Source organism: Chiloscyllium plagiosum, unplaced genomic scaffold, assembly GCF_037043375.1.
Source record: "Chiloscyllium plagiosum isolate Xiang-an unplaced genomic scaffold, Cpla_swu_hap1 HiC_scaffold_39, whole genome shotgun sequence".
NCBI classification, from domain to species: domain Eukaryota; kingdom Metazoa; phylum Chordata; class Chondrichthyes; order Orectolobiformes; family Hemiscylliidae; genus Chiloscyllium; species Chiloscyllium plagiosum.
Genome location: NW_028270177.1, coordinates 13843504 through 14129150, shown reverse-complemented (window position 1 = coordinate 14129150; position 285647 = coordinate 13843504). Strand labels below are relative to the sequence as shown.

General features: G+C 43.8%; 3 protein-coding genes, 1 long non-coding RNA gene and 5 pseudogenes across 21 annotated transcripts; 2 read left to right on the top strand and 7 right to left on the bottom strand.

The window, feature by feature from the left end:
• The first annotated feature begins 38727 nt into the window (after window positions 1-38727).
• LOC122540950 (uncharacterized) lies at window positions 38728-75921 on the top strand. Of its 6 annotated transcripts, XR_015753765.1 has the most exons (8): window positions 48430-48807; window positions 57097-57190; window positions 61093-61236; window positions 63737-63801; window positions 65642-65736; window positions 68983-69269; window positions 72119-72176; window positions 72319-75921. It is a non-coding gene; the product is annotated as an uncharacterized LOC122540950 (long non-coding RNA). The 6 variants fall into 6 exon arrangements; XR_015753763.1 differs by lacking the exons at window positions 63737-63801; window positions 65642-65736 and adding an exon at window positions 38728-39031 and having other exon boundaries at window positions 48744-48807; XR_015753764.1 differs by lacking the exon at window positions 65642-65736.
• A 43528-nt stretch (window positions 75922-119449) lies between these two features.
• On the top strand, window positions 119450-168163 carry kif7 (kinesin family member 7). 2 transcript variants are annotated; one of them, XR_015753851.1, is made up of 19 exons: window positions 119450-119520; window positions 130740-131153; window positions 132005-132205; window positions 132633-133570; window positions 134387-134530; window positions 137475-137699; window positions 139891-140078; window positions 142116-142243; window positions 143486-143677; window positions 145635-145837; window positions 148073-148270; window positions 149314-149439; window positions 152102-152278; window positions 152960-153175; window positions 158740-158946; window positions 159274-159472; window positions 160288-160452; window positions 161716-162265; window positions 167922-168163. XR_015753851.1 is itself a non-coding variant. In XM_087981467.1 (18 exons), the coding sequence occupies exons 2-18, from the start codon at window positions 130826-130828 to the stop codon at window positions 162120-162122; spliced, it is 4242 nt and encodes a 1413-aa protein (XP_087837593.1). In that variant the 5' UTR covers window positions 119450-119520; window positions 130740-130825; the 3' UTR covers window positions 162123-164682. The 2 variants fall into 2 exon arrangements, 1 of the variants encoding a protein (XP_087837593.1); XM_087981467.1 differs by lacking the exon at window positions 167922-168163 and having other exon boundaries at window positions 161716-164682.
• Window positions 134537-167375, bottom strand: LOC122540949 (UDP-glucuronosyltransferase 2C1-like). Of its 2 annotated transcripts, XM_087981469.1 has the most exons (3): window positions 164571-165202; window positions 161662-161760; window positions 134537-136318 (listed from the first exon to the last, which is right to left on the bottom strand). In XM_087981469.1, exons 1-3 carry the CDS (start codon window positions 165025-165027, stop codon window positions 136290-136292), a joined length of 585 nt encoding a protein of 194 aa, XP_087837595.1. In that variant the 5' UTR covers window positions 165028-165202; the 3' UTR covers window positions 134537-136289. The 2 variants fall into 2 exon arrangements, with proteins under 2 accessions (XP_087837595.1, XP_087837594.1); XM_087981468.1 differs by lacking the exons at window positions 134537-136318; window positions 161662-161760 and adding an exon at window positions 167277-167375 and having other exon boundaries at window positions 163396-165034.
• A 1342-nt stretch (window positions 168164-169505) lies between the features above and the next one.
• Window positions 169506-178705, bottom strand: LOC122540948 (UDP-glucuronosyltransferase 2A1 pseudogene; annotated as a pseudogene). 4 transcript variants are annotated; one of them, XR_015753854.1, is made up of 2 exons: window positions 178641-178705; window positions 169506-174214 (listed from the first exon to the last, which is right to left on the bottom strand). The product of XR_015753854.1 is annotated as a UDP-glucuronosyltransferase 2A1 pseudogene, transcript variant X3 (transcript). The 4 variants fall into 4 exon arrangements; XR_015753853.1 differs by lacking the exon at window positions 178641-178705 and adding an exon at window positions 177608-178632; XR_015753855.1 differs by lacking the exon at window positions 178641-178705 and adding an exon at window positions 176821-177354.
• A 5375-nt stretch (window positions 178706-184080) lies between these two features.
• On the bottom strand, window positions 184081-186385 carry LOC148138630 (UDP-glucuronosyltransferase 2B15-like; annotated as a pseudogene).
• Window positions 186386-193031: 6646 nt separating this feature from the next.
• On the bottom strand, window positions 193032-225959 carry LOC122540945 (UDP-glucuronosyltransferase 1-2-like). Of its 4 annotated transcripts, XM_043677284.2 has the most exons (3): window positions 205653-206053; window positions 197209-197255; window positions 193032-197034 (listed from the first exon to the last, which is right to left on the bottom strand). In XM_043677284.2, the coding sequence occupies exons 2-3, from the start codon at window positions 197246-197248 to the stop codon at window positions 195626-195628; spliced, it is 1449 nt and encodes a 482-aa protein (XP_043533219.1). In that variant the 5' UTR covers window positions 197249-197255; window positions 205653-206053; the 3' UTR covers window positions 193032-195625. The 4 variants fall into 4 exon arrangements, with proteins under 4 accessions (XP_043533219.1, XP_043533218.1, XP_043533216.1 ...); XM_043677283.2 differs by lacking the exon at window positions 205653-206053 and adding an exon at window positions 225906-225959 and having other exon boundaries at window positions 193032-197255; XM_043677281.2 differs by having other exon boundaries at window positions 193032-197255.
• Window positions 213826-214944, bottom strand: LOC122540842 (UDP-glucuronosyltransferase 2B31 pseudogene; annotated as a pseudogene).
• A 2355-nt stretch (window positions 225960-228314) lies between the features above and the next one.
• On the bottom strand, window positions 228315-275242 carry LOC122540946 (UDP-glucuronosyltransferase 2C1 pseudogene; annotated as a pseudogene). Of its 2 annotated transcripts, XR_015753864.1 has the most exons (3): window positions 275224-275242; window positions 233166-233219; window positions 228315-231714 (listed from the first exon to the last, which is right to left on the bottom strand). The product of XR_015753864.1 is annotated as a UDP-glucuronosyltransferase 2C1 pseudogene, transcript variant X2 (transcript). The 2 variants fall into 2 exon arrangements; XR_015753863.1 differs by lacking the exon at window positions 275224-275242 and having other exon boundaries at window positions 233166-233259.
• LOC122540944 (UDP-glucuronosyltransferase 2A1 pseudogene) lies at window positions 259922-275350 on the bottom strand (annotated as a pseudogene). The gene is made up of 2 exons (XR_015753865.1): window positions 275224-275350; window positions 259922-262108 (listed from the first exon to the last, which is right to left on the bottom strand). The product of XR_015753865.1 is annotated as a UDP-glucuronosyltransferase 2A1 pseudogene (transcript).
• Window positions 275351-285647: the final 10297 nt, after the last annotated feature.

The window sequence follows — 285647 nt, the reverse complement described above, 5'->3', positions numbered from 1 at the left end:
GAGTTGAAATGTTGAGCCACTGGGCGATTTGGTTGATTGGTGCGGGTGTCTCGGAGATGTTCCCTAAAGCGCTCTGCTAGGAGGCGCCCAGTCTCCCCAATGTAGAGGAGACCGCATCGGGAGCAACGGATACAATAGATGATATTAGTGGATGAAATATCATCTATTGTATCCGTTGCTCCCGATGCGGTCTCCTCTACATTGGGGAGACTGGGCGCCTCCTAGCAGAGCGCTTTAGGGAACATCTCCGAGACACCCGCACCAATCAACCAAATCGCCCAGTGGCTCAACATTTCAACTCCCCCTCCCACTCTGCCGAGGATATGGAGGTGCTGGACCTCCTCCACCGCCGCTCCCTCACCACCAGACGCCTGGAGGAAGAACGCCTCATCTTCCGCCTCGGAACACTTCAACCCCAGGGCATCAATGTGGATTTCAACAGTTTCCTCATTTCCCCTTCCCCCACCTCATCCTAGCTTCTAACCTCCAGCAACTCGATCCCCTGACCTGTCCGGACTTGTCCGACCTGCCTGCCCAGCTCCTTTTCCACCTATCCACTCCACCCTCTCCTCCCTGACCTATCACCTTCATCTCCTTCCCCACTGACCTATTGTACTCTATGCCACTCTCTCCCCACCCCCACCCTCCTCTAGCTTATCTCTCCACGCTTCAGGCTCTCTGCCTTTATTCCTGATGAAGGGCTTTTGCCCGAAACGTCGATTTTGCCTGTCCTCGGATGCTGCCTGAATTGCTGTGCTCTTCCAGCACCACTGATCCAGAATCTGGTTTCCAGCATCTGCAGTCATTGTTTTTACCTCTGGATCTGAGAAGTGTCTGGTCTACCTCAGATTATCTCTTAAGGGTAAGATATCTAAAAGGTTTGAGTAACACATGGAGCCCATGGATTTCTCAACAACTCCCTAGAAGTTAGTGGCATTGTAGATCAGCAACTCTCAATAAAACATTGTCTCCATAACAAGGAGTTCTAATTCTTACTCTGGAATATCTTGCTTTAGAACGCCCACAAGCTGCTTTGTCACAGACTGATCTCATTGACTGCTCACAGTCCGGAATTTCAATCTCTTTCCCTGGATTCTATTACTTTGGATCCTGGTGAAGGGCTCCTGCCCGAAACGTCATTTTCCTGCTCCTCGGATGCTGCCTGACCTGCTGTGCATTACTCCAGCTCTGTCAAACAAATACCACCTTGGGCTACTTTCACCTCGAGACACAAGTGCACGGAACTAACAATAAGTCTTTGACTTTCTCTAAGCCCCCACTGCTCTGATGGCTCCCAGAATCATTCCTGAGCCTTAATCTCTTAGTTGCACCCCAGTGGCTCCCAGGTTCCCGAAACCCTAACTACAAAGATCCTGCTACATCAGCCCCATTTTTGTTATGGACCCTCTTTCTCTGCCACTTTCTAACTTACTGAACTGCAGCCCAAAGGTAACAACCTTCTGCTTCACACATCTCCATGCAATTAACTAAAAACTGCCTGCTCTGTAAACATTTGAATCGTTTTGAGTGACCTCTTGAAACCCTCACATTGAGCTCACCCTTGTTCCTGGGTAAGATCGAATGCAACAAGCACTGGAACATCCTGCCAAATGTAGCACCCATTGGAACATCATATGCCTATGTTACAATTTGATGGACCATCAGCCTTCACAACACAACTGAATACAAACCAAAATGGATTTTATCATAATGTCGGTTCATTCCATGAATTAGCATGAAACCCACATCATTCCATAATATACTTCTTGTGCAGCACATTCGAACTTTTGTGTTATCTTATGTACTATCCTGCAGCTTGTACATTGGCCAGTGTGTTACTCCATCTTGTGCATTAGGATCTGCGCATTGAGGTGAGGATGAGGTGAGAGTAACAGCATTGACATCAAAGCCGAATTTGATTGAGTGTGGCATCAAGGAGCGCTAGCAAAACTCGAACCAATGGGAATCAGGGGGCAAGGTCTCTACTGATTGAAGCCATTCCTCGTACATAGAGAGATGGTTGTGGTAGTTGGAGGTCAGTCATCTCAACTTGAGGACATCTCTGCAGGAATTCTTCAGGGTAGTGTCCTAAGCCCAACACATTCAGCTATTTCAACAATGACCTTCGGACAGCACAGTGGCTCGGTGGTTAGCACTGCTGCTTCACGATGTCAGGGACCTGGGCCTGATTCCAGCCTTGCACGGCTATCTGTGTGGAATTGCACATTCTCCCCGTGTCTGCATGAGTTTCTTCTGGGTGATCTGGTTTCCTCCCACCGTCCAAAGATGTGCAGGTTAGGTGAATTGGCCATGCTAAATTGCCCATAGTGTTCAAGGATGTCTAGGTAAGGTACATTAGTCAGGGTAAATGTAGAGTAATAGGAAAGGGGAATGAGTCTAGGTGGGTTACTTTTTGGAGGGTCGGTGTGGACTTGTTGGGCCAAAGGGCCTGTTTCCACATTGTAGGGATTCTATGATTCCATCAATCATCAGATCAGAGGCGGGAATGTTCAGCACCATTCACAACTTTTCAGATCCCGAAATAGTCCACGTTCAAAGCCTCCAAGATCTGTACTGTATCCAGGCCTGTGCTGAAAAGTGACAAGTAACATTTGCACTACACAAATGACAAGTAATGATCATTTCCAATAAGAGGCAATCTAAACGCCAACCCTTCATATTCAATACAGTTACCATCAATGCATCTCTCACTTTCAGAACCATGGAGGTTACATTGAAGGGAAGGTCAACTGGACTCACTGTATAGAGTTATAGAGTCATAGAGATGTACAGCATGGAAATAGACCCTTCGGCCCAACCCGTTCCATGCCAACCAGATATTCCAATCCAATCTAGTCCCACCTGCCAGCATCCAGCCCCTATCCCTCCAAATCCTTCCTATTCATATACCCATCCAAATGCCTCTGCAATGTTGCAATTGTACCAGCCTCCACCACATCCTCTCGCAGCTCATTCCATACACGTACTACCCTCTGTGTGAAAATGTTGCCCCTTAGGTCTCTTTTATATCTCTCCCCTCTCACCCTAAACCTATGCCCTCTAGTTCTGGACTCCCCGACCCCAGGGAAAATACTTTGTCTATTTATCCTATCCATGCCCCTCATAATTTTGTAAACCTCTATAAGGTCACCCCTCAGCCTCTGATACTCCAGGGAAAACAGCCCCAGCCTGTTCAGCCTCTCCCTGTAGCTCAAATCCTCCAACCCTGGTAACATCCTTATAAGTCTTTTCTGAACCCTTTTCAAGTTTCACAACATCTTTCCGATAAGAAGGAGACCAGAATTGCACACAATATTCCAACAGTGGCCTAACCAAGGTCCTGTACAGCTGCAACATGACCCCCAACTCCTGTACTCAATACTCTGGCCAATAAAGGAAAGCATACCAAATGCCTTCTTCACTATCCTATCTACCTGTGACTCCATTTTCAAGTTGCTATGAACCTGCACTCCAAGGTCTCTTTGTTCAGCAACACTCCCTAGCACCTTACCATTAAGTGTATAAGTCTTGCTAAGATTTGCTTTCCCAAAATGCAGCACCTCACCTTTATCTGAATTAAACTCCATCTGTCACTTCTCAGCCTATTGGCCCATCTGGTCCAGATCCTGTTGTAATCTGAGGTAACCCTCTTCACTGTCCACTACACCTCAAATTTTAGTGTCATCTGCAAACTTACTAACTGTACCTCTTATGCTCGCATCCAAATGATTTATGTAAATTACAAAAAGTAGAGGACCCAGCACCGATCCTTGTGGCACTCCACTGGTCACAGGCCTCCAGTCTGAAAAACAACCCTCCACCACCACCTTCTGTCTTCTACCTTTGAGCTAGTTCTGTATCCAAATGACTAGTTCTCCCTGTATTCCATGAGATCTAACCTTGTTAATCAGTCTCCCATGGGGAACCTTGTCGAACGCCTTACTGAAGTCCATATAGGTCACATCTACTGCTCTGCCCTCATCAATTTTCTTTGTTACTTCTTCAAAAAACTCAATCAAGTTTGTGATACATGATTTCCCATGCACAAAGCCATGTTGACTATCCCAAATCAGTCCTTGCCTTTCCAAATACATGTACATCCTGTCCCTCAGGATTCCCTCCAACAACTTGCCCACCACCGAGGTCAGGCTCACTAGTCTATAGTTCCCTGGCTTGTCCTTACCACCCTTCTTAAACAGTGGTACCACGTTTGCCAACCTCCAGTCTTCCGGCACCTCTCCTATGACTATCGATGATACAAAAATTTCAGCAAGAGGCCCAGCAATCACTTCTCTAGCTTCCCACAGAGTTCTTGGGTACACCTGATCAGCTCCTGGGGATTTATCCACCTTCGACCGTTTCAAGACATCCAGGCTTCCTTTGTCTGCTCTTCTCCCTTTTAAAACTGCTGTTGTTTTAACGTTTTTTTCCAAAGTTCTAAAACAATGCAACAGTATATAAAACAGTAATTGCTGTTCCTGGAATTCAAGGAAATCACCTCCAACACCTAAAATACCTCAAAAAAAAGGAGCAGCTCTTACAGCCAGAACATACAATGGCTACAAGAACAGGTCAGAGGCCAAGTTATTGTGGCAAGCAACGTACCTCCTGACTACCCAATGCCAATCCACTATCTAAGAGGCATTAGTCAGGACTGTGATGGAATCCTCCCACTTGCCTGGCTGGGTGAAACAACACTCGAGAAGCTTGATACCATCCAGAACAAAGCAGTCAACCTGAGTGACACCACACCCACAACCATTCAGTAACTCCTCTATCATTGATGCTCAGTAGCAGCAGTGTGTACTCTCTACAAGATGCACTGCGGAAATTCTCCAAAGATACTGAGACAACACCTTCCAAACCCACAATCACTTCCTTATAGAAGGACTTGGGCAGCAGATATATGGGAACACCACCACTTGTAAATTACCCTCCAAGCCACTCATCATCCTGATTTGGAGATGTATCGCTGTTCCTTCAGTGTTCCTGGGTCAAAATGCAGCAGTTCGAGAAGGCAGCTCACCACTATCTTTTCAATCATAACTAAGGACAGGCAATAAATGGTGGCTGAGCCTCTGATGTTCAGGTCCCACTCGTGAATTTTAAAAAAACACTTCATTCTGTGCAGTGTCATCCACGCTGTCCACTTCAGCCTGTGTGCAGCACCAGCTGGAAATTGTCCAGTGTACAACAATCTCCATGCTTGAATGATGTTTTATCCCACATGTTTTGTACATGTAAGATAATATACTGTCAAATTTATGTTTTATGAGATGTTACATTTGTATCCCGTGTGTAAATAGTTGAGATTGTTTGTTACTCACTCTCTCGCATATTTTGTAATGCTTTCAATCCTGTGTTTGATGCAACCATCTGGCAAAGGCCAGACTCCCTGCGACTAGTGGCTAAGCTCACAATGGTCCACGAGGCTCAAGTTCAGAATCTAAGAGAATATATTGGGTGGCATGGTGGTTCAGTGGTTAACACTGCTGCCTCACAATGCCAGGGACTTAGGTTCGATCCCAGCCTTGATACAACTGTCTGTATGGAGTTTGTATCTTCTCCCCGTGTCTGTGTGGGTTTCCTCTGGTACTCCAGTTTACTCCCACAGTCTAAAGACCCATAGGTTAAATGAATTGGCCATGCTAAATTGCCCCATAGTCATAGTTGGGATTATGTTTGCCAAGCTGGGAAGTTGATTTGCAGATATTTTGTCCCCTTTCTAGGTGACATCCTCAGTGCTTTGGAGCCTCCTATGAAGCGTTGCTGTACTGTGTCTTCTGAAATTTATTTGGTTTCTTTTCTGCTGCTTCTGGTTCACAGTTCAGGTTGTTTGTTGCCGTGGTTAGTATACTGGGTCAAGGCTTATTGATGCAGTCCATGGATGAGTGCTATGCTTCCAGAAATTCTGTGGCTGTCCTCTGTTTAGCTTGACCTTTGATTGTTGTCAAGAGTGTGTGGTGCTGAAAAAGCACAGCAGGTCAGGCAGCATCAGAGGAGCAGGAGAATCGATGTTTCGGGCAGGAGCCCTTCACCACACACTCTCGACTCTGATCTCCAGCATCTGCAGACCTCACTTTCTCCTATGATTGTTGTGTTGTCCCAGTTGAATTTGCGGACTTTGTCATCTGTGTGTATAGCTACCAGGGACAGCTGCCCCGGAGTATCCAGAGGTCTGTAGATTAGGTGGGTTAGCCATAATAAATGTAGGGTTACAGGGATAGGGTCGTGGGATGGGCCTGAATGAAATACACTTCAGGGGATCGGTGCAGACCCAATGGGTTGAATGGCCTGCTTCTGCACTGTAGGGATTCTATGATTCTATACCACTCGCTAGGATCCTGCAGCTGCAACAACATTCAAATTAATGTTTTAATGCCACATAGATAGAGATTAACTTAATTTTCACTATAACCGCTGACCTCGGCACCCACTGTTGAAGCACTATGCGCAATCAATAGAATGGCCTTCAGCAATGCCTCTGTTACTCCAAAAGCACCTCCAGCTCTGCAACTTTGACAACAGAGAGGAACAGCAAAGGTTCATCAGCTGAATGTTCCCTATTAAGTCACAGGCAAATCTGTCTTGGATAAACAGCATCACCCACTCATCACGGCTGGGTCAAAATCTTCCAATTCACAGCACCAGCCACAATGGTGGGAGCATTACAACAACTGCAATAATACAAGAGAAAGATCAAGTGCCACTTTCTCAAGGCAACTAGAGATTAACGCTGAACACAGTTTTGACAGCATGCTATGAATGAATTAAATCAGAAGCTAGTTAACCAGTCTGTAACATACTCCAACCTGCAATGAGTGACAACAGTTATAATTGGCCTCAGTTAGGGAGAGAAGCACCAAGCAGCATACTCACTGCTTAGAGGAAGGGTCATCAAATATTTTAAAGACAGGATAGATAGATTCTTCACTAATAAAGGAGTCAATGATTATCAAAGGGATATGTAGGGAAAATGTGGCTGATCAATCAGATGCTTATTGAATAGTGGAGCAAGTTCAAGGGATTGAACAGCTTTCCTGTGCTCCTAATTCATCTGTTTATACAATCACTCTTCAGTGAGTGCCTCTTGCTGGAAGTTCATAGAATCATAGAATCCCTGTCAGAGACTATTCAGCCCATCAAGTCTACACCAACCCTCTGAAAAGTATCCTGCCCAGACCCAAGCCTATTCTCTTGACCCTGTATTTATCATGACTAATCCACCTAGCCTGCACATTACTATGGGGTAATTTAGCATGGCCAGTCTACCTAAACTGCACGTCTTTGGACGATGTGAGGAAACTGGAGCACCCAAGGGAAACCCACGTACAGAGGGAGAATGTGCAAACTCCACACAAAGTCCTTCAAGGCTGGAATCGAGCCCTGTTACTGTGAGGCAGCAGTGCTAAACACTGAGCCACCAGGCCGCCCTAAAGGTGCTCATGAATAGGAATTGGATAATAACAAAGAAATGTTTAGCTTTAAGGTTCCTGCAGTCAAATGGCATTCTGGTACAGGAGCCGTCAAAGTGATGTGTGCAGCTAATGCAATTCAGTGACAAAGTGGTAATGTCACTAGCTTAGTAATCCAGCAGCCCAGACTGCTCCTCGGGCTAGCAGCTAGAGTTGAAATTCAATGACTAATTCCAGATTTGAAAACTAGGCTCTGCAATGGTGACCATGACAACCCTGCTGTGATGCCCAAGTCTCATGGAAGTGAACCAGCTTCTGACTATGTTTCAACATCAACTTGCTCAGGAAAGGCAGTGACCACTTGAAGACTGTTGGCCTGGCTAAAGTGCCTGATTCCCATGGAACAGTATTCTATCATCAGATGAAGACAATGATGTTCAGGATAGGTCTGCATTCATCATGTTGTTCCCACTCCTTACCCCAGGTGTCTTATGAGTGAGACTGAGCTGATTATTGAGAGATGTCTGAGCTTGAAGGCTGTGTCATGTAGACTCTGGTACAGCATATTGGTGAGCACTCTTAACAGGCCCACTCGCCATCACATGCTCTTTAAATGCAAGCATTTTGTGTCCAGACAATGGCCTGAGCATCTCACTGCACTTAAGCTGTATTCACCTCCTTACATTAAGTAAATTGAGGCAGAGAGGGAGAGATTGAAAGAGGAACCCAAAAACGTTATATGACGTGAACAGCCACTTCGGGTCCATATACCTTATAGCTGCAGCTGATGTAATTGCCCAAAGGATTTTGATAATATTCTCATCAGTGAAAACACTCAGTCCAGGGTTATGCTAGTAATGAGTCTAAGGGTAACATTTTCTTCTGAATTGTGGAGTGTGAAGGGGAATTGAGAGCTAAGACGTGAGAGAAAGCTGAGGGCGTATTCAGTAATCTTTACAGAGAACAGTATGCACTTTCAGCTTTCAATTTACAAGAATTTCCTCCCATTAACCATCTGCAAGAAATGATTGTCTTTCTGCCATCACAAGGTATTCTAAGCAGACTCAATGCAATGAGCTGCTCGCAGCAAGAATCAAATCCAATTATGTTCATTTTTTAAAAGGGAGCTTGGAACACAAGACACTCAAAAACAGGGTTAACCCAGCACTGTGTGGGAAGATTTACAATGTGTGGATGCGACATCATGAAATTGCACAAACCAAACAATGGAGATTTCGATGTTTTAATGAACAGTCACTGTCTGATATGTGTTCCAAAAGCGACCTGATTAGCCAAACTTTCAATCTTCTGCCACAAAATGTTCATCCATGGCCCAGTATCAAATTTCATCTCATGATGCTGCTGTGAAACGTCTTGGAACATGTTAATATATTAACGGCACTACATAAATGCAATTTTGCAGTTGTGTTAACGTCAACTGGTCCACAGTTTAAGAGGTTCTATTTCACTTCAGTGCTTTTCTAAAGCAATTATTCTTCGTGCATGAACATCGATGGCAAATGGTGGGAGACTATTACATATTCTTCACCACAAAAGACATCACAGCTCAGCATAACACTGCCTTCACCTGAACTTCACACTTCCAGCAAGAGTGAAATAGACAGAGACTAAGAAAAAAACATTGATCAGTCTGAGCCCACTCTGCTCTCCCCGTTCATATGTCACTTGTATTACTGTGATTCAATAGCTTGAGTAAGGGCCACTTGTGATTCAGTGGTGGAGTCCCTATTTCTGAGCTAGAAGACATGGGCCCATCTGCTCCATAACATGACTGAACAGATTGATTTTAAGTTTATTTATTAATAGAGGCAGCACATAACCAAACCAATGGTCTTGTGGCGGTGTCCCTACTTCTGGGCCAGAAGGTCCAGGTTCCGACCTGCTCTGGAATATGCCATAGGTTGCCCACACAGGTTGATTACAGTGACTACAAATGCTTGCAAAATATCTAAGAACCATGTGTTGCCTTTATTTATTCTTGCAACACAGTGGTACTGTCCCTGCCTATGGGCTAGAAGACCTGAGTTAAGTCCCACCTGCTTCAGAGGCGTGTAGTAACACGTTTAAACTGATTGACTAAAATATCTATTGCTTGGAATAATGCTGAAAGAAATACATTTTGTCACAGCTTTTCACCTTGCGGGATAGACTGAAGATTCTGTTTCCATGCTGTATAATTCTATGACACTTATCAGACATTTGCAAGAATACCAGTGAAAGGAAACAATGTTAATGCTGTATTCTATAGATACATCATTGAACAATCTCCTCAGTATCCTATTTTGTCATTGGACCTAGCCAGGGACCTTCTCAAACTCTACCTCTATCTTTCTGTTCTCTCTTGATTGATGCAGTGATTGGCCAGCCTCTTCAATCTGTCCATGTGCATAATATCGAAATGTGGGTTTCACTTGCTTATGGCAAGAACATGCACCTGGAGTTTTTTTAACGTGGGGAAGTTTGGCACTGCAGCTAGCAGACATGTCTGCCTGACCAAGATACTCTCTCTCTTTTGCTGCATATTGCAAATTTGACGTAATTGACGTGACAATCAATCATTTTTCCCACATTCTGACTCACATTCTGTGGCAATCAAATCTTGACATGTGAGCTAACCAGAGTTTTTGGCGCAGAGGTAGCACTGCATCACAAGAAATCCTCTTCAATCTGTACAGAGACCAAAAGTGGTTTGTTCCAAGTGTCATCATTTCACTGCGGGATTCCCTGTTTCATCCAAAAGTTTTGACTTGCATGCAATTCAGGACATTAGACACTGCTACAACACTGAAGCAAAATATGGCAGCCGCCAGAAAACAAAAATAAGAACAAAAATCACTGGAAAGGCTCAGCAGGTCAGGCAGCCTCTGGCGGAAAGAAGCAGCGTTTGTATTTCAAGTCAGTGACCTTCCTTGAGAAACCTGTTTATCTTCACAGAGTTACATAGCCCACTGATTTTTTCCAGCATTTATTTGTTTTTATTAGACCCTGGTATCTTTCCCATGGAAGCGAAAGTGGGTACTGCAGATGCTGAAGATTAGAGTCAAGATTAGATGCTGGAAAAGCGCAGCCGGTCAAGCAGCATCCAAGGAGCAGGAAAATCGACCTTTCAGGCAAAAGCCCTTCATCAGGAATGGACATCTTTCCCACGGAGCTGACTTAACCCAGAAATAGAAAGGGACTTTAATTATTTGATATCCTGATACACATTACAAGTCGGAAAAGATGCTCAAGCCACATGTGCAAGCATAACACTTTGCACAGAAACATTTGCAAACATTGGCAGAACAGCTGTACATGGACACAAATCAGGCCTGTGTGCAAAGATATACCTGTATACTGCTCAGGTAAACCAAACTGCACATTGCCAAGCAAGCTGTTGTAAGCACAAAGATACATGCAGGCATTGTCAGCACAGGCAACCCAAGGTTCAACTCATTTCCATTTCCAACTTAATAGTAATTATTGATTGAAATTATAAAATCATGGGGGAAAAGAATTATAAAAGAACTATTGACAACAAGCGGGTAACAAGTAAATCAGTTCAGATAAAGGAGAAACAGACAGGTAAACAAAGGGAGGTTGAGTGAAAAAAGAACAGATTTATAACATATTTAATCAAATAAGAAGAACAATGGGGTGTGATGACAACAGAGGGTGGTGCTGGTCCAAAGGACTAAATAACCTCTTTTGTTGCAATCTCTCAGAGTTTTAGGGAGAAATGCTTATAAATCAATAGGTGGCCAGCCAGAACTAGGCAATGAGTCATTCTGGAGTGTTGCTGCTTGTCGTGAGATTTGCTATTAGCCGTAGGGCTGACTCGGTGGGAGTGTGGGGATAAAGAGACTTGAGAATTTTTTAAAATGGGCCAATCACTTCACTGGGAGTGCATTCAGTGTTCAAGCAATGCATAATAAACCACTCACATATTAAATCTTTGAAATTAAGCCCTTTATGCTATTTTCCGAATCTGCAACATTAGAGCATTGAGATGTTTTCAAAAAGAAGATCAGCCTGCAGACAGTGAAGTCAGGTGTCCACTGCATATTATAAAATGACCTCAACCATCTGGTGACCTCTTTAGAAGCGAACACAATTTAAAGCACTCACAGGTTATATATTCCACATTACACCAAGATCTGTAACACGTCAAAAATAATCTAGGTACTATTTTTAAAGAAGCAAGATAAAGTAATTACCACCCATCTCTCCTCCCCTTGCCCTAAAGGCACAGACTCACACTAAAGTATTGCTCAATGAACACCAGCTGCCCTCCAGCCCCTCACCTAAGTGGCAATTATTCATTTGTGTGCCTAACGCAGTGAAGCCAATTTTCCCTCACTGCAAGTTACTGTAGTGTGAATAGGTTTTGACCAGTCATAGCAAGGAACCAGCCATTCAATTGTGCAAAATTCTACTGAAGGTGTAACCACGCCATTGCTTCCTGGGTGCTTTTTGTTTTTTGATTCTTTCATGGGATGTGGGCATATATTTATTGTTCATCTTTAATTGCATTGGCAAAGATGGTGGCGACATGCTTTCTTGAATCGCTGCAGTTCACATGCTGTAGCTGCATGTACAATGATGTTAGGAAGGGAGTTCAAGGATTCTGAGTCATTGACAGCGAAGGAACTGTGATAGCGTTCCAAATCAAGAGTGCGACTTGGAGGGGTGCTTGCAAGTGGCAGTATTCCCATGTATTTGCTGCCTTAGGCTTTTCAGATGGTAAAGATTGCAGGTTTGGAAGGTGTTGTCGAAGAAGCTGTAATGAGTTTCTGAGATGTAGGAAATGCTTGCTTCATTATTCAACAGACAGGGGTGTCATGCAAGTCATTTCCTGAAATTCTGGTTTGTAAGATATCAAGGGTATGTCATTCCCATACAAAATGGGGTTACTATATAGCAGTAAGCATTCAATTAAGTGATTAAAAGGATGCATTCTTTTCATAGAGTTGTATAGTACAGAAACAGACTCTTCGATCCAACAAGGCCATGCCAACCATGTTCCCAAACTGAACTATTCTCACCTGCCTGCTTATAAATCCAAACCTTTCCTATTCATGTACTTATCCAAATGATTTTTAAACGTTGTAATTCTACATGCATTCACCACTTTCTCTGGCAGGTCATTCCACACATGAACCACTCTCTGTGTAAAAATCTCACCTCTAAAAATATGCCCCCCAGTTTTGAATTTCCCCACCCTAGGGAAAAGACTCTTGCCATTCACCTTATCAATGCCTCTCATGACTTTATAAATCTCCATAAGGTCACCCCTCAAACTCATATATTCCAGTGAAAAATGTGCCTGGCTTTCCAATCTATTTTTATACCTCAAACCCTCCATTCCCGGTAACATCCTGGTGAATCTTTTCTGAATCCATTCCAGTTTAATGATATCCTTCCTATGACAGGGTGACCAGAACTGTGTACAGTACTCTAGAAGAGGCTTCAGCAATGTCCTCTACAACTTCAACATGAAGTCCCAACTCCTATACTCAAAGGTCTGAACAATGAAAGCAAGCGTGCTAAGTGCTTTCTGAACCATTCTGTATACCGGTGATGCAAATTTCAAAGAATTATGCACCTGAACCCTGCGGTGTCTCTGTTCAATAACACTTCCTGGGCCCTTCCTTTAATTGTTGTTTGCTTTACCGGAATGTAATACTTCACATTTATCCAAATTAAACTCCACATGCCAAAATCTGTTTGTGATTTTAGATAACCTTCTTCACTGTCCACTATATCACCAATTTTGGCATCATCTGCAAACTTACTTACCATGCCTCCTACATTTTTATCCAAATCATTTATATAAATGGCAAACTTTAGTTTTATGTTCTGTCAAACATTAATACATGATAACTGCTGTGTTAAGCTATGATGGAGGAAATGTTCATATCGAGTGTTTCCTTTCTTTTACTCACTATCTGGCTTGTCTATCTCTCTTTGAAATCAATAGAATAGAATTCAAAAAGGAAGGCTGATAAGTAACAGCAAAAATTACCAGGCCAAGCAGAATTTGAGTCAGGCTCTCAAATTCAAAACAAGTTGTCAAATGAATGAATATTTAAATATATTTGTGTTAGAAGTGAAAGGTCCATCTCTAGGATACCTGCCATCCGATTGTTTCTTAGAATCGTGTGTGTGTGTTCATGAGTCCTTTATCTTTGATGAAACTATAAAAAGAGCCCACATTCAAATTTATGCGACTTAAAATTGCTTCATTTTTGTCCATAAGGCCAGACGACCATAAGATATAGGAGCAAAATTCGACCATTCAGCCCTTTAATCACTGCTGATATGCTCCTCAACTCCATTCTCCTACATTCTCCCCATAACCTTTATCTGAGATGTTATGTCATGCCTCTGCACCAGGTAGGACATAACCCAGTGAATCCAACCCTCTGTGCACAAAGGTAGGGACAATACCACTGCACAACAAGACTCTCCCACCCAAATCTGAAGGTGTTTACGGGTCAGCGGTAGGATGGTGGTAGCTCCCTCCCCTCTGAAGACTGAGGTTTCAAGACCCCATATAATGATAACACAAAATCCAGGCTGACACTTCAGTGCAGCACAGCGTGAGTGTTGCACAGTTTCAGAATGCTTCTTTTAGATGAGGAACTAAACAGTCTGCCGTCACAGTTGGATACAAAAAAGTCCTATGGCATTCTTCAAAAAAGAAATACAGGTTTCTCCCCAGTACCCTGGGGGCAATAATTATCAGTCATCCAGCAATACTGAAACAGATCAGCTGGACTTTATTACAATGCTGGTTGTGGGGTTCTTGCTGTTTGCAAATTGGCTGGTGTATTTCTTCAATAACAATAATGACAATCCTTAAAAATACTTACTTTTCAGATAACTAACCATAGCAAGTGGAAATAAATAATTATACATTTGATTTCTAAGAGAACCAACAGCGTGCCAGGTAAATACAATTCCTTCCTGCTTTTGATGGCAAAATTTAAAAAAAACTTGCTATATTTTGTAGTCTCTACCCTCCTCTTTCTGTATTTGTTTATTTGCAATCTTAGGAGTTGTGATGTTGAGGGTAATTTTATGAATGCACTGCACACTCACAGTGAGGAGACTTATGTAGTGGAAGTGCGTTTTATTGTTTGTGTATCATGCCTTTAAGAGAGTTCACCTTTAACAAATCCATGTGCTGTGCATATCTAATTGTGTGACTCTGCCTAGCCATCAGTCTACTCTGTGAGAAAGTGAGGGCTGCAGATGCTAGAGATCAGAGCTGAAAATGTGTTGCTGGAAAAGCGCAGCAGGTCAGGCAGCATCCAAGGAACAGGAGAATCGACGTTTCGGGCATAAGCCCTTCTTCAGGAATCAGTCTACTCTGTGTTTGTCAGCTGCAACCCCCATGTAATGCAGTTGGTTTGCTGTAACATTTGCCACATTCTTAGAATGTGTTTTATTGTTTTAAATAAACTAACACACAGAGTTAATCAGTCCCAAATGGGCAATTGATTATTAGACCATTATGATTTGTATGGTAAGTATCAGGCAAGCACTTTTACATCTTCCTAGAGTAAAGAGCTCCCAGTGGATAACACACAAGTATAAAGTTTGTTTGCTATATTGTTAACTTTTATCATTTGAGATTCATAAACTGTATCAGCATCACCTTACTAGATTAAAATAGCCATCGGCTGTAACAAGCAGTAAATTACCTTCCACTGTAATTGTCTTTCCATAAAAGGCCAGGGACATGCTCGATATTAAGTCCGATTGGGATACTCAGATTCACAGACTGTCTCGGTAGCCGAGGAAGCTGTGGGTGTAAAGCATGGTGATAAATCCATCAACTCCAGGCTCTTATTTATCACCCTGTGATCTGAACTGGAGAAATCTAATCAAATGCTTGCCAGGGACTTGAAAATAACTGACTAACTTAGGACATTAAGCTCAATGGCTTCTGTATGGGGCTCAATTTGATAATTGAAAATGAGATTCCTGAGCAAAAGTCAGATATGAAGGCATGTGAGTGTTTCTCTCTTTTCACACACACACACACACACACCACCCAGGCCGCCATAGAACAAGAGTTTGGTTTCCATTTAAGTGCCCAAGGTGTATCCCAACTTTCCTGAAGCTTTTACTTGGGCACAGGTTACACAGAGCCGAAAGCAATGAGTCCAGCAGCACACCAGTGCCATTACAGCCAGGTGGGATGGGCAGTCTGGATACTGAGACTATCTAACTTGGCATTTGCTCCTGGCCATCCATTAGCATGTGTACATAAGTGGATCATGTGGAGGTTGCTACACATCTTGTTTGAAATCACCATCAAGACTCATCCAAAAATGGCCATGGTTCTTGTTATCCTTTTGGAGAATTTGAGCCTCACTGATCAGGCAAACATTTATTGCCCCTCCTTAACTGCCCTTGAGAAGCTGTTGGTAAGCCACCATCTTGCGTCACTGCAGGTCATGTGTTGTTGAGACATCCACAGTGACACAATGGAATGATTTCCAGAGTTTTGACCCTGTGACAGTGAAGAAACAGTGACACTGTTCCAAATCAGCAGAGGAGGGGAGCTTGAAAGTGGCAGTGTTCCCATGTGTCTGCTGTCCTTGCCCTTCTAAATGGTAGAGTTTGCAATTTGGAGGGCACTGTTGAAGGAACTTCAATGAGTTGCTGCAGTACAGTTTATGTATGGTAAACACTGCTGCCAGTCTACAGGTGGCACAGCATTGTCAGCTCCTGTGGAGCCCGATCGCCAGCAACAATTCATCCCTTCAGGACTTCTTCAGTTGTGTGTTTGCACAGGGGCAAACTGACGGTTGCTCTCATCCTTACTGCTCAATTCTTGCAAAACAACACCAGGGGAAGGTTGAATTATGACTCCATATGTTGGAGAGTCATGGAGTTGTACAGCACGGAAACAGAGCCTTCGGTCCAACTTATCCATGCCAACCAGAGGAAATCACCCTGGGTAGACCAAGATGGAGGATGGGAAAATTTCTGGCTGTAAGAGTTGCTCCTTTTTTTGAGTTATTTTAGGTGTTGGAGGTGATTTCCTCGAATTCCAGGAGCAGCAATTACTGTTATATATGCTGTTGCATTGTTTTGGAACTTTGGAAAAAAAAGTCAAAACAACAGCAGTTTTAAAAGGGAGAAGAGCAGACAAAGGAAGCACATGGTGAGGTCAGTGCAGGAGAGGGAGAGAGAGAGAGAGAGAACCTGCACAGTTACTGCCTTTGCTGTTTGAATTCGTGTATCGCTGGACATCGGAGTGCATCTGGGAAAATTAACAAACAGTGAAATTCACAACTAATCTTGGAGGAACTGTTGGGCAAAGTTCACAGCACAGAATCAGATAAGTTAATTGTTGTGTTAAGTCTGTCCAAGAGAAAGGCTGCAGTAGTGGGTGCAGTGGATTCTTTCTTGATTATATGTTTTTGGAGATAAGAATCTTGATTAAATTTAAAATATAAGCCATAGCTATTAATTTAACCTGGGGCAGTGTTTGGAGAGGAATAAGACAGTGTTATTTTCTGGGTCTGTAGATTGTGAAGGAGCAAAAATGGCCTTTGCAATGATATGTACTTCTTGTCAGATGTGGGAGTTTAAAGAGAGTTTAAAGGTTACTGCGGATTATATCTGCCATAAATGCTGTTGGATGCGAATCTTATCAGATCGAGTCGATTGGTTGGAGAGACAGATAGAAGCGATGAGGAATTTGCAACAGCAACAGTGTGTGATGGACGGCAGATATAGGAAGGGGGGGGGGGGGGTGAGGCGGGAAGTCTCAGATACAGTCACATAGATGGGTTAACTCCAGGAAGGGTAAGAGAGATAGGCAGCTAGTCCAGGAGTCTTTTGTCGATATACCCATTTCAAACAGGTATGCTGTTTCGGAAAATGTAGGGGGTGATGGATTCTCAGGGGAATGTAGCACGAACAGCCAAGTTTCTGGTATTGAGACTGGCTCTAATGCAACGAGGGGTACGTCGGCTTCCAAGAGATCAATTGTGTTAGGGGATTCTGTAGTCCGAGGTACAGACAGACGTTTCTGTGGCCAGCAGAGAAAAAGCAGAATGGTGTGTTGTTTCCCTGGTGCCAGGATCAAGGATGTCTCAGAGAGGTTGCAGAATGTTCTCACGAGGGAGAGGGGCCAGCAGGAGGTCATTGTCCACGCTGGAACTAACAACATTAGAAGAGAAAAGGTTAAGATTCTGAAGGGAGATTACAGAGAGTTAGGCAGGAATTAAAAACGGAGGTCCTCAAGGGTAGTAATATCTGGATTACTCCCAGTGCTACAAGCTAGTGAGGGCAGGAGTAGGAGGATAGAGCAGATGAATGCATGGCTGAGGAGCTGGTGTATGGGAGAAGGATTCACAGTTTTGGATCATTGGAATCACTGTTGGGGTAGAAGTGACCTGTACAAGAAGGACAGATTGCACCTAAATTGGAAGGGGACTAATATACTGGCAGGGAGATTTGCTAGAGCTGCTTGGGAGGATTTTAATTAGTAAGGTGGGGGATGGGACCCAGGGAGATAGTGAGGAAAGAGATCGATCTGAGGCGGGTACAGCTGAGAACCAAAGTGAGTCAAACAGTCAGGGCAGGCAGGAACAAGGTAGGACTAATAAATTAAACTGCATTTATTTCAATGCAAGGGGCCTAACAGGGAAGGCAGATGAACTCAGGGCATGGTTAGAAACATGGGACTGGAATATCATAGCAATTATGGAAACATGGCTCAGGGATGGGCAGGACTGGCAGCTTAATGTTCAAGGATACAAATGCTACAGGAAGGATTGAAAGGGAGGCAAGAGAGGAGGGGGAGTGGCATTTTTGATAAGGGATAGCATTACAGCTGTGCTGAGGGAGGATATTCCTGGAAATACATCCAAGGAGGTTATTTCAGTGGAACTGAGAAATAAGAAGGGGATGATCACCTTATTGGGATTGTATTATAGACCCCCCAATAGTCAGAGGGAAATTGAGAAACAAACTTATAAGGAGATCTCAGCTATCTATAAGAATAATAGGGTAGTTATGGTAGGGGATATTAACTTTCCAAACATCGAGTGGGACTGCCATAGTGTTAAAGGTTTAGATGGAGAGGAATTTCTAAAGTGTGTACAAGACAATTTTCTGATTCAGTATGTGGATGTACCTACTAGTGAAGGTGCAAAACTTGACCTACTCTTGGGAAATAAGGCAGGGCAGGTGACTGAGGTGTCAGTGGGGGAGCACTTTGGGGCCAGCAACCATAATTCTATTTGTTTTAAAATAGTGATGCAAAAGGATAGACCAGATCTAAAAGTTGTAGTTCTAACTTGGAGAAAGGCCAATTTTGACGGTATTAGGCAAGAACTTTCGAAAGCTGATTGGAGGCAGATGTTCGCAAGTAAAGGGACGGCTGGAAAATGGGAAGCCTTCAGAAATGAGATAACAAGAATTCAGAGAAAGTATATTCCTGTCAGGGTGAAAGGGAAGGCTGGTAGGTATAGGGAATGCTGGATGACTAAAGAAATTGAGGGTTTGGTTAAGAAAAAGAAGGAAGCATATGTCAGGTATAGACAGGATAGATCAAATGAATCCTTAGAAGAATATAAAGAAAGTAGGAGTATACTTAAGAGGGAAATCAGGAGGGCAAAACGGGGACGTGAGATAGCGTTGGCAAATAGAATTAAGGAGAATCCAAAGGGATTTTACAAATATATTAGGGACAAATGGGTAACTAGGGAGAGAAAAGGGCTCCTCATAGATCAGCAAGGCGGCCTTTGTGTGGAGCCACAGAAAATGGGGGAGATACTAAATGAATATTTTGCATCAGTATGTACTGTGGAAAAGGATATGGAAGGTATAGAATGTAGGGAAATAGATGGTGACATCTTGCAAAATGTACAGATTACAGAGGAGGAAGTGCTGGATGTCTTAAAATGGTTAAAGATGGATAACTCCCCAGGACCTGATCAGGTGTACCCGAGAACTCTGTGGGAAGCTAGAGAAGTGATTGCTGGGCCTCTTGCTGAGATATTTGTATCATCGATAGTCACAGGAGAGGTGCCGGAAGACTGGAGGTTGGCAAACATGGTACCACTGTTTAAGAAGGGCGGTAAGGACAAGCCAGAGAACTATGGACAGGTGAGCCTGACCTCGGTGGTGGGCAAGTTGTTGGAGGGAATCCTGAGGGACAGGATGTACATGTATTTGGAAAGGCAAGGACTAATTCAGGATAGTCAACATGGCTTTGTGCGTGAATAATCATATCTCACAAACTTGATTGAGTTTTTTGAAGAAGTAACAAAGAAAATTGATGAGGGCAGAGCAGTAGATGTGACCTATATGGACTTCAGTAAGGCGTTCGACAAGGTTCCCCATGGGAGACTGATTAACAAGGTTAAATCTCATGGAATACAGGGAGAACTAGCCATTTGGATACAGAACTGGCTCAAAGGTAGAAGACAGAGGGTGGTGGTGGAGGGTTGTTTTTCAATCTGGAAGCTTGTGACCAGTGGAGTGCTACAAGGATCGGTGCTGGGCCCTCTACTTTTTGTCATTTACATAAATAATTTGGATGCGAGCATAAGAGGTACAGTTAGTAAGTTTGCAGATGACACTAAAATTTGAGGTGTAGTGGACAGTGAAGAGGGTTACCTCAGATTACAACAGGATCTGGACCAGATGGGCCAACAGGCTGAGAAGTGGCAGATGGCGTTTAATTCAGATAAATGTGAGGTGCTGCATTTTGGGAAAGCAAATCATAACAGGACTTATACACTTAATGGTAAGGTCCTAGGGAGTGTTGCTGAACAAAGAGACCTTGGAGTGCAGGTTCATAGCTCCTTGAAAGTGGAGTCGCAGGTAGATAGGATAGTGAAGAAGACATTTGGTATGCTTTCCTTTATTAGTCAGAGTAATGATTACAGGAGTTGGGAGGTCATGTTGCAGCTGTACAGGACATTGGTTAGGCCACTGTTGGAATATTGCGTGCAATTCTGGTCTCCTTCCTATCGGAAAGATGCTGTGAAACTTGAAAGGGTTCAGAAAAGATTTACAAGGATGTTGCCAGGGTTGGAGGATTTGAGCTACAGGGAGAGGCTGAACAGGCTGGGGCTGTTTTCCCAGGAGCATCGGAGGCTGAGGGGTGACCTTATAGAGGTTTACAAAATTATGAGGGGCATGGATAGGATAAATAGACAGTCTTTTCCCTGTGGTCGGGGAGTCCAGAACTAGAGGGCATAAGTTTAGGGTGAGAGGGGAAAGATATAAAAGAGACCTAAGGGGCAACTATTTCTCACAGAGTGTAGTACGTGAATGGAATGAGCTGCGCGAGGATGTGGTGGAGGCTGGTACAATTGCAACATTTAAGAGGCATTTGGATGGGTATATGAATAGGAAGGGTTTGGAGGGATATGGGCCGGGTGCTGGCAGGTGGGACTAGATTGGGTTGGGATATCTGGTCAGCATGGACAGGTTGGACCGAAGGGTCTGTTTCCATGCTGTACATCTCTCTGACTCTATATCCTAAATGAATCTAGTCCCATTTGCCAGGAATTGGCCCATATCCCTCTGAACCCTTCCTATTTATATACCCATCCAGATGCCTTTTAAATGTTGCAATTGTTCCAGCCTCCACTGCTTCCTGTGGCAGTTAATTTCATGCACACATCAACATCTGAGTGAAAAGGTTGCGCCTTAAGTCTTTAAATCTTTGCCCTTTCACCTTAAAACTATAACCTCTAGTTTTGGACTCTCCTGTCCTATGGCAAAGACATTAATTATTTACCCTATTCACACCCCTCAAGATTTTATAAACCTCGATGAGGTCACCCCTCAGTCTTTGATATTCCAGGGAAAATAGTCCCAGCCTACTCAGTCTCTCCCTATAACTTCAAACCCGCCAACCTTGACAACATCCTTGTAAATGTTTTGTGAGCTCTTTCTGAGTAGGGAGACCAGAACTGAATGCAGTATTCCCAAAGTGGCCTAACGAACATCCTGTACAGCTGCAACATGACATCCCAACTCCTATACTCAATGTACTCACTGATAAAGTCACATGTACCAAACACCTTCTTTACTACCTTGTCTACCTGCAACTCCACTGCCCTGTTGACTGAAGTTATCAATTTAAGTTTGACATTCCTAAAAAGGATAAAAAGGTCTTAAAGAGGTCTCATAGAGCAGCATCTGGGGTGCCCTGATTTATACCCCAGACACTTCCAATCATGGGTCACTAGATTATGATCCGGAGCAGGAACATTGACTGAAGATTTTTCCTTTTTCGTCCCAATGTTCGCTGGGCCAACCTCCTTCACTCTCTGCAAATGCACCTCCCCCATCCTCTGAAACAAGCAGCATGACTGAACTGAGCTAATTCAGAACCAACCAGGTGGGGAACCTGGAAGTTGTCCAGTCTGCATATCACTATTGCCTTGTTTAAAGGAGGTAATGTGATAAAAGGCATCAACGTATTAATCAGCGACAGGACAAAGTTTGGGTGAGTGCCATCTGAATCATTTGGACGTGGCACAATGTTGTGGATAGTGAGAGGTAGATGAGAGAAAGACAGCTCTGGCCATGTTCAATCAAACATATGTTCACCGTTACTTTACAGAATGAATTACACATGATTTTCTAAAACAAACAGGGGCCCATTCTGTCTTTATTTGTGTAACACTGATACAGGCGAACATCTGTTCCCTGGACCTTTAAACCCTGTGCTGTGTAAGATGGTAATGTTGACCTTCTCATTGGTTTTGTTGCCTGGTTAATATGATTATAGCTTCCAAGAATTGTCCACGCATTTTTTTTCCTCCCTTTGACGAATCACCAACTCGATAAACAGCCCATTGGCCATCCTCTGAAGATCGGTATTAACCAAGTTCATGAACGATTGGCTCTTGCTTCAATTTACATGTTTCTCTACTTCAAACAAAAATTAGAGCAAAATGAGGTTTTCTGCTCATCGTATTGTCTCTGTTGTGAGTGTGGCAGGGTGCTCAGGAAGAAGCAGAGTGCACTGCTTCTGTTTAAATTAAAGGCTCTGAGCTCCATTTTCAGCCTTTGTAAGTAGCTGCTGTAACAGCGACCTGCCTCAGCTCCCCAATCCACTCCTGTCTCAGCTGGTACTGTCTTTACAGAAGTCGTGATTGATAGAAAAGACCATTCATCCCATCTTATCTTCACCATCCAGATTCCTGGACTTTTCCCTACATCAGTAAACAGTAGTTTCTCCCAAATATTGAGGTGTTTATTCCAAAAGTCTACCCCACACACTATACTAAGATTCATTGTTAGTCATTCTTTTAAATTATTTCTCCTGTCTCAATTGACATTTCTGAAGAAGGGTCACTGCACCTGGAACATTAACTGTGCTTTCTCTACATCAGCAATTGGACTTTATCCAGCAATTTCAGTTTATGTTATAAATTGATATTTGCTGTTTCAAAACTCTCCCATTGTCCGACTCTCACAATGTTAACTTGAGATTGTCTTCTGCATTTACTGTTTTTCTCATTATATAATATATCGCAGTAAGATTGATGTTCAAACACAACTGTTTTTTCAGTTAAACTCTCTGGTCTGTGGCCTAGAAGATCATTTCTTCGATCATCGTGAAAAGTGAACATGCAAACGAACAAAACAAGATCTCAAATGAACCATTCGGTCCCTCAAACATGGAGTAGAATTGTAGAATTCCTATAGTGTGGAAACAGGCCATTTGGCCCATCAAACCCACACCTCTCCACAGAAGAGCATCCCACCCAGATCCACCCCCACTCCCCCACCCCATGACCAATCCACCTAGCCTGCACAATCCCTGGACAATTTAGCATGGCCTAATCCACCTAAACTGCATATCTTTGGGCTGTGTGAGGAAACCAATTCACCCAGATGAAACCCACAGGGAGAATGTGCAAACTCCACACAGACAGTCACCCAAGGGTGAAATCAAACCTGGGTCCTTGGGTCTGTGTGGCAGCAGTGGTAACCACTGAGCTACCATGCAGTTTGAGTTCCACATTCCCATCTATCCTCATTCTCTTTGATTCCCTTGTCTAACAGAAATCTATCCACCTTGAAAATATTCAATGATCCCACTTTCACCACCCTAGTTCTGGAGTCACCCACAAGAGGAAACATCCTTTCCATATCCACCCTGTCAAGACTATTTAGGATCGCATATATTTCAACCCAGTCACCTCTCACTCATGCTCTTCCAAAGATCAAGTTCAACTTACTAGGATGTCAGTAAATTAGAAAAAACTCCTTCTTCAAGATAAAAGTGCCCAAGATTCTTTTGTGAGGGCAGGAATGAGAAATGAGTAAAGATTGGACAGGCGGTGGAAGACAGGGGCTGCAGGCAGATTAAATTGAAATGTATGAAATTACAGAATCCCTACAATGTAGAAGAAAGCCATTGGCACATCAAGCCCACACTGACCCTCCAAAGAGCATCTCACCAGACCTACTCCATCCCTGTAACCCTGCATTTCCCAGGGCTAATTCACTGAGCCTGCACACCATGGACAATTTTAGCATGGCTCCAGTCCACCTAGCCTGCACATCTTTGGACTGTGGGAGAAAACGGGAGCACCTGGAAGAAACCCACACAGATACAGGGAGAATGTGCAAACTGTATGCAGATAGTCGCCCAAGGCTGGAATCGAACACAGGGCCCTGACACTGTCCACTGAGCCACCGTGCCACTCCAAAGATTCCGCAGTGACACGGCTTTGTCACAAATATTTGGTTCAAACAAAGATGTGAACCATTATATTCGTGGTTGGAAGTCTGCAGTTTTGGTCAGTATGGAGGAGGTACCTAGATCAGGTTGATAGGTAGGATTGGTTTACCTTAGCAGAAAGATTAATAACTAGTGGGATTAATTTGCTAGAATGATGGGAAAGGCCTTTAGGAGACAGCTTTTCACTCAGAAGGTGTGGAAGTCTAGGTTGACTATCTTATAGGGCAGTAGAGGCAGGAGAACTGATTTTCTTGGCCAGCACATTTGGGCTAAATGGCCATCATTTGCACTATAAATTGTTTCTATTTTCTTTTTTTTTGTTTCTTTTTTTTTCTTTTCTTTCTTTTTTTTGTGTGATCAAAACAGTGAGGGGGAGGGACACCATTTGTTTTTTTTTTCTTTTTTTTTCTTTTTTACCACCAGGAAGGTAGGAAAACACCCGGGTGGCCAGTGACAAACACTGCCCTTCTCATCAAAGGGCAGTGCTGTGTGATCAAAACAGTGAAGGGGAGGGGAGACACTCCTGTTTATTTCTATTTTTTTCTTTTTTTCTTTTTATTTCTTTTTTTTATTATTGTGTGAGACACAGTGAAAGACACAAAGTGCACGAATCTTTATTCAATTTCCACCACTAGGAAGATAGCAAAACAGCCAGGTGGCCAGTGACAAACACTGCCCTTCACATCAAAGGGCAGTGCTGTGTGATCAACAGTGAAGGGGAGGGGAGGGACTAAATCAAAATAGAGTTGGAGGGAGAAATGATGCACTCCACTCCCTGCGGCGCCCACCTCTCCCTGAACAACTCCAGGGTGTTGGTCGACACCGCGTGCTCCTTCTCCAAGGACACCCGGGCTCTAACGTAACCGCGGAAGAGGGGCAGGCAGTCGGCCCTAACGACCCCCTCCACGGCCCTCTGCCTGGACCTGTTGATACCAGTTTGGCCAGGCCCAGAAGCAGACCCACGAGGAGGTCTTCAGACCTGCCCTCCCTCCTCCGTACCGGGTGCCCAAAGATCAGGAGCGTGGGACTGAAGTGCAGCCAAAAACAGAGGAGAAGGTTATTCAGAAAATCAAAAAGGGAGTGCAAACGCCCACACCCAATATATACATGGTCCACGGACTCCACAGCGCCACAGAACAAGCAGTTGGGCTGGGAGTCCATGAACCACCGCAATCTGCGGTTGCAGGGGACTGCTGCGTGCAGCACCCTCCACCCCAGATCCCCGAGAGAAAGGGGGAGGACTCCCACGTAGAGAGCCTTCCACTGGGGATCCCCACCGCCCGGTGGCAATAAATTGTTTCTTTTTTTTTTAACCCCCACACTACCACCTAAGTGCGGTAGTGCTTATTTTATCCCCAGCACCCATGGTGTGTGTGTGTGCAGGTGTGAGACACAGTGAAAGACACAAAGTGCACGAATCTTTATTCAATTTCCACCACCAGGAAGATAGGAAAACACCCGGGTGGCCAGTGACAAACACTGCCCTTTTTTTAAACATCTATTTTCAGTGAAAGACACAAAGTGCACGAATCTTTATTCAAATTCCACCACCAGGAAGATAGGAAAACACCCGGGTGGCCAATGACAAACACTGCCCTTCACATCAGAGGGCAGTGCTTTGTGATCAAAACAGTGAGGGGGAGGGTAGGGACTAAATCAAAATAAAGTTGGAGGGAGAAATGATGCACTCCACTCCCTGCGGCGCCCACCTCTCCCTGAACAACTCCAGGGTGTTGGTGGACACCGCGTGCTCCTTCTCCAAGGACACCCGGGCTCTAACGTAGCCGCGGAAGAGGGGCAGGCAGTCGGCCCTAACGACCCCCTCCACGACCCGCTGCCTGGACCTGTTGATGGCCAGTTTGGCCAGGCCCAGGAGCAGACCCACGAGGAGGTCTTCAGACCTGCCCTCCTTCCTCCGTACCGGGTGCCCAAAGATCAGGAGCGTGGGACTGAAGTGCAGCCAAAAACAGAGGAGAAGGTTTTTCAGAAAATCAAAAAGGGAGTGCAAACGCCCACACCCAATATATACATGGTCCACGGACTCCACAGCGCCACAGAACAAGCAGTTGGGCTGGGAGTCCATGAACCACTGCAATCTGCGGTTGCAGGGGACTGCTGCGTGCAGCACCCTCCACCCCAGATCCCCGAGAGAAATGGGGAGGACTCCCGCGTAGAGAGCCCTCCACTGGGGATCCCCACCGCCCGGTGGCAATAAATTGTTTCTATTTTCTTTTTTTTTCTCGGGCAGTGTTTGTCACTGGCCACCTGCTTATATTTTTTTTTCCTGCCCTACACTCCTGTTTATTTTTTTTTTAATTCTTTTTTTCCCTTTAACCCCCACACTACCACCTAAGTGCGGTAGTGCTTATTTTATCCCCAGCACCCATGGTGTGTGTGTGCAGGTATGAGACACAGTGGAAGACACAAAGTGCACGAATCTTTATTTGATTTCCACCACCAGGAAGATAGGAAAACACCCGGGTGGCCGGTGACAAACACTGCCCTTCACAGCAAGGGACAGTGCTGTGTGATCAAAACAGTGAAGGGGAGGGTAGGGACTAAATCAAAATAGAGTTGGAGGGAGAAATGATGCACTCCACTCCCTGCGGCGCCCACCTCTCCCTGAATAACTCCAGGGTGTTGGTGGACACCGCGTGCTCCTTCTCCAAGGACACCCGGGCTCTAACGTAACCGCAGAAGAGGGGCAGGCAGTCGGCCCTAACGATCCCCTCCACGGCCCGCTGCCTGGACCTGTTGATGGCCAGTTTGGCCAGGCCCAGGAGCAGACCCACGAGGAGATCTTCAGACCTGCCCTCCTTCCTCCGTACCGGGTGCCCAAAGATCAGGAGCGTGGGACTGAAGTGCAGCCAAAAACAGAGGAGAAGGTTTTTCAGAAAATCAAAAAGGGAGTGCAAACGCCCACACCCAATATATACATGGTCCACGGACTCCACAGCGCCACAGAACAAGCAGTTGGGCTGGGAGTCCATGAACCACCACAATCTGCGGTTGCAGGGGACTGCTGCGTGCAGCACCCTCCACCCCAGATCCCCGAGAGAAATGGGGAGGATTCCCGCGTAGAGAGCCCTCCACTGAGGATCCCCACCGCCCGGTGGCAATAAATTGTTTCTATTTTTTTTTTTTTTTTTTTCTTTTTAGAGAGACCGGGGGGATTTATTTTTTTTTTTTTTTTTTTTTTTTTTTTTTTCTTTACCCTACACTACCACCTAACTGCGGTAGTGCTTATTTTATCCCCAGCACCCATGGTGTGTGTGTGCAGGTGTAAGACACTGTGAAAGACACAAAGTGCACAAATCTTTATTCAGTTTCCACCACCAGGAAGACAGGAAAACACCCGGGTGGCCAGTGACAAACACTGCCCTTCACATCAAAGGACAGTGCTGTGTGATCAAAACAGTGAAGGGGAGGGTAGGGACTAAATCAAAATAGAATTGGAGGGAGAAATGATGCACTCCACTCCCTGCGGCGCCCACCTCTCCCTGAACAACTCCAGGGTGTTGGTCGACGCCGCGTGCTCCTTCTCCAAGGACACCCGGGCTCTAACGTAACCGCGGAAGAGGGGCAGGCAGTCGGCCCTAACGACCCCCTCCACGGCCCGCTGCCTGGACCTGTTGATGGCCAGTTTGGCCAGGCCCAGGAGCAGACCCACGAGGAGGTCTTCAGACCTGCCCTCCTTCCTCCGTACCGGGTGCCCAAAGATCAGGAGCGTGGGACTGAAGTGCAGCCAAAAACAGAGGAGAAGGTTTTTCAGAAAATCAAAAAGGGAGTGCAAACGCCCACACCCAATATACACGTGGTCCACGGACTCCACAGCGCCACAGAACAAGCAGTTGGGCTGGGAGTCCGTGAACCACCGCAATCTGCGGTTGCAGGGGACTGCTGCGTGCAGCACCCTCCACCCCAGATCCCCGAGAGAAATGGGGAGGATTCCCGCGTAGAGAGCCCTCCACTGAGGATCCCCACCGCCCGGTGGCAATAAATTGTTTCTATTTTTTTTTTTTATTTTTTTATTTTTTTTTTTTTCCTTTTTTTTTCTTTCCGGGGGGATTTTTTTTTTTTTTTTTTTTTTTTTTTTTTTTCTCTTTTTTTACCCTACACTACCACCTAACTGCGGTAGTGCTTATTTTATCCCCAGCACCCATGGTGTGTGTGTGCAGGTGTAAGACACTGTGAAAGACACAAAGTGCACAAATCTTTATTCAGTTTCCACCACCAGGAAGACAGGAAAACACCCGGGTGGCCAGTGACAAACACTGCCCTTCACATCAAAGGACAGTGCTGTGTGATCAAAACAGTGAAGGGGAGGGTAGGGACTAAATCAAAATAGAATTGGAGGGAGAAATGATGCACTCCACTCCCTGCGGCGCCCACCTCTCCCTGAACAACTCCAGGGTGTTGGTCGACGCCGCGTGCTCCTTCTCCAAGGACACCCGGGCTCTAACGTAACCGCGGAAGAGGGGCAGGCAGTCGGCCCTAACGACCCCCTCCACGGCCCGCTGCCTGGACCTGTTGATGGCCAGTTTGGCCAGGCCCAGGAGCAGACCCACGAGGAGGTCTTCAGACCTGCCCTCCTTCCTCCGTACCGGGTGCCCAAAGATCAGGAGCGTGGGACTGAAGTGCAGCCAAAAACAGAGGAGAAGGTTTTTCAGAAAATCAAAAAGGGAGTGCAAACGCCCACACCCAATATACACGTGGTCCACGGACTCCACAGCGCCACAGAACAAGCAGTTGGGCTGGGAGTCCGTGAACCACCGCAATCTGCGGTTGCAGGGGACTGCTGCGTGCAGCACCCTCCACCCCAGATCCCCGAGAGAAATGGGGAGGATTCCCGCGTAGAGAGCCCTCCACTGAGGATCCCCACCGCCCGGTGGCAATAAATTGTTTCTATGTTGTAAGTGGGGAGGAACATATCAGCCGCATTAACTACCTCAACTAGTAGATCCTATTAAACTTCACATTTAACTCCCGCCCATGGATAGTCTTTGCTGGATTCTATTGGTCAACTAATTATGTATCGATTTCTAAAGAAATTCCATCAATTCACACTTGTTTTTTCAGTTTCGCTACCAGCCTTTGACCAGGAGCAAAGAGCAGCAGAGTCACAGTGGTAATCAGCATTAGTAACCACATGCTTCTCAGCTGCTGCCAGTATTTCATCTGCACCAGGATGAGTGTAAATCAGAAATGATTACTTTATTGTCTTCTTCCAGATTCTTATTTAACAGGTTTTGATTTTCAAAACAGAAACAAACAACATTTATTAATCCCTCTCCAAATGAACAATGTGTCTCCCAAACACGAATGCTGAATTTCAATTTGATGGAAATACTTTTAGCCATTTCCTTCATTCTTCACCTTGCTTTCACCTTTAAGTTCCTTCAATCTCTCACTTGCTACATTCGTTTCCTGTTTCAATGTTTTGATCCGTTTTCTTCCTTCCTTTGCTTTGTCATTCTTTCCAATATCTTTGCCCCTTTCTCAATATGTAGATAATAGACATATCTTAATTGATTTAAAATATCTGCTTCATTGTCCCTCATTCCAAACATTCTCAGTGTTCCTTTTGAGAATGCTGATTACAGGTTTTTAAATAAAACTGAAAGCCTCACTATCAAACTGATCAGAAAGAAAACAATGTGACTGTCTCATTCTTAGGCAAAGGGTTGACCAGTTCAGAGTGAGATGAGAAGTCATTTCTTAATTCAAAGGGCTGAGTTATGGAGAACATTCATACTAAGGGTATTAGGGATAAGGAAATAGGCCTGGAGGCATAAGGTAAAAGATCAGCCACTATCTCATTAAATGGAGTGGTTCAGCCTTGAATGGCCAAATGGTAAACACTTGAACACATTTTCTTTTGGGGGTTGGTAGCTCAATTGGCTGATGGCTGGTTTACAATGCAGAGTGATGTCAAAAGCATGGGTTCAATTCCTGCATTGGTTGAGGTCACAATGACAATCCTGCCTTCTCACCCCTCACCTGAGGTGTGCCCACCCTCCTGCCTATTCAACATCATCACCAGGCATCTTTCTCTAATAACAGAGTGGGACGAAAGCAAGTTTATTTTTATGACATCTTGCAGAACATAAGGACAAGTTGTTCCTTCTTCCAGTCAGTCAGAGGATTCAGATACCTGAAATGTTAACCTGATTCTTGTCTCTCCACAGAGGATAATGGATCCACTACACACTTCCAGTGCTCTTTGTGTTTATGTCTTTTAAAGGCAACTAATTCCTCCTGAGGTAAAATGATCATGTTCCCAGTGAGTGAAGGTCAGTGACAAACAAAAGCTACCCTGGTGTAAAGAAGTTTTTTTACCTACTTGGGAATGTATGTGGTTATTGGGAATGGTTCCACAGAAAGTTATCCAGCAGAATATCAGAGCAAAGAAGGTCAATTATTTCTCTCACATCCATCTCCTCTATTACCTCCAGCCTAAATATTCTGAAGGGGCAACAACTTGATTTTTCTACCAGGGCTCTAACACAGTACAATAACCCAAGGTGACTTACAGGAACATAACTTTGACCCTGGGTCAAGGAAGCAGATGGTAATAGAGGTTGGTTTTAATGAGCATCGAAAGGAAGTGAGTGAGATAAAGAAGCAGAAAGTTTTACAAGAGTTTGGGGCCTGGACAACTGAAAAAACCACCAATGAGCAAAGTAGAGTGCGAAAATTCATGCTGTACAAAAGGCCACAGAAAAAGGTGCAAAGAGATTTTGGAGGAGGTTGCAGAGATAGGAGGGGGGGAGGCCATAAAAGGATTTGAAAATTTACTTAAGGATTTAGAAGAAGGGCTTATGCCCAAAATGTCGATTCTCCTGTTCCTTGGATGCTGCCTGACCTGCTGCGCTTTTCCAGCAACACATTTTCAGCTCTGATCTCCAGCATCTGCAGTCCTCACTTTCTCCTCGAAGAGTCAGCATAAGCCAATTGGCTGAACCCATAGCGTCCATGGGGATATTCACAGTTAAAGTGAATAGCTTCTGGGTAGAAAACTAGTGATGAAGCATTATCACCAGGGATTTTGTGCCAAATGTATTTTATTTATATTTAGAATTGACCTTGAGATTGCAAGAAACCTCTTGTTTACTTCTGTTTGATTGAATCCAGTCATTAGCTGAAATCAATTTGCTCTTTCTAGACATAATCATTACAATTTTTAAGAGCGACAGAAATATTATTTAAATGAGCACCAATATCAACATGGCTCTTTAGAATTTATTGCTGCTTTGAATGTTTATCTGTGCTGCAAGACTGCATCTGATGGGTGGAGACTTAAAGTCTGCTTTAGTTTCCATATTAAGTTAGATATGAGACGTTTGTAACCATTCTGTCATTCAGTGTGAAATGACCTGATTTTAATTCTGAAGCACCTTCCATCAAAAGGAGGAAATGGATTTGATCGTACACAGCTCGCTTGTTATATTGCATCCAAGTCCGTCAGATCAGGAATGCTGTATCATTGTTGCCGACATTTCCGCCACCTCCAAAAAGACCCCACCACCAGGGATATATTTCCCTCCCCACCCCTTTCTGCCTTCCGCAAAGACCGTTCCCTCCGTGACTACCTGGTCAGGTCCACGCCCCCCTACAACCCACCCTCCCATCCTAGCACCTTCCCCTGCCACCGCAGGAATTGCAAAACCTGCGCCCACACCTCCTCCCTCACTTCTATCCAAGGCCCTAAAGGAGCCTTCTACATCCATCAAAGTTTGACCTGCACATCCACTAATATCATTTATTATATCCGTGGCTCCCGATGCAGTCTCTTCTACATTGGGGAGACTGGACACCTCCTAGCGGAGCGCTTTAGGGAATATCTCCGGGACACCCGCACCAATCAACCACACCGCCCTGTGGCCCAACATTTCAACTCCCCCTCCCACTCTGCTGAGGACATGGAGGTCCTGGGCCTCCTTCACTGCCGCTCCCTCATCACCAGACGCCTGGAGGAAGAACGCCTCATCTTCCGCCTCGGAACACTTCAACCCCAGGGCATCAATGTGGACTTCAACAGTTTCCTCATTTCCCCTTCCCCTACCTCACCCCAGTCCAAAACTTCCAGCTCAGCACTGTCTCCGTGACTTGTGCTGACTTGTCCTACCTGCCTATCTTCTTTTCCACCTATCCAGTCCACCCTCCCCCCGCCCCCGACCTATCACCTTCATCCCCTCCCCCACTCACCTGTTGTATTCTATGCTACTTTCTCCCCACCCCCACCCTCCTCTAGCTTATCTCTCCACCCTTCAGGCTCTCTGCCTTTATTCCTGATGAAGGGCTTTTGCCCGAAACGTCGATTTTACTGTTCCTCGGATGCTGCCTGAACTGCTGTGCTCTTCCAGCACCACTAATCCAGAATCATTGTTGCCTCAGTCTGTCGAATGCCTAATGGGACAGCTGCTCTCAATTCCATCAAAGATCCAGCTGGCTGCAGATTTCCCTGGTGTCGTGGTGGGCTGATATCTCAAAATAACTTACAATAGTTCAAACGTTACAATTGGCCTCACAATTCACAGGCCAGAAAGGAAAATGTGAACCCAAGTTCTCCAACTTGATCCTGTCCATGTCTGATACGATCAATCATTACTGATCGGCTAGAGGGCCAGCAGAATCAAAGAGCCAAATAATCCATTCCTGCTCTCGATTCTCTGAACCGTGATTGAATTTCTCAACACCCCCCTTCCCACCCACTTCACCCCTGTAGGCAAGACCAAGTAAGGACAGTAGACTTCCTCCCCTAAAGACTGTTAGTCAACCAGATTTTTGTTTGTCACAATTAACAGTGGTTTGATCCTTCACCATTACTGAAACAGGCATATTTTATGTAATTGAATACAAATTTCTCCAGCTGCAGCATGATGTGAACCTGTGTCCCGGGAGCATTAATCTGGATCCCTGAATTGCTATGTTAGTGACACTACTTATACACAACCGGCTCTCAGCAGTGTCCGATGTTGTCACAATTTAAAATACTTAGATGTGTGCCCCCAACCAAAACCCAGCTGCAATCTTGTAACTCATCTCAGATAGGAGGTGGAATCTGGAAGCTGCTTTAACTGCACGGCTCAGTATTAGACTGGAAGGTGTATCTCACAGGAAGCTTGTACTGGCTGTGTTAATAAGCTGCCTCTGTGGCACAGTGAGAAATAACGCTGGCTGCAAATCAACAAGATAACAATGGTGAGCCGAGGCCAGCTTGTTTCATCCGAGAAAGTGATTAATTTCATCTGATCTGCAGTATTTCGCTAAACAGTCTGAAGCATTTGTTTTGCTAATCAGAGATCTGTTCTGGGTTAATGATGTTACACAGTTGTAGCCAGAGGAGGCACTGAGAGTCATGATAAATGGGCAGGATGGCCTAGTTACTAGTTGATGTTATGCCCATTTTAGAGGTATAAAATATTCTAACAAAGTGGTGGACTGGGCACACGCCCTTCACACCAGGAATGCATCATCTGCCATGTTGCTAAAGAAACATTAGCACATAAATCCTTAATTTCTTCAGATATGCAGAAAAGCCCATATGCTACAAATTCAATATCCAAAAATCTGAACTTGATCCAAATAATATGAAACATGCATAAAAATCACACTATCGACATCACAAGTGATGAGTATTGGTTGCAACACTAGGCTTCACTCCCTGATCCACATTGAAAGTCACCATGGGATTCCTTTCCCTCTACCTGTGGCAGCAGATGAAATTGAACATCTCATTTGAAAGACCACACCTTCTACAGTTCATCCTCCTGGAGTTACTGTATCAGAGTCAAAATTAGAAAGTGCTGGAGAAACTCGACTAGCCTGGCAGTGTCTGTGGAGAGAGATTTTTTGTTAACATTTTGAGTCCAGTGACCCTTGTCAGACTGTCAGTCTTGATTCTGATGCTTGAGCTTTGGGCTGGAACTTGAACCTTCTGACGTACAGATGAACATACAAATGTATGCATTAGGAGCAGAGTAGGCCATTCAGTCCCGTGAGGATCTGTCCTTATTAAATAAGATCAGAGATAGTCCGATTGTAACCTAAAATCTGCATTCCCACCTATCCCTGACAACATTTTACCTGCTTGCTTAACAAGAATTCGAGGCTGATGGGTGACCTTATAGAGGCTTATGAAATCATGAGGGGCATGGATATGGTGAATAGACAAGGTCTTTTCCCAGGGGTGGGGGAGTCCAGAAATAGAGGGCATAAGGTGAGAGGGCAAAGATTTAAAAGGGAACTAAGGGGCAACTTTTTCATGCAGAGAGTGGTGTGTGTATGGAATGAGCTGGCAGATAAAGTGGTGGAGGTTGGTACAATTACAACATTTAAAAGGCATCTGGATGGGTACATGAATAGGAACGTTTAGAGGGATATGAGCCAAATGCTGGCAAATGGGATTAGATTAGTTTAGAATATCTGGTCAGCATGGATGAGTTGGACCAAAAGGTTTGTTTCTGTACTGTACATCTTTATGACTCTATAAAAATATAAAAATATACAAAGACATGCATTAGACGAGCATGTTATAAGAGGCACAGCTGCCATGAGAGAAGAGAAAATAATGTTTTGAATGCAGAGCCTTAAAGAGAACTATATTTTGTATGTTAACTGTTGGTCAGATGAATTGTAAAAATACTGAACAATAGCATTTCCAAGTTTTAAGAGCATGATGCCTTTGTTTGCCTATGTTATGCCAATCACCATACTCAGATCACTGTCCCCAGCCTTACCCTCACCAACCCCACCCCACAACACTTCACCCCAGAGCCCCACCTGTCTAAGGGACTGGAGATCTAGAGATAACACAGCAGGTGTTTGGCTAATCTGTGCGGCTGCTGTTTAATTAAATTAAAAGCACAGCAAGTTTCTGAGAGATCACTCTCCGTATGCACTGGTTCGTGTTATGTGCACATTAGTGGAGACGGGTTTAGAAGTGACGCTGATACATCACACAGCCATCACTTGCTTCCAATCCTTTCATAAACACTTTCAGAGAAATTGCTCCCTTTTTGACGCCCATAAAAGCACAGGTTAGATGTAGATCCACAGGAGACTGATGAATAGGTGGGGGTTGGTGAGGAGTCTGCAGAGAAACAGGTAAGTGAGTGGACAAAACCTTGGCAGATGGTATATAATGTGAGTAAATGTGAATTATGCACTTTAGCGAGACATTAATGGAGAAAGGCTGAGAAAGCTGCATCACAGAGGGATTAGGAGCCTTCATGCATAAGTCACAAAAAGCTAGCATTCAAGTACAGCAGTGAATAGGGAAGGCAAATGGAATGCTGACCTTTATCTCAAGGTAATAGCGTATAAATATAGGGAAGTTTTACCACAACTCTACAAGGCACTAATCAGACCACAGCTGGAGTACTATGAACAGTTTTGGTCCCTTTAGCTAAGGAAAGGGACAGTCTAGGACCGCAGGTCATAGTTTCGTGTTAAGTGGTTGCTCGTTTAACACAGTTGAGGCATTTTTTTTCTCTGACATTACTGAATCTATGGAATTCTTTGGAACAGAGGACTGTAGAGGCTGGGTCATTAAGAGTATGCAAGATTGAGATAGACAGATTTTTAATCAGTAAGGGATAAAGGGTTAATGGGAGAAAGTGGAGATGAGGATTTTCAGGTCAGTCATAATCTCATTCAATGATGGAGCAGATTTGATGGGCCAAATGGCCTATTTCTGCTTCTACATCTTATGGACAAGTCAAGAATCTGAGTGAGTGTTAGCACCAACAGAGGGATCAGAGTTGAGACAGGCTCCTAAATCAATCCTCACTGGATGAGACATAGGAAGCTGGAACATGGGACAATGCTCCGGCTTTTTAGCTCAGGGAGAATTAGCCCAAATGCAATGCCTCCAGTTCTACCATATGAGATCTGCTGTCTCTTTGCACATATTCTGCTCAAATCAGGTTTCACACTATTCAGCAAACCTGAGCTCCAAACAATGAATGTAACTCAAGGAGGAAATAATCCTTTATTATACACGTTTAACATAAACCTGAAGGAACAAGTCATGGATTATCATTTATTCAGAGTGGCAACACTTTGGTCTGCTAATCATATAGAATCCAGTGTTGTTCAGGGACAGATAGACTGCATCATGGAGAAAGTAATGGAAGTGTACGGAGATAGTGCTGACTGAAATGGGGTCTTGTGTGGAATATAGATTTTGATATGCACGAGTTGAGTCGAATGGTGTGTGTGGCTGTATGCGTTGCTATACAACCCCTTTATTTGTTGTACGAACCATAGAGTTCCTGCTTACACTGAAACGGGTAACTAAGTAGGTACGAGAGCAGTACAGTGGCACAATGGCGTGCTCAACAATTAACGTGGGTGCCTGATCACAGGCACTTGAACAAAGCTGGGAATATTGGCAGGCACAGGCTCCCCGGCTGAAGCTAACTCGTTCCAATCCAGACTCGAAGGCCATGCACTTTCTCACCAACTGCTGTAGTTTCATGGGAGCGTCTTCTGCAATGGCGTTGGGTTTCCGAACCCGTGGATTGGCTTAAATTTTCATAGATGTCCCCCACCAAAATGAAAGGGGCCAGTGCAGCGCTTCTCTCACATCCAGGAAGAAGCTCAGCGTTCAAGGCTTCGTGGTAGCATCTCTGGGCCAAAATTTTCAAGTGTCAACTACTTAAAGGTGTGCACATGACCTAATAGCTCGATATTATATTAAAAAAGTACGTCGTTAGGATATATTCAAAGGAGGAAATTTTACCTCGAGGCAAGCGATGTTGGGCTAATACAATGACCCATCGCTGGGGAAACAACACAATCAGTCACAAACATGATGCAAAAAGGGATTAACACGGGTGCTTTCAGTTCAGAAGATTTTTCTCCCGTTCCTTTTCTCACCTCGAATGCTGATTGGCACGCAGTATATATTTATATCAACTGGAGCGGGTCGGGGGTCAATCCCATCCCAGGTAACAGAAATACATTTGTATGTTAAATTATTTTCACAGCTCTGCTGTGTCTAAGATGCAACCGGGGCTGAATATAAATGTGTGTAGCCAGAATCTCACACTTAGGCTCAGATGATATCGCCCAAAGGGTTTAAGAATTTATTTAGAAACGCTATGTATTTTTGGAGATTGATATAGCCTTTTATCATCCGGGTGTGTAGGCGGCAAAGAGCCGCTGAAGAAAGAGAGCCTGCAACAAAATAAAATTCAGATTCATACGCTCATCCCGCTTTCTAATGTGAATTTAGAATTGAAAGTAAGCTTTCTGTGTCCCTCTTAAAAAAACAAACATTCTAAATGTGTAAGATATTGTAGGTTTCTCTTATCATCTCAGAGAAACTCCCAGTATTTATTGAAGTGCCCAGGAACATGCTGAGGGAGTCAGGAATAATACTCAATGTGTGCCTGATATTGAATTCATTTATCAATTAAATGCAATGGGCCCCGTAAGAATTCTGCAGGGTTTATTTTGTAGATTTTAATACATTTATAGAGAGAAAGAGTATGGAATTGTTTTGGAAATCGTTTGCTTTCTCTACTTTCCTTCTTATGCCATTTGTCTGGCAAATGCATATATAGGCACAGCATGGACATACACAAACTAACACAGAGAGGTACAACACACATTAACACAGAAATATAACATACACTAACACAGATTGCAACACACAAGTTATGACAGAGAGATACAGCACTAACAAGGAGAGATACAACACACACTAACACAAAATACAATACACAAATTAAGATAGAGAGGTACAACGCAAACTGACACAGAATGATAGCACACACTGGTGCAGAGAGATACAACACACACTAACACAAAGCTACAACATGCACTAACACCGGAGTACAGCACACGCACACATACAAACACACAGAGGGTCAACACAACACTCACAGGGGTAAAAGCACGCCAACAGAGTTACAACACACAGAGACATACAAAAGTAGAACACATACACAAATACAGCAATACAATACAACTACAGTCACAACACACTAACATAAAAGCTAACATAGATATATAACACAAACAGATGGAAATTCAACAGAAATACAAACACTGAGAGATACAACACACTAACACATACACAGATGCAGCACACTAACACAGACATACAAGATACAACGCACTAACACAGATACACCAATACAACACACTAAGACACATACAATGCACGAACACACAGATACAAGACATTAACACACGCAAATTCAATACACTAACACATACATACAACACACTAACACACACAACGCACTAATACACACACATACAACACACTAACGCACACACAACACACTAACACAGACCAGATTTCAATTCCTTCCTCAAAGGATCGAAATGGAATGTTCCGGCAAACATCTCATCCACAGCCTAGAGTCTTCTATCAACATTGGGAGGTTTGGAAATATAGCACCAGTTACTCTTTGAAAATGAGATTCCCCCTTTAAGATGACGCCATGAGTTCCCCTGTAACTGACAGGCTACCTGTGGGACAAGGAGGAGGGAGAGGGGCTTCAACAGACAGCCCCTTGCCAAAGGTGAGAATCTAGGGTGGGGGAGGGCAAAATAAAACAATCCTGCCTATTGTTCCAAGCTAACATATAAGGAAAGCTGTCACCGTCAACCCAGTCTCCCTGGCTGATTGCTACTGTCACTACTTATAAAGACAAACAGAGGCAGACTGGGCAGGAGACAGCAAGCCTGTGAAGTAAGGTTTCATTTGCAGTTCTCCAGCAGCAGCAGCAGCAGCACTGTCCTGTACTGTGCTCGACAGCTCTCACTTACCGACATGAAGGGACTTCTCCCACGGTTGGCCGGCGAGCTACAGAAAACAGCAAGGAGAGATCGACTAATTTCGAACCAGGTAAGCAAGCAAAGGTAATGAAGGAGGGAAAGGAATTACTTATTCTAACTTGATGGATTCAGACTATATTCAGAGTACCTTTGCTAAATGTGTTTACGGAATGTCTCGGTAAGTAATTGATATCCTGGTATTCATTCGACTGGAAATTGGAGACGGTGCGTTTACATTTCAAACTTCCCTACCGACCACTAGCCCGGAAACATTCACAGAAAAACAAACACTTTAATCCATTTCCCACACCTTATTTTCAACGCGCGCCGATTACATCGTTGCAATGACATTCTAATTGGAGAGGGAGAGAGTCTAACCCAGATTGCAAACTGAGAGTGAAGCTGGGTAATTAGAGAGTCGTCGAAGATAAAAATGCTTATACTAAAAACGCAAAATTATTTTAGACTCGAAGGAATTGCTAAACTGTCATCATCAAGTCAACCAGTCCTGTAGCATCTCAAATCGCCCACTTAAGTCACACCAGTTTCCCATCTATGTGTTGAGTGTCCAGTGCAGTGTCTCGCCTCTAACCTTCCTGTCAACTCACTCAGGAAAGTTCATCGGTTCCCTGACCAGGAACTTCAAAGAAGTATTGTTGCTAACACATAAAAAAGACAAGGAAACTTGGGGACGATACAGCAGTCTCGAAATGTTCTGCTGCGGAACTAAATGTCTTGTTAATTTGTCTGCTCGGAGCACAGGGTTATCTGTTGGAGATGTTAGAGATTATTTCTTACACTTAGCCTCTTCCAGGATTTCAATCCTGAAATGGACAAGCGCCGGGGAATTTTAGATAAAATTAGAGGATTGTGCACACACGGAGCAACAGGGACATAAATCAGGGCCGTGGAGTCATGCAGCCGCTCACCCACGTGTCAAAGCAATCTTTAGAGTTTCATATTGATAGGCTTATGGAGGGACAGGACATCTTCAATGGACCTACACCCCAGCTAGTACACTACTCAATACCCCAGCAAATCTGGTCAACTCGGGAAACTTGATGTTTTCAATTTCTTGTCTTCAAATAACACCGAACGCAGCGGTTAGTGCTCTGGATATTTAGTCTGTAGTTCCCTGTGTCTTGCGTCTGTCTGGCTGTGTCTTCAAGTCTTCAGGCAACTGGGTGGGTCTCCCTTTTTTCGTAACGGTCTTTCTTGCTTTAATGTCTGGCTCGCTGTGTGTTTGTGTGTGTGCGCGCGCGTGTTTCTCTGTCTTCGCTTCTATGTCTCCGTATCAGTGTACGTATCTCTCTTATCCGTGATCCACATATTTTTGTCTCCCTTTACGCGCGTGTGTGTATGTGTGTGTGTATTTATGTGTATGTGTAAATGTGTGTGTGTGCCTGTCTGTAGTATTTTAGCCTTTTTCTCGATGTTTGCTTGGTTCCTCTGAATTTGTCTTGCGCGAGTCTATCCTGCCCAACTCTTTTGGTGTCTGTAAGTGTCCGGCTTTGGCGGCGAGTATGTTTTAACTGAGTAGTTTTGTCTCGTAACCTTTAACTTTGTGATGATAACTGCTTGTAACATTGAGCTGAACAAATATTGAAATGAGATTTTTACAAAAAAAAATGCAACTGAGTTTAAGGTGGAAGATTGCCAGCGTTGTTGGATATTTTCAAGTAAATCTTACACATTTATTACCACTGACAAAATAATACAGCCCCGTTAGGGAGAGTTTGGGTTGAGCTGTCAAAGTGAATCTATTTGAGTCCGCTCCGATTCTATACATTGACATATCTGGTGCTTTGGCAAACACGTGTGGAAACGTGCACAGCTTCTGCCGGGTGTGCTCCACGGGCGAGTTATTTTGGGGAAGGAGGTTCTGAACGTGATCTGTAGGTTGTATTGTACAATTTATAAGCTCAAAGGATTCACAGTCACGAACCCGCGTCCTCTCGCTGAAATTCCAGTGAGCTCCCATCTTTCGGCCCGAAGCAAATCAGATAACGCGAATTTATAACGGGGTACAAAAGAAATCCGGGTTCAACTAATCGCATTTACTAACATGTGAAACGTCATTAACTCTGGATTTCACTACCATTTTAAGATTGACTTAGAGGGTGTAATTTAATCTCCACCTCGACCTGCTCCAGTTCCTTTCCTGAACTTAGGTCTCCCAGGGAGAGTTCGGGGCTACCCACTTGTGTGGTTCTGTACATTGAACTCCTCTCGCTTTGAGTCATGGTTTTAAGGCGAAGTTTGCGGCTGGTTTCAGCACCGGCAGAAGCGGGACAGCTCCCAGGGCCAAATTCACTTGGAACAATTCTCAGTGCCTACCTATCTACCGATCTACCGATCTACCTGGCGAGAAGGTGCTAGGTAGCTAGAAAGAGGGTGGTTGGACACGAGAGGGTATAGTTTTGAATATTTTGATACAGAAAGCTAGCTAGTTGTTGTGCCTGCTATTTCTGTTTTCATACACTTCTGTATCCAAACATTCAAAGATGTACTGTCTAATGTCCACATATCCTCTGCCTAGCCCGCTATTGGTTAAGCTTCTGTCGCTCCTGTATACAAAAATAATTTATTTTAGCCCATTATTTATTTCTAGTCATCAAAATTTTGTTTCTCATCGTGATTTGGATTGTCCCTCACGATATTATCCAAACTAACATCTCAATGATAGTCTAAACTGTCCCGGCTGTTTTCCCCAACATTCTCCTGCAAACCACAGCTTCTCCCCACTCCCCTTATCTTCACAATACCCCCTCCCCCCGTTTCCCATCACACACACGCACACTCCATACCCACTGCTAGAGAGATTGCCTAAGTCAATTTATTCTCTCTCCACGTTCAGACTGATGGGAGCTCTCATCTCCTCCAGTTTGTTCTTTCTTCCCAGATTTACAGGAGTTCAAAACAAAACTTGCTGCAAATTAAACCTCCCACTGCCCAATTCAGATGTTTACAGCAGTGCCATGATCCTGCATTATATGCTCTGGCCCTTTCACCTAAACATCTTTATTTTTAAATAAAACCTCCCACTATCGATTTCCTTGTTCATTGTGCATCCTTCTTGTTCCTCCAACATCAGACAGATCTTATACTTTCAATGTCCCCCAGGAAAAAAATGTATGCTGATGTGTAGAGCTGAAATGTATTTCACTCTAAACTAATAATACATGCTGAAATCCTGATATATGTACCTTATATGAGCAGTTTAAGATAAGTGAATTATTGAGATGACAGCAATGATTGCCGGTCCGTAAAATTTCTAGTATATTGCACAGTTACCAACATTTGTTCCTCTTATTGTCCATTCACTTATGTCTTGGACAGATCTCTTTATAAGTAAACTCATCCTTTTTGTGCACCGGGCATACATCCTCAGTCAACATTTTGTTAACAATTAACTCTTTGAAGATTGCATTAGCGTTTCTAAATTATAACAAAAGGATGAGCTGACTCAATGAAGATTGCATTTGGAGAATGTAATTATGAAAAACAAATGGCTTTTGATGTCTTAATCAGGATGTGACTATATTCCCACATACCAAATGATTTATATATCCAATGATTTGTAAAATCAATAACAGTTGTTGTATAGCTTCACCAACTTCTACGTAATGATTATTACTGTTGTCACAGTCTTGTAGCTTTGACAATATCTAAACAAGAGCTGTAACTGGCCAAATATGAAGCAAGTGATAAAATCATATGTTTATTACACGTGAAAGGTCTGTGGTGTAAAACATCATATATAGAATTCATGATACAATGTAAATATAATATGTTTGTATTAAGTTTTTGAAATTTAAATATGTTCTTATCTTCCAATAGTAGAAGGGCACAAGGTCCTTTGGAAGTGTTTGTGATATTGTAGCAATTTATGAAAATGCATCAATTCTTTCTGGAAGAATAGGTCAAAAGACATGGTGACAATAGCTGGAGGCTACAGATCAGCATCAATGAAGGTTCAAGGAAGAAAACTGAAAGCAAAGTCAGAGATTATCCGTGTTAGAAAGAAGCAAGAATCCTTTGTTTTCTTCAGCTATTGAGTAAGTCAGATGAAAGGTCAATGTGCAGGACAGCAGCAAGGATAGAAAAGAGGAACAAAGAGAAGGTAAATCAGAAATTAGTAGTTACATTCTGCCATCTTCAAATTTAAAATGCCTGTATGTTAAACAAGAAGGAAAAATTAAGTGATTTGAGAGAACACAGGAGTAAATGACACACGGGAAGGCAGGAGAAATATATTTATCTTTAATATTCAGATGCCTGCTTCTCAGGTATACACCCTTGCTTTGTGTTTAATATTTCTTAGTCTGCCAAGAAATGCAATCATATGAAACTTCTTACAGTTCCTCTTGGGCTTTATGAGTTAATGCACCAGCAGTTAATCAAGAGTTAGTTGAGTATTAAGCAAATGAGGACAAAAGGAAATTCAACATAAATGACTCCACAATGAAATTAAATTTAAAATCCTTCACAACCAATAAATTACTTTGGAAGTAGTCACTATTCTTATATAAGCAATGTAGCAATGAATTTGTGTGCAGCAGATCCTACAAAATGAAAATGCAAGCAAAATCAGATAAGTTATTTTTGCTGCTGAGAGAAAAGAATTCATCAGGACGACAGCCTGATTTTCTTTGATTCATGCCTTAGAATCTTTAACATCCATCGGAACAGTCAGACAAGGCCTTGATTTAATGACTTATCTGAAAGCCAGAACTCATCACAATGTATAAGTACTTCAGTCCTGCATTGAAATAACAATCTAGATTATTTGCTCAAGTCCTAGAATGGAGCTTTAACACACAACCTACTGATTCTGAGTGCTATTGACTGAGGTAAGCTGACACAAGATTAACTGTTTTTTACCCTTAACGACAATGGATTTAATTTCAATACAAGCTATACTCATCAGACATGCAGATTATATAAAAGCAGCTTTGTAAGGAAAGCAGCAGTAATCTACACTCGTGACCAGTCAGACTACATGCTAAATGCAGCATATCTGATTTTACCATATGATGTTGAGATTGGGTTTTGTACAGCCCATTGGAACAGGCATATTGGCAAGAGTGCAGGCATGGGGATGGGACTTGTGGAATATGGGGGAATGTGTTAGGAATGTCTGCATTGAATTTCTGATGATGAGAAGACTATCCCCAATAAGTTTGGATGGTAAGGGTCCAATCTGGGAATCTTTCCTGCCAGTGATGAGAAGGCAATTAGATTTGTTAATGAGCCAGTTGACAGCAGTAATCTCCGAGTTCACCAAGTGGTGACCAGTGATTCCCCAGAACTCACATGGCTCTTCAATTCCTCCTGGAGGTCATTCAATGCTCTTATGTGCCTGCAACTTTGTATTTAATTGAGTGACTCAGCATTGGGAAGGGATTTCATATTTCCTCATGGAATGAGGGTGTTACTATCTAGGCCAGTATTTGTAACTCATCATTATTAATCAGAGGGCAGCTAGGAGTCAACCTCATTTCTGGTAGGCTACAGTCTCACATAGGCCAGAGCAGGCAAAGCTGGCTAATTGTCCTAAAAGACAAATGTAAATTAGATGTGGTTATAAAACAATTGACAATGGTTACATGGTCACCATTAGGCTAAGGTTTTCATCCAGATCTTTTCATTGAGTTCAAATTTCACTACCTACATTGTTGGGATTTGAGGGGGTGGCATGGTGATTCAGTGGTTAGCACTGCTGCCTCACAGCACAGGGGACTGGCCTCAATTCCAGCCTCAGGTGACTATCTGTGTGGAGTTTGCACATACTTCCCATGTCTGTGTGGGTTTCCTCCGGGTGCTCCAGTTTATTCCCACAATCCAAAGATGTGGAGGTTAGGTGAATTGGCCATGCTAAATTACCCCATAGTGTTTAGGAATGTGTACATTAGGTGCATTAGCCAGAGGTAAAAATAGGATAATAGGGTAGTGGAATTGGGTGGGTAACTCTTTAGAGGGTCGGTATCTACTTAATGGACTGCAGGGACTCTATTCTATTTATGGTGGCATAGTGGCTCAATAGTTAGCACTGCTGCCTCACAGCACCAGAAACCCAGACTCGATTCCAGCCGCAGGAGACTGTCTGTGTGGAGTTTGCACATTCTTCGTATATCTGCACGGGTTTCCTCCAGGTGCTCTGGTTTCCTCCCACAGTCCATACATGTGCAGGTTAGGTGAATTGGCCATGCTAAATTGCCCATAGTGTTCAGGGATATGTAGGTTAGGTGCATTAGTAGGGGAAATATAAAGTAATAGGGTGGAGGAATGTGTCTGGGTGGGACACTCTTTGGAGGGTCGGTGTGGATGTGTTGGGCTGAATCACCTGTTTTCACACTGTAGGGATTCTCTGATTCTATGAATCCATCCCCCAATGCGTTAACATCTGATTTTGGTACAATTGACACCATCTGCATAGTTTTATTTTCCAAGACAAAGAACCCTGCTGAAGGCCATCCCCTATCCTTTTCTCTGAACCCTTCCCCTGACTGGCAAACCTTTCCCAAAATCCCATTTCTACCCTCACTCACCAGTGCATTGGGATCCAGAATTGCTCCTGGGGCTGGCAGTTTGTGCATTACTTTCAGCAGTCATTGCTGCCACTAGTTTACCCTACAATGAAGATTTCTGATTCATTGTCAGACTTCAAGACTGATGCAGGTTTCCGCCGGGTTATCCAATCAGTGGAGGTCCGTATCGCTGAAATAAACCCAGCCCCAAGTCACAATAGATGCCACAGGATTTGCAACTGTCAAAGCAATATGTTGGGACTAAACATTGGCTATCCTAATGAAGTTAATGGAGTTAAATTATTTGTTCCAAACTTTATTTCTTCAACAGGAAACACTAGAAAGCTTTAATGGACAAGGCAATCCTAGTGAGAATAACATGAGTTTTACCAATGCTCTGATTAAACTCTGGTTCATTTTAGCTATTCCTAAAGCTTGGCACTTGCTGACTGACACATAAGCTCTCTGGATTTGGTATGTGCATTGCGTTTCATATCAGGAATATGGTATTTTTACTTGTGTGGATTTCTGAGTAGCTTCATTGGATGATCCTTGAACACTGCGATGGATTTCTCTGCATCTCAATACTCTGGCAGTGAAACAAAATGTTCCTTCTCTGTTCCCTCTGTACTGTTTATATAACCTACATTTCACTTGATTGTATTTCTTTTCTAACCCTAAATTCTCCAATATAGCGAATAGCCACTTTTCTGCTTATTTTTCAGTTGAACAGGTTTCCAATTCCATTTCTATTTCAGAGCATAAAAAGCTCATGTGCATTCGTGAGATCAAAACGTAATTGGAATTACTTGTAATTTATTGCTTCTTTATTAAGGATAGTGTTGCAGAGCTTCTCTAATTCTTTTAAGTATTGTTGAGACATCATTTGCCTTTGAAAATTTAACAAGTAGGATGCTTCTCCCCATTGAGGTTAATAATTCCTATTAAATAGAGGCCTTCAGATGTTTAGCTCTTTTCTTGTTAATGTTGCAAGTCAGAAGTTTATTTTAATGAAGCCGTGCTATTTTTAAGATGGTGGTTCTTTTGACACATACACTGCTTCACAGTGAAGTTAATGGGGTACAATTCACAGATACCCAGGGTCTAATGACTTTGTCCAACCAGTGACCTCACACTGAAATTTTAGGGTTCCTTTTCCCCAAGGTGTGAAATCCTGACCTAAGTTTTCATGAGCTTGATTTAAAAAAAAATATGGGGAGGGTGTGGTTGATGTCCTTAAGTGAGGAGACAACTGAAAAATAAAACACATACCGACAAAATGCTCTCAACACAACCAAAAGAAAGCTCAGCTGATTGGAATCTGAACAATCTGTATGTTGAAGGCTTTACTTCATCAGAGCTATATTGGAGCCAATCTTGAATTATGGATGCTATTTAAAGATTTGGGCAGCAGGGAGCAGGGATAGAAGAGGAAGATAGAGAGGGAGAATTCCAAAGCAGCAACAATGTACAGTAGAAGAATTGACTTCTTTTGATGCTATGTCATGAAAGAGTGTGTGTGTGAATGGTACAGCTCACTGACTGAACTTTCAATGACCCTATTAACCAGGAGCTCGGCAGTTAAAGGGCTTTGAGATTCCTCCCTCCTTCTCCAAGCAAAAGAAACAAAAGCAAAACATTTTCAGGGAAGATAGGCTGAGATCAAGTAGGAGCCAGTCAGAGTTGAACAATGGCATTCCTCCCAGAACATTCCAAACCTTTATAGAGCTTGGATAAATATAAAGAGCTTTTAAATTGTAAAGGCCATTGTATTAAATTAGTTATAAGTAGAAAACATTTTCCACTTCTCCCTGACCACACCCTTGCCACTCTCAATCTCTACAAATTATTCTTCAATTTAAAGATGATAAAGGGTGGTTTATTATCAGTGCCTCAGCCTTTCTTCCAAACAGAATCAATCATTGGCACAATATCCCCTAATTCCTTTTCATCGGATGTGCCATACTGAAAATGATCCCCCAGAAATATAAGAAAAATGATCAGAAAATTAGGACTCCACCTCCCACCCACTCCCTCCAGGCTTTAATTCTACTTTCCTACCAGGCCTCCATATTCTTTAATTCTCTGAGTACTTGAAAATATGTTATTCACAATCTCGAGTATTTCAAAATAATAAAAGAAATGTAGCAGGAGTAGGCCATTCAGCCCCTTGAGCCTGCTCCATCATTCAGGTGAGATCACTGCTGTTCTGATTATAACCTCAAATGCACATTCCTGCCTACTCTTAGCAAACTTTCACCCCTTGCTTAAGAAGAATCAATCTATCTATGCTTCAAGAACTCTATAATCAAAACGTCTCTCAGGAAGAGAACTGCTACTATTCACCAACCACAGACCCATAGCACCCTGGCATTAAGAATTCCGAAAGATTCACAGCCCTTTAAGGAGCGTAAATTTCTTCTGCTATCAATCCTTAGCAAAGTGAACAGGATTTTGCTTGAGGGACTGTGGACTTAGAAATGGAGCCAGCCCCATCGGCAGGATTTGGGAGCAGAGATTGGCACATTTTGTGGTGGAAAGAGACGTAATTGGCACAGAACACAGCATAGTAGGAACAGTAATCTGGGCTATTCTGGCCAATTGTCACTTCCAACGGCACAACAGTTGCCCTCATATGCATGGCGACCATCTCCACCTCCCCCACCACACACACCCCCCCCCCCCCCACCCCCCTCCCCAAAGAGCTGCTCCCCCATCAGTCTCGCCAGCTTTCACCAATTCTCCCTTATTGGGTTAAAATTGCTGCAATGAGGTTAAACATTGCAGAATCATAGGAACTGTTTTTAATCTGTCTCCAAGGTAACCATATCATCCTTTAAAATAACATCCTCGCTTTTGTTTGCCTTTTGTTTCCCTTTTTTTATTCTGCCTTCTCTGCTCGTCTGTGTGGATAATGCTGCCTCTTTACCTCCTCCTCTCTTGTGTTTTTTTTGCCTTGAGTGTATTTGAGTCTCTCCCTCTCTCCCCGCCCATGTCTTCCTGAGCTTTCTCTCTGCATGCCTTTCTTTTCTCCTAAACTGTGTATCCTTTTCTTTGTGGGTGCCTGCCCCTCTTATTTCCCCATTGCATGGATGCAGGTGCACGTTACTCTCCCTCAGGCTCATGCCTTTCTTTTTCTTTCCCCCTGCTGTTTTGTGTCCCTTTATCTTTGTCCATCTGTCTATCTTTCCCTCCCACCTTTTTAAATGGTATGTTTGATTCCACTATAACCAGATATCTCCCCTTTTAAAGCTCACAGGCTCTCAGAGCTGACTCCATGCAGCCAGGAGGAGGTCCCTTGATGCTCTCAGTAAAGGTTAGTCTGAATATATTTTGTCATCTTCCTCTCTTTGAGCTGTAATTATCATTGCTTGGTTTCTAGGTAACCTCAGTCACAGTTCTAATACCTCTTGCCCTCCTTTTGTACCAGCGCATGTCATATTTCTAATTAAAGAAATATTTTTCCATATGAGAACAAATGCTTTTATAACAGATTTAGTTGATGTCCTGACTGTGATCTCCTAATTTCCAAAAATTTTTATTCTTGCCATTCCTGTGTTTATCCCACAGCAAAAGGTGGACCCAAAACTAAAAAAAAAAGGTTGAGAACTCAAACTGGGCTGGCAAAACTGTGAATCAATAGATTTTGAAAAAAAACATCACCCTTGTTGTTGATCCCAGGTCTAGCATCTGGACTTTGTTGTGTTAGTTGACAATACTGTTGATTTCGATCCCAGATTCAGGAACGATAAAAGGAAAGCCTTTTTGAGTGGCACCTGTTTGCATGCTTGTGGCTAAGCTATACTGGACATGTGACTGCTGTGCAGTGCTGTGAAAAAAATAATTTCCGCATTGCAACCGTGGAGAATCCAGATTGCCAAGGTAATTTTTTCTGAAATGTTGTTTTGTGCAACTGGGCAGAGTTCCAAGCAGAATTTGTAAACACACTGAAACTGAGGGGACTGCTAAAGCAAAAATAGCTTTTTGCACAAACCCAGAACAATGCGGATACACTCGTTTGGGGATGAAGTGGAACATCATGGGGTTACGTACAAACTGAAATCATTAAATATTCCCCAGGACATGTTGGACCCACTGCTAATGGAAGCAGGAAATAGTTAGCATTACTAACGAGGGACATAAGAAGGTTCTAGAGTTTGGCTTTAGACTGTGCTGTGCGTTTATGATGGTTTTCCACATCAGAGGATAAAGTGGGTGAGGATGGTACAGAGTCCATGGCAGATTGTTTGTACATGACTGTGGAATGGGATTAGATGGATGGTGCAGGAACCATAATAAGGGAGATTGTACAGAAATGTCCATGATAGGCTGATTCGCTCATGTCATTTAGAAAGAGATTAAACGGCTTACATATAAACATTGACAGGATATATTATACAGCACACATTTAATGGCTTCTTCTTGTTTCATGCCTTTTCTAATGAGTGTGAAACAAGATGTGGATGCATGAAAGGAAGAGGAATTTTTCACCCTCAGTTTCAGTCCATCCTTGGCTGAAGATGCTGGTTTGTTAAAGTAGGGGATGGGACACGGTCCATCGTCACTGAATGATGCAAAGAGTCCAAGTATCATCGATGAGCACAGAGGCAAGTGTGGGCAATGTTACACAACGGCAATAGGTGGCCAAGGTTGTACTTTTCTGTTGACAACCTAGATGGTTTCTCATAAGGGTCCCAGCTGAAAGGTGCTGGTAGTAACTGACATCCCAGCCAAGGGCAATATTAGTGGGAGCTAGAAGAACCAGGGGTCCTTTTCACAGTAAATATAGATGTATTAATTAAGGGCAGGACTTGGTTTTTTGGCATCTGAGGATTGCCATTTGATCAGAATTTGTGAAGGTTGTAGCTTTATCTGTGTGTTGCTCCCAGCAGAGTGTTTCACCTGATGAAGCAATGTTATGCTTCGTCACATGAGAAACTAAACATGGACATCATGATATTAAAGATTTAAACAGATGTTTATTATAACGATTTCTTATGTACAAACATTAAATTCACAGGCACATCAGTGACTGGCCTGACATTAAGTTATTAGAATATACCTGAGGTGCACACTTCTAGTAGTATATCATGCTTCAAGTGACCTCAGTTAAAATGGTGTCTGAGATCTTTATACTTTCAGGTCACATACTATGATACAATAATAATATCACAACCATATCTCTTTAATGTAAACTGGCATTTTGACTGTGAAACATAACCAGTTTTATGTAGCTCCTAAAACTTCAGGTTTCTTTAGAGCAATCACTGACAAGGCCAGGATTTATTGTTCATACCTAAATACAATACCAGCTCGCTAGAATACGTCACAGAGCAATAAAGAGTGTAATAAAGTATATTGCCTTCAGATTTGTCATATAGAGCCCAATCCAGGTGACAATAGCAGATTTGCCTCTCTACTCAATAGCTCATGATCACTTTTAACAGATAGCAACATTATTAATTCCAGATTTTAAGGAAAGAAACAAATGGAAATTCTCAATCTGTTATGTTGGGATTTAGACCCACATTCTACGGTTAATTTCCATTTGGTCTTACTGGATCAGAGAGTGGTTCAACCTCTTTGAATAAAATACCTTAATCGATCAAGAAGCTGGCATTTCTCTGGTCCTGTGAATCTTAAGCACACTGTGACAAAAGACGTGTGCTTCAGGGCTCAGCTCACTGGGGTTTTCAGAGGGAGGCAACTGATAAAAGAAATAAGCCACTTAACCTCAATGCCTGGCAACCAGCACACAGCAATCTATCTGCATCGATGACGCATTTATTTAATAGACCCCATACAAGTCGCTCCATTATGTTATACTTTGCAATTTTGATGGTTCTCTGTTATAAACGAAATTGAACATTTGGAAAAGCGATTTGCTTAATGCTTGTTTATTTTCCTGGGTGTATGAACAAAAGGAATAAATATACCACACCCCATCTTAGCTGCTATATTTGGGATTGGTGTAACAATACATTGTGTCATGTTTTCAAGAGTATTTCTCAGGCTATCAGAATGTGAGCTAGCGAGGGAAGAGACCCCATTTCATAAATATGACCAAGTGAGACAGAGATTCACGAAGGTAATAATGGTCTAAATTGAAAAAATAGGCACCACTTGAGTTGCTTAGATAGTGAAGCCCTTCTGTTTTCCACTAAGATGACTTAACAATGATTTGCATTTACATCCTTTAATGTAGCAATACATCTTCATGCTTATCGCCAAAGCATTATCAAATAAGATTTTAACAATGGATCACACTAATAGCCATTCGGTCAGATGACCAGACGTTTCACAAAGAGGTGGCATTAAGAAATGAGGAAAGAGATGTGTGAGGCTATAGGAAAGATAGCAAAACACCCAAGTTGCTAATGGTGAAGTAATAAAAATAGGACACCAGAACAGGTGGACAGCAGATATCTTGGTGTGCTGTGGGACTACAGGACATTGCAGAGATAGAACAGGGGTGAGTTAAAGGCTGGATTTGGTAAGGGTAAAGGGCTAATGCACAAAGTGCAGAGCAACGTTTTATTGAAATGAGTGAGAAAAAGGTTAGTAAGCAGCTAGCAAGTAATGGGGAGACAGTGAGGTCTGCAGTTGCTGGAGATCAGAGTTGAGAGCGTGTTGCTGGAAAAGTACAGCATGTCAGCAGCATCCGAGGTGCAGAAAAATCCTGGAGTTTCCTGCTCCTCGGATACTGCTTGACTTGCTGTGCTTTCCCAGCAACACGCTCTCAACAGCTGGCAAATAACACCAAGTGTAGATTTTAAAAGCCTGAAGATTATAGTGACGGCGATGGTTGGGGGAAATTAGGGATCTCATTGTTTTGAGATGCTCCCAATTGCTGTTATATTTGATTGTGTTTTGTCAATTAACTATTAGTTAACTCTATTTGTACAACACCATGTTTTCATATTAAAAGTGTCAGAAAATAAAATGGGAATTGTGCAAAATAGATCTTATGAAAAGCATAAATCTATTCTTTCCTTTCTGTACTAAGTAAACAAAGCAAATTACAATTGACCACTGGCATGAGAAGATGCTCAACTCATGGGGTTGATTGAGGTTCTATTAATTGTAGAATTAACAATAAAAGTGATTACAACACTCAACTCTTCCATTCAACAACCATGTCTATAAGTGGTTAAATCAGCTTCTAGGCAAATATATCATTTCTGTCTGTATGATCTGCCCTGGAGTGCAAGCAGGAGAATGCGTGCTTTTCTGTGATCATTGACTATACGTGTGTGCGTGTGCCCAATTTTCCCTTTCCATATACTTGTCTCTCACCATCTCCACCTCCCAACCAACTCCTGCCCCCTGACCCCAAGTGCACAATTCTTTCTCACTCTTAGTGTGTGCCTGAGATTTTACCTTTGCCATGTGTCTCTTCAATTTTATGTATCTCAGTTTCTCCTTTTATATTTATATTTACGTTTAGGGGCACTTCCTGCCTTGCTGTCTCTCTGTGTGCATGTGTGTATCTGTCTGCCTATCTCTCTTCCATGTGCATCTTTCTAATACCTGTTGTTACCCCACCATCTTCTGTCTATTTCTGCTCCTCCATTCCTGGCTCTTACTGTAATTCTCCCTATCCTCTTCTCTTTCTTTATCTGAAATCATAAGACCATAAGCTATTGGAGTAGAAGTAGGCTACTTGGCCCATTGAGTCTGCTTTGCTATGCAATGAAATCATGGCTCATCAATTCTATTTTCCTGCCTAATCTCTGTTATTCTTGATTTCCTCAACAAATAGAAATCTGTCTATCTAAGCTCTGAATATACTTAACAACCAATCTTGACAGCCATCTGTGGTAAAACAAAATGCATAGATTCACTACTCACTGAGGGAAAAATTCCTCCTCACATATCTCTTGAATGGGCAATTCCTTAGTCTGAACTTATGCCCTCTGTCCTAGAATTCCCACAAAAGGGAACACCTCTCTATATGGACAATGCCATTCTATCAAAGAATCTTAAGTATGTCAAAATATGGCCTCCTCTCATTCTTCCAGTGAGTACAAGCTCAACCTATTCAACATTTCCCCAAAAGAAAATCCCACCTTACCCAAGATCAATAGAGTGAAGCTTCTCTGGGTTGCCTCTAGTTCCAGCATATCTTTCTGTACTATCCCTATGGCTATTTATCTCTAATCTTCATTTTGTTTATAATGCAATGGTTAGATAGAACTTTTTGGCATTTGAACGGGCCATTCAGCCCAATAGGTCATTGTAGATATTTCTGCTGGAAACAAGCATACAATCCACCAAATCTCAGGTCCTGGGAATCAATGCACTCTCCTTTCCTTTTCCTCTCATAGTCCAATCTAGCTTCCTTTTAAATGTACTTCTGCATTGTTGGTCAACCAGTACTCCCAATTTCACATGGAAGGACAACAACTCAAATTACTGGAGTTTCTGTCCCTTTGTTAGAATGTTAATGGGCCTATAAAACTGACTAAGTTGCTGGTGTTTCCTGGGCACATCAGATGAAGCCAGAATCTTTGGTCATTCAAAGATTTGTCATCCAAAGTGACACTAAGTCTGGAGTTCAAATGTTTGATGCCAATGAAAATTATTTGAGAATATCAATAATGAACACCTCCACGTGTTAAGTCACAGAGAAAAGTTGAAGTAGATATATTTTTAATATAAGTTTTCTAGATGCAGCACTTCAGAGGTTCTACCAGGAATTTTTGGCTGTGTTTTTTCCTCTTCTTCAGGGAGTCACATGCTGTTGGATCTCTTCAGGGGGCAAGAGCAAGGATTTCAGCTTCTGTCAGAAATAATTTCCATCGACTTATCAAGTGAAAACACTTGAGTAAAATGGAGCTCAGAGCATGGGTCATCACCCCCTGCATGAATAACTATAATTACCAAGTGTTAACATTCAGAGAGTTGGCATAAATATAATTCTTTCTAACAACTATTCTTTTGGTTGCGTTAGCTTTGCATATCGGTGCTCAGGTCTACTGCCTCCAATTGTGATATGTTGAATTTGAAAATTAATTATTCATGATTGTCTGAAAATAGGCTGGTGCAGCTTTCAGAAGCACTTTCCAAAGGTACAAAGGTGTGTTGCCTGGCAAAACACTCGTTGCCATGGCTACCAATTTGCCGACCTCTGTGAGTTTAATCAGCTGCTGTAAATGCACAGGACCCAGCAAGTGACATGTGGCCCACTCTATTTTGTTTCTGTCTCATTGCAGGACAACTGGTTGCAGTTTTAACCCCTTGTTGTCAGTGAGGCTCTCAGCCAGCAACTGCCCGGCAATGGTATTTATCTTGAAATCCCTGCTGTGAAATGCTCACTCTCAAAACTATGCACAAACCTGAGACCACCAGCCTCTCTTTGCTTCCCTTCCCTGAGGATGAACACGGGTGGGAAAGAGTGCAGAAACTGTCACTGCTTTGGAGAACAAACAATCTATTCCACCCGGGCAAACTTCCATAGTAACTGGATTCAAGCTGCTTCTCTGATGGCAACATCCAAATGTTGCTTTATCCTGTACACAATGCCAGAGCAAGCAAGATACTTATCCCTTTTCCAAACAACAAATACTCGGAAGCAGAGCTTCATTTTAGCAAAAATATCTAACATTGCGAGCACTGTTTATTTTCTTCTGATTTACTTTTCTTTAATTGTTCCTAGGATGTTAATGATGGCAAGATCAGTATCTATGGTCCACTCATAACCACCCATGTGAATGTGGCGGTGTAGTACTTTCTTGAACAGTTACAATCCATATGTTCTGGCTAGCCCCACAGTGCTGTGATGAAGTAAGTTCCAAGGTACAGTGATATTATTCCAAGTAGGATGACGTGTGGCTCAAAGCAGGATTTATAGGTAGCTTCTCACATACCTATTGACTTTACCTTTCGAGATGATTAAAGTCGGAGATTGAAAGATGCAATTGAAGGAGACTTGTTTGGCACCTAATAATCATAATTACTCTTGTTCTAGGTGTGAATCCAGCTATTATATATAGTTTTCCCCTTGATTTCCCTGACTTAATAATGGAATCAATTACTGCCTTCATGTTGAGAACTATTACTCTTCCTTCAACTCTGGAATTCAGCTCTTTTGTCCATGCTAGGATGAGGCCAAAAATAAATTCAGAAAATGAGTGGCTCTGGCACAACTCAAACTGAACTTTGGTGAACAGACTCTTGGTGAGCAAATGTCACCCATTAGCAATGTTGCTGACCCCTTCGATTTGCTGATGATCAATAGTTGATTGATAGGATGGTGCTGCCAGACTGAATATGTCCGATGTTTTGGATATGACAAATATGAGCAATTTTAATTTTCCTCAGATATTCTGATTCACATATTTTGGCATGTTTCCGTGGCCACTGGAACCTCTATGGCCCTTTGTCCAGTTGGTCAATATCCATGCATCAGCCAACATGTTGTACATTGTCCTTTCAACCAGGGTTGAGGGGATGGCATCATTCAGCAACATCTGTGGCTGCAGATGTGACTCCAGGATAATATTTTGCCTCCCTGATGCCAGGGTTATGGAGAGTGGATGCAGGACATACTTCTGGGGGAGGACAAAGAGCCAGAGGTTATGGTCCATTTTTGCACCAACAGAATAGCAGAACAAAGGAATGACATCCTGAAAGTAGAATTTAGGGAGTTAGGTAGGAGACTAAAGAGAAGGACCTCTAAGGCAATAATGTAAGGCACATTCTCCCGGTGTCTGTGTGGGTTTCCTCTGGATGCTCCAGTTTTCTCCCATAGTCCAAAGATGTACAGGTTAGGTGGATTGGCCATGTTAAGTTGCCCATAGTGCCCAGGAATGTGTAGGCTAGGATGCGCAGGGTTAGAGGCATAGGGTAACAGAGGAGGTGGGATGCTCTTCAGAGGGTCAAAGTGGACTTGATGGCTGAATAACCTGCTTCCACAGTGTAGGGATTACATGATTCTATGGATTCTATACTGCCACTACCACATGCTAGTTAATATAGAAACAGGAAAGCTGAGCGAATTAACATGTGGCTGGAAAAACATGGCAGGAGGGAGGGATTTAGATTTCTAAGCAAGTGGGACTAGTTCTCGGGCAGGTGTGACCTGTATACACCCTAATAGAACTGGGAGTGATACCCTGTCAGGGAGATTTGTCAGTGTTGCTGGAGAGGATTAAACTAATCTGGCAGGAGGAAGGGGACCTAAATGAGAATTCAGATATAATAAAGCACAGCTGATTATAGGTATCTGTAAACAAAAGTAGAAAGCAGCAGAAGCAAGTCCTAGAATCAAACAGTGTCAAATTGCAGAATAGATTTGTAAAGAAAGAATTAAATGCACTTTCTTTACCACAAGATAAGTGAATACATGGCACTAGCAGAAACATAAGGGACATTTGGAAAGGGTGGGCAAAAAGGAAAAGAATGTAGGGTGATGCTGACAATGTGATGCTGGGATCAGTGTGTTAGTGAAATAGGATGTAGAATCTGAGTTAACATTGGTGTGGAATCGATGGGCTGAATGGCCTGCTTCCTATGATTCTACAAGTTGGCCCTTCATCAGAAGTGTTCAGGCGATCAGTCACAGGATTCAAAATATTAACTCTGTTTCTCTCTCTCTCTACAGATGCTGCCAACACTGCTGAGTTTCTGTTTTTATTTCAGATCTCCAGCAATTGCAGTCCTTTGTTTTAGTTTACAGCAAGGGGGAGCTGACATTGGTAAGAGTACTTTCTAGACACCCAAATAGTAGTGGTGATGTAAGACATGCTATAAATCAGAAACTTAGCATGTAGCAAGGGAATGCAGTAATCATGGAAACTTTAATCTCCAAACAAATTAATGCTGTGGAGGAAGAATGTTTGGAATTTGTTTGCAATAGCTTTCTGAGCCAGTATGTTGAGAAACCAAGAAATGCAAAGGCTATTTTAGATCAAGTATTAAGCAATGAGAAAGAACTGATTAATACTCTTGCTGTGACAGAATCTTTACGAAGTAGTGATCGCAGTAAGATAAAGTTTTCTATCAAACTCAAAAAAGATGTAGCTTAATCTGAAAATAGGATCTTAAATCATAATAAGGGTAATTATGAAGGCATGAGGAGGACTTTGGCTATGATGGATTGTAAAACTACATTAAAAGTTTGATGATAGAATAGTGATGCTAATATTTAGAGACTTAAAACATAGAACAGTACAGCACATGAACGGGACCTTCGGATCATGATTCTGGATTAGTGGTGCTGGAAGAGCACAGCAGTTCAGGCAGCATCCAAGGAGCAGATGCTGCCTGAACTGCTGTGCTCTTCCAGCACCACTAATCCAGAATCTGGTTTCCAGCATCTGCAGTCATTGTTTTTACCTTCGGATCATGATGCTGTACTGAACATGATGCCAAATTAAATTAATCCCTTTTGTCTGCCCATGGATCATATGCCTCCATTCCTTGTTTGTTCATGTGCCTATGCAAAAGACCCTTAAACTCCCCTATTGTATCTGCCTCCACCACTATCCCAGCTGTGCGTTCCAGGCACCTACCACTTTGTGTAAAAGACTTTCCCCTCCTATCTCATTTGAAGCTCCCTACTGTTATCTTAAATGCATGCCCTCTACTTAATACTTAAAAACAAATTCCTTTCAACAAAAAAAAACAGGAAATGCAAGAGAGCATTAGTAATCAAGAGAAATTAAAGTTTTAAACAAAGGAGGAGGCTTATAACATTTCTAAAGAATTTGCAAACCTAAAGATTGTGAAAATTTTAGAATTTACAAAGGACGACCAAGAAAGTGATGCAGAAACAGAAAATAGAATATGAATGCAAAATAGCAAGAAACTTACAAACATGTTGTACAAGTTTCCATAGGTTTATAAAGAAGAAAAGATTAAGAAAGACAAATGTGGGCCCATTATAGACAGAGACAGGGCAGTTTATAGCACAACGTAGGGAAATGTGTCCACAGAGGGAGACATAAGAAGATTCCCGAAATAATTAAAATCCAAGGGTTGAGTAAAAGTTTGGAATGGGAACAATTTGTGTTAGTGAAAAAGTTGCATCATAGAGGTGAATGGGACTGAAATCCCCAGGACCAGTTGCCAGATTGGAAGCTTACAAGTGCAAATGCACAGTTTCAGAAAGGAAGGAGAGAGAAAATGGGGAAGTACAGATCTGTTAGCTTGAGGTCAGTAGCAGGGAAAATGCTAGAATCTATCATAAGAACAACGAACAATGCTGCTCAAGAACATGCCCTTCAGCACATCAAGACTGTGCTGACACATTATGCCTTTCCAAACTAAACTAAAGGATGTGATCAATGGAAATTTTGAAAATAATTGTTTGAGTTGGTAGTGTCACCATAGATTTATGAAGGCAGAATCCTGTTTGACAAACTTAATACAGTGTGTTTGTGGATGTTACGAGCAGAGTAATAATGTTGAGGTTACAGTGAAGTCCCTCCTTCTTAACCTCTCCCCTCAACTGAGGTGTGGTGACCGTCAGGTTAAACCACCATCTGATGAGAGAGCAGTTCTCTGGGACTATGCAACTTTTACTTGATAAGGGGCAACCAGTGAATGTGGTGTATTTGGATCTTCAGAAGGCTTTTGATAAAGTCCCATAAAGGAGTTTGAAATAACTCCACAGAGTCTGGTATCCTATCACCAAGTCACTGTCTATTTACATGTGGAGAGTCCTTGACACTGATCCAGCTCCCTCAGATCCAGCTCTCAGAGTGATCAGGAAATTAAGGTAGGACATTACACTTAATGGGAAGGATGTTGTGAAACTTGAAAGGGTCCAAAAAAGATTTACAAGGATGTTGTCAGGGTTGGAGGATTTGAGCAAAAGGGAGAGATTGAATAAGCTGGGAATGTTTTCCCTCAAACATTGGAGGCTGAAGGGTGACCTTATAGAGGTTTATAAAATCATGAGGGGCGTGGACAGGGTAAATAGATAAGGTCTTTCCCTGGATTATGGGAGACCAGAACTAGACAGCATAGGTTTAGGGTGAGAGGGACAAGATTTAAAAGGGACCCAAGAGGCAATCATTTCAATCAGTGGGTGGTGTCTGTATGGAATGAATTGCCAGAGGAAGTGGTGGAGGCTGGTATAATTACAATATTTAAAAGACATCTGGATGGGTATATGAATTGGAAAGGTTTAGAGGGATTAGGCCAAATGCTGGCAAATATGATTAGATTACTTCAGGATATCTGGACAGCATGGATGAATTGGTCTGAAGGGTCTGTTACCGTGTAGTACACCTCTATGAGTCTATGTCTGACACTCCTGTTTATATCTGCCAGCCAGGGTTCCCTGATTGAACCAGGTTAACAGCCCCAATCAGTGAACTCATATTCTATGATGTCGATCTGGTCAATACCACTACAATCGCTACAGAATAAACAAAATTAAAATGGCTGGGAATTGGGGTAATCTATTAGCATGGATTAAGGATCGGTTAACAGGTAGGAAATAGTGTGTAGGAAAATTGATCACTCTCTCCTTTAATTTTCTTAACGGCAGCATGGGCCTTGAAGTCTGACTGCATGACTGCAGCTTCCAGAGGTGGAAGTCAATGCCGCGGTTAGCATACTGCCATCGATCAATGTGCATGGAACATCAGAGCATTTGTGCACGACTGTAGCTTAGCAGGAACGCTGATTGGCAGCCTGTGATTACTGGGGTACTGCAAATAGCAATGCTTGGGCCTCAGCCTTTCACAACTGATTCACAAGCAATGATTTGGATGGTGGGGGTGGGGGTGGAAGTGGGGGTCAGCTGTTATATTCCTGAGCTTGCAAGTGACACAGAGCTTGGTGAGAATGTGAGGTGTGGGGGAGATGTAAAAAGACTTCAGGGAACGCAGCCAGAGTGAGAGCAAGCACTTTACGGCAAGAAAATAAAGCAGGTGAGCGTGAGCATTTCCCAAAAGGATATCCCCCGGGGTCTCTGGAAATGTTAACACAAGAGGTATGGGAAAGTGTGGGAATCTGTCATTGCAGCAGATAATAGGTCATGATTTGGAATGACAAAGCAGGGTCAAGGAGCTGAATGGCCTATTCCTGCTCATATGTTCCCATCAGAATCAAAACGAATTTTGACCACAATTAACAGATATGTACCAATCCCCAGGTTGTCACTAGATAGTGATCAGGATCAGAAACCTTGGCTGCTATGTGTCCTCGCTTCCCTAGCCTGGCAGCACTGACTCCAATGGCTGTGGCCATCGAATTAGATCAGATAACCTAAAACAACAAAGACAGCAATGCCATTTGGGATATCCTTAGCCCACAAACACAGGAATTAGAATGGACTTTCCAATTAGACCATGTTTAATTTGTATCCCTCTTCTGTGTGATTCAGTACAGTAGTTGGTGCCTTTAACTAGCAAGCAACTGAGTTGTTAAGTTTAATGTTTTAAATTTTACAGTTCATCTTTGTGAACCAGCCGAGATGATATGTCAATTGATGGTGCTGTTGAGGTTCTTGGCAAATTAATATAATAATTTGATAAGCAGTTTTATTTTTACGAACAAGGAATTGGCATGCTCTTTTCAATGTGCTTCACGTTTTCAAGCAGAATTCAAATAACAGTGTAAAATTCCTTACAAAATCTCTTTGCAGCCTGATGCGTTGGTGATTAAAACAAAGCTGACTGTCACGGCTAGGTCCTGCAAACAAAGAACTTGCTCTGAAACCTGATGACTCATCCTTTATAAATCTGTCAGAAGATGCTTGATGAGGAGTGCTCTCGTGCTTAGTTGTAAGGTAAGTGGTGCTGTTGGCATTTGCTGGTTCTCTTGGCCAAGACGCTATCTCATGATTCATGGACGCTACATGGTCTGGCACAACATGCTGTTAATGGAGACTGCTTCCATAGCACTGGTTTAAAAATAGATGCTCAGGAGAAATTACATCAGCGGCAGCCATCAGATGTTAGAACAGACTCAGTTTTTCTGTCTGCTATTCAAGGTGTTAACAGTCGAGGAGTGACTAGTTACAAATGTACCTGACAATCTCTTGGGCCTCTGCAATTAACTGATGTCAATTATTGGGACCCAAGTAAGCAGAGACTTTGCAGCTGTAGCATTGGAAAAAATCTGCTGAGCTTCTGATTGTAGTGACTCCTGCTGCAGTATTTCCTTGTGCCCATGTGTTTGTATATGGAAAGTGGTTGAAGACAGGAACAAGCTTGAGTGTAGGCAGTCAGGCTCATGGGTGAGAACTGACCTTTGGTTCTTAGATGCCCAAAGATCCTCTCAGAACAATAACTGAGTCACAATTCACAAACCAAAAAGGTGAGTGAGGATAATGGGGAGAAACAACAGAGCTCAGAGGCAGTTCAGGTCACTGTTAAAAGCTCTGGTAAACAGCAAGATGATTGCACTTTAATTAACAAGGAGTTATTGAACGAATAATGTGCCTCCTGTAATCTGAGTATTTTAATTTGTACAATGATGTTTTAATCGGCTGTCATTTACCTTTGTGTAACACATTTCTGACTCTCTCTTCCCACTTGCACCTTCCTATGAGTAGAAACCGTTCACAGCAACACAGTGTACAGTGAAAACCAGGTCTTCTTGATTTCCGAGTGCGCACTGCATTGTATTGAATCCTTTGTTCCCTGTAGAAACAAAGACTTTGCTGGTAGAGATCAACGTAGATGTAGAGAGCCTGAACTCCGCAGTTGAGAACTTTGTAAACGTCTGTGAATCATGAGCCTTTTGAGGAATGACATGTTAGATCAATGGAAAGGAGGGATGGGAGAAAACGTGTTTGCAGCATTCAAAATTCAGGTGTGTGTGCATAGACCACTTTAAGGCTGCAGCACGTTAACTTTGGTGCTCCTCAAAAATAGTTATATTACATGATATCAAGGCGTTTAAAGTGCTCTTTAATTCTGCCTTTGTACCATATATTTGTCTGGAGAGACGTTGAGCCAGGAGAAGTGAGGCAGCTGGATTAGCAGCCACAGAAATTGTGCCAGTAATGCAGGGTGTTACATGGCTAGCTAGAGACACAGAGCTTGACTGCATAAGGAGGCTAAATGAATAGAGACATAAACAGTTCAAGAGTATGGTGGCGGGGGAATGTACTGATCTTGCACATGTGCAGCTAAATCTGTGCTGCTACAAGGTAAATAGGGAAAAATCTGGAGCTGACTCTGGCAGTGTATCTACAATGACACAAATAGGATGTCAGAAACCCAGGGCCATTCTGCATTCAGGTCGGACACTATTTAATTAAACAGTTATTACTGACTATTGTATGCTTACAACATTAAAATAGGGCAACTAAAGCACACAGTGCATAGATAGGTTTTGTAGGAAAACGTCCTTTCAGAAGCAAAGTGGAAACTCCTGACTGAAGTCAGCAGACAGTGATGAGTTGCCTTGGAGCTGAATCTTGCCAAAAATATATAAAGATGTTGTATGCTTTGGGAAATGTTGGTGTTGAGTCGGGATTGTTAGAAGCTCAATGACCTGATGAGAAACTACTTCAGGTGTACTTGGTAATTTTCATCTCGACATTATTTTTGCTAAACTGCAGTGATAGGTGGTATTCTTCTCAATGTGCTCTGAGAGGACACATGTTAGCAACAAGTTGGGGGAAAGAGATTCCGAGCAACACCAGGATAGCCTTTGCATTCTCATCATGCACCCATCACCTGGCCCACTCCCAGGTTGGTGAAATGAGAGACACTTTCAACTGAGACTGCTTCGTTCTTGCTATTCTATCATTTCCATTCAACTAATCTATTTGCACCAGTCTCATCAGACAACAAGGCAGCACTTACATTACTGATGACTAATGTGCTTTTCAAAGTTAATGATGTTTCTTCAGCTTCTGTTCGAGTCTTGTCACATGCTGGTCCTGCTGTGTGAGATGCACTGCCCAGAGCATCAACCCAGAGCAGAAGCTATTTCACTCTGTAAAGGAACCACGACTCAAAATGTAGCAGACCCCTGATGTTCAAAACTATTGAGAGAAAAGAAGCGGTTTGAAGATGAACAGATAAATTCAGATAAATTGTATGAGTAAGGGATAAGTATAGAGAAAAAAGATTTTAGTGGAATTTCAAGAAAAAATAAGTTAATGACATTTGTTTTCGATAAACACATGATTTGACGAGGGGCAGGAATGTGTAGGATGCTCCATTTGAAACCTAAAGGTTCAGTGAAACAGAGATTGTCAGCAGCATTTTTCCTGCCATTCAGTGCCATTTTTTATGTCATTGTAACCATTTTCTTCTGAATCTGTTTTGTAGGAGTTTCAATATTGATCAAAGCTGCTATTACCAAACTGCCTTTTCAAGATTTTTGTGCCAGACAGGTACACATTCAAAATTCAATAATTGCTTATTTCTTAAAACATGATCAAGTCAATCTAGTTAAATATTTAAATCAATATTCTTTCAGTCAATGATTAACATTGCTTTAGATGATTTCAGTCAAAACCAAACAGGTGGGATTAAGTTCTGTTTTTTCTGTTTCTTGTCTGTCTGGTTTTTGTCTGATGTGTCAGTATGTTTCTCTCTTTAGGATGTGTCAATCTTTGTCACTTTCTGTGTCACGTGTGGGCAGTCATGAATTCTTTGTCTGTCTCTGCAGTGACATGCCAACCCTCTGTGTCATCTGCCAGTCTCAAATTCCATTGTCTTTGTCTCTGTCTCTCATGCTGTGTCTTTCTTGTCAGGTATTCAGATTTTAATCAGGTGCGATGAAGTTTAATTAAGCAGTCAAAATTCCTTTGTGTTAAACCGCTCTATTATTTAGCATTTCGGAGTACTGTCAAAGAGGCTGCATTGCAACATGGGGAATGGCATGATTCTGAACAGTGGTCCTTTGAATCAGACCTTGAAGCCAGTCTGTACTGGTGAAGTGCAAATCTCCTCTTGGTGATTGGAGATAGCTGTAAGTGAAAGGTCTTTCAGCTGTTGAAGGAGTTTAGTTTCTGATATAAAACAGCAATCATCTGTCACTACTTTAGCCACACTCTGAAAGGACAGCTATGAATGTTTAATCATCATAGTGACTCTATTCCCTATAAGTTCCCCATATTCCCTTTCCCCAGCAACTCTTCTTCCAAAGGTGCTTGAATGCAGCTCAAACACAATTCCAATGGTATTTGCTAGAACTACAGGGTATAGAACTAGAACTAGGAGGCATACTCTCAAAATAAGGGAGAGCAGATTTAAGGCTGAGTTGAGGAGGAACTTCTTTACCTAAAGAGCTATAAATTGGTGAAATTCCCTGCCCAGTGAAGCAATCAAGGCTATCTCATTGAATGGTTTTAAGGCAAAAATTAGATACATTTTTTAACAGTAAAAGAACTAAGGTGAGCAGGCAGGTAAGTGGAACTGAGTCCACAAAAAGATCAGCCATGATCTTATTGAATGGTGGAACAGGCTCCAGGGGCCAGATAACCCACTCCTGCTACTACTTCTTGAGTTCTTATGTTCTTACATTCCTGTTCCCCAGCACTTTGCATTTTCTGTGTTGAACAAAAAATGGCAAACAAATGTTTTGATAAATATTTGGCAAACCAATTTTCTCCTAGTTGATGAGACACTGTGCCACACAATTGTAACATCACAGAAGAAGGGAAAGTGCTGGGGATCAAGGACCATCTCTCATGGGAGAATTTGGATGCAGAATGTATTTAACTACAGAAGAGGCACTACAGCACGTACTGTACCAAGCCTGACCCTGTGCTCGCGGACATCCACATGTGATTATTTCAATGCAAGGGTTTCTGAATAGGAATCAAGAGCAGGAATGCTGTCTGATGCTTCTCTATTCAGAAACGAAATCTAGAACCTTGACTGAGATCAGAGCGAGCATTCCTTTTAAAAGGAAAAAAGAATCTTACAGTGAAGCAAGCACTTAGTGATTTGTGATTACACAAGGTCAGTGCCGGTGACTGCCAGGGCTGAATTGCTTTTTGTACAAACAGTCCAGGAAAATTCATGATTTGAAGAGTTGAGTGTGTCCTTGAGCTGTGACTCATTATATACCCCAGATATTATTTTACTAATATTGGCAATCTTCTGTGAATTTGGGAATTTGCTAGCTTGTTACAGGTCTCATGGTTGTTGACAGCGTTTCAGTGAATGACCTGGAAGGAGCTTCAGGTAATTAGCCTTTGACTGCAGCTGCATTATACTCAACAGGATCTCCACAGGTTTTCAGGACACGGAGTTGTACTAATTGGCAAACAGATGTGTTGGCCTTTGCCAGGATGATTATCAGTGAAGGAGCAGAAGTTGTAAGTTTTTTCCTCTTATTGTAGATTGGTATACATAACACACTTCAATTAACGGAACAGTGGAGTGCATTGGATAAAAAATGCAGTTTGTTTCTTGACAACGCATAACGAAAGTTAATTGTTTGAAGAATCGTTTATCATGTCTGTCTTATGAATTGAATACTCGGTTTTGATTTTCCAAGTTTGGGATTCAGTATAACAGCGCTAAAAAATAATAGAATGGCTGTAATTCAGCCCATCAGTTCTGGTGTTCCCACAACACATGTACCATCTACCTTGACTCCAATGCTCTCCCTCCATATTCCCCAAGATAACATGAATTCTAATGTAATATTCTACCAAACCTTGTGTATGTTGCCCCAGTTTGTGAAACTGAGCCACCAATTTAGTCCCAGAAATCTCTGCATCCATATTTGATCCCACAGATATTTTTACTCATTTCCTCACCTCCATTGTACAATTCTACCTGCCTCCAAAGATTTTCAGTTCCAACCCAATTCAGCACAATCTTTTTGAAGGACTCTTAGTCGGAGCTGTTCTTAAATGGGAAGCTGGTACAAATTTGTTGCTTTGAAAGTAAAGAAATCCTTTCAAATCTGGAGTCAGCTCGATGAGTGTTAGCTTTACCTTCATGTCCAATCGCTCTTTTCTCAATACCTGAATTAAGTAGGTGGAATTTTGCACTTAAAGCTTCCAAGAAAAATCCAAAACAGAAGCGTATTTTGATTCATGTATGTGTAGTTAACCCCAGTTTTACAAATGTGCAATGAGATTGTTTCACATACTGACAACCAGATCATTTCAGGTGTGTGTACAGTCTTTAATAAAAATCCAGTATTAAATATTGGATGATAAAACTTGTTTGGATGCAGCACAAACATCATTTTTGACTATTGCAATACAATCTATTCACACACAGCAAACTCTCCCCTCCAGCAACGATCAGATTAACAAATTTCAATTTCTGTCTATTTTTCAGTTTCTGTCATTGTTGGGCAGCTTCTTCAAAATCTTGAAAGGCTTGATCCAAAAATGGTTGAGCAGCCATCCTCAATATTGATACAAGCTTTCCAGGCCCAGTCATTACTTCTCATTCCAAATGTGGCCAAACAGATGCTTCCAGGCCCCAAGGCCCCCTCATTATTGTTGTAATCTGTGATTTCCTGGCATGCCATTCTCTTAGTAATATACATTACAGTGAAAGGTGTGATAGCACCTGACAGCAATTAACTTCTCCACTAAAGTGAGCCAAGAACTGTTCCTGGAAAACTGCCTATGGTTGAGAGGGAAAGGGAGAGAAAATCTATGTAATCATCAAACATTCTGACTGACCTACCTATTATCTCTCAACTAAAAGCCTGGATTTTAGGAACAATATTGTTATTTTCATTAGGCTGAAGTCACTGCAATGGTCATGCAATTAACAAAATATAATCAACAACAAGCTGTATTTACCTGGTGCCTTTTATCGAATTGAATGTTTTACGCACTTAAATGGAGTGTTAAGTGAAGATAAAGCTGGATTATATACAGCTATACTTGGGCAAATATCCAATGATTTAATCAAAGAAGCAGGTTTAAAGGAGCATCTTAAATTAGGAAAGAGAGGAAGTGCAGTTTAAGGAAGGAATTCCAGAGTTTAGGGTCGAGGTCGAGTAAAACGTGGCCACTGATGGTGGAGAAATGAGAATTTGGGAATGTCAAATAATCAATTTTGAAGGAGTACAGGGATATTGGCTTCAGGGTGTTACAAATGTAAGGAGGGGATAATGTCTTGAGGTATTTTAGAAAGGGATGAGAATGTTAAACTTGAGGTAATATTCAACTCCATCCTGGAAAGGCTGAGTTTCAGGCAAAAGAAATCAGGTCAAGTAATAGTTTGCGTTTAAGATGCTGATCATTTGTAGGTAACAAGTGCTGCTCTTGTAACTGTTACTAAGTGTGGAAGCCCTCAGAGAAGGACTGTAATGGCTATTCTTTTAGCTTTATTTCATATTTTCTTAACTTAAACTACATATATCTGTAATGCAATGTAACTTTTTCTCTTTATTTTCTCTATTTTTTGTGCCTAAGATTTGGATCTAAGTATTTAGTACCTAAGATAATACATGTGTTGGTGGCATTGTACACTTTTCAATGTATTCCTGTTCTTTTCTAATTTGAGTACACAGGGCAAATAAACCTAAACCTAAAACTAAACCTAAATCCACTTTGTTAAAATTAATCAATTTTATTGCTCATTCTGATGGTGCAGGTGAGCGTGGCATAGCTACAAAGAAAAGTCAGGAGTTCTCCAGTCATGTGGACCAACATTATCTGTTTAATCTTCACCAAAAGCAGGTTTCTGGTCATTGCTTTTTCATCCAGGCAAAATGGCTGCTGCATTTGCCTCATTCACAACCACCATACTCAGAAATAATTTAATATGTGTGAAGCACTTTGAAACGATTGTGATGTGATACAGTGTGAAAAAAATCAATCTTCCTTTGATGTACTGAGGTATTTAAACAATTTATTGACTGATGTTAAATCGTTAACGGCCACTGCCTTAATTGGAAAATATTTGACAAACAAATTTTTTTCTGGGTGATGACGCAGCACATCACAGAATTGTTACAGTATAGAATCAGGCTTTGCAGGCCCATCTTATCTGAACTGGTTTTCTGTCAGAACAACTTTCTCTCATGTTGAACATATGTTTGTGAGCCTGTTTGTTGTCCATTCCTCCTCAACTTGGGGAATGTAAGTGAGTTACAGATGGGTAGGGCAGAATGACTAAAGGGGTAGTTAATGCTAGGCACAGACAATAAGAAGCAGGCTGAAGTCAAAGGCACCGAAGTTGTGCACATGTATGTACTGTTGGAAAAGGACCAACTAGGAACAGCAAGACCATGGAAGAAAGGATTTGAAGAGAAGACCCGGGATCTACTGGATAGCAGAGAGATAAACATGGACTGTGCCATGTGTGTGGACCCCATTGTAGATAAGAGCTATTTCTAGGACCAAATCTCAGGTACAAAAAATGCTACCTGTTGAAGGAGCAGTGCTCAGAAATCTTGTACTTCCAAATAAACCTGTTGGACTATAACCTGGTGTCATGTGACTTTTAATTTAACATGTATTATGGCACTATCAGATGGTGGCAATGGCATGATGGAAAGTGTTTGACCTCTGTGCCCATATGCTCTTGTTCACCTGGCTAGCCACATTCTTTTTTTTTTGTTTTGTTTCTTCATTTCTTCACAGTTCACCTTTCCTTCTTTTCTGTGGCTGTGGTGGAGGAAGGTGGTTGTAAAGACCTGATGCATCAACGGCAGCAGACCAGTGGATCCAGATGTCCACACCTCATGACCATAGCGGCTGAAGCTTTATTGAAGGCTTCATCATCGGTGGGTCTGATCTGTTCCTCCTGGTGACAGTGTCAGCGGTGGCTGTAGTGGTGGTGGCGTGGTGGTTCCAGTTCATTCCTCGCAGCTTCAGGCGGTGACTGACGTGGTGATGGATTGAGCGATGGCTACAGCATCAGCAGCTTGGTGAGTCTGGTCTGTCCCTCCTCACTATGGCAGTGACGCAGTGACTTTGGTCTGGACTTCGGCAGTGACAGTGCGGTGAGTCCTGTCTGGAAATCCTTGCTTTGCCAGCAACACCCCCAGCCTCTCCATAAACCCAGGAGCCGTGGAGGAAACAAAACACAAACTTTGTTCTAACGTTGTCTCAATTATTTCTTTTTTATAATTTCTGTAATTAAATTGGCACCGAGTTGAGGTGACTTACACACATCTCACTGTATTTTCATAAATACAAGTGACAATAAATTGCTATTCTATTCTGTGCTATACTAGTTGGTTTGCAAGTTATGCAAGGTGAAGATTGGAATAGTTAGTAAGTCATTGTGAAAGATTGAAGATGGAATTGAAGGTCAAATCACACAAAACACTGAGGTAGCACATCATCAGAATAAATATAAATGGTCATTGGAGAAACAAGGGTCAGTAAGAGAATATTTTTGATGGTTTTCCCATATTCTTCATTTAACCTTGGTAAGCAGTCTATGAAACTCCAGGAGAAAACACGCAACTGGATTTCATTTGTCTCTAACTGGGACAAAAGGGCACAGAATTTCCAAGCCAGTGCCTTTAGGAAAGAGGAGAGAATGGGACAGGAGTAGCTGAGTATTAAAGATCATGTGAGCAATGAGGATAATGGAACAAAAAATCTGAAGCTTAGCTAAGGAGGAATTACTGCAAATGTAATTGTGCATCTATTCTAAATGCTGACATCAAACCCATTAGAAACCATTTGTTTTACTTAGCTAAGATGTTGGTGCAGGTGATGACTGCGTGAATTGATGTGAAATTATTTTGTATAAGCATTACTTAAATACCAGATACAGATGTTGTGTGAAAATTCATTTCTATGTTTCTAGGGTCTGTAATCATTCTGAAAGAATCGATAGGATAAGTGAATTCTTCTCATCTTGTTAAAGGTCAATTGACTCCCTGTGGACTGCTTTTTGCCGTTCAAGCACCAGTCCTGCAAAAATATCTCTTTGACATGAGACAGGGTGAAACATGCAGTAATCAGGCACTAGAACTGGAGAAATAGGTGTGGTGGGGACTCAGAACGGTTGTGAATTTAACATGATTCTTCGATCTCCACTTTCAGGTTTAAATGTAGCTCAGGGGGCATGGGGTGAAATTCTCAGCTTACTTGAACCGTCAGTCTCTCACACCTGACTTGGAATGAATTGGACAAAAAGCCCTATTACAAGCCCTAGCTCTGCACAGACTCACACATATTGGAGTATTTATGAATTTGCATTAAAACTTTTTATTGTAGTAACATAATAATAGTTTTATTCTGTAGTTCAGCCATACTGTCCTGAAGGTTTGATGAGGCATGATCGAGGGAATTTTATTCGACATCCAACCAGTTTTGCATCTGATCAGGGTTTATATTGGTGATGACAATGGGTGCCAAAGCATTGTAAAAGTCCAAACCTCCATTCTCCCAAAGTCATTATGTCCTCTTAAACTCATTAAGTGTAACTGAAGCAGAACTGGAAATTCAAACAGTGCATAAATCTGACATGAACTAGAATACAGCTTTGAATTACGTTGTAGCGGCAAGGCAGAATGTTCAATTTGAATTGGACAAAACTTTGACCATTCAATGATAAATTTGCCAAAGGAGCTTGTGGGGTGATGGGAAAACCTGAAAGAGGAAAGTGATGACAGAAAGGAATCAAATTATTATTATTTTACTTTAGAAAGTTGATTCCTTTGCTTTGGCTTATTTTAACCCATTACTCCCTTGTGAAACTTCACTATTCCTAGTTTCCCAATGGAAAATATCCAAGACCTGGCATTAGGTGACTAGATGTATAAGGATGGTGAGCCACATCCTAAACACAGGATTTTAGGATGTTAATATAAATGCATGTATTTGTGTTTAATTATTCAGAGCAAATGGATCCAAAGGTCACCTTGTCACTAACAAAGTGAATATCTTCCAAGCTGATCTGTTGATAAATATGCTTTAATTACCAGGTCAATTAAAAAAAAATTGGAAGAACTGCTGGATGCTGATAATTAGAAACAAAAGCAGAAATTGATGGAAAAACTCATCAGGTCTGGTAGCATCTGTGGAGAGAAATCAGAGTTAATGTTTTGGGTCCAGTGACCCTTCCTTAGAAGTTGTGAGAAGATCAGAGAATCTCTACAGTGTGGAAACAGGCCATTTGGCCCAACAAATGCACACCGACCCTTCAAAGAGTAAGCCATCCAGACCCATTCCCCTACCCTATTACTCTAAATTTCTCCTGACTAGCACCTAGACTACACATCCATGAACACTAAGGGGAATTTAGCATGGCCAATTCTCCTAACCTTCACATCTTTAGACAGGTACAGAACTTCTGAGGAAGGGTCACTACACTCAAAACATGAACTCTGATTTCTCTCCTCAGATGCTACCAGACCTGCTGAGCTTTTCTTGCCATTTCTATTTATGTTTTTGTACATTTAAAAAATTAGGCTACTAATTGAGCAGCATGGTGGTTCAGGATTAGCACTGCTGCCTTACAACACCAGGGACCTGGGTTTGATTTCAGCCTTGGGCAACTGTTTTGTGTGGAGTTTGCACGATCTCCCCCTGTTTATGTGGGTTTCCTCCAGGTGCTCTAGTTTCCTCTCACAATCCAAAGATGTATATGTTAGGTGGATTGGCCATACTATAGTGCCCAGGGATGTGTAGATTAGGAGAATTAGCCACCGGTAGGGGTGTGGTTGGGATGTTCGTCAGAGGATTGATGTGGGCTGAATGCTGTGCTTCCACACAGTAAAGATTCGATGATTCTAATTCCTTTTGTGTTCCTTAGCAGTTTAGTTGCGAACACTGATGCTCTGTTCAGATCAGTGAACAGTGAATGTGAAATAATGGTGAGTATTTTTTTGTGACTTTGCTACACGGGCTTCAGAGATTATATTTCCCCTTCATAACAACCCACCCTTGTTGAAATCAAGTGTTTTGAAAAAGATTTATACCAATCTCAAAATGTTAATTCTGTTTCTCTCTCCACAGATGCTGCTGGACCTGCTGAGATTCTCCAGTATTCTCTGCATTTTGTCTCAGCATTTTGCTTTTATCGCTGAAAACAATATCAACCTTGGCTCCAATCAAATGCTACCCCTAAAGGAAAGCTAAACTATCCCAAGGAACTGCACCCCAACTAAGAGTCCATAATATTAGTAGGAATTAAGGAGAAAACTGGGGAGGGAGGATTCTTGACTTCTCTTCATGGAACAGTGGGGATTTTCCTGCTGCACCACTTTCATTGATTGCTGGATATGAAAGGCAAGGAATGTGCACCCTGTGATTTCCCATGGATGGATAATATATCAATTTCCCACTTGTTGGTCTTGCTTGGGCAGTGTCAAAGTAGATGTCTCAGTTTTGGTCTTCGTATCAATCTTACCTTTGCAAACATAAGCCCTGAGCAAGCGATGTAAATGCATAAACATGGCCCTTTAACTCACCTTAACCAACATTAAATCTGGCCATACATCTATCAAGGACTCAACCTGACAGGCAAAAACACGTATTTAAATTTATCTAATTTTCCAAATGTCAATTGCCTTTCCGTTCTTATCCTTCTTTTATTAATAGATGTCAGCTAATCCCCTGGTCTGACCTGTGGCTCTTAATGTATTTAATTTCAATTTAATTCCGAACTTTTGGAATCTCCAGTGAAACCGCCACACTGCGAGCAGAGAGATTACAGCATTTCAGGCAAAGGCTACAGGCAGGCAAACTCAAGAGCAACTGAGATCTTGACAGCAGGTTCCCAACTAAACTGCTGAGGAGCACAAAAAGCATTAGTGGTCCATTTTTAAAAAAAATGTACCTGCTATTAAGGCAGATTTATCAACAGATCAGCCTGGCTGGCGTAGATATTTTCTGTCAATACAAATATCTGCAAAATAAACAAGACGTGTTGAGTGTCAGCCAATTTTCTGCCTTAGTGCAAAAACATAAGTGTGCCATTAATTAGACAGCTGTGCAAAGGAAGAGCTCCTGCCTCCGTAACTGGAAGAACACTTTCCCTGTATCATAATAGTCACAGCTTCGCACCCAGCATTATCAGCCTCTTGCTGAGTGTACAGCCCCAACTGACTCATCAAATATTGCCTTCCAAAGAGAGGTTCGGTCACATAAATAGCACCACCAGTTTATGGAGCGAGAAACTGGGAGTGGAAGGTGGGAATACAGAATAGACTCAGAAAGCAAGAAAGTAGGAGAGAGAAAGAGCCAGAGAAAGAGAAGAGTCATGTGGATTTTAAAAAGGGATTTCAAGCTGATAATTCTCAGGGGGACTTCTAGTTCCATGAAGTCTGTGATGCTGCCACTTACCATGTTTTTGGTGGTCTGAAAGTTCCTGTTCTGGAACTTTGCTCAGCAAACACACTTGTCAGCATTTTCTGCCAAGAACTGTACCCCCTGAAGCCACTGCTTCAGCATGATTTCATCAATCATTCTCAAATTAGAAGGTTCATAACAGTACTCCTTAGATTGGAACAAAGATTCTCATTTCTTTTGTCCCACATTTTTTACTCTTTCTTCACCTTCATACATCAGGCGAAGTTCTGCCCTGTGCTCCCCATCATGTGTTCCACATAATCATAGCTGAACAATTCACAGATATTTTCCTTCAACTTTTTTTTTTCTGTGGATATTGTCTGCCATGCCTTTTCCAAGAGTATCAGTCTTATCTCAATTACAGTCTTCATCCGTGGTTCCTCCTTTATATTGACCTCCTCTTGAAGGTCTGCTTTAAAAGTGGGCTCAGAACCACACACAAATTGTCCCATATCACTCTGAGCCTAACTTTTATTCCACTTATCAGCCTTGCCTCTAAGACACAACCATTTTGGGGTTTCTTTAAAACCCCCATGTACTCCAATCAAAGTAGTCCAGTTTCACATTGAATCTGTGTTCCTGAATTGCTTAACTTTGCTAAGCTTATCCCACAATTAAAGATGGGATCAGCACTGGGTAGGGAAGGGCAGACGTAATTTTCTAAGCAAGTGCACAATTATGCCCCAAAAGCATTCTCGGGACCAATGTGTGATTCTGTTACCCTTTACGAAACAAGTACTAAATACCAAGGTACAGGAGTTACTGCAATGAGACTGATTCCATAGCAAGGAACAAACACTGTATTGTTCTGGTTTGATGAGTGTGAAGGGAGGTGGGCGATCTTCATTTCATTTCATCAGCGGTCTCTTCCAGGTCAATGGCGACTGAATTGGAAAGACTGAGAGCAGTAAATGCAGTGACTCAGCTGACCACCTCTGAAAATGAGCCTCCTCTGATAAAATTTTTTTTGAAGCTCACGCACAAGGTCACTGAAGATGTTGCACACGTAATAGAGCAGTTTCTCAGTGACACATCGTGTGGTACAACTTGCCCACTGATTGAAATTATTAACCAAAAATTGACATCACCTAGCTCCACGCACTTACAAAACTGAACACATGACAAGCTAAAATCATTGGCTTTTCATTTAAAATCTAAGTTTGTTTAAAAGAAATGTCATGGAAACTAACTAGTCACAAGCTGATGGTGAATATTTAGGGGAAAATGATTGTCTTTGACAACTTTTTGTTTACTCATTTATTCAGCTTTTTATATACTTAGCTATATATTCTTCAGTAGCTAATTATTCACTCAGTGCTGCAGAGGATTTTTGTCACTGTAATAATTTTAAGAATTGATTTCCTGCTTTGCTCTTCCAAAAGTAAATAGGAAACATAAACTCAGCTTTGGACACTTGGCTGATAAATGATAACATACCATATTTGGGTTTTACTTTTCGCCCCACAGTGAGTACACACAATCCCATGCCTTCGATTGAAAAGCAGAATACTGTGGATGCTGAAAATCTGAAAATGAAAAAGAAATCAGATAATGCTCAACAGTTCCTATGAAAGGTCATCACTAACTCTGGTTCTCTCTTCACAGATGCTACCTGACCTGCTGAGTATTTTCAATATCTTCTGTTTTTATCACCTTGACTCAGACAATTGAACCACATTCTGTGAGGATGTTGGTTTCTCCTTCCCTTGCACTTGCCTCACCGGTATGTAAGCATTAACACTTTAATGCAGTACTGGGGAAGTTTAGCATTATCACTCCAGTGTCAGATGCAAGAGCACATCATTAATCCGGGGTGGGGTTGATGTAATGATAATGTCACTGGACTAAATATTTGAGGGCCCCAAGCTAATGTCCCTTGGTGTGTGTTTGAATCCTACTATTGCAGATGAAATCTCAATTCAGTAAAAGCTGGAATTAAAGGCTAGCCTAATGGTGACCACTGTCAAATGTTGTAAAAATCCAGTTGGTTCATTGATGTCCTTTAAGGAAGGAAATCTATTGCATGTCTGGTCGACATGTGACTCCAGCCCCATAGCAATGTAGTTGACTTTTAACCATCTGCTGAAATGGCCTAACAAACTACTCAGTTCATGGATTATTAGGAATGGACAACAAATAATGGCCTTGCCCACATCCTATACAAGCATTAAAAAGTGTGTCTAACTCCTATTCACAGATCTGTTCTTTGTCTGTTTCCCAGTTGCATAAATTCACTGTTAAATATGTCAAGAATAAAAAACAACATGAGTACTAATTAATAGGACTCTTTCAGATTCCATTAGGTCAACAAAAGTTCAGTTATTCCATATGGTTCATGGTCAAAAAGGACAGGCCTTGCTTTGGATGCTGCATTACCAACTGATCAATTATCTGGTACAGTATGGAAGACTAGTGATTTTGTTGTTGTAAAATGAGACTTGACAACAAATCACAGTCTGCCTCACTGTTCCAGATACATACATCGGATTGAAGAAAATAAAGCTTGTTTCTTTTCATGGACTCCTGAAATCCAGTAAACCTAGTTACTCTATGGACCAAAGTAATACAGAAGAAAGAACAATTTTCCATCTAAGTGAAGATTTCACTGTTTCTTATTCCAAATGGATGTCAACATGGTTAAATTGTTAGTACTCTTCCTTCTGGGTCAAAGTTTATGGATTTGAGCTCCATTCCAAGTAGATAACCTAATTTAACACTTTAATGCAGTACTGGGGAAGCTTAGCAATATCACTCCAGTGTCAGATTTGACAGCACATCATTAATCAGAATTCTTAAAGAGGCAGGTTAAACTGAGGTCAGTTCTTTGTGAAAAGCCAAAATGGGGAGATGGTCCACTTGGTTTTCCAGGAAGTTGAGATCAAAAGGACCAAAGCAGCATCTCCAAAGGCTATAGCAATGTACATCAAACCAGGAGATCTATGTCCACAAGTGGAATCACTTATTCTGAGGCCATATCCCCATAGTCCATTATATTCTCCTAATTTTTAAATTGTCAATTCCATAAAATATTTTTCTACTCTTTTTATAATCTTTGCTTCCAGGCCACGAGCGATAAAACTTTCTTTTTTCTAATATCCATATATTTAAAACTATTTTTTCTAACTTGTTCTTCCATTTTTCTCATGATAATTCTGAATTTAGGATTATATAATAAAACTTTACAACCAGTGGGAGCAACCTTTAACTATTTACCCTCTCTAAGCCATTTGTAATTTTTAAAATCTCTATTAAGTGTCTCTTTAGTCTTTTCCATTTCAATGAACCATAACTATCACCTTTTGTCCTCATAAATCAACACCAGCTTCTTCTCATACCTCTATAGATCGTTCTGCTATAACATGGCAGTTGTGTTCGTCTGCAATCTTGTGCTACAGAAAATCACGCTATGGAAAATCGCTAAAGAAAATTGCGCTGTAGAAGATCGCTAATAGAAAATTGCTATACCCATTCAGTAGAAAGTATGCATTATCCAAACAATGGTCACAATTCATCAATTGCATTACAGCCAATTTGCAGTGACGAAATGCGCATCACAGCAGAACAACCTGTATCTTCTTCCCTCTAATGAATGACCCAAAGTACACAGAATTCTCCAAAAATAGTTAAATCAATACTTTGTAAAAATTAAAAATCACAAAACACCAGGTTATAGTCCAATGGGTTTAATTAGAAGCACTAACTTTGGGAGCGCTGGTCCTTCATCAGGTGGTTGTAAAAATTAAACATGGTTCCCTTTCTTTCCATCTTTCATATTCAAATGAGGAGGTACTTTGGTAAGTGGGTATTGTCCTTAGCTCTGGAGCTAAAAGCTGTAGGTTCAAGTCCCACTTCAGAATTCAATGACCATGGAAGGTAGGCTAGGGCACCAGGAGAGATGCAGATGTAGTGGGAATGCTATTGGAATAGTAATCCAGAGGCCCTGGCTAACGCTCTGAGGGTACAAGTTCAAATACCACCACAACAAATAAGGGGTTTGGATTCAAATTTTAAATCTGTAAAATAGAATTCATGCTTGACATCATGATCACAACAAAATACCTGATTGACATATAAAGACCACCTGGTTCATTAATATCCTTAAGGAAAGGATTTCTGCCACCCTTGTCCGGTCAAAAAATGGCTCCAGATCCATAACAATATGGTTGACTTAATTGTAAGGGCAAATGAGGACAGATAACAAGTGCCTAGTCAATGCCCTGAAGACCCTGAAAATCATCTTTCCACCCTCAAGCCATTAAAGATTTTTAAAAATCCATTCATGTGATACGGGTGTGATTTCTTGCCCATCTGTATTTGTCACTGGGAAAATAATTGTCAGCTGCATTCTTGAACCACCGCAGTCCTGCATTGTTGGGGGCATATTTTTAAGGTGCAAGGAGAAAGATTTAAAATAGACATGGGGATCAATTTTTTATAGGGAGTAGTTTGTGTGTGGAATGAACTTCCAGAGGAAGTGATGGATGTGGATACAGTTACAGCATTTAAAATACATTTGGATAAGTTCATTAATAAGAAATGTGGGTCAAGCTAGTTTAATTTGGGAATTTGGTCAGCATGGACTGATCAGACCAAAGAGTCTGTTTCCGTGCTGTGTGATTCTAGTTGCGTATGAAAAATAGAAAAGTATCTATTTTTGTCTAAGTTAAAAATCATACAACACCAGATTATAGTCCAACATGTTTATTTGGAAGTACTAGCTTTCGGAGTGCTGCTCCTTCATCAGGCAACTAGAGGGGCAGGATCATGAGACACAGAATTTATAGCAAAAGATTGCAGTGTCAAGCAATTAAAACAACATGTTGAACAAATGTAGATTGCTGTTAAGTCTTTCATCTTTTAGAGTAGACTGCAGGTTTTGGTTCATTAATATGTAAATCCCAGAAATTCTTTCAAGTCTGCGGGGTCCTCTACTTTCTGTCATTTACATAAATGATTTGGATGCGAGCATAAGAGGTACAGTTAGTAAGTTTGTGGATGACACCAATATTGGAGGTGTAGTTGACAGCGAAGACGGTTACCTCAGATTACAACAGGATCTTGACCAGATGGGCCAATAGGCAGAGAAGTGGCAGATGGAGTTTAATTCAGATAAATGCGAGGTGCTGCATTTTAGGAAAGCAAATCTTAGCAGGACTTATACACTTAATGGTAAGGTCCTAGGAGTGTTGCTGAACAAAGTGACTTTGGAGTACAGATTCATAGCACCTTGAAAGTGGAGTCGCAGGTAGATAGGATAGTGAAGAAGGCATTTGGTATGCTTTCGTTTATTGGTCAGAGTATTGATTACAGGAGTAGGGAGGTCATGTTGCAGCTGTACAGGACATTGGTTAGGTTACTGTTGGAATATTGTGTGCAATTCTGGTCTCCTTCCTATTGGAAAGATGTTGTGAAACTTGAAAGGGTTCAGAAAATAATTACAAGGCTGTTGCCAGGGTTGGAGGATTTGAGCTATCGGGAGAGGCTGAACAGGCTGGGGCTGTTTTCCCTGGAGCGTCGGAGGCTGAGGGGTGACCTTATAGAGGTTTACAAAATTATGAGGGGCATGGATAGGGTAAATAGACAAAGTCTTTTCCCTGGGGTGGGGGAGTCCAGAACCAGAGGGCATAGGTTTAGGGTGAGAGGGGAAAGATATAAAAGAGACCTAAGGGGCAACGTTTTCACACAGAGGGTGGTACGTGTATGGAATGAGCTGCGCGAGGATGTGGTGGAGGCTGGTACAATTGCAACATTGAAGAGGCATTTGGATGGGTATATGAATAGGAAGGGTTTGGAGGGATATGGGCCGGGTGCTGGCAGGTGGGACTAGATTGGGTTTGGATATCTGGTTGGCATGGACTGAAGGGTCTGTTTCCATGCTGTACATCTCTATGATTCTATGACATTCTCGAGGTAACTTAAGGTTTCAGGAATTTGACTAAAGAGATCTGGGTGTTCTTGTGCACCAGTCAATGAAGGTAAGCATGCAGGTACAGTAGGTAGTGAATGGGTGAGTGCCGAACCAGAGGACACAGCTTAGAAATACAGGGTAGACCATTTAGGACAGAGATGAGGAGAAACCTTTTCACCCAGAGAGTGGTGGCTGTGTGGAATGCTCTGCCCCAGAGGGCAGTGGAGGCCCAGTCTCTGGCCCAGTCTTTCATTTAAGAAAGAGTTGGATAGAGCTCTCAAGGATAGTGGAATCAACAGTTATGGAGATAAGGCAGGAACAGGATACTGATTAAGGATGATCAGCTATGATCATATTGAATGGTGGTGCAGGCTCGAAGGGCAGAATGGCCTACTCCTGCACCTATTGTCTATTGAAAGAGAGTGGCTGAGCATAGAAGTGAAGACACAGCAGAACTTACAAAATAAAACATTTTGTTCCTATATTTTGTTCCTGAACTTTCAAGAAAAAATAACAATACCCCTGTGAGATGTCTTTGCCTTGTTTCCTTGTCAAGAGCTTGACAATCATTGCAGAAACTGGCTTTTGGATTTCAAAAATCTGTGAGCTCCTTGCACTTGAAAATTGGATCATTTTGCAAAAATTGCCATCTTCCTTTTGACTTTGCAGCAATCATTCCATTCTAGATAAGCTATTTTAAAAATATAATTAGCTTATTTTGACGTTAATGCAATTTTTCATTCAAAAATGTTCCAGCTGTTCATTTTACTCATTAACTATAGAAACATCAAGTATTCTACTCAGTCATGACTTTTTGTCACCATGTGCAGACATCACCTATCCAGACATTTAATTATCACTTATACTCAACCATGCAATATGCTGGATCTAATCCACAGAATGGTGTAGCACAGAAGGAGACCATCAAGTCTATCATGACTGAACCATCTTTTTGAAGGAGTTAGCCAATTTCTCTCAACGTCCTTCTCTTTGACATTGTCTTTACTTTTTTTCAAATATGCCAGCCTTCAGTCAATTAAGTTCATTCCATATGAAATCAGAAGAGCTGAAGCAACTGGTTAGTGCAAAGACAAAGGCTCTGACAACATTCAGGCAATAGTACAGAAGAATTGTGTTTCCTGAAATATTCCTGTCCCAAGCCGAGGTGATTCCATATAATTAGAACACCGGTGGAACATGTGTGGGAGATGATGGCCTAATGGTGTTATCACTAGGCTATTAACCCAGAGACACTGGTAATGATCTGGGGACCCAGGTCTGAATCCTACCATGGCAGATGGTAAAATTTAGATTCAATTAAAAATCTGGAATTAAGAGTCTAATGATGACCATGAAACCAATGTCAATTATCAGGAAAAACCCGTCTAGTTCACTACAGTCATTTAGTAAAGGAAAACTGCCATCCTTACCTGGTCGGGCCTGGATGTGACACCAGAGCCCCCACAGCAATGTGGTTTACTCTTAACTGCCCTCTGGGCAATTAGGGATTGGCAATAAATGCTAGCCCAGCCAGCGATGCCCTCATCCTGTGAATGAATACAAAAAACATGCCCAGACCCATCAGTCTACTCTCATTCTTCGGCAAAATGATGGAATATCATCAACAGTGCTATCACATGGCACTTCCACAAGAATAACCTGCTGACTGACTTTCAATGTAGGTTCTGTCATGTCTACTCAACTACTGACCCCATTGCAGCTTTGGTCCAAAGTTCAACAAAAGAATTGAACTCAAGAACGAAAGTGAGGGTAATTTTCTGGGCCCAATCATCTTCATCAAGGTTCAGAGGTGGACATCCAGTCCCTGTAAGCCTGCTCCTGCCCAACCGAACTCATCTCGGCATACCTCGACACGGTCCTGTCCCCATTAGTCCAAGAACTCCCCACCTACGTTCGTGACACCACCCACGCCCTCCACCTCCTCCAGGATTTCCGCTTCCCCGGTCCCCAACGCCTCATCTTCACCATGGACATCCAGTCCCTGTAACACCTCCATCCCCCATCACGAAGGACTCAAAGCACTCCGCTTCTTCCTTTCCCGCCGTACCACCCAGTACCCTTCCACCGACACCCTCCTTCGACTGACTGAACTGGTCCTCACCCTGAACAACTTTTCTTTCCAATCCTCCCACTTTCTCCAAACAAAAGGAGTAGCCATGGGCACCCGCATGAGCCCCAGCTATGCCTGCCTCTTCGTAGGGTATGTGGAACAATCCATCTTCCGCAACTACACTGGCCCCACCCCCCCATCTTTTCCTTCGCTACATTGATGACTGTATCGGCGCTGAGGTTGAACAGTTCATCCACTACACTAACACCTTCCACCCCGACCTCAAATTCACCTGGACAGTCTCGGACTCCTCCCTCCCCTTCCTAGACCTTTCTGTTTCTATCTCAGGCGACCGAATCAACACGGACATCTACTACAAACCAACCGACTCCCACAGCTACCTGGACTACACCTCCTCCCATCCTGCCCCCTGTAAAAACGCCATCCCATTCTCCCAATTCCTTCGTCTCCGCCGCATCTGCTCCCAGGAGGACCAGTTCAAAATACGTACAACACAGATGGCCTCCTTCTTCAAGGACCGCAATTTCCCCCCCGACGTGGTCGACGGTGCCCTCCACCGCATCTCCTCCACTTCCCGCTCCTCCGCCCTTGAGCCCCGCCCCTCCAACCGCCACCAGGACAGAACCCCACTGGTCCTCACCTACCACCCCACCAATCTCCATGTACAGCGCATCATCCGCCGTCACTTCCGCCACCTCCAAACAGACCCCAGCACCAAGGATATATTTCCCTCCCCTCCCCTATCAGCTTTCCGTAGAGACCACTCCCTCCGCGACTCCCTTGTCAGATCCACACCCCCCACCGACCCAACCTCCACTCCCGGCACCTTCCCTTGCAACCGCAGGAGGTGCAACACTTGCGCCCACACCTCCCCCCTCACTTCTCTCCAAGGCCCCAAAGGAAACTTCCATATCCGCCACAGATTCATCTGCACCTCCACCCACATCATCTACTGCATCCGCTGCAGCCGGTGTGGCCTCCTCTATATTGGGGAGACAGGCCGCCTACTTGCGGAGCGATTCAGAGAGCACCTCTGGGCCACCCGGACGAACCAACCCAACCACCCTGTAGCACAGCATTTCAACTACCCCTCCCACTCCACCGAGGATATGCAGGTCATTGGACTCATCCACCGCCAAACCACAACAACGCGACGGTCGGAGGAGGAGCGTCTTATCTTCCGACTGGGAACCCTCCAACCACAGGGGATGAACTTGGACTTCACCAGTTTCTTCATCCCCCCTCCCCCCACCTTGTCTCAGCCGAATCCCTCCAGCCCGGCACCGCCTTCCTGACCTGCAGTCTTCTTCTTGACCTCTCCGCCTCCATCCTACTCCGACCTATCACCCTCACCTTGACCTCTTTCCACCTATCACATTTCCAACGCCCCTCCTCCAAGTCCCTCCTCCCTACCTTTTATCTTCTCCTGCTGAACACTCTCTGCTCATTCCTGAAGAAGGGCCTGTGCCCGAAACGTCGAATCTCCTGTTCCCTGGATGCTGCCTGACCTGCTGTGCTGTTCCAGCAATAAAGTTTCAACTTTGATCTCCAGCATCTGCAGACCTCACTTTCTCCTCAGAGGTGGGTATGTTCGCTGACGATTGCATAGTATTTATGGTTCTTCACATATTGAAGAGTCTGTGTCAAAATGCAACAAATTGTCATCAAGCTGGCCTGCAGGTGACTCCAATTCCACAGTTCTGTGGTTAACTTTTAGCTGCGCCCTGTGAAAGCAAGCTATTCAGCACAAGGGATGGGCAATAAATAATGGTCTTATCTGCAAAGCCTTTATCCCATGAAAAAAAATAAAAAAGAACTGCTCTCTGCCTCATAACTTCATGATACAAACACAGCTACAATACCTCTCTCTATCACCCATTCGCTTCTGAAAAGAAAACTGGCAAATTTGCAGCATCGAGATATTCAAACAAAAGAAGCTTATTATCTGTTCAAGCACTGTAATTAAAATGATGTAATAGATTTATTCTACATTGTCAGAAAGAAGATGTAATCTGCATTCAGCAAGTACTAGAAGGGCCAATAAATGAGTTCTTTCCATCCTTTTCTGTCTCAATTGCTGTCTCATTCTCTTTCTCCCTCTGCAACTTTCCTTATTCTTCCTGCTTTCCTTATTTACTGCCCTCTCTAATTTACCTGTTGCTGCTTTTCTCTCTCTTCATTTTCCATTTTGTTCGAGAACGAGAACGAGGGTAGGTCCAATCAAGGACAGTAGTGGGAGACTGTGTATTGAGTCGGAAGAGATAGGAGAGGTCTTGAATGAGTACTTTTCTTCAGTATTTACGAATGAGAGGAACCGTATTGTTGAAGAGGAGAGTGTGAAACGGACTGGTAAGCTAGAGGAAATACATGTTAGGAAGGAAGATGTGTTGGACATTTTGAACAACTTGAGGATAGACAAGTCCCCCGGGCCTGATGGGATATATCCTAGGATTATGTGGGAAGCAAGAGAGGAAATTGCAGTACCGTTGGCAATGATCTTTTCATCTTCACTGTCAACGGGGGTGGTACCAGGGGACTGGAGAGTGGCGAATGTTGTGCCCCTGTTCAAAAAAGGGAATAGGGATAACCCCGGGAATTACAGGCCAGTTAGTCTTACTTCGGTGGTAGGTAAAGTAATGGAAAGGGTACTGAGGGATAGGATTTATGAGTATCTGGAAAGGCACTGCTTGATTAGGGACAGCCAGCACGGATTTGTGAAGGGTAGGTCTTGCCTTACAAGTCTGACTGAATTCTTTGAGGAGATGACCAAGCATGTGGATGAGGGTAGGGCAGTGGATGTACTATACATGGATTTTAGTAAGGCATTTGATAAGGTTCCCCATGGTAGGCTTATGCTGAAAGTCAAGAGGCATGGGATGGAGGGAAATTTGACCAATTAGATAGAAAACTGGCTAACCGGTCGAAGTCAGAGAGTGGTGGTAGATGGTAAATATTCAGCCTGGAGCCCAGTTACAAGTGGAGTTCCGCAGGGATCAGTTCTGGTCCTCTGCTGTTCGTAATTTTTATTAATGACTTGGATGAGGGAGTCGAAGGGTGGGTCAGTAAATTTGCAGATGATACGAAGATTGGTGGAGTTGTGGATAGTGAGGAGGGCTCTTGTCGGCTGCAAAGGGACTTGGATATGATGCAGAGATGGGCTGAGGAGTGGCAGATGGAGTTCAACCCTGCCAAGTGTGAGGTTGTCCATTTTGGAAAGACAAATAAGAATGCGGAATACAGGGTTAATGGTAGGGTTCTTAGTGAGGTGGAGGAACAGAGGGATCTTGGGGTCTATGTTCATAGGTCTTTGAAAGTTGCCACTCAGGTGGATAGAGCTTGTAAGAAGGCCTATGGTGTATTAGCGTTCATTAGCAGAGGGATTGAATTCAAGAGTCGTGAAGTGATGTTGCAACTGTACAGGACTTTGGTTAGGCCACATTTGGAGTACTGTGTGCAGTTCTGGTCGCCTCACTTTAGGAAAGATGTGGAAGCTTTGGAGAGGGTGCAGAGAAGATTTACCAGGATGTTGCCTGGAATGGAGAATAGGTCGTACGAGGATAGGTTGAGAGTGCTAGGCCTTTTCTCATTGGAACGGCGAAGGATGAGGGGTGACTTGATAGAGGTTTATAAGATGATCAGAGGAATAGATAGAGTAGACAGTCAGAAACTTTTTCCCCGGGTACAACAGAGTGTTACAAGGGGACATAAATTTAAGGTGAAGGGTGGAAGGTATAGGGGAGATGTCAGGGGTGGGTTCTTTACCCAGAGAGTGGTGGGGGCATGGAATGCGCTGCCTGTGGGAGTGGTAGAGTCAGAATCTTTGGTGACCTTTAAGCGGCAATTGGATAGGTACATGGATGGGTGCTTAAGCTAGGACAAATGTTCGGCACAACATCGTGGGCCGAAGGGCCTGTTCTGTGCTGTATTGTTCTATGTTCTATGTTCTGTGTTCTCTTCCATGTTTAAACGATCTTCCAATTTGCCCTCTTTGTCATTATTTTGTTCCATCCAGTGATGAATCAGTCGGACTTAACAGTACATTTTTCATAGTTTGAAGCTCTGGAAGAAATGAGTTCAATTTATTAGAAAGTCAAAAATGAGAGCAAACAAGCTCGCTGAGATGGCACAAGGGCATGTTTGTACAGATCTCTCAGTACTAAGTATTTTTGTTTATGCTGTTCTGAAGAATTATTCGTTGCGTCAATGTCTCGACTATACTGCAGACTCATTACATCTGTCTGAATTATTAACCAATTATCATCTGCATCCCTGCACTATGAGGAGTCAGATAAGAGATACGCCAGGATCCAAGTAATGCATCAAGCAGCCCAATGAAATGTTTATGATGAGTTTTTTTGACATGCTGTGGTTTTTAAGGTGAGGAACGTTCGTGTTAGAAAATGAAACATTTTCCCAGTGTCAGCGTCCAGTGCTCTAAAATCAGTGTAATTATGTTATAGGTGCACAGCACAGAAGAGGCCCTTCAGCCCATCTAGTTTGCACCAATTTATCTACACCAATCTCACTTTCCAGAACCTGGCCCATTGCTTTGAATGTTATGACATTTCAAGTGCTTATTTAAAGGTTGTGAAGTTTCCTGCCTCTACTACCCTTCTAGGCATATCTGTAAAGTATATGTCCCTCTTGACATGATCTCCATAGAGACCATTCACTTTTAAAATAAGATTTGAATTCCAGCTTATAGTTGAAACGATGACTCAACAATATTTAAAGTTTTAAGATGTTTTCTGTAGGGCAGAATAGGGTGGATATTGATAGGATGCTTCCCCTGTCTGTTGATAGAGTCATTCACAGCATGGAAACAGGCCCTTCAGTCCAACCAAGTCATGCCAACCATGTTCCCAAACTAAACTAGTCCCACTTGCCTGCATTGAGCCATATCCTTCCAAATTTTTCCTATTCAGAAACTTACCCAAATGTCTTTTAAATATTGTAACTGCGCCTGCATTCGCCACTTCCTCTGACAGTTTATTCCACACATGAACCAAAACGGATTTTGCCCCACATATCCTTTTTAAATCTTTCTCCTGTCACCTTAAAAGTATGCCCCCTAGTTTTGAAATCCCTCATGCATTAGAGGACATGATTTCAGGATCAGAGACAGGGCCATTAAAGACTGAGATAAGGAGGAACTTTTTCATTTAAAGGATGGTGAATCCTTGGAATTCTCTGCCCGGAGAATGGTGGAAGCTCACTAACTGAGCATGGTCAAGACAGCAATTGATAAGTTTCTGCATACATTCAGGGATATGAAGATAATGTGGGAAAATAATATTGAAGAGATGATCAAGCATGGTCTACAATGTAGGGTAGGCTTGAGGGGTTAAATGGTCTACTCATGGTCCTCTGTAGCTATGCAACAAGCAGATTAAAAGCACTATTAACTAAACTCTACTTTTTTGGGGGGGTAAGTTGTGTATTAGACTACAGGACAGAACGTTCCATTTTTACTTCAATACAACTGGAAATCTCCATGGGAATACTTTATACTGTATATTTTGTCATATCTTGATTCTCCCAAATTCAGTTTAAATTGATTTTTAGCTGTTTAGAATTTAGATTTAACCCAGAACTACTTGTCCTGGTGAAGCTTTTTCATTGGTTTTTCATAGATTAGATTCCCTACAGTGTGGAAACAGGCCATTCAGCCCAACAAATCCACAACGACCCTCCAAAGAGTGACCCACCCAGACCCATTTCCCTCTGACTAATGCACCTAACACTACAGGCAATTTAGCATGACCAATTCACCCAGCCTGCACCTCTTTGGACTGTGGGAGGAAAGCGGAGCACCCGGAGGAAACCCACGCAGACATGGGGAGAACGTGCAAACTCCACACAGACAGGCACCTGAGGTTGGAATTGAACCTGGGTCCCTGGCGTTGTGAGGCAGCAGCGCTAACCACTGAGCCACCATAGGAACTTTCCCTTTCACGCAAGTCAGGTGAGTCATCCATGTTTGTTTGTTACACCATTGAACAGACAGATCACATCTTCCTTTCATAACATTCCCACCTTCCTCTCTGCAACCGCATTCTCTGAGGAACCAAGGTTTCTCACGTAGCATAGTGCTAAAGCTGTATTATTAAAATTGCATTGTCCTTGGAAATTTGCTGCTAATTGCCCATTTAACAAGGTTAATTGGCTTCCCACTGGGAGAATTATTGTCACAGCATTGAAGCAGCCAATGCAGAAAGTGGGACAAAGTTGGAAAAATGTCAGATAACCAACACAACATCTCTCTCTGATATTCGCCCATCTCCCATAGCCACCAAGTGGATGGCAAAATGATCCCCCATCATTTTTCCATATATTCTTCCTGTATTTTTTTTTTAAATCAACCTTTTCAGAGACGTTATCATATACCTCCATGGCAGGTGAGCTTTAAACCTTGACCCTTAGCCGCATGACTCACCCATTCCTGAATATCCTTGTGAGGTGGGTGATCAACAATTAAGACAAAGGCACTAAAGAGTCAATCATAGTGCTATGGGCCTGGAGTCACGTGTAGGCCAGATTGAGGAAGATGGCAGATTTCCTTCCACGAAATACCAGATTTTTAAAATAACAGTCCAACAATTTCAAGGTCACCATTACAAGCTGTTAGTCAAGATTTGTTCTCAGTTTAAATTCCTTAAATCGTGAGATGGGACTGAAATCATAGAGTCATCAAGTCATACAACATGTAAGTAGACCCTTCAGTTCAATTAGTCCACGCTGCACATAATCCCAAACTAAACTAATCCCACCTGCCTGTCCCAGCCATATCCCTCCAAACCTTTCCTATTCAAGTACTTATCCAAACATCTTTTAAACGTTGTACCCACACCCACCACTTCCTCAGGTACCTCATTCCACATTCCCTCTGTGTAACAAATTTGCCCCCATGTCTTTTTTAAACCTCTCTTCTCTCACTTTGAAATCACCAATCCTAGGGAAAAGACAAATACCTTGACTCTATCTATACCCCTCATTATTTCAAAAACTTCTATAAGGTCACCTCTCAATCTCCTACGCCCCAGCCTATCCAGCCTTTCTTTTTAACTCAAACCTTCCACACCCTGCAACATCCTGATAAATCTTTTCTGAACCCTCTCCAGCTGAATTATATCCTTCCTGTACCTGGGCGACCAGAACTGAACACAGTATTGCAGAAGAGGCCTCAGCAATGTCCTGTATAATCTCAACATGACTTCCCAACTCCTTCACTCAAAGGACTGAGCAATGAAGGCAAGCATACCAAATGCCTTTTTAATCATCCTGTCTAGGTGTGATGCAAACTTCTATGAATTTTGTATCTGAACCCCTAGGTCCCTGTCCTCATATCATTAATCCTGGCCTCTGGATTACCAAGTCAGTAACATTTCTTCATTATTTCTCTTCATCACTTTTACGCAAACCTCTATTCAGCACTCTTCAATGCTAATACTGTATCTTTGTGCCCTAGCCTCTTAATTTAATTTGAGTGGTGGGAGGTTCCCTCTTTTCAACACAAATGATAATTTAAGAAAGAAAACTTTCTGCCCTTCTATGTTTTTCTTTTGCAATTCAATAAAACTCAGTGTTTATATTAAGATTTTAAGTTATTGTTTCTCTTTTTACTCAGGCTTTCATGTTTCTAACTAAACTGAAAGTCATGGAGTCACAGAGAAGTGCAGCACAGAAAGAGATCCTTTGGTCCAACTCGTCCATGATGATCAGATATACTAAGTTAATCTTCGAGTCATAGAGATGTACAGCATGGAAATAGACCCTTCGCTCCAACCCGTCCATACCAACCAGATATCCCAACACAATCTAGTCCCACCTGCCAGCACCCAGCCCATATCCCTCCAAACCGTTCCTATTCATATACCCATCCAAATGCCTCTTCAATGTTGCAATTGTACCAGCCTCCACCACATCCTCTTGCAGCTCATTCCATACACATACCACCCTCTGTATGAAAATGTTATGCCTTAGGTCTCTTTTGTATCTTTCCCCTCTCATCCTAAACCTATGCCCTCTAGTTCTGGACTCCCCAACCCCAGGGAAAAGACTTTGTCTATTTATCCTATCCATGCCCCTCATAATTTTGTAAACCTCTATAAGGTCACCCCTCAGCCTCCAATGCGCCAAGGAAAACCGCCCCAGCCTGTTCAGACTCTCCCGATAGCTCAAATCCTCCAACCCTGGCAACATCCTTGTAAATCTGTTCAGAACCCTTTCAAATTTCACAACATCTTTCCAATAGGAAGGAGACCAGAACTGCACACAATATTCCAACAGTGGCCTAATCAATGTCCTGTACAGCCGCAACATGACCTCCCAACTCCTGTATTCAATACTCTGACCAATAAACGAAAGCATACCAAACACCTTCTTCACTACCCTATCTACCTGCGACTCCACTTTCAAGGAGCTATGAACCTGCACTCCAAGGTCTCTTTGTTCAGCAACACTCCCTAGCACCTTACCATTAAGTGTATAAGTCCTGCTAAGGTTTGCTTTGCTAAAATGCAGCACCTCGCATTTATCTGAATTAAACTCCATCTGCCACTTCTCAGCCCATTGGCCTATCTGGTCCAGATCCTGTTGTAATCTGAGGTAATCCTCTTCGCTGTCCACTACACCTCCAATTTTGGTGTCATCTGCAAACTTACTAACTGTACCTCTTATACTCGCATCCAAATCATTTATGTAAATGACAAAAAGTAGAGGATCCAGCACCGATTCCTGTGGCACTCCACTGGTCACAGGCCTCCAATCTGAAAAACAACCCTCCACCACCACCCTCTGTCTTCTACCTTTGAGCCAGTTCTGTTTCCAAATGGCTAGTTCTCCCTGTATTCCATGAGACCTAACCTTGTTAATCTGTCTCCCATGGGGAATCTTGTCGAACGCCTTACTGAAGTCCATATAGATCACATCTACCACTCTGCCCTCAGCAATCCTCTTTGTTACTTCTTCAAAAAACTCAATCAAGTTTGTGCGACACGATTTCCCAAGTGATCTCAAAGTTAGTTGGCACCGCCACTTATAATCAGTTACAGCTTCCCCTTCTCACATGTAATTTCTGTAATAGCTTGTTGCGCAGAATGAGCTTTCAAAGCTTTGGAATGTTTTTCTCCAGTCCGTATCAGGTATTGAGATACATCTTCAGCTTCAGGTCCCTTGCATCAACACAGGAAAATATAGCGTTTTACCTCGATGGTGGCCCCAGTCATTCAGTCCAAGCTGCTTTGTTCAATTTCAAAAACCTTGAAACACAACAACAGGAGTGTGCCCATTTAACACTTTGACCCAGTTTCCACCATTCAGTGAGATCATAGCTAATCAACCTTCCCTTTAAAATATGCCCTCATATTTGATTTAATAAATTATCTTCATGGTGCAGAGAACACTTTATCACAAGTGGTTATTGTAATAACATTTAGAGGGGAATTAACAAGCTTCCGTGAAGACAGAATATGAAAGAATTTGGGGAAATGGGATAAGATTAGATAAATGCAAAGAGCTGCTATTGGTCTGAGTGAGGAGCAGTAAATGCCAAATTATTTGCTCACATTTCTAAAATTATAAGTTGTTGCGGACACTTAATACTGGATGGTGCTTTATGGAGAGCCCCAGGATCACCGGCCAATCGTATGATTATATTGGACTTGAAGCATTAACTCTGTTCCTCTGTCCATAGATGTGGGCAGTCCATCATTTTCCTTAATAAATTCAGATCTGCAGCGACTCCTTCAAGCCTATTCTGCCACTGAGTAAGATCATGATCATTCTGATTATTCCACATTTCCGCTGACACCCAATAACCTTTCACTTCTTTACTTTTCAAAAATCTATCTACCTTTTCCTTAAATAAATATTCAAGGACCTCTTTTACTGCCTTCGAAGAAAGGGATTTCCAAAGACTCACGACAAATTTGGAGAAAAGTAATTCTCCTCATCTCCAGCTTAAATGGATCACGCCTTATTTTCAAACTTCTGGTTGGTGATTCTCCCACAAGAGCAAAGAACCTCTTCCCATCCACCCTGTCAAATTCCATCAGGATCTTACGTGTTTCAGACTTTAGTTATATGACAAAATAAGACATGCCCCAAGTAAATCAAACAAACTTGATGTTTCTGAAAGAGTTGGCACTAAACAAGCACCTTTGCCATCTGCTCAGAAATTATCATTGGAGAGGTGACCAACCTTTTAATTATATTTCAATTTCATATGGCTTTAGGCTAGTTTATCATTACCAGGGTCTGATTGTAGTTTGAATGCGCATCAGAAAAGCCGAGGTCTTAACTTATGTTCAGAATATTCAATCTTCTAGTGAATAAAACATGAATCTGCAAATTCTTTGTGTGCTACCCCGAGCCAGGCACAACAGATTTCCTCCTTATCAAACATTCCTGTCCAGTCGCTTCTAAAACTGAACACCTGAGACTGTGTTAAATCTCTTATTAATATTCTCCTTTGTTATTGCTCCACAGGGTTCAAAGCTGTATTGAATGAACAATGTGCAGTGGAGGAATTTTCAACCTCTTGAGGATAACTTGACTGAAGATCTACAAGGTGGTGAATCCAGATTGGCTCATATGTTGCAGCCTCCACCTGGAATGTGGTTACCAGCGATATACTGTAACTGGGCTTTGTGCTGGCTCATGTCTTCAGCAGCTGATACTATGGAAAAAGTCTCGAATACCATCTGACATAGGAGCTTAAGTAGGCCATTCAGCCATAAATTCTGCTCCATTATTTAACGACATTATGACTGACCTAATAACGTTCAACTCCATATTTCTGCTTTTTCCTCATAATCCTTGATTCACTTAAGGTTTTAGCCAATAGGAGACTAATAGGTAACTGTTGGTTGTAAAACTGATTACTACAGAACCTAGCCTGTTAGAAAAGGAAGATCTTGGTTTTGATTCCCAAATGCAGTCTGGTAAATTTGTCAAGCCAGAGGAAGGAGTGGTACAATCAGCTTTAAGGTCCTGGATTAGGCTTTCATTCTGATTAGATCCAGTGATCACTGCTGTAACATTTTCATGTCTCTGCATTAGGAGAGGACAAGAATAGGTTTCATTGTCATCACTCACTGATGAAACTGTCAGCCAGCCCTCCCTTTCAAAGCAAACATCAGAAGATTAGCCTCTTAGGCCAATTTTCAGAAGGTAACCACAAAATTGTCTGTACCCCAACTAACAGTAAACTCCCTTCTGCAGAATACATATTTTTAAAGTTACATAAACAAACAACAATTGTAGAAAAAAAATTGGATTTTTTAGAAAGTAGTATCTACTTGCAGAAGCTCATTCTCTCAATTTTTTTTTCTTTCGATGTGTTTTCTTTTAACAACATGTCAATGTAATATTGCTCCTGATATGTTTAATATGCAATATGATGAACTTTCACTTCTGCTATGAATAGCTTTGGTGTAAACTGAAGTTGAAGCAGTTGCAAACTAAATCTTAGTAAAAATGCGAACTCAGAGTTAGCTGTGACTCATTAATTGTACAATGTGAATGATGTGGAAAATGGAAGGATGACACATTAATGAAGTAAAAGATTTTTTTAATGCTTGAAGCACAGCATGGAGGAAGCTTCACTCTGCAAGTAACAAATTCTATATTTGACCTGACGGCATTTGAAGGAAAGTATAGGGGTTGTACTTTGTACCTAACCTATCCTGGAGCAAATTTAGAAAGTGTTTGATGTTGACACAAGGTGCCTGAAATGGAAGTGTTCCATTTCCCTGAACTAATGTCCTTCACATATTAAATGTTAAATGCATGTTCGCTACACACACACTTTCTTGCAGTGATAATGGAATCAGCAAACAAGGAACCAAAGCATTCACTTTACTTTCAGTAAAATTAGTATAGATAACAATTCTTTCATTAACCAGGTGACGTATTTTGCAGTAGCAGAAACCATTAGTGAATGACAATTAATATATGGGGTGAGCAGGACAGTAATTCAATTAACTAGTTAAATAGCAGATTTCCAAACACTCACGAGTCATTCCACACACAACCAGGATCACACATTGCAGCAACACTTGATGCTTTTCAATGGTTGTTTAAAAGAAGTGTTTGACTTTCTGATCTTCAGCTTAACAAATTTCTGAAATCAAACACTTATACGAAAGGACTCAAGCTGTGTAACTATAATTACACATTAATGTTTTTATGAGTTCTTGGTTGTTGAGGTGAAGATCACATATGTGAAAGATGGGGCAATTTTCCAGTATGTTCCCAAAACAAGCAGCATGCACTTCTCAATGTCAGATGTGCCACAAATTTCTCACAAGGCTTTTATAATGTACGTGAACTGTTTTATTTTATAGAGATAACTTTTCCATAGGTACCTTTTCAAGAATAATCAGAGGTAGCAAACTTCTTAAACTACAAAGACACTCCATGGCTAAAATTAAGAACAAATATTTTCTTTGCAAATTCTGGAAGAAAGCATGACTCCACTCTACGTATTTGGCTTGCTTCCACACAACTCAATTATTCCACGATTCTTTTTGTCTTTTATATAATTCCTATTTCTTGAAAGAATTGAGTTTTAGAGATGCAAAGAACCCAGCGATAGTGTTAGTGTGTGTCAATTTACAGGTCTCTGCAGGAGAGAGAACCACAATTGGTAACACTATACCTTTATTAGTATGAGAAAATCAACCACAGTTCCTGCTCTTGATCACTGTATGGGCATCAGGGGATGTCAGGATTGGGCTCAATGTGAGGCCCTGGTGAATGAATACAGTCAATTCTGCTATAATGTGGTAGTTCCATTCTTGTGAAACCCCCTGTTATAAGAAAATCATGAAATAGCAGCACCATTTAAATTAATGGGACCGGAATCGCGTTATAAACAATACACACTTTAAACGTTTGCACTATAGAAACAGTGTCCCCAATTCATCAAACATTTTATAGTGAATTCACATTAATAAAATGTGCGTTATAGCAGAACGACCTGTAGTTTGTTGATATTAACCAGATTCTAGAAAGACATGAGGATGGACATTTGTGAGAACTCTACCTATTAAATCAGCAACATGGGAATGGAAAAGATACAGAGAGAAACTTGGATAGTGCATTGAAAAAATTGCTCTTAGCTTTTTCAGCTGCCATGGATGTCTGAAGAAATGTCATATACATAGTCATGGTACCTACTGAAATGTCTCCATACATATAGCATGTCCCGTTTAATGGCTGATAACACAGATTCACCTACAGATGCAGATGCAATGGAAACAGTCAACCAGGCCTGCCCATATACACTGGACTCATAGTGCAGAAGCCCTGGCTAATATCCTGGCATCACAAATTCAAATCACAGCTCAGCAGTTTGTGCAATTTAAATGTTTTGTTTTAGAACTCTGGAATTGAGAGTTAATCTCAGTAATGATGACTATCAATAAAACCATCACTGATTTTCATTGAAGACAAGTCTGGTTCACTTATACCCTATAAGGAAGGAAATCTACCATCATTTCCTGGTCTAGCCTACATGTAACTCCAGATTGACAGTCACATGGTTGACTCTTAACAACCCTCTGAAATGTTTAAGGGAAATTAGGGATGGACAACAAATGCTGGCCTTATTGGAGATCCTTACATCCCTGAAAGAATTATTAAAAACTCTTCTTGGTTGTGGAGTTATACTGAGAGAGTCCAGTCAGAAGTTTATAAAGCTAGGACAGTCCTATGAAAAGCATTGTTGAGCTATGAATCATAGAATCCTCAGAAGTGCAGAAAGAGGCTATTCATCCCATCAAGTGTGCAATGACTATCCAAAGAGCGATCCATCCAGACCTAGCCCCCAACCCGATCCACATAGTTACCATGGCAAGTCCACCTAATGTGCATCTTTGGACCGTGGGAGGAAACTCGCGCAAGCACGATGTAGTGATTGTAAGAGGGCCCAATGGATTTCATTAACTATGAGATCTCTGATTGGGGTTGTTCATCTGGGCCAATCAGGAAGCCCTGGCTGACCAGGCCAACTCTACACTAATACTGGTCCAAGGCAGGAATCAAACATGGGTCCCGGGCTCCGTGAGGCAGCAGTGCTAACCATTGAGCCACCATGCCACCTTCAAAGGATGAGAATGTTAGAGAAGAACACAACAAAGCCCGAGAAAAGAAATGAGCAGAATTATTGAACCACAGCTAAAGCATAATACATGTACAAACAGACACTGACAACCGATGAGTACAGATACATAATGCCAAAGAGCAGCTGATCCTTGCAGATCTTGTATACCAATGATTCAGAAGAGGGAGAGAGAATATTAGAGAAAGCCAATTCTAAGGCTCATCCTTCATGATAAAAAATGCAAAAAAAACTGGCATTTTTTGAACAGTTATTACATAATTCTTAAACTGTGCACTGTCAGAAGTCTGGGGTAATAGGGAAATATCAATGGGTTAATGAAAGCAACATGCATATTCCATTAGTGATATTTGCTCAAATATCAAAGTGTTTCCAAGGTGACAGCTACATAGTAGCATCCATTATATACTTCCAGGATCCATTTTGAGGACAAATTTCACATCACAGTAAGGGCTGGATTGCAGATAATTATCAGTACAGCAGAAAAGCACATGAAAAGTATAACCCTATCAACCCTACAGCAACCTCTCACCTCTCCCATCTGCCAGATCATAGCATAATTTCAAATGCATAAATATTTTTATTGATAGATGACATCACCTTGCTGTATGTGTAGAAATTAACAACAACCAAGAATATGTTACATGCTAAATTCTGATTGAAGACTTTGATTCATTTATATGTGGTATAATGGATTGTCTGTTGCATGGTACAATCTAAGGACTTTTGATAATAAATGAATAGGATAATGAGTACTGTGGTTTACATCTCGTCTAAGAGATTGAATAGTTTGACGTGATGAAAGAAAAAAGATATGCATTTGTATAGCACTTTCATCTCAATGTCTACTTCCAAGTACTTTATTACCAATTAAATACTTTTTGAAGTGTAGTCACTGTTGTAATGTAAGAAATGTGGCAGCTAATTTGAGCTTAACAACTCCACAAACAATGATGTGATAATGACCAGGCAACTTGTTTATTCTAATGTTGATTCACAGAGAAATATTAGCCAGGATGTTGATAATAACATTCATGTTCTTCTTTATAGTACTACGGGAGTTTTTACAATGATCTGACACAATGTGATAGATCTCAAGTTACAAGAATCATCTGGTATCTCTGACTGTGCAATATTCCCTTCAGTGCCAAACTAGAATGTTAGCCATGGCTTTTGTGTTTTAGCCCTGGAGTGGGACTCAAGATTTTAATGGAATGATGAAGGCAAAGAATGAAATACAGGATGGAAGGAAGCAGATGTTGGTGATTGACGAGGTATAAGGTGGAATACCAAGTTCAGCTTGAACAGAAAGGCAAAAGTGAGGACTGCAGATGCTGGAAACCAGAGTTTAGATCAGAGTGGTGCTGGAGAGATACTCCTCCCCCCACCCCCATTTATCTCTTCACCCTGGAGGCTTCCTGCCTCTATTCCTGATGAAGGGCTTTTGCCCGAAATGTCAATTTTGCTGCTCTTTGGATGCTGCCTGACCTACTGTGCTTTTCCAGCACCACTTTGATCTAAACTCAGCTTGAACAGATGGCATCCTGGAGCTCTACAGTCGGGAGCTTTGTATAAGCACATGGATTATTTTTAATTTTGATAATGCTGCATAACATGAGTACTCAAAATCCAGGATCTTTGGTCGAAGTGGACTGGAGATAAAGTAGATAAATGGACTTGTAGATAAAACTGTGTAAAAGCAGTGGGTAGCAATCAAGGAGGAAATAGTGAGAGTACAGGGTAAACGTAAAGACAAAAGGTGGGACCAAGACTGGAGAACCCAGGATGTAAAGGGATATAAAGAAGAAAAACAGAGAAATTTAAGGCAGATACCAATGACGCAATATGGCAGCATCCCTAGACCAATATGAAAAGTGCAGGTGGGAACATAAAAGGACAATTAGGAATAATACAAAGAACTGGGTTAAAAATCACACAACACCAGGTTATAGTTCAACAGGTTTATTTGTAGCACTAGCTTTCAGAGTGCTGCTGCTTCATCAGGTGGTTGTGGAGTGTAAGTTCATAAGACACAGATTCTGTGCCTTATAATCTTATACTCCACAATCACCTAGTGAAGGAGCAGCACTCCGAAAGCTAATGCTTCCAAGTAAACCAGTTGGACTATAACTTGGTGTTGTGATTTCTGACTTTGTCGACCCCAGCCCAACACCAGCACCTCCACGTCATAGGAAAATATATGCTGAAAACAGCTGGGTGGGGGTGGTTAAAGGATTGAGAGAATAGGTGGACATGGAGCCGAGAGGGAGAAAGACAGTTAGGCAAGTAACGAGATGGATAATGGTGAGCTGGGAAGAAAGAAAGCTGTTAATCGGGACCATAAGTGGGTGAGACTGAGTGACTCTGCTGAAAGCTGCCCATGTCATGGCAAGGCCTGGAGTGTGGCGGGTGGGTAAAGGACGTGGAAGAAGGTTTTCAACCCTAAAATTGTTGAACTTGATATTGAGTCCTGAAGGCTGCAAGGTCCCCAAGTGGAAGCTCAGATGCTGCTCCTCCAGCTTATGCTGAGCTTCGCATAAGTACTGCAGCAAGCCTGAGACAGAGATGTTGGCCAGGGTACATGGTGGTATCTTGAAATCGCAGGGAACTGGAAACCCGCCTCATTTTTATGGACAGAATGTAGGTGTCCCTCAAAGCAGTCACCCAGTCTGAGTTTCATCTCCCCAGTGCAGAAGAGACTACATTGTGAGCAGTGAATACTGTACATTAGATTGAGTGAAGTGCATATAAAATGCTGCTTAACCCGGAACATGTGTCTGGGGCTTGAGAAGGGAGGAAATGGGCAGGTTGCATCTTCTGTGATTGCAAGGGAAGGTGCCATGGGGATGTAGGGAGATGTTGCGAGTGGACCAAGGTATACTAGAGGAAACAACCCCTGCAGAAGGTGAACAAAGGAGGGGAGCAGAATAGGTGTCCTGTGGTGGCATCCTGCTGGATGTGATGGAAATGGCAGCTAATGATCCTTTGGATGTGGTTACTGGTGGATGGTAAGTGAGGACCAGAGGGACCTTGTTGGTTTTGAAGGACAGCGAATCTCTTCTGCAGAAGGCCAGAAGTGGTGGGAACAGTATAAGAATAAGAGGATCACGTTTAAGATGGAGATGAAGAGAAATGTTTTTTTCCTGAGGGTCATGAGTACATGGAATTCCCTTCCTGAGAAAATAGGCAGGGCCATTAAATATATTCAAGGCAGAGTAAGATAGATTCTTGTTGGGCAAGGGAATCATGAGTTAGGAGGCTCAAAAGCAATGGAGATGACACACAAGGTCAGTCATTATCTTATTGACTGGTGCAGCAGGTGGGAAAGGCTGAATGGCCCACTCCAGTTCCTAAGTCCTATACCTTGCCATTTACTATGTCCAGCCAGCTATCAAGGATTTCATACCACATTTCACAGCTCGACAGTACCCACTTCAAAGCAATTCCAAATAAAGTACTTTTCAATGTTTGTTGGATATAATGAAGTATCATAGACCTCTGCAGTTGAGACTGTGGTATTGAATATGAAAGAGCTCAGATTTTGAAAGATGAGCAGTGAGCTGCTTTTAAATTGATTCTTGTTTGCCTCCATGGTCTTGCTTCATAGACCTAATAAAGATTTAATTGAAAGATGAACCAGTTGTGCTTCCTAGTAAATATCACGGATTTGATGGGATGAACAATTTTTCATGAAGTATGAGACATGGCATAATTAGTCCATTGATCAATGACACAGGTTGTCAATTGTAACCTCATATAGACTCACATGAGAGATAGAGATGGAGAACATTATTTTGAGCTTTTCATTTTTAATAAGTTCAGAGACTTTTTAGTATCCGCTACTATAGTGATTCATACTTAATTCTAATTCTGTTCTTGATATACACTATACATTCCACATTATTTTTTTAAAATTAGATTCCCTACAGTGTGGAAACAGGCCGTTCAGCCCAACAAGTCCACACCGACCCTCCAAAGAGCAACCCACCCAGACCCATTCTCCTGCACCTAACACTATGGACAATTTAGCATGGCCAATTCACCGAACCTGCACATCTTTGGACTGTGGGAGGAAACCCACGCAGACACGGGGAGAATGTGCAAACTCCAAACAGACAGTTGCCCGAGGCAGGAATTGAACCCAGGTCCCTGGCGCTGTGAGACAGCAGTGCTAACCACTGAGCCACCATGCCATCCTTGTTATACATTAACAAGCTGGATGAAGCCTTAATATATTAGCAATCTGAATGAAAGAGCTGAGGACATTATTGCTAAGTTTACAGATAACATTAAGACAGGTGGAGTGATATGTAGTGTTGAGGAGGCAGGAGACTGCAGAAGGACTTGGACAGGCTAGGGTAAAGAAGTGGCAGATGGAATACAATGTGGGAAATGTGAGGTTATGCCCTTTGCTAAGACGAATAGACTTTTTTATACGGCAAAAGGCTTTGGAAATCTGAAGCACAAAGAGATCTAGGAGTCCGAGTTCAGGGTTCTCTAAACGTTAACATGCAGCTTCAGTTGGCAGTTAGGAAGCCAAATGCAATGTAAGCATTCATGTCAAGAGGATTGGAATACAATTGCAGGGATGTAATGCTGAGGCTGTATAAGGCTCTGATAAGACTGCATTTAGAATATTGCAAGCAGTTTCAGGCCCCGGACCAAAGGAAGGATGTGTTAGCCTTTGAGGGGTTCACAGGAAGTTGACAAGAATGATGCTGGGGACGAAGGGCTTGTATTATGAGCAGCAGTTCAGGATTCGGAGTCTGTACTTGATGGAGTTTAGAAAGATGAGGGAGGGATCTCATTGCAACTTACAGAATACTGAGAGGCCTGGATAGACTGGACATGGAGATGTTTCCATTAGTAGAAGAGACTAAGACCTGAGGGCAGAGCTGCAGAAGGTTACAGGGAGACGACAGGAGAATGATTTGAGAAATATATCAGAAATGATCGAGTGGCCAAATAGCCTAATTCTGCTCCTATATCTTATGGTATTATGGCCATATCTGTGGCACTTTTCCTAGGCGGACTGCACAAGTGGTTCAATTTTTTAAAAATATATTTCTCATTCCAAACCTAATGCTGTTCAGACCCAATATTCACAGATTCACAAGTCCTCAAAGATTTTCATAAACAGTGAGCAGAAACAGGAAGTTTGGCTAGTTTTATTAATCTCTCTCATGTCTAGAATGACCATGTCAAAATAGGAACCTTCTGCCAATACTTCCAAAAGACCTCCTATCCAAGACAGCTGCTGCAAATAGTGGTTTTATTTTGTATTTGGGCTACACAGAAGCAAGTCCTTGGTGAGTTCATAATATTGATATACGTGAAGATATATTACAGTCATCTAAGGATTTTACACATCTCCTTGTTTAAAGATGTGCCAATATCTAAGGACTATAGGGGTCCCTGACTCCATGCTTAAAACAGGACAAAGGGAAGTCAAAGGTCACTATGAACTTGCCATTGTATGGCCTCCCCATCCAAGTTAGACTGGGTGAGCCTGAGAAGTGTTAACAAGTGATCAAAACTGGTTTGACAGGTTGCATCTTAATTACCCAGGTGATAATCAGCCATCAGCTAGTCTGTAAACTGGGACTGTTCTGAGTTATCAAGCAGCTAAAGTACTTTCAAAATTCACCCGCGAACCAACTTCCAGATATTCGGTCACAAATCTCACAAACTCTTCCCTTTAGAAGACCCTCACTTCAACATCATAGCATCAAATCCATTCAAAAAAGCACAAATCTGCAACTTGGGAGACTAGATGTCATAAATCAGAAATGTAATTAACAGTAATCTGTCTCCAGTCTTTGTACTTGTGCGATGTTTTGTTAACTGGGAATGTGTGTGTTAGAATCAGTAACTTTACTTTTAAACTCTCAAAGGTTTGCTGCTGAGGTTTTAAAATTGGGATACTCCGGGGAAAGAAAAGATAACTCTTTGTCATGCAAAACATTCTGATCATGTGCAGTAAGGGATCACTCATTCTATCAGTGATATTCCCCTTCAATATTCTGAGACCAATTTGTCAGCTGTACCAGGTGCCGGTGCCACTGGCTATCTGAGCACATATCTCAGTTATATATCACAGCTCAGCGCCGCACTGGACAATGAAGACACGAAACGGTACCTTCAAGTTTTATTAATTGCCCATTTCAGCAAAGCTGTATTCTCTTGTACTGTGAATCCTGCTCTGCCAATGATGACTTTCACAACAACAGTGAACAAAGTGAAGTCCATTGTTTTCCAGGATTCTAAAGCACATAGATTTGTTTTTTGCAGTTACTTTGTGCACAATATTGCATTCGAGCAACAGTCTCCTACCAACTGGCGAGGCGATGGCCCGGTGGTGTTCTTGCTATTTGATTAATCCAGAAACTCAGCTAATAGTCCCAGGACCTGGGCACAAACCTGGAATTTGAAGTCAAAAAAATTATCTGGAATTGAGAGTCTATTGACGAGGATGAAACCATTATCGGGGGGAAATTATCCATCTTGTTTACTAATGTCTTTCAGCAAAGGAAATCTGCCAGCCTCATGTGATCTGGCCTACATGTGGCTCCAGAGCCTCAACAATGTGGCTGACTCTAAACTGCCTTTTGAAATGACTGAGCCAGCCAATCAGTTATATCAATTGCTATTCCTACCAATAAAGCCAGAGACAGCTATATTATCCTCGCTTTCCATTAGCTGACTGCAGCAGTCCACCTAAGCAAGTATCATGCACTCTTTTGATCTTTTTGTTTCTTTATTTATTCACAAGATGAGAGCTTTGCTGGATAAGCAGCATTTATTGCTGTTCCTAATTACCCAAGAGGGCAGTTAAGAATCAACCACATTACTGAAGATCTGCCATCACATAGAGGCCAGACCAGGTAAGCATGGCGGTTTCCTTCCCTAAAGGGCATTAGTGAACCAGATGGGTTTTTCCAACTATCAACAATGGACTCATACTCATCATTAAAACTCTTAATTCAAAATTTTGTTTTTATTGAATTTAAGTTCAACCGTCTGCCTTAGCAGGATTCGAACCCAGGTCCCCAGAACATTATCTGGTCTCTCCATTAAGTGCAGTGATAATATCACTAAGCCATCACCTCCTATGAAACTTCATTATTAGCTATCTTAACTTGTATTGTTCAATTTCTGGCCATCTCCTTCCCACTGCCTATCTTATTCTATCTTTGACTTCGAGGAGAAAGTGAGGTCTGCAGATGCTGGAGATCAAAGTTGAAACTTTATTGCTGGAACAGCACAGCAGGTCAGGCAGCATCCAGGGAACAGGAGATTCGACGTTTCGGGCACAGGCCCTTCTTCAGGAATGAGCAGAGAGTGTTCAGCAGGTGAAGATAAAAGGTAGGGAGGAGGGACTTGGAGGAGGGGAGTTGGAAATGTGATAGGTGGAAAGAGGTCAAGGTGAGGGTGATAGGTCGGAGTAGGGTGGAGGCGGAGAGGTCAAGAAGAAGACTGCAGGTCAGGAAGGCGGTGCCGGGCTGGAAGGATCCGGCTGAGACAAGGTGGGGGGAGGGGGGATGAAGAAACTGGTGAAGTCCAAGTTCATCCCCTGCGGTTGGAGGGTTCCCAGTCGGAAGATAAGACGCTCCTCCTCCGACCGTCGGGTTGTTGTGGTTTGGCGGTGGATGAGTCCAATGACCTGCATATCCTCGGTGGAGTGGGAGGGGGAGTTGAAATGCTGTGCCACAGGTTGGTTGGGTTGGTTCGTCCGGGTGGCCCAGAGGTGCTCTCTGAATCGCTCCGCAAGTAGGCGGCCTGTCTCCCCAATATAGAGGAGGCCACACCGGCTGCAGCGGATGCAGTAGATGATGTGGGTGGAGGTGCAGGTGAATCTGTGGCGGATATGGAAGTTTCCCTTGGGGCCTTGGAGAGAAGTGAGGGGGGAGGTGTGGGCGCAAGTGTTGCACCTCCTGCGGTTGCAAGGGAAGGTGCCGGGAGTGGTGGTTGGGTCGGTGGGGGGTGTGGATCTGACAAGGGAGTCGCGGAGGGAGTGGTCTCTACGGAAAGCTGATAGGGGAGGGGAGGGAAATATATCCTTGGTGCTGGGGTCTGTTTGGAGGTGGCGGAAGTGACGGCGGATGATGCGCTGTACATGGAGATTGGTGGGGTGGTAGGTGAGGACCAGTGGGGTTCTGTCCTGGTGGCGGTTGGAGGGGCGGGGCTCAAGGGCGGAGGAGCGGGAAGTGGAGGAGATGCGGTGGAGGGCACCGTCGACCACGTCGGGGGGGAAATTGCGGTCCTTGAAGAAGGAGGCCATCTGTGTTGTACGTATTTTGAACTGGTCCTCCTGGGAGCAGATGCGGCGGAGACGAAGGAATTGGGAGAATGGGATGGCGTTTTTACAGGGGGCAGGATGGGAGGAGGTGTAGTCCAGGTAGCTGTGGGAGTCGGTAGGTTTGTAGTAGATGTCCGTGTTGATTCGGTCGCCTGAGATAGAAACAGAAAAGTCTAGGAAGGGGAGGGAGGAGTCCGAGACTGTCCAGGTGAATTTGAGGTCGGGGTGGAAGGTGTTGGTGTAGTGGATGAACTGTTCAACCTCCTTGTGGGAGCACGAGGTAGCGCCGATACAGTCATCAATGTAGCGAAGAAAAAGATGGGGGGTGGGGCCAGTGTAGTTGCGGAAGATGGATTGTTCCACATACCCTACGAAGAGGCAGGCATAGCTGGGGCCCATGCGGGTGCCCATGGCTACTCCTTTTGTTTGGAGAAAGTGGGAGGATTGGAAAGAAAAGTTGTTCAGGGTGAGGACCAGTTCGGTCAGTCGAAGGAGGGTGTCGGTGGAAGGGTACTGGGTGGTACGGCGGGAAAGGAAGAAGCGGAGTGCTTTGAGTCCTTCGTGATGGGGGATGGAGGTGTACAGGGACTGGATGTCCATGGTGAAGATGAGGCGTTGGGGACCGGGGAAGCGGAAATCCTGGAGGAGGTGGAGGGCGTGGGTGGTGTCACGAACGTAGGTGGGGAGTTCTTGGACTAATGGGGACAGGACCGTGTCGAGGTATGCCGAGATGAGTTCGGTTGGGCAGGAGCAGGCTGAGACGATGGGTCGTCCGGGGCAGTCAGGTTTGTGGATTTTGGGCAGGAGGTAGAAACGGGCGGTTCGGGGTTGTGGGACTATGAGGTTGGAGGCGGTGGATGGGAGGTCCCCTGAGGTGATGAGGTTATGGACGGTCTGGGAGATGATGGTTTGGTGGTGGGGGGTGGGGTCATGGTCAAGGGGACGGTAGTAGGAGGTATCTGCGAGCTGGCGTTTGGCCTCAGCGGTGTAAAGGTCAGTGCGCCAAACTACTACTGCGCCTCCCTTGTCAGCTGGTTTGATGGTGAGGTTGGGGTTGGAACGGAGGGAGTGGAGGGCTGCGCGTTCCGAGGGTGAGAGGTTGGAGTGGGTGGGGGGAGTGTGGGAGTTCAGGTAGCGGTTAATATCGCGGCGGCAGTTTGCTATGAAGAGGTCGAGGGCAGGTAGGAGGCCAGCACGGGGTGTCCAGGTGGACGGGGTGTGTTGGAGGTGGGAGAAGGGGTCGTCAGAGGGTGGGCGAGAGTCTTGATTGAAGAAGAAGGCACGGAGGCGAAGGCGGCGGAAGAATTGTTCGGTGTCACTCCGTGTATTGAATTCATTCTATCTTTGACTTCCTCTACTGTGCTCCAATTTTCTCATGCAGCTCCTCTTTCCCTGCCTCAGATGATGATCTGTACTCATGACTCTCCCCTTCTCAACACTATGCTCAGTCTCTTTATTGGCTCTCCCTTGTCCCTCATTCGCTGTTTCTCTACGCCAATTGCCTCAAATTATTTTTTCTCCCTGAGTAAAACGCCCTGTCTACACTTTTTAAAAGTTTATTCATTTGTGGAATGTGAGCGTTGCTGGCTGGCCAGTATTTATTGCCTGTCGGTAGTTGCCATAGAGAAGGTAGTGGTGAGCTGCCTTCTTGAACCACTGCAGTTCACCTACTGAGGATCTTTGGCGAATTTCTGTAGCGCATCTTGTAGATAATTTACACTGCTACAAATCAGCAACAGTGGTAGAAGAAATGGATGCTTGTGGTTAGGGTGCCAATCAAGGATGGTGTCAAGCTTCTTGAGTGTTATTGGAGCTGCATTCATCCAGGCAAGTGGGACATATTCCATCACAGTCCTGACTTGTGCCTTGTAGCTGGTGGATAGGCTTTGGGAAGTCAGGAGAGGAGTTACTCACAGCAGTATCCCTAGCCTCTGACCTGTTCTTGTAGCCACTGTTTATGTGGTGAGGCCAGTTGAATTTCTGGTCCATGGTAACCTTCAGGCTGTTAATAGTGGAGGATTCAGAGATGGTAACACCACTGAATGTCAAGTGGTCGTGGTTAGATTGTCTCATACTGGTGATGGTCATAGCCTGGCATTTACATGGTGTGGATGTTACTTATTCTTATACTGGAATACTTACACCCCAGTCCAACACTGGCATCTCCGAACCATTCTTATAGTCAGATCTGCAGGCCGTCTCTATGTTGATCCTTTTTTCTGGTTTATCTGTTCTGTTCCAGGATAATAATAACATGCATTTATATACAATAAAAGGAAAATAGGCAGATGCTGGACATCTGAAATAAAAAACAAAAAGTGCCATTGAAACTCAGCAAGTTAGGCAGCATCTGTGGAAAGAGAAACACAGTTAGCATTGAGTACAATATGACTCTTCTTCAGAACAGAAAACAGGTGGAAATGTGATTGGTCTTTTACTATTAAAATCGTGCAGACCAAAAATGGAACATAAAGGTGAGGAAAAGGTAAAGGCAAGGAAAATTAGAGATTATAGGTGCAGTGGAACTAAAGGCAATGAGAGTGGTAACTGTTGCAGTGAAGAAATGAAGTATTGGTCCAGAGTAGGTTAAGTAGCAGAATAAAGATTAGCTCTGATTGAGAATTAAAACATGAAATAAACAACCGAGGGAAAATTAAAATGGAGGACAAAGTTCATGGTTGGAAATCAATATTGAGTCCGGAAGGCTGCAAAGTATTGTACTTCTAGGTTGGATAGAAAAGTAAGCATGAGAGGAAGATGGTGTGTGGAAATAGGAAGCAATCAGGTCAAGGTCATGCTTACAGATGGAGTCACCAATGCTCAGTAAAGAGGCATCCAGTCTGCATAGGGGTCTCCCCAGTATAGAGAAGACTACATGGTTAGTAGTGAACCCAGTAGATTAGATTGAAAGAAGTACAAGCAGACTGTTATTTCAGCTGAAAGGAATGTTTCGGGCCCTGGTCAATGAGGAGAAAAGTGGTAAAGAGCAGGCGTTACACCACCTGTCACTGCATGGGAAAGTGTAACAGGAATGGGATGAGATGTTGGAGGCAACAAAATGCATCAGGGTGTTGCAGATTATGCAGTCCCTTTGCAATGCTGACAGCAGAGGGAAGGAAAGCGAAGATGTGTTTGGTGGTAAAAATTATGACAGATGATCCCTTTACCATAGTAGATGGTGAGATGGAAAGTGAAGATTGGTAACAGGAAGGGCAAAGGAGTGTGAAAGGGGTCAGATTTGGTTTAAGATCCTTTTACCACCGTGGGGAGAAATCCATTTTGAGGAATGAGGAAGACATGCTGGAGCACTGCTGTGGAAGGTAGCAGCCTCAGAACAGATGTAATGGAGATAGAGAAATTGAAAAAATGAAATGAAGCATGAAGTTAGGAAGTGTAGTCAAGATAGCTATGGGAGTTTGTGAGCTAGTAATATCAAGAGAGCCTAGCTCTAGACTTGTAACCTGATATTTGATGAAGGGCTTTTGCCCGAAACGTCGATTTTGCTGAAGCTCCTCGATGCTGCCTGAACTGCTGTGCTCTTCCAGCACCATTGATCCAGAATCTGGTTTCCAGCATCTGCAGTCATTGTTTTTACCTTGTAACCTGATATGTCAAGGAAAAGAATTGAAGAATCAGAGATACATCAAGGGAAACTCATTAGTTTTTTCCAGTTCTGGAAAAGAACAGAAAGCAACACAGCACAGTCTTCAAAATACCAGGCAGAGGGATATGACTGGGAGAAGAAATCAGATCTTTAGTGTAGTCAAATGTCTACTTCAGAGGAACCATTATCAGAAAAATTTCAACACTAAGTCACATAAGGAGATATTGGGACAGGTACACAAAGGAGTGATCAAAGTGAAGACACAAAAACAGAAATTGCTGGAAAAGCTCAATAGCATTTAGGGAGAGAAATCACAGTTAGCATTGCAGGCTGAGGAAAGGTTACTCAACCCAAAATCTGAACTGATTTCTCTCTATAGATGCTGCCAAATCTGCTGAGCTATTCCAGCAATTTCTATTTTTGTTTCTGACTTATAGCATCCGCAGTTTTTTCAGATTTTATCAAAAGATCCAAGTGGTCAGTTTGAGATTGAGTGCTGTCTTATCTATACAGTCTCTAATCCCGTGTTTTTCCCCAAGCTAAGCCTCTTCCCCACCTCCACTACTTGATTCTTCCTGCTCTCTCTGGCGCCCTGTTCTCTCTAACACCATCTCCCACTGACCCCACACCTCTCTCTTTTTCTGATCCCCCTCTCTCTCTGACCACTGCCTGATCCTCCCTCTGACACCTCCCCCACTTCTTTCTGAAACCCCCCCGACACCCATTTCTCTCCCTCTGACCCACCCAATCTGAGCCCCCCCAACCCCCCCTCTCTGACATCTCCACTGTCTCACTCGGACCCGTATCTCTCCCTCCCCTTCTCTCTGAACCTCCCTGACCCCTTCCCTCTCTCTGAATCCCTGCACACTCTTCCCCCTCTAACCTTCCCTTTTGACCCACCTCTCTCTGACTTTAACTCTCCCCTAGCCTTTCTCTGAACCCTTCTCTCTGAACCCCCTCCCTAACACCCCGCAGTCTCTCTCTCCCAGACTCCCTCCCTCTGTGCCCCACTTCTCTCTCACTCTCTGACCCTCCCTTCCCATCCTCTTTCTCTCTGATACACCACCCCCTCTGACACTCTCCTCTCTCTCTCTCTGATACACCACCCCCTCTGACACTCTCCTCTCTCTCTCTGATACACCACCCCCTCTGACACTCTCCTCTCTCTCTCTCTCTGATACACCACCCCCTCTGACACTCTCCTCTCTCTCTCTGATACACCACCCCCTCTGACACTCTCCTCTCTCTCTCTCTCTGATACACTCCTCTCTCTTGCTATGTCCCCCAATCTCTCCCTTTGTTCCCTCATCCCCCCCTCTCTCCAACACTCCCTTTGACCCTCTCACTCTCTCTGATACACCACCCCCTCTGACCCTCTCCTCTCTGATACACCACCCCTTCTGACACTCTCCTCTCTCTCTCTGATACACCACCCCCTCTGACCCTCTCCCCTCTCTCTCTGATACACCACATCCTCTGACCCTCTCCTCTCTCTCTCTGATACACCACCCCCGCTGACCCTCTCCTCTCTCTCTCTCTGATACACCACCCCCTCTGACCCTCTCCTCTCTCTCTGATACACCACCCCCTCTGACCCTCTCCTCTCTCTCTGATACACCACCCCCTCTGACCCTCTCCTATCTCTCTCTAATACACCACCCCCTCTGACCCTCTCCTCTCTCTCGATACACCACCCCCTCTGACCCTCTCCTCTCTCTCTGATACACCACCCCCTCTGACCCTCTCCTCTCTCTCTCTCTGATACACCACCCCCTCTGACACTCCTCCTCTCTCTCTCTCGATACACCACCCCCTCTGACACTCCTCTCTCTCTCATACACCACCCCCTCTGACCCTCTCCTCTCTCTCTCTCTCTCTGATACACCACCCCCTCTGACCCTCTCCCCCTCTCTGATACACCACCCCCTCTGACCCTCTCCTCCTCTCTGATACACCACCCCCTCTGACACTCTCCTCTCTCTCATACACCACCCTCTCTGACACTCTCCTCTCTCTCTCTCTGATACACCACTCCCTCTGACCCTCTCCTCTCTCTCTGATACACCACTCCCTCTGACACTCTCCTCTCTCTGATACACCACCCCCTCTGACCCTCTCCTCTCTCTGATACACCACCCCCGCTGACCCTCTCCTCTCTCTCTCTCTGATACAACACCCCCTCTGACCCTCTCCTCTCTCTGATACACCACCCCCGCTGACCCTCTCCTCTCTCTGACACTCTCCTCTCTCTCTCTCTGATACACCACTCCCTCTGACCCTCTCCTCTCTCTCTGATACACCACCCCCTCTGACCCTCTCCTCTCTCTGATACACCACCCCCTCTGACCCTCTCCCCTCTCTCTCTGATACACCACGCCCCCGACCTTCTCCTCTCTCTGATACACCACCCCCTCTGACCCTCTCCTCTCTCTCTCTGATACACCACCCCCTCTGACCCTCTCCTCTCTCTCTCTTATACACCACCCCCTCTGACACTCTCCTCTCCCTCTAATACACCACCCCCTCTGACCCTCTCCTCTCTCTGATACACCACCCCCTCTGACCCTCTCCCTCTGATACACCACTCCCCCGACCTTCTCCTCTCTCTGATACACCATCCCCTCTGACCCTCTCCTCTGATACACCACCTCCTCTGACCCTCTCCTCTCTGATACACCACCCCCTCTGACCCTCTCCTCTCTCTCTCTCTCTCTGATACGCCACCCCGTCTGACACTCTCCTCTCTCTGATACACCACCCCCTCTGACACTCTCCTCTCTCTCTCTGATACACCACCCCCTCTGACACTCTCCTCTCTCTCTCTCTCTCTGATACACTCCTCTCTCTTGCTATGTCCCCCAATCTCTCCCTCTGTTCCCTCATCCCCCCCTCTCTCCCTCTGTTCCCTCATCCCCCCCTCTCTCCAACACTCCCTTTGACCCTCTCTCTCTCTGATACACCACCCACTCTGACCCTCTCCTCTCTGATACACCACCCCTTCTGACACTCTCCTCTCTCTCTCTGATACACCAACCCCTCTGACCCTCTCCCCTCTCTCTCTGATACACCACATCCTCTGACCCTCTCCTCTCTCTCTCTCTGATACACCACCCCCGCTGACCCTCTCCTCTCTCTCTCTCTGATACACCACCCCCTCTGACCCTCTCCTCTCTCTCTGATACACCTCCCCCTCTGACACTCCTCTCTCTCTCTCGCTCATACACCACCCCCTCTGACCCTCTCCTCTCTCTCTCTCTGATACACCACCCCCTCTGACCCTCTCCTCTCTCTCTCTCTCGATACACCACCCCCTCTGACCCTCTCCTCTCTCTCTGATACACCACCCCCTCTGACCCTCTCCTCTCTCTCTCTCGGATACACCACCCCCTCTGACACTCCTCCTCTCTCTCTCTCGATACACCACCCCCTCTGACCCTCTCCTCTCTCTCTGACCCTCTCCCCCTCTCTGATACACCACCCCCTCTGACACTCTCCTCTCTCTCATACACCACCCCCTCTGACCCTCTCCTCTCTCTCTGATACACCACCCCCTCTGACCCTCTCCCCCTCTCTGATACACCACCCCCTCTGACCCTCTCCCCCTCTCTGATACACCACCCCCTCTGACCCTCGCCCCCTCTGATACACCGCCCCCTCTGACACTCTCCTCTCTCTCATACACCACCCCCTCTGACCCTCTCCTCTCTCTCTGATACACCACCCCCTCTGACCCTCTCCTCTCTCTGATATACCACCCCCTCTGACCCTCTCCTCTCTCTCTCTGATACAACACCCCCTCTGACCCTCTCCTCTCTCTCTGATACACCACCCCCTCTGACACTCTCCTCTCTCTCTCTGATACACCACTCCCTCTGACCCTCTCCTCTCTCTGATACACCACCCTCTCTGACACTCTCCTCTCTCTCTCTCTCTCTGATACACCACTCCCTCTGACCCTCTCCTCTCTCTCTGATACACCACCCCCTCTGACCCTCTCCTCTCTCTGATACACCCCCCCTCTGACCCTCTCCTCTCTCTGATACACCACCCCCGCTGACCCTCTCCTCTCTCTCTCTCTGATACAACACCCCCTCTGACCCTCTCCTCTCTCTGATACACCACCCCCGCTGACCCTCTCCTCTCTCTGACACTCTCCTCTCTCTCTCTCTGATACACCACCCCCTCTGACCCTCTCCTCTCTCTCTGATACACCACCCCCTCTGACCCTCTCCTCTCTCTGATACACCACCCCCTCTGACCCTCTCCCCTCTCTCTCTCATACACCACGCCCCCGACCTTCTCCTCTCTCTGATACACCACCCCCTCTGACCCTCTCCTCTCTCTCTCTTATACACCACCCCCTCTGACACTCTCCTCTCTCTCTGATATACCACCCCCTCTGACCCTCTCCTCTCTCTCTCTCTGATACACCACCCCCTCTGACCCTCTCCTCTCTCTCTCTCTGATACACCACCCCCTCTGACACTCTCCTCTCTCTGATACACCACCCTCTCTGACACTCTCCTCTCTCTCTCTCTCTGATACACCACTCCCTCTGACACTCTCCTCTCTCTGACACTCTCCTCTCTCTCTCTGATACACCACTCCCTCTGACCCTCTCCTCTCTCTCTGATACACCACCCCCTCTGACCCTCTCCTCTCTCTGATACACCACCCCCTCTGACCCTCTCCTCTCTCTGATACACCACCCCCGCTGACCCTCTCCTCTCTCTCTCTCTGATACAACACCCCCTCTGACCCTCTCCTCTCTCTGATACACCACCCCCTCTGACCCTCTCCTCTCTCTCTGATACACCACCCCCTCTGACACTCTCCTCTCTCTCTTATACACCACCCCCTCTGACACTCTCCTCTCTCTCTGATACACCACTCCCTCTGACCCTCTCCTCTCTCTCTGATACACCACCCCCTCTGACCCTCTCCTCTCTCTCTCTGATACACCACCCCCTCTGACCCTCTCCTCTCTCTGATACACCACCCCCGCTGACCCTCTCCTCTCTCTCTCTCTGATACACCACCCCCTCTGACCCTCTCCTCTCTCTCTGATACACCACCCCCTCTGACCCTCTCCTCTCTCTGATACACCACCCCTTCTGACCCTCCCCCTCTGATACACCACCCCCCCGACCTTCTCCTCTCTCTGATACACCACCCCCTCTGACCCTCTCCTCTCTGATACACCACCCCCTCTGACCCTCTCCTCTCTCTCTCTGATACGCCACCCCCTCTGACACTCTCCTCTCTCTGATATGCCACCCCCTCTGACACTCTCCTCTCTCTGATACACCACCCCCTCTGACCCTCTCCTCTCTCTCTCTGATACACCACCCCTCTGACACTCTCCTCTCTCTGATACACCACCCCCTCCGACACTCTCCTCTCTCTCTCTCTCTCTGATACACCACCCCCCTGACCCTCTCTCTCTCTGATACGCCACCCCCTCTGACACTCTCCTCTCTCTGATACACCACCCCCTCTGACCCTCTCCTCTCTCTGATACACCACCCCCTCTGACCCTCTCCTCTCTCTGATACACCACCCCCTCCGACACTCTCCTCTCTCTCTCTCTCTGATACACCACCCCCCTGACCCTCTCTCTCTCTGATACGCCACCCCCTCTGACACTCTCCTCTCTCTGATACACCACCCCCTCTGACCCTCTCCTCTCTCTCTCTCTCTCTCTCTGATACGCCACCCCCTCTGACACTCTCCTCTCTCTCTCTCTCTGATACGCCACCCCCTCTGACACTCTCCTCTCTCTGATACACCACCCCCTCTGACCCTCTCCTCTCTCTCTCTCTGATACACCACTCCCTCTGACCCTCTCCTCTCTCTGATACACCCCCTCTGACCCTCTCCTCTCTCTCTCTCTCTGATACGCCACCCCCTGACACTCTCCTCTCTCTGATACACCACCCCCTCTGACCCTCTCCTCTCTCTCTGATACGCCACCCCCTCTGACACTCTCCTCTCTCTGATACACCACCCCCTCTGACACTCTCTCTCTCTGATACACCACCCCCCCTGACCCTCTCTCTCTCTGATACACCACCCCCCCTGACCCTCTCCTCTCTCTCTGATACACCACCCCCTCTGACACTCTCCTCTCTCTCTTATACACCACCCCCGCTGACCCTCTCCTCTCTCTCTCTCTGATACACCACCCCCTCTGACCCTCTCCTCTCTCTCTGATACACCACCCCCTCTGACCCTCTCCTCTCTCTCTGATACACCACCCCCTCTGACCCTCTCCTATCTCTCTCTAATACACCACCCCCTCTGACCCTCTCCTCTCTCTCGATACACCACCCCCTCTGACCCTCTCCTCTCTCTCTGATACACCACCCCCTCTGACCCTCTCCTCTCTCTCTCTCTGATACACCACCCCCTCTGACACTCCTCCTCTCTCTCTCTCGATACACCACCCCCTCTGACACTCCTCTCTCTCTCATACACCACCCCCTCTGACCCTCTCCTCTCTCTCTCTCTCTCTGATACACCACCCCCTCTGACCCTCTCCCCCTCTCTGATACACCACCCCCTCTGACCCTCTCCTCCTCTCTGATACACCACCCCCTCTGACACTCTCCTCTCTCTCATACACCACCCTCTCTGACACTCTCCTCTCTCTCTCTCTGATACACCACTCCCTCTGACCCTCTCCTCTCTCTCTGATACACCACTCCCTCTGACCCTCTCCTCTCTCTGATACACCACCCCCTCTGACCCTCTCCTCTCTCTGATACACCACCCCCGCTGACCCTCTCCTCTCTCTCTCTCTGATACAACACCCCCTCTGACCCTCTCCTCTCTCTGATACACCACCCCCGCTGACCCTCTCCTCTCTCTGACACTCTCCTCTCTCTCTCTCTGATACACCACTCCCTCTGACCCTCTCCTCTCTCTCTGATACACCACCCCCTCTGACCCTCTCCTCTCTCTGATACACCACCCCCTCTGACCCTCTCCCCTCTCTCTCTGATACACCACGCCCCCGACCTTCTCCTCTCTCTGATACACCACCCCCTCTGACCCTCTCCTCTCTCTCTCTGATACACCACCCCCTCTGACCCTCTCCTCTCTCTCTCTTATACACCACCCCCTCTGACACTCTCCTCTCCCTCTAATACACCACCCCCTCTGACCCTCTCCTCTCTCTGATACACCACCCCCTCTGACCCTCTCCCTCTGATACACCACTCCCCCGACCTTCTCCTCTCTCTGATACACCATCCCCTCTAACCCTCTCCTCTGATACACCACCTCCTCTGACCCTCTCCTCTCTGATACACCACCCCCTCTGACCCTCTCCTCTCTCTCTCTCTCTCTGATACGCCACCCCGTCTGACACTCTCCTCTCTCTGATACACCACCCCCTCTGACACTCTCCTCTCTCTCTCTGATACACCACCCCCTCTGACACTCTCCTCTCTCTCTCTGATACACTCCTCTCTCTTGCTATGTCCCCCAATCTCTCCCTCTGTTCCCTCATCCCCCCCTCTCTCCCTCTGTTCCCTCATCCCCCCCTCTCTCCAACACTCCCTTTGACCCTCTCTCTCTCTGATACACCACCCACTCTGACCCTCTCCTCTCTGATACACCACCCCTTCTGACACTCTCCTCTCTCTCTCTGATACACCAACCCCTCTGACCCTCTCCCCTCTCTCTCTGATACACCACATCCTCTGACCCTCTCCTCTCTCTCTCTCTGATACACCACCCCCGCTGACCCTCTCCTCTCTCTCTCTCTGATACACCACCCCCTCTGACCCTCTCCTCTCTCTCTGATACACCTCCCCCTCTGACACTCCTCTCTCTCTCTCTCTCTCGCTCATACACCACCCCCTCTGACCCTCTCCTCTCTCTCTCTCTGATACACCACCCCCTCTGACCCTCTCCTCTCTCTCTCTCTCGATACACCACCCCCTCTGACCCTCTCCTCTCTCTCTGATACACCACCCCCTCTGACCCTCTCCTCTCTCTCTCTCGGATACACCACCCCCTCTGACACTCCTCCTCTCTCTCTCTCGATACACCACCCCCTCTGACCCTCTCCTCTCTCTCTGACCCTCTCCCCCTCTCTGATACACCACCCCCTCTGACACTCTCCTCTCTCTCATACACCACCCCCTCTGACCCTCTCCTCTCTCTCTGATACACCACCCCCTCTGACCCTCTCCCCCTCTCTGATACACCACCCCCTCTGACCCTCTCCCCCTCTCTGATACACCACCCCCTCTGACCCTCGCCCCCCTCTGATACACCGCCCCCTCTGACACTCTCCTCTCTCTCATACACCACCCCCTCTGACCCTCTCCTCTCTCTCTGATACACCACCCCCTCTGACCCTCTCCTCTCTCTGATATACCACCCCCTCTGACCCTCTCCTCTCTCTCTCTGATACAACACCCCCTCTGACCCTCTCCTCTCTCTCTGATACACCACCCCCTCTGACACTCTCCTCTCTCTCTCTGATACACCACTCCCTCTGACCCTCTCCTCTCTCTGATACACCACCCTCTCTGACACTCTCCTCTCTCTCTCTCTCTCTCTGATACACCACTCCCTCTGACCCTCTCCTCTCTCTCTGATACACCACCCCCTCTGACCCTCTCCTCTCTCTGATACACCCCCCCTCTGACCCTCTCCTCTCTCTGATACACCACCCCCGCTGACCCTCTCCTCTCTCTCTCTCTGATACAACACCCCCTCTGACCCTCTCCTCTCTCTGATACACCACCCCCGCTGACCCTCTCCTCTCTCTGACACTCTCCTCTCTCTCTCTCTGATACACCACCCCCTCTGACCCTCTCCTCTCTCTCTGATACACCACCCCCTCTGACCCTCTCCTCTCTCTGATACACCACCCCCTCTGACCCTCTCCCCTCTCTCTCTCATACACCACGCCCCCGACCTTCTCCTCTCTCTGATACACCACCCCCTCTGACCCTCTCCTCTCTCTCTCTTATACACCACCCCCTCTGACACTCTCCTCTCTCTCTGATATACCACCCCCTCTGACCCTCTCCTCTCTCTCTCTCTGATACACCACCCCCTCTGACCCTCTCCTCTCTCTCTCTCTGATACACCACCCCCTCTGACACTCTCCTCTCTCTGATACACCACCCTCTCTGACACTCTCCTCTCTCTCTCTCTCTGATACACCACTCCCTCTGACACTCTCCTCTCTCTCTCTGATACACCACTCCCTCTGACCCTCTCCTCTCTCTCTGATACACCACCCCCTCTGACCCTCTCCTCTCTCTGATACACCACCCCCTCTGACCCTCTCCTCTCTCTGATACACCACCCCCGCTGACCCTCTCCTCTCTCTCTCTCTGATACAACACCCCCTCTGACCCTCTCCTCTCTCTGATACACCACCCCCTCTGACCCTCTCCTCTCTCTCTGATACACCACCCCCTCTGACACTCTCCTCTCTCTCTTATACACCACCCCCTCTGACACTCTCCTCTCTCTCTGATACACCACTCCCTCTGACCCTCTCCTCTCTCTCTGATACACCACCCCCTCTGACCCTCTCCTCTCTCTCTCTGATACACCACCCCCTCTGACCCTCTCCTCTCTCTGATACACCACCCCCGCTGACCCTCTCCTCTCTCTCTCTCTGATACACCACCCCCTCTGACCCTCTCCTCTCTCTCTGATACACCACCCCCTCTGACCCTCTCCTCTCTCTGATACACCACCCCTTCTGACCCTCCCCCTCTGATACACCACCCCCCCGACCTTCTCCTCTCTCTGATACACCACCCCCTCTGACCCTCTCCTCTCTGATACACCACCCCCTCTGACCCTCTCCTCTCTCTCTCTGATACGCCACCCCCTCTGACACTCTCCTCTCTCTGATATGCCACCCCCTCTGACACTCTCCTCTCTCTGATACACCACCCCCTCTGACCCTCTCCTCTCTCTCTCTGATACACCACCCCTCTGACACTCTCCTCTCTCTGATACACCACCCCCTCCGACACTCTCCTCTCTCTCTCTCTCTCTGATACACCACCCCCCTGACCCTCTCTCTCTCTGATACGCCACCCCCTCTGACACTCTCCTCTCTCTGATACACCACCCCCTCTGACCCTCTCCTCTCTCTGATACACCACCCCCTCTGACCCTCTCCTCTCTCTGATACACCACCCCCTCCGACACTCTCCTCTCTCTCTCTCTCTGATACACCACCCCCCTGACCCTCTCTCTCTCTGATACGCCACCCCCTCTGACACTCTCCTCTCTCTGATACACCACCCCCTCTGACCCTCTCCTCTCTCTCTCTCTCTCTCTCTGATACGCCACCCCCTCTGACACTCTCCTCTCTCTCTCTCTCTGATACGCCACCCCCTCTGACACTCTCCTCTCTCTGATACACCACCCCCTCTGACCCTCTCCTCTCTCTCTCTCTGATACACCACTCCCTCTGACCCTCTCCTCTCTCTGATACACCCCCTCTGACCCTCTCCTCTCTCTCTCTCTCTGATACGCCACCCCCTGACACTCTCCTCTCTCTGATACACCACCCCCTCTGACCCTCTCCTCTCTCTCTGATACGCCACCCCCTCTGACACTCTCCTCTCTCTGATACACCACCCCCTCTGACACTCTCTCTCTCTGATACACCACCCCCCCTGACCCTCTCTCTCTCTGATACACCACCCCCCCTGACCCTCTCCTCTCTCTCTGATACACCACCCCCTCTGACACTCTCCTCTCTCTCTTATACACCACCCCCTCTGACACTCTCCTCTCTCTCTGATACACCACCCCCTCTGACCCTCTCCTCTCTCTCTGATACACCACCCCCTCTGACCCTCTCCTCTCTCTCTCTCTGATACACCACTCCCTCTGACCCTCTCCTCTCTCTCTGATACACCACCCCCTCTGACCCTCTCCTCTCTCTCTCTCTGATACACCACCCCCTCTGACCCTCTCTCTGATACACCACCCCCGCTGACCCTCTCCTCTCTCTGACACTCTCCTCTCTCTCTCTCTGATACACCACCCCCTCTGACCCTCTCCTCTCTCTGATATACCACCCCTTCTGACCCTCCCCCTCTGATACACCACCCTCCCGACCTTCTCCTCTCTCTGATACACCACCCCCTCTGACCCTCTCCTCTCTGATACACCACCTCCTCTGACCCTCTCCTCTCTGATACACCACCCCCTCTGACCCTCTCCTCTCTCTCTCTGATACGCCACCCCCTCTGACACTCTCCTCTCTCTGATACACCACCCCCCTGACCCTCTCTCTCTCTGATACACCACCCCCTCTGACACTCTCTCTCTCTGATACACCACCCCCTCTGACACTCTCTCTCTCTGATACACCACCCCCCTGACCCTCTCTCTGATACACCACCCCCTCTGACACTCTCTCTCTCTCTGATACACCACCCCCTCTGACACTCTCTCTCTCTGATACACCACCCCCCTGACCCTCTCTCTCTCTGATACACCACCCCCTCTGACACTCTCCTCTCTCTCTGTTGCCCTCTTTGTTACTCACCGCCACACTCTCTCTGTCCCAGCTGATTTTCCGTTCCCCCCACCCCTGACTCTTTCTCTCTGACCCCCTTCCCTCTCTCGCAGGCTTTCCCTCCCCCTCCCCCCCTCTCTGTCCCCTCTCTCCCTGCGTTCCTCGATCCAGATGGTTTTGGGGATGTTCCCTCCAGCCTCTTGCCTCTCCCTCTCCCTCTGTGTCGCTCCCGGTGACGTATTTCCGGTGCGCCGGGGCCTGTTCCGGTTTCTCTCCGCGAGCCGCGGACTCTCCGTTTGGGATGTGGCCGCTCGTGCCCGGGTCAGTGTCCGCTTCAACCCCCTCGTCACCAGCGCCGAGTGTTTCTGAGCGCCCCCCGCCGGGAGGGGGCGGCTGGACGGGGGAGTGAGGGATCGAGGGTCGGGGCGAGAGGTTTTATTCCCCGCCACCTGCCCCCATCCCCCCCCCCATCCCCCCCCCATCCTCCCCCATCCCCCCCCATTCTCCCCCCCATTCTCCCCCCCATTCCCCCCCATCCCCCCCCATCCCCCCCCCATCCCCCCCATCCCCCCCCATTCTCCCCCCCATTCCCCCCCATTTCCCCCCCATCCCCCCCATCCCCCCCCATCCCCCCCCCATCCCCCCCCCATCCCCCCCCATTCCCCCCCATCCCCCCCATCCCCCCCCATTCCCCCCCATCCCCCCCCACCCCCCCCATTCCCCCCCCCCCATTCCCCCCCATCCCCCCCCATTCCCCCCCCATTCCCCCCCCATCCCCCCCCATTCCCCCCCCATCCGCCCCATCCGCCCCATCCCCCCATCATCCCCCCCATCCCATCCCCCCCCCATCCCCCCATTCCCCCCCATCCCCCCATTCCCCCCCCCCCCCATTCCCCCCCCCCCCATTCCCCCCCCCCCCATTCCCCCCCCCATTCCCCCCCCCCCATTCCCCCCCATTCCGCCCCATCCCCCCCCCATCCGCCCCATCCCCCCCCCATCCGCCCCATCCCCCCCCCATCCGCCCCATCCCCCCCCCATCCGCCCCATCCCCCCATCATCCCCCCATCATCCCCCCCATCCCCCCCATCCCCCCATCATCCCCCCCATCCCCCCCATCCCCCCATCATCCCCCCCATCCCCCAATCATCGCCCCCATCCCCCCCATCCCCCCATCCCCCCCATCCCCCCATCCCCCCCATCCCCCCATCATCCCCCCCATCCCCCCATCATCCCCCCCATCATCCCCCCCATCATCCCCATCATCCCCCCCATCATCCCCCCCATCATCCCCCCCATCATCCCCCCCATCCCCCCATCATCCCCCCCATCCCCCCATCATCCCCCCCATCCCCCCCCATCCCCCCATCATCCCCCCCATCCCCCCATCATCCCCCCCATCCCCCCATCATCCCCCCATCATCCCCCCCATCCCCCCATCATCCCCCCCATCCCCCCATCATCCCCCCCATCCCCCCATCATCCCCCATCATCCCCCCCATCATCCCCCCCATCATCCCCCCATCCCCCCCTTCATCCCCCCCATCCCCCCATCATCCCCCCAGCATCCCCCCCATCATCCCCCCCATCCCCCCATCATCCCCCCCATCCCCCCATCATCCCCCCCATCCCCCCATCATCCCCCCCATCCCCCCATCATCCCCCCCATCCCCCCATCATCCCCCCCATCCCCCCATCATCCCCCCCATCCCCCCATCATCCCCCCATCCCCCCCTTCATCCCCCCCATCCCCCCATCATCCCCCCCATCATCCCCCCCATCATCCCCCCCATCATCCCCCCCATCATCCCCCCCATCATCCCCCCCATCATCCCCCCCATCATCCCCCCCATCCCCCCCATCCCCCCATCATCCCCCCCATTCCCCCCCCATTCCCCCCCCATCCCCCCCCCATCCCCCCCCATCCCCCCCATCCCCCCCCATCCGCCCCATCCCCCCCCCCTCCGCCCCATCCCCCCCCCTCCGCCCCATCCCCCCCCCTCCGCCCCATCCCCCCCCCATCCCCCCCCCATCATCCCCCCCATCCCCCCATCATCCCCCCCATCCCCCCATCATCCCCCCCATCCCCCCCATCCCCCCCATCCCCCCATCATCCCCCCCATCCCCCCCATCCCCCCCATCCCCCCATCATCCCCCCCATCCCCCCATCATCCCCCCCATCCCCCCATCATCCCCCCCATCCCCCCATCATCCCCCCCATCCCCCCATCATCCCCCCCATCCCCCCATCATCCCACCATCATCCCCCCATCATCCCACCATCATCCCCCCCATCCCCCCTCCCCCTCCCCCTCCCCCTCCCCCTCCTCCCCCTCCCCCTCCCCCTCCTCCCCCTCCCCCTCCCCCTCCCCCTCCTCCCCCTCCCCCTCCCCCTCCTCCCCCTCCCCCTCCTCCCCCTCCCCCTCCCCCTCCCCCTCCTCCCCCTCCCCCTCCCCCCCCTCCCCCTCCTCCCCCTCCCCCTCCCCCTCCTCCTCCCCCCCTCCCCCTCCCCCTCCCCCTCCCCCTCCTCCCCCTCCCCCTCCTCCCCCTCCTCCCCCTCCCCCTCCTCCCCCTCCCCCTCCTCCCCCTCCCCCCCTCCCCCACCTCCCCTCCTCCCCCCCCTCCCCCCTCCTCCCCCCCTCCCCCCTCCTCCCCCTCCTCCCCCTCCCCCTCCTCCCCCCTCCCCCCCCCTCCCCCCCCTCCCCCCCTCCTCCCCCCTCCCCCCCTCCTCCCCCCTCCCCCCCCTCCTCCCCCCTCCCCCCCTCCTCCCCCCTCCCCCCCTCCCCCCCTCCCCCTCCCCCCTCCCCTCCCCCCCCTCCCCCCCCCCCCTCCCCCCCCTCCCCCCCCTCCCCCCCCCCTCCCCCCCCTCCCCCCCTCCTCCCCCCCCCTCCCCCCCCTCCCCCCCTCCTCCCCCCCCCTTCCCCCCTTCCCCCCTCCGCCCCTCCCCCCCTCCCTCCCCCCCTCCCTCCCCCTCCCCCCTCCCCCTCCCCCCTCCCCCTCCCCCCTCCCCCTCCCCCCTCCCCCTCCCCCCTCCCCCTCCCCCCCCTCCTCCCCTCCCTCTCCCCCCCCTCCTCCCCTCCCTCTCCCCCCCCTCCTCCCCTCCCTCCCCCTCCCCCCCTCCTCCCCTCCCTCCCCCTCCCCCTCCCCCTCCCCCCCTCCCCCTCCCCCCTCCTCCCCCCTCCCCCCTCCCCCCCCTCCCCCCTCCCCCCCTCCTCCCCCCTCCCCCCCTCCTCCCCCCTCCCCCCCTCCTCCCCCCCTCCCCCCCTCCTCCCCCCCTCCTCCCCCCTCCCCCCCTCCTCCCCCCTCCCCCTCCCCCTCCCCCCCTCCTCCCCCCTCCCCCTCCCCCCCTCCTCCCCTCCCCCCTCCCCCCCTCCTCCCTCCCCCCCTCCTCCCCCTCCCCCCTCCTCCCCCTCCCCCCTCCCCCCCTCCTCCCCCTCCCCCCTCCCCCCCTCCTCCCCCTCCCCCCTCCCCCCCCTCCTCCCCCTCCCCCCTCCCCCCCTCCTCCCCCTCCCCCCTCCCCCCCTCCTCCCCCTCCCCCCTCCCCCCCGTCCTCCCCCTCCCCCCTCTCCAACCCCCCACCCCCCCCCTCCTCCCCCCCACCCCCCCTCCTCCCCCCCACCCCCCCCTCCCCCCCACCCCCCTCCTCCCCCCCACCCCCCCCTCCTCCCCATCCCCCCCTCCCCCCCCTCCACCCCTCCCCCCCTCCACCCCTCCCCCCCCTCCACCCCTCCTCCCCCCGCCCCCTCCTCCCCCTCCCCCCCTCCCCCCCCTCCCCCCCTTCCCCCCTCCTCCCCCCCCTCCCCCCCTTCCCCCCTCCTCCCCCCCCCTCCCCCCTCCTCCCCCTCCCCCCCTCCCCCCCCTCCCCCCTCCTCCCCCTCCCCCCTCCTCCCCCTCCCCCCCCTCCCCCCTCCTCCCCCTTCCCCCCCTCCCCCCTCCTCCCCCTTCCCCCTCCCCCTCCCCCGTCCCCCCTCCCCCCTCCTCCCCCTTCCCCCTCCCCCGCCCCCCCTCCCCCCTCCCCCCTCCCCCCTCCCCCCTCCCCCTCCCCCCTCCCCCTCCCCCGTCCCCCCTCCCCCCTCCCCCCGTCCCCCCTCCCCCGTCCCCCCTCCCCCGTCCCCCCTCCCCCGTCCCCCTCCCCCGTCTCCCCTCCCCCGTCGCCCCTCCCCCGTCTCCCTCCCCCGTCTCCCCTCCCCCGTCTCCCCTCCCCCGGCTCCCCTCCCCCGTCTCCCCTCCCCCGTCTCCCCCTCCCTCCCCCGTCTCCCCCTCCCCTCCCCCGTCTCCCCCTCCCCTCCCCCCGTCTCCCCCTCCCCTCCCCCGTCTCCCCCTCCCCCGTCTCCCCCTCCCCTCCCCCGTCTCCCCCTCCCCTCCCCCGTCTCCCCCTCCCCTCCCCCGTCTCCCCCTCCCCTCCCCCGTCTCCCCCTCCCCTCCCCTGTCTCCCCTTCCCCGTCTCCCCTTCCCCGTCTCCCCTCCCCCGTCTCCCCTCCCCCGTCTCCCCCTCCCCCGTCTCCCCCTCTCCTCCCCCGTCTCCCCCTCCCCTCCCCCGTCTCCCCCTCCCCCGTCTCCCCCTCCCCCGTCTCTCCCCCCCGCCGTCTCTCCCCCCGCCGTCTCTCCCCCACGCCGTCTCTCCCCCCCGCCGTCTCTCCCCCCCGCCCGTCTCTCCCCCCCGCCGTCTCTCCCCCCCGCCGTCTCTCCCCCCCCGCCGTCTCTCCCTCCCCGTCTATCCCCCCTCTCCTCCGTCTCCCCCCCCCCCCAATACTTCCCCCCCTCCCCTCCATCTCCCCCCCTCCCCTCCATCTCCCCCCCCTCCCCTCCATCTCCCCCCCTCCCCTCCATCTCCCCCCCTCCCCTCCATCTCCCCCCTCCCCTCCATCTCCCCCCTCCCCTCCATCTCCCCCTCCCCTCCATCTCCCCCCCTCCCCTCCATCTCCCCCCCTCCCCTCCATCTCCCCTCCATCTCCCCCCCCCTCCCCTCCATCCCCCCCCTCCCCTCCATCCCCCCCCCCCCCCTCCATCCCCCCCCCTCCCCTCCATCCCCCCCCTCCCCTCCATCCCCCCCCTCCCCTCCATCCCCCCCCCCTCCCCTCCATCCCCCCACCTCCCCTCCATCCCCCCCCTCCCCTCCATCCCCCCCCTCCCCTCCATCCCCCCCCTCCCCTCCATCCCCCCCCTCCCCTCCATCCCCCCTCCTCCCCTCCATCCCCCCCCTCCCCTCCATCCCCCTCCTCCCCTCCATCCCCCCTCCTCCCCTCCATCCCCCCTCCTCCCCTCCATCCCCCCTCCTCCCCTCCATCCCCCCTCCTCCCCTCCATCCCCCCTCCGCCCCTCCATCTCCCCCCATCTCCCATCTCCCCCCCATCTCCCCCATCCCCCCCTCTCCCCCATCCCCCCCTCTCCCCCATCCCCCCCTCTCCCCCCACCATCTCCCCCTCCCCCATCTCCCCCTCCCCCATCTCCCCCCCCCCATCTTCCCCCCCCCCATCTTCCCCCCCCCCTTCCCCCCCCCAGCTTCCCCCCCCCCCATCTTCCCCCCCCCCCATCTTCCTCCCCCCCCCCCATCTTCCCCCCCCCCCATCTTCCCCCCTCCCCCCCCCCCATCTTCCCCCCTCCACCCCCCCATGCTTCCCCCCCTCCCCCCCCCCCCATCTTCCCCCCTCCCCCCCCCATCTTGCCCCCCTCCCCCCCCCCATCTTCCCCCCTCCCCCCCCCCATCTTCCCCCCTCCCCCCCCCCCATCTTCCCCCCTCCCCCCCCCCATCTTCCCCCCTCCCCCCCCCCCCATCTTCCCCCCTCCCCCCCCCATCTTCCCCCCTCCCCCCCCCCATCTTCCCCCCGCCCCCCCCCCATCTTCCCCCCTCCCCCCCCCCATCTTCCCCCCTCCCCCCCCCCCCATCTTCCCCCCTCCCCCCCCCCCATCTTCCCCCCTCCCCCCCCCCCCCCCCCATCTTCCCCCCTCCCCCCATCTTCCCCCCTCCCCCCATCTTCCCCCCTCCCCCCATCTTCCCCCCTCCCCCCATCTTCCCCCTCCCCCCATCTTCCCCCCTCCCCCCATCTTCCCCTCCCCACCCTCCCCATCCCAACCCCCCAGCCCACCCCCCCATCCCCAAACACCTCCTCCCCATCCCCAACTCCTCCTCCCCATCCCCCAACTCCTCCTCCCCATCCCCCAACTCCTCCTCCCCATCCCCCAACTCCTCCTCCCCATCCCCCAACTCCTCCTCCCCATCTCCCCCATCCCCTCCCCCTCCCCCATCCCCTCCCCCTCCCCTCACCGTCTCCCCCTCCCGCCTCCCCTCTCCCGTCTCCCCCTCCGCCTCCCCTCTCCCGTCTCCCCCTCCCCCTCCCCCTCCCCCTCCCTGTCCCCCCGTCTCCCCCCTCCCTCTTCCCCCTCCCTCTCCCCCCTCCCTCTCCCCCCCTCCCTCTCCCCCCTCCCTCTCCCCCGTCTCCCCCCTCCCTCTCCCCCGTCTCCCCCCTCCCTCTCCCCCGTCTCCCCCCTCCCTCTCCCCCGTCTCCCCCCTCCCTCTCCCCCGTCTCCCCCCTCCCTCTCCCCCGTCTCCCCCCTCCCTCTCCCCCGTCCCTCTCCCCGTCTCCCCCTCCCTCTCCCCCGTCTCCCCTTCCTCTCCCCCGTCTCTCCCCGCCCTCTCCCCCGTCTCTCCCCTCCCTCTCCCCCGTCTCTCCCCTCCCCCTCCTCCGTCTCCCCCTCCTCCGTCTCCCCCCATCTCCCCCTCCCCCCATCTCTCATCCCTCCCCCTCCCCCCATCTCTCCCCCTCCCCTTCCCCCATCTCTCACCCTCCCCCTCCCCCCCATCTCTCCCCCCTCCCCCTCCCCCTCCCCCCATCTCTCACCCTCCCCCTCCCCCATCTCTCCCCCCTCCCCCCCATCTCTCCCCCCTTCCCCCCCATCTCTCCCCCCCTCCCCCCCATCTCTCCCCCCTCCCCCCCATCTCTCCCCCCTCCCCCCCATCTCTCCCCCCTCCCCCCATCTCTCCCCCCCTCCCCCCATCTCTCCCCCCTCCCCATTTCTCCCCGCTCCCCCCTCCCCCTCCCCCCATCTCTCCCCCCTCCCCCCCCATCTCTCCCCCCTCCCCCCCCATCTCTCCCCCCCCCATCTCTCCCCTCCCCCCCATCTCTCCCCTCCCCCCCATCTCTCCCCCATCCCCCTCCCCCCCATCTCTCCCCCATCCCCCTCCCCCCCATCTCTCCCCCCTCCCCCTCCCCCCCATCTCTCCCCCTCCCCCCATCTCTCCCCCCTCCCCCTCCCCCCATCTCTCCCCCCTCCCCCTCCCCCCATCTCTCCCCCCTCCCCCTCGCCCCATCTCTTCCCCCTCCCCCTCCCCCTCCCCCATCTCTTCCCCCGCCCCCTCCCCCCCATCTCTTCCCCCTCCCCCTCCCCCCCCATCTCTTCCCCCTCCCCTCCCCCCCATCTCTTCCCCCTCCCCCTCCCCCCATCTCTTCCCCCTCCCCCTCCCCTCATCTCTCCCCTCCCCTCCCCTCCCCCCCATCTCTCCCCCCCTCCCCCCCATCTCTCCCCCCTCCCCCCCATCTCTCCCCCCTCCCCCCCCATCCCTCCCCCTCCCCCTCTCCCTCTCCCTCTCCCTCTCCCTCTCCCTCCCCCTCCCCCTCCCCCTCCCCCTCCCCCTCCCCCTCTCCCTCCCCCTCCCCCTCCCCCTCTCCCGTCCCCCTCCCCCTCCCCCTCCCCCTCTCCCTCTCCCTCTCCCTCCCCCTCCCCCTCCCCCTCCCCCCCTCCCCCCCTCCCCCTCCCCCCCCTCCCCCCCCTCCCCCTCCCCCCTCCCCCTCCCCCCCCCCCTCCCCCTCCCCCCCCATCTCCCCCCCTCCCCCTCCCCCCCATCTCTCCCCCTCCCCCCCATCTCTCCCCCCTCCCCCTCCCCCCCCATCTCTCCCCCCTCCCCCTCCCCCCCCATCTCTCCCCCCTCCCCCTCCCCCCATCTCTCCCCCCTCCCCCTCCCCCTCCCCCCATCTCTCCCCCCTCCCCCTCCTCCCCTCTCCCCCCTCCTCCCCCCCATCTCTCCCCCCTCCCCCTCCATCTCTCCCCCCCTCCCCCCCCATCTCTCCCCCCCCCCCATCTCTCCCCCCCTCCCCCATATCTCTCCCCCCCTCCCCCTCCCCCATATCTCTCCCCCCTCCCCCTCCCCATATCTCTCCCCCCTCCCCCTCCCCCATATCTCTCCCCCCTCCCCCTCCCCCATATCTCTCCCCCCTCCCCCTCCCCTCCCACCCCTCCCCCTCCCCCCCATCTCCCCCCCCTCCCCCTCCCCCCCATCTCTCCCCCTCCCCCCCATCTCTCCCCCCTCCCCCTCCCCCCATCTCTCCCCCCTCCCCCTCCCCCCCCATCTCTCCCCCCTCCCCCTCCCCCCATCTCTCCCCCCTCCCCCTCCCCCTCCCCCCATCTCTCCCCCCTCCCCCTCCTCCCCTCTCCCCCTCCTCCCCCCCATCTCTCCCCCCCTCCCCCTCCATCTCTCCCCCCCTCCCCCCCCATCTCTCCCCCCCCCCATCTCTCCCCCCCTCCCCCATATCTCTCCCCCCTCCCCCTCCCCCATATCTCTCCCCCCTCCCCCTCCCCCATATCTCTCCCCCCTCCCCCTCCCCCATATCTCTCCCCCCTCCCCCTCCCCCATATCTCTCCCCCCTCCCCCTCCCCCATATCTCTCCCCCTCCCCCCATTTCTCCCCCTCCCCCTCCCCCCATCTCTCCCCCTCCCCCCATCTCTCCCCCTCCCCCTCCCCCCTCCCCCCATCTCTCCCCCTCCCCCTCCCCCCATCTCTCCCCCTCCCCCTCCCCCCATCTCTCCTCCCTCTCCCCCCTCCCCCATCTCTCCCCCCTCCCCCCATCTCTCCCCCCTCCCCCCATCTCTCCCCCCATTCCCCCCATCTCTCCCCCCCCTCCCCCCATCTCTCTCCCCCCTCCCCCCATCTCTCTCCCCCCCTCCCCCCATCTCTCTCCCCCCCTCCCCCCATCTCTCTCCCCCCCTCCCCCCATCTCTCTCCCCCCCTCCCCCCATCTCTCTCCGCTCCCCCTTCCCCTCCCCCCATCTCTCTCCGCTCCCCCTTCCCCTCCCCCCATTTTCCCCCCATCTCTCCCCCCTTCCCCTCCCCCCATCTCTCCCCCCTTCCCCTCCCCCCATCTCTCCCCCCTTCCCCTCCCCCCATCTCTCCCCCCTTCCCCTCCCCCCATCTCTCCCCCCTTCCCCTCCCCCCATCTCTCCCCCCTTCCCCTCCCCCCATCTTTCCCCCCTTCCCCTCCCCCCATCTTTCCCCCCTTCCCCTCCCCCCATCTCTCCCCCCTTCCCCTCCCCCCATCTCTCACCCCTTCCCCTCCCCCCATCTCTCACCCCTTCCCCTCCCCCCATCTCTCACCCCTTCCCCTCCCCCCATCTCTCACCCATTCCCCCATCTCTCACCCCTTCTCCCCCATCTCTCCCCTCCCCATCTCTCCCCCCTACCCCTCCCCCATCTCTCCCCTCCCCCATCTCACCCCTCCCCATCTCACCCCTCCCCATCTCACCCCTCCCCATCTCACCCCTCCCCCTCTCCCATCTCACCCCTCCCCCTCCCCCATCTCTCCCCTCCCCCATCTCACCCCTCCCCATCTCACCCCTCCCCATCTCATCCCTCCCCCTCTCCCATCTCACCCCTCCCCCTCCCCCATCTCACCCCTCCCCCTCCCCCATCTCACCCCTCCCCCTCCCCCATCTCACCCCTCCCCCTCCCCCATCTCACCCCTCCCCCTCCCCCTCCCCCATCTCACCCCTCCCCCTCCCCCATCTCCTTTCCTCCTGCCAAACATTCATTTGCAGTTCAGCAAATTTTTATGCCTAATTATCAGAATCACAACATTTGATGTTTTGGTCTTTGGGCCTGTTTCACTGCCAGCTTGAAGCTGCATCTCTGTGAATATTGGATAAAGCAGTGCTTGGCCACAATCCGATGACTCAATCCCTGTTTGATAGTTGCTGTCTTGGCTTGTACGTCACTGTGCCGAGATTATTGGAATGTTGCTGGTTCAATTTAAGTCGTAAAATAGATAGACACCTCCAGTCAACTGGCACATGATTATGGCACCCATGGAACTGCATCATGAAATTGTTGAGGTGGTGTAGGTGGGAAATGGGTCACAAAACAAATATTTAGGAAATAATTATCATTATGGCATAACTTTAAATTAAATGGATACACAAGTCCAGTCATGAGAGCCTCTCATTTCTGCTTTGGTATTTTACTTGTATTGTTGAATTGCAGGAGAACTGCAAGCCATTACCATAAATAACAGTGTCCTGCACCTGTTGCAGAAAAATTATTGGAAGAATGACCTAACATGAGTCACGTTACAATAATTTGTCTTTTTACTTATATCCTAATGGCAGATCATAAGTAGTCAGAGACCTTTAGAGTAATAAAATGTAATCAAAATAGCTTTTCTTCTTGACTGCTGTTTTATCTAGGTCGTAGATAAATCAATAGTTTAATAATTGATTATTGAAAAGTCATGGTGACGGAAATACCAGATTATGATGATGATACAAATAAAGTCAAAATAATAAATCATGCTTCACAATTCATAGCATATTTACAGATAATCGTTAAAATAAAAACTTAAAAATAATAGAATTGTTCAATTTTGATCATTTCAATATACAAATAATTGCAATATCTCATGAAGTTCAGGTTTCCTTAATTTACAATGTGTATTGAACTCTATTTTGGGTTGCAGTCATAAGTTGTCATATTGAGTTCATTAAATTCTCATTAAATTTACCTACTATTTATTAGTTCTATAAAGTAGGACATCGTGTTGTCTTGTAGCGTGTTCATTCTATATGCTACTTGCTGAATGGTGCCTTCTGTCCTGAATTCCATTCCCCATGCTATTTGGTAAATCCAGCAATCCAAATAGGTGCCTATCAGAACATGAGTTGCTTTTTTTCTGTTTTGGTCTTTGTGATAAAATAACATGCAAAATTTTCAATAAAGTCTGAAGGAACTCTCTCAACCCCAGCTTTTGACTGTCAAACTATCACCTTACTTGGAAGAAATGTCCACACTCTGCTCAATGAGATCACTTAGAACAAATCAGGAAAATCTAAAGAGATGATTTTAACTTGGTTCACCTGGCTAAACAGGGCAACAATTGTTTGAACAGTGTTATTTCATTTCATTGCCACATTTGCAACATCTAACATCTTGGGTAATCTTGAGACACACAACTGACATATTAAGCAGAAAGTGCTGCTGGACACTTTGAAAATGGCTGAGAGCATTGCTCATACCTGACTTTTGGTGGGGTCAGTAAGAGCAGGATTGCTCTCCCTGAGGCCACAGGAAGAAAACTCCTACCTTCAGGTCTGCCTGCCTGAGACTTGTTCCTGGAATTAGGCAACCCTCACCAACAGCAACACTTTCAGGAGAAGAAGGGGAAACAGGCATTTCATACATTTTAAGAAAGAAGCTTGTGAATCTGTTGGTCATCTATAATTGATCTCATTGAGTGTAAAAAGGGCTTTGTGATGTTAATACATTTTCTGTTTGTTCTGCAGTGTACCAGCCTGATGCCAGCAAGAGCTCCACATTTTGGATAAATCACCAGTTGCGCTGCCAACAGTGACTACCTTGTGCTGTAGATATGGCCCCAAAGCCAAGTGGCTCCACAAAGGCCGAGGAGACGCCTGTCAGAGTGGCAATCCGAATCAGACCACTGTTACCCAAAGAAATTCTACATGGGCATCAGTCTTGCGTCCACGTCGATCTCAACACACAGCAGATTACACTGGGAAATAACCGGCATTTCCAATTCGATATAATCTTTGACCAGACTGCCAGTCAGGATGAAGTGTACAACAGTTGTATGGAACCACTGGTTGAGGCTTTCTTTGAGGGTTTCAATGCCACTGTGTTTGCCTATGGACAGACTGGATCAGGCAAAACATATACAATTGGGGAGACTTACATATGTAAGCTATACACAAAATGAATTAACACTGAAATTCACAGGCACCACTGCATCAGAGTAAATGGAACATTTGACCTCTCAGCTGTTGACTCACTTGATAAATGTGATGCATAGTATATCGCACTGAGTGGTACAGTTTGGATGAGGTCTAGGTTCTATCCTCTCTGTTATTATTTCAAATGTGGTATTAATGTTATCTTAAATGTCGTCTTAATATTGTCTTATATTAAAATTGTCTTAGGAATTCCCTTCCGAATGGCATTGTGGGTCAACCCACAGCAGGTCAACCCACTGCAGCGGTTCAAGAAGACAACTCACCACCACCTTCTCAAGGGGAACTAGGGACGGGCAATAAATGCTGGCCCAGCCAGCAAAGCCCAAGTCCTACAAATGAATAGGAAAAATATTCCCAGTCCTATTGAGAGGGAAAACTTAGCTCAACGTCTTGAACCTAATCCCCATCCTGTGATAATTTCTTCATCCACAGTCAATATTTATTCCTCTGTGAGCATCACGATAAAGTTAATGATTCAGTCGTTTTCTCATTCCTCAGACAACTATCTGGTAGGTCAAGTAATATATTTTAATTGTGGAATACATTCCAGGGAAAAACGTTGAAGTGGAGTATAATTAGACTTCAATGAAAGACATTAGATGTGGTTTTGAAGAAGGAGAAAACTGAAGAATATGGTGAGAATGTTGGTCAGCAGAGTTGATCTATTTTAAGAAATGACAAATTTTTTGGACTAATAGCATTTTCTTATATTTATTTTGTGTTCTATATTGCGAACAGAGTTTGTGCACTGTTAGATTTTTACTTAACTAACTGTTTATCCTACCTTTTATCCTCAGCTTCTGTTACTGATGATGACCAGGGCATAATTCCCCGTGCTTTGGCTGAGATATTTAAGCTGATTGATGAGAATGACGCAGTGGATCACACTATTAAGGTGTCATACCTAGAGGTCTACAAGGAAGAATTCAGAGACTTACTGGAGGTGGAAACAGCAAGCAAGGACATCCGCACTCGAGAGGATGACAAAGGAAACACAGGTCAGTAAGTTCTTGTTTGGGAAAGGTGAAATCAGCTAGGTCTTCATCTCCAATAGACTAATAACTAAGGGAACTAATCAGATGGATCTTTATCTAAAATAGACTAATAATTAAGGGAATTAATAATTCAGATGATAGATATAGTCTTTGAAGAGAATTCAATACGTTATTGTTAGGTTCAGGGAACTTCAGCTGGTCGGACAACATCTGTGAAGAGTCATTTTGGACATGAAACACAACACTGTCTCTCTTGCCACAGAGAGTCCCTTACCTGCTGAGTATCTCCAGCATTTTCTGTTTTTATTTCATATCTGCAGTGTTTCTCTTTCATTATTGTTACATTTATTTAGTACATCAAAGGCAGCTTCTGTTGTATGGGTACAGATTTGCCTATTCAATAAATTATGAATATCTCTGTCATTTTTAGTACTCTGTGGTGTCAAGGAATGTGAAGTGGAAGGGTTGGATGAAGCTTTGAGCTTACTCGAGATTGGTAACACTGCCAAGCATACTGGGACTACACAGGTCAACATGCACTCCAGCCGCTCTCACACTGTTTTTACAATTACCATGGAACAGAGACGTGGACTTGGTCGGACCACACGACTTGCTACCACTCCTGGAGACCTGCTGCATCCCACACATGTGATAACCTCTAAGTTCCACTTTGTAGACTTGGCTGGCTCAGAACGAATTCTGAAGACGGGGAACACTGGTGAGCGACTGAAAGAATCCATTCAGATAAACAGTGGATTGTTGGCATTGGGCAATGTCATCAGTGCCCTGGGTGATCCAAGGAGAAAGAGTTCACATATTCCTTATCGGGATTCCAAGATTACAAGGATCCTCAAAGACTCGCTTGGTGGTAATGCAAAAACACTGATGATTGCCTGTATAAGTCCCTCTTCATTCAACTTTGATGAGAATTTGAACTGCTTAAATTATGCCAAAAGGACTCAGAACATTAAAAACCAAGCAGTGATTAATTTTAAGAAAGACCTGGATCGTACCAGTGAGCTACAACTTCAAATCAAGACTCTTCATGAAGCTATGGAGCACAACCAACAAGCGTCACCAAACAAATGTTTCAGGCAATTGCCTGAGAAATACATGGCCCGCTTACACGCCGAGAGCTCTCATTATCGGACCTGCACGGATACTGCTCACCGAATTTTTATGGAGTTGCAGGGAGACAGAAACCTCACAGTGGATCAAGTGCTAAAAGTGAAAGAGTGGATAGCAAACGTGGAAGAGATGCGGAGTGAGCTTTCCACTGCCTCTGGCCTCGACAGTGGTATTGAGTGCAATTCAACTGATGAACCCAAAACCAGACATGTATCTAAGGAACAGGCATATCTTTTCAAGGTGGGATTCTATTGTGTAAACTGTTGCAAACATACCAGGAGGAGTAAAGATAAATATCCATTTTCCTTTATTATGCAGAAATCTAGATGAAATGAAATCAAAATCCATGCTGCCAAGATATTGCAAAATCAAAATACATATGCTTAATTCCAGAGCGTTTTTTATGTTGAGCTGAACCTGGCACCCATCTGCCCATGCAATTTGTGTATTTATAGAATCTCTCACTTATTTTTCTTTCTTGCTCCCTGACCAGCCAATTCCATGAGTACATCATGCTCTGTCGAAAGAATTTAAATATGTAGAGAATTGAAGAGATATTTTTCTAACCGTGGGTGAGCTTGCAAGCTTTGCCAATACTAAACTTCCCTACGTTCCTCTTTAACAGGTTCCTGTTGGTCAGAAATTCTTTTCCTGATGCATGTTGTCACCAAGATTTCAAGTCAGTGAACCTTTCATGCAGTCTTTTCTATGCAAAATTTAAATGGGCTTGTAATATTTTCAAAGCATGTCCACTTATTTTATGATAATCACCAAATTCTGGATTCTGCTTAGTCACACTCTTATTTTTGGAGGGACTGTTGTTTTGAGGTATACAACAGTAAAGTGAACTGCTAATAGTTACAGATGTCACTGCTGGTGATAGTGGTGGAAACAATTTGAGAGTTAAATTAAGTGCACTATAAATCAAGTTACATTGTCTTAAGCCAAATTGTTTCTAGAAATGCTTCGTTGCCAAAATGATGCATTGCTTAGTAACTCACTTTATCTGTGATGGTTATGTATGTTATTGTAACCCTCTTTGACCTTTCTACGCAGGGTCCTAGTGAAGTTGGCCCAGACCTTGGGCAAGAGCAGAAACAGCTTGTTCCAAAACTGCAGGCAAAAGTTCAGCAGCTGGAGGAAGAGAACAGAGATTTCTTGGCAGCTCTTGAGGATGCCATGGAGCGGTTTAAACAGCAGGTAGCAGCCGTGTGTCTGACCTCAGTTACAGACTTTTTACTGGATTCAGAGTTTCTATTTACTGGTCCACTGTTTAGTCAGAGGAGGGTGGGAAGTGGCGCTAGTTTGGGAGAATGAGAAGGCTTCAAGAGGATGATGATGAGAAAAAAGTTAATGAGACTACAAGAGATGAGGAGGTGGGGGAAAGCAGGTTGCTCAAATGGGGGGATAGAGAGAAGTTGCAAAGGAGAGAGAACAGCTTTAAATCTGTCAACAAAGGAATAGTGCGCTACCTGGGATGAAAGAAAGATTCAAATCACTGAGGTAATGAATTCCTTGGAAATTAGTGTGAAGTGTCTAGTTTCGGGTTGCAAAAGTTCAGGAGCCACTACATTTCTGAAAAAAAGTAGTCGATGCTACTGCAGTGATCACTGTTACTTGTTAAATATCAATCCCAGTTTGAAATCCAAGATCCAGTCAAAAGGGTTGAAATTGCGTGGTTAAATGTTTCAACTTTATACATGCTCAGAATGTATGTTTAGGGTGATGCCCTGTTGTGTGTATTTGATTTGGAATTCAGTTAGCTCAATTGGTTGGACAGTGTATAAACACAGAATAAGTACAGTTAGTAAGTTTGCAGATGACACCAAAATTGGAGGTGTAGTGGACAGCGAAGAGGGTTATCTCAGATTACAACAGGATCTGGACCAGATGGGCCAATGGGCTGAGAAGTGGCAGATGAAGTTTAATTCAGATAAATGCGAGGTGCTGCATTTTGGGAAAGCAAATCTTAGCAGGACTTATACACTTAATGGTAAGATCCTAGGGAGTGTTGCTGAACAAAGAGACCTTGGAGTGCAGGTTCATAGCTCCTTGAAAGTGGAGTCGCAGGTAGGAAGAAGGCATTTGGTATGCTTTCCTTTATTGGTTAGGGTATTGAGTACAGGGGTTGAGAGGTCAAGTTGCGGCTGTACAGGACATTGGTTAGGCCACTGTTGGAATATTGCATGCAATTCTGGTCTCCTTCCTATTGGAAAGATGTTGTGAAACTTGAAAGGGTTGAGAAAAGACTTACAAGGATGTTGCCAGAGTTGGAGGATTTGAGCTATTGGGAGAGGCTGAACAGGCAGGGGCGGTTTTCCCTGGAGCATTGGAGGTTGAGGGGTGACCTTATAGAGGTTTACAAAATTATGGGGGCCACGGATAGGGTAAATAGGCAAAGTCTTTTCCCAGGGGTTGGGGATTCCAGAATTAGAGGGCATAGGTTTAGGGTGAGAGGGGAAAGATATAAAAGAGACCTAAGGGGGCAACTTTTTCACATAGACGGTGGTATGGGTATGGAATAATGTGATGGAGGCTAGTACAATTGCAACATTGCAGAGGCATTTGGATGGGTATATGAATAGGAAGAGTTTGGAGGGATATGGGCCGGGTGCTGGCAGGTGGGACTAGATTGTGTTGGGATATCTGGTCGGCATGGACGGGTTGGAGCGAAGGGTCTGTTTCCATGCTGTACATCTCTATGACTCTAAGTACTAAATGAATAATTGGGATGGCATTAAGAAACTTTCCAATAATATGGAATGCAATTTCTCAAAAGACAATTAAATGCTCTCTTAATGCAGCATCAATAATTTAAACATTTCAAGTTAAGTATAAAAGGGAAATATGGTTAGAATAAACAGTCCTTATACAGAGCAAATAAGCCTGTTGATTAAATTCATCATTTGTACTGTATCTTCTGCAATAATTACCTCAGCTCTGCAACAGCATTAATGTGTCACTGCTGGATGCAAACATCACATTTGTCTAAAATTAAAATTAAAAAGCCTGGAATTAGTCAGGACAGCCTGAAAGAGAAAAGACATGACACTGTCAACCTAAACAGGGTTATTCTTGAAAAGAGTCAAAAAGTGTGGTGCAGGAAAAGCACAGCTGGTCAGGCAGCATCTGAGGAACAGGAGAGTCGACACTTCGAGCATAACCTCTTCATCAAGAATAAGCTCTTCCTGATGAAGAGCTTATGCTCGAAACGGCGAACTCTCCTACTCTGCGGATGCTGCCTGACCTGCTGTGCTTTCCCAGCACTACACTTTTCAACTCTGATCTCCAGCATCTGTAGTCCTCACTTTCTCTTGTTCTTGAAAATAAACTCAATTATGAAGAAAGGGTTTGCTGTTGGACCTTGTCACAACAGGAAGACTGAACAGAAACATCATCTTTTCCAGTAAAAGGCCTTTCCAACTTCAGCAAAGTTTCAGGCAATTTGGAGGCAGGTCCACCAGCAGCCCTGCATATTTTGAGCATTGATATGCCCTCTTCCAATATATCACCTGCCAAACACTTTCAGAATTTTGAAGTTAGATCCATTAGCCTGCCTCCCTTCCCCCTGCAACTTAGCTTTTTGCGCTGCAGTAAATAGATTTCTAAATATTCCAAGATTTTTGTCATAAATATTTGCAGCATATCCTGATACCATCTGCATGTGTTTATATGGCGCAATTCCTTTAACTTAATGCATAAGAAGCTGAGTCCAAATAATCTAATTTGGCTTGTCTTGACTGCAAGGCTATCAAACAGAAAGCAACCTTTTGAGAAAGATACTGAGGGGACAATTAGTATTACATTGAATGTATAACAAGAAATAATTCATTCAATCCAACTTGTCTATTCCAGTGTTTATACTTGACCTGAACTTCCTCCTTCTGTGCTTCAGCTAACCTTATCAGTATCTCCTTCTATTCCTTTCGCTTACATATTAATGTAGCTTCCCCTTAATTGTATCTTTGCTGCTCACCTCAGTTACTCCATGTGGGAGCAAGTTCTATATTTTAATCTTCGGTTGAGAAGTTTCTTTTAGACTGCTTTTTAAATTCTGTACCTAATGCATGGGAAAGCAACAGGGAAAATTGGGAAGCAGAGGAACAAAGAATTTGTTCATATTTTCTTTTGAACTGTTTTTCAGAATGAAACATTATTGGATCAGGAGGACCAGATTGTTGAGTTACAAAGTAGACTGAAGCTAGTAGGAGGGAATCAGTCTGCAGTGTTGGTGGATGAGGTCTTGGAGAGTCTCCAACTTGCTGATCTCAGCTGCAGGCCTCACACAGCCCCTCATCTTTGCAGATTGAACGTGCCACATTCCAGTCGCATTCTTAATGATGAAACTGGAAGAACTCATTCCAAGAAGGTGAGTTTCCATTAACCTCTGTGCTACTTGTAAATATATCACCCAGATGGTTCACCAATGATGTTGGCTTGCTCATTTGGCCTTCAGGTTGAAAGATTGTGACATCAAGCCCTTTGAGAATGCATAATGTGAACTGACAATACAGGTAAATACTGAATTGTTGGGAGTGTAATCCTTTGAATGAGACAGTAAACTATCAGTCCTCTCCCTGGTGTTTTAGATGGATGTTAACGATAAAATAATACTAGTCAGAGAAGAGAAACGAGTTCTTCAAATGTTCCTGCCAATACAAGGCCATCGGTCATGTCAAGAAAAGGCTTGTTTATGTTAATGAGACTTTTCGGATAGGGCAAGAAAACCGGTCCTGTATCCACACTAGCTGGCAGGGGGACTGAACCCATGCTATGGTACAAATTCAATCCACATTGGCTGTCCAGCCAACTGACCTACTGATTCACACCTATCGTTAACACCTGTTTTGTATCCAGATTTCTCCTTTACTATCATGAGCACTCTCCTCATGTTTTGCTGTGGACACCTCTCTGCCAGTTCCAAGTATTCCTCCTCTCCCTTTGTCAACAGCATATTCCAGCCCCCTTCAGATTTGAAGAAGAGTTATTGAACTTGAAACGTTAACACTATTTCTTTCTCTATTATCACTATTTCTAGCATTTTCTGTTCTTATGGTACTCACTACCGCAGCATCTTCCACTGTACTCAATAATATTGTCAATTCCTTCCATTGCAGTCAGAAGACTGGGTGATTCCATGGTCTGTGATGTAAATTCTTGGGATATGGGCCGGGTGCTGGCAAGTGGGACTAGATTGGGTTGGGATATCTGGCCGGCATGGACAGGTTGGACCGAAGGGTCTGTTTCCATGCTGTACATCTCTATAACAACAACCTGCATTTATGTAGCACATTTAGAAAAATGACCCCAGGCATTTCACTGGAATGCAATTAGGCATAAGTTGATATAGGGCCAAAGAGGGATGTATTAGGAAGGGTGACTAAAAGCGTGTTGAAGGAAGTGAGCTTTGATGGAGAGAGGCACAGTGGGTTTCATGTAGGAATTTCAGAGTAGAGATTTCAGATGGCTAAAGAGGGTGGGAAAAGCAAAATGGCAAACCCAGGTTACTCTTCACAATTTTGTTATGTTAACTCACTGATTCAGATTTGAATGGGAATGTCTGCTCCAGTCAGTTGGTTTTTGGGCATTGATAAAATGGGAGGCTGAGGGAAATTCTTTGATTCATAGATCACAACCCAAGATAAAGCTACAATGATGATACGAAATGAAACAATGGAAGAATTTAAAAACACAGAAGAGGATTTTAAAATTGAGATGTTATTTAATAGGCAGTCGGTGACTGTCATCATGCACAGCAGGTTATGGGGAAATGAGATTCGAAGACAATTAAGATCAAACAGAAAGCTTTTGTTAAGTACCATTTTATCTAGGGTGAAAGGCCAGAGGTCAGCCGGTTGATCAGTAGAATTGTCAAACCTCACAGTAACATAGTCATGAATGAAGTTTGATGAAGTGCTGATGCAGGGCCAGAGTCAAGCAGTGATCCAAATGAAATGAGTAAATTAACAAATGAATCAGGATTGCAAATCAGCAGCGAAAGAGGCTTATTCCCACAGTTTTTTCCGCCGTCTTCTGAAGGTGCTGCCGCCTTGCTCAGCATCATTGCACTGGCAACCAAATATACGCCAGTACCTCAGTCAATCATCTATTCAACATTTATAATTGGATGCTAAAATCAAGTAAATTGTTTTGCCAGTGCAGTATTACACAGCTAAGCCTAACCAGAACCTCATTTGATTTTCACAGACATGCACTGTACAGTAGGTGGTCATTAGTTGGAAATTGTGACTCAAAGTCTACAACACAACTCAACACAGACAAGTGTACCATTCTGATTTTTAGTCTACAAAGTGATGTATTTACCCACAGAATCATCAACATGTGCCATTTCAGATTATTACAGCAGACCTTGATTAGTTGACTTTATTTTTGAGCTTTCTTTTGATGAAAATTCAGCATCAAACATCCGTACTGTAGTTCTGGCTTTAATTCAGACACTGGTCTCAAGCTGTCTGTGCTATGTGTCACTTCACAATCTTATTCCTGTTTGTTTATAAACTCAACTGACTGCAAATTATGTTCCTCTCTTTTATCAATAGATGTCTGCAAATGCTTCTTCCACAGAACATGCAAGTATTGCATTTCATAGCCACAGTCAGTGCCTGCAGCAAAGCATGGAGGACAGGCATTCTGTGTTTTACAGAGACTGCAACAAAGATGGTGGATCAACTGTGTTGCGATCTGATGATGAGGAGGATGATTTTTGTGGGAGTCTAGGAAAAACCAGGTAAACATAACTTCAGATTTGAAAATTGGTGGAGTAGTAAATAGTGAAGAGGATTGCCTTAGATTACAGAAGGATGTGGATGGGCTGATCAGTAGCAGGTGGAATCCAGTCCAGACAAGTGTGAGGTGATGCAGGACAAACAAAGTACAGTAGTATCCTGGGACACACAGAGGATCAAAGGGGCCTTGGTGTACATGTCCTTTGGTCCTATAAGATAATGGGACAAGTAGATAAAATAATTAGGAAGGTGCATGGGATAATATCCTTTATCAGCCAAAGCAGAGAGCTTAAGAGCAGATAACTAATGCTGGAACTGTACAAAAAGTTAGTTATGCCACAGCTAGTGTATTGTGTCTAGTTCTGGAATCTACCTCAGAAGAGGGATATGACTACACTGGAAAGGGTGCAGAGGAGATTTACCAGGATGTTGCCTGGACTGGAGAGTTTAAGTTATGAAGAGAGATCAGACAGACTGGAGTTGTTTTCCTTTCAGCAGAAAGGATTACGTGAGTACATGAGTGAGCTATATATAATTATGAGGGGCACAGATATAGCAGATAAGCAGAAACTTTTTACCTTTGAGGAGGGATCAATGACCAAGGACATTGCTTTAAGGGGCAGGAGGTTTAGAGAGGATATGAGAAAAATATGTTTCAGGGTGGGAATCTGGAACTCATTGCCTGTAAGAGTGGTAGAGACAGAAACTTTCAGAACATTTAAGAATTATTTAGATGTCCATTTGCGATGGCAAGGCATTCAAGGCAAAGTGCCAAGTGCTGGAAACTGAGAATAGAATAATTAGGTTGTTATTTTACCTGTGCAGACTTGATGGGTTGAAGGGTCTCTTACTGTGCTGTAGACCTCTATGACTCAAAACTGACATTCATTTAATGTCTGAGTTCTTGCCTACAATCTTTTCCACAAAATGTGAGGGTTCACAACCTTGAATGCACGTCAATTTATTAATCATGTTCTTATGATAAAACCTTGTAAGATTTAGCTGGAAAATTCAATACACTTATGGTTCTGGGCTTGGTGTGCTTCCTGGCCAGTTCTTTGAATTCAAAGGTATGTGTCCTGATATCTGCACTTTATACCTTTTGATCAGCCCTCGTACTTGATACTAAGCTGTTATCCATTACAAAATACCATTTGATTTTTCCCAAGTCTCTTAAAAGTAACTGCACTTTTAATGCAACAAAATCCGAAACGTTTTTTTGGAGAAACTCAGCAAGGCTGGCAGCATCTGTGGAGAGAAAGCCGAGTTAACTGTTTCATGTCCAGTGACTCTCCTTCAGAAGTTTCTCCAGCAATTTCTGTTTTTGTTTAGGTCTCCTTCATCCACAGTTCTTTATTTTATTTCAGTTTTAATTATTTCATTTCATAGTTACTGCTTCCTAATTTTGGTATAGTTTTACACTGTTAATCTGTCAATTAAATCTTTGGAATACTTTACTTACTTACTTACTTACTTTTACTTACTTACTTACTTACAGTGTGGAAACAGGCCCTTCGGCCCAACAAGTCCACACCGACCCGCCGAAGCGCAAGCCACCCATTCCCCTACATTTACCCCTTTACCTAGCACTATGGGCAATTTAGCATGGCCAATTCACCTGACTTGCACATCTTTAGACTGTGGGAGGAAACCGGAGCACCCGGAGAAAACCCACGCAGACACGGGGAGAATGTGCAAACTCCACACAGTCAGTCGCCTGAGTCGGGAATTGAACCCGGGTCTCTGGCGCTGTGAGGCAGCAGTGCTAACCACCGTGCCGCCCACAATACTTTAACCAAAATAAAACAAGCCCGTCATATGGTTTACATTTTTGTTCTTCCAATTGAAAACTTGCTTAACATGAAAAAGCTAGAAGTTACCTAAAGAAATTGATATCAAGAAATAAATACCAGTACCAAGACTAAACAGGCAGGCAGTGCTCAACAATTTTGTAATGACCTGTGTAACATTCTTCTGAAAACATTAAAATATTTTGCACTGTTTTCATGACTGAAAATTAATCTCTTGTCCCTTGACAGATATCAGATCAATCGGACCTGGACAAAAAGAGATATGCCTGGAATGATCAGCACAGTGAAAAGCAGAAACAACCTTAACCAGCTCCGAGACAGTGATTCAAGCAGTCTGCAAAGTGAAGAAACGAAATGTATGCAGCTCTCATGAACTGACTGTTATGCTGGCTGTATATTAGTGATCAGTCTGTTCAATCCAAGGCTCTTGCTCCTAATTGTTCTCAGGTATATCCTGAAGCTGTTCGTGCTTCAGGTAAAATGATGGACGATAACTAAGAAGGCTTGTGGGTGTATTATAACTAAGTCAGATTGATAATTAAACATAGGTTTCTATCCTTAATCCTTGACCGGGCCATGTCTCAAAGACCTTCATCTGGTATGGGCTTACTCATGTCAAACTTTATTCAGATATGTTCTGTGTTTCTTCTTGTTGAAGCACTTATTTCACACTTGACTTCTCTGATTGTTAACACTCCTTTGCTTATTATTTGTACAGACCCTGGCTCTCTTCTGCTTATCATTAAATGCCCCAATCACCATGAAGAGGTTTCTCTAATTTGCCTTCGTTATCTCACACTTGCCCTTACGTGGTAACTCTACAGTGCAGTGATGCCTGGAATTCTGCATTGAAATTAGCAGAGCATGTCACTTTCTGGGGAAATGCAGAACATCCATGATGTCTGCATGCACCTTTTATGAAAGTTATGTTCCTCCTTTAGTTTATTTTTTTCCATTTATCTACTAGGTCATTCTGTAATCTGTATCTACACATGATCTCAAACACTGATGCTGAATTTAAGCTGGTTGTTACAAAGAGTGTTGAGTCTAACCTATATCAACAATCACTTTAATCTTGCCTTCTCTATAGAGATTCTCCATAGAATTAGTTGCCTCTGTACAATGTTAGCTGGGGAAGCAAGTGATAGACTACAGAATTGGACCCATGTTCGAGTGAGCAATTGTCTATATTAACCTGTTTCTAACTGTCAAAACTGCAATCTGTTTCTGTGCTGTATATGTCTATGACTATAAGTAATGGGATCAAGAGTACTTGGGCTTCTCTGGCAATCTCACTGTGGTGCAACTGTTCAGGTCCCACGAGCCTGATTCTATATGTCACAACGGTAACTAAATCATGAATGCCCCAGCACAATCTGGGGCAGTCCTCTCAAAAAAATGAAACATAATTTCAGATTCTTTCTTGAAGCACAAATTCTAACAGGAGCAAATAGATTCTCCTTGGAATTATAAAGTTTATAAACTTACCTCTTATATGTCGGTCCTTAATATATGGCTGCTGTTAGCTGTTTTGCTTCCCTTTTTTTGATAGACTGAGATTAAAGAACCTGACGGCTGACCATATTAATGTTATTCAGCTCCCCACAGAAGGTGTGACCAGGATGGGGCCCACTCACTGCCATTCTCTGAATTCAAGGAAGTTTCCCCTGTGTACCATCCCAAGATGAACAACTCTGAGTGGAGACTCGTCCAAGCACAGCACAAGATGCGGGAACTGGCCATCAATATCCGCATGAAGGAAGAATTGATCAAAGAACTCATCAAAACAGGTATATGGGGTTAATTTTGAAAAAACATTAAATGCTAGCTCATAGACTGTTTCTAACTGTCAAAATTACTGGTGTGAGGTAATTCAAAATGAAAGGAGAAAATGCTGGAGAAACTCAGCAATTTTGGCAGTGTCTGTTGGGAGAGAAACAGTTAATGTTTCAAGACCAATGAATGAGTGATTTATTTTCGCATAAATGGTGAAAAATGTTCCCTTCGCTTCTCGGCGCCACTTTGAGAATAAGAATAAAAGGAAAGTACTTAAGTAACATCCGTCTTCATGAGCCAGGGTCCCAAACACAGTTCCAGGACTTCGGCAAGGTCCACGTTCAAAGCCAAGAGCTAGAAGTCCCAGCTTTGGGCACCAATACTGCAGCAATCAATGTCTCACCACTGTCGAAAGTGACCCTGCCCTGGGCCTACCGCGTCCAGGAGTGCCCGCTCAACTATTGCTTAGCTGACTCTCCACAGCCATTCCAGGTGTTCACGCATGCACTGAAGTTCAGAACGGAACTGAGCGTTGTGAACAAGCATCATACCAGACTCGAAATGTGAATTCTGCTTCCTCTGCACAGATGCTGCCAAACCTGCTGAATTTCTCCAGTAATTTTTTTTTAGATTAGATTAGATTAGATTACTTACAGTGTGGAAACAGGCCCTTCGGCCCAACAAGTCCACACCGCCCCGCCAAAGCGCAACCCACCCATACCCCTACATTTACCCCTTACCTAACACTACGGGCAATTTAGCATGGCCAATTCACCTGAACCTGCACATCTTCGGACTGTGGGAGGAAACCGGAGCACCCGGAGGAAACCCACGCAGACACGGGGAGAATGTGCAAACTCCACACAGTCAGTCTCCTGAGTCGGGAATTGAACCCGGGTCTCTGGCGCTGTGAGGCAGCAGTGCTAACCACTGTGCCACCGTGCCGCCCCAAATTTTCTTTTAATTTCAGGTTGCGATAGTGTTAGGGTTAGGCCGACATCGGCAGAATAGTGTTTTCATTTGGTGAGGTATTTCATCAGCATCAAAATTCAATTCATGTGTTTGAAAGTCGAAATAGCATTACATGGAAGAGACAGTTAAGTGCAGAAGTGTTATGACACATTTGACTCTATAATAAACAAGCATATCTATATCTGTAATATATTTAAATTTATGTGTTTGAACCTTCTATTTGCACCAAATAATGTACTTTTGCAGTTTTTCAGTCACTTTTTTTGTGTTGAATTTTTTCCAGTGTGAACACCTGTGTCCACATTTTAACAGAAACATTGTGCAGTCACAAAAGCAAGTTTACAATCTGACAGTGAATTAACATAATCATGTAAAAACACATTTGAATTTTCATTTTGCCATTTTTATGTGTAAACTGCAAATTCTATTTGATTATTTCACAATAACAGATTGCATTTGTTAAGTGAAATTGCCTTTTGCAGCTTTAATGCTGCCATTTCAATTAAAAAGAGCCTCAAATCACCTTTTGCAATTGGACCAAGTTAAAATCCCTATAGTGTGAAAATAGGCCATTCGACCCATCATATCCACACCAACTCTCCAAAGAGTATTCCACTCAAACCCACCCCATCCCTTAAACCTGCATTTCCCATGGCTAATCCACCTAGCCTACACATCCCTGGTCACTATGGGCAATTTAGCATGGCCAGTGCACCTAGCTTTTGGACTGTGGGAGGAAACTGGACCACCCAGAGGAAACCCATGCAGACACAGGGAGGATGTGCAAACTCCATACTTACAGTCGCCTGAGGCCAGAATTGAACTCAGGTCTCTGGTGCTGTGAGGCTGTAGTGCTAACCACTGAACGTCCATGCCACTTATGTTCCTTGAGTGAGTGAGAAAATAAAACTGTGACAGAATATGTAGGTTCTGACCTTTTGTTTTCTGTTAGTGACTCCATACCTCTTTAGCTAAACTAGCTTATGTTTGAATGGCTAGGGAGAGATGCCCAAGCGATGAATAAACAGTACTTCCAGAAGATTCAAGAGTTGGAGCAGGAGGCGGAGCAGGCAAGAGCGGAGCTGACAGAGGCTCAGAAACAGCTCCAGGACTTTGAGGAGAAAGAACCCAGGGACCCCGTGGAAAGGGCAAAACTTCAGGAGTATCACAAAAAAATTGTTGCAGCACAAAGTAAAGTTCAGGTATGTGAGGTGATGTGGCTGCAAATACCTTCTGGTGAGATGGCTAAACTAAACAGTGAAAGAGTAAAGATCTGGAAGTACCAATTCTGATGGACCATGGTGAAAAATATGCTGTGTTATTGGGCCACTATTTAAAACAAAAGGGCACAACATGTGCCAGGTTCAAAATATTTATTTCAGGGTACCAATCTGGTATATATCTTTGTAAACAGTTGCTTTGTGGTACAAGACTTCAGTGTTGCTGAGAAGAGGGGGTATGTTGGTGAAGTTTTCAGTCCAGCACTCGTTAGGACAAATGCAAGAATGTTACATTTCAAACAGTTACAATGTATTCCAAACAAAAGTGATACTGATGGATTGATGAGCCATCGTCATAGACAAAGCATAAAGGACTTTAAGCTCCCTAGGCTCCCAGATAATTCATAAAAGTACAAGTTTTGAAAGTATTCCTTTTGTTTGCTGAGAACTTGTCCCTCTATATGAATATATATCACTTCTGGCAAATAGAAGTAAGGCATACGATTAGGTCAACCGATTACCTTAAATTGGTCGTTAGTGTAGCAAGACCTTGGCCAATCAGAATCCACTTGTCAGTTGACACTACTCTTTTCTCATGTACTGTAACTTTCAACTTTAGAGATTAGTTTAGATTCCCTACAGTGTAGAAACAGGCCCTTTGGTCCAACAAGTCCACACCGACCCTTCGAAGAGTAACCCACCCAGAACCATTCCCCTCTGACTAATGCACCTAACACTATGGGCAATTTAGCATGGCCAATTCACCTGACCTGCACATCTTTGGACTGTGGGAGGAAACCGGAGCACCTGGAGGAAACCCACGCAGACACGGGGAGAATGTGCAAACTCCACACAGACAGTCACCTGAGGCTGGAATCGAACCTGGGACCCTGGTGCTGTGAGGCAGCAGTGCTAACCACTGAGACACCGTGCCACCCCCTGATTATCTGAAATTTGGTGTTCTTGCACTTGTCCTATGGGTGCAAACCAAAAACCTTTGGTACCGTGTCTCTTTTCAGCAGTATATCTTTGAATAGCAATCTAGTACATGGTTGCCTCTTAGTTATTTTTTGTGCCCCATCTAATTCTATACTCCTGAAAAACCCAGGTTGTCACTTTTAATATTCAATTATAGTTGTAAAATTTCCATGTTTGACTCATTTAAATGTGCTGCCGCAAGTTTGATTTGACAGACAGATATGTTGGATTATTGAGTATGGAATTCCTAGATTGAGTGGAAAGTACATACGCAGCAGTTGTATAATGGGAACACATTACACTCGTACAAGGTGGGGCACAAAGGTGGTTTGTACCTGTAGAAAAATGACACCAAAAGATGGAAAAGGAGATACAGCTGCTCTTGCAGAATGAGAATCTATGTGTAATTTGATTTTGCACTTACAATTGCAAGCAAAATATTATTGTACAGCTATTTTTTCAATCAAAGAATTTATGTTAAACTTGCGTAGAATCTTGATAGGACTATTCTTGTAACACTGAACAGCTCTGGTCTCTATTATGGGAAGGATGGAGGGGCGCAGAAGGTGAAAGATTCAGTTTGCTAACATGATATGAAAATAATTATCAAAAGTTGAACAGGTTGAGGCTCATTTATCGAGTCATAGACATGTACAGCATTGAAACAGACCCTTGAGTGCAACCCGTCCATGCCGACCAGATATCCCAACCCAATCTAGTCCTACCTGCCAGCACCCAGCCCCTATCCCTCCTATTCATATACCCATTCAAGACTAAAAGTTGATAAAGGTAATTAAGACTGAAACGTTTTGATGGGTTAAATGTGGAAAATATTTTATACTTGTAAGATCAGAACTAAAAAACAAAAGCATATGGTCGCCATAAATATATTCAGTATGGGACTCTAGAGAAAATTCTATAGTTGGAGGGTGACTACAGTGTGGAACATGCTACAATAAAGATAGTTGAGTTAAATAGCTTTGATGTGTTTAAGGGGGAGCTAGATGAGGGTGAAAGGGATAGGAGGATGATATTGATGGATTAAATGAAAAGGATGGAAGGGAGCTTACATGGAGCTTTAATACTGGCACAGTCCCATTGATTGAATGACCTGTTTCTGTCCTGTGAATATTGTGTAATGGATTCTCCCATCTGTACCTGCTAGAAGCGGCTGTGTTTTTATATATCGTAAATCTAGATTTCAGCTGCTGCTAATCTTGACATGCATTTCATTTCCAGGTACTCAGGCAAAAGAAGCGGGATACAGAGCAACTGGTTTCACTGTCATCGCAGAGTGAGCGGCGAATCCATGAGATGGAGAGAAATGTACAGCTGATGAAGCAGCAACAAGCACTTTTGCAGAAAAAGCTGAAAGAGGAAATGGATCAGAAAAGGCGACTTGAGACAGAAATGCAGAAAGGAAAACATCGAGTGAAGGTACTATTTGCTACAAGTTGCGATTGCACAGGCTGAAGTATGTTTTACATTTTAGAATTTAGCCTTTTTCTTCATTGAAACATTAAACCCAATGAACAGTGAAACCCACTCAAAGAGGCAACTATTAAAAAAAAAACTTCCTGGCAATTGTAATTAACTTCCATTGTAAGAGATACAAACTGCACCTTGAAGTCACAGTTATTTGCACCAACCTTGAGTACATCAAGTCAGTTTACAGTTTAATGATCTACTAAATTGCTAGTCCAAAATAAATACTTGGACATGGTGCGTATTTCTTTTAGGTCTTTTCTGTTCAGTTTGATATTTCTGGTACTGAGTTACAATATCAGGATTAAGACGGGCGAGTAAACACAAGGTGCAGCACATAATAAAAGACTTTTATGAGCAGAGTGTTTTTTATCCAGCGTCCCTAGAGGCAGAGAAACTGCACTATCTCTGCAATTGGATGCCTACATTTTACATCTGCTTAAAGGAGAGAGGAGTTTCCCTGCCACTATGAATGCTGGATAAAGAGCACCCCATTGAACAAAAGCTGAGGACTGTGTGTGACAACTACGTTTCATTGCACCTGAATATTTGATGGTGATGAATTGCTAATAACTCCCTACCTTCCTGCCAGCATTGCATACGCAAGAAATTGGGGATCCTAGTCAAATGCCTGCAGAGCATTGATGCTAATTTGGGTGGGATTTTCCTCACACTCCAGAAGTGCACAACAGCTATTTTGTCAACAGTGTTTGCTAGTCCAGTAGATTTCAGGATCGCAACATTCCTTAATAGAAACAGGTGACAATGAATTGCAAAACTCAACTAACAGCCAGGAACCTGAAAACACGTTCTCACTGGTTGAACTTCAGAGTTAGGCTCAATGTCAGATGAGATGAAATGTGTAATCCTGAGATATTTGGCTCATCCAGTTTACTGTATATGTAATGACTAGAGATAGGATATGTGAATACGTAATAAATTGTGGATGCCCCCAAGTGTAATGATGAGCTCATTTTCCCCCCTTCTGTATGCAGGAGCTTGAAATAAAGCATAAGCAGCAGCAACAAATTCTCAAGATTAAAACCGAAGAGATTGCAGCTTTCCAAAGAAAGAGGAGAAGTGGCAGCAATGGGTCTGTAGTCAGCCTCGAAGAGCAGCAGGTAATGTGATAACATGCCTGGAGCAACTCGGTGGTTAGCATCTGAATATTGACTGGAGCAGTTCAATTTCATCAACAAAATTTTATTTTCAAATGATTAGATTATTTGTTTCTTAGTTCTGTCCATTATGGGCCAAATACCTCCTGTGCCAATTTATGAACTTCCATGAATGTATATTTTACTGCTAATTAAAGGGTTGTTTTAATATTTGACAATTACTTTCCTCTCACCTGTTTTTTTTGACATAGAGTCACAGAGATATATAGTACAGAAAGAGACCCTTCAGTCAAACTCGTCCATGCTGACCAGATATCCTGAATTAATCTAGTCCCATTCCAGCATTTGGTGCATCTCCCTCTAAACACTTCCTATTCATATACCCATCCAGATGCCTTTTAAATGTTGCAATTGTACCAGCCTCCACCACTTCCTCTGGCAGCTCATTTCATACATGCACACCCCCTGCATGAAAGCATTGCCCACAGGTCCCTTGTAAATCTTTCCCCTCTCACTGTAAACCTATGCCCTCTAGTTTTGGACACCCTTACCCTGTGGCAAAGACCTTGACTATTCACCCTATCTATGCCCCTTATGATTTTATAAACCTCTATAAGGTCACCCCTCAGCCTCTCGCGGTCAAAGGAAAACTGCTTCTGCCTATTCAGACTGTCCCTATAGCTCAAATCCTCCAACCCTGGTAACACCCTTGTAAATCTTTTCTGAACCCTTTCAAGTTTCACAACATGATTCCTATAGTTGACTGACCAGGCAGTGAACTTGCACAGCTGACTGCCTATGGTATGTAGTTACAAGCATCTCTGGACATCATTTCAGTCTAAGAAAAATAAACAGTGAAATTCACAGCTGGGCTCAGAGAAACCTCAGTATGGGGAGCTCCTCACAGCAGGCGAACAGCTAAGTGTTGTTTTTAAAAGAGTAACCATACTATTTTTTTGTACATCTACAATAGTGAGTAAGGTGGATTTTTATTTTGTTTGTATGTTTTACTGAGATCTGACATATTATGACTGTGGCTCTATGACTATTACTAATTTTGCACACAAGCACCTAAGAAAGTTACCAGTGAACGGACTGAAAAATTAAATTCAACAGCTGGTCAAGATGTTACCTATTTGTTATGCTCAATAGAACTTAACAAAATTCAGGGCAATGCACTTCCTTCCGTTGATTTGAGTCACAAGTTCCAGGATAGTCGCAGATTCTCTTTCCTTTCTCTGCAGAGCAATGTGTACTCCAATTGACACCTCTATGTAAAGGCCAGGATTTTGATTTCTGATGTTTGTTGGAAAATGCATGTGTGCAGACATTGGGTAAGGACTAAGTCAGAAACAATAGGGCGGCACGGTGGCACAGTAGCTAGCACAGCTGCCTCACAGCGCCAGGGACCCGGGTTCGATTCCTGCCTTGGGCAACTGTCTGTGTGGAGTTTGCACATTCTCCCTGTGTCTGCATGGGTTTCCTCCCACAATCCAAAGATGTGCAGGTTAAGTGAATAGGTTATGCTAAATTGCCCATATTGTTAGGTACATTAGTCCGGAGTAAATGTAGGGGAATGGGTCTGGGTGGGTTACTCTTTAGAGGATCGGTGTGGACTTGTTGGCCCGAAGGGCCTGTTTCCACACTGTAGGGAATCTAATCTAATCTGAAAAATTGTACTTATCTTTACATTTTATGATTAGACGTTACAAATGACAATTGCATAAGCCAATGAAGGACTGCTTGAGCCCCATTAAGAGCAAGTACAGTTGAATGATTTATGTACCTATAAGCACATCACAGCCTTGAAGATTGGATGGGAATTGACACCAGCTTTGAATCTTGTGGTGTATCCATGATTGAGGGACATTTCCTCTTTTGTATAACACTAGTGGACACACATACCTCGATGGGAATGTCTCGAGCATCTGCTTTAAGTGAGTGAGGAACATGGACAGGGCATTTGTTTTGTAGCTGCCAAAGATCGAGGGGTGGTGGGGGTAAAGGGCACGCTACTTTGTTCTAATAGGACTTTTTTGCTAGTGTTCTACTTCCCCTGTCATGCCAGTCACAAAGGTGGCAGGATTTCATCCACAGCAATAAGAACTAAGTGCTGGACCACCAGGTGGGCTCCACAGCTGTTAGGAGAGATTGATGTGCCTCCTCCCAACTATCCAGCAGAACCAGGCCATAGTGAGGAAACTCCCTGCCTGTGTGACAACAACACCATCTTGCATTTATATAGTATCTGGTGTAACAAAATGTCCCATGACACTTAATGAGAACATAATTGATAAAGCATTTTGACGGCAGCTTACAAAACACAACGTAAGGGTAGATCATCAAAAGGTTGGCAACTGTGGTGAAATAACAGGAACACCTTCAAATTAAATGTAGAGCTAAGGATATTCTAACCTCCTATTGCAGCCCCTTGTAATTTGGCAGGCTGTGGGAAGAGCCATGTTTGTGATAGACAGTGGTCCCTGCCAAGCATGCAGCTGCTCACATCAGAGGCTGGAAGTGCATTGTGCTTAACTACTGATGAATGTGAGAGTGCGTGAAAACACTCACAGACTTTCATGACCCATGATTATTTTAGGAGGGAAAAGCTCCTTTCTGAGCCCTTTGCTGTGACACATGTATTGATGATCAACTTTTCTTGTAGAAAATTGAAGAGCAGAAGAGGTGGTTAGACACTGAGATTGAGAAGGTTCTTGAACAACGGAAGGCTCTGGATGACCTGGAAGAGGAGCTGAACAAACGCGAGATCATTGTAGAAAAGAAGGAGGCCTTGCTGCAGGAGAAGAATGGGCTGGAGAGCAAGAGGCTGCGGTCCAGTCAGGTGAGAAATTCCTTCTACAGAATGAGTGATTGAGAGGTAGCAACTCCAACATTGCATCAGATTAGAGCCTAAGTGAGCACTTTTCAGAAGGATGAAGGAACACTGGAGTCAAGACCACCTTATGAAAGGAAAAAAATGGGGATCCTATTTGCTTCAGAGTTAAATTTGAAGGCCAATCAGATTAGAGAGTAATGGACTACATTTCAAGTGCAGAGACGACTTGTTCAAGTTGTTTTTCTGCAATTTTTCTCCCATCCTCTCCTAAAGCAACTGACTGAATATATCGTTCTACTATTGTCAGCAGCACTTTCTGACCTCATATATACAGTACTGTATATGTAAGCATAGAGAATGAATTTCAATGGGGCATTAAACTGTGAGCCTGCTGAACCTTGTGCTCAGCATTCACTCAACAGCAGAGTTGGGTGCAAACTGATCAGTAGTGGGAATACTGTCTGACTCGCCATTTTTCAACCCATTATGACACCATAATCATCATCTATATGAGGTCAGCTTTCCAAACACAGACCAGAGACCAAACCTGGAACCTTGTGGTCTGTCCGACATTACCTTTCACTGTTAACATGAGAAGATTGTAGAAAAAGTATTCTGACTTTCTTTCAATTTATTTCAAGACCTTGGAGTGTTGGTCAGTTTTCTTTACTATTATTCTTTCTTTAGGCACTGAGTAATGACATTGTGAGAGTGTCGAGCCGCATTGAATCTCTGGAGAAGGAGCTGTCTGAGAAGAATGGGCAGTTGCGTAATGGCAGTGCCTGTGACCAACAGGAAATCCGGGAAGAGATTTCCACCCTACGGCATGAGAAGGATCAGATGATGAAACAGCGCACTGAACTCGATGAGAAACTACGGATGGGAAACCTGCTGTCTGCAGAGGTAGGGCTTGTTGGGAGAGAAACCAGTTGATCCAGCGGCATATTGTAAAATCATACAGAATCAGTCGTATGTTAGAATAATGTTTCACCTCATTAACTAGCTGCAAGCTGTATTTTTCAGTTGAATACACAACATCCTTACTATTCATGAGTTAGCTAATGCAGGACCATTTCTAGTTTATTTATCATGCAGTGGGATTGATATTCCAGTGTTACAAAGGAAAATCAGTGAATTATATGTTCATTTGCAATATCTTTGTAGTAGTAATCATTTACTATAAATAAAAGATTTGTTACTTGCACTGCTTACCCTACCATACTTAGTTCATAACTTCAATTCTAAAGCAGTACATTCTCTGTCTCTGTATGAACAACATCGTGGGAGACCTCTTTAAAAGCTGATATTTAATTATTGTTTTACAACAAGTCCAAAACTTCCAGCGGGTCAGGTGGACTGATGACAGAATAAGATCACTGCAGAGGTGATCTCCTGTCATTAAATGTCTGATTGGTTACCATGGTGCCAGTGGACCTTTTAACTGGTGCTCTCTGAAGGTGATATTTATATTGGATTCTACAGGTGACTGCTGCCATTTGGAGCCACTCCTGTGTAGCCACACTGAATATGTAAAGAGCAATGGCATGTTGGGTGATGCCTTTGCCATTTGAGCCATTGAGGACTGGTGTATGTTTTCTGGAGATGTTTAAGCAATAGCATATTAGTATTTAAACACTTACCTGTTCTGCTGAGTGTGTAGATTAGTTCCATAAGATTCAAATTTCATAAACATTTCAGCCAGTGTTTAAAACTGCTGTACATTGCAGATACAAGCCTCTTTATTGTTAATAATTATTTTTAAAAGTATAAATATTCAAATAATTGTCCACTTCCCTTTGGAAAGAACACGACTCCTGAATCTGTTTCCACGAACCTTTTAGGCAGTGTAGTCCACTTTGCAGCGCCTCGCTGTGTAAAGGTTTGTGTTTTAGCAGGTGTGTGTCTCATTACTCAGCAGGTACACTGCGCTGCAGAGCTAAAGAGTTCAAAGGACCGCAGGTTCCAATCCTGTGTGTATTCAGCAAATGGCAGTTATTATAGAGTCGTACAGCACAGAAGCAGACCCTTCAGTCCAACTTGTCCATGCCGAGCAAGTTTCCCAAACTAAGCAAATCCCACTTGCATGCATTTAGCCCATATCTCTCTAAAAATTTTGTATTCATGCACCTTTCAAAATGTATTTTAAATGTTGTAACTGTACCTCCATCTATCACTTCCTCTGGCATTCCATTCCACATGCAAACCACCCTCTGTCTGGAAAAAAGTTGCCCCCTTTTTGAATCTTTCTCCTCTCAGCTGAAAATTTGCCATGTAGTTTTGATTTCCCCTGCCCTGGGGAAAAGACCTTTGCTTTCACCTGATGTATGCTCCTCATGATTTGGCTTTGTTTCCTTTCTTCCTTTGTCCAATCAGCCAGGGTTTTGAGCTGTCATCAATATCTGCTCCTGGGAAGCAATTGTGCATGAATGTTGAATGAAAGAAGAACCAGACTCTGTCATAATGCTGGTCTCCTTGCCCCACCCCACCCCACCTCACCAGCTGTCAGAAAGCCAAACTCTCTAGACTCGTGTATATAATGGGGTAATGGAAGGGAATTGGTATTCATAGTATCATAACCTGAAATCATCAACAGCTTCAGAGAGAAGCAAGTTGAGGAGAGGGGTAAGTTAGCTATTCTCGTTTTTGAGGTGCTAATATGGGGCAGGCATCCAAGTGAGTTTTAACCAGTTTTCTATCTAACCATCTTCTGTTAATAAATGAAAATACAGAGAATCACAGAACGATAGAGCACAGCAGGAAGTCCATTGTGCATCTACAGGCTCTTTAGTAAGTCTAACTACCTAGCTGCACTCCTGTTCTTTCTCTAAATTCCTGTCACTGTTTACCTATTATGTCATCCAGTTAAATGATACTATGAAATCTGTTTCCATCATTCTTTCAGGCAGTGCTTTCCAGATCACCACAGCTTTCTGTGTTTAAAGAAAAAGCCTTATTGTTTTTGATTCTTGTGTCAATATATTTAAGTCCAACCCATCTGCCACTAGAAGCAGTCGGTTCTCATTTGCCTTATCATGATTTATAACTTCCTTTTAAATCTTTCTTTAACCTCTCTATTCTAAAGAGAACAGAGCCAGCTTCCCCTGGACAGAGTGGATGTTGGGAAGATGTTTCCATAGGTAGGAAAGACTACGACCTGAGGGCACAGCCTTAGAGTAAAGGGAAGACCTTTGAGAATGGAGATAAGATGAAACTTCTTCAGCCAGAGAGTGGTGAACCTATGGAATTCACTGCCACAGAAGGCTGTGGGGGCCAGGTTATTGAGTGTATTTAAGATCGAGATAGATAGATTCCTGATTATCAAGAGGATCAAGGGTTATGGGGAGAAAGCAGGAGAATGAGATTGAGAAACTTATCAGACTTGTTTGAATGGCGGACCAGACTTGATGGGCTGAATGGCCTAATTTCTGCTCCTATGACTTATGGTCTCTTCATCCCCACTATCTCTCTGAAAAAGTACCTCTTCAATCTGCCCATCTTTCCAGTTAGAAACATAGCAACATAGAAAATGTGACACCAGGTTTTGGTCCAACAGGTTTAGTTGAAATCACAAGCTTTCAGAGCGTTGCTCCTTCATCAGGTGAAATGAAGAGAAGCACACAGGCACAGAATTTATCGATAGAGAGATAAAAAGATCATGCAAGTGGCATGAGTGGAGTGTCTACAGGCTGAGTAACAAGTCTGTTCAGGTGATCAAAAGCATCAGACAGAGTCAGTAAAGTGTCAACAGATGAATAACACCAACAATTGCCAATTTCCAGACACCATCTTATAACTCATCCATTTCATACTGACAACAAGAACTATGAGTTTGCTGGGACAACACACCAATACTAGGACAGGCTAAGCAAAGGACACCAAGGGAATTCCTGGAAGCATGGTAATCTTCCTTGGGCTCCATCAACAAGCACATTGGTCGGACCCAGTATACAAACTGCTGCAATGGACAACCGGAAATAGTTCAGGCAGCGCCACATCAATTCAAAGTGGAACAGTACAGTAATACTTCACAGGAGGCAACTCAGCACTGATGATGTCACCTAGAAACATCTGCCAACAAACCTACCAGCTTGGCGAACAGACCAACAACGAATCCAACGAGCTCCCGAGCTGCAGATCTTCACAAAATCTTTAAACAACGTCTTCACCTTCAACAGCCAGCTCCTCATCCAGACTCACGGAACAGACATGGGGACCAAATTTGCACCCCAATATGCCAATATTTTCATGCACAAGTTTGAGCAAGACTTCTTCGCTGCACAGGATCTCCAAACAACTCCATACACTAGATACATAACAACATTTTCTTCCTTTGGACTCATGGCAAGGAATCACTAAAACAACTGCACAATGATATCAACAAGTTTCATCCCACCATCAGACTTACAATGGACTACTCTTCTGAATCAGTCTCATTCTTGGACACATGCATCTCCATCAAGGGTTTATGCCTTGGGTTTATCTCACGCTACATGTAACCCCACCAAACTGTTCTGTATCTGTAAAATCCTTACTGTCCTGTTTTGCCACCATCACCTTGGTAACTTGTTATGATCTCTCTATCTTAATTAGTTTGTACAGTTTTGGATTACTCGATTTGTTGGTTATACCCTCAGCATACAACTCTATCACATTATTCCAGCCATTTGGTTTGTCTCCAGCACTATCTTTTTTTTTTGTAATTATCTTTCTGTCTCAATTAATCAGATTGTAGGTCATCCCTTCACTTGTTATTCAGCTATTGACACTTTACTCACACTGTCGGACATTTTGATCACCTGACTTATTAGTCAGCCTATCGACATTCCACTCGCATCAATTGTACGATCTTTTGACCTCTCTGCCTATAAATTCTGTGCCTGTGTGCTTCGCTTCTCTTCTCTTCACCTGACAAAGGAGCAGCGATCCAAAATCTTATGATTTCAAATAAACCTATTGGTCTATAATTTAGTGTCATGCGACATCTGACCTTATAGGAACAGGAATTGGCTGTTCAAATCTGGGAGCCTGTTCCACCATTCAATATGATCATAGCTAATCATTCCTACTCAGTACCCTGTTTCTGCTTTCGCCTATACCCTTTAATCCCTTTAACCTGAAGAACTATGTCTGTCTCCTTCTTGAAAACAATCAATGTTTTGGCCTCAACTGCTTTCTGTGGCAGCGAATTTCACAGGCTCACCGCTCTGAGTAAAATGGCCTACCCATGTATCCTTAGATTATGTCTCTTGATCTGGACTTCCCAGTCATCGGGAACATCCTTCCTGTGTTTACTCTGCCTAGTCCTGTTAGAATTTGTTAGGTTTCTATGAGATCCTCCCTCATTCATCTAAACTCCAGTGAATATAGTCCTAACTGATACAGCCTTTCTTCATAGCTCAGGGTTCAGCCTTTGCTGCACTCCCTGCGTAGACAGAATTTCCTTCCTCGGATAAGGAGACCAAAACTGCACACAGTGTGCCAAGTGTGTCTCACTAAGGCCTTGTATGATTGCACCTGTACTTATATCCTCTTGCTATGAAGGCAAGCATGCCATTTGTTGCAGTCACTGCCTGCTGCACCCGCGTGTTTACTTTCAGCGAGTAGAGTACAAGAAAACCCAGGTCTTGTTGCACCTTCTGTCTTCCCAATCTATTACCATTCAGATGATGATCCACCTTCCTCTCTTTGCTACTAAAGTAGACACATTTGTCCACATTATACTTCGTCTGCAATTGGACACGGTAGTTCGGTTGAGGTCTAACCTCACTTGTTTAGAAGTATTCAGTTTTACTCACAAACAATAAAGTCAGGCAGTATCTTTCCAAGTTCTGGTGAAGGGTTAATTACATAAAACATTAGTTCTGTTTCTCCCTCTCCCAGCTAATGCCTGGCCTGCTGAAAGTTTTCTTGCATTTTTGTGTTTTTCCAGATTTCCAGCAGCCACAGTATTGTGATTCACAGAATTGTTTTGGGGCAGTATGGTGGCTCAGTGATTAACACTGCTGCCTCACAGCACCAGGGACCCAGGTTCGATTCCAGTCTCGGGCGATATCTGTGTGGAGTTTGCACATTCTTCCCGTGTCTGCGTCGGTTTCCTCCAGGTGCTCCAGTTTCCTCCCACAGTCCAAAGATGTGCAGGTTAGGTGGTTTGGTCATGCTAAATTGCCCATAGTGTTTGGTGCATTAGTCAGAGGGAAATGGGTCTGGGTGGATTACTCTTCGGAGGGTCGGTGTGGACTGCTTGGGCCTAAGGGCCTGTTTCCACACTGTAGGGATTCTAATCATTCTAATCAAAAAGCAGACCATTTGGTCCGTTGTGTCGAAGTTGGCTGTCTGAATGAGGAACGCATCAGTCACCATAGCCCTGCACATTCATTCTTTTCAGATAATAATTCAATTTCCTCTGGACTCCCTGTATTAAACCATTGCCTTTCCTTTTTTAATGTTTGTCTATTGTTCCTCTCTAGGAAGAGAGGATCCTTTTCCAGCTGGATGAAGCTATTGAAGCGCTGGATGCTGCAATTGAGTACAAAAACGAGACAATCACACGTCGGCAGAGGGTGCTGCGAGCATCTGCCAGCATGCTGTCCCAGTGTGAAATGAACCTAATGGCAAAGCTGAGCTATCTCTCAGCATCTGAAACTAGAGCACTGCTCTGCAAATATTTTGACAAGGTAAGGGCTGTTTCTCCTTTTACTGTGCACAGCATACCTTGTCTAATTGCCAGCAGAGCCTTCTTGAGACAATTACCATCAGGTGGGGAGTAAGGAGGACATATGGGGAAGGAGACCATGCTGTCAACATTGACGAAACCACTTGTGGCATTGATGGGCCCAGCTTGGAGCTTGGACATTCTGCTCCAAGTCCCGATTGTTCATAATGCTGTTTGTGCTTTACAGCCATGTTGTATTTTTTAAGCCACATTGGTCAGGTAAAGTAAGCAGCAGTGGGGCAATGCTACATGCAGCACGTTCTGAATCAGTGTGAATGTGTTCCTGCAGGTGGTAACACTCCGAGAAGAGGAGCGCAAGATGCAACTGGCTTTCATGGAGTTGGAGATGCGTGCTGAGGAGCAACAAAAGCTCGTTTACTGGCTGGAGGCAGCAGTCGAGCGCCAACGCCTCGAGACAGATCGTCGCCTCACTGTCCAGCAGAAGGAACATGAACAAAACCTGCAGCTCCTGCTCCAGCACTGCAGAGGTTCGGACTGACTGTATTCATGGAGCATTTGCAGATTTGTACATCGTTGTAATCTCATAGAGTTTTACAGTACAGAAAGAGGCCCTTTGCTCCACTGGGCACCAACCACCCTAATCTCATTTTCCAACATTTGGTCTGTATTCTTGTATGCTTTCACACTTCAAGTGATCATTTAAGCATTTCTTAAAGAGTTATACGTACCAAGATGTTCTTATTCCAAATGGATACTGTTATTGATGTATATTGTTTAATATTATATACACTCTTTCAGTTTTGACAATCATCTTTTCCATCTCCAAATCTTTTATGATCCCAGCATATGGGCTTGATTCAGATCCATTAGAACTTGGATTGAGTCCATGCAAATCATTTGAGCTGGATGGTTTTCCATTTGAAAGAAGTACCTACACTACAGCTGTAGGGCAGGATCCTGAATTTTACTGCCGTTCAGCTTTCTGTCAGGCAGTGGTTAAAATGCTTCAATGAATCCCAGTGTCCCAGGTTAAAAAACTGGAAAAATCAACCTATGTTCCATCTGAATTCTTCTTGATCTCTGTGTAGAAAGTGCAGAATTATTTGTGAATTTCCAAGTTGATTATCATTATAGACTCTCAGTAACCTGAACTCACACGAGACCAGCCAGGCAATATCAGTGGTTGCTAAGCATCCATAAAGTCACGATATCATGACCTGCCAGAACCTTGGTAAAGAGACAGGGAATCGATAACAAAGAAGATTTGTGTTCAAGCTTCTGTCAACTGGTGGAACAATCCCAGAGCCTTTGCAAAATCTCATTTTGTTTTGTCTTTTCACAGGACAAATGGATGAAGGAATTGCTGGGAGTCAGAGGCAGTATGAGGGCTGGATTCAAATGCTGGAGAAGGAGCTTGTCTGGTACAAACGAGCCAACCATGAATTGAACACAAAATTGCGAGAACTGTCTAGTTATCTCGTGAATCAGCCAGCAGAGCAAAATAAATGTAAGGATCAGAATGTGGCAGTGCTACTGACACTTCAATCACATTGTAGCTCCTTCACACTCATTTCTCAATCATAGGAATTATCTCATTTTAACCAGAGAGAAACCACTGTGTAATGCTAAAGAATGTGAACGATGGTTCCTCTTCCTTTATTATAACTTGTACTTAATTCTTTCTTACTTTCCTCAGTTCTTAAATTAATTACAGCTTCTCTTTAAAAACTGCCTTGTCTATAATTGAATTTTATGGAAAGTACAATAATGTGCACTGACTGGAGCCACCTTTTACTTTTCTATTGATCACAGTGTCTGAATAAGTGAGGGGAATTTTGCTATTTCTGTTTCACATAAATAAGACCAATGATTAATTATACTTAAAATGTCGATTTGTTCACCTATTAAATTTGAAGAACTTGCATTCATACAACACCTTTCTTATTTTCAGGAAGTTCCATTGGCTTTAGAGCCAATAAAGTGCTTTTGAAAAGTAATTATTGTTATTCTGTAGGCAAACCCATCAACCAAATTGTACAATGCAGGTTTCACTGACACAAAATAGGAGTTAAGGCTTGGGCATGATCAGCCATGGTCTTATAGAGTTGCATGGTAGGCTTGAGAGGCAAATGTCTGACTCCTGCTCCTATTTCTTAAATGTTCACAAACAGCAATGTGAAAAATACCATTTGCTTAATGTTGACAATTTTGGTTAAATGATAACTGGGCAGGATATCAGAAAAACTCCCAGTTTTCCCAATATATTCATGAGGCAGTATGGGTCTCAAATTAAATTTTTTTCTGAAGGGTTGCCTGTGTAACCATGCTACGCTGCCACATTAGTGCACTGAGTGACAGGTTATCTTACGAATTCAAGTTCTACAGTGACACTTGATCCACCAAACTACTGATGGTGATTTGGGAACTGACAGATTGGATTTGAGCAAGGCCCCACTTGTGGGGCAGTGAGGTTAGGTTTACACTTGCAGGCCTTCTGATGTTACTAATCATCACCGTGCCATGAGGAGACACAAAATGGATGTCCAATTTCTCTCTAGAAGTAAGATAAATCAATTCAAGTGAGAGGTGCTCACTGCTCCTGCTTATGCATTTCAGAAAATCAGACTATCTGATGATTGTCTGAGCACACATAATAGGTCAGAAGAGAAAGATGCTGTTTAAAATTAAATTGCACTGTGCTTTTGTTTTTGCTCACTTGGCAGGAAGCATGTGAAATAATGCTGCTTCTGTTCTGTTTCATATCTTGGAGATGTTGGGAAAACTCCAGTCACTGTTGACCGAATTCCTGCGCGACCTGGAAGAGAAGAAAATGGAAATAATATTTTGCCAGAGCAAATATCTGTGCTGTCAGCTACTCTGGAGCACATTCCCAAACCGAAAGAGGAGCTCCGGGATCTGGTCCATGCACCTCTGCCACCTACTTGGAGAAGGTCATCCCTACCTACAGAAGATCAGCCTGGACTTGATGAACTGAGACTACGGGATTCAGTGGAACATTTGTGCCATCGGGTGGTGCAGCCTGCAGAGGGTGCCATGCACTGGAGTATTACACCTGTGCAGAAATCTCAAAAAACATTCAGACAAGCAAGTCTCAGTTCAAACATTTCTCACTTCAATTCTGGGATAATTGACGTCCGAAAAAATCCAGTGGGATAGCTGACAGTGAAACACCACGTGGTGTTAAAGTAGACATCAGCACAGATTCTCATTGAAGAAAACCCACTTTGAAGAAAAGCATTTTATTTGAATATTTTCAACAAAATGGTTCATATTGAACAGGAAAACATTTCAGAATCTTGGTGAGTGATGGAAAAATAAACTTGTTTCAGTTTACTTTTTGATAACATAGAATCCCAAAAATAATAGAGATGAAAGATTATAACAGTAAGGGTGAAGCCAGAGGGTAAAATCACAGCAGAATGAGTGATTCAAAATAGCAACACTGGGTGACCAATTCCGCTGTCTAGAGATGTACTGATCACACTACTGACGGAGCATCAGAGTCTGTGGTTTAGATTTGATTGCTGTTCTTACAGGAAAGGCATATGGATGACCTTTAAAAAATGTGTACCTTTACCTTTATATGTGTCTTTTATTTGTGCTTCTAAGAATTGTGCACAACCTAAATTTGAGTAGTTGTTTGGACTTGTGTTAATATGCGTGAAGTTGAGAAAAGATGAAAATGAAGATGAAGATGAGAAAAGATGTTCATTTTGCTTGCTTTACACTCACTGGTTCTATTATATCCTTCAATAATGGTGCTCCTTCACGTAAGCAGCATGATTAATTTTTAATGACATTTGAAAATCAGATTTCTAATCAAAGTGCAGCATTTCACTGAATATCAACAAGCAAGAACTACTGTTGACAGACAAACCTGCATTCTTATGCACTACTAATAGACTTGTGTAAGCCTCAGGATACCTATAAAGGGCAGTCATGATATGGAGGTGCCGGTGTTGGGCTGGGGTGGACAAAGTTAAAAATCACACAACACCAGGTTATAGTCCAACAGGTTTATTCGGAAGCACTAGCTTTCGGAGCACTGTGCCTTCATCAAGTGGTTGTGGAGTACAAGATCATACGACACAGAATTTATAGCGAAAGATTACGGTGTGATACACTGAAATGATATATTGAAAAAAACTGGGTTGTTTGTTAAGTCTTTCATCTTTTTAGAATGACTGTGTTAGTTTCAGTTTTTCATATATAAATCCCAGAACTTTTTTAAAGTTACATTCTCAAGTTAGCTTTAACAATAGGTGTCATCTCAGCTCAGATACTACTTTGAAAGTATACGGTTAAAGTGTGTCTCCCAGTGTTCAGACTGATTCTATTTCTAAAGTGGGATTTACAGAACCTTACATGAAATTTTCTATTCAATTGGAACAACTCAATTCCTCCTGGTCCCAGTCTGAAACGATGAATCTTACTGAGTTTTTTCCTTTTTCTTCCAAGTGACATTACAAAGTTTCTTCAATAGTTGGACTGTCAGCATTATAACTATGAGGAACAGAGATAACAGGAAAATCATCACATCTATGCAATAGTAAACGTACCAGGGGAGTCGGTAAGATTCTGAGCGCAAATGTGCTGCCCCTTTGTGTCGGGCAACATATTCAACCCAGAAAATAGCTCTCTCCATTGGAGACTCGGGTTGGTCTCTGTGGAGAGCAGAGAGTTTCTGCATGTTCTCCCGATAAGATGTGTTATATATAACCTCATTAAGTGCCTGCAGTAGATCTGTTGACTGCATGGTTGCGGCGCTAATGACCTTTGCTGCACCTCGGACTTCAAGTCTGAGTAAATTATCAAACTGGTCATAAAACAGAGGTATACCAACTATTGGCACCCCATGATAAATGGCTTCATAAACTCCATTGGTGCCACCATGAGCAACGAAGGCTCGTGTCTTTGGGTGCCCCAGTAGATCATTCTGAGGGATCCATTTTGCCAGTAAGGTATTATTTCCAATGTTGGGAGGGATCTTTCCATCATGTCTCCAGATAACCTTCTGAGGTACTTGAGCAAGACCCTCTGCTATTTGCATTGCAATATGCATTGGCAAAGAGTTGACAATGGTCCCCATTGACATGACAATAATCCCATATTCCCCTGAGGACTGGACAAACTCCTCAAACTCTGCCTCTAGAGGTTTGGATGGTTTACACTGGAATCCTCCAACATAAATAATATTTGGCATGGTGGGTCTCGGGAAATCAAATATAAAATCTACTCTCATCAGCCACACATCTGCACTGAGAAGAACAGTCTCAACGTCTGTGTCTGGGCCCAGATAGCGATGGCAGAAATCATTGTACATTGGATATGTTAGAAAATTTGCAATTGCTAGTTGAACAAGATTTAGGATGACATTTTGTGTTCTTTGGAGAAATGTCATTTTGTCTGTCAATTGAGAGCGAGGAATTGGAACATAGGAAGCTGGTGATGGGGCAGAGATGAAATGAGCTTCTCCACTGGTGATCCATCGAACATTATATACCAAAGGGAGTTTTAAATAATGCGCAAGCATTGGGCCTGTAAGAAATACAGGATCAGTAAGTACTAAGTCAAAGTGCTCATTTTCAAGTTGATTTAACAAACCTTTGTTTTCAAAAATTGCGGTGTTTAAGTCCATCCCCCAATGGTGACATGCATGCATAAAAGACATTGTTGCATATTGGAACTTAATAAAGCCCCATGGCGTCCAACCATCCTGTAAGGCTTCAAGTGTCTTTTGTATCAGAACATCCAAAATATCTTCACTATTATTTTTCCCAATGATTCCTTCTACTTCAGTTATAATAGATTGATATAGATCCGGCCTCTCTTTGATGTACAATGTTGCTGAGAAATAAAGCACAGTGAAGTTGTGCCCACGGAGTTTCAGTTCTTCCATTAAAATTCTCATATTGACCCAGTGACTCCCATCAAGCGGGACAACCAATATATTTGCTCCCTGGGTAATTGGGCAGGAAAGGGTGAAGCAGATAGTAAGAATGCATGCAAAGTGGACTCTGTTCTTCCATGCAAGACAGTCCATGTTAACTGCAAGTGACATCCAGATCCTGTTGAAGAATTGAAAAAATATATTATTAGAGCATATAAATCTTTCCAATCTGGGATCTTTCAGAACAATTCATGTTTGTATTTCTGGAATACAGAATGATATTGGAATTCTTAATCACAAGTTTGGAACCAGAAAATACTGTCAATATGCATATTTACCTGAAACATGAGACACTAATGAAACATTATATAGCAGTGGTAAAAATTGTCTTCCATATCCAAATACTGTATCTTCCATGTTTCTGCTAAACGCTAATACAACGCTGGCTGGTTGCTTGGGTCACTGAAAATTTCCAGACAGCATGTATTCCAAGTTTTAGGTTTCTGACTGGAGAGATTAGGTTTTAAAAGAATATCAGAAGAAAGATCAGAAGAAGGCCACTGGATCTTGTAACCTTGCTTAGTCCTTCAGTAAGACAATCATTGGACTGTATCAACTCCACTTTTCACTTGTTGCTTGGGTTTGTAAGTGCCCCAAAATCAACAATATCAGACTGCTGAGTGCTAGCTGTCCACTAGCGTACAGAATTCCAAAGATGCCTCTGTGAAGAACTTGGCTTATGGAATTCAGTATTTCACAAAGTCTACTTAAAAGATTGAAACTCTACCATAGATTGAGAGCTCCCTCACTGAGGGTTTTGCCAGGAACTAGTAACTTTAATCAAGAGCGATTAATTTTGTATTTCTGAAAAGTCATTAGATGTCAAGCCCCATGAGATTGACAAGACAACATTTAAACAAATCATTTTGTCCTATATTGTAGCTATGTACGTGTGATTAAAGGCAAGAAATGTATGTATTTGTTTGGATGTCTGAACTCACAAAGGTTCGCCACAGGAAAGTATTAACTTTTGAGTTTTTGTTATTAGAGGATTGATTCACCCGATGAAGTGTTTTAATGTAGACAGTTGAGTACTGGCAACCTGTAATTGAATCCCCAGCACAGATTGCTTTATCATAACATTTTAATGCGAGTACCTATCCATGTTTAGTAATCTCCATCTTCGATTCTTCAGTCAATTTCAGACAAAATCAATCATTCACTTTCAATTCAATAAGCTCCAATTTAACTGTTCATAAGACACTCAAAAGTCAATGTAAACAACATACATTAGCATTTCTTTGTCACCATTACAGTTGAGTCTTTAAAATATTCTATCAGATATCGAAGCTAACTCTCACTCATCAGCTGAAAAGTCTCAAGTGGCTATATCACTTTACTTTTCATTTCAACCTTTATTCATTTCTTAAGAATGGATGTTAGTCCAACAGATGTATCATTTTTTGGCTTCCCCTCAAAACCTCTTTAAAGACGGTGTAACATATGCAGTTATCCCAATCTAAAGGAACAGTTCCAAGAGAATTTTTGATGAGGTTTTGGACATCAATGATATTGTTGTTTAGAAAGTAAATGCATTTAGACTCATAGAGAAGTACTATAGAAACAGACTCTTTGGTTCACCTCATCCATGCTGACCAGATAACCTATTCTAGTCCTATTTGCCAGCATTTGTCCCATAGCCATCTAAACCCTTCCTATTCATGTACCCATCCAGACGCCTTTTAAATGCTGTAATTGTACCAGCCTCCACCACTTCCTGTGGCAACTCATTCCGTACATACACCACCCTCTGTGTGAAAATGTTGCCCGTTAGGTCCCTTTTAAATTTTTCCCCTTTCACCCTATGCCCTGGAGTCCCCTTCCCCAGGGAAAAGACGTTGTCTATTTACCCTATCCATGTCCTTCATGATTTTATAAACCTCTGTTAGGTTACTTCTCAGCCTCCACTGCTCCAGGGAAAACAGCCCCAGCCTATTCATCCTCTCCCTGTAGCTCAAATCCTCCAACCCTGGCAACCTTCTTGTAAATCTTTTCTGAATCCTTTGAAGTTTCACAACATCCTTCTGCTAGGAGAGAGAACAAAATTGCATGCAATGTTCCAAAAGTGGCCTAACCAATGTGCTGTAAAGCTGGAACAAGACCTCCCAACTCCTGTACTCAATACTCTGACCAATAAAGGAAAGCATACCAAATGCCTCCTCCACTATCCTATCTACCTACGACTCCACTTTCAAGGAACTATGAACTTGCATTCCACGATCTCTTTGTTCAGCAACACCCCCCAGGACCTTAATGTGTCTGCATTTCAGATTGCAACTCACTGTTCACCACAAAATAAACTGATTTTAGCTTGCAATTGCTGAAACTGTTGCATCAAGAAATTATGAAGTTTCACTTACCAGTGAAAAACAAATAGAGTACTGTACAATACAAATATTCCCAGTAGCTGAGAGTTCAACTAATGGATAAGTGCTGTTGCATGATTGCACAGATCAATCCAAAGTCTATTTGAATTACTGATTATGCAATAGACTTTGTTTGGCATGGGTCACCTGTTACCATGGCTGTGGTATAACTTGATATGTTTTTTTTATATGCATTAAGTTGAGGAAAGGTAGAAGTTTGTAAAACTTTTGTTCATTTTGCCCACTTCACACACACCATGTCCACATTTGATGCAGATGTCATTTCATGTCACTTTAATTCCCAATTCCAGAAAATTTTCCGACAATTATCACCTAAACGCTGGTTGTTATAATAATAAAAAGTGCTGCTAAAACTGTATGATATTCTTGGTTACATATTGAGGTGAGACATTTCAACAGCAAATAAATCATGTATATATGAAAAGCCAAATTTACAGTTGTTGCAGAGTGAACAAGCACTTGGCTATATGCTGAGAATCCAGAATGCCAATTCACTCAGTATTTTCCAGAGAAATTGTTTATATGTTGATTTCCTAATGTCTTCCAGGAAATGTTGTTAAGAAATTTTGTTATGGGTAGGGATAGTTGTGGAATTAAGCATTGACCTTTTACCTTTAGCAGATGGATTAAAATCTCGACCAGATGGATAAACAGTTCAATTGGGTTGCAATTATTTTGGAGGTGAGACCAGAGGAAACCTAAAAGAATATCTGCTTTATTTTTGTACGACTTCAAAAACTTTATGTAACTGAGACAAAATTATGGTTTATATGATTGAGCATGTAACCTTTGAATGTCACAAGGTTTATATATATGTCAATTACTGAACAAATAAAAGGAGTTATGACTTTTGTAAATATTGTAAAGTTGTGTACAGTGACTTTATCTGTTGTTTGCTCTGTTTTGTAATTTTTTCACCTGTGCTGTGCAACAGTTGCATTCTTGTTACTTTGCCTTAAATAGAAATGCAGTCATTACCGTCTCTCGGGTGCAATATCCAGAGTAATCATAGAGTCATAGAGATGTACGGCACGGAAACAGATCCTTCAGTCGTCCATGCTGACCAGATATCCCAACCCAATCTAGTCCCACCTGCCAGCACTTGGCCCATATCCCTCCAAACCCTTCTATTCACATACCCATCCAGGTACCTTTTAAATGTTGCAATTGTACCAGCCTCCACCACTTCGTCTGGAAGCTCATTCCATACACATACCACCCTCTGACTGAAAACGTTGCCCCTTAGGTCTCTTTTATACCTTCCCTCTCTCACCGTAAGCCTCTGCCCTCTAGTCCTGCACTCCCCGAACCCAAGAAAAAGACTTTGCCTATTTACCCTATCCACGCTCCTCATGATTTTGTAAACCTCTATAAAGTCACCCCTTAGCCTCCAATGCTCCAGGAAGAACAGCCCCAGCCTATTCAATCTCTCCCTATAGCTCAAATCCTCCAACCCTGGCAATATCCTTATAAATCTTTTCTGAACCCTTTCAAGTTTACAACATCTTTCCAATAGGAAGGAGACCACAATTGCACGCAATTTTCCAACAGTGGCCTAATCAATGTCCTGTGCAGTCATAACATGACCTCCCAACTCCTGTACTCAATGCTCTGACCAATAAAGGAAAGCATACCAAACGCCTTCTTCACTAACATATCTACCTGCGACTCCACTTTCAAGGAGCTATGAACCTGCACTCCAAGATCTCTTTGCTCAGCAACACTCCCTCGTACCTTACCATTAAGTGTATAAGTCCTGCTAAGATTTGCTTTCCCAAAATGGAGTACCTCGCATTTATCAAAATTAAACTCCATCTGCCACATCTCAACCTATTGGCCAATCTGATCAAGATTCCGTTGTAATCTGAGGTAACCTTCTTTGCTGTCCACTACGCCTCCAATTTTGGTGTCATCTGCAAACTTACTAACTATACCTCTTATGCTCGCATCTAAATCACTTATATAAATGATGAAAAGTACTGGACCCAGCACCGATCCTTGTGGCACTCCACTGGTCACAGCCTTCCAGTCTGAAAAACAACCCTCCACCACCACCCTCTGTCTTCTACCATTGAGCCAGAGTGAATTGACTCCCCTCTTTTCAACTTCCTCAGTTTTCCATATTAAATATTGTATTGTTTTAGCACAGGGCCTAGTCACAGTCGAATTGAAATGTAGTTAACCAATTTTTACTGTATCAGGAAAGGGCCAGTTGCAAGGTTCTCTTGAGTGAAAGAAAAGCAATTTTATTGCTTGCCAACTTTGAGAAATAATGAAGTTGCAATGGTAAGTACACACATTCACCAGTATAAAATTTGACAGGGTTAGTGTCCAGTACAAAAGTGACACAGTTTAAAGTTCTGAAGATGTCCATGAAGTGTAAGATTTTATCCTGAGAGGATAGTTGTTCAGTCGGGGTGTTGAGCCATTAGCAGTGCTGAAGAATGCGTATCCTGTTTCAATTCTTGGTGTCCTGATTTTTCTGTCCAATTAGTTTTGTCACAGGCACTTTTCTCTCACAATAGAGGTACAGAGAGTACTTGCTTTAGCTGGTTCCAATTCTGCAGTCAAAAGTTCATCTCCACATCTCTGCCAAAAGCAGTTCCTTGGAACATAAGCTGGTTTGTGTGTTTCCATGTCTCATTTCGTTGTCTCCAAGCTTGATATTAGGAGAAGAACCAAAGAACTGCGGATGCTGGAAATCAGAATCAAAAACTGAAATTGCTCAGAAAACTCAGCAGGTCTGGCAGCATCTGTGGAGAGAAAGTAGAATTAACATGTGAGCCTGCTTCAGAACTGTACAAACTGTCCAGAGTTCTGAGGAAGGATCACTGAACCCGAAAAATTAATTCTGCTTTCTCTCCACAGACGAAGCCAGACTTGCTGAGTTGATGAAAGATGTTTTCATCTCCACTATGTGACATATACTATACAAATGTAAATAAAAATGGATGAAAGTTTTTCCATGCCTGCCTGTTGAGTAGTATCAGTTTCCTCTGATGAAAATGTAATTTCAGTCACAGTTTTGTTTATTTCATGTTGCTTCATGAAATTTGACTAACCTGTATGGTCAAGCAATTGGCAAGATCATTTGAAGTCAGTGATTTTTTTCCTTTTTTTTCAAACATCATTTCAGTTCATTAAAGGCTGAGATGTAAAATCAAATGAAGGGATTCAAAAATCAATAGTGAATATTTTATTTCTTTATGACTAGATCTAGACTGTTTACAGAAACATACCTCTTCGGTTAATGTGAAAATAGTGTGTGTAAATTCTCTAAGTTGAGTGTATATTCTCACTAGAATGGAATATTATAAATCAGTGCATTACCTGTGCATATTCGTACATCTTTGCACAAGGACACAGTACTAATGTGCATTCACACATTACTGTACACCAGTATATCTTTCCTTGATGGTATCACATACCTTCTTGTCAGGTAACTATCTGTGGAATTTGGAGGAAGTTAGAAGCACTGACGTATTCAGATCAACCCTTCATGTGTAGGGTTTGTTGCAGGCCTATTCCAAACGTGCTTGTGGCATTGATCTCCAAAACTGGGAGTTTTAAACTGCTTGAAACGTTCTCAGTTCTGGGTAAAGTCCATGCAGTGTAATTGTGTGCTGTAAACATACATGATACCAAACAGCTGTGGTGGATAATGGTGCTGTCTATAGTTTGAAGGGGGAGCTGGAACTCATGTTATTGAACCATGTGATCTTGAGGTGACATGAAATAGTGGATTCCAGGACGACATACACTCTTGTAGGACAGACTAGAACTCGGGTATAGTTAACTGATGGACCTGGACCTGGACTTGATCAACACAGCGTCCCAAAGCCTTAGGGGCAATCTCGTACTCCAGTGATACCAAAGCCACACAAAGCTCAGGTCAGATGGAGAGGCACCAGAATACCGCTCACAGGAGAGCAACAAGGAAACACCTATCTGCCAAGAAAAGAGACACTCTCACCTACCCCCGAAGAAAGCTGGAATCTCCTGATCCAGTTACGAACTGATTGATGCTACCGAACGCTTTATTGTATCAACATTCAGGACATTTCTTCTGATAAATGCTTTGCGATTATCACCATCGTAACTTGATTACTTGACAATCAACACCATTGTATTTTCGCTATTTTTAATTAGCATCATTGTACTGTATTCCAATAAAATCTGTCTTGATTCTCAGCTTAGGGAAGAGAGCTTTGATCTACCTGGACAGACTGTCAGTTCTGTGTCAGCTGGGTCAACTTCTCTTCCAGCCATATCGCTTGTATAAACAGCTTGTCAATTTCACCCAATCTGGCTTGTGTGGCCTCTGTTCAATTCTCCAACATAATCTAAATGAATTTAGTTCCATTTGCCTCATTTCTGTCTCAACCCTTCCTATACATGTACCCATCTAGGTGCCTTTTAAATGTCATTGTACCAGCCTCTGGCAGCTAAATCCATACACGCACCACCCTCTGTGTGAAAAAGTTGCACCTTATGTTCCTTTTAAATCTTTCCCCTCTCACTTTAAACCTATGGTCTCTAGTTTGTGACTCCCCTACTCTGTGGCAAAGACCTTGTCTATTTACCCTATCCTGCCCTCATGATTTTATAAACCTCTCTAAAATCTCCCCTCAGCCTCCGATGCTCCCAAGAAAATACCCCTACCTATTCAGCCGCTCCCTATAGCCTAAACCCATCAACCTAAGCAACATTCTTGGAAATATTTTCTGAATCCTTTCAACTTTAACAACATCTTTCCAATAACAGGGAGACCAGAAAAAGGTATTCCAAAAGTGGCCTAACCAACGTCCTGTATAGCGGCAACTCTTATACTTAATGCTCTGAACTGTAAAGCCAAGTGAAACAAAGACCTTCACTGCCCTCATGTGAACCAGCAGAAATGTATGTGCTCGTGCACAAGGGGAGCTGTGATGGAAAACGTTGGGTATTAGAGAGAGAGAAAGAATGAACTGGGGTCAAAATGGTTCCCTGATGCTGCTATATATTTAAATAATGGTTCTCCTGCTTGTAAACAAATATGATTAGTTTTGCATGATCAGAAAATCAGATTTCCAATCTAATAAAAGTGCAGCATTTCACTGAGTATCTATAAGCAAGAACTACTATTAACAGTCAAACCTGCATTCTTATGCATTACAAATAGACCTGGGAAGCCTCAGTATACCTGTAAAGGGCAGGGATCAGTTAATTGATTAAAATTTTCAATTCAGTTGAAACAACTCAATAACTCGCTCCCAATTTGAAACGATGAATCTTACTGAGTTTTTTCCTTTTTCTTCCGAGTGACATTACAAAGTTTCTTCAATAGTAGGACTGTCAGCATTATAACCATGAGGAACAGTGATAACAGGAAAATCATCACATCTATGCAATAGTAAACGTACCAGGGGAGTCGGTAAGATTCTGAGCGCAAATGTGCTGCCCCTTTGTGTCGGGCAACATACTCAACCCAGAAAATAGCTCTCTCCATTGGAGACTCGGGTTGGTCTCTGTGGAGAGCAGAGAGTTTCTGCATGTTCTCCCGATAAGATGTGTTATATATAACCTCATTAAGTGCCTGCAGTAGATCTGTTGACTGCATGGTTGCGGCGCTAATGACCTTTGCTGCACCTCGGACTTCAAGTCTGAGTAAATTATCAAACTGGTCATAAAATAGAGGTATGCCAACTACTGGCACACCATGATAGATGGCTTCATAAACTCCATTGGTGCCACCATGAGCAATGAAGGCTCGTGTCTTTGGGTGCCCCAGTAGATCATTCTGAGGGATCCATTTTGCCAGTAAGGTATTATTTCCAATGTTGGGAGGGGTCTCTCCATTGTGTCTCCAGATAACCTTCTGAGGTAATTGAGCAAGAGCCCCTGCTATTTGCATTGTAATATGCATTGGCAAAGAGTTGACAATGGTCCCCATTGACATGACAATAATCCCATATTCCCCTGAGGACTGGACAAACTCCTCAAACTCTGCCTCTAGAGGTTTGGATGGTTTACACTGGAATCCTCCAACATAAATAATATTTGGCATGGTGGGTCTCGGGAAATCAAATATAAAATCTACTCTCATCAGCCACACATCTGCACTGAGAAGAACAGTCTCAACATCTGTGTCTGGGCCCAGATAGCGATGGCAGAAATCATTGTACATTGGATATGTTAGAAAATTTGCAATTGCTAGTTGAACAAGATTTAGGATGACATTTTGTGTTCTTTGGAGAAAACTCATTTTATCTGTCAATTGAGAGCCCGGAATTGGAACATAGGAAGCTGGTGATGGGGCAGAGATGAAATGAGCTTCTCCACTGGTGATCCATCGAACATTATATACCAACGGGAGTTTTAAATAATGCGCAAGCATTGGACCTGTAGGAAATACAGGATCAGTAAGTACTAAGTCAAAGTGTTCATTTTCAAGTTGATTTAACAAAGTTTTGTTTTCAAAAATTGCAGTGTTTAAGTCCATCCCCCAACGGTGACATGCATGCATAAAAGACATTGTTGCATATTGGAACTTAATAAAGCCCCATGGCGTCCAACCATCCTGTAAGGCTTCAAGTGTCTTTTGTATCATATCATTCATAACATCTTCACTATTATTTTTCCCCAATACTCCTTCCATTTCAATTACAATAGATTGATATAGATCTGGCCTCTCTTTGATGTACAGTGTTGCTGAGAAATAAAGCACAGTGAAGTTGTGCCCACGGAGTTTCAGTTCTTCCATTAAAATTCTCATATTGACCCAGTGACTTCCATCAAGCGGGACAACCAATATATTTGCTCCCTGGGTAATTGGGCAGGACAAGGTGAAGCAGATAGTAAGAATGCATGCAAACTGGACTCTGTTCTTCCATGCAAGATAATCCATGTTAACTGCAAGTGACATCCAGATCCTGTTGAAAAATTGAAGATATATTGCTAAAGGACATAAATCTCTCCAGCCTAGAATGCTTTCAGACCAGGTCATGTTTATATTCGAATGCTTAACCACAAGTTTGGAACCAGAAAACACTATCAATATAAACATTTGTCTGAAACATGAAACACTAATGAAACATTATATAGCAGTGGTAAAAGTTGTTTTCCACATCCAAATACTGTATCTTCCGTGTTTCTGCTAAATGCTAATACTACGCTGACTGGTTGCTTGGGTCACTGAAAATTTCCCGACAGCATGTATTCCAAGTTTTAGGTTTCTGACTGGATTAGAATGTACGTATTAGGTTTAAAAAGAATATCAGAAGAAAGATCAAAAGTAGGATCTTGTAAACTTGCTTAGTCCTTCAGTAAGACAATCATTGGACTGTATCAACTCCACGTTTCACTTGTCTCTTGGTTTTGTAAGTGCCCCCAAATCAAACAATACAATATCGAATGTACTTCACAGCTGAATGCCAGCAGTTCACTAGTGTACAGAATTCCAAAGATGCCTCTGTGAAGAAGTTGGCTTGTGGAATTCAGCATTTCACAAAGTCTACTTAAAGGATTGAAATTCTACAACTGATTGAGAGCTCCCTCACCAAGCAACTAGCAACTTTGAACTAGAGCAATTAATTTTGTATCTGTGACAACCCAATAGAAGTCAAGCCCCATGATTTTTACAAGACAACATCTAAACAAATCGTTTTGTCTTATGTTGTAGTTGTATGTGCGATTAAAGGCAAGAAATACCTGTATTTGTTTGGATATCTGTACTCAGAAAGGATCACCACAAGAAAGGATTAAGTTTTGAGTTTTTTGTTACAGGAGGATCGATTTCCCGATGTTGCAATTGAACAAGTACAATTGGTCCTGTTATAACCCGGTAATTCCATTGTTGTGCTCCCTGTCTTACAAAAAAATCGCATAAAAGCAGCACCATTTAAACTAATTGGGCCAGAATTGTGTTAAACCAATACACACTTTAAACATTCGCATGTAGAAACAGTGTCCCCAATTCATCAATCGCATTATTGTGAATTCACATTAATGAAACTGGCATTATAGAAGAACAGTCTGTAGGTGAATACCAGGAAGCTGGAAGAACACAGCACGTCAGGCAGCAATAGTAGGTTGAGAGGTTGATGCTTCGGGTGTATCCCTTCTTCAGGACTGGGAGTGGGTGTAAGGGGAGCTGCAGATAAATGGGGTGGCAGGGGCCACCCAGTACCCTGTAAATGAATTCCCAGTTCAGCTTCCTTTCTCAGAGTTTGCTAATGAGAGTACCTGTCCATTTTTAGTAATCTCTATCTTCCATTCTTCAGCCAACTTCAGAATTCAATGTGCTCCAATTTAGCTCTTCATAAGGGACTCAAAAGTCAATATAAATAAGGTACATTGGTATTTCTTTGTCACCATTATAGTTGAGTCTTTAAATTATCCTATCAGATATCCAAGCTAACTCACAATGATCAGCTAAAAAGCAAAAAGAAATCACAGCACCAGATTATAGTCTGACAGGTTTATTTGAAACCACAAACGTTTGGAGCCCCAGCTCCTCCCTCAGGCAGCCAGTGAGAAAGAATACATCGGACACCAAATTTATAGCAAAAGATAAAAGGGTTCATACAACTTTTGCAAATGTATTGAACAAAATTAGATGGCTATTCATTCTTTAAACAGTTAGAATGTAGGTACAGATTTCAATTAATATGTAAATCCCAGAATTTATTTTCAAGTCACTGCTCCAAGATAACTTCAGCTTTTAGTGTGTATAGTCATGAGACGAGCCCAAGATCCCGGGTGAGGCTGTCCTCATGCGTAGTGAACATAGCTACCAGCATCTGTTCGGTAACTCTGCACTGTTGCATGTCCCAAAGTCTGCCTTGGAGAACGTCTACCCATAAATCCGAGGCTGATCGATGTCATTTTAGCTTTCATTATAACATTTACTTAGATTAGATTAGATTACTTAAATGTGGAAACAGGCCCTTCGGGCCAACAAGTCTACACCGACCCACCAGAGCACAGGCAATTTAGCATGGCCTGCACACCTGCACATTTTTGGACTGTACGAGGAAACCAGAGCACCCGGAGGAGAATGTGCAAACTCCACACAGACAGTCGCCTGAGGCGAGTATTGAACCCGGGTCTCTGGCGCTGTGAGGCAGCAGTGCTAACCATTGTGCCACCATGCCGCCCATCATTGTGAGTTACTCATTTCCTGATAATGGATATTAGTCCAACCAATCTATCATTTTCTGGCATCCCCATCAAAACCTCCTTAAAGATGGAGTAACATGCACAGTTTTCCCAATCTAAAGGAACAGTTCCAAGAGAATTTTTGACAATTAAATGTTAGATCTCTGTCATAATGTAGTTTAGAAAAGAAATGCGCTTCCACATTTCAGATTTGCAACTGACTGTTCACCACAAAATAAACTAATTTTAACTTGCAATTGATTAAACTGTTGCATCAAGAATTATGATGTTTCACTTACTGATGAAGACCAAAAGGAGTTTTGTACAATATTAGTATTCCCGATAGCTGAGAGTTCAACGAATATAAAAGTATACTTACGTTATTACAACTGATCAATTCAAAGTCTATTTGAGTTTCTGATTATGAAATAGACTATGTTTGGCAAGGATCAATCTGTTGCCATGGCAGAGGTATAACTTGATATGGATATTTTTTCTGCGTCATTAGCACCTGTAGAATTAACCCATCATTGGAAATTTTCACAGAGATTTCCAATGTATATTAGCACATGGACAACATGTTGAGTATCAATTTTCACCAACATTAACAAAATAGGTATTCAGTCAATTTAGATCAGGATTGCTAATTGGAAATGCTAAAATGTTTGTGGGAAAATTGCTTCTGGTGGGAATTGTAAGCTTTGTTTCCTCATGATCTGATCTGCTTACTTACTGGGACTCATTTTACACCAATAATGCATGCATGGTTTACCATGAAACAGGTAGGAGCAAATTACTGCAGATGCTGGAATCTACGGAAAACAAAAAGAAATGCTGGGAATCACAATAGATCAGGCAGCCTCCGTGAGGAGAGAGCAAGCTAATGTTTGTAAATTACATGACTTCATCAGACGTCTAGATGAAGAATCATTCTGGACTCAAGACATTAGCTTGCTCTCTCCCCAAGTATGCTACCTGACCCACTGTGATTTCCAGCATTTTTTGTTATCTTTACCATGAGATATATTATCACTGAAATACAAGATAGATACATATACAACTTTACAAAACCTCTAATATTCCAAGTAACCTTACAGCTCTCAAATGTCCACACACTAATTTAATGTCTGCTTTGGGAGCGTAAGATGTTGAAAAGTGTATACTACCTCAATTACAGATGGTCAAACTGAAGTTGAGTCTGTTCTTCCTACTCCCAAGGTTCCTGCTTCTTGGTCCTGATGTTCTCTGGACTGTGCAAGAGACCCCTCAGATTTAATTGGCTTCTTTTAACTAGCTATCCAGGTCATTTCTGAGTACAGTGGCTTAGTAGTCATTTGCAGTACGCATGAGCATTTACTTGATCAAGTCTCTTTTAAATGGGAATACTCAGGGCAGTTTGAGGCTTGCCTTTGTGCTTCTCTGTTCCCAGACCCAGGACTCTCCCAGTCAGGTCGAGGGAAGGGCAGAACTCAGGCAGCTGAGCTTCTGTTTTATCCACTGAGACTGGCATCAGCTAATGACAGATGTTGTCAAACAGGATTTTGCCTGGGGTTTAAATGTAAGTATATTCCATGGACTGAGGTGCTGTCAGGACAAGCTGGATGGTTTGTGACAACTGCCAGTTTCAGTCCATTTTTAATCTTATATTCCACAAACTCTCCATGATGTGGCTTCCATTGATACTGATGCCCTGTCTGTAACCCCTTCTCTGAGCTGTGGGTGAAAGTAGTCTATCTCTGTGCTCCTGTTTTTAGAAGGTCCCCACCAATCCTCTGTAATCCTTACACTCATATAACAAAGAGTGGAGCTCCCACTGAGTATTCTGTACATTGTGAGTTACTCATTTCCTGATAATGGATGTTAGTCCAACCAATCTATCACTTTCTGGCTTCCCCCTCAAAACCTCCTTAAAGATGGAGTAACATGCACAGTTTTCCCAATCTAAAGGAGAATCCCAAGAGGATTTTTGACAATTAGATTTTAGATCTCTGTCATAGTTTAGAAAAGAAATGCACTTCCGCATTTCAGATTTACAACTGACTGTTCACCACAAAATAAACTAATTTTAACTTGCAATTGATTAAACTGTTGCATCAAGAATTTATGCTGTTTCACTTACTGATGAAGACCAAAAGGAGTTTTGTACAATATTAGTATTCCCGATAGCTGAGAGTTCAACGAATATAAAAGTATACTTACTTTATTACAACTGATCAATCCAAAGTCTATTTGAGTTTCTGATTATGAAATAGACTATGTTTGGCAAGGATCAATCTGTTGCCATGGCAGAGGTATAACTTGATATGGATATTTTTTCTGCGTCATTAGCACCTGTAGAATTAACCCATCATTGGAAATTTTCACAGAGATTTCCAATGTATATTAGCACATGGACAACATGTTGAGTATCAATTTTCACCAACATTAACAAAATAGGTATTCAGTCAATTTAGATCAGGATTGCTAATTGGAAATGCTAAAATGTTTGTGGGAAAATTGCTTCTGGTGGGAATTGTAAGCTTTGTTTCCTCATGATCTGATCTGCTTACTTACTGGGACTCATTTTACACCAATAATGCATGCATGGTTTACCATGAAACAGGTAGGAGCAAATTACTGCAGATGCTGGAATCTACAGAAAACAAAAAGAAATGCTGGGAATCACAATAGATCAGGCAGCCTCCGTGAGGAGAGAGCAAGCTACCTGACCCACTGTGATTTCCAGCATTTTTTGTTATCTTTACCATGAGATATATTATCATTGAAATACAAGATAGATACGTATACAATTTTACAAAACCTCTAATATTCCAAGTAACCTTACAGTTCTCAAATGTCTACGTCCACACACTAATTTAATGTCTGCTTTGGGAGCGTAAGATGTTGAAAAGTGTATACTACCTCAATTACAGATGGTCAAACTGAAGTTGAGTCTGTTCTTCCTACTCCCAAGGTTCCTGCTTCTTGGTCCTGATGTTCTCTGGACTGTGCAAGAGACCCCTCAGATTTAATTGGCTTCTTTTAACTAGCTATCCAGGTCATTTCTGAGTACAGTGGCTTTTTAATGTCTCCTACATTTCCCTTTCCCATCTCTGAGCCGTCTGACGTAGGAGCCATGCTTCTGTGTGAGCATTATCATTGGGTCCCATGCTGACTGCTGTATGCTTTGGAAAATCAGGATTCTTAACCAAATCAATTTTCCTTCCTCTCGGTTCTCCCATTCAAGACCTGGTCCACAGACAGCATTGAAACCAGTAAACAAGTGAGCTGTAAAGGTTGTGCAGTCTTCTTCCTTCCTCTGTGAGGCTTTGTGAAGATCTTCAGCCAATCATCCTGATCGAATCCCATTGTACCCTTAATGGCAGTTCTCAGAGTCCCTCTAGAGTCCCTCTACCAGTATTTGAGTATTCGGGGAAGAGCTCATCCTACACTACAGTCACAGGCTAGCAATGCAAGGTTCCTTTTCTCATTACGCAATCCCTGTTCTACCTGGATCTGGTGCATTCAGTGGAAAAATTCTACTTGATCACCTGGTTTCAAAGCTGGCTGCCCTTTCATCATATCCCTCAGCATGACTGACATTAAAGGGCGTGCTAAATTGTAGGGAGTGCAGGAATTTTCAGTATTCCCCTCTGTGCTGGATCTAATAGTAACTAAGGGGTTCTTTGGCAAGTTTATTAGGAACAGTGCACTTTTCAGGGGGTGCAGATGAGATGTTGGATTCAAATTCTGGAGTTGGGTCATATTTGTCTCCATGACCTGTCTCTTAATATGCTGCCAGACTCCCTCATTGAGAGCATCCGAGTCAGGGTGCCCTTTCTGTCCAAAAAGCAAAAACTATCCCTGCTTTGCTTTTAGCTACGCTTTCCCTTGCTCAATTTTCCTTAAGCATTTTGTATGTTCTACAGCTTTTCTTTGCTGTGTCATATTAGCCAGCTGGTATACTGCCCGTATTCCACTTTGTAGATGTTCCCCGGGTCTCGCAGTTGGGTGATTTGCTGCTGGTTTTGTTGTCTGAATAATCCTGCCCTTTCTTTCTGATGACCCAAGCTGTCTATCCTATTTTATGATCCTCCAACCAGGTAACATATCCTCTACACTGTACCCACCTGTCCTCTGCCTCTTTGGTCAATGCTTCAATGTTGCTGTCAGCTGCAGCTTTCTCCCCCCTGCAGGATTCTGACAGCCTGATGCAAGCTCTTCATTTCAGTGGTAGCACTTGCTATTGCAGCCTCCTTTCTCACTCCATCCTTTACTATACCTTTAGTGCTTTCCTTCCACAACTTCTCCCAGGCCCCCAGGCCCTCTCAGGAAACTGTCAAACTGATCTTCCACAGACAAACTGTTTCACAATGAGCTTGTGGATCAACATAAACCATGTCTCCTGCTCGTTAGGTGTCATTATTCCAATACAGATGTTTCAACTGATTTAATACCCAGACACGTGTTAACCCCAGTGCTTTTACTCTATGAATCTGACAATGGAATAAGGTTCAGTCTTCTTTTACTCTGGGTCCCTGAGCTAATTTCTGGCTCCTTGCCAAGCTACAGGTCCCTGACTCTATACCCAACTGCTTTTACACTGGCGCCCTGACCGAATCTTTGAATCCTTGCCATCTCTCTTGCTTGGGAGAAAGTGAGGACTGCAGATGCTGGAGATCAGAGTTGAGAGTGTGGTGCTTGAAAAGCACAGCCGGTCAAGCAGCATCCGAGGAGCAGGAGAGTCAACGTTTCGAGCATAAGCTCTTCATCGGGAAGAGCTCTTCCTGCTCCTTGGATGCTGCCTGACTGGTTGTGCTTTCCCAGCATAACACTCTCAACTCTCTCTTGCTTGTCAAGGATATGGCAGCTGACTGAGTTTGGGGTCCAGCTTTCACTGAATTCCTGCTCTAATCCCTCTAAGTCTGAGGTATGATAAGCAAAGTACATTTCACCCTTCTGACACAACAGGAGATAGGTCTTAGCCATGTGGTGGCTTGACTTCAGAGTTTTCCACACCTTTTATCAACATCTACTACCTGTTCTACTCTTCAGAACATCGGCTTATTCCCTGATTACTGGTTCTCATGCGTTCCCTTTTGGTCTTGGCCTTTGCATTGGGCAGCTGTGTTTCAGCTTTTGCATCTTCTGCCTAATAGAAGAGATTGGAAGAGATCATAACCAGGCTAAGAGGGGTCTTTGATGATGTTTTCTGCCTTTCCAAGGCAGCAAAAGGTGTGGGTGGTGTCAATGGGTAGAAGGTTGGTTTGCATGATAGACTGGGTTGGGTTCACAACTCAGTGTAGTTTCTTTCAGTCCTGGACAGAGCAGTTGCTGTACCAAGCCATGGTGTATTCAGGTAGAATGCTTTCTATGGTGCATCTATAAAAGTTGATGAGAGTCCTTGTGGACATGCTGAATTTCCTTAGCCTTTCTTAGAGGAAGAAGAGGCATTGTTGTGCCTTCTTGATTGTTGCATCAATGTGGGTGATCCTGGACAGATTGTTGGTGATCGTCATTCTGAGGAACTTGATGTTGTCAACCATCTCCACCTCAGCTCTGCTGATGTAGGTATGGGCATGCCCTTCTCCTTGTTTCCTGAATTCAATGATTAGCTCTTTTATCTTGCTGACATTGAGGGAGAAATTGTTATCTTTACACCATGCCATCAAACACTCTATCTCTTTCCTGTATTCTGTCTGGTGATTGTAGGATATCTGGCCTCCAACAGTGGTGACATCAGCAAACCTGTCAATGGAGTTCAGGTAAAATTTGGCCACGCAGTTATGCATGTTCAGGGAGTACAGTAAGGGGCTGAATATGCAGGGCACCAGTGTTAAGGATTGTCATGGAAGAGGTGCCGTTGCCTATCCTGATTGATTGCGGTCTGTGGATCAGTAAACTACCAGACAGAGTGAAAATGCTAGTCAGCTATTCTACATTTAGGAAGGACAGAAAGGGAGGTAGAGTCATGTTGAAAATAAAGCATGAAATCAGTGCAATAGTGAGAGAGGATTTTGGCTCAGAAAATTTAGATGTAGAAACTGTATAGGAGGAGCTGAGAGGCAATAGGGGTGGAAACATTAGTGGATGTTTTCTATACAGTCCCCACAAAGTAATGATAAGGTGGAGGATGGTATTAAATAAGAAATTAGATATGCATGCAACAAGTCATGACAGTAATCATAAGTAGCTCAAATCTACTAGATAAACAGGACAAACCACTTTTATAATATGTTAGTAGATGAATTTCTGGAGTGTGCACAAGATGGTCTTTTAGACCAACATGTTGAGAAACCAATGAAGGAACAGTATCCATTCAGCAATGAGAAGGGGTTAATTGAAATCTTGGGTGAAGTCCTTTAGGAAGCAATAACAATAACATGATAAAATTCTTCATTGGGATACTAAGTCCAATCCAAAACTAGGATCCTAAATCTAAAACAAGATAAACTACAAAGGCATGAGTCCGCTGTAACAAATTGTGTCACTGAAAGGCTTGCTGGTGGATAAATGTTTGCTAATATATAAAGAATGAATGCATTTATTAAAATTATAACAACAAATTCTTGCTGGTACACAAAGTACAACAACAAAAGTAATCCAACCTTAGCTAACAGAAGAAATTAAGGTTAGTATAAGATCCATAGAGGAGACATGTAAACTTTCCAGGAAAAATAGCGAGTCTGAGGATTGTGAGCAATATCAACAATCAACAATGGAGGACCAAGAGATCGAGCAGATGGGGAAAGTAAAGTATGAAAGGAAACATAAGGAACATAATTGTGGACTATAAAAACTTAAATTAATGTAAAAATAAAAATAAAGTGAAGACAAATGTAGGTCTTTTGCAGTCTGGATTGGTAGAATTTAAAATGGACATACATGAACGATAGAGCAATTAAACAGCTACTTAAACCTGCCTTCACAGAAGAAGACAAAAATAGCTAACTGGTAACAAAATTAATATTAGTAAACAAAAATCATTGTTGAAATTCATGAAAAGTTGACAAATCCTAAGAGCCTGAAAATCTACTTCCTTGTGAGAATGATGAATTCTTTACTAATGTTTTGATTGTTTCATTAACAGCCGTTTGAAATCAATTGGGACAAGCACATTGTTGTTGTGGGTTAAGAAAAATGAATCTTCACTTAGCATTGATGAGGGTGAACTCACTCCAATAATGAGAAACCAATGCTAAGTGTAGAATAATCTTTGTCTTCACAGCAACATTTTGTAAGATCACATTATTCTTATAATGGTCACCTTCACTTTTCCCAGATTTCAGTAGAATTGTATAACTCAACACTTCATAAAACTTGAGGGATAAAACAAGTAGGTAAAAAAATCCAGCTGCAGGCAAAAGTGAAGTAAGTCAGCTAATATTTTGATTTGTTATGAATAATGCTTCTAAAACATGTTGATCTTTTCATTAAATTTAGCATACAAATAAAATTTCACCCTTTTTACCTGCTCAAATTGATTAGTATTGACCAGTATGCTATTCCAGTGATTCCTCACCAAATTATGGGTTTAATTTTTAATATCTAGAAATAAATGCATTAGATACTGGAATAAAGGATTTTATTAGCAAAGTGAAATAATTCAAAGATTTCCTTTGCCAGCTAAAGTATAAATCCTACTGAGTTTTTAGCTTTTTTAATCCGAGGGGTTGCAAAACTTTTTCAATAGTAGGACTGTCTGCTCTGTAAGCATGGGGAACAAAGACACCAGGAAGATCATCACACCTACACAATAATAAACGTGCCAGGGAGTTGGTAAGACTATGAGCATAAAATGCTGCCCCTTTGTTTCAGGCAACGCACTCAGTCCAGAAAATGGCTCTCTCCACTGGAGTCTTGGGTTGGTCTCTGTGGAGAGCAGAGGGTTTGTGCATGTTCTCGTGGTTGGATGTGTTAGTTATAAGGAACAGTCTATCTTCCGCACCTACGCCAGCACGATTCCCCATCTTTTCCTCCGCTACATTATAGACTGTATCAGCACCACTTCGTGCTCCCACCAGGAGGTTGAACAGTTCATCAACTTCACCAACATTTTCCACCCCAACCTTAAGTTCACCTGGACCATCTTGGACACCTCCCTCCCCTTCCAGGACCTCTCCATCTCCATCAATGGTGACCGACTCCACACCTCCTCCCACCCTCCCTCCTGAAAAAACGCTATCCTTTATTCCCAATTCCTCCGCCTCTGCTGCATCTGCTCCCAGGAGGACCAATTCCACCACAAAACACACAAGATGGCCTCCTTCATAGAGACCGCAATTTCCCTCCCATGTGGTCGATGATGCCCTGCAGTGCATTGCTCCTCCACCTTTGAACCCCACCCCTCCAATTGCAACAAGGACAGAAAATCCCTGGTGCTCAGCTTCCACCCACCAACCTCCAGATACATTTATCATCTGCCGCCATTTGCGCCACATACAAACAGACCCCACTACCAAGGATGTATTTCCTCCCCACCCCTATCTGTGTTCTATAAATAACATTTCCTCCGTGACTCTTTCGTCATGTCCATGACCCCACCAACTCTCTCTCTCGCGCTGCACGAATTGCAAAACCTGTGCCCACAACTCCCCCCTCATCTCCATCCAAGGCCCCAAAAGAGCGTTCCACATCCGCCAGAAATTTACCTGCATCTCCACACATGTCATTTACTATATCCCTTACTCCCAATGCGGAGATCTCTACATTGGGGAGACAGGACACCTACTTGCAGAACACTTCAGAGAACATCACTGGAACACACACACTAAGCATCCCCACTGCCCAATAGCCAAACACTTTAGCTCCTCCTCCCACTCCGCCAAGGACATGCAGGTCCTGGGCATCCTCCATCGTCAAACCCTAACCTGGAGGATACCTGGAGGAAGAATGCCTCAGCTTCTACCTTGGGACCCTCCATCCACATGGGATTAATGTGGATTTCACCGGTTTCCTCATTTCCCCTCCCCTCACCTTATCTCAGATCCCAACTTCCAACTTGGCACTGCCCTCCTGACCTGTCCTACCTATCCATCTTTCTTCCCACCAACGCGCTCCACCCTCCTCTCCAACCTATCACCATCACCCCCACCTTCAACAACATATTGCACTCTCAGCTACCTTCCCCCCCAGCCCCCCTCTCATTTATCTCTCCACCCTCTGAGGTCACAAGCCTCATTCCTGATGAACGGTCTCATGCCTGAAACATGGATTCTCCTGCTCCTTGATTGCTGCCTGACCTAGTGTGCTTTCCCAGCATCACACTCTCGATGGTGTTATTTATAACTTCATTAAGTGCTTGCAATAGATCTGTTGACTCCATGGTTGAGATATGAAACACATCTGCATTACATCAGGTTTCAAGCCGAAACAAATTGTCAAACCTGAAAAAAAGCAGTGGTACATCAATTATTGTTACCCTATAACATACAGCTTCATAAGTGCCATTTGTGCTAATAAGGGCAATAAAACTTTGTTTTTGGGTGCCTGAGTAGTTCACTCTGAGGGATCCATTTTACCAGTAACAAATTATTTCTGATGTTGTGTGGGATCCATCCATTACATCTCCAGATAACTTTCTGAGGTACTTAAGCAAAGACCTCTGCTGTTTTCATTATAATAAGCATTGGCAAAGAGTTAACAATTATCCCCAATGACATGACAATAATCATTTGTTCCCCTGAAGACTAGACAAACTCTTCAAAATCTGCCTCTAGAGGTTTGGATGGTTTGCACTGGAATTCTCCAATGTAAGCAATATTTGGGTCATTGGAATTCAAATGAAAAATTCACTCTTATCAGCAACACATCTGCTTTACAAGAACAATCTCAATGTTAGTGTCTGGGCCCAGAAAGCAATGACAGAGTTCTTTGTAAATGGACCAAATTAGAATATGTTGTGGTTCTGTTCGCCGCGCTGGAAGTTTTTGTTGCAAACGTTTCGTCCCCTGGCTAGGCGACATCATCAGTGCTTGGGAGCCTCCTGCGAAGCGCTTCTTTGATGTTTCCTCTGGTGTTTATAGTGGTCTGTCCCTTCCGCTTCCGGTTGTCAGTTTCAGCTGTCCGCTGTAGTGGTTGGTATATTGGGTCCAGGTCGATGTGTTTGTTGATGGAGTTTGTGGATGAATGCCATGCCTCTAGGAATTCCCTGGCAGTTCTCTGTCTGGCTTGCCCTATGATAGTAGTGTTGTCCCAGTCGAATTCATGTTGCTTGTTGTCTGCGTGTGTGGCTACTAAGGATAGCTGGTCGTGTCGTTTCTTGGCTAGTTGATGTTCATGTATGCGGATTGTTAGCTGTCTTCCTGTTTGTCCTATATAGTGTTTTGTGCAGTCCTTGCATGGTATTTTGTACACTACATTAGTTTTGCTCATGTTGGGTATCGGGTCCTTCGTTCTGGTGAGTTGTTGTCTGAGCGTGGCTGTTGGTTTGTGTGCCGTTATGAGTCCTAGGGGTCGCAGTAGTCTGGCTGTCAGTTCTGAGATGCTCCTGATGTATGGTAGTGTGGCTAGTCCTTTTGGTTGTGGTATGTCCTCGTTCCGTGGTCTTTCTCTTAGGCATCTGTTGATGAAGTTGCGCGGGTATCCGTTTTTGGCGAATACCTTGTATAGGTGTTCCTCTTCTTCTTTTTGCAGTTCTGGTGTACTGCAGTGTGTTGTGGCCCTTTTGAATAGTGTCCTGATGCAGCTTCGTTTGTGTGTGTTGGGGTGGTTACTTTCATAGTTTAGGACTTGGTCTGTGTGTGTGGCTTTCCTGTATACCCTTGTAGTGAATTCTCTGTTCGGTGTTCTCTGTACCATCACGTCTAGGAATGGGAGTTGGTTATCCTTTTCTTCTCTCGTGAATCGGATTCCTGTGAGTGTGGCGTTGATGATCCTGTGTGTTTTTCCTATTTCCGTGTTTTTAATGATTACAAACATGTCATCAACATATCTGACCCAGAGTTTGGGTTGAATTTGTGGTAGGACTGTTTGTTCTAACCTTTGCATAACTGCCTCTGCTATGAGTCCCGAGATTGGTGATCCCATGGGTGTTCCGTGGGATCACCAATCTCGGGACTCATAGCAGAGGCAGTTATGCAAAGGTTAGAACAAACAGTCCTACCACAAATTCAACCCAAACTCTGGGTCAGAACATAGACAAAGAAGAAACCATGATATCATTCGACGTGACGGCACTGTTCACTTCGATTGACAAAACCCTAGCCAGAGAAACAATAGCCAACTGCCTCTGCTATGAGTCCGAGATTGGTGATCCCATGGGTGTTCTGTTGATTTGTTCATATATCTGGTTGTTGAATGTGAAGTGTGTTGTGAGGCACAAGTCCAGTAGTTTAAGTATGCCGTCTTTGTTGATAGGTTCAGCGTCCTGTTTTCTGTTCTGTATGTCCAGTAGGTTGGCTATTGTTTCTCTGGCTAGGGTTTTGTCAATCGAAGTGAACAGTGCCGTCACGTCGAATGATATCATGGTTTCTTCTTTGTCTATGTGTATATTTCTGATGATGTCCAAGAATTCCTGTGTTGATTGTATAGAGTGTTTGAAATTAGAATATATGATGTCATAGAGTCATAGAGATGTACAGCACGGAAACAGACCCTTTGGTCCAACTCATCCATGCCGACCAGATATCCCAACCCAATCTAGTTGCACCTGCCAGCACCTGACCCATATCCCTCCAAATCCTTCCTATTCATATACCCATCCAGATGCCTTTTAAATGTTTTAAATGTTGCAATTATACTAGCCTCGACCACTTCCTCTGGCAGCCTATTCCATACATGTACCACCCTCTGAGTGAAAAAGTTGCCCCTTAAGTCTCTTTTATATCTTTGCCCTCTCACCCTAAACCTATGCCCTCTAGTTCTGGACTCCCCCACCCCAGGGAAAAGACTTTGTCTATTTATCCTATCCATGTCCCTCATGATTTTATAAACCTCTATAAGGTCACCCTCAGCCTCCGACGCTCCAGGGAAAACAGCCCCAGCCTATTCAACCTCTCCCTGTAGCTCAAATCCTCCAACCCTGGCAACATCCATGTAAATCTTTTCTGATCCTTTCAAGTTTCACAACATCTTTCCAATAAGAAGGAGACCAGAATTGCATGCAATATTCCAACAGTGGCCTAAATGTGTAGCATTGAAAAATATTTATGGTACCATTTTCTCTGGCTGAAACTCATGTTGTCATTCAATTGTGAGTTAGAAATTGGTTCATTGAACTGTGGTGATGGGATGGTTAGGAAATGAACCTTGAACCATGGGGTGTCTTAAGTAATAAGCAAGCATTGGACCTATAAGAAAAGTAGAATCAGTCAGTATTAAGTCACAGTCTGCATTTTCAAGTTGTTCTTACAAACCTTTGTTTTCAAAAATAATAATATTTAACTCTTGTGTCTAAATGTAACAGGCATAAAAAGATAACATTTCACTTTGGAACACAACAGAATCTCAACCATTCTCTAAGGCTTCCAGTGCATTTTATACCAAAGTTTGTGTGAAGTCTGCAGTTGGATTTTTTTCCCAGTTAATCCTTGCATTCCAATCAAAATGGATTGATATAGATCAGGCCTCGCTTTGATGGATCATGATTTTGAAAAATAAAACACACTGAGATTGTGGACCACCCTCTGTGTAAAATATTTGCCCTCATGATTTTTTAAAATCTCTCTCCTCTCACCTAAAAATGTGCTCCCAGTCTTGAAATCCCCCATCCTAGGGAAAAGATATTACTATTAATTCTATCTTTACCCCTCATGATTTTATAAACTTCTATGCAATCACCGCTCAGCATCCTGTGCTCCAGTGAAAAAGGTCCCAGCCTATCCAGTCTTTCTTTGTAACTCAAACTTCCATACCCAGCAACATCTGGTAAATCTCTTCTAAACCCTCTCTAGCTTAATAATATTTCTGGCGTTTTCTGTTTTCTGTTCAAAGGTCAGCAAATGAATTGTTCCTGCTCTGCTCCCATCGAGCACTCATTTTAACATCACTTTTTTGATGGTAAATGAGGATCCCTGGAAATCAGTCATAAAAGGCCGTTTTTGGCATGCCATGACACACATAAGACTGTGCTGGAATTTGCGTCCACCCCTTAACAGGGTGTCTACTGCACTAAATCGCTGGGTAAATGTGTCAGGAAACCAGTCAGGCTTTTCAATCCGCTCCCTGGAAGCTGCAGCATAGCAACGATCAGTTTTCTAGAGGCTTGGATTTCCCACCACAACCTTGGAATTTACTCTCTGTCACCTTTTGCTGGAAACAGCATTGATTTACCTGAGTCCTGGTTGCTCCTGTACATCGTTCTCGTCACGCACACTCTCCAGTCAGGAGTTCAAAATGAGTTCTGTTGTTTATTGTTCCACAGTGAAAACATTCTCTTGTTAGCTCAGGAATCGTGATGTTGTTTCTATTGATTTCCAACATCTCCAAATAGTATTTATGAACAGCTATTGGAACAGCAGAAGGCTTTTAAGTCATTTAAGACTGTTCTGTCGTTCAATGGTATAATGACAAACAATTCCAGATAACCACCTTTGGCCCATCTGCTTTAAAACTTCCAATGGATAAAAGTTTATTAATCTCAAATTGAAGGTTTGCTTGACCTAATCATCCTATTTTTTGTATTTATTCACGGTAAGCATTATAAACTTCCGTGCAATCACCGCTCAGCGTCCTGTGCTCCAGCCTATCCAATCTTTCTTTGTAACTCAAACTTCCAGTAGTTATTACCATCCAGAGGGCAGTTAAGAGGCAACCACATTGTTGTGGATCTGGAGTCATGTGTAGACCAATCACAAGTAAGGTTGAGAGTCTCATTCCCTAAAGGTCATTAGTGACGGGTTTTTCCAAAAATTAGCAATGGTTTTGTAGTCATCATTAGACTCGTAATCCCAGAATTTTTATTATTGAATTCAGAATTCTAACATCTACCATGGCAGGATAGAAATCCAGGTCCACAGATCATTATTACCTGGGTCTCCGTGTTAACAGTCCTGTGATAACACAACTAGGCCACTTCCAACCCTTACCCACTGCCCTTTGTGAGTTCCAAATTTCTTCCAAAGTTTTCTTGTAGAGCTATTTCCAAGCTTTACTCCTGAAAAGCCCAACTTGAACATATGGATCAAATCATCTAATCCTAGAATTAATGGTAGTGTCAACATTAAATCCTTGATTCTTACTGCTAAAGGCCAATTGGAGCCTTTAAAGCTGCTGGAAATTAATACTTCCAATGAATTTAAGATAGGTATTTGTTCTAAAAGTGTGTATCTTTCAGAAAACCAAATGCAGCGCAAGACTTTTCCCAGCCACGCAGCAGCTTGAGCAATGATGAGAAATATGGGAAAGTCACCGAATCATAAAGATAGTGCAGAAAAAGATCCATCGATCCAATTCATCTATGCCGACCAGAAATCCTAAATTAATCTGGTCCCATTTACCAGCATTTGGCCCATATCCCTCTAAACCCTTCCTATTCATATACCCATCCAGATGTCTTTTAAATTTTGTAATTGTACCAGCCTCCACCACTTCCTCTGGTAGGTCATTCCATGCACGCACCACCTTTTGTGTTAAAAAATTACCCCTTAGGTCCCTTTTAAATCTTTCCCCTTTCACCTTAAATCTATGTCCTCTAGTTCTAGAGTCCCCCACCCCAGGGAAAAGACTTTGACTATTTACCCTATACATGCCACTCATGATTTTATAAACCTCTATAACGTCACTCTTCAACCTCCAACACTCTAGGGAAAACAGTCCCAGTCTATTCCGCCTCTCCCTTTATCTCAAACCCTCCAACCCTAGCAACACTCTTGTAAATCTTGTCTGAGCCCTTTCAGATTTCACAACATCCTTCCTTTAGGAGGGAGACTAGAATTGCATACAATATTCCAAAAGTGGCCTAACCAATGTCCTGTACAGCTGTGACATGACCTCCCAACCCCTATACTCAATGTTCTGACCAATAAAGGAAAGCATACCAAACACTTTCTTCACTATCCTATCTACCTGTGACTCCACTTGCAAGGAACTATGAACCTGCACTCCAAGGTCCCCTTGTTCAGCAATACGCCCCAGGACCTTACCATTGTGTGTCTAAATCTCAATGTCAAGGAAATGTTCTGATTTTCTTCATAAACATTGAATGACCAGTTCTAGATCTCCCTAGTAAGTACAACTATCTCATTTCCAAGCATTTGCACATCATTATCAACTGATCTTGCCTCAGTTGTATGTAGTTAGTTGATCCCCCTCCATTGCATCAATACTTTGGATCCACATATTGCACCTGCATGACCTTAAGTAGATCAGAGCTCCATCCAAAGACATGATATTGGTTTCCTTGTGAAATTGATGACTACATGCAATGTTGTGGGAAGTGTACGTGTTGTTTCATTGTGGCTGATGAGAAGGTTCTAGAGTACTGCTACTAAAATACTACTCCACTTCAACCATTCCCCTCAGATTACTCATCCAAGGTGGAACCAGGGTTTGGAGGATTCTTTGTGGTGTTGCTCTCTCTGAGAAAATAGCATTGAATATGACATTAACCTTAAATGGCAGACTGTCATTATCTACAGCCTTTGGAGAACCAAAGCAAGTGGATATTAAAGCTGTCTGGGACCAGCATCATCGAACTGCCACGTTATGATGTCTGCTTGCTCTCAATGTGATGTTTTGAATGCTTAGGAGCTGGGAAGGTGAAAGCAGTCTGGGTCAGCATTCAATAGAATTTCGGAGGATGAGGGGGGAGTCGCATTGACACTTAGAGAGTGCTGAGAAGCATGAATTGAGTGGAGGTTCAAGAGAATGTTTCACTAGCAGGAGAGACTAGGACTCAAAGGCACAGCCTGAAACAGAAAGGACAACCCTCAAGAACTGAGATGCAGAGGAATTTCTTCAGCCACTGGGTGGCTAATCTGTGGGAACCCATTTCTGCAGAAGGCTATGGAGGTCAAGTAATTGAGTGTATTTAAGACAGATAGATAGGTTCTTGATTAGTAGGGGTATCAATAGTTATGGGGAGAAGGCTGGAAAATAGGATTGAGAAACATATCTGCCATGATCAATTGGCAGAGCAGACCCAATGGACTGAATGACCTAATTCACCTTCTATATCTAATGGTCATATGATCAAAAGGGACAGAGCCTGGAAGCTACATCACAAAGACCATGACAGGTCAGTGTGGTGTCATGAGCAATGAGACTGACATGAACCTAATTCATACTTCCTTCCAGATGTTTGAGTCGGTGAAGACATCATTCAATCTTCCCATTATCTCCAGTTATTATCTCGCTCCTAACATAGTTGTAAATGCCTTTGGATTCTCCCTTATTTAACCCTCCAGTGTTTTTTTCATGGTCTTCCTTGCCTTTCTACCTTCTTTTCAAAGTAACTTGCTGCACATTCTATACACCTCTAGGGCTTCAGGTGTGCTCTAAGCCCTTGGGTTTGACCATAGGGTTCCCCATTTTCTCCTTATCCAATCCTGCGCATTCCTCAATATCCAGGGTTCTCTGAACATTTGGTCCCACTCTCTTCCTGGATGCATGTTTGGAAGTGTTACCAGTATTTACAAAATCAACAAAGAAAATGGACAAATCATTCAAAAGCTTTGTTTATTCTTTATTAATAATTTGATTGTTTCATTAACAGGTGTTTCACATCAATTGGTACAAGGACATTGTTTTTATGGGTTAAGAAGTATGATTCTTCATTTAGCATTACTGAAGGTTATCTCACATCAAGAACAAGAAACCATTGCCAAGTGTAGAATAATCTTTGTCTTCAATACAATAGTTTGTAAGATCAACATTATTCTTACAATGGTCACCTTCGCTCTTTCAAGATTTCGGTAGAATTGCATAACCCAATGCTTTATAAAACTTGATGCCCTTTTTTGTATGTAATGATGTGGTACTGTATGGAGTTCACAGCAGTGTAAATGAAACCAGCTGCTTATGCCTGGTGTGCATTCAAGCCTATCAAAGCTCGCTCCAGAGAAACTTACTTACAATAAGCAGTACATGACCAACACAAATAGAGGGTATAGAAGAAGCATCAAATTTACTGATATATGCAAAAACCTGGCAATCTTTGGACATGAAAGAACGGATCTGATGACTGGGATCATAGAACATAGAACATAGAAGAATACAGCACAGTACAGGCCCTTTGGCCCTCGATGTTGCGCCGATCCAAGCCCACCTAACCTACACTAGCCCACTATCCTCCATATGCCTATCCAATGCCCGCTTAAATGCCGATAAAGAGGGAGAGCCCACCACTGCTACTGGCAGTGCATTCCATGAACTCACGACACGCTGAGTAAAGAACCTACCCCTAAATCTGTCCTATACCTACCACCCCTTAATTTAAAGCTATGCCCCCTCGTAATAGCTGACTCCATACATGGAAAAAGGTTCTCACGGTCAACCCTATCTAAACCCCTAATCATCTTGTACACCTCTATCAAGTCACCCCTAAACCTTCTTTTCTCCAATGAAAACAACCCCAAGTGCCTCAGCCTTTCCTCATACGATCTTCCTACCATACCAGGCAACATCCTGGTAAACCTCCTCTGCACCCGTTCCACAACATCCTGGTAAACCTCCTCTGCCTCCACATCCTTCCTATAGTATGGGCAGCCGCACCAGAGTCTTATACAACTGCAACATGATATCAGGACTCTGGAACTCAATTCCTCTACCAATAAAAGCCAGTACGCCATATGCCTTCTTCACCGCACTATTTACCTGGGTGGCAACTTTCAAAGATCTGTGTACATGGACACCAAGATCCCTCTGCTCATCCACACTACCAAGTATCCTACCAAGTACCCCATCTTTTTGTTACTCTTACCAAAGTGAATCACCTCACACTTAGAATTCCATTTGCCATCTTTCTACCCAGTTCTGCAGCTTATCTATATCCCTCTGTAACCTGACACATCCTTCCTCACTGTCAACAACTCCTCTGACTTTCGTATCATCCGCAAACTTGCTCACCCAACCTTCTAGCCCCTCCTCCAGGTCATTTATAAAAATGACAAACAGCAATGGTCCCAAAACAGATCCTTGTGGAACACCGCTAGTAACAGCACTCCAAGATGAACCTTTACCATCAACTACTACCCTCTGTCTTCTTCCAGCCAGCCAATTCCTAATCCAAACCTCCAACTCCCCCTCAATGCCATACCTCCGTATTTTTTGAAGTAGCCTACCATAGGGAACCTTATCAAACGCCTTACTAAAATCCATATACACCACATCTACCGCTTTCCCCTCGTCCACCTCCTTAGTCACCTTCTCAAAGAATTCAATAAGGTTTGTGAGGCACGACCTGCCCTTCACAAAACCATGCTGACTATCCTTGATCACATTATTCCTATCCAGATGTTCATAAATCCTATCCCTTACAATTCTCTCTAAGACTTTGCCCACAACAGAAGTGAGACTCACCGGCCTATAGTTACTAGGGTTATCCCTACTCCCCTTCTTGAACAAGGGAACCACATTTGCTAGCCTCCAATCTTCTGGCACTACTCCTGTAGACAACGAGGACATAAAAATCAAGGCCAATGGCTCTGCAATCTCCTCCCTTGCTTCCCAGACAATCCTAGGATAAATGCCATCAAATGGGTATCTTTACCAGTGAACCTCAGAGGCCTCACAAACTTATTTAAACTCTCCACCACACATTGAATTGTGTTTGAAATCTCATGGTCAGTATACCTTTAAGAGTGATGCTCATGATCATTGCTGTATCGTAGCATGTGACCTTACGGTATAAAAGTCAAAGACTCCATCTTACTTGAGATCACGTGTGGCACGACAGGCTAATGAAAGCAATCTGCTGTTAATAACCGAATAGTTAATGTGAGCCCAAATATTGATGTGCCCATGAATGTAATATTTGTATATCTTATTGTGCTGTAATACATGTCTGTTGCATACTACATCATCTATATGTTGTCTTCTATGTTATGAGGATAACATAAGCATTGTTGCATCAGAAAAAAACATTCTACTAAATAGAAATTCACCCTTCGTACCCGCTCTTATTGACTAATAATCACTATTGACTGGCATGCTTTTCCAGTGTTATCTCACCAAAGTTTGCTTTAAAATTAAACATAATTGTATTTGATACAGGAATAAAGGAGTCTACTGTCAATGTGATAGAATTCAAAACCAAAGCATAAATCTTACTGGGTCTTTTGTTTCTTCTTTCGAGATATATTACAAAGCTTCTTCAATAGCAGGACTAACAATGTAGTAAACACGAAGAACAAAGACAACAGCAAGATCATCACATCTACACAATAGTAAACATACCACGGAAGTTTGTAAGATGCTGAGCGTAAATGTGGCGCCCCTTTGTGTCGCGCAACATACTCAATCCAGAAAATTGCTCTCTCCATTGGAGACTCAGGTTGGTCTCTGTGGAGAGCAGAGAGTTTCTGCATGTTCTCCCGATAAGATGTGTTATATATAACCTCATTAAGTGCCTGCAGTAGATCTGTTGACTGCATGGTTGCAATGTTCATCACTTTTGCTGCACCTCGGACTTCAAGTCTGAGTAAATTATCAAACTGGTCGAAAAGCAGAGGCATGCCAACTATTGGCACCCCATGATAGATGGCTTCATAAACTCCATTGGTGCCACCATGAGCAACAAAGACTTGTGTCTTTGGGTGTCCTAGTAGATCATTCTGAGGGATCCATTTTGACAGTAATATATTATTTCCAATATTGGGAGGGATCTCTCCATCATACCTCCAGATAATTTTCTGAGGCACTTGAGCCAAGGCCTCTGCTATTTTCATTGTGATATGCATTGGCAAAGAGTTGACAATGGTCCCCATTGACATGACAATAATCCCATGTTCTCCTGAGGACTGGACAAATTCTTCAAACTCTGCCTCTAGAGGTTTGGATGGTTTGCACTGGAATCCTCCAACATAAACGATATTGGGCATGGTGGGTCTTGGGAATTCAAATATAAAATCTACTCTCATCAGCCACACATCTGCACTGAGAAGAACAGTCTCAACGTCTGTGTCTGGGCCCAGATAGCGATGGCAGAGATCATTGTACATTGGCTCAACTAAATTGTTTAACATGAGTGTTTGAAGCAGATTTTGACATACGTTTTGCGTTCTTTGAAGAAAACTCATTTTATCTGTCAATCTGGAACCAGGGGTTGGGACAAAAGACAGTGGTGATGGGGCAGTTAAAAACTGAGCTTCTCCAGTAGTAACCCATCGGACATTGTACACCATGGGGATTTTGAAATAGTAAGCCACGATTGAACCAATAGGAAAAGCAGGATCGGTCAGTACTAAGTCAAAGTGGGCAATTTCCAGTTGTTTTAACAAATGTTTGTTTTGAAAAATTGCAATAATACACTCTCGCGACCATGAGTGACAATTGTGGAGAAAAGATATAGTTTCGTAATGAAATGCAAAAGAGTAATAACCATTCTGTAAAGCTTCCAATGCGTTTTTTATTAAACTCCGGATAACCTCTGCACTGTTATTATCTCCAGCAGCTCTGTGCACTCCAACCATAATGGATTGATATAGATCAGGCTTCTCTTTAATGTACAAAGTTCCTGGGAAATGAAGCACAGAAATGTTATGTCCACGTGGTTTCAGTTGTTCAATTAGAATCCTCATATTGATCCAGTGGCTTCCATCCACAGGAACAACCAGTATATTAGCCCCTTGAGTAATTGAGCAAGATAGGATGAAGAAGACACTGAGTGTGAATGCAATCTGGAACCTACTTTTCCACGCAAGACAATCCATATTGTGAGCAAATAGCATCTGGATCCTGTTGGATAATTGAAAAGAAATGTTGTATAACATAAGATTCTGTGCAATAATAAAATAAGAATATGTTTAGACCAATGTGAGGTCCTACTATGTTTCCATAATGCTGAATTACCTCAAATTTCCCTTCCCTGAATTCCCTTAGAGCCCCAAATATACTGATGTCATTCTTGAATTTACACAGTCCTCTACAGCAGATAATTCTGGAGATTTATACCACTCTGAAGAATTTTATGCTTTTTCTAATCTGATGACCGTGGGTTGTGGACTCTCTAGTGGGGAAACAGCCTCTCAGCTTCCTCCCCAGCGAACCCTCAAAGAATGTCATATTCGCAATAAGATTAGTTTCAAACTTGAAGTGAAATATAAAACTCTTCTGGTCAGCTGTTACTGATGAGTCAAATCTCTGAACTCAGGAATCAACCTTGTGAAACTTTGTTCAACTCTGCCTAAGGCAAATTAGTTAGGTAGGGAGACCAAAACTGTTTTCAAGGAATGATTATTGAACCTCTCCAGTGTGGAAAGAGGTCATTTGGCCCATTCGGACTACATCGACCCTCCAATCAGAATGCCATCCAGATCCAGAAGCCCAATTCTGTACCGTAACCCTGTATTTACCATGGCCAATCCACCTAACCTGCACATTTTTGGACTCTCCAAAGTCGATTATTAATATTGCAAGTCTTCTTCACTCACTGTAACCATTTTGCAATAAAGTGTAATTGCTCATCACCAATTATGGCTGGACACAGATTGTAGGATTGGCAATTTGATGAACGACAAATTTCATTGCAGTGAGGGAAGAGGTGCCATTCACTGAAGTAGTAATCTATACTTTCAATTCAAACGTGGATGGAGCACGCAGACCTGTCTAAAGGAGCAGGGCACTCAGTCTGTGAAATACCTGCACTCTGCGAAAAATCAAATTATCATGTCACAGTAAAAGATAAAAATTTGTTAGCGAGTATTTTACTTGTTTATTTTTTGAACCTTTTTTTAACAACTGTAAGTGATATTGGTAATTGTAAGGTTACTTGTAGTTGTAAAGCTTATTAGTATTTATTATCTGAGTATGCAAAAATTTAGTGGATGGAGCGTAATGTGGGCAATTTTGGAACTGGAGTTCTGAGGTTCCTGATGCATAAATCACAAAAGGTTACTAGGTTAGTACAGTAAGTGATTAGAAAAGTGAGTGTAATGTTGTAATTTATTGAAAGGGGAAAAATAATAGAAGTATGTGCAACATTTGGTTTCATGCAAACCTTGATAGTAAAATAAGACTCAGATCAGTAAAAGAGAAGACATAAGTCTAGAATGAGCATGTTGGAGAACACTAGAGAGCTGAAGTTGAGAACATGCTATATACAGATATACATAAATGAATGTTGCAATACATTACAATTGGGAGAGCCTTATTTAGGTAGCAGGAGCTGGGGAAGAAAACTTGAAAAATTGAAAGTAATGTTAAAATAGGGTCAAAGGGGCACAACTGAATAAAGAGTACTCCATAAGCAGGGTAGCACCTCAGATATAATTGAAGGTGCATTTGAATAAATGGGAGGGTAGGGTTCTGGAAAGGCAGACAATACTTTGGAAGACTTCAAGACATAAAAAGAGGACACTGACTAATGAGTCTATTCTGCCATTGGATTTGCAAGAGTATTTATCTCGGAATTTAAAATTCTTCTGCACATTGTCCAGGTCTCTAGGAATGAGGAACAAAGAAAATTTACAGCCCAGGAACGGGCCCTCTAAGCCTGAGCCAATCCAAATCTACTGTCGCCCAATTCCTAAGCATCTATAGCCCTCTGCTCACCACCTACTCAAGCATCTGTCCAGATGCACCTTTAATGAATCTACCGTGCCTGCCTCTACCACCTCTGTTGGCAATACGATCCAGGCACCTACCACCCTCTGAGTAAAGTACTTTCCACATGTATCCCCCTTAAACTTTTCGCCTCTCACCTTGAACATGTGACCTCTCGTTATTGAATCCTTCACCCTGGGAAAAAGCCTATCTCTATCCACCCAGTCTCTACCCTCCATGATTTTGTAGACCTCAATCAGGTCCCCCTTCAATCTCCTTTTTTCTATCGAAAACAGTCCTAACCTACTCAACCTCTCTTCCTAGCTAGCATCTTCCATACCAGGCAACATCTCGCAAACCTGCTCTGCACCCTCTCCAAAGCATCCACATCCTTTTGGTAATGTGGCAACCAGAACTGTACACAGTATTCTAAATGCGGCCGAATCGAAATCTTGTCCAATTTTAACATGACCTGCCAGCTCTTACACTCAATACCCCGTCCGATTAAGGCAAGCATACCATATGCCTTCTTTACCACTCTATCCACCAGTCACATGAGTACCTGCCACGTACAAGCTGCCCGGCTCACAGGACAACTGCATACAACCCTGTCATGGTAGGCGCTGCAAGACGTGTCAGAGTGTGAGCATGGATACACGTGGGGACACCTCCCACCTTGCACATGGCAGGTACTCATGTGACTCAGCCAACATTGTCTATCTTATACGTTGCAGGCAAGGATGCCCTGAGGCATGGTACATTGGGGAAACCGAGCAAAGGCTATGACAACGGATGAATGGGCACTGCACAACAATCAACAGACAGGAGTGTTCCCTCCCAGTTGGGGAACGCTTCAATGGTCCAGGACATTGGACCTCGGACCTTCAGGTCACCATCCTCCAAGGCGGGCTTCAGGACAGGTAGCAGCGAAAAGTGGCTGAGCAGAGGCTGATAGCTAAGTTCGGTACCCATATGGAGGGCCTCAACTGGGACCTTGGGTTCATGTCACATTAGGTGACCACCATTGCACTATACACACATATACACAGACACGCACACAGGCACACAAGCATCCTGTCAGAGACTTAGACCACTCGACACTCATGCACACACATATACACTCTCTCTCACAGACACTCACAATCCCCCATCCCAAACACGCACACACACTCCCACACTCACACGTGCACCCCTCACAGACTTAAGACACTCTACACTCACTACACACACACATATACATTCTCTCTCACACTCACAACCCTCAACCCAGACAGACAGACACACAGACAGATATAGACCCACATGCACACATATATTTTGTGGGGTGAATTTGTACTTGCAGAGTTACATTGTACTTTGCTCAAAAACTGCATGAATTCATGTAAAACTCTGAGCTCAAAACTGCATGAATTCATGTAAAACTCTGTTATCTCACTTTTTAGATTAGAATAAATCTAAACATCAGGTCATAGACAGAGAACACAGGGGGCTAACACCTTGAACATATTGTCTAGCTAACACCCATTGTTACAGCTAACCTGAGAATGCAACTTTTAAAAAAAAGGTCTTGTTATTTACACATGAAAGAAGTGAAACTATCATGGTATTTGAACAGATGAAAGACTCAACCGACAATCAGGGTATTTTTCAATGTATAATTTCAGTTACATCACACTGTAAGTGTTTGCTATAAATTCTGTGCCTTAGAATTGTTTCCTCCACAATCACCTGATGAAGGAGCGGTGCTCCGAAAGCTAGTGTGCTTCCAATTAAACCTGTTCCAATTAAACCTGGTGTTGTGTGATTTTTAACTTTGTACACCCCAGTCCAACACCGGCACCTCCAAATCATGACGCTAGAATTAGACTTCCTAAAATGCATCACCTTACATTTACCTGGATTGAACTCCATCTGCCACTTCTCCATCCAACTCTCCAGTCTATCTATATTCTCCTGTTTTCTTTGACAATCCCTTATGCTTTTTGCAACTCCACCAATCTTCATGTCATCTGCAAACTTACTGATCAGACCACCAATGCCCTCCTCCAGATCATTTTGTATATCACAAACAACAGTGCCCCAGCACTAATCCCTGTGGAACACCACTGGTCACCTTTCTCCATTTCGAGAAACTTCCTTCAACTACTACTCTCTGTCTCCAGTTTATCAACCAGTTCTTTATCCACCTAGCTAGAACACCCTGCACACCATGTGACTTCACTTTCTCCATTGGTTGACCATGGGGAATCTAATCAAACGCCTAACTAAAGTCCATGTATATGACATCAACAGTCTTTCCTTCATATACTAACTTGGCCACTTCCTCGAAGAACTCTATTAAGTTGGTAAGGCACAATATCCCCCGCACAAAACCATGTTGCCTATCACTGTTATGCCCATTCTTTTCCAAATATAAATAGATTTTATCCCTCAGTACTTTCTCCAGCAACTTTCCCACCAGTGATGTCAGGCTCACTGGTCTGTAGTTACCCGGAATATCCCTACTGCCCTTCTTGGACAGGGGGAAATACATTAGCAACCCTCTAGTCCTCTGGCACTTCACCTGTGTATAAGGATGCTCCAAAGATATTTGTCAGGGCCCCAGCTATTTCCTCTCTCGCCTCCCTCTGCAACCTGGGATAGATTCCATCTGGTCCTGGGGATTTGTCCACCTTAATATCCTTTAGCCTACCCAACCAATCTTCCCTCCTTAGGTCAACATGATCCACCTTGGGAGTCTCCTTAATTCTGCTCGCTAAAGTTATTTTATGACCCCTTTTAGCCCGCTTGGTTCCTATTCTCCCGATATTCCTCCATGGCCCGTTCTGTTCTTAGCTGCCTGGACCTTATGTATGCTTCGCTTTTCCTCTTGGCTAGTCGTACAATTTCTCCTGTCATCCACGGTTCATGAATCTTGCCTTTCTTATCCCTTATTTTCAAAGGGACATGCCTATCCTGCACTACATTCAACCTATCTTTGAAAGCCTCCCACATATCAAATGTGGGCTTCCCTTCAAATAGCTGCTCCCAATCCCCATTTCCCAGCTCCTGCCGCATTTTGATATAATTGGCTTTGGCCCAGTTTAGTACTCTTCTCTTAGGACCACTCTTAACTTTGTCTACGAAACTTACAGAATTGTGGTCACTATTCCCAAAGAAATCCCCCACTGCAACTTCTACCACATGGCCTGGCTCATTCCCCAACACCAGGTCCAATATGGCCCCTTCCTTCATCGGACTATTGACATACTGCTCTCGAAAACTCTCCTGGATATTTCTTACATATTCTGCCCCATCCAGACCTCTGACACTAAGTGTATCCCAGTCAATGTTGGGACAATTAAAATCTCCCATTACCACCACCCTGTTGCCCCTACATCTTTCTATAATCTGTTTACCTATTTGTTCTTCTACCTCATGTTCACTGTTGGGATGCCTGTAATACAGCCTCAACAATGTAACTGGAGCCTTATTTCTCAGCTCTATCCATTTTGCCTCACTGTTCAAGCCCTCCACAGTGTCCTCCTTTAGTACAGCCGTGATATCATCCCTGACCAACAATGCAACTCCTACCCCCTTTTACTTCCCTCCCTGTCCTGTCTGAAGCATCTATATCCTGGAACATTTAGTTGCCAATCATGCCCTTCCTTCAACCAAGTCTCTGTGATTGCAATAATGTCATATTCCCAGGCACCAATCCAGCCCTAAGTTTATCTGCCTTACCCACCATACTCCTTGCATTAAAGTATATGCACTTCAGGCCACCATTTCTTTTGCATTCATCTGCTCTCTGCCTACTCTTCCCGTTAATAATGCTAACTTCATGATCCTTACAGTCTCTAGTTTCCACATCACTGTCTACTAATCTTCTCTTCTAGTTCCCAGTCCCCTGCCACATTAGTTTGAAACCTCCCCAACGGCAGTCGCAAAAACTCCCCAAGGATGTTAGTTCCAGTCTGGTTCAGGTGTAGATCACCCAATCTGTAATATTCCCACCTTCTCTTGAACCGGTCCCAATGTCCCACAAATCTGAACCCCTCCCTCCTACACCATCCCTCGAGCCACATGTTCATCCTACCTGTTTTTTCACTTTTACCCTGGCTAGCACGTGGTACTGGTAGCAATCCTGAGTTCACTACCTTTGAGATCCTACCTAACTTCTCTCCTAACTCCCTGAATTCTGCTTTCAGGACTTCATCTCATGTTTTACTTTTATCATTGGTGCCTATATGCACCACAACAACTGGCTGTTCACCCTCCCCTTTCAGAATGCACTGCAGCTGATCGGTGACATCCCTGACCTGAGCACCTGGGAGGCAACATACCATCTGGGATTCTCATTTTCGGCCAGAGAACCGCCTATCTACTCCCCTTACAATAGAATCCCCTATGACTATGGCCCTACGGCCTTTTTCCCGCCCTTCTGAACAGCAGTGCCCACCACGGTGCCATGATCCTGGCAACTGCTTCCCTCCCCTGGTGAGCCATCTCCCCCAACAGTATCCAAAACGGTATACCTGTTTTGGAGGGAGATGACTGCAGGGGACCCCTGCACTGCCTTCCTGTTCTTTCTCTTTCTTTTGGTCACCCATTCACTGTCTCCCTCAGCAATTCTAACCTGCAGTGTGACCAATTCACTAAACGTGCTATCCACGACCTCCTCAACATTGTGGATGCTACACAATGAATCCATCTGCAGCTCCAGAGTCGTCATGCGGTCAAACAAGAGCTGCAGCTGGACACACTTCTTACAAGTGTAAGAGTCAGGGACGTGGTTGATGTCAAGCAAGAGGCACATGCCACGGGTCTGAGGTCTCCTGCCAATGTAAGCCTTAGCTGGATATCAACTAAATAAAACCAAACAATGCACTTAGATATATGAAAGAAAAAAACTTTACCAGGGTTCTTTTCTTCTGGTTGGGGGGGAGGGGGGGGGGGGAGGAAATACTACACATGTAGTATCTCGGGTTTAGTACTGCAGCCTCACAGCAGCAGGGTCCCAGGTTCAATTCCAGCTTCAGGAAACTGTCTGTGTGGAGTTTGCATGTTCTCCTGTGTCTGCATGGGTTTGCTCTGGTTTCCTCCCACAATACAAAGATGTTCAGGTCAGGTGAATTGGCTATGCTAAATTGCCCATAGTGTTAGATGCATTAGTCAGAGGGGGGTGGGTTACTCTTCAGAGGGTCAGTGTGGACTGGTTGGGCTGAAGGGCTAGTTTCCACACTGTAGCGTACCCAATTTAATTTTCCTGCATTTGACCCATTGCCTTGGCAATTGTACTGCTTAAATGTTAAAACTCACACAACACCAGGTTATAGTCCAACAGGTTTATTTGGAAGCACTAGCTTTCAGAACACTGCTCCTCAGGTGGTTGTGGTGTAAATGGTCATTTCAGTTGCATGACACTGTAATCTTTTGCTATAAATTCTTTATCTTATTATCTTATACCTCACAACTACCTGATGAAGGGGCAGTGCTCCGAAAGCTAGTGTTTCCAAATAAACCTGTTGGACTATAACCTGGTGTTGTGTGATTTTTAACATTTAAGCAGAAGTTAGTTGTACACTTGCCAAGGCAATGGGTCAAATGCTGGAAAATTAAATTAGATTCCCTACAGTGTGGAAACAGGCCCTTCAGTCCAACCAGTCCACACCGACCCTATAAACTGGTGTTTTGTGTTTTTTAACATTGTCCACCCCAGCCCAACACTGGCTCCTTCACCTCATGACTGCTTAAATGTTATGACGGTTTTTGTATCTCAACTTTACAGGCAGAGAGTTCCAGGTTCCTACCAGCCTCTAGGTATTTTTTTTCCTCTTATCCCATCTACACCTCCTTCTCCTTACCTTAAACCTATGAAGCCCATCCCCTCCACTGAATTGAATTGAATTGAATTTATTGTCACATGTACCGATCCACAATGAAAAGCTTTGTCTTGCAATTAGTGCAGGTAGATTACACAGTTGAGTAGCATAGATATATAAATAATAAGGTAAACAGTGGCAAAAACAAAAACACAGGTACAGGCGAATATTAAAAGTTTGTGAATCCATTCAGTATAAAACATAGTTATTAGTAGTTATTTAAAAGTATGCGATTAAGTTTAAAGAGTGTAGAACGATTGTAGGAAATAGGAAACTTAGATCTGCACGCAGGAGCTGGCAAGGAGAGACCATAGCTGGCGCCATCTTCATCAAGGGGAAAATCTCCTTAGGCTATGCCCCACATAATTTGACACACCTCAGTCATGTCCCCTTTTCACCCTCAGCTCATCCAGGTAAAACACCCAACTTTGTCCAATTTCTTTTCATAATCTCTCCTCTGATCCCTGACATATCTGGCCACAGCCCACATCACTCGGACCACATCTATCAATGCATGTTTTGCTTTTGCTTCAGGCTTCGGCAGTAGTTTGAGGGGAGAGAGATTCCCGCTCTGTTCACACATAGCCATCATTTTAACTTGTCTTGATTTGGAAGTTGACTGTAGGCCCTCTTGGCTCCTGTGGCGATCGTTCGCGAGGCAATCGGAGCGGCAACAACATGCATGGGCTGTGAAGCCACAATAAAAAAAATTTCAAAAAGAACTCACCTCGCTGAAATGAACTGAGATCCTATGTAAGCCCGAAGTGAACACGAGACCCGCAATCAGACACCCTGGGTCTCTGCTGCTTTCAGCTCTTCGCCGCATCCTCTGTGCGATTTAAACTCTCGCCACATTGTGACAGTAAAATGCTGTTCAGAGCGTCTAATTTCAAATCACTCCTAACAGACAAAAAAACGTTGCTAAACTTCCTACATTCACATGAGATGCCAACACTCCCTGGCCTCCTGTCAGGAGTTTAAAAGGAAATATTTGTGTCTTCCTCGCTTCACTCGTAAAAACGTTCCCTCAATAGCTCAGACATTCAGTCTGTGTTTCATGTTGATTTTTGCTGCAATTATTGATTTACTACTTTCCCAAACCCGCATCGATATATTTACAGTATCTTTCTTTACATGTTCCTCTCCGTAATTAAAACAAAGGGGAGGGACAATGGCCCAGTGGTTAGCACTCCATTCCCACCTCGGGCGCTTGTCTGTGTGCAGAATTTGCATATTCTCCCTGTGCCTATATGTATTTCTTCCCACAATCCAAAGATGTACAGGCCAGGCCAGGTGAATTGGACATGCTAAATTGACCATCGTATTAGCTGCATTAATTAGGAGTAAATACTGTATAGGGTAGCTGAATGGTTCTGGTTGGATTACTCTTCAGAGGGTTGGTGGGGACTTGTTGGGCTGAAGGATCTGTTTCCACACTGTAGGGATTCTAATTCTAAATTCTTACAATGTGGACTGAGAAAGGAAATGGGCGAGGGCAAGGTGAGAGTCAAGAATGTGACTCTCTTAGTTTGGATTAGGAATTGGCTGGATGGAAGAAGACAGAGGGTAGTAGTTGATGGCAAAGTTTCTTCATGGAGTGCCGTCACTAGCGGTGTTCCGCAAGGATCTGTTTTGGGACCATTGCTGTTTGTCATTTTTATAAATGACCTGGAAGAGGGGTTAGAAGGTTGGGTGAGCAAGTTTGCGGATGATACGAAAGTCGGAGGAATTGTTGACAGTGAGGAAGGATGTGGCAGGTTACAGCAGGATATAGAGAAGCTGCAGAGCTGGGCAGAAAGGTGGCAAATGGAATTCAATGTAGCTAAGTGTGAGGTGATTCACTTTGGGAAGAATAACAAAAAGATGGGGTACTGGGCTAATGGTCGGATACTTGGTAGTATGGATGAGCAGAGGGATCTTGGTGTCCATGTACACAGATCTCTGAAAGTTGCCACCCAGGTAAATAGTGTGGTGAGGAAGGCATATGGGGTACTGACTTTTATTGGTAGAGGAATTGAGTTCCGGAGTCCTGAGGTCATGATGCAGTTGTATAAGACTCTGGTGCGGCCGCATCTGGAATATTGTGTGCAGTTTTGGTCGCCATACTATAGGAAGGATGTGGAGGCACTGGAACGGGTGCAGAGGAGGTTTACCAGGATGTTGCCTGGTATGGAAGGAAGATCGTATGAGGAAAGACTGAGACACTTAGGGCTGTTTTCATTAGAGAAAAGAAGGTTTAGGGGTGACTTGATTGAGGTGTACAAGATGATTAGGGGGTTAGATAGGGTTGACAGTGTGAACCTTTTCCCGCGTATGGAGTCGGGTATTACAAGGGGGCATAGCTTTAAATTAAGGGGTGGTAGATATAGGACTGAAGTTAGGGGTAGGTTCTTCACTCAGCGAGTTGTAAGTTCATGGAATGCCCTGCCAGTAGCAGTGGTGGACTCTCCCTCTTTATGGGCATTTAAGCGGGCATTGGATAGGTATATGGAGGATAGTGGGTTAGTATAGGTTAGGTGGGCTTGGATCGGCGCAACATCGAGGGCCAAAGGGCCTGTACTGCGCTGTATTCTTCTATGTTCTATGTTCTAATGTGGTGCTGGAAAAGCACAGCAGGTCAGGCAGTATCCAAGGAGCAGGGGAGTTGACATTTCGGGCAAAAGCCTTTAATCAGAAAGGAACCTCCTGCCAGGAGTTTAAAAGGAAATGTTTGTATCTTCCTCACTTCACTTGTTAAAAATTTTCCCTCAGTAGCTCAGATATTCAGTATGTGTTTCAAGTTGGTTTTTGTGGCAAATATTGATTTACTACTTCCCCAAATCCATACCTATATTAACATTATCTTTCAATGTGGACTGAGAAAGGAAATGTGAGGACTGCAGTTGCTGGAGGTGAGAGTTGAGAGTGTGGCGCTGGAAACACACAGCAGGTCAGGCAGCATCCAAGGAGTAGGAGAGTCCTCGTTTCAGACAAAAGCTCTTCATCAGAAAGGAAATGGATTGGTTTCAAAACAAAGGATCGCAGGCAAGATTACTGCACTTTTTAATAGCAAGTTTAATAGCTACTCTTTATAAATGCTGTATATACTGCTTTTTGTTCAAGCAGTGGGCAGAGGAATACTAAGATAGCGGTAAAGCCCCCATGAGACCAGACCATACGGTTGCTCTTTCATTTGAAAGAGATGGCTGATGGTTGTTTAACTTCAGGTGAGGGGAGAGTCCCTCACAGTAACCTCAGCCAGTGCAGGAATTGAATCTGTGTTGTTGGTGTTACTCTGCAACACAAACCAGCCAAGCAAGCAACAGAGTGAACCAACTCTCTGTGCCATGACAGATTGGTCATGCATGCTTAGTTAATTGATCTGAAAAGTGATGACTAATTATCGATGACAATTGCCTTCTGCCTACCAACAACTATGTGATTGGCTCCCAGGTTGTTGAGCAGCTTGTGGGTGTGAATAGTTGGCAAGAATAGTTGGTGAGAATAGTTGGTGAGAAGCCAAAGGATCTCTAAAAAGAAAGGAGCTGCCCTTTTCTCTGCATAAAACGAAACACCTCAAGCCTGAAGACACCCAGTTTATTTCGCTCATCAGTTCCTGTAGGCTTGAACTTAATCAATATATCAGCGACTTTATTAATATGAACCAGTCACGTTGTGCTTCCTGCAAGTGAGTGAAACAGAAACACAGAAAATAGAAATAAGAATAGGCTCTTTGAACCTGCTCCGCCATTCATTATGATCATGGCTGATCATTCAACTCAAAACCCTGTTTCCATGTACACCCTTTGATCCCTTTTGCCCTAAAAACTAGATCTACCCCCTTCTTGAAAATATTGAATCATATTGGCTCAAAACCCTCATATGGCAGAGAATTCCACAGGTTCTTGACTGTCTGGATGAAGAAATTTATCTTCATCTCAATGCAGCCTTAAATGGCCGGCCCTATATCCTTAGACTGTGTCCTGTGTTTTGAACTCCCCAGTCATCAGGAATATCCTTCTTACATTGAGGTCCTTTAGAATGTTATAGGCTTCTATTAGATTTTCCCTTTATTCTTCTAAAATCCGATGAATATTATCTTAACTGATGAAGTCTGTCTTCAATCTGCCAATCCTGCCATCCCAGGACCCTCGGATAATGAGACCAAAACTGCACATCAATATCCAGCTGTTATCTCACTAAGGCCCTGTATAAATGCAAGACATCCTGCTCCTGAACTCAAATTCTATCCCTGTGAAGGAAAATGTGTCATTTGCCTTTTTCACCACTTGCTGTTCCTGCATACTTAATTTCAGTGACTGGTACACAAGGACACACAGGTGTCATTGGACTCCCCCTTTCCCAATCTATCACCATTCAGATAATGATCCACCTTCCTGTTTTTTTTTGTCCCGTAATAGATAACCTCACATTTATCCACATTATACTCTATATGCTGTGCATTCATCCACTGACTCAACCTATTCAAAACACACTGAAGCATCTCTGCAACTTCCTCACAATTTAGCCTCCCACTCAGCCTTGTGTTGTCTTCAAACTTGGAAGTATTACATTTAATTCTCTCGTCTAAATCATTAACATATGTTGTGAATAGCTGAGGTTCAAGCATTGATTCCTGATATACCCACTTGTCACTGACTGCCAATCAGAAAATGTCTCATTTGTTCCTACACTTTGTTTCCAGTCCACCAGTTAACACCCTATCCATCTAAATACACTACCTCCCAACTCCATATGCTTTAATTTTAATGCTAATTTCTTATGTGACACGTTATCGAATGCCTTGAAAGTCCAAATAAACCACAGCCACTGGCTCCCCCTTATCAGTTCTACTAGCTACATTCAGTGGCAGAAGAAAGAATTTTGAGAAATAACCAGTCCTGTCATACCAAAAAGATTATCTCAGTGATTGCTTTGGACAGGGATTGTTGAACTATCTTCCCAGTCACTCCCTCCTCCTTTAAAACTTTTTCTTGTGCCTATATGTATGTGTGCATTAACTGAGCTTTGTAAATGAGTTAAACATTTAACTAATTATCTGTCAATGGTCCATATTTGTTTATTTGTAGCTAGAATCAATTGATTTGTATAAATTAGTAATGCTTGTTAAATACAGAAACCTGATCCATGCTTTCAATCAACCTTGGATCTAAAGGACATGGAAATTGGGAATTCTGCAAAGTTTTATAAAATAATCTTTAATTGTTGTTATGATTCCAAGAGGAACAGGGCTGGATTTTCAGTGAACTACCTCAGTTAGACATAACATTATTTTTGATTTGTTACAGGAACAGAAGTCCACTTAAACCTGTACTACCATTCCATGATATCATGGCTGATCTGTGAATTATTTCCATTTAGCCACCATTGCCGCATATCCCTCATTGTCTTTGGTTAACAAAATTATGCAAGATTTAAAGTTTGTAACCATCCTACGGTAAAATACCATAAGTGGAACAGACTTCCAAAACTCTACTACCTTTTGCATACAGAAGAGCATCCAAGTTTCGTCCATGAATTGACTCATTCTAACCATTAGACTCTGCCCAGCACTTTATAGAATCCCTACAATATGGAAGCAGGCCATTCCGTCCATCGAGCCAACACTGACCTTCTAAAACGCATCCGACCTAGACTCACTCCATCCCTGCATCTCTAGGCTTCCCGTGGCCAATCCATCAAGCCTACATATCCCTGGATACTATGGGCAATCTAGCATAGCCAATCGACCTAACCTGCACATCGTTAGATTGTGGGAGGAAACTGGAGCACCAGGAGAAAACACGTGTAGACACAGTGAGAATGTGCAAACTGCTTACAGACTGTCATCTGAGGATGGAATTGATCCTGGGTCCCTAAAACTGTGACCACTGAGCCACTGTGCCACCCTCTAGACTCCTAACCAACAGAAATAGTTTGTTATTATCTATCCTATCATCATGCAATAATATGTTGAACATTTTGATCATATCACCTTTTAACCATCTAAATTCCAGGGAATAGAATCCCAGGTTGCATTAATTCTTATTATTATTAAGTCCTGAGAATCTAGCTATGTGTTTAGTGAAATCAGTGCTGAATTGTTTCCAAAAGCAGTACATTAAGCCCAAGATAAGATGGCCTGAACTAAACACATGACTACGTATGGTCTTGAGTATTGTAACTTGAACTTTGTAACTGCAGCATAGTGTTTGCTCCTTGGCATTCCAGTCTCCAGATATGAAGGCCAATACTCCTTGAGCCTTTTTGTTTTTTTCCTAGACTTGTCTATGACATTTTAACAGTGTGCTCATAATCACCTAAATCTATTTGGGTCTCAAATATTTCATGCCTCTCACCATTGACAAAGCATATTGCTCTATCCTTTTTAAATGCAGAGTGGATATCCTCACATATGCCTATATCAAAAGCATTCTTGTCACAGTTTTGCATATTCACTTAATGTAACTGCATTTTCCTTTTAATTGTATATTTCCACGTATGCTGGCACTATCATTGTGTTACTGGTAAACTCAAATATGTGGCTCTTTCAGACAGTGAGCTAGGAAAATTCATGTGATGCTCTGAAATGTTTCAAACTACTTTGTCACTTTATTCTTAATTAAAATCTCTACTCAGCCCACAGCATCAGATCTTGGGATAACTGGTCTGAAAATCTCCGTTTTCCCTCAGAAAGCTTTTTGTTGCTTGATTCCAGAGCGTCCTGAATCAGAATACCATCATCTCAGTGGCTAAACAGCCATGTGCACATGAGAATCCAAAGATTAATGGAGGCTCCAACAGTCCTCAGAATAACATCACTACTGAAAGTAAGCTTCCACTATCTGATTCTCCCCTATACTGCTTGACAGATTTAATGGAACAAAAAGCCAAAAAAAAGGCAGAATATACAAAATAAAAATACAAAAGTCTAGTCAAAAGTTGGCTTCCCACCTGACTACCAAAACCCTAGCTAGAAAGTTCAAGTGCCTCAAAAGAATCAAAGTTGACATTCTTGTTCATTGCTTCCGTTCCAGTGGTATAGCTCAGCTTAAAATCTTGTCAAAAGTTTTTTTCTGTGGCCAACACTCACAAACCCAAAGACAACTTATTTTTTGACTCTTACCCCAATTTCTCAATGTTTGATATGAATGCTGCTCCAAACCGCAAAATTAATGTCAAAATTCTTCATATTATGTACACAAATATATCTCTAAACTGTATTTCTAATATGTTGGCATCATTATTGATTTTGCTGTCCCAATTAAAGCTCACAGCCTAAGTTGGATTTCAGTATACGCATGCCAAGCAATTCCACAAGTCGCTTTCTGAGCAATGAAATTATTAGTTACTTATTAAACAGAACTGAGATTTTTGTGAAGACAACATACTGCAGATGATATGGAAATCTGAAATAAAAGCTGAAGATATTGGAAATACTTGAAATCAGGCAAACTCTGTGGAGAGTTACAAGTTCAGATTTTGCAGCTTTTTAGAACTGGAAAGTCATATGCATGCAATAGGTTCTAACAATTCTAGAATTTGTTTTCCATGAACAAGATCCTACCAGTGTGATGAATAACTAGTCAATCAATTTTTGATGGTGTTGGTTCAGGCAAGAACATTGTTGGAGAATCTTGAAGGGTTTCATTCCATTTGAATAATATCAGGGGCTGTTCACTTCAGCTGGGACAACACCTCTGTTGAAGTATGATGCTCATTTAGATGTCAAATTTGGCAAGTTTGTATGCAACGAATTGTTGGATTGAACTCCATTTCCTTCTCAATAAAGATGAGAATACCAGTTGAGCAAAATAACAGGTAGTGGAGGTTTATTCTTGATTTTCCTTTTTCCTTCCTAGTCTATATCCATAATTTACTGCTGTCATATTCCTCATCCTACTTGGATCAATTTTATTCTACTATCCTTAAATCCCCACCTCTCAATAAATTCATCAGCTTTCTGCCCACTTTTAAGGCTAAAAAACAATGCATAAGATATTGGAGCAGAATTAAACCATTTGGCCCATCAAGTCTATCCTGTTATTCGATCATGGCTAATATATTTATCAACCCCATTCTCCTGTCTGCTCCCCATTTCCTTTGATCCATTTACTAATCAAGAACTTATCTATCTCTCTCTTAAATACACTCAATGACTTTGCCTTCACAAACGTCTGTGACAATGAGTTACACAGATTCACCACCCTCCAGCTGAAGAAATACCTCCTCACCTCAGTTCTAAAGAGTTGTCATGATGTGGAGGAGCAGGTGTTGGACCAAGGTGGACAAAGTCAAAAATCATGCAACACCAGGTTATAGTCCAATAGGTTTATTTGGAAGCATTAGTTTTCAGAGCGCTGCTCCTTCATCAAGTGGTTGTGGAGAATAGGATCATAAGACACAGATTTTATGGCAGAATGTTTGCTCTACTACCACTCTATCTGTGCCTCTCAGTATTCTTCAAGTTTGAATGAGAGCCCCCCTTCATCCTTCTACACTCCGTCCTGTACAGACCCAGAGTCTTCAACTGTTTCTTTCATTTCTCCTTTTCTTTAAATTTAAATTTTGTATTTTAAGATGGCGCCAGAGAATCGTGATTTTGTACACTTTACACTGTATTGCTGTACTTGAGTACAAATGACAATAAAATCTAATTCTAAAATTTGGAGTGCCGTTTGTAGTTTTTCCAATCTAAAGAAATGGTCCCAAAAGAACTTTGGAATTTTACGTTTTGGATGCTTGTGGTGATGTTATTAAGAAAGTGAATGCAATGTTACACAGCAGATCTCATACTGACTATTCACCACAACTAAAACAAAAAGATTAGCTTGTAATTTATTACTTTGTTTATCAAGAAAGCTGCTTTGACTTACTTCACTTGGAAAATAAAAATATATTTCTGAGCAAAAATATATCTCTTACTGAGTTTTTAGCTTTCTTTTTGAGACAATGTTACAAAATTTCTTCATCAGTACAACTGTCAGGATTGTAAGCATTAGTAGCACAACCAACAGGAAGATCATCACATCTACACAATAGTAAATGTGCCAGGGGAGTCGGTAAGATTCTGAGCGTAAACGTGCTGCTCCTTTGTGTCGGGCCACATACTCAATCCAGAAAATAGCTCTCTCCGTTGGAGACTCGGGTTGGTCTTTGTGGAGAGCAGAGGGTTTCTGCATGTTCTCCCGATAAGATGTGTTATGTATAACCTCATTAAGTGCCTGCAGTAGATCTGTTGACTGCATGGTTGCAATGTTCATCACTTTTGCTGCACCTCGGACTTCAAGTCTGAGTAAATTATCAAACTGATCAAAAAGCAGAGGTATGCCAACTATTGGCACCCCATGATAGATGGCTTCATAAACTCCATTGGTGCCACCATGAGCAACAAAGGCTCGTGTTTTGGAGTGTCCTAGTAGATCATTCTGAGGGATCCACTTTGCCAATAGTGTATTATTTCCAATGTTGGGAGGGATCTTTCCATTATGTTTCCAGATAACTTTCTGAGGCACTTGAGCAAAGGCCTCTGCTATTTGCATTACAATATGCATTGGCAAAGAGTTGATAATAGTCCCCATTGACATGACAATAATCCCATGTTCTCCTGAGGACTGGACAAGTTCTTCAAACTCTGCCTGTAGAGATGAGGGTGGTTTACACTGGAATCCACCAATATAAACAATATTTGGCATGGTGGGTCTTGGGAATTCAAATATAAAATCTACTGTCATCAGCCACACATCTGCCCTTAGGAGAACAGTCTCAATGTCTGTGTCTGGGCCCAGATAGCGATGGCAGAGTTCTTTGTACATAGGCTCAGTTAGAAATTTAAAATTGGAGAGTTGAAACAGACTAAAGATGACATTTTTTGTCCTTTGGAGTAAACTCATTTCATCTGTCAATCTGGAACCAGGGGTTGGGATATAGGATAGTGGTGATGGGGCAAAGAGAAAATGAGCTTCTCCATTGCTGAGCCATCGAACGTTATATACCAAGGGAAGTTTTAAATAATAAGCAAGCATTGGACCTGTAGGTAAAGCAGGATCAGTCAACATTAAGTCAAAATGTGCATTTTCAAATTGTTTCAACAAATCCTTCATAAATTGTAAAATTTAGCTGTAGTGCCCAAGAGTGAAAGGCATGAACAAAAGACATCATTTCATACTGGAACTTAACAGATCCCCATAGTGTCCAATCAAACTTTAAGGCTTCTAGTGTTTTTTGAACTAAATTTTGCAGAATGTCTTTGCTCATATTTCTGTCAACGAATCCTTGCAATTCAACTGCAATGGATTGATATAGATCAGGCTGCTCTTTGATGTACAATGATCCTGGAGAATAAAGCACAGTGATATTGTGCCCATTACGTTTTAGCTCTTCTATTAGAATTCTCATATTGACCCAATGACTTCCATCAACAGGGACAACCAATATATCAGCTCCCTGGGTAATTGGATAAGACAGGGCAATGAAGAAACTAAGAAAGCATGCAACATGGAACCCTCTTTTCCATGCAAAATGATCCATTTCAAGAGCAAGGAATTTCCAGATCCTTTTGGAGAATTGAAGATAAATATTGACAATACAGCATAAATTTAAAAACATGACTTAAAACATACAAGCAAACCTAGGGCAATTGGCCCTCTGAACCTTCCCTGTCTTATAATAAGGAGTCCTTCCAGGTGAAACAGAGGTTTATCCTCCTCTCCTCCAACCTAGTTTACAGCATCCAGTGTCCCTGATGAGGTCTCCTCTACATCGGGGAGACCAAACGCAAACCAAGGGCACATTTTAATGAGCGTCTCAGCTGGGCCCGTAAGGGCCAGCCTGACCTCCCAGTCACTGCCTACTTCAATTCCCCTTCCCACTCCTCCAAAATGTACATCCTCAATCTCCTCCATTGCCACAGTGAATCAGACCACAAATTGAAGGAACATCACCTTATCTTCCACCTGGGTAGCCGACAGCTGGGAGGAGTCAACATTGAGTTTTCCAATTTCAAATAACCTCCATTCCCATTCCCTGATTCCCTTTCCAGCCCCCCCTCCCTTTCATTCCACTTACCAATCCTTCTTTCCAGCTACCAACCAGATTCATTCCTCCCATCGACCAATCAGGTCATACCCACCTCCTATGTTTACCTATCACTAGCTCACTGCTCTGCTCCCTCCCCACCCAAAACCCTTCCCCCCCACCACCTCTCCTTATCTGCAGCTCCCACTAACCCCACCCCCTCCATTCCTGAAGAATGGTTGTACACGAAATTTCAACTTCCCCACCTCCTGATGCTGCCTGGCTTGCTGTGTTCATCCAGCCTCCTGCTTGTCTACTTTGGACTCTAGCAACTGCGGTTTTTTTTGTTTCTTTCAAGAAGGAGGTAGCTGAACATTTTCAACTTTACTTCCCCTTAATTTCCAAAAATCTATTCAAATAATTCTTCAATGCATTGAGCACCCACAACTCACTGGGTAGACAATTGTAAAAATTCATAACCTTCTTAAGAATTTTTTCCTTTAGGGTGTAGGTTTGCTCGCTGAGCTGTAGGTTTGATATCCAGACGTTTCGTTACCTGGCTAGGTAACATCATCAGTGGCGACCTTCAAGTGAAGCGAAGCTGTTGTCTCCTGCTTTCTATTTATATCTTTCTCCTGGATAGGGTTCCTGGGGTTTGTGGTGATGTCATTTCCTGTTCGTTTTCTGAGGGGTTGATAGATGGCATCTAGATCTATGTGCTTGTTTATGGCGTTGTGGTTGGAGTGCCAGACCTCTAGGAATTCTCTGGCATGTCTTTTCTTAGCCTTTCCCAGGATAGATGTGTTGTCCCAGTTGAAATGCTGGTTTTTTCCATCCGTGTGTAGGGCTATGAGGGAGAGGGGATCGTGTCTTTTTGTGGCTAGCTGGTGTTCATACATCCTGGTGGCTAACTTTCTTCCTGTTTGTCCTACATAGTGTTTGTGGCAGTCCTTGCATGGAATTTTATAGATGATGTTGGTTTTGTCCATGGGTTGTACTGGGTCTTTTACGTTTGTTAGTTTTTGTTTGAGAGTGTTGGTGGGTTTGTGTGCTACTAGGATTCCGAGGGGTCTCAGTAGTCTGGCTGTCATTTCTGGACAGGAAGAAAGTTAGCCACCAGGATACATAAACACCAGCTAGCCACAAAAAGACACGACCCCCTCTCCAACCACAACGCCATAAACAAACACATAGATCTAGATGCCATCTATCAACCCCTCAGAAAACGAACAGGAAATGACATCACCCCAGGAACCCCATCCAGGAGAAAGATATAAATAGAAAGCAGGAGACAACAGCTTCGCTTCACTTGGAGGTCGCCACTGATGATGTTACCTAGCCAGGTAATGAAACATCTGGATATCAAACCTACAGTTTAGCGAGCAAACCTACACCCTAAACCTCAACCTGAGCTACAAACCTTCACAAACCTTGCGAATTTTTTCCTTATTCTAATAGTGTAATTCTGAGTTCTAATTCTAGGTCCAGTTCTAGTTCTATTACCTCATATTATAATATGAGTAATGAAACATAGTATTCCAATATCTTCAGAATAAAGCCTCTGTCAATTTTATAATTTCATTTTAGATTAATGTTTCAGACTTCCAAACCCTCGAAAATTTGGCCTACTCAGCTAATCTGTTACTCATCAGACAACCCTCTTAACCCAGGAATCTATTTTGTAAACATTTATTGCTTCCATTCTAAAACAAATCAGTCCTTAATTTGGACAATCTCAAGGAGTGATTTCTCCAAAGTACTACACAATTTTAGCAAAACACCCTTACTATTTTGCTGCATTTACCTTTTGCTTTCCTAAGACTTTATGTAACTGTATCTTCTTCTTGTCAATGATCGAGACCATAAGATTTAGGTGCAGAAATCAGGCCATTTTGCCTATCGAGGCTGCTCTGCCATTCAACCACGGCTTTCTTTCTGCAACCTTCGATCCCCTTGGCAATCAAGAACCTATCTCTCTCAGTCTTTAGTATACCTGGCCTCCATAGCCTTCTGTGGCAACGAATTCCACAGATTCACCACTCTCTGACTAAAGAAGTTTCTCCTCATCTCCATTCTAAAGGGCCTTCCCTTTACTCTAAGGCTGTGCCCTTGGTCATAGTCTCTCCTGCCAATGGAAACATCTTCCCAATATCCACTCTGTCTAGGCTATTTAGTATTCTGTAAGTTTCAATCAGATCCCTCCTCATCCTTCTAAACTCCATCAAGTATAATCCCAGAGTCCACAAACCTTCCTCATATGTTAGGCCTTACATTCCTGGGATCATTCTCATGAACCTCCTCTGGACTTGCTCCAGGGCTTGTACATCCTTCCTGAAGTAAAGGACCCAAAATTGCTCCCAATATTCTAAATGTGGTCTGACCAGAGTTTTATAAAGTCTCAAAAGTATATCCCCGTTTTTATATTCTTGTTCTCTCGAAATAAATGCTATCATTGTATTTGCCTTCTTAACTACTGACTCAACCTACAAAGTTACCTTGGACTAGGACTCCAGATTTCTGAATTTTCTAGCAATTTAGAAAATTGTCCATGCCTCTATTCTTCCCATCAAAGGGCTTGACCTCATTCTTTCTCACCATGAAGTTCATCGGCCACTTCTTTGACCACTTTCCTAATATATGTAAATCCTTTCTCTCCCACTCTTCAATACTGCCTGTCCCTCCACTTATCTTTGTATCTTCTGCAAAGTTAGCCAGAATGCCTCAAGTTCCTTCACCCAGCTCATGAATGCATAAAATAAAAAGCTGTGGTCCCAACACTGACCCACGTGAAACAGCACTAGGACATAGATCATTACAATGCAGCACAGGTCCTTTGGCTCTGGATGTTACGCCGACCTGTAAAACCAATCTGAAGCCCATCTAAGCTGCAGCATTCCATTATCATCCATATCATCCATATATTTATCCATCAGCTAGTCACCAGCTTCCATCCTGTGAAGGACCCTTTTATCCCCATTCTCTGTCTTTTGCCAGACAGCCAATCCTCTATCCATGCTAGTACCTTGCCTCTAACACCACAGCCTCATATCTTACTCAGCAGCTTCCTGTGCACCACCTTATCAAAGGCCTTCTGAAATCCAGGTAAATAACAACCATTACCTTTCCTTGGTCTAACCTGCTCATTATCTACTCAAACATGTGTGAGGTATGACCTCCCCTTGATGAAACCATGCTGACTTTGCCCTATTTTACCATGCACTTCCAAGTATTCAGAAATCTCATCCTTCACAATGGACTCAAAAATTTTATCAACAACTGAGGTCAGGCTAATTGGCCTACAATTTCCCATCTTTTGCCTTGCTCCCTTTTTAACTAAGGTGGGGGGGGGGGTCACATTAGCAATTTTCCAGTCCTCTGGGACCTTCCCTGACTCCGGTGATACCTGAAAGATCACCACTAAAGTCTACACTATCTCTTCAGCTATCTCCTTCAGAACTCTAGGGTGTAGCCTATCTGGTCCAGGTGATTTATCTACTCTCAAACCTTTCAGTTTTTCAAGCATCTTCCCCAGGGTGATGGTCTGCCTCCTCCCCGCCTTTTGGGATGTGGCTCGTGTTTTCCACCATGAAGACTGACACAAAGTACTTATTCAGTTCCCCTGCTATTTCTTTGTTCTCCATTACTACTTCTCCAGCATCAGTTTCCAGCCATCTAGTGTCTACGTTTGCCTCTTTTCTGCCCTTTATATCTCTAAAGAAACTCTTGCAATCTGTTCTAATATTACCAGCTAGCTTACACTCATATTTTCTTCATTGTTCTCTGCTGGTCTTTATAAGCATCCTGATCCTCTGGCCTTCAAATGCCCTTCGCCACATTATATGCTTTCTCTTTTTCTGTTATTCTATCCCTGACTTCCCTGGTCAGCCATGGTTGCCTCATCTTCCCTTTAGTATGCTTCATTTTCCTCAGGATGAATCTCTGCTGTGTCTCCTGAATTACTCCCAGAAACTCCTGCCATTGATGTTTCACTGTCTTTCCTGCCAGGCCCCTCTCCCAGTCAATTCTGGTCAGCTCTTCCCCCATGCCTCTGTAGTTGCCTTTATTCAACCATGATACCATTACATTTGATTCCACTTTATCCTTCTCAAACTGCAGAGTCAATTCTATCATATTATAGTCACTGCCTCCTAAGCGTTCCTTCACTTTAAGCTCCCTTATTAAGTCCGCCTCATTGCACAACACTAAATCCAGTATTGCCTGCTCCCTAGTGGGTTCTACCACAAGCTGCTCCAAAGAGCCGTCTCATAGACATTCCACAAATTCATTTTCTTGTGATCTATTGCTAATCTGATTTTCCCAGTCCACCTGCATATTGAAATCCCCCACGATCACTATAATCTTACCTTTCTTACATGCCTTTTCTATCTCTTGGTGTATCTTATGTCTCAAATCCTAACTACTGTTTGGAGGCATGTGCATAATTCCCTTTATAGTTATTTTCACCTTTGCAGTCCCTCAACTCTACCCACAAAGATTCTACATCATCTGCCCCTACTTTGTTGATTGCTATTGATTTAATTTCACTTTTTTACTAACAAGGCAACCTTAACTGTTCTGCCCACCTGCCTGTCTTTTCGATAGAATGCATATACTTGGATATTTAGCTCCCAGTCCTGATCCACTTGCAGCTATGTCTCCGTGATGCCCATCACATCATACCCACCAATTATGATCTGCGCCACATTTACCTTATTTCCTGCACTGTGCGCATTCAGATACAACACCTTCAGTCCCATATTGACCGTCCCTCTTCTCATTGTTACTCGTTTATCCAGTGTGTTTGAAGTTTGATTCTGTCCTATTTTGTGTACTGGAGACTTTAATAACTTCTCCTGAGTTCTCCTTTGTTTTCATTTTTTTGATATTTTTCCATGCAGTTGAATCCACCCCCACAGATGTAAACATGCTGCCTTACTTTCTATTGATCATTACACTTCTTGGAGTTTTACCATTCCCTCCCTCCTCCCTTCCTCGTTTAAAGTCCTGTTGAACACCCTATTTACTCTTTTCGCTAAAACACTGCTCCCAACTCAGATCAGGTGGAGACTGTCCCAGCAGCATGGATTCCACCTGTTCCAATACTGACACCAGTGCCCCATGAAAAGGAACCCCTCTTTGCAGCACCACCCTTTTAGCCAAACGTTTACTTCCCTTATTCTCACATCCCTATGCCAATTAGCACATGAAGTTGAAACTTTATTGCTGGAACAGCACAGCAGGTCAGGCAGCATCCAGGGAACAGGAGATTCGACGTTTCGGGCACAGGCCCTTCTTCAGGAATCCTGAAGAAGGGCCTGTGCCCGAAACGTCGAATCTCCTGTTCCCTGGATGCTGCCTGACCTGCTGTGCTGTTCCAGCAATAAAGTTTCAACTTTGATCTCCAGCATCTGCAGACCTCACTTTCTCCTCCAATTAGCACATGACTCAGGTAGTAATCCGGAGATTATAACCTTTGACGATCTGTTCTTTAAATTGATTCTTAATTCCTGATAACCCCGAAACAGGTCCTCTTTCCTAGTCTTGCCTACGTTGTTTTTCCCAACATGGACCTCAGCAACTAGATGCTCTCCCTCTCTCTTCAATATCCTTTCAAGCCAGTCAGAGATGTCTGGCATCCTAGGACTTGTCAGACAACATACCATACAGGATTCTCAATCCTGCTTACAAACGATCCCGAATTATAGAATCCCCTATGTCTTTTTAGATTACTTTAGACTACTTACTTACAATGTGGAAACAGGCCTTTCGGCCCAACAAGTCCACAGCAACCGGCCAAAGCGCAACCCACCCAAACCCATTCCCCTACACTTACCCCTTCACTTAACACCACGGGCAATTTAGCTTGGCCAAGTCACCTAACCTGCACATTTTTGGATTATGGGAGGAAACCGGAGCACCCGGAGGAAATCCACACAGACATGGGGAGAATGTGCAAACTCCACACAGACAGTGCCTGAGGCAGAAATCAAACTAAGGTCCCTGCTGCTGTGAAGCAACAGTGCTAATTACTGAGCCACTGTGCCAAAACAAGACCTTGAACCAAGAACATTATTGGTTCAGAGGTTGGAACACTATCACAATGGCACAAGATGCCTTGGTGTGAGGGCTGTCCTTATCATTTAAGAAAATCAACTGAGCTACTGAATCAGCCAGGATTCCAGCATGGGTGATGACCCATCATTGACTTGAATTGTTAATGCTATTTCTCTCTGTTCACTTGCTGTGTATATCCAGCATTTTCTGTTTCCATTGCAGACATCAGCAGTTGTTTAGGAGAAATGTTGAATTTCTTGAAAACTTCAATTATTTAGCTTTCAGCTGAAGCCTGACGTTTGCTCTCTTGCATTTTAGACTTCTCAAAATGAAGGCCAAATCATTGCACGACCCTTTTTGATTAACTTTTGTAGCTGTTCGTAACCTTTTCGTGCCTAAAGTCTCCCAAGTCTGCTTGACTTGCTGCTTTGAGCTCAGTTGGCTGGATGGCCACTTTGAAATAGAGACCAAAAGCACAGGTCCAATCCCATTTCAACTGAGGTTAACTTTGTGGTCGGAGAGGCCGCTTAAAATGGTGGATTTATGAAAATGGACAATAAATGAGGCATGCTGGGAAATTGAGACAAGCCTTGGCCGAAAGTAACTGTGCTGAAAGATTCTGGAATAAATATGCTGCAGAATTCAGACAGGCTGCAGCTACAGACAGACAGTATGCAACTGACTCAGCAGCTACAGACAATACAATATATACTTGAATTGGAATTGAATAGATCAACCTCAATGCCATCCCCAGGATAACTGAAACCATCAAGATGTTCACCAGACATGTCAACACCTGGTTGGGTCCGATCGATCGAGGTGATTGAGCCCTGATTGACCTATTGGTGGACTTTGAAGACACTCCTAAAAGGGCGTGAAGATTTCTAAGGATAAGAACCGTCTCAACACCACCCTCAGGATGGGTAACTCGCGACCAACCACTGAGAAGAGAAGACACCCCAGGACCAGCAGAAGAAAACAACCAGACAATCATCGCAGTGTGGATCAAAGCCAAGATCTAATGTGGTGGTGTATGATCACCCAGAGGAAAGATAAAGCACACGATAGTTGGTTAGATTTATCCTGTAAATTGTTAGTTTGTAGTGTGTTTTGTTATTACAATGCTTATTGCGTTAAATAAATAAATATTATCGGATATTACCACTAAGAATCAATTTGTAGATTCTTTGCTAGATATAAGAGTTAAGACACATTGTGGGGTAGGTCCCACCTTTTCAACCCCTCCCCTTACCTAAGGCATAGTGATCCTCATGTTAAACCACTACCAGTCATCTCTCACTAATGAGAGAGCAGCTCCATGGGCTTCTGGGTCTGTGACTACCTTACCATATAGAACATAGAACATAGAAAAGTACAGCACAGCACAGGCCATTTGGCCCATGATGTTGTGCTGAGGATTATTCCTAATCTAAAATAAAATAACCTAATGTACACACCCCTTAATTCACTGCTGTCCATGTGCATATCCAGCAATTTCTTAATGTCCCTCATGACTGCTTCCACCACCACTGCTGGCAATGCATTCATAACTCTCTGCGTAAAGAACCTACCTATGATGTCTCCTCTATATCTTCCTCTTAAAATCTTAAAACTATGACCCCTCGTGCCAGTCAATCTTGCCCTGGGGAAAAGTCTCTGGCTATTGACTCTATCCACGCCTCTCATTACCTTGTATACCTCGATCAGGTCACCTCTCTTCCTCCTTCTCTCCAAAGAGAAAAGTCTGAGCTTAGTCAACCTTTCTTCGTAAGATAAGCCCTTCAGTCCAGGTAGTATTCTGGTAAACCTTCTTTGCACCTTCTCCAAAACCTCCATATCTTTCCTATAATAGGGCGATCAGACCTGGACACAACATTCCAAGTGTGGTCTCACCAGGGACTTGTAGAGCTGCAGCAAAATCTCGCAGCTCTTAAACTTGATCCCCCTGTTAATGAAAACCAAAACACCATATGCTTTTGTAACAACCCTATCCACTCTGGTAGCAATTTTAAGCGATCTATGCACTTGAACACCAAGGACCCTCTGCTCCTCCACTCTGCCAAGAATCCTGTCATTAACCCTATGTTCAGCATTCATGTTCGACTTTCCAAAATACATCACTTCACATTTTTCCAGGTTGAACTCCATCTGCCATTTCTCAGCCCAGCTCTGCATCCTGTCCATGTCATGCTGCAGCCTGCAATAGTCCTCAATACTATCAACTGCACCTCCAACCTTCGTGTCATTGGCAAATTTACTAACCCACCCCTCAACCTCCTCATCCAAGTCATTTATAAAAACTACAAAGAGCAGAGGCCCAAGAACAGAGCCCTGTGGGACACCACTCACCACTGACCTCCAGGCAGAATACTTTCCATCTACAACCACTCTCTGCCTTCTGTCAGCCAACCAATTCTGAATCCAGACAACCAAACCTGCCTGTATCCCACATCTCCTGAATTTATGCATGAGCCTACCATGGGGAACCTTATCAAATGCTTTGTTGAAGTCCATATACACCACATCCACTCTTCAACCTTTGTCGACCTGTCTCATCACCACCTCAAAGAACTCACTAAGATTTGTGAGGCATGACCTGCCCCTCACAAAGCCACACTGACTGCCTTTAATCACGCTATGCTTTTCCATTAGTCATAAATCCTATCCCTCAGAATTCTTTCCAAAACATTGTTGACCACAGATGTAAGACTGACTGGTCTGTAATTGCCAGTGATTTCCCTATTCCCCTTTTTAAAAAGAGGAAGAACATTCGCTTCCCTCCAATCCTCTGATACAACTCCCATGGAGGGTGAGGAAGCAAGGATCTTTGCCTGCGGCTTAGCAACCTCCTTTCCCGCTTCCCAGAGCAACCTAGGATAAATCTGGTCTGGCCCTGGGGACTTATCAATCTTAATGTTTGCCAAAATTTCCAACACATCAGATTCATCAATCTTGATCTGTTCAAGCCTGTTTCCCAACTCCTCAAAGTTTTCATTCACAATAAGGTCCCTTTTCTTCGTGATGCACTCTCTGATTAGCAATGCTACACCCCCTCCTCTTTCTCCACCCTCCCTGTTCTTTTTAAACATTCTAAATCCTGGAACATCTAGCAACCATTCCCGCCCCTGTGAAACCCACGTCTCTGTTATGGCAACAACATCACAGTCCCAAGAGCCAATCCATGCTCTAAGGTCATCACTCTTATTTCTGACACTCCTTGCATTAAAGCAGACACACTTTAACTGATCTCTTTGTTCCATCACACGAATAACCTTACTGATAGATTCACTACATCTGTCACTGCCCCATATCTAACTACCCCCTCTCAGATACGTAGCTCTGGTCCCCACTCCCCTCCTAAACTAGTGTAAACCCTCCCGAACCACAGGAGCAAATCTCCCACCCAGGACTTTTGTGCCCCTCCAATTCAGATGCAACCTGTCCTTCATGTACAGGTCCCCCCTTCCCCAGAAGGCATCCTAATGGTCTAAATATCTGAAGCCCTCCCTCCTTGCACCAGTTGCGCTCGCTGCCTGTTCCTCACCTCACTATCTCATGGCACCGGTAGCAAACCTGAGAACAGTCTCTACTTGCCCTGCTCTTCAGCTTCCAACCTAGCTCTCTGTAGTCACTTTTAAGCTCCTCAGTCCCTTTCCTGGCTATATCATTGGTGTCAATATGTACCACGATTTCTGACTGCTCACCCTTCCCCTTCAGTGTGGATTGATATCGGCAGCTTTTCCAATTTCATGGAACAGTTTCTGAACTGAGTAAACTTTGGAAGATTATATTTCAGGCTCATGCAATGTTGGTGTACAGAAACTAAATTGCTGCATTTCAAACCTCAGGCTAACAAATTAGCACAAATAAAAAAAATTTAGCTTTTGATTTATGAAATCATTTCATCAAGAAATTATGTTCTTTTACTTACTGATGAAGAACAAATTAAGTGCATTATAATTGTCGTATTTCTTGTAGCTGAGCTTTCAACTGAGGACAAATCAATATTTGTTTATGTTAATGCAATTGGTCAGTTCAAAGTCTAATTGAACCTCTGATTGTTTGATACTAATCCTCATGTGATCTGCTATTCACATTAGCACAGTGGTTAGCACTGCTGCCTCACAGCACCAGAGACTCAGGTTCAATTCCCACCTCAGGCAACTGTCTGTGTGGGTTTTCTCCGGGTGCTCAGATTTCCTCCCACAGTCCAAAAATGTGCAGGTTAGGTGAATAGGTTATGCTAAATTTCCCATAGTGTTAGGTGTAGGGGAATGGGTCTGGGCAGGTTGCTCTTCGGAGGGCCGGTGTGGACTTGTTAGGCCGAAGGGCCTGTTTCCACGCTGTAAGTAATCTAATCTCAAACTTGAAATGGGTCTTTCATCTGAGGCATCAGTACCTTTTGAATTAACCAATGGATTCTGGATTCCTGAGTGGTTCTAATTCCATGGAAATTACCAAAATATATTAGTGCAGATATACTCTACAAGGGACATTACAACAGAAATGTGAGGACGTTGCTTTTGACTAGTATGAATGCGATGGACCGAAGGGCCTTATTCTGCACCATAGACTTCTCTGTTCCTATAGCTCTGTTAATACGAAAAGCGATTGGTGGCGTTATGATAGGAATGACCAAGATTATTAATTTTGAAAATAATATGTTCACGGGAAAGTTATTTTGGGTGAGCACATTCATTAGTTGTATTTGGTAAGAGAATGACAATTTTCCAATTAGTTTAGCAATGGTTTAATGATGGTGATAAGCCACTTAAATTAATAACCATGCTGTATTGTATCTTTGTTCCAGAAGTATTGTTAGAATTAACAATAATCCACAGAAGGGGCATTAGGAAACAAATCATGTTAAGCTAAGTGATCTCTTGTACATTGGTCTTTGCCAAATGTACAAATTTTTTCTTTTTGAATCCACGTCTGTAGATGCATGCTTTCCATTTCCTCATTTGTGTTGTATTCTTTCTGAAATACTTTGTTTCCCATGGAGACACTAAAAGCACCGAACTGAAACGCTTTGGGTGACCTTGAGACAGGGACAGGAAATGCAATGGAGAAGTGGTTGAACTGGGTTCCGGATTACAGTTATCATTGTATTGTATTGCAATGAATGTGAGGTTTTATGGCAAAAGTCAGGTACTAGAATAACGATAGTGCTTATCTATCGCCATGTTGGCATTAATGCTGCCTGAATTGCTGTGCTCTTCCAGCACCACTGATCCAGAATTAAATTTTCAGTTTTAAATGATTATCAGGATGGTTTCAGGTGCCAATGAAAGTGAAGTTGAATCCCTTTGAAGAGTCGTGACAATGAAGGTGCAGCTGGTCCTGTAGCTGATGGTCCTACTCAGATAAATTGTTAAAAACTGATTTTACTGAAATCTTTTGTTTGGGATTGAAGAGGAACTCAAGCCAAGATCAGACTTAGAATCCCAGATGGTCTTCATCTCAACTGTTCTGTATGCTTATATTCAGGCTCAATCCAGACACACGGTCACAAAAAGTGTCAGTACTAATATATTCTGTGAATGTGATACTCTCCCTACCATATTTGATGTTTGTAGTCCTGTTCAGACCAGATGTTGGTTCTACCTCAAATGTCCCCCAGCTTGAAAACCATGCCCACGCAGGTTCCTGTGATCAATATAGCTTTTGTTGCAAAGCCAATCTCTCATCTGTCCATTAAGCACAAGTCAGGAGTCGACAAGTGTTAATACTCCCCACTTGCTTTAATGAGTGCAGTTGCAACAACACTCAGCTCGTGTTATGCCCTTTGGGAGAACATCAGGAAGTTGTTTTATATGAAAGGATGTGAAGTCGGGGACTCTCATTGCCAAAGAACTGCTACAACAGGACAGATTGAAAGTTTCAGAACTGTTATTAATAGAACTTTCCTTCGGTAGAAGGTACTGAAGATTATGGAACAAAAACAGGTAGGTGGAGTTAGGATACACACCAGTAGGATCCAGCTGAATGGCAGATCAAGGTCAAGTGGTTAAAACCCTAATATTGTTCCTTTTTTCCAGCACGGTAGCTGCATTGAAGGAGAATCTATAATTGACTTAAATGATGCTGACCTATAGGCTCACAAAATGATAAACATTTTAACACAAACATAAACCATGGAATATTTTCAACGAGGGAACAAGGGGGAATGCATTTGGTGAATTACAGGACAACATTGTAGAAGCATCAGATGGCAACATTTGGCTTAATTGAACAATCTTACAGTCACTGGTAAAAACAAAATGATCAAGATCCTTTTAGAAGTCAGTCTGAAAGAGTTAACTCCCAGTTGTCAAAATTATCAAAGAGAAGAAACAAATCAAACAGAAGCATTCTTTTATTAATACACATGATTATATTATTACAGCATTTCAAAATCAGATTGTACGAGTACATTGTTCTTTTGCAAAAAACATGATCCTCCATTTAAGCCTGGCATGCCTGACTATTCAGGAACAACAGTGAAAATACATCATGCAGGATTTGCTGTGGTGCAGTTGCTAACATGTTTATCTCTAAACCACAAGTTATTACCTCCAAGTACCATTGCAAGGCTCTGAGTATAAAAAGAGCTCACTACGGCACATGTTGCTCTGGTAGGTGTCCATCCCATTTCATCTTCTCAACTTCCATTTACCAAAACCATATGGGATGTCAGATAAGTCTTACATTAACATTTCTTTGTTTAGGCCTGTGACTGTAACACACATAGATTAGAGTGGTGTTGGAAAAGCACAGCAGGTCAGGCAGCAGGTCAGGCAGAAATTGACGTTTCAGGCAAAAGACCTTCATCAATTTCCTGATGAAGGGCTTTTGCCCAAAATGTCGATTTTCCTGCTCCTCAGATGCTGCCTGACCTGCTGTGCTTTTCCAGCATCACTCTAATCCAGTCTCTGATTTCCAGCATCTACAGTCCTCTCTTTTGCCCATTGTAAAACTCATTCAGTCAGTGCGAGTACACGGTTATCTCATTCAACAAACAGACTCCTTCATTTCATCAGGCACTGATGGAAAACAGATGCAGAGAGTAGATTATCTTGCTTTCATAGCTCAGTTATCAAATGTTTATCATAACTTTCTGGAATGCCCCTGCATTACAATCAGCCAGAACCCGGATGTAGAAGCAAAATACTGCAACTGCTGGAAATTTTAAATCGAAAACACAAAGTGCAAGAGAAACTCAGCAGGTCTGGCTGCATTTATGAAGATAGAAACTGAGTTAACGCTTCGATTTTGATTTGATTCTTTTTCGGAGCCTGATGTAATTATCTGCATACACCATAAACGAGGTTCCAATCACCACATTTAGAATAGATCGGATTGGAACTTTATACAGTAATGAACTGTTCTCAGGTGTCAGCTGAATTTCAGCTCTTCTTTGACAAATTCATTTGTGTTTTGTTAAAGAAAATACATTTTCATCTTGCACTTATCCAGACTTTTGCAAGAGATACAATGTAAGGGGAAGGAACACTTAATATTATATGATCATGACTCAATGTGTGTCACACAAATCTGTGAACCAGGCCGAAGGCTGCCACTTGTGATCATGCATCACTCGTTACCCTGGAAGAGTAAAGCATCTCAATACTTTGAGCAATATGTGAAACTAGATATTTGAAGCTGCTACTGTATACTGTATGCAAATCTTGCCATTAAGCAAGTTTGTCCTTAAGAACTCCAGTTGCTGTGTGCATATAATGTTGTGTCTCTGCCTGCCATTTGTCAGCAAACTATACAGTCAGAAATCAATTGGTTTCTGAAATGCCTGCTTCATAACTTATAAAGGGTTTCATTATTTTAAATAATCTAACACACAAAGTTAATGAATACCTCTGAGTGAATCATCATCATTCCATTAGCATAGGTATAAGACTATGCAGGAACAACATGAGTGGTGTTCGCAACAAATCCAGCTAGAAACACATTCTGCCCAACACACAAATGAATCATGTAGAGTATGTACATCAATGCCATTGTGATGCTCATATATAATTTCAAAGATTGACAAATCATATCAGACAGTGTATGCAGTATGCTGTTGGGTGAACTGTCTAAGTCCTCCTCTCTCACTTCAAAAGCATAATCACAGAATTTTTTGTTTCTCTTGCCAAGCAATGTTACACAATTTCTTTATCAGTACAACTGCCAATGTTGGAAGCATGAGGAACAGTAACAATAGGAAGATCATCACATCTACACAATAGTAAACATACCAAGGGAGTCTATAAGACTCTGGGCGCAAATGTGGCGCCCCTTTGTGTCGGGCTACGTACTCAATCCAGAAAATAGCTCTCTCCATTGGAGTCTCTGGCTGGCCTCTGTGGAGAGCTGAGAGTTTCTGCATGTTCTCCCAATAAGATGTGTTATGTATAATATCATTAAGTGCCTGCAATAGATCTGTTGACTGCATGGTGGAAATATCAATCACCCTTGCTGCACCTCGAATTTCAAGTCTGAGTAAATTATCAAACTGGTCATAAAATAGAGGTATGCCAACTACTGGCACCCCATGATAGATGGCTTCATAAAGCCCATTGGTGCCACCATGAGCAATGAAGGCTCGTGTCTTTGGGTGCCCCAGTAGATCATTCTGAGGGATCCATTTTGCCAGTAGTGTATTATTTCCAATGTTGGGAGGGATCTTTCCATCATGTCTCCAGATAACCTTCTGAGGTACTTGAGCAAGGGCTTCTGCTATTTGCATTGTAATATGCATTGATAAAGAACTGACCATGGACCCCAAAGACATGACAATAATCCCATGTTCCCCTGAGGACTGGACAAACTCTTCAAGCTCTGCCTCTAGAGATTTAGATGGTTTACACTGGAATCCTCCAATATAAATAATATTTGGCATGGTGGGTCTCGGGAAATCAAATATAAAATCTACTCTCATTAGCCACACATCTGCCCTTAGGAGAACAGTGTCAATGTCTATGTCTGGGCCTAGGTAGTGATGGCAGAGATCATTATATGTGGGGTGAGTCAGGAATTTTGTTACAGATAGATGAAAAAGACTCAAGATGACATTTTTTGTTCTTTGGAAAAAATTCATTTTGTCCGTCAATCGTGAATCTGGCACTGGGATATAAGATAATGGAGAAGGGGCGAAGAGAAAATGAGCTTCTCCACTGATGAGCCAACGTGCATTATGCACCAAAGGGAGTTTTAAATAATAAGCAAGCATTGAACCTAAGGGAAAAACAGGATCTGCAAGTACTAAATTAAAGTGTTCATTTTCAAACTGTTCTAACAAACTTTTGTTTTCAAATGTTGTGCTGCTAAGCTGTTGAAAATAACTATGACAGCTGTGTAAAAAAGACATTAGTTTGTACCGAGACTTGAGAAAACTCCATGGCGTTGAACTATTCTGCAAAACATCTAACGACCTTTGTACAAAGGTTTGTAAAATATCTTCACTTGTAGCTTTATGGTTTTGCTGAAGTTGCAAGACAATGGATTGATATAAATCAGGCCTCGCATTGATAAACCAAGATGTTGAGAAATAAAGCACAGTGAGGTTGTGCCCATGATTTTTCAGTTCTTCCATCAGAATTTTCATATTGATCCAATGACTTGCATCAGCAGGCACAACCAATATATTAGCTGCCTGGGTTACTGGACAAGACATGATGATTATGATACTAAGAACAGACGCAACTCCAAATCTACTCTTCCACTTAGGACACTTCATATTCGGATGAAACAGTCAGATCCTATTGGAGAATTGAATAGAAATATTGATAACATGAATTGGAATATCTGGAGACAAATAAATAAGCATCAGTAATAAAGTATAGGGGCCTTGAATTTACTTCAACTATTCAATAAGACCATGGTTGAACTTCTGTATCAATACCAATCTCCAGTCTTAATCTCATTTCCCTTACTTCCAATTTGAATGGACTCAATGATTTTGTAGCATGTATTTGCAGCTTGCTGAGATGAGATTTCCAAAGAGTTACAGCCCTGAAATGAAGATATTTTGCCATATTTCAGTCCGAAATGGATACCCTCTACTCCGGATACCATGAACCAAGATCTAGACTCTCTCTCCAAAGGAATAGTCCTTGCAGCTGTCAAGTTCCCGAAGAATTTTGTACAATACAAACTGATTACCTCTCAATTTTCTAAGTTCCACTGAATGTAACCTAATTCTAATCAACCCAGCCTCGTATTCGCTGGATTAATTTAGTGAATTTTCTTTGCGTTCCCTCCAAAGTCAGTCCATCCACCCTTAGGAAGGGTGTCTAATAGTCTCGCACAGTATCCCTATCGCTGAGCCAGAATTACCAGGTTCATGTCTTGCTTCTTTGGAGTTGTGTCATGACATATTTAATAGATTGATTAAAAACATCTTTCTACCTTTAGGTAAGGCAACCAAAACTGTACACATTATTCAAGGTGTAACCTCACCCGCTTCATCTGTGCTTGCAATATGACATCCCTCCTTTTATAAGCAACCCCCTTGCAATAAAGGCAATCATTCAATTTGCCTTCATAATTGCTTGTTCTGTTTGCAGATTAAGTTTCTATAAATTGTGAGAAAGAACACCTTAGTTCTTATGAATGCAAACTTTCATGACCTTTAAAAAATATTCTGAATTTTCACTCTTCCTATAAATGCATATTATACTTACTCCAGGACATTTGTCTCAATTGTGTTTGGACTTGCCAATATATTAAAGATATCTGAGCTGCAGGCTAAATAGCTTCTTGTGTGAAATAAACATTTGGAAACAGAATCAGAAAGTGTTGGATTTTCAGCTGGTGAGCAAGAAGCAGCAGGTTCCAACCACAGGAACAACAAGTTCCATGAGATTCTCAATCATTCTATTGTATTCTCTCAGTATGAACATAGTATAACTATTTAGGCTGCCTGCAATATTGTTGAACATAAGTTAAATACAAAACAACTTGTCTTACCAAAGGGGGTCTATTCTACATGTTTGAAAGACTTTTTAATCTTGTAGACTTAAGGCTGGGGTTACCATGAGGGACTCTCCTACTCAACCTTTCCCTTTGCCTGAGATGTACTGCACCTCAGATTAAACCAACACCAGTCAGCTCTCTCTAATGGGAGAGCAGCTCTTCACTCTGGTAAGACTATGATGATTTTACCTGGATTATCAAACATTTTATCATGACATTACAAACTTCTACTTACTGATAAGGCAGAAATCAAACAAAGCCGCAAGTCTTCTACTCCAGGAACCTGAGACTGCAAATAAAGCGAAGACTCCAGTCACGTTAAACAGCCGGTATATATATATCCTTAAATTTGTGATTGTGCAATATTAATCCTTACGTGGTTGACCATGCATGATCATTTGCCTGGTATGCACACCAACCTGTTTTGGTGGTGGATGGCTTATTGTTAATTTGCCTTGAGAATTAACTGCTTGTGTCTCAAGTTTTGAATTGTTCTACTTTCATAGGAAGTACTGCTGTAATTTAGTGTATAGTCAAACTTTTTACAGATAATTTATTGCCACAGCATAAATATGAGAGGAGAAAAGGTGATTTAGCATATTTTGTGGAAGAGATGGGGAGGGCACATTAACTTGCTGGTGGAAACTGGTTTTTAAGAACTTTCCAACTGACAATAGCATCATAATAAGCCATTTAGAACAGTATGCTGCACTCCATAACATTCTCATAAAAATTCATTGACCAAAACTCCCCCAAGGACATTGGGGGAGTTTTGTGGGCAGCACGGTGGCACAATGGTTAGCACTGCTGCCTCACAGTACCAGAGACCCGGGTTCAATTCCCGACTCAGGCGACTGACTGTGTGGAGTTTGCACATTCTCCCCATGTCTGTGTGGGTTTCCTCCCACAGTCCAAAGATGTGCAGATCAGGTGAATTGGCCATGCTAAATTGCTCGTAGTGTTAGGTAAATGTAGGGGAATGGGTGGGTTACGCTTCGGTGGGTCGGTGTTGGGCCGAAGGGCCTGTTTCCACACTGTAAGTAATCTAATCTAAAACATCAACTTTGTTACTGCCTGTACAGAAAATGTCAGACTTGTTGAATGTTAACAATATGTTCCATTTTTTAATTAGCATTGGAATCCCTCCAATTCTCTGCTGTCTATTTCCTTTATTATCAGGTCACATCCATTCTAATGTTGCTTTGTGTCATAGAAACATAGAAAATAGGGCAGAAGCAATCCATTCAGACATTTGAGTCTGCTCCATCACTCATTAGGACTATGGCTGATCATCTGACTCAACAGCATCTTCCCATTTCTCCCTTGAGCCCGGCTTGCTGCATCCAGACTGCTTTATGTGGTTGAGTATTCCACAGGCTCACCACTCTCTGGATTAAGAAATTTCTCCCTAATCTCAGTCCTAAATGGGTGTACCTTTTCTCCTTCTTAACCAAATTTATGTAACTTGAGTTTTCCTGTGTGCATTCACTACTGATATTTCAGACTTGAGCCTGTAATCTCTAATTAACCTTTTCTTATTCACTGTTCTTTATCTTTCCTAGACATGTCTCTCCTTTCATCCTGTCTCTTCTCATTTCTTCCTCCTACGGTACTGTTTTCCTTGCAAATCCATAGCCCAACCAGTTATACCTTAGTCTTTCCAATATCATGCCATCACTCCAAGCTTAAAACAGTCTGAGATGAGACAATAGCTTTCTTCTGTGGATGTCTTAGCATTTCCTGAAGAACCAACAAGGTACTCATTGTCATCTCTTTCTAAGAAGCAACCATGCCCCACCCACCTCTTTCACTATTGTTCCTGTGCAATGCTCCCATTGGAGCTTAAACCTACTAAAAATCCTTCAAGATCCATACATACCCCTGACTACTGCACCCAACCTATACATCTCTGAACACTGTGGACAACTTAGCGCAGCCAATTCACCTAACTTGCACATATTTGGATTGTGGGAAGAAACTGGAGCACCCGGAGGAAACCCACGCAGACACGGGAGAATGTGCAAACTCTACACAGTCACCCACGGCTGGAATCGGAGCCAGGTCCCAGGCAGTGTGGCAGCAGTGCTAACCACTGAGCTAATTAGCTCACTGCTTTTTATTGCACATGTAATCTCACCTTCCCATGACAGTAAGATTCTCAATCATTTCTATTGGGCGCTACACTGCCATTGAGCCATCAAATGCAAAGCAATATCTGAACATATCCTTGTGTTGTCCCCATTCATGTGTCCATTCTGCCCTGTCTCCTAAGCACAATTTCTTCCCTGCCTATTGGTGTAGGATGGTGTAGGAGGGAGGGGGTTCAGATTTGTTGGACATTGGGACAGGTTCTAGGGAAGGTGGGACGATTACAAAAAGGACAGTCTACATCTGAACCAGACCGGAACCAATGTCCTTGGGGGAGTTTTTGCTACTGCTGTTGGGGTGGTTTTAAACTAATGTGGCAGGGGGCTGGAAACCAGAGGAGAAAACGAGTAGGCAGCAAGGTGGAGACTGGAGACTGTAAGAATTATGAAGATAGCATTACTAAAGGGAAGAGTAGGCAGAGAGCAGAGGAGTGCAAAAAAAAATGGTGGCCTGAAATACATCTACTTTAATGCAAGGAGTATAGTGTGTAAGGCAGGTGAACTTAGAGCTTGGATTGGTGCCTGGGAGTATGACGTTATTGTAATCACAGAGACTTGGTTGAAGGAAGGGCATGATGATTGGCAATTAAGTGTTTCAGGATATAGACGCTTCAGACAGGACAGGGAGGGAAGTAAAAGGAGAGGTGGAGTTGCATTGGTCAAGGATGATATCACGGCTGTGCTAAAGGAGCATACTATGGCGGGATTGAACAGTGAGGCATTATGGGTAGAGCTGAGAAATAAGAAGGGTTCAGTTACATTGTTGGGGCTGTATTACAGGCTTCCCAACAGTGAGCGTGAGATAGAAGAACAAGTAGGTAAATAGATTATTGAAAGATGTAGAGGCAATAGGGTAGTGGTGATGGGAGATTTTAATTTTCCCAACATTGACTGGGATACACTTAACGTCTGAGGTCTGAATGGGGTTGAATTTGTAAGAAGCGTCCAGGAGAGTTTTCTAGAGCAGTATGTCAATAGTCCAATGAGGGAAGGGGCCATATTGGACCTAGTACTGGGGAACGAGCCAGGCCAGGTGGTTGAAGTTGCGGTGGGGGATTTCTTTGGGAACAGTGACCACAATTCTGTAAGTTTTAGAATACTCATAGATAAAAGAGATCCTAAACTGGGCCATGACCAATTATATCAAAATTAGGCAGGAGCTCAGAAATGTGGATTGGACACAGCTATTTGAAGGGAAGTCCACATTTGAGATGTGGGAGGCTTTCAAAGATAAGTTAAAGATAGTGCAGGATAGGCATGTCCCGCTGAAGTCAAAGGATAGGAAGGGCAAGATTCATGAACCGTGGATGACAGGAGAAATTGTATGACTAGCCAAGAGGAAAAGGGAAGCGTACATAAGGTCTAGGCAGCTAAGAACAGAACAGGCCCTAGAAGAATATCGGAAGAGTAGGATTAGTCTTAAATGAGGAATCAAGCAGGCTAAAAGAGGTCATGAAATAGCTTTAGCGAGCAGAATTAAGGAGAATCCCAAAGCATTTTATGCTTATACAAGAAGCAAGCGGGTAACAAGAGAAAGGATTGGTCCACTAAAGGATAATGAAGGAAGGCTGTGTGTCAAACCTGAGAGAATGGGTGAGATTCTGAATGATTACTTTGCATCAGTGTTCACTGAGGAGAGGAACATGATGAATGTTGAGATTAGAGATAGAAGTTTGATTAGTCTGGATCACATTGACATAAGTAGGGAAGATGTGTTGAGTAGGCTAGCGGTTATTAAGGTGGATAAATCCCCAGGACTGGATGGGATCTATCCCATGTTGCTGAGGGAGGCAAGAAAGGAAATAGCTGAGGTCCTGACAGATATCTTTGTGGCGTCCTTAAATACAGGTGAGGTGCCGGATTACTGGAGGGTTGCTTATGTTGTCCCCTATGCAAGGGTAGTAGGGATATTCAGGGTAACTACAGACCAGTGAGCCTGATGTCAGTGGTGGGAAAGTTGCTGGAGAAGGTACTGAGGGATAGGATCTATTTATATTTAAAAAAGAATGGGCTTATCAGTGATAGGCAACTTGATTTTGTGCGGGTGAGATCATGCCTTACCAACTTAATAGAGTTCTTTGAGGAAGTGACCAAGTTGATAGATGAAGGAAGGGCTGTTGATGTCATATACATGGACTTCAGTAAGGCATTTGATAAAGTTCCCCATGGTAGACGAATGGAGAAAGTGAAGTCACATGGTGTGCAGGGTGTTCTAGCTAGGTGGATAAAGAGCTGGTTGAGCAACAGGAGACAGAGAATAGTAGTTGAAGCGAGTTTCTTGAAATGGAGAAAGGTGACCAGTGGTGTTCCACAGGGGTCAGTGTTGGGGCCACTGTTGTTTGTAATATACATAAATGATCTGGAAGAGGGCACTGTTGGTATGATCAGCAAGTTTGCAGGTGACACGAAGACTGGTGGAGTAGCAGAAAGCATAAGGGACTGTCAGAGAATACAGGAGGATATAGATAGACTGGAGAGTTGGGCGGAAAAGTGGCAGATGGTTTTCAATCCAGACAAATGTGAGATGATGCATTTAGGCAAGACTAATTCTACAGCGAATTATACAATGAATGGAAGAGCCTTGAGAAAAGTTGATAGGCAGAGAGATCTGGGAGTACAGGTCCATTGTACTGTGAAGGTTGCTGCACAGGTGGATAGAGTGGTCAAGAAGGCATATAGTATGCTTGCCTTCATTGGACGGGGTATTGAGTATAAGAGCTGGCAAGTCATGTTAAAAAATTGTACAAGACATTGGTTTGGCCACATTTAGAATATTGTGTACAGTTCTGGTTGCCACGTTACCAAAAGGATGTGGATGCTTTGGAGAGGGTGCAGCGAAGGTTTACGAGGATGGTGCCTGGTATGGAAGGTGCTAGCTATGAAGAGAGGTTGAGAAGGTTAGGTTAATTTTCATTAGAAAAAAGGAGATTGAGAGGGGACCTGATTGAGATTTACAAAATCATGAAGGGTATAGACAGGGTGGCTAGAGAGAAGCTTTTTCCTAGGGTGAAGGATTCAATAATGAGAGGTCACGCTTTCAAGGTGAGAGGTGGAAAGTTTAAAGGGGATACACTTGACAAGTACTTCACAGAGGGTGGTGGGCGCCTGGAATGCGTTGCCAGCAGAGTTGGTAGAGACAGGCACGGTAGATTAATTTAAGATACATCTCGACAAATGCATGAGTAGGTGGGGAGCAGAGGGATACAGATGCTTAGGAATTGACCGACAGGTTTAGACACTACATTTGGATCGGCTCAGGCTTGGAGGGCCGAATGGCCTGTTCCTGGGCTGTAAATTTTCTTTGTTCTTTGTATTCTGGCAACATCTCTCCCCATCCTCTGTCAAGGTTTCTCCAATATACTCCTGGCTGAGATTAATAGCATTTAATTTCATTAACATCTCTCCAGCGACAGGCAGAAAATAGAACATAGAACATTACAGCCCAGAACAGGACCTTCAGCCCTCGATGTTGCACCAAGGAACCAATCTGATGCCTATCTATCCTACACTATTCCATTTTCATCCATATGTTTATCCAATAACCATTCGGATAAATGCCCTTAAAGTTGGTGAGTCTACTACTGTTGCAAGCAGGGCGTTCCACGCCCCTACTACTGAGTAAAGAAACTCTGACATCTGTCCTATCTCCATCACCCCTCAATTTAAAACTATGTCCCCTTGGGCTAGCCATCACCATTGGAGGAAAAAGGCTCTCATTGTCCACCCTATCTAACTTTCTGATTAACCTATATGTTTCAATTAAGTCACCTCCCAACCTTCTTCTCTCCAACAAAAACAGCCTCAAGTTCCTCAAACTTTCCTCGTAAGAACTTCCCTCCACACCAGGAAATCCCTTCTGAACCTTTTCCAAAGCTTCCACATCCTTCCTATAATGTGGTGACCAGAACTGTACGCAATACTCCAAGTGTTGGTGCACCAGAATTTTGTACAGCTGCAGCATGATCTCATGGCACCGAAACTCAATCCCTCTAACACACCACGTGCCTTCTTAACAACCTTATCAACCTGGTTGGCAACTTTCAGGGATCTCTGTACATGGACACCGAAATCTTTCTGGTCATCAACACTATCAAGAATCTTACCATTAACCCAGTACTCTTTCCTCCAATCACCTCACACCTTTCCACATTAAATACCATTTACCACCTCAGTCCAGCTCTGCAGCTGACCTTGTCCCTCTGTAACCTGTAACGTTCTTCATCACTATCCACAACTCCACTGACCTTCATGTCATCTGCAAATTTACTAACCCATATTTCTACACCCTCACCCTCATTTATAAAAATGACAACCAGCAGTGGCCCCAAAACAGATCCTTGTGGTACACCACTAGTAATTGAACTCCAGGATGAACATTTCTCATCAACCACCACCCTCTGTCTTCTTTCAGCTAACCAATTTCTGACCAAACAGCTAAATCACCCTCAATCCCATGTTTCCGTATTTCATGCAATAGCTTACCATGGGGAACCTTATCAAATGCCTTACTGAAATCCAAATACACCACATCAACCACTTTGCCCTCATCCACTGTTTGGTCACCATCTCAAAGAACTCAATAAGGTTTGCGAGGCACAACCTACCCTTCACAAACCAGGTTGACTATCCCTAATCAACTTATTCCTCTCTAGATAATTATAAATCCTATCTGTTATAACCTTTTCCAATACTTTATCCATAACCGAAGTAAGGCTCACTGGTCTTTAATTACCAGGGTTGCCTCTACTCCCCTTCTTGAACAAGGGGACAATATTTGCTAACCTCCAGTTTTCTGGCACTTTTCTTGTCGACAATAGCAACATAAACATCAAAGCCAAAGGCTCTGCAATCTCCTCCCTGGCTTCCTAGAGGATCCTAGGAAAAATCCTATCCAGACCAGGGCACTTACCTATTTTCACACTTTGTAGAATTGCTAACACCTCCTCCTTGTGAACCTCAATCCAATCTAGTCGAGTAGCCTGTATCTCAATATTCTTCGACAATATTGTCTTTTTCCAGTGTGAATACTGACGGGGTTTCCTTGATCTTACCTGCCAACAACTTCTCATGTTCTCTCCTGGCTTTTCCTCATGCTCTCTTTAGGTCTTTCCTGGCTAACTTGTGCTCGCAAGCACCCTAAGTGAGCCTTCACATCTCATCCTAACATAAGACTCCTTCTTCCTTTTGACAAGAGATTCAACTTGTTTAGTAAACCATGGCTCCCTCGCTCAACCACTTCCTCCCTGTTAGACAGGTACATGCGTATCAAGGGCATGCAGTAGCTGTTCCTTGAATAAGCTCCATATTTCAATTGTGCCCATCCCCTGCAGTTTCCTTCCCCATTCTGTGCATGCTAAATCTTACCTAATCACATCACAATTACCTTTCCCCTAGTAATAACTCTTGCCCTGCATTATATACCTATCCCTTTCCATCAATAAAGTAAATATAATCGAATTGTGGACACTATCACCAAAGTGCTCACCTACCTCCAAACCTAACACCTGGCCAGGTTTGTTACCCAGTACCAAATCCAATGTGGCCTCGCCCCTTGTTGGCTTGTCTACATACTGTGTCAGGAAGCCCTCCTGCACACATTGGACAAAATCTGACTCATCTAAAAGTACTCGAACTACGGTATTTCCAGTCAATATTTGAAAAGTTAAAGGCCCCCATAATAACTATCCTGTTACTCTTGCGCCTATCCAGAATTATTTTTGCTCTCATTTCCTCTACATCTCTGGAACAATTTGGAGGCCTATAGAAAACTTCCAAAAGGGGGACCTCTCCTCTCCTGTTTCTAACCTCAGCCCATACTACCTCAGTAGACGAGTCCTCAAATGTCCTTTCTGCAGCCGTAATACTGTCTTTGACACCACCCCCTCTTTTACAATCTCCTGTTCTTACTGAAACATCAAAATCCGGAACCTGCAACATCCATTCCTGCCCCTGCTCTATCCATGTCTCTGAAATGGCCACAACATTGAAGTCCCAGGTACCAACCCATGCTGCAAGTTCACCCATCTTATTCCAGATGCTCCTGGCGTTGAAGTAGATACACTTCAAACCACCTTCCTGCTTGCTGGTGAATTATTGTGACCTTGAAATCTCATTTCTGACCTCACTACTCTTCTGGACACTGGACTACAATTTAGGCTCCCAGCCACCTGCCAAATTAGTTTAAACCCTCCCAAATAGCCTTTGCAAAATTCTCCCCCAGGATATTAGTACCCCTCTGGTTCAGGTGTAGACCATCCTGTTTGTAGTGGCCCCACCTACCCACAGAATGAGCCCCAGTTATCCATTTATCCAAAACCCTCCCGCCTGCACCATCCCTGTAGCTACGTGTTCAACTGCTCTCTCCCTATTCCTCGTCTTGCTAACACGTAGCACGGGCAACAAACCAGAGATAACAATTGTTTGCTCTTGCACTAAGCATCCACCCTAGCTCTCCAAATTTCTGCTTTACATCCCCATCCTTTTTCCTATCTATGTCTTTAGTACTTATATGGACCATGACTGGGGCTGCTCTCCCTCCCCCTCAAGGATCCCTAAAATAAGATCTGAGACATCACAAACCCTGGCACCTGGGAGGCAACACATTAACTATGAGTCTCTCTTTCCCACAGAACATCCTATCTGTCCCCCTAACTATATAGAGTCCCCAATGACTAATGCTCTGCTAATCTCCCCCCCCTTCCCTTCTGAGCAACGGGGACAGATTCTGTGCTAGAGACCTGTACCCCATGGCTTACCCCAGCAGGTCATCCCCCCAACAGTATCCAAAACGGTATACTTGTTATTGAGGGAAGCGACCACAGGGGTTCCCTGCACTGCTTGATAGTTCCCTTTCTGTCCCCTGACTGTAACCCATCTGCCTCTTTCTTGCACCTGAGGTGTGACTACCTCCCTGTAACTCCTCTCAGTAACACCCTCTGCCTCCTGAATGATCCGAATTGCATCCAACTGCAGCTCCAGTTCCCTAACTTGGTTTTTGAGGAGCTGGAGTTAGGTGTACATCCCTCAGATGAAGTCAGCAGGGACACTGGTGGTGACCCTTATCTCCCATATTCTGTAGGATGAACATTCAACTGCCCTAACTGCCATTGATGCTGTTCTAAATTCCCAAAGAGACTGTAGAAAAATAAAGAATTTTAAAAAAGCTAGTTACCTTACCAATTCAGCACACAGAAACTTTTTTTCCAGTTAGAGGAGGAGGATGGGTGGGAGACGCAACCCAAATATGTTACTTCACTTACTCAGCAGTCCCATGTCCACTCCTGCTCAGCATGCGCTCCACCTATTCACAAGGCAAGCTTATAAATTTTCAAATTTACCTTCTCGGCAGGCCCCTGGTCGCTTCTTCCACTACTGCTGCTACTGAAAAAATTAAGCAATTTCAAAATCATTGGAAACAGCTTCTTTCTCCATTCCTGAAGTGTTACTCATGGATCTGCAAGGAGCTGTCCTGGTCCATCTTGATTCCTCATCTCTACACTAGCCCTCAGCAACATTGTCTAAAAACAAACCAATAGGTTCCACATCTACACTGATGACAATTGCAATTTTTCAGCAGTTCTCTTAACCTCCCTTGTGTCTGAGTTTTCATGCTGTATGTAGAAGGCCCAACTATTAGCTCCAACTAAATATTGGGAAAACTGAAAATATAAACTCCACCCATTAGCCACTAACCTCTTCCCTCTCCCTTCACACTGTCTGAAATTGAAGCAAAATCACTTCAGCATCCCACTTAATTTCAAGATGAGCTTCTGAACATATACTGACTTTATAATGTTTCCCATCTCAGCCTCTTCCTCAGCTACAGAAGCTTTCTTCCAGGTCTTCGTTATTTCTAAGCTTGCTTCTTCAGTGCTCCCGTGACCGGGTGTTCCATCTAAAAACCTGAACTTCCCCAGACCTTGATTACATATCATCTCTTTACTCTGTGACTCACATCAGCTCCAGTCAGGCAATGCGTCAGTTTTACAATTCTTGTGGTTTTTGAATCCATTCATTGACTTTCGCCCAAGATATCTCTGATACCCTACTGTCCCTATAACTTTTTAACCTTCCAGCTCTCTATTCCTATACATCCTTGATTGTCGTCATTGAACCATTGACAGTCATGTCATCAGTTACCAGTGCCATTGGCTGTGAAATGTCCTCCCTCTGTTTGCCTAACTCTGCACAGGAAAATAAAAGCTTTGGCAAAGCAAAAGATTGAGGACACAAAGATCTTCAATGTGAATCAATGTCAATGTTTGCTCCATGACTGCTCTTGTTAAAAGTCTTGGAACAAATTACAACATTAAAATGGTAACGAAGTATTGTAGAAGGCAGTCACACAAAATAATTAAATAAGCATTTTAACAGGCCCGGCATAAAGGAGCAAAAATGACATTACAGCTGTCTAAAGCTCCTGATAGACATCATTTAGTGTTCTGCATATTAAGCCCTACACCTTAGGGATAAGAGGAGGATGAGTACAAATCCATCAGAATGATACCTGGATTAAAAGGCTAAAATGATGAGGATATGCTTCAAAGACTGGACTTGTATTTTCTAAATTATCAAAAGAATTATAATATATATGATTAAGCTAATGTAACAAGCCTGGTAGTGTAAATAGAATGAAAATAGTTCCTTCTCTGGAACAGTTCAGACATAAAAGTGACATTTATGGATGTGATCAGGAAGTAGGTGTTAGATTCAAAAGACTGTAGACGTGATCTAGTACTAGAACAGGCTCAAGGATCTGAGCAATTGGTGTCTCTTGCTATATTCCACATTTAAGAGTATAAGAGGTAGGAGCATGAATATATCATCCTACTCCACGAGTGTGCTCTGCCATTTATGACTGAACTGCAAGTTAAAGTTCACTTTCTTGGTGCTTCCCAAAGCTTTTAATTCTTGGAGAAATGCAAAACCTATCAAATCTCAGTCTTGAGCATACTCAAGAAACAAGCAACTACAATCTTTTTTGGCGGGGGGGGGGGGGGTGGAAGACAACAGCAGAGATTCACAATCATCTTAAATGAAGATATTTCTCTTCATCTCAGGTCTCCATGATTGACCCATTGTCCCCACATTCCACACTCTTTAGTCAAGGGAAACTATTGTAGTGTCTAATCTCGAGAGTGTAGTGCTGGAAAACCACAACAGGCCAGGCAGCATCTGAGGACCAGGCAAATCAACATTTCAGGCATAAGCCCTTCATCAGGCTGAAAGACTTATTCCCAAAATGTCAATTCTCCTGCTCCTTGGATGCTGCTTGACCTGCTGTGCTTCTCCAGCACCACACTCTTGACTCTGATTTCCAGCATCTGCAGTCTGCATTTTCTCCTTAGTGTCTAAAACTGTCAAAATCCTTATGTTTTAATGAGATCATCTCATTTTTCTAAGCATCAGAGAGTATAGGTCCAAATGTCTCAGTCTGTCATCATAAGACAATGCTCTTATCCTAGGAACCAACTTAGTAAAACCTTAACTGTATCACCTCCTAGACAAGAATATCCTTCCTTGGATATGAAGACTACGACATTGCACAATATTCCAGATGTGATCTCACCAAAGCCATTTACAACTGTAGTAAGCTTTACTCACATATTCCAATCTCCTTGCAATAAAGTATCAACTTGCCTTTAAACTCTTATTGCTTGCTGTACATCCGTCTAACATCTGGTTACCAACTCACTTAATCGGTCTGTAGCTTCTTTTTGTCCTCCTCAGAGCTATAGTTCCATTTAACTTAGAAACTTTAGATATATAACTCTTGGTCTCTTTGTTTGAATCATTATGATAACTGCTCTTCCCAATCTCTGCCCACACTGATTCTAAATTCCTGAACTTCTGAAAACCTATCTTTTTCATAATTGTCCTATGCCATCCTTTAACATCAGGGCTACTCTTTATTCAGTTCCACTCTGCCTGTCAGATTGAAATGTTACGTACACTGAAATATTTATTTTGTAAACTTGATCATCTTATAAAGATGTCCCTGTAATGATGATCAGTTCTAATTTTAATCCATTGGTTCATTTACCTTCCTACAAATGTTTCATGCATTTGGATAACGAGTCATTAATTTTATTTTCTCTACGGTTCTTTGTAAGGATCTTGTTTACTGATGCATTATTACCTTAAAAATCTTTGTCTCTTCCTATTCCATTCTGTTTGCCTTTATCCAAATCATCATATTGCCTTAAAGGTTTGACTTTTTCCCTCTTACAGTTTTAACACTCTATTCACCTGACCACCTCACCAAACACATCACTTGCACCCTGTCTCTTACTTTAAATCAGAAGTCACATGACACCAGGTTATAGTCCAACAGGTTTCCTTAAAATCACAAGCTTTCAGGGTGCTGCTCCTTCTTTAGAAGAAGTACAAAGGGACGCACAGGTGCTGAATATATAGGCAGAGAGAAAATGGTAAGGTAATTCCAGGTGATTAGGAATATCAATGGATAAATACAAATAGTGAGTGTCAACAGCCTAAATAACAGGTAACCACAAGGTGATTAAAGTGTCAACACCTGAATAACAAATGAAAGAATGACCTATAAACCAATTAATAAAACCAGTTTCACTTTAAAGCCCTAGAACCTGATCCCAGCTCAACTTTAGTGGATTCCATTGTAAAAGAACAGCTGATTCTTCCAAATATGTGTTTCAGTGCTTTACCAATCAAAAACCCTCCTTCCACGCAACTCTTTCAGGCACATATTTAACTCTAATCTGCATGGTTTTATGCCAATTTAATTTGATTTGGCCAACAATCCAGTGATTATCACTTTCTATGTTTTAATTTGGACATTAAATGAAGCTTTGTTGGAAGGACTTTGTTGGAGTTCTACCTCGGCTTTTGGTTCCAAAATGAACCATGCTAACTTGATCCTGCCCTTCCCACTCCAGGGATGTCTCCAAAAGTGAACTGCTGAACAGTTGACACTATCTTAGAACATCCAGTATCTACCTCCCTAACTATATTGCCCTACATAACCACATCACACTGTAATTGAATTATTTAGGAATGATCAGTAGGCTTAACAGAAACATTATAAATTAGTTGCAACAGATATAAATAATGGAACATTTTAATGAAAGAAACATCAGGAAAACCAAGCAGAAGTTATTGACTGTGAGGAGAGAGGAACCAGATGTCTACATGTGGCTTATATCACCCAGTCAAAATTACATTCTCAATTCCCAATTAAGGCGTAAGCTGAAAAAGATAAGATAGACAAATTCTATGGTAACATTTCTTATATAATAATATAATCTAAATTAGAAAGTTTTAAGCATTTTTAAATCAATCAATAAGAACTTGCTGTTTTTATCATGATCAATAAAACTGACATCTCTTTAACCCTGATAAGCCTGAATGATTCTAGGTTTGACCATTGTTGGGAAACAGATGCAAACTGTAAAAGATTTTTTTTTGTCCTTACAGCCCTCTTTTGACAGAATGAATGTTTCTTATAATTAACCCTTTCTGTTTTCTCAGACTTCCGCAGAATTGTTGATAGTTCTGATTTAACAGACTCCTTTCTATATTTTTATGATCTTTTTAATACATAACATTGTGACACAAATAGAGTGTACAGCAACGTGTTTGTGACCTACTGCTCATGCCAGTCATGCATTCAGCTCCACCAAATGAAGAAAGCGATTGTACAAGTCATTAGTGCAGGCATATGCGCAAGAGAGAGCAGGGACAGCAGTTTCTGCAACAGCGCAAGAGTCAACAGGGATAGAAGTTCCTGAAACAACATGAGAGAGTGCAGGAGCAGCAACTTCTGAAACGGCATGAGAGAGAGCACTAATAGAAATTACATAACATGTACTGGAAGTCTGGAACTACCGTCTGCCAAAAGCATGTTGAGGCCAGATGAATTGAAAATTGAGATATATTTTCTCAAATAGTGCAAGAAAGCAAAGAGTTTCGTATAGAATGGAAGAATGTAGGGACAGAAGTTTCTTAAAGAGCAGGACAGTGGGGACATTAGCATCTGAAAAAGAAAGCAGGGATTTCAGCTTCATAAAAAGTAGAGGAGAGTGGGGTCAGCAACTTCAGAAAGAGCAGGGACAACAGTTTCTGGATCAGTGCAAGAGACAGAGAAGAAAGCAGTTTCATAAAGAGAAGAGCCAACCGGCTGCGTGAGAAAGACAGCAGCCGGACATAAAAACCAGCAACGAGAGAAAATCTTCTAACATCAGAAGACCATAGTTTAAAAAATCACTTTTAAAATAATTAACATTCAAATTACTTATTTAACTGTAAATAGAACAGATTTGGCTGGGCAGGCGATGTATTATAGCTGTGGTTTTTTTTATCTTATTCATTCATAGGATGAGGACATCGGTGGTTGGGCCAGCATCTATTACCCGGGATCCGGGGTTTTAGCAGTCCAGCGATAATACCATTAGGCCATTGGCATCCCGCTGTGGGAGATGGCAGATGCCAATGTGATTCATGATGACTACATCTACAGCAAGCATTGGCTGCTTTAGGAACATTCTAAATTTTATTCAATGATCCACTTTAGACTTTATCGTTAACATAAATTACAATGAACTCTGCCATTTCTATATGAGCCCAGACACAAATATTGAGATTATTGAACTAAGGGCAGATGTGTAGCTGATGAGAATAGATATTATATTTGAATTCTCAAGATCCACCTTGCTATTGTTTACTTTAGAGCATTTCAGTCAAACAATCCAAACCTCTAGAGGCAGAGTTTAAAGAGTTTGTCCAATCCTCAGGAGAACATGGGATTATTGTGGTGACTTTGCAGGTTATTGTCAAAGCATATTACAATGAAAATAGCAGTGGACTTTACGAAAGTCTCTCAAAGTTAGTTGGAGGCATGATGGAAAATCCCTCCTGATGTGTAAGGGCTTTGGACCCCGGAGCAAATTTGTGATGATGTCATGAACGTGACTGATCATAACGACCAGCGTGTGAGCAATGCTACATCACAGTATACCAAACTAGACTAGACTCTGACTCTCTCATCAACATATATGGTATGAAAACTCAAAGGCTCTCCTTCATTTTAGCTACATGCTAAAAGGGGAAATGTTAAGAGATATTACTTGCAATTGAGAGAGGATTATAAAAAGGGGCCATTACCCCACTTCACCGAAGTTTAACATACATGGTTAAATCTAGCCAGCTTTTAATGCCTATAAGGTCAAAATACCACAGCTGGCAGCACATCAATTCCTTTTCAGCACCAGAAATGTATAGATTTGAGCCCCATTTCAGTGTTATGCCAAAGAAGTGTTCATGCTGTTTTTGGTTATCATTCCAGTTACCTAAAGAAATCTGAACGGTAGGAACATTTAGAACAGGAGTACGCTATTCAGCCCTTGAGCCTGTTCTGCTGTTCAGTCAGACCATGGCTGATCTGATTGTGGTCTCAGCTTCACTATTCCATCAGTGCCCAATAACCCTTACCTTCCTTCATCTATCAAAAATCTAACTGAACCTTGAATAAATTTAAAGGTCCAACCTTCACATCCTCGGGGGAAGAGAAATCCACCATCTAGCAACTCTTTGAGAGAACATTCTCCGCATGTGTCTTAACAGATCTATTACTCTTAAACTCATTTCCTTGATTCTGTTTTCTCCACAACAGGACACTTCCTCCTAGCGTACAACTCCAGTGCCCTCAAATTCCTGTATGTAATAAATGTATATGATAAGTAAAGATACACATATGTTTACAAAAATCAGGTGGCTTCTGTGTGAATGTGAGGAATCTATTTTCATTGTGATAGACTTTTTACATACCTGTTGTAGTTACTTTTATACTGAAACTAAACAATCTTTCAACTTCAAGCAAAGGGGAATGGAGGGTTTGATTTCATCCTTACCCAGTAGCAATTAGTTTGAGTTGGATGTTTCTTTTATATGTGTATTGTTATAGGCTCCATTTGAAAGGATCAAGAAGGCGGCAGGGTGCCTGGCAATTTAACCTACTGGTACAGCATGGCTTCAAATGTCCTTTCTGAACACATAAAAGAGGCTGTGGAACCTACCCTTGGGTGAATAAACAGATCAGCTTGGCAGTTAGTTTTAGGATGATATGGTAAGCCATTTGCAGCTTCCCTGTGGTTTGAATAGTTCCAGTAGTTTGTCTTGAACATTTTTGGGCTGTCTTGCTTATCACCTTGCAGTTAAGGAGTAAGTCTGTGCACACCCTGTGACTTAGTCAGGTGGACTACTGATTGAATCATCCACAAAGGATTTCAGTCGTTACTCTTCCTTCTTAACAATAGGAGTCTTGAGGCATCAATGGAATACCTTCTAGGCACAGAGATGAAGAGTGGATAGCTGGATAAACCCAGGTGTCAAACAAAGTGTGACATCCAAAAGAATGGACATATCCATCCCTGTGTCCCATTTAAGTGTGTCATCTGGCAATTGATCATTTTATCATATATTTTAGATTCTGAGACCTTGTACGTAACAGTGTTTGGGACTCCTATATTGTCGGCATTTGTAAGTGTTTGAGTTTGAGGTGGAGGTGAAAGCTATTGCTGTGGTATATGCCGAAGTGATACCATGGCAAGAATGAATACTCTATATCAATAAATAGACAGGTGTGGTTGTGATGTAATGTTTTCCTGCCACAACAGAGATTTTAATTAATTTGGTAACTGCCCCCACTGCCTTCCAGATCTATTTATTGTTGGCATTCTGGTATCCATCCCATTCCTATGCTTTACCTGCACTCCATAGAAAGAATGACCAAAGCAATAAAACAATTGTTGCAAGCACCTGGTGTGTATGAAATCTCTCCTGGACTTTGAGAGCTTCCCTTTGAAACCCAGAATATGAATTGAAAGCTTTGATGGCCTTTCTGTACTTAGCAGGTTCTTCATTGATGCCTTGCCTTCTTAAAACATTGACGCATCTGCTGACTGCACATAGAAGCAAAATGACTCAATTCTTTTCTAGTTATTGTGTGAGTTCAGAGGTGGTTCAGCTTCAGTTGAATTAATGACACCAGTTTCTCCAATGCACAGTTTGGCTGAGGCTTCCCATAAAGTTCAAGGACTTGGATGAAGGTAAGATGTTCTCCCTACTCTATACTCTGATTACAGCAGTTAGTGTATTGTCGAGTCGCCTCTGTCAGGCCGTCAGCTTTACACTGTCCTGCCTTTATCAGCATCAACTAGGATCCTAAATAGAGGTTAATGCTGCTATGTATACATATCATGAACAGATTTTAGGTGTTTTTGACAATTGAGGACCAATACTAAATGGTATCTCAATAAAGGTTGACACGTTGCAGCAAAATAAACAAGGAGAAAGTGAGGACTGCAGATGCTGGAGTACCAGAGTTGAAAAATGTGGTGCTGGAAAAACACAGCAGGCGTGCACCACATTTAGCAAAATAAACAAGTCTGTATGTCACAGTTGAAGGCTAAAAGTTTAGGGTACCGATGGTTGCATGATGTGAAAATTGGAATTTGTTCTCTCCAAAGACCTTTCAGGACAGTTAGACGCCCATATTCCTGTTAGAACATCTAGAACTGATCACTGCAAGGAACCAAGTTTTATTAAATTGATTGTCATTTGATGCAATCTGTTGTTTATTTCTAAAAATGCTTGCAGGTTAATATCTATTGTTGCCATCATAACATTCAGGAAAACACCTAGTATTTTACAACCATGTATCAATTAATCAGTTGCAGGCAGTTAGTGACCTTTACATTCTCATTACAATGTCACTTACACTGCTCAAACAGAAAGCCAGGAAAATGGTCGAGGTGGAGCAGTGAGTTAGAACCATGTTTTTTAATTACTCAGACTTAGGTTTGAATCTGGTCCAGAGAAATGTGATGCATTTTACAACCTATTGATTTTCGAAATCCAGAATGATGTAAGTGAAGCTGACAGAAAACAGAGCACAACATTGTCCACAAACTAATATGATATTTGCCATCTTCCTCACAGAGATACAAGTTTGACTGCTGTGGGAAATGGAATACTGACATGACCATTATCGAATGCAAGGCTTCACCTCATTTAAAAGTGCTTGATAATGACTCTGGCTCAGTTATTTCTTGCCTCCATAACATTAACATGACTTTGCCAATACATAAGGTAAGACAAGGTCGGCACTGCTGAAAGAGCTGATATGACAGTAATACAAAAAAATTGTGACAAATCACAAAACTAATTGTAGTAGAATAATTCCTAAATGCGCAATGGTGCATAGAATATGTCTTGTGCCGCATACTCATGTCTTTTCAGTTCTGTTAGCCATAGACAGAGGCTTGAGGGATCACAATATTTACAGTTAGCTTCAAGGGTAAACTTTATGTGAAGGACACTGCCTTCGGTTCATTTTGGCTTGGTTTCTCCCTCAGCTGTGGCTGTCTGAGAGCTGTGTATTAACGACCTACCAGAACTTAGTGAGAAATGCCAGGTTTGTTCTCAATGACCTCAAGATGACTTTGCTGGTAACAGGAATATTACAGAACAAAGAATTGAGTGGATTCTTCCACTCTGCAGAACTATGTGCTTTTGTTCCTCTGGGAACAAAATGTGGGAAAACTTGAGGAGAAAAGAAAATTCTTTGTAGTGAAGAGTAAAAAAAGTTGTTTTTGAATGCCTTTGTGAATTTGTAGTGCACAGATTTTGGATTGCATCATTAACTGCCACGGACATGATATGTAAGGAAAATAGTCAGCAACTCAGCAAATTACCAATGTCTGTGTTAACCATGTTCCACATTAATTTTGAGAAGAGATTAGGCCCGATCACTCTGTCAGATATGTTATCTGCTCTTGGGGGCTGACATGAAGACCAGAACAAAGCAGCACAATAAGCTCTCATTGGATGAAATAGCTTTTACTTCTGTTCATAATGCAGAGTAGTGAGGAACTAGAGAAAAAAAACAACTTGCCCCACTTTTTAGCCTGCAGTAAATGGATCACTTCTGTTTTGATGCATTTTAATTTTCCTACATTTGCAATCCTGGCACTCAATGCAATAGAGTGGGCATTTGTGAAAGGGCACCCGCCATCTGATAGAGGAATGAAAAGCTGCGTGTAGGAGAACAAAACAAGGTAACTGCTGGAAAAGCTGATATCCAAGAGTAATACATGTCATAACAAGCCAACAGGTTGTTCTTGAATATGCTCAATTTACACATTAAAGTGTTATATGAAAAGGACTTTCCAGCACTTGATATCTAACTTACCAAACAAAATACAATAAGTACTAGGGTGTCAAAGTGAGAGAAAGTACTGATCATCAGTGCAGAATCAAATTTGACCTCCTCAATCTTGTTTTAATTCTTTTTAATACAGCTCCAAACATTTTAAATGGAATGAGGGATAATTTACCTCCGAATCCTAATCCTTCTAAATCATTCTAATATAACATTACAAGCAAGTATCCTAGGACTGAACCCTGTATAATTACACTGCAAACAACCTTTCAAACATAAAACGGCATGAACTATTGACTTCAGCATCTTGTCACAGAGCCAGTCTTGGCTCCAACTTGCCACTCCCTAAGATTCATTTTACTTTTCTGACTAGTCTACCTGGAGACCTTTTCAAACACGTGAGCAGCAGAGATAGGAGAAATTATTATGAATAGTGAGAAAGTATTGATGACTTTGAACAAGTGCTTGTCTCCATCCTGAGGACACAAAAGTTACATACCAAGGATACAAAATCACCTTGAAGCTAATAAAAGCAAGGAAGTAGTTACTGGCTGGAGTTGGAGTGAGAAGGAGCTGCTTTGCCTCTGTGTGGAATGTTGTTCCATGACTGCAGCCATTCTAGGAGAGGGAGGGCAGAGTGGTTTGAAATAAGCAAAGAGTGAGCCAAAAAGGCAGTTGATTCTGGGTATAAGCAGAGGTGACAGCCTTGTGGTATTATTGTTGGACTTTTAATCCAGAGACACAGGTGATGTTCTGGAGACATGGGTTCGAATCCCATCACAGCAGATGGTGGAATTTGGGAAAAAGTTATCTGGAATTAAAATGAAATGACGACCATTAAATCCAATGTCGATTACCTTAAAAACCCATCTGCTTCATTAATGTCATAGAATCATACAGCATGGAAATAGACCTTCAGTCCAACTAGTCCATCCTATGTTATCAAACAAAATTAGTCTCACTTGTCTGTGTTTGGCCCATATCCCTCCACCTTTCCTATTCGTGAACTTATCTAAATGTCTTTTAAATGTCGTAACTGGACTTGCATCCACCACTGGCACTTCATTCCACACATAAACCACTCTTTAAAAAAGTTGTCCCTCATGCCCTTCTTAAGACCTTCTTCTCTCATTTTAAAATATATTCCCTGGTATGTTCTTTAGGGAAGGAAACTGCCATCCTTACCTAATCAGGCCTACACATGACACCAGACCCACAGCAATGTAATTGATTCTTAATTGCCCTGTGGGAAATTATAGATAGGCAATAAATGCTGGTCTAGCATTTATTTAAAAATCACAAGTTGGTCAAATAGACTTGGCATGATCCTTGGAATAGTAGACCAGGTTCTTGTTAAACATAATACTCGGACCATCAACTCCATGAAGTAATAATGCAGCTGTCAAATTGTTGGCTTGGCTACCTCAAGATTTGCTGTAGACCCGAGTGCGTGAATATATCTGGTCACTGCACAATCTCATGTGAAACATTGTTCTGTCACAAGTAGAGGTAGTGCACACTTCCACTCCTGTCAATAAATCTCTAATCCAGACTGAAGGCTTGCAACCACTGGTTGCACCACCTGACGAGTTAACTTTGTTGATCTCACCGTGACATTGCCTGACCTCCTAAGCACTGTTTTCTGTACATTCTTCTGTTCTACTGCCTCAGTTCACAGAATTTCCTTCAGAGGTTCAGCTCCCAAAGCCTCAATATGCACAATTCCTGTTAAGAGGTCACAAGCTGTTAAAGCATACTACTTTCTTGCAATTTCCTACACTTTTTAGAACATTTACTTCCCATCGACGTTGAACCAATTCACAATTCAAACAATAAGAAAACTACTAGGTGCATTGAAAATCTGAAAAGACAGAGAAATGAAAAGTCAAATTTCATGTCAGTTGGGACTGGGAAGTGTTACAAATGTAATAGGTCATAAGCAAACAAAATGGGGAGAGAAAAGAAAGATCTGTACTCGGTGGAAGTCAGGGTTAAGAGATTAAGAGATCTAAAAGATGCAGTTACAAAGGAAGTGATAATGGATGAGATCCCCCCAAAATATGAACACATTTAACAACCAATTCAAATCGGATTAAACTTCCATATGCATCATTAAAAATCATACAACACCAGGTTATAGTCCAACAGGTTTATTTGGAAGCATAGCTTTCGGAGCACTAGCTTCCTGATGAAGGAGCAGTGCTCCGAAAGCTAGTGCTACTAAATAAACCTGTTGGACTATAACCTGGTGTTGTGTGGCTTTAACTTTGTAAGCCCCAGTCCAACACTGGCATCTCCAATCCATATGCATCGGTCACTTAGACGAAACCTACAGAATCAATAAAGCACTTTGTGCAGAGAATTTGGCACATTATGTGATTTTTCCAGTGGGGAGCAAGGTACTGAGCTGAATCTTACTTTTTTTTTGGCTAAGGGTCAGCTTCATCGATTTTCATGGAAGGTTTGTCTCCATGAGGCCCAGGGAGTTTACTCACCATGTCTTACCAAACTCACGTCTTTAACTCACCCACTGGCACTTCAGAGGTCTCCCGCAGGTCGAAGGACAATCATGTCAAAATCATCAGTGAAGGAGAAAATGGTACCATGTTTCATCAAAAGGGGTCCGGAAGTCCTGGTGGACAGATTGGTCTGGAGGATGGCATCCTCTTCCCCGATAACCGGTAGAGGAGGCCTAGCAGTCCAGTGCAAGGTCACCAACCTGGTCAGGTTGATCCCCATAGTGCAGAGGAATAGCTAGAATGTACCACCAGATGGTCAATAAATTCCTCTGTGATACCAGGGTAAGTGCCACATTCTTCTTTTTGCTACCTCCCATTCAATCCTTCACTACCACTATACCTAGCTCACACTAAGGCTCAAGCTTTACCTATTGCCAGCAACACCTTCCCTCACTCACTTTCATTTCCCCCAACCCACAGACCACTAACTGTGCAAGGGCTCTGCACACATGACTGGGACTGCTCGCATGACTGGGACTATTTCCTGCATTTTAGCCACCTGCATCATTTGTTGCTGTGCCACCTTTTTTTCCATCACACTCAACCTTCCCTTTCTCTTATGGCAGGGAAATGCAACCCACAATTGGGTGGAAAAAGTCTGGACAGATGGAGCAAGGACAGAGTCCTGGCTCTGCAAGGAGAAGACCACAGCCTCTCTTGTGTGGTTGCCAAAAATCTATGTCCCATCAACTGAGTAAGTACCATTCTTCATTCCACCACAACTCTCACAGTAACCCTGCTCTTAATGTTAGTGCACCATTGGTATTTTTAACCACTGGCTGTGACTCCTTCCCTTCTTTGTGTCTGACAAGTGCCAGTGGGATGTCCATGTCCCCCCCAGAGAAACAGGCTCCTCCGCCAGAAGGCACTTCCTCAACTTCTGACTCTTCAAAGAAAGTATTGAAATGAGTGGAAGAAAGGACACAGACACAGTCACTGACATCAAAAATAGCAAGAGAGAGGAGGACTCTGTGGCTCTGAGACAGTCTTCCAAAGTACAATGAGGGGTTGTTCAGTTATCAGACCCTCTCATTGCCTCAATGTATATAGACATCATTCTGCATGAGTAAGAAATGCCTTTGGTTTTTGTAACGGCAGGGATTTTCAATTTCCAATGTTTGTCTTTCTTGATACCAAAGGGGGGTCAGGCAGCATCCAAGGAACAAAAGTCAATGTTTCAGACAGGACCCTAGATAAAGATTTTTTAAGAATAAACAATATTTTTGCAATAAAAGAAATGTTTCAAAGAGTGCAGCATGGCTGTTTCATATTGTCTACAAGAGAAAGCAGGGGCTATGGGTTCATCGAGAATGTGAGAAAGAGCATGGATAGAAACTTCATAAAGGGCAGGAGAGAGGGAGAGAGAGAGAACAGGCTCAGCGCTGACTCAATAAACAGGAGAGTGCATGAACAGCTTCATAACGAGCATGATGAACCTATGAGAAGGGCAGTAACAGTTGAAGATTAAAAACCAGTGACAGAGAGTCCCTTTAACCTTTTTCTACCTGTCAAAACCAAAGTGTAATGTGACATCACAGGAAAAGAGGTAGGTGCTATGAGGATATTTTGTCTATCTCTGTTGGTTGGCCAAGTGATTAAAATATGGAGACACTACTGCAGGTGAAGAGTAAAGGCTAAGAAATCCATATTTAAAATATTTAACATCCAAATTGATTAATGAAATAGAATAGAGGTGGTTGGGCAGGTGATATGTTACAGCTGGATTTTATGGGAGCTGGTGGATGGATGCCTGTGTGATAGACAGTGAGGAAGAATCAGCTGCTCAAGGATGTCTAGCTTAAAGATGTTGAGCTGGAGTGCAAGCTGCAGGAACTGTATCACATCAAGGAGGGGGAGAGCTATCTGGACACTGAGTTTCAGGGTCAGTCACACCACGTAGATTGAAGACATTAAAAACTGGTCCAAGATCAATTCAGACGGTGTGACAGTGCATGAGGACAGAAAGAACTGCAGGGCTGGAAATGAGAAACAAAACAGAAATTGCTGGAAAAGCTCCCCAGGTCTGGCAACGTCTGTGGAGAGAAAGCAGAATTAATGTTTTGGGTCGAATGACCCTTCCTCAGTTTTTCCAGCAATTTCTGTTTTTGTTTGTGACAATGATTGAGGCAGGTTTAAGGATCTGGCATTTAACTTCAGAGGAGCCTTTGCCAGTTCAATAGTTCAAACTTCAGAGCCAGTTCTGAAGAAGGGTCAATGCACCTGAAATGTTAACTCTGCTTTCTCTCCTCGGATGCTGCCAAACCTGCTGAGTTTTCCCAGCAATTTCTGTTTTTTTTTCATAGCCATTCATAGTAATAGAAGCAAGAGTAGACCATTTGGCCCATTGAGCCTGCTCCACCATTCATGGCTGATATATCCATCATCTCAGATCCTCTTACCTGCACTATCCCAACAACCCTTAATTCCCCTACCATGCAAAAACCCATCCAACTGTGTCTTGTATATATTTAATGAAGCTGCCTCTATTGCTTTCTTGGGCATAGAATTCCATAGATTCACTACTCTCTGGGAAAAGTAGTTCCTCCTTATCTCTGTCCTAAATCTACTGCCCCTAGTCTTGAGGCCTTGTCCCCTAGCCCTTGTCTCACCCACCAGCAGAAATAACTTACCTGTTTCTATCTTATCTATCCCTTTCATAATTTTATATGATTCTATAAGATCCCCTCTCATTTGTCTAAATTCTAGCAAGCACGGGTGGCTCAACCTCTCCTTATAGAGTAACAACTCATCTCTGGAATCAACCAGACGAACCTCCTCCGCATCGCCTTCAAAGCCAGTGTATCCTTTCCGAAGTAAGGAGACCAGAACTGTCCACAATACTCTAGGTGCAGTCTCACCAACACCTTGTACATTTCCAATATAACCTCCTGCTCTTAAATTCAAACCCCCTCGAGCAGTGAAAGCCAATATACCATTTGTCTTCCTGATTACTTGTTGCACGCAAAAATCCACTTTTGGCGATACATGTACAAGCACTCCTAAGTCCCTCTGCACAACAGCATGCTGCAATCTCTCACCATTTAAAAAGTACTCTGGCCTACTATTTTTACTTGCAAAGTGGATAACCTCACATTTACCAACATTATACTCCATCTGCCAGACCCTTGCCCACTCACTTAACCTATCTAAATCTCTCTGCAGACTCGCCATATCCTCTGCACAGTTTGCCTTTCCACTCAGTTTAGTGTCACCAAGTGTAATGGATACATTACACTTGGCCTCCTCTTCCAAATCATTTAGATATCTCATGAACAGTTGCGGGACCAACACCCATCCCTGTGGCAACCTGCTCACCACTGATCTCCAAATAAAGAAACACACATTTATTCCAACTCTCTGCCTTCTATTGGTTAACCAGTCCTCTATCCATGCTAGTACATTCCACACAACTCCATTTGACTGGATTTTGAGTGCGAGCAACTGCTGAGTTTAAATGAACCCGGAAGGCTACAACTAAGGTAAGACAGTTTGTTTTAAAATTACTTACCGGTAGCGGACAGCGGTATTTTTTTTTCTCTTCACAGGAAGAGCGAGAGCAGCAGGGGGAAGTGACGATGACCAGAGGGGCAGCCGGGAAGGAAAGCAGTGAGTATATAAATCAGGAAGGTGGCTAAACCCGAGACTTTACAACCGTAGTGTCTCCCACCCGCCCTCCTCCTCTAACCCCCTTACTAAGTACTGTTTATCCATTAATTGGTTTTTAGAAAACGACTATAGCAGAGAGGTATCAGAAAGTATTTTAACTCAAACCTTTACAAAGTAATAAAGTAATTAACTAAGCAGAGATGGCTGGTCAGGTGGTGTGCTGTAGCTGTATGATGTGGGAGCTGGCTGATCCCATTGTGAACAGCAGTGACCACATCTGCAGCAAGTGTTGGTTGCTGGAAGAACTCTGGATCAGAGTTGATGATCTGGAATCTGAGCTTCAAACACTGCGGCGCATCCAGGAGGGGGAGAGTTACCTGGACACTTTGTTTCAGGAGGCAGTCACACCTGGGAGATTAAGTAATTCACATCCAGTTAGTGATCAGGGACATCAGAGTGTGACTGTAATGGTGCAATGGTGCATAGAATATGTCTTGTGCCGCATACTCATGTCTTTTCAGTTCTGTTAGCCATAGATAGAGGCTTGGGTTTTTCTTTCTTGGTTATTATTTATTTTTTCTTCTTATTTATTTAATGTTATATTGATGTTTATACTTGTTTGTATTACTTTTGTAATTTTATAAAAAATCTTAAATTTTCTTTTTTCAATAAATACCTATTTAAAAAATTCACAATAGTTTGTTATTTATGCCTGTCTTACATTCAGTACTACCATATCAAGAAAATGTTTGCAGACGTATTTGCCTTCCTATTGTTCAATACTGCAGCAGTTGCTATTCAACAGCAATATTTCTAACTTCCAGTAATTGTGATGATCCCAGCTGAGGTTAGCTCTAATAGTCAGAGAGAACCACAGAATCCAAATACATGCATCAGAAAATGGGCGGCACGGTGGCACAGTGGCACAGTGGTTAGCACTGCTGCCTCACAGCGCCAGAGACCCGGGTTCAATTCCCGCCTCAGGCGACTCTCTGTGTGGAGTTTGCACATTCTCCCCGTGTCTGCGTGGGTTTCCTCCGGGTGCTCCGGTTTCCTCCCACAATCCAAAGATGTGCAGGTTAGGTGAATTGACCATGCTAAATTGTCCGTAGTGTTAGGTGAAGGGGTAAATGTAGGAGTATGGGTCTGGGTGGTATACGCTTCGGCGGGTCGGTGTGGACTTGTTGGGCCGAAGGGCCTGTTTCCACACTGTAAGTAATCTAATCTAATCTAATCTAATCTAAAATGCAATTTGATAAATGAGAAGAAAAAGATTTACAGATGTGGAATGTTAATTTTTTTTTGAGGTTGCTGCTCAAGATATTGTATGGAGGAAAAGAAAGTCATTTGTGCAGTAAATGATTCTTGTGGCAGCTGAGGAAATAATTGCATGGCAGAGTGAAGTTTATGAAAGGAAAACTTACTTTCAACATGTCCACATATCAGCATTACCAGTGTATGGCAGCACAGAGGAAGCAAATAAAAGACCAAATAAAACAAAAAGGATAGAATTTTATTGGGAAAATTCAACTGGAGACAATAGATCAGCAAATTGTGACAAAAATTGTCTCCTCTGCCAATGAGTTCCAAATTCCTCATAGTCTTTATTTTAACCAACAGGTGAAGGTGCCGGTGTTGAACTGGGGTGGACAGAAGTCACATGATGCCAGGTTATTGTCCAACAGGTTTATTTAAAATCACAAGCTTATAAAGTGCTGCTCCTTCATCTGATGAAGCAGCAGAACTCTGAAAGTTTGTGATTTCAAATAAATCTGTTTGACTATAACTTGTTGTCATGTGTCTTTATTTTAAATTCATGATCGCGCGTGAACTAATATGATGATTTGTTTTGGACAAAGCACTGTTTCTTTAAAATTTAAGTACACCATGTCCATGTCTGCATCTATTCACGAGGTCTAGTATTAACTGGCATGTCACTCCTGTGATACTTTCCTCAAAGCATTAATTCAAATTAATGCCAACTGGATGGAATGAATTAGATACTGGATGAAATGACCATTGATAAATTGAAAATTATCAAAGCATCTTTTTCAATTCAACCACATTAATCTTACTGGGTTTTTTGCTTTTCCTTCCGAGAGATGTAACAAAGGTTTCTCAGTAGTAGGACTGTCACCACTGTACCCATGAAGAACAAAGACACCAGGAAGATCATCACATCTACACAATAGTAAACGTACCAGGGGAGTCGGTAAGATTCTGGGCGCAAATGTGGTGCCCCTTTGTGTCGGGCAACATACTCAACCCAGAAAATAGCTCTATCCATTGGAGACTCGGGTTGGTCTCTGTGGAGAGCAGAGAGTTTCTGCATGTTCTCCCGATAAGATGTGTCATATATAACCTCATTAAGTGCCTGCAATAGATCTGTTGACTGCATGGTTGCAATGTTTATCACTTTTGCTGCACCTCGGACTTCAAGTCTGAGTAAATTATCAAACTGGTCATAAAATAAAGGTATGCCAACTACTGGCATTCCATTATAGATGGCTTCATAAAGCCCATTGGTGCCACCATGGGCAACGAAGGCTCTTGTCTTAGGGTGTCCAAGTAGATCACTCTGAGGGATCCATTTTGCCAGTAGTGTATTATTTCCAGTGTTGGGAGGGGTCTCTCCATTGTGTCTCTAGATAACCTTCTGAGGTAATTGAGCAAAGGCCTCTGCTATTTGCATTGTAATATGCATTGGCAAAGAATTGACAATAGTCCCCATTGACATGACAATAACCCCATGTTCCCCTGAGGACTGCACAAACTCTTCAAACTCTGCCTCTAGAGGTTTGGGTGGTTTACACTGGAATCCTCCAATATAAACAATATTGGGCATGGTGGGTCTCGGGAATTCAAATGTAAAGTCTACTCTCATCAGCCACACATCTGCCCTTAGGAGAACAGTCTCAATGTCTGTGTCTGGGCCCAGATAGTGATGGCAGAGTTCATTGTACATTGGATGAAAAATAAAACCTGTAACAGAAGTTTGAAGAAAATACAATATGAAATTTTTAGTTCTTTGGAGGAAACTCATTTTATCTGCCAATTTTGAACCAAGGACTGGGACATAGGACAGTGGTGATGGGGCAGATAGAAAATCAGCTTCTCCACTAGTGAGCCAACCAACATTATACACCAAAGGCAGCTTCAAATAATAAGCAAGCATTGGACCGACAGGGAAAACAGGATCAGCAATTATCATGTCAAAGTGCGCATTTCCAAGTTCATTTAACAAACTCCTGTTCTGAAAAACAGCATGGATAAGACTTTGAAGGTAAGTATGAGCAATGTGGACTGTTGTCATTAGTTTATATTGGTGCTTGATGAAACTCAACGGTTTGGAACCATTCTGTAAAACATTCATAGATTTTTGTATAAAATCTTGCGAAATCGCTTGACTTGTAGTTTTCCCAACATCTCCTTGCAGCTGAATGACAATCGATTGATATAAGTCAGGCATCTCTTCAGCATACCGAAATGTTGAGAAATAAAACACAGTATTGTTGTGCCCATGAAGTTTCAGTTCCTCCATTAGAATTCTCATATTAACCCAGTGACTTCCCTCAGCAGGTACAACCAATATATTAGCTCCCTGTGTTACAGGGTAAGATATGCTGATGATGATGCTAACAATATATGCAATTTTTTTATCTGCATTTCCATCCAGGGCATTCCATTGTCCAAAATAAGTGATATCCAGATCCTGTTGAGGAAGTGAATCGAAATGTTCATGATATCATGTCAATGGACATTTTACAAATATTAGCAAGAAGCTATAAGTTTCATCATGATTACATTATTTTCCGTTATTCTTCCAGGAGATGTGGGCATCAATGGCAGACTGCCAATTATTGCCCATCACTCTGTCCTTTAAATGAGTGACTTATTCAACCATTTCAGAGTGGCAGTTAAAATCATTGCTGTGGATACGGAGTCATATATTAGTCAGACCAGGTGAGGACAGTAGGTTTCCTTCCATGATGACTGTTAGTGAACTAGAAGTGCTTTAGCAACAATTAACAATATTTGTTATGTTTACCATTACTGAGAATATTCTTAATTTATGAACAGATTTAAAATTCCAGCAGCTGCCATGGCAGGATTTGAACCCATGCCCCAGATCATTAGCCTGAGCCTCTAAGTTACAATCCATGACATGACCACTACTCCACCATTGTACCTCATGATTCAACTTCCACACTGGCCCCATTTTCCTTAACCCCAAATCAATGAGGTAATATTCCCATGTACCTCTCTGATTTAGAGGATTCCAAAGATTCACAGCCTCTATGAAGGAATTCTTCTGCATCTCTGTCCTAAATAGCTACCTTTAACCAGAAATCATGACATGAGCTCTGGACAACCCATGGCCCAAAGGAAACAGTTTCTCAGCAGCTACTCTGTTAAATACTGAAAAATGGTTTATTCATTTGTGGGATGTGAACATCGCTAGCTGGCTAGCACTTATTACCCATCCCTATTTGTCCTTGAGAAGGCGGTGGTGAGCTGCCTTATGTCACCCAGCTGCTGTCGGTTGACCCACAATGCCATTCGGGAGGTAATTCCCAGCGACTTGAAGGCACGGCAATATATTTCCTTGTTGACTGTTTGTAGATCCTGCATGCTAACAATGCTTTTTGTAAAGCATACACAAATCCCTGTGATTTCAAATCTTTCACAAACTTTGAAAATCAGTCAGCATTTTTGTTCTTTGCACCACAATTTTACTTGAGCTTATGGGCATTTTCAGACAGTTGTGATCTAATTTGGCAATGCATTGAACAAATCAGACTATAGGCTAAATGGCTTCCTGTGTGAAATTAACACTTGGATACAACAGAAGCAGATTTGTTGGATCGGCAACTGGTAAACACAGAGCAGCAAGTTTCAACATATATCCAGAGTAACCTGTTCAACAAGTCATATTCAGCCACTCTGTAGTGAATTGCAGCTTCAACAAATTTCACAATAACTGATGTTCGGTCAACACTTTAACTGCCTGATTTTCATTACATCTTTCTTAAAATAGAGTGGCATGCAATTGTCTCATCTTGAAGAATGGTGTTGAATGAAGAGAACTTTGGGTGATCATACACCAAGTTAAAACAAAGAATTGCAGATGCTGGAGTGGGCGGCACGGTGGCACAGTGGTTAGCACTGCTGCCTCACAGCGCCAGAGACCCGGGTTCAATTCCCGCCTCCGGCGACTGACTGTGTGGAGTTTGCACATTCTCCCCGTGTCTGCGTGGGTTTACTCCGGGTGCTCCGGTTTCCTCCCACAGTCCAAAGATGTGCAGGGTCAGGTGAATTGGCCATGCTAAATTGTCCCTAGTGTTAGATAAGGGGTAAATGTAGGGGTATGGGTGGGTTGCGCTTCGGCGGGTCGGTGTGGACTTGTTGGGCCGAAGGGCCTGTTTCCACACTGTAAAGTAATCTAATCTGAAATAAGCCAAATAAAAATTGCCAGAGAAGCAGCAGGTCTGGCAGCATCTGTGAAGAGGGAAACAGAGTTAACATTTCAAGTCCAGTGACCACTCAAAACATTCAATAGTTTTGGCGTTAACTGTTTTCTCTCCACAGATGTTGCCTGACCTGCTAGTCTCTACACCAATTTCTGTTTTTATTGTTTCAGGTATCCAACATCTGCAGCTCTTGCATATTACATCTGTTGTTCTGCAAGATGGTTCCATGGAAACAAAGCACCTCAACATATCTGGCCAGAAAATATTAGCTATCAAAGTTGAAAGATTAATTTTAACATTTCATTTACAAAACTCCTTCCCATGAAATTGTAATCTTTTACTTACTGATGAAGGACTGCAGTAAATCGTGTGTTAACATTCACCCATGGTGTTGGATGGGGTTGGGGGCAGAGTGGACGATGGGAAGGCGTGGGGGCGGGGGTAGATGGAGAGCGGGGGTGGGAGCAGATGGTGGGTGTGGATGGGGGGAGGGGGTGGGGGTGGGGTTGGGGTTGGACAGGGGATGGGGGTTGAGGCAGACAGGGTGGAGGGGGCGGACAAGGTGCCAGAATGGAGGCAGACGTGGTGGCGCGGGGAGGGGCGCAGGGTGAGGGTGGGGGCGGATAGGAGCGCGGGGCTCGCACTCAGTGTGCTGCTGCCTAGTCTCCTGAACGGAGAGTGGAGCTTCTCGCTGTGTCAATCCCATTGAACTGGGGGTATGGGAGGCTTCAGCAATGCTGCAGGTCCCTTACACACAAGTGTGAATCTGCTCAGAAACAAACCCTGAGACAGAGCGAGGGAACAAGGCAGGCAGAGCAAGGAAAAAGGAAACTTCAGAAAACTCTGAGCCCAAGAGGAGAGGCATTGAATCAATTAACCGAATAATCAATTATCCGAATGAAATAGTGCACGTCCATCTCACTCAGATAATTGAGGTTCTTCTGCATATGCACTTCTTTGGTTTGTCGCTGTTAAATTTTCTGGTTTATTTGTCAGTCGTAATGTTTATTATTACAGAGGTTTAATTAATTGCATTCGTGGGTGGTCTGTAGAGTATTAAATTAAAATAATTAAGCTAATATGTTTCAGCTGTTGTGTGTCAGAGCAATCACATGAGCAGTAACTTGGCCGTCCTGTAGCAGAGTGGTTCAGAAAGCTTGGGTTCAAGTCTCACATGCTTCAGGCATGTGTAATGGCATATCTGCACACATTAATTAGAAAAATAGTTTTTTTTTCAGAAAGCTGTATGTGAGGGTTCTTGTGATGCAGTGCCAAGGTCTGCATCTCTGAGCCAGGAGGCCTGGGTCCCAGTCGACCTGCTCAGAGGTGTATCATAATATCTCTGGACAGGTTGATTAAATATATCAGTGCAGTAAGTGGTGGGTTTGTGGTGATTTGTTAGCGTCCCACCCCTGAAGCAGGTTGCCTGAGTTCAAGTCCCATATACTCCATAGATGTGTAATAATATTTCTGAACAGGTTGGTTAGAAAATATATGCAATAAGTATCTACAACTTAAGGGAGTGGGGGTTGGTTAGCTCAGTTGGAGATAGCTGATTTGCAACACAGAGTCATACCAACAGCGTGAGTTTAATTGCTGCACTGACTGAGGTGACCATGAAGAACTCTTCTCCTCACTTACTCCCCTCATCTAAGGCATGGTAACCCTCAGGTTAATCCACCACCTGTTGTCTATCTGCAATGACAGAGCAGCCCTGTGACCTGGTGAGACTTCAGCAACTTTACTATTTACCTTCCGTCTCTTCAGATTAGAGTTGATGAGCTGGATTAGGGTGATGGTGACTGCAGTGCATAGGAAAGTGGAATATTACCTGACCACTTTGTGGCTGAGGTCACAATCCTGAAGTTAAGTTCTCCTGATTTAAGCTGTGGTCAGAACAATGAAATGAGACCGTGAGTAAGGCAGGTAAGGGGGTCGAGAAAGTATGAATGGAGGAGCTTCAGATGGTGTAATTATCTAACAATTTTAAGCAAATTTGTCGATGCTCGAGGCTCCTGTGGTGTGAATTATGAAGGAAGTTTTCCAAGTGAGTGGAGCAAATAGGAATGTGGAATATGTATAGTCAGGGGGATAGACAAACAGTCTGCAACTGAAAACATGAGTCCGGAGGACTCTGCATACTGTTGAAACATCAGCTCACAGTTGGACAGGAACTTGCAGCAGGAGTGGGAGGATTTAGGAGTCATGATTCTTGTGGACAACATCACCAGAGATAGGACTAGGAGGGGCAATTTTACATAGGGTTTATGAACAGCTAGGGGCTAAATTAAAATGCAGAAAGAAAATGGTGATAATCTATGGATTACTATCTGAACCATAACCAAATTTACAAAGGGTAAATATAGGAGATGTAAGTGCATGACCGAAAGACTAGGAGAAGTAAGTTTAATTGCACGAATACTGGTTAGATGTACCAATGGGACTGTCCTCATATCAAAACCGGTGTTATGGTGAGAGTTACAGCAAGGGCAACAAACTAAATTTTAGGGGAGGAATCAAGACAAGACAATGTGGTAAATTTAAGAGAAAAGAGCATGTCATCGTATAGGGTAAAAACACGAGCAATGATAACGTAAGTGTAGCAGGAGGGGAAAGAATGTACAAACCAAAGAGTGCACCAACAGGCTAAGGGGTGACCTCATAGAGGTTTATAAAATCATGAGGGGCATAGATAGAGTAAATAGTCAAGGTCTTTTCCCTGGAGTGAGGGAGTCCAGAACTGGTTTAGGGTGAGAGAGGAAAGATATAAAAGAGATTTAAGGGGCAATGTTTTCACGCAGAGGGTGGTGCGTGTGTGTGCGTAGCCAAAGGAAGTGGTGGAGGCTGGTACAATTACAACATTTAAAGGGCATCTGGATGGGTATCCGAATAGGAAGGTTTAGAGAGATATGGACCAAGTGCTGGCAAACGGGACTAGGTTAGCTTTGGGCATCTGGTCGGCATGGACAAGTTGGACCAAAGGGTCTGTTTCTGTGCTGCACATGTCTATAATTCAATGACTCTACAACATCAGATTGTGCAAAATAAGTTTCTAAAAAAGTAAACACTTTGTCCCTGAATACATTAGTTTAGCAGTGGGAGAATACCTCAGTACAAAAGATCCAGGCACTGAATCAGGTCCAGGAAAGTGAGGAAGTAAGTTGCAGCAGTTGACAGATCCCTAACAATAGTCACACCATAGGATGAAGTATATCAAAAAAACCAGGGAACGCATCTCAAGCACTTTCTGTTTTATCTCAGGAAAGTGAGTAGGCCATTTAAGACTGAGATAAGGAAGCATTTCTTTACTCAGAGGGTGGTGAATCTTCAGAATTCTCTACCCCCGGGGGCTGTGGAAGCTCAATCATTGAGGATGTTCAAGACAGAAGTCAATAGCTTTCTGAAAGTGAATTTATGTAGATGATCAAATTTGAATGGAAGAACAAATTGATGGATCTTTCCTGTTGATAATATAGACCAGTTCTCTTCTGTCAACATAGGTAGTGTCAATGGCCTTCTCCTGTTCCTATGTTCCTAAATAACGGGGCTTGTTGGAAAGGTACTACAAAAACATGGGCTACATTAATCTGCAGGTTGATTAGATAAATCTACATGGACAAAAATGGCTTGGAAATAAGTTCTTTGAGTGCACTTGGGGCAATTCCTTGGAGCACTATGTTCCAGTGTCAACCAGTCGGCAAACCATTCTACCCCAGGAAATGTGCAATGAAACAGGATTAGTTAGGATTTCATGGCAAAAAGTCCCATCAGCCACAGTGATCATAATTTGTTCGAATTTCACTTTCAGTTTGAGTTTGAGATGTGTGAGACATACAATTGAGGCCATATTCACATCAATGAATTCTGAAAGGATCTGATGTCTTTCTCCTGTTCTTCATTCATATATTTGTATTTGGTAACAGGTTTATAAGAGATGGTCTTTCCAGTTGGCACTAGTTTAATATTTATTGAAAGTTATTTATAATGAATAAGAAAGCTGTATTGTAATCTGTTCTGACAAAAGATCATCAACTAACATATAGGCTCTGTTTCTATCCACAGCCACTTATGGATATTATAGTCATAGCCACTACATCACTATGTGTTATTCTGGTTTAGATAGTTCACTTTCACCAATCCCTCCTTTTCTATGCTGACTCTGGGTTCTATGTAATGATCCATGGTGGAAGATAAACCACTGGTGAATCTAAACAGAAGAGGCATTGTCTTATCTGGAGGACATTTAATTTAACGAATGTTTGTTATGAAGGTTAGTTTTTCTGTCAAACAATACTATTCTTCTTCAATGTAGCCTGGATTTCCATGACCAGGCACCTGCTTCTTAATTTGAATAGACATTCTCTTTCTTGCATGTTTTACACCAGACAGTTTATTCTTTATGATCATGTCCAGAATCTGTGGACTTTAGCCAGGCTTTCATGAAATTATATGAAGCTCAGCTTTTTCCTCTATCTGATCATGTTGGTGTCTTCTGTTAGCTGCTGACATTGTTTGACCAATGAACTTGACTTTTCCACATCTGCAATCATGTCACTGGAAGATTGCTGGTCACTCAGCATTGTCTTTGTCACGCACATAGATTGCTGTATTTTAGAATATAGAGGATTGAACATTTACAACACTCATTTAAAATCTGACCCTTTTCCTGTTGATAGTTTGGACCGGGTTCTCTTATGCCAAAGTAGGTTGTGTCATTAGATTATTCTTGCTGTTTGAGTTCTGCCATTAATCTAGGAAGCTCAATTAAACCTTCTACTGGTTCCTTCTTGACTAGTTGGTCAGCAATGGTTTGTTTCTGAACCAGTTGTTCTTTCGAGTCTAGTAAACTTCTTCTGCCACCAAAAGGAGATGACGCCAAGGTATGCTCATAGCCCCAAATGTAAAGAGTGCTGATTGTGAACCATGTACATATTTCCAACTTTCACATGTCGTTTTGTATTGGTAGAAAAAATAATTCATGATGATGAATGACAGGTTTGAAGCTTGGATGAATATAAAAACAATAAAGAAGATTAGTAAGACTGAGAAATTTGAACAAATGAGTAAAAGCTGGCTGGATGTGTAAAAACAGATTGTGAGAGTTTCTACAGGCCTTTAAAAAGGAAAAAAGTAAGTAATGGTCCATTTGAAGGTGAGTCAGGGAATTAATAATAGGAAATAAGGAACACACAGGTGAATTGAATAGATATTCTAGACCTGTCTTTATTGAAGAGGAATACAAGTAACATTCCAGAAATAATTGTACATCAGCATGTGAAAGGGAACAAGGAACTTATAAGAATTACAGTCACTAGGCAAAAGGGTACTTTGGATATTAGAACAAAAATTAGAGTACCTTGGCTCTAATTGAATGCCAAGGAAATGGCTGCCGACATAATTTTACAGTTAGGACTTTGGCTTAAATTTTCCAAAATTCCATAGATTCTGGAAAGTTCTAACGAGATTGAGAAATAGTGACCATGACTCCTCTGCTAAAGAAAACATGAACAGAGCAACAGGAAATCACATACCATTGAGCCTAATATCTGTCAGATGGAAAATGTTGGAATTTGTTATAAAGGAGATTATAGCAGGTCACTTTGAAAATCTTAATGCAATCAGGCAAAGTCATAAAATATATTCGTGAAATGGAAGTAACAAGCCACAAAGATAAAGGAGAACGTGTGGGTATGGTGTCATGCAGCACGGAAACAGATCCTTCAGTCCAACCAGTCCAGGCCAAACATAATCCCAAACTAAACTAGTCCCACCCAACTGCTTCTGGCCCAAATCTCTCCAAACCTTTCCTTTTCATGTAAATACTGCACTTAGATTTCCAGAAGGCATTTGACAAGGTGCCATATCGAAGGTTATTGTGCAAAATAAGACAACATGGTGTAGACGATCATATCCAATTACAGAGAGAGGATTGGTAGGTAAAATGGAAGCACAGGGTGCACATAAAGTTGATCCGTTTTGGGTATGCCGGGTGTGACAAGTGGTGAGCGCCAGGTATCTGTGTTGAGACCTCAGTTGTTTACAATTTATATCAATGGTTTAAATGAGGAAACTGAATGTATGGTTTCTAAATGTACGAATGATACAGAGAAAGGAAGAAAAGCAAGCAGTGAAAGGGTTATGATTATCCACAGCCCTTTTAAGTACTGTTCAAGAGAGTCGGCAAAAATTGGCAGATGGAGTATAATCTGAGAAAATAGGAACTTGTCCACTTTGGCAGCAAGACTAGATTTATGGCATGTTATTTAAATCAAAACAGATTGCAAAACTCTGAGGAACTAAAAGATGGGGGTGTCCTTTTATGGGAATCTCAAAGTTGGCTTACAGAATGACAAGTGATGAGAAAGGCAAATGGAATTTAGTCATTTATTGCAAGCAGAATGGAATATAAACATACAGATGGTTTTTAATGTACTGTGTGTTGGTGAGGCCCATCTTGTGTGCTGCTTACATCTCAATATTTCATCTCATTATTCAAATAAGGGTGTAGAGACCTGCATGCAGTTCAGAGAAGATTCACTCAATTTATATGGGGGATGATGGGATTATTTATGAGGAAAAGATTGGACAGGTCAGACATCTGTACATTTAGAATTTGGAAAAAATGAAGTGATCTTATTGAAACTTGTAGGGTCCTGAGAGCACTCAGAGTCATAGAGTCATAGAGATGTACAGCATGGAAACAGACCCTTCGGTCCAACCTGTCCATGCCAACCAGATATCCCAACCCAATCTAGTCCCACCTACCAGCACCCGGCCCATATCCCTCCAAACTCTTCCTATTCATATACCCATCCAAATGCCTCTTCAATGTTGCAATTGTACCAGCCTCCACCATATCCTCTGGCAGCTCATTCCATACACGTACCACCCTCTGCGTGAAAAAGTTGCCCCTTAGTTCTCTTTTATATCTTTCCCCTCTCAACTTAAACGTATGCCCTCCAGTTCTGGACTCCCCGACCCCAGGGAAAAGACTTTGTCTATTTATCCTATCCATGCCCCTCATAATTTTGTAAACCTCTATAAGGTCACCCCTCAGTCTCCGAGGCTCCAGGGAAAACAGCCCCAGCCTGTTCAGCCTCTCCCTGTAGCTCAAATCCTCCAACCCTGGCAACATCCTTTTCTGAACCCTTTCAAGTTTCACAACATCTTTCCGATAGGAAGGAGACCAGAATTGCACACAATATTCCAACAGTGGCCTAATCAATGTCCTGTACAGCCGCAACATGACCTCCCAACTCCTGTACTCAATGCTCTAACCAATAAAGGAAAGCATAGCAAATGTCTTCTTCATTATCCTATCTACCTGCGACTCCACTTTCAAGGAGCTATGAACCTGCACTCCAATGTCTCTTTAGAACATGGAACATAGAACAGTACAGCACAGAACAGGCCCTTCAGCCCACGATGTTGTGCTGACCATTGATCCTCATGTATGCACCCTCAAATTTCTGTGACCATATGCATGTCCAGCAGTGTCTTAAATGTCCCCAAAGACCTTGCTTCCACAACTGCTGTTGGCAACGCATTCCATGCTCTCACAACTCTCTGTGTAAAGAACCCACCTCTGACATCCCCCCTATACTTTCCTCCAACCAGCTTAAAACTATGACCCCTCATGTTAGCCATTTCTGCCCTGGGAAATAGTCTCTGGCTATCGACGCTATCTATGCCTCTCATTACCTTGTATACCTCAATTAGGTCTCCTTTCCTCCTCCTTTTCTCCAATGAAGAAAGTCCAAGCTCAGTCAACCTCTCTTCATAAGATAAGCCCTCCAGTCCAGGCAGCATCCTGGTAAACCTCCTCTGAAACCTCTCCAAAGCATCTACATCTTTCCTATAATAGGGCGACCAGAACTGGACGCAGTATTCCAAGTGCAGTCTAACCAAAGTTTTATAGAGCTGCAACAAGATCTCACTACTCTTAAACTTAATCCCCCTGTTAATGAAAACCAAAACACCATATGCTTTCTTAACAACCCTGTCCACTTGGGTGGCCATTTTAAGGGACCTATGTACCTGCACACCAAGATCCCTTTGTTCTTCCACACTGCCAAGAATCCTATCCTTAATCCTGTACTCAGCTTTCAAATTCGACCTTCCAAAATGCATCACCTCGCATTTATCCAGGTTGAACTCCATCTGCCACCTCTTAGCCCATCTCTGCATCCTGTCAATGTCCCGCTGCAGCCTACAACAGCCCTCTGTACTGTCAACGACACCTCCAACCTTTGTGTCATCTGCAAACTTGCTGACCCATCCTTCAATCCCCTCATCCAAGTCATTAATAAAAATTACAAACAGTAGAAACCCAAGGACAGAGCCCTGTGGAACACCACTCACCACTGACTTCCAGGCAGAATATTTTCCTTCTACTACCACTCGTTGTATGTTGGCCAGCCAATTCTGTATCCAGACAGCTAGGTTCCCCTGTATTCCATTCCTCCTGACCCTCTGAATGAGCCTACCATGGCGAACCTTATCAAATGCCTTGCTGAAGTCCATATACACCACATCCACAGCTCGACTCTCATCAATGTTTCTAGTCACATCCTCAAAGAACTCGATAAGGTTTGTGAGGCATGACTTGCCCCTCACAAAGCCATGTTGACTGCATTTAATCAAGCCATGCTCTTTCAGATGGTCATAAATCCTATCCCTCAGAATCATTTCTAACACCTTGCAGACGACAGACGTGAGACTTACTGGTCTGTAATTGCCGGGGATTTCCCTATTTCCTTTCTTGAAGAGAGGAATTACATTTGCCTCTCTCCAGTCCTCCGGTACGACTCCAGTGGAGAGCGAGGATGCAAAGATCTTCGCAAGTGGTGAAGCAATCGCATTTCTCGTTTCCCAAAGCAGCCGAGGACAAATCTGGTCCGGGCCTGGCGACTTGTCAATCTTAATGTTTGACAAGATTTTCAGCATATCAGCTTCCTCTATCTCTATCCATTCCAGCATACACACCTGCTCTTCAAAGGTTTCATTCACTACAAAATTCGTTTTTTTCATAAAGACAGAAGCAAAAAACTCATTTAGGGCTTCCCCTACCTCCTCAGACTCCACACACAAGTTCCCTATGCTATCCCTGATCGGCCCTACTCTTTCTTTGACCATTCTCTTATTCCTCACGTAAGTGTTAAATGCCTTTGTGTTCTCCCTAATCCGTTCTGCCAAGCCTTTCTCGTGCCCCCTCCTGGCTCTCTTCAGACCATTTTTGAGTTCCTTCCTCGCCTGCCTGTAATCCTGTAGAGCTGAGCTTGACCCTAGCTTCCTCCACCTTATATAAGCTACCTTCTTCCTTTTGACGAGAAGCTCCACCGCTCTCGTCATCGAAGTTTCCTTTATCTTACCCCTTCTTACCTGTCTCAGAGGGACATATTTATTCATCACTCGCAACAACTGTTCCTTAAACAGTCCCCACATGTCTATAGTGCCTTTACCATGGAACAATAGCTCCCGGTCCATGCTTCCTAACTCATGTCTAATCGCATCATAGTTTCCTCTTCCCCAATTAAATATCCTCTCATTTTGCTTAATCCTCTCCTTCGCCATAGCTATGTAGAATGTGAGGCAGTTGTGGTCACTATCACCAAAATGCTCTCCCACCACAAGATCTGATACCTGCCCCGGCTCATTTCCGAGCACCAAGTCTAGAATGGCCTCTCCCCTCGTCGGCCTGTCAACGTACTGAGTTAGGAAACCCTCCTGAACACACCTTACAAAAACAGCTCCATTCAAATCTTCTGCTTGAAGGAGGTTCCAATCAATATTGGGAAAGTTAAAGTCACCCATTACAACAACCCGACCACATCCACACTTTTCCAAAATCTGCCGACCTATGCTTTCTTCCATCTCCCTGCTGCTATTGGGGGCCTGTAGTAAACCCCTAACGAGGTGACTGCTCCCTTGCTGTTCCTAATTTCCACCCATACTTACTCGGTAGGCAGATCTTCCTCGACAATTATAAGCTTCTGTAGCTGTGATACCCTCTCTGATTAGTCGTGCTACACCCCCTCCTCTTTTTCTCCCTTCCCTATTCTTTTTAAATGCCCCAAACCCTGGAACATCCAGCCCCTAAGAAACCCATGTCTCTGTTATGGCCACAACATCATAGCACCAGGTACTGATCCATGCTCTAAGTTCATCACTTTTATTCCTGATATTCCTTGCGTTAAAGCAAACACACTTTAACTGATCCCTTGGTTTCTTCCCAGGAAAATCCTTCCCACTAGCTGGTCTACCTCTTGCTGTTGCCTCATCTGCATCAACTCTCACTTCCAGTATACAGCTCAGGTTCCCACCCCCCTGCCATACTAGTTTAAACCCTCTCGAACTACTCGAGCAAACCTTCCACCCAGGACATTGGTCCCCTTCCAGCTCAGATGCAACCCGTCCTTCTTGTACAGGTCCCACCTTCCCCAGAAGGCATCCTAATTATCTACATATCTGAAGCCCTCCATCCTACACCAGCTGCGCAGCCATGTGTTAAGCTCCCTGTTCCTCACCTCACTATCTCGTGGCAACGGTAGTAAACTAGAGAACACTACTCTGTTCATCTTGCTTTGCAGCTTCCATCCTAACTCCCTGAAACCACCTTTTATATCCTCAATCCTTTTTCTGGCGAGATCATTAGTGCCAATATGTAACACGATTTCTGGCTGTTTGCCCTCGCCTTTTAGAACCTTATACACCCGATCGGAGATGTCCTGGACCCTGGCACCAGGGAGGCAACATACCTTCTTGGAATCCCGATCCTGACCACAAAATCTCCTGTCGATTCCCCTATTGAGTCCCCTACCACGAGTACTTTTCTATTTTGCCCCCTTCCCTTCTTTGCCACAGTGTCAGGCTCAGTGCCAGAGAACTGACTGCTATGGCTTTCCTTTAGTAGGTCATCCCCCCCCAGCAATATCCAAAACGGTATACTCATTGCTGAGGGGAAGGTCCACACGGGATCTCTGCACTGTCTGTCTGTCCCCTTTCCTCCCCCTAACTGTAACCCATCTATCCTTGTCCTGAGCCTTCGGAGTGACCAACTCCCGGTAACTCCTCAGCCTCCCGAATGATCCATAGTTCATCCAGCTCCAGTTCCAATTCCCTAACATGGTTTTCAAGGAGCTGGAGTTGGGTGCACTTCCCACAGATGTAGCCAGCAGAGACGTGTGCCATGTCTCCCACCTGCCACATTCTGCAGGAGGAGCAAGCAACTGCCCTAGCATCCATACCCCACTTATCTGAACACCCACTCCGTACTAAAGTAGAAAGCTTAGTTCAAGTTGCTATAAAATTAATAACAAACTTATATTCAATAGAGGAAGTTTAGAATGAACCTTACCTTATTAACTAGATTAGAGGAGGAGGGCGGGTGTGAGACGCTACAGTCTCGGGTTTAGCCGCCTTGCTGATATATATGGTCACTGCTTTCCTTCCCGGCTGCCCCTCTGGTCCTCGGCACTTCCTCCGCTGCTCCCGCTCCTTCTGTGAAAGGGAAAACACCGCTGTCCACTACCGGTAAGTAATTTTTAAAAACTGCCTTACCTTAGCTGCAGTCTTCTGGGTTCGTCTTACCTCCGCTGCTGCTCGCACTTAAAATGGCCGTTGGCGTTGAAGGGTTCAGCAACACTCCCTAGGACCTTACCATTAAGTGTATAAGTCCTGCTAAGATTTGCTTTCCCAAAATGCAGCACCTCGCATTTATCTGAATTAACTCCATCTGCCACTTCTCAGCCCATTGACCCATCTGGTCCATATCCTGATGTATATTGAGGTAACCCTCTTCGCTGTCCACTACATCTCCAATTTTGGTGTCATCTGCAAACTTACTAACTGTACCTCTTATGCTCACATCCAAATCATTTATGTAAATGACAAAAAGTAGTGGACCCAGCACTGATTCTTGTGGCACTTGTTGGGAAGATTTCACTGGGGTGTTTAATGTAGGGCTAGGGAGGGTGACACTTCCAGCCCTGAAATGGTTAACAACAGCCAAGCGAGCTGCTGCAGGCGACTGCATGACTGCTGGAGCTTGTAAGGGATATGCATAATGTTAATTAAATCTTGGAGCCTGTAAATACCAGCCAGTATCAATTGCCCCATCGAAACTCGGGATTAATAAAGAAACCGATCGGAATCTGTAACTGTTAGACAAGTGTGAATTGCTCTATCGGAACCTGTAACTATTGAGTGTGAATGGCTCTATTTAAGTCTAAAGTTGATAAGTGTAATTGACAATTTAGTTAAACTAAAACTATTGAAAATGGCTAGCCTGTCAGACGCATAGTAATTCCTTGAAACAATGAACTATTGAATACGGGATCGGAACCGCTCCCGGGGATGGCTGAGCCATTGTCAAGCACAGCAGGAGCTGGACAGGCACTTCGATGCGGCCAATAGGAGGACGGATCCCCAGCACGCGCAGATGAATGGACCAATGGGGAAGGCGAACTGACCGGGGACTCCAGGCAGCGCGAAGTATAATTGTGTCAAGTTTGAACGGGAAGGGAGAACGCCTTCTCCAACGAATGCATGCTTGTAGATTCGTTGTACCAGTTAAGATTCTGTGAATAAACTGCTGTCTGCGTCTAACCATAGTTGCCAGTGTGAGTCTCTCCTTCCAAAAGAACACGCAAAGACGGGACCCCGCGGGTCCGTCTTAACACACTCCACTGGTCACAGGCCTCCAGTCTGAAAAACAACCCTCCACCACCACCCTCTGTCTTCTACCTTTGAGCCAGTTCTGTATCCAAATGTCTAGTTCTCCCTGTATTCCATGATATCTAACCTTGCGAATCAGTCTCCTTGTCGAACGCCTTATTGAAGTCCATATAGATCACATCGACTGCTCTGCCCTCATCAATCTTCTTTGTTACCTCTTCAAAAAACTCAATCAAGTTTGTGAGACATGATTTCCCACCCACAAAGCCATGTTGACTATCCCTAATCAGTCCTTGCCTTTCCAAATACATGTACATCCTGTCCCTCAGGATTCTTTCCAACAACTTGCCCACCACTGAGGTCAGGTTCAGCAGTCTATAGTTCCCTGGCTTGTCTTTACCGCCCTTCTTAAACAGTGGCACCACATTTGCCAACCTCCAGTCTTCCAGCACCTCACCTGTGACTATCGATTATACAAATATCTCAGCAAGAGGCCCAACAATCGCTTCTCTAGCTTCCCACAGAGTTCTTGGGTACACTTGATCAGGTCCTGGAGATTTATCCACCTTTAACCATTTCAAGGCATCCAGCACTTCCTCCTCTGTAATCTGGACATTTTGCAAGGTGTCACCATCTATTTCCCTACAGTCCATATCTTCCATATCCTTTTCCACAGTAATACTGATGCAAAATATTCATTTAGTATCTCCTCCATTTTCTGTGGCTCCATACAAAGGCCGCCTTGCTGATCTATGAGGGGCCCTAGTCTCTCCTTAGTTACTCTTTTGTCCTTAATATATTTGTAAAAACCCTTTGGATTCTCCTTAATTCTATTTGCCCTCCTGATTTCCCTCTTAAGTATACTCCTACTTCCTTTATACTCTTCTAAGGATTCACTCAATCTATCCTGTCTATACCTGACATATGCTTCCTTCTTTTTCTTAACCAATCCCTCAATTTTTTTAGTCATCCAGCATTCCCTATACCTACCAGCCTTCCCTTTCACCCTGACACGAATATACTTTCTCTGGAATCTTGTTATCTCATTTCTGAAGGCTTCCCATTTTCCAGCCATCCCTTTACCTGCGAACATCTGCCTCCAATCAGCTTTCGAAAGTTCTTGCCTAATACCGTCAAAATTGGCCTTTCTCTAATTTAGAACTTCAACTTTTAGATCTGGTCTATCCTTTTCCATCACGATTTTAAAACGAATAGAATTATGGTTGCTGGCCCCAAAGTGCTCCCCCACTGACACCTCAGTCACCTGCCCTGCCTTATTTCCCAAGAGTAGGTCAAGTTTTGCACCTTCTCTAGTAGGTACATCCACATACTGAATCAGAAAATTGTCTTATACACACTTAGGAAATTCCTCTCCATCTAAATCTTTAACACTATGGCAGTCCCACTCGATGTTTGGAAAGTTAAAATCCCCTACCATGACTACCCTATTATTCTTGCAGATAACTGAGATCTCCTTACAAGTTTGTTTCTCAATTTCCCTCTGACTATTGGGGGGTCTATAATATAATCCCAATAAGGTGATCATCCCTTTCTTATTTCTCAGTTCCACCCAAATAACTTCCCTGGATGTATTTCCGGGAATATCCTCCCTCAGCACAGCTGTAATGCAATCCCTTATCAAAAATGCCACTTCCCCTCCTCTCTTGCCTCCCTTTCTATCCTTCCTGTAGCATTTGTATCCTGGAACATTAAGCTGCCAGTCCTGCCCATCCCTGAGCCATGTTTCTGTAATTGCTATGATATCCCAGTCCCATATTCCTAACCATGCCCTGAGTTCATCTGCTTTTCCTGTTAGGCCCCTTGCATTGAAATAAATGCAGTTTAATTTATTCGTCCTACCTTGTCCCTGTCTGCCCTGACTGTTTGACTCACTTCTGTTCTCAGCTGTACCCATCTCAGATAAATCTCTTTCCTCACTATCTCCCTGAGTCCAACTCCTTACTAGTTTAAATCCTCCCAAGCAGTTCTAGCAAATTTCCCTGCCAGTATATTAGTCCCCTTCCAATTTAGGTGCAATCCGTCCTTCTTGTACAGGTAACTTCTACCCCAAAAGAGATTCCAATGATCCAAAAATGTGAATCCTTCTCCCATACACCAACTCCTCAGCCATGCATTCATCTGCTCTATCCTCCTATTCCTGCCCTCACTAGCTCGTAGCACTGGGGGTAATCTAGATATTGCTACCCTTGAAGACCTCCTTTTTAAATTTCTGCCTAACTCTCTGTAATCTCCCTTCAGAATCTCAACTCTTTCCCTTCCTATGTCGTTGATTCCAATGTGGACAATGACCTCCTGCTGGCCCCTCTTCCCCGTGAGAACATTCTGCACCCTCTCTGAGACATCCTTGATCCTGGCACCAGGGAAACAACACACCATTCTGCTTTTTCTCTGCTGGCCACAGAAACGTCTGTCTGTACCTCTGACTACAGAATCCCCTAACACAATTGATCTCTTGGAAGCCGACGTACCCCTCGTTGCCTTAGAGCCAGTCTCAATACCAGAAACTTGGCTGTTCGTGCTACGTTCCCCTGAGGATCCATCACCCCCTACATTTTCCAAAACAGCATACCTGTTTGAAATGGGTGCATCCACAAAAGACTCCTGCCCTAGGTGCCTACCTCTCTTACCTTTCCTGGAGTTAACCCATCTATGTGACTGTATCTGAGACTTTCCCCCCTTCCTATAAATGCCGTCCATCACATACTGTTGCTGTTGCAAATTCCTCATCGATTCTATCTGTCTCTCCAACTGATCCACTCGATCTGATAAGATTCTCATCCATCAGCATTTATGGCAGATATAATCCGCAGTAACCCTTAAACTCTCTTTAAACTCCCACATCTGACAAGAAGTATGGGCGGCACGGTGGCACAGTGGTTAGCACTGCTGCCTCACAGCGCCAGAGACCCGGGTTCATTTCCCGCCTCAGGCGACTGACTGTGTGGAGTTTGCACGTTCTCCCCGTGTCTGCGTGGGTTTCCTCCGGGTGCTCCGATTTCCTCCCACAGTCACAAAGATGTGCAGGGCCAGGTGAATTGGCCATGCTAAATTGCCCGTAGTGTTAGGTAAGGGGTAAATGTAGGGGTATGGGTGGGTTTCGCTTCGGCGGGTCGGTGTGGATTTGTTGGGCCGAAGGGCCTGTTTCCACACTGTAATGTAATGTAATCTAATCTAATCTAATCTAAAAAAAAGTACACATCACTGCAAAGGCCATTTTTGCTCCTTAACAATCTACAGACCCAGAAAATAACACTGTCTTATTCCTCTACAAACACTGCCCCAGGTTAAATTAATAGCTATGGCTTATATTTTAAGTTTAATCAAGAGACTTATCTGCAAAAACATACAATCAAGAAACAATCCACTATACTCACTACTGCAGCCTTTCTCTTGGACAGACTTAACACAACAATTAACTTATCTGATTCTGTGCTGTGAACTTTGCCCAACAGTTCCTCCAAGATTAGTTGTGAATTTCACTGTTTGTTAATTTTCCCAGATGCACTCCGATATCCAGCTTGATGTGATGAATGTTGAAAGGATATTACCCCTCCCGGAAAAAGACTAGAGCTATATGACATAGTTTAAAAATAAGACATCTCTCTTTTAAGATGGAAATGAAGAAGAACCTTTTCTCTCAGAAGATCTTCAGTCCTTGGATCTCTCTTGCCCTGATTGCATTGGCGGTCGAGTCATTGATATTTTTAAGGCAGAGATAGCTAGATTCTTGATGTGGAGGTGCCAGTGTTGGGCTGGGGTAGACAAAAGTCAGAAGTCACATGGCCCCAGGTTATACTCCAACAGGTTTGTTTGAAATCACAAGCTTTCAGAGCACTGCTCGTTTATCAGGTGAACTGGAAGGAAGTGTACTGGCACTGGATATATAGGCAGAGAGATAATGGCAAATAATCGCAGGTAGTTAAGAATGTCAACAGATAAGTACAAACAGTGTGAGTGTAATGTCGACAGGAATGTAATGTTGCATAACAAGTGATCAAAAATATGAAACAGCGTGAATAGGGTGTCAATAGCTGAATAACAAGTGAAGGGATGACCGATGAACCAATTAATTAAGGCAGAGAGATAATTACAAAAAATCAAAAATAAAATGGTGCGAGAGAAGCCAGATGGCTGGATAACATGGTAGGTATCAGTCGCTTGACAAGGGTCTAACCAAAGTAATATATAATCCAAATCTGGTCACAGTTGAGGGGGTCCTCATGGGTGTGGAACTTGGCTGTCAGTTTCTGCTTGGCAATTCTGCATTGGTCTGTATCCAGAAGGCTGCATTGGATGACACTTAGCCAATGATCCGAGGCTGAATGTCCTTGACCTGCTGAAGTATTTCCTGGCTGGGAGGCAACATGAAGATGGATGAGTGGACACCACACAACCATTGTCGTATGGTCTGCTTGGTCTCACTGATGCACCATGCCTCAGGCCATCCTATCCCAAGATAGATTCTTGACTAACAAGAGTTATTGGGGAGTAGGCAAGAACATTGAATTGAGCTCCTGCTCCTAATCTATATGTATATATTGAACTTGTAACTGATGAGCAGGGAGCAGCAAGATCGAACAATACTTCTGTCACATTGTTCAGCCACTTACTTCAAAATATAAATTAGAGGAATCTCACAACAATGACTGTTAGGCCTCAGACCTTTAATTTCCTTGTTTCTATTTGTCCTTTCATAACAGTTGAGTTGTGTGCAGTTTTCTATTCCAGGAAAAATAGTTCCTGAGTCAAGAGAACTTCACATCTTTAGAGTAAGTCTGGATGGAAAGTTTTAATTAGCTGAAAGCATCTCAGCATACCTGGCCTGGGGATGTTTATCAGATTAATTTTAACTTGTAGTTTACAAAACTCCTTGCCATGGAATTGTGACTTTTTATTTACTGATAAAGCATTAATTATGCTCTGCAGTTGGCCTTGTATTCCCAGCAACAGATTTCAACTAAAATAAAGAATACAGTAAATTAATACTACTGGCAGGTCCAAACATCTAAAATAATTTCTTATTATGTAATAGTAATCTCCAGATGATCTCCTGTTCATGTTGAGCAATGACCTTTCTGTTGCCATGGGAAACGTGTGCATTCAAAGAAAATGTTTCCTCTGTTTCCTCATTGCCTTTAGAATTGCTTCTGAATTTTGTCATGGAAAATCACAACGCATTTTCACAGACAAGCAAACATTTGAAGTGTGTATTCCTCTGACTTCAATGAGAGAGGCGAAAAGCTAATTTAGGGTAAGAATGGCTAAAATTATTCAACTGGAAAAGGCCACAAGAAGTAGAAACAGAGTAGGCCATATGGCCCATCAAAGCTGCTCCACCATTCAATAGGATCATGGCTGACCGGATAACATTCCTCATAACCACTTTCCTACCCTTTGCCCAGAACCCTTAATACCCCTATTGATCGTGAATCTATCTCGACCGTAAATATACACAAGGACTCTGCCCCACAGCTCACTGTGGCAAGCAAATACAAAGAGTCACAACCTATTGAGATGAAAATTCCTCAGACGTAAGTTGGCACCTGTTTATTATATGAGACTATACACTCTGGTCCTAGACTTGCCCATACGGGAAGCATCCTTTCAGCATTTACTCTGTCAAGCCTTTTAAGAATCCCATATGTTTTGATGATGTCACTTCCCACTCTTCCAACTCCGGTGAGTAGAATCCAAACTTGTTTAGCATTTGCTCATTTGATAATTTGATATTTTTGTAGGAGGGGATTGGGCTGGACACTTGGGTTTGCTGTTGAAACATATGTCTTAGGAGACAAAGCTATGCCCTGGGTTTGACAACAAATTATGATCCCAGCTGATGTTACTACTGGACAAGTGAAATTCCAGCCTGAAATCTGGCTTAGTAGATCATATTTTATTAATAAGTTGTTCTTTCACTGAAAGACAAACTCACAATGCGGCAGATCCAGTTTCAACAATAAAAGTTTATTGTGCAAAATAAATTGAGATAACAAAGAAGAAACCAAGCTTGACCTTTTCAGCGTAAGATGAAAAGCTTCAACAAAATGGGTCTTTCTTCAGCAATATCTCTGCATACCTCGACACTGTCCTGTCCCCCTTAGTCCAAGAACTCCCCACCTACGTTCGGGACACCACCCACGCCCCCCACCTCCTCCATGGTTTTTGCTTCCCCGGCCCCAACGCCTTATCTTCACCATGGACATCCAGTCCCTATACACTTCCATCCGCCATCACAAAGGCCTCCAAGCCCTCCGCTTCTTCCTTTCCCGCCAACCCAACCAGTACCCTTCCACTGACACCCTCCTTCGACTGACTGAACTGGTCCTCACTCTTAACAACTTCTCCTTCCAATCCTCCCACTTCCTCCAAACCAAAGGAGTAGCCATGGGCACCCGCATGGGCCCTAGCTATGCCTGCCTCTTCATCGGATATGTGGAACAGTCCATCTTCCGCAGCTACACTGGCACCACACCCACACCTTTTCTTTTGCTACATCGATGACTGTATCGGCGCTACCTTGTGCTCCCACGAGGAGGTTGAACAGTTCATCCACTTTACTAACACCTTCCACCCCGACCTCAAATTTACCTGGACCGTCTCAGACTCCTCCCTCCCGTTCCTAGACCTCTCCATTTCTCTCTCGGGCGACTGACTCAACACAGACATTTACTACAAACTGGCCGACTCCCACAGCTACCTAGATTACACCCCCTCCCACCCTGCCCCCTGTAAAAACGACATCCCATATTCCCAATTCCTTTGCCTCCGCCACATCTGCTCCCAGGAGTACCAATTCCACCACTGAACAGCCCAGATGGCCTCCTTCTCCAAAGACCTCAATTTCCCCTCCAGCGTGGTCGACGATGCTCTACACTGCATCTCCTCCACTTTCCGCTCCTCCGCCCTTGAACCCCCCCCCCCTCCAATCGCCACCAGGACAGAACCCCACTGGTCCTCACCTACCACCCCACCAACCTCTGGATACATCGTATCATCCTCCATCATTTCCGCCACCTCCAAACAGACCCCTCCACCAGGGATATATTTCCCTCCCCACCCCTATCAACGTTCCGGAGAGACCACTCCCTCCGCGACTCCCTCGTCAGGTCCACACCCGCCCACCAACCCAACCTCCACTCCCGGCACCTTCCCCTGCAACCGCAAGAAGTGCAAAACTTGCGCTCACACCTCTCCCCTCACCTCCCTCCAAGGCCCCAATGGATCCTTCCATATCCGTCACATATTCACCTGCACCTCCACACACATCATTTACTGTATCCGCTGCACCCGATGTGGTCTTCTCTACATTGGGGAGACAGGCCGCCTACTTGCGGAACGTTTCAGGGAACACCTCTGGGACACCCGCACCAACCAACCCAACCGCCCCGTGGCTGAACACTTTAACTCCCCCTCCCACTCCGCCAAGGACATGCAGGTCCTTGGCCTCCTCCATCGCCAGACCCTAGTCACATGAAGACTGGAGGAAGAGCGCCTCATCTTCCACCTATGACCCTCCAACCACACGGGATGAATGTAGATTTCTCCAGCTTCCTCATTTCCCCTCCCCCCCTCCTTATCTCAGTCCCAACCCCTGCCCTCTTGACCTGCAATCTTCAGCACTGCCCTCTTGACCTGCAATCTTCTTCCTGACCTCTCCGCCCCCACCCCCTCTCCTGCCTATCACCCTCACCCTCACCTCCTTCCATCTATCGTATTCCCAGCGCCCTTCCCCCAAATTCCACCCCCCCACTACCTTTTATCTCAACCCGCTTGGCACACCAGCCTCATTCCTGAAGAAGGGCTTATGCCCGAAACATCGATTCTTCTGCTCCTTGGATGCTGCCTGACCTGCTGCGCTTTTCCAGCACCACACTTTTCAACTTTCTTCAGCAATAGTCAAGCTCTGCACTACCATGCTACTATTTAAAATATTTTATAGTCAAGTGAGATCCATGGTCTACCATGGCTCAGCAGAACTTTTCTCATGCAATCTACTGCTCTTCACCTCATTATGTATGCAACTGGGCACTTAAGAAGCTTTTTTGGGGAATGGCATGTGCTGGATATGCTTGTCTCTAATTGGGGACCCGCCAGCGTTCATGCACAGGCACCATGTTTTATGTCCAGTTGCACACCATTTCAGATGCTACAAGCCAGAAGATGCCCCTCAAACTGTGCTGGACCAGCCTCTATTTTTACACCACGGACCAGAGGAAAGGAAAGCAATGTGAAATAGAGAGGAGCTGGCAGCTTCCAAATAGCTAAGTCAGCATGAAGAAAGCAGCTAAGAGTCAGGAGATGTATCCTGCATAGATGCATGGGGTGTGTGTATATCCCTACGTACACAGGACTGGGTAGAAATATGCAAGTGTTAGCTGTCCCTGAGTTCCAAAGTGTTGAAGTTCTGAAGGGCTGAAGTGGTGCTTGAGTAGATCAGAGTGCAGTCTTGGCAATGTCATGAGGCTGTTGGTTTGCCAATGCTAATGTATGTACATGAGGGTTGAAGAGGATGATGGTCATGGATCATGCAGGAAGGTTATTGAGAAGAAGCAAGTGGATGATGTCCAGCATGTAGCAAGTGGCAGCCGCCAACTACCTGCTCTGATTTACTTGTCCAGATTCTTGAAAGAAGGAGCTGAAAATTGGAAGTGGCATTTCTACCAGACACCTTTGGGCTTTAATGAGGTTGCACAGGAGAGAGTGCAAAGAGGTTTACGAGAATAGAACATAGAAGAGTACAGTACAAGTCCTTCAATGTTGTGCCGACCTTTTTTACGACTCTAAGATCAAACTAATCTGCGTACCCTTCATTTTACTATCGACCCTGTGCCTATCCAAAAGTCACTTAAATGATTAAAGGGATAGGCCATTTCAGTCACAAGGAAGAATTGGAGAAGTTGGGAATGTTTTTCTTGGAGAGAAGGTAGTGAAAAGAAGATTCGATTGAAGGTTTAAAAATCATGAGGGATCGAGACAAAGTGGATGAAGAGAAACTGTTCCTGCTCGCAAACAGATGAAAAGCCAGAGGGCACAACTTTTAAAGTGGTTTGCATAAGGAGCAAATGCAAGATGAGAGAACTCTCA

What these genes read in the sequence shown, in the direction of transcription:
- kif7 (XM_087981467.1), top strand. Translation starts at nt 130,826, where the DNA reads ATGGCCCCAAAGCCAAGTGGCTCCACAAAGGCCGAGGAGACGCCTGTC. An exon ending in GGGAGTCTAGGAAAAACCAG is followed by an intron (nt 140,079 to 142,115) that starts GTAAACATAACT and finishes GTCCCTTGACAG; the next exon opens with ATATCAGATCAATCGGACCT. An exon ending in AAGGAAAACATCGAGTGAAG is followed by an intron (nt 148,271 to 149,313) that starts GTACTATTTGCT and finishes TTCTGTATGCAG; the next exon opens with GAGCTTGAAATAAAGCATAA.
- LOC122540949 (XM_087981468.1), bottom strand. Translation starts at nt 165,027, where the DNA reads ATGTCACTTGCAGTTAACATGGACTGTCTTGCATGGAAGAACAGAGTC.
- LOC122540945 (XM_043677283.2), bottom strand. Translation starts at nt 197,248, where the DNA reads ATGCTATTTGCTCACAATATGGATTGTCTTGCGTGGAAAAGTAGGTTC.